At 40.8% G+C, this 285466-nt stretch overlaps 1 protein-coding gene across 5 annotated transcripts; it reads left to right on the top strand.

Moving 5' to 3' along the window:
- The first annotated feature begins 133162 nt into the window (after window positions 1–133162).
- CNOT2 (CCR4-NOT transcription complex subunit 2) lies at window positions 133163–285152 on the top strand. Of its 5 annotated transcripts, XM_077832864.1 has the most exons (17): window positions 133254–133312; window positions 179137–179209; window positions 219100–219222; window positions 228176–228232; window positions 247578–247644; window positions 250862–251009; window positions 251656–251838; window positions 254529–254608; window positions 256139–256264; window positions 258188–258312; window positions 261784–261904; window positions 262011–262167; window positions 270779–270840; window positions 270940–270989; window positions 272429–272529; window positions 276369–276513; window positions 284017–285152. In XM_077832864.1, exons 3-17 carry the CDS (start codon window positions 219112–219114, stop codon window positions 284101–284103), a joined length of 1620 nt encoding a protein of 539 aa, XP_077688990.1. In that variant the 5' UTR covers window positions 133254–133312; window positions 179137–179209; window positions 219100–219111; the 3' UTR covers window positions 284104–285152. The 5 variants fall into 5 exon arrangements, with proteins under 5 accessions (XP_077689015.1, XP_077689021.1, XP_077688990.1 ...); XM_077832889.1 differs by lacking the exon at window positions 179137–179209 and having other exon boundaries at window positions 133163–133312; XM_077832874.1 differs by lacking the exon at window positions 228176–228232.
- The last annotated feature ends 314 nt before the right edge of the window (window positions 285153–285466 follow it).

The following is a 285466-nucleotide window of genomic DNA, read 5'->3' as shown; positions in this document are numbered from 1 at the left end:
AGGGAAACATAAAAGACAAAGGGTGAGTTCTAAAGTTCTGTATAAGCCTACAAAGTGGGGTAGAGTCGCTTTCCCTAATTTGAGTTGTTGTGATGTATCACAATTAAGAGATGTGACTAACTGGGTTAACAATCACCCCTCCAAATACTTGAACAAGACTGGAGCCCAGCTATAGCTATTTATAGTATTTGTTGGGCTAAAAAGACCGAGAGATACAGGATCTTTATATTATTTACATTATTCTATTTTCCAAATTTACAAGTCAAACATTTTATTGTGAAATCTGGAATCAAGATGACTCTATCCAGACCTTTAACCACATTGGAGGAGTTGACCCTGGAACAAAAGGTTTAATTTCTAAGATGTATAGGATTCTGATTGAAAACAGATGTCGATAAGAAAACAACCCAGATGAAAAGAGAAGAGAGGGATTTGAACAAAGAAGTTGATCTGGATGAGTGGGTTTCTATATGAGAAAGGGGATATTTATCTTCAGTCTGTGTGGCTCATAAAAACAAGAATAAGTTATTGCATAGATGGCATTTGACTCCAGTTAAGTCCCATCCTATTTTTGCTACTAGGGGGGCACTCTGTTGGAAGGGTTGCAGGGAAAGGAGAACATATTTTCATGTATGGTGGTTATGTCCAGGAATTAGACAATTTTGGAGGAAATTATTAGAGATGCATCTTATAACAAAATGCCAGCTTCCCACAGATCTCCTAAACTTCCCACTTAATGCTCCAGTGAAGGATCTAGATTTTAAACAGAACAACAAATTAATTTACTTTTTTATTGTTAGCAGCAAGACTTTGTATTGTGCATTATTAGAAAAATCTGTTTTTTCCTCTTATGGAATTGTGGTATAGTCAAATATGGACTGTCCTTGTAAAGTAAAAACTTTCACACCAAGTATGTACACAAGAGAAGCGCCAAAAAGAGGACAGGTATTTAGAAAGTTTGTCACCCAACAAAAAACAAATTAGGTTACATTTTATTGCAACTTTGCCTTAATAAAAAGTTCCGCTCCCCCCCCCCTGTACGCCCCCCCCCCCGCCCCCATCCTATTACTACTACTACTAACCCATTCGTTCAGAATCAGGGATCTAGATGTTGGAAGAAAAAATATAGGCTTCCATTACCTCAGATGCAAGCTAGATGGTGCTAAAGCATACTAATATGATGTTGTTCAACTAATAGCTGTTTGAAATTACAATCTTGATGATCAGAAGGACCTGGAATAAAGGAGACTCTGGAGTTAAGATTTGGGTTTTTTTAGTTTTTTGTATGGCTTTGCATATAATTTTTGACCTGACTGAATAACAGTAGGTCCTGGTTCCCTAATCCAACCACCACAGGCCCTGCTCTTTGGGGGCCCTCGTGCTTCAGGTGGTCACAGGATCCAGGGGTCCTTGAGAGTTAGCGGGGGACCTGGCGCCAGCCTGCTCTGCTCCGCCCCACTGGCTCTTGGCGTCACCCTGGGGAGGGGGCAGAAGCCGGAAAGGGGCGAGGGTGGGGGCTTGAGGGAAGGGGTGGAATGGGAGTGGAGCAGGGCGGGCTGGGGCCAGGTCACTCGCTGCTGCTGGGACCAGGCCCTCCACTAACTCCCCAGGCTCCGCTGGACCCCACGTCCCCCTGAAGCACTGAGCCCATGGCAGTTGCCCCAGTGTGTCATATGGACGGGACAGCTCTGAAAATATAAGCCCAAATGTTGGTGGAGCCGGGCCCATGTTCCTGAATATTGGTGGAGCACAGGCACCAGGGGCCCATGTAATGAGCCGCCTATGCCATTGAGGGAATGAGACCACTGACTTCAGTAAAATCATCATGCACTTAAGTCTGCAAGTTCAGGGCCTTTGTCTGAACTCAGGCAACTCTCATTATCGGTCAGCATAGAGCAGGTACTCAGATTTTCCCTTTGGCTCCCATAGTGAAACGTAGCCCAGTGGAGTGGGCCCTGGACTGTGAATCAGGGCTTGTCTTCACTACTGTGCTACACCGGCGCAACTGCATCAGTGCACTTGTGCTGAGGTAGTGCATCTGGTGAAGACACACTAGGTCAACAGGAGAGCATTCTCCCGTCAACGTAATGACTCACCTCAAATAACTTTACATTTATAAGTTGCACTTTCATGATAGAGATCGCACTACAGTATTTGTATGAGGTGAACTGAAAAATAAGATTTCTTTTGTTGATCTTTTTATACAGTGCAAATATTTGTCATAAATAATAATATAAAGTGAGCACTGTACACTTTGTATTCTGTGTTGTAACTGAAATCAATATATTTGAAAATGTAAAAAAACACCCAAAAGTATTTATAATAAATGGTATTCTATTATTTAACAGTGCAATTAAAACGGCGATGAATTGTGATTAATTTTTTTAATAGTTTGATAGCCCTGGAGCTAAATATTATTAAATATACATAAAGGGTTTAAAAATAACATTGTGGAAAGGTCTGTACATACAAAGTATTTAAATATGCCTAAAGGTTAATGGTTTAACTGACAGAGTCCTATATTTATGTACAAGTCTGTTTTGTGGAGCTCTTACTATCCTGCTGTTGCACATAGAATCATATCAGGGTTGGAAGGGACCTCAGGAGGTCATCTAGTCCAACCTCCTGCTCAAAGCAGGACCAATCCCCAACTAAATCATCCCAGCCAGGGCTTTGTCAAGCCTGATCTTAAAAACTTCCAAGAAGGAGATTCCACCATCTCCCTAGGTAACCCATTCCAGTGCTTCACCACCCTCCTAGTGAAAAAGTTTTTCCTAATATCCAACCTAAACCTCCCCCACTGCAACTTGAGACCATTACTCCTCGTTCTGTCATCTGCTACTACTGAGAATAGTCTAGATCCATCCTCTTTGGAACCCACTTTCAGGTAGTTGAAAGCAGCTATCAAATCCCCCCTTGTTCTTCTCTTCTGCAGACTAAACAATCCCAGTTCCCTCAGCCTCTCCTCATAAGTCATATGTTCCAGTCCCCTAATCATTTTTGTTGCCCTCCACTGGACGCTTTCCAATTCTTTTACATCCTCCTTGTAATGTGGGGCCCAAAACTGGACACAGTACTCCAGATGAGGCCTCACCGATGTCAAATAGAGGGGAACGATCACGTCCCTCAATCTGCTGGCAATGCCCCTACTTACACATCCCAAAATGCCATTGGCCTTCTTGGCAACAAGGGCACACTGTTGACTCTCATCCAGCTTCTTGTCCACTGTAACCCCTAGGTCCTTTTCTGCAGTACTGCTGCCTAGCCATTCGGTCCCTACTCTGTAGCGGTACATGGGATTCTTCCATCCTAAGTGCAGGACTCTGCACTTGTCCTTGCTGAACCTCATCAGATTTCTTTTGGCCCAATCCTCTAATTTGTCTAGGTCCCTCTGTATCCTATCCCTATCCTCCATCATATCTACCTCTCCTCCCAGTTTAGTGTATCTGCAAACTTGCTGAGGGTAAAGTCCACGCCATCCTCCAGATCATTAATGAAGATATTGAACAAAACCGGCCCCAGGACCGACCCTTGGGGCACGCTGTTTGATACCGGCTGCCAATTAGACATGGAGCCATTGAACACTAACTAACCTTTGAGCCCAACAATCTAGCCAGCTTTCTATCCACCTTATAATCCATTCATCCAGCCCATACTACTTTAACTTGCTGGCAAGAATACTGTGGGAGACCGTGTCAAAAGCTTTGCTAAAGTCAAGGAATAACATGTCCACTGCTTTCCACTCATCCACAGAGCCAGTTATCTCATCATAGAAGGCAACTAGATTAGTCAGACATGACTTGCCCTTGGTGAATCCATGCTGACTGTTCCTGATCACTTTCCTCTCCTCTAAGTGCTTCAGAATTGATTCCTTGAGGACCTGCTCCATGACTTTTCCAGGGCCTGAGGTGAGGCTGACTAGCCTGTAGTTCCCCGGATCCTCCTCCTCCCCTTTTTCAAAGATTGGCACTACATTAGCCTTTTTGCAGTCGTCTGGGATCTCCCCCGATCGCCATGAGTTTTCAAAGATAATGGCCAATGGCTCTGCAATCACATCTGCCAACTCCTTTAGCACTCTCGGATGCAGTGCGTCCGGCACCATGGACTTGTGCTTGTCCAGCTTTTCTAAATAGTCCCGAACCACCACTTTCTCCACAGAGGGCTGGTCTCCTCCCCATGCTGTGTTACCCAGTGCAGTTGTCTGGGAACTAACCTTGTTTGTGAAGACAGATCATGAGGACACACATGAAGATTGCATCTCTAGTTGTCTGAGACACTATGCTCCATCTTATACACTCTCCATAACATCCTGTACAGTTCAGCCTGAACTGAAAGAAAAACATTTCTCTTCACCAAATCTATCCGAAAACTAGACTTCAATGTAGTGACACCGACTTGCACTGGCTTTTGGCTCTAGTCTAGTCTAAACCCTTGGAGGTACAAGAGCTGCTCCCTCTTGCAATCTGTGAATGTGACTGACAAGCATAGCTGAAAATGGTTACAATTGACAGAGGTGGGAGCTACTGCTTTGCACGCTACTCTTAAAGGCATATACACTCAAATGTATTTTCAGATGAACACTGAAAGCAGTTATGCAGGCATGAAAAGTACATTTGGGTTGGTAATTCCATGGAGAGCATAACATTCCATTAAGATAAAGGTTGTACTGTTAACGCAACAGTCCGAAAATTGAAAAGTTAGGGGTGTGCATACAATTTTAATTCTGCCCATTTGCTCGTATTACAATAGTTATTAACTGCACAGTCGCATACAATTTCTCACATAATACAGTTCAATATACAGATTATATGCCATGTGTAACATCTTGTAATATTTTTGTTTCTTGTCTACTTGCACACATTACCTACCATGGTAATCCAGCATATCTTCAGAGACGTAAATCTTCACAATAAGTTCTCTTCTCTTGAAGGGATATACTTTATTAACTCTTTGTCAGCACTCATGCACTATGCATTTTCTTTCAACCAGCAGCAGAGCCAGCCTGAGGTACAATTCAGGGAAGGAAAGTAGTTAACTATGAAATTAAATTAGCTGTGCATGTACATGGGGCCTGATCCTACACAAAAAGAAGTTACTGGGAGTTTTGCCACTGACCTGAATGCGAGAGGAATGCGAGCCATGCAGTACAGCCTTTCTTAGGGGCACTTCAGGGGATGTTGTGGCATTATCTGATTCAACTATGACCATGTAAATCATTGTTGCTACCACTGTTATATAATTGCAACAAATCTTGTACAAAGGTTCTCAAGTAAGGTGTCTATGGAAAGGTTATGATTTGCTGAATATGATTATGCTATCTGTATGCATGTATCATTTTTGTATTTGAAGTTATGAGTATTGGCTCTATACCTGGATTTCAAATGTTTACTCCTCGGGCAATGCCCACCAGGTATTTAGCCTGCACATTTTGGAGGGACTATTCCAATTAAGTGGCACATCAAGGAACACAACTCACAATGGACCATGGAAGACGCCTATCTACACTGAATGGAATTTCCTGCCATGACTAAGCAAAGTCATGCATGGACATGTGACTCCAAACTCCATCCTCTACCTGTAATTTTCCACTAGCTGTACTAAGGGCTTTGTTTGAAACAATCGGATTCCCTCCACATGGCAGAAGCTATAAAAGGTGCTGGCTGGAAACACCTCAATTTTGCCTTCTTCCTGCTCAAACCCCTGGACTATGAATGTATACTAATGGGAGCATTCTAACCAAGGGACTGAGGACCTTCCAATGATTTGGAAGCAACCAGAGACTTGACTTAAGCCAGCAGTTTATTCCATCACTGCTACAAGCCTGATCCAAGAACTTTGCAATTACTGTATGTATTTGATTCCTTTAACCAATTTTAACTCTCACTTTTCTCTCTTCCTTTTTATAAATAAACTTTTAGAGTTTAGATACCAAAGGATTGGCAACAGCATGATTATTGGGTAAGACCTGAGTTCTATATTGACCTGGGTGTGTGGTTGATCCTTTGGGATGAGAAGAACCTTTCATTTGATGAAATTGGTTGTAAAGAACCACTCATCTTAAAGTCTAGTGTTTTGGGTGGTGGTTCAAGGACTGGAATGCCTAAGGAAACTGCTGTTCTGACTTCTTGTTAGCCAGTGTGGTGAAACAGAAGTTTATTTTTGTTGTTGGATTGGTATATCTTAAGGGAGAATAACTGCCAGTTTTGGGATGTATCTGCCCTATTTCTCAGCAGTTTGTCCTTAATTTGGTATTCTCAGTTGTGACCCACAAAGGCACGGTTACAGATGTTTACAGCTTTCTTCATTGCCCTATCTCAGATCCCCTGAGATCTGCAGCAGCAGGGTCACACCTTCCTATGGACCTCATACAGACTGAGAAAGGACTGGTTGAGGAGAGAGGGTTTGGGTAGTGTGAAGGAATAGGGACACCATTCCTCTGGGGTCGGAGGCCTGCAGCTGGCTGATTAGCCCCACCTGCTGCATCTGAGAAAACCTCTGGAACTTAATTAGCTGACGCTTATAAAAGAAGGCAGCAGGAAATGGAGGGTGGAGATGGCAACTTTGTCCAGAAAGCTGAGGAGTCAAGAGCAGGGCCGGCTTTAGGGGCAGGCAAGCCACGTGACCGCTTGGGTGCTGGGCTCCGGGGTGCTATTTTTGTTGTTAGGGAGAAAAGGGAAAATAGAGTGTTTGAAGTGTAATGTTTCAGTTATTCTATATGTGGATTCATTTTTCTCTAACTTCCGAGAACATCCTGGACCTTTGTAGAATCTTGTGGAACCTTTCAGACTTTCTGAGCACTATATTTTCCTCCATTTTCCTCGAACCTTCTAGAGCGTTGTCAGCCATCCCTTGTGGGTATATGAAGGGCAGGGTATCACCAGTCAGTCATTGAGATATAAGAATGAACTGAAGTGAAATGAGAGCCCAGCTGCTGCAATATTGCGAAGGTGTGTATATATATATTGTGCGATATTCAAAAGTTTAACAAATGGTTGGGGGGGAAGATGCTTCTAGCCTGGGGTGCCATTTGGTCTAGGGTTGGCCCTGGCCAGAAGCCATGCTCCCAATGGACTGCTACTGGAGCTACTGCTGAGAAGAATTGCTCTAGAAGCCTAATGGACAGAAGGGAGACTGTGTGATGTCCTTTGATGCTGAGGCTCTGAGGTAAGAGCCAGGAAATTTTGGGTTGCTGAAGTTACTGTTGTGAGGGACAGACTTGGGGAAGGGACTTTTCAGCCGGCACAGGCTTTTGAGGGAAGAGTCTGCCAGGTTTTGATTTTTTTTTTAAAGAAGGCTTAAAATAAAACAACTAACCACACTGGAAACTGCTTCCCTGGATTTCTTGAGTGAGCTCAGGCAGATCTGCCTCAGAGAGTGAACTGTCTCAGCAAGAGCTAAACCTGGTCCAATGGGAGGAGTGTGCTATAAGACAGTCCCCAATCCTTTACAGGTGGGAAGAGACCTAGTCCTTCTCTTTCCTATAAACTGTTAGAGCATTGCAGGAGGGGAGAGTTCCCTCCTGAACCTTTGGATGGAAAAAATATATTTTCCATTGATGAGCCTCCCTGCCAATCAGTTGGTATTTTAAACTCAATCCTTGCATGGAAAGGGACCAGAGATTTGCTTTTAAGAGAGCTTACATCTTCATAAATCCTTTGATGTCCAACACCAAGTTCATCAGAGCTTATTACTCATGTTACTAACAAAAATGTTAATGTTTGTAATTCCATATTAATTAACTTACATTTGGGTCTGGTCTCTAGATCCCAGCTAGAATGAAATCCAGCAAAGTTGCTTCCGTCCCTCCCTTCCATTCTTGGTCTTATTGTTTTTGCTACACAATAAGTGGCCAAAAAAAAAGTGAGAATTTGGGAGTTGTGTAAATATCTCTTTTAATATAAACTTTTATTTAGAAAGTAAAAACACTTTACAAATCATTACCACATAAGTACCAAAAATGCAATCTTCCTAATTACTAATTTTGGACGTAATAATTCAGGAATCTGTTTGTCTCTTTCACATCAGATTTTGCATAAAAATTTTACCTTTTCCCTGGATGTAACCTAACAATTTTTAGGCTGAGAAGTCGTGTTAGACTGAGCCCAAAACTCAGTGCCATCACCATCAGTTACACAAAAAAAGGGTGACTGTTAATTCTCCTGGAATCATGCTGGGGCCATCCATGTATTGGCAAAAGGGGCATGCATGAGACTAAAGGGTTCAGTGTGCTGTCCCATACTACTCTCCACTTCTGCCAATAAGAGAGAAATATTTGGACATTAAACTCTGATTCCACTATTGTGGCAGTGTGTTGTGTTGAGACCAGGCTGGCTGCTAGTGAGAGTAATATTTTAACTCTTTTGCAGTACAAATTTCCCATGGACTTACACAATTTTTTGGGTGTTTGTGAAGTTTATGCAAAAATATGAACATTTCTCAAAAACCTGCTCTGTAAACTGACAACAATTTTTGGCTATGCAGTAAAGGAATAAAAGTTGAGGGGGAAAATTCGTTTGGAAGAAGATGTGTTGTTTGCCTGAAATTTAATTCCCTGTGTTTGATTTGCCAGGGATCAGCTACATGTTGCCAGCAAATCAACAAGAAATATTATACCAGCTGAACCCACTACTAATTCAATTGCATACTGCAAATGCAAGACACTTTGGGCACAAAATCATCCTAGGTTTGCAACTGACCCAAGTTCAAGAATCTCATTTCATGCTCATGGAAGTTCCGGGAACATGGACAAAAAATTTTCATACAGATGTAAAGCTGGCAAACCTCCCTCATCACTGTTGGCCTCCTTTGTTTCATCCTCATGAACACATGTAAGATGACCACGTGCTGTATAAAGAGAAATTGAGGCTATAGGGATAAGAGCTGGTGGTTGTGAGTTCCCACTTGTTGCCTAAACTTGAACCTCAAAGTGAAGTTGCAGGATAGGGTTCACTGTCAACCTTTGCAAATCAACTGCAGGGTCTAGTTTCTGAACGGAACCATGTGAGACTCTTACAGGGCTACTCCATATGTTTGCTTTACCACAAATCCTATTGCTTTATGTTACCACAATTAGGGTATTCATGGGTATTCATTCCCTGCCAGGAATGATAAGGATTTGCTCTACAAGGACTTTTCAGCCCAATGTTAGTTCTGTCTGGAACTGGGTTATGTATGTGTTGACAAAAACTAAACCTGATACTGTTGCCATGAAGGGTTTTTCTTTTGGGAATTTAAATTTTTTCCAATCTGGAAATTCAACACTTATCATGTTCCTGCCAAAAATCATGTTTGGTCCCCTGAAGCTGAATCTTGTCTGTATCTGCCCCTGTCTTTATTAAATCTTAGTTTTTTCTCCATTACATTTGTCCTGCTACTCAATGACTCTGTAAACAATCACATAGATTTGCTGTATATGAACATCCATTCTCTAAATCCTGCTAGGAATAATTTAGTTTTGTTCACTTGGAATTCAAAACAAGGTTTTCTGTCTTATGAATTACATGCATGTCCTGCCAGGAATCGCATATGGTAAGTATATCTGGCTAAGATCCAAGCCATTCTGTATGTTTGTGCTGTCGAGAGGAGGCCATGTGGTCTAGCTCAAAGGGCTCAGGGGTCCCAAAGGATTCTGGGTACTAATCTACACTGAGATATTTTCACACTGAGTGACCTTAAGTGAACGTCTGACTTCCTTGTGCCGCAAGTCAACCCTGCTGGAAAACTGCGAGTGGGGTGATAGGGCCTGCTGGATTGTGTGTGTGTGTGTGTGTTATGTATTTAACTAACAAAATGATTCGTGGATATTTGCCCTGCTGTGAAGTCAATTCCATATGTACCCTACCAGAGACACTTACATTAGATTTATCTTGACAAGAGATCAATACTTTGTTGCTCAAAATCATATACTGTACTGGTATTCTATTAGAAAATCAACCCCCACTCGCATGTCTGCCCTTCAGACATTTGGATTCCATATTATTTGTCTTTTCTCCTTTTAGGATTCCTGGGAGCACAATGTAACTATTATTTTTCTACTCTGACATTCAACACTTAAATAATAATACTAAAGAATAGTATTTTATTATTATTGAAACATGATGTTTTAATAGTAATCTGGTTTAACGATTGCTTTAAAAATTCAAAGAGCCGCTGAGCTGTTCGCATTTGACTAGCAGGGATCTTCCCTGATACCAGCCACACAGTGGGGTGAGGGGTAAAGTGATCACCCCAGAGAATTGGATGGGGTGGGGGTTAGTTTGGTTTCTGCTGCTGCACATTAACAGGAAAACCGCAGCACTAAATGGCCAACTGAATGTGCTTTGCTTGGTATGGGAGAGGAGGGCGCTGCTATTATGAAGGTTGCAGAAGCAGAAAGACTATGGCTTATCATGGCCGCCTGCAAGCCGAATTCTGTTGCCCGGCACTGCGTGTGTGATCTCTGACTCCAAAGCTCCAGGCACTCAATATAAGATGCAAAATGCGACCTTTTACCAAAATCACATCTGCTATGTAATGTGAATAGTGTTGCTCACTGTGAAAGAGTATAGCCATTGTTCTGTAAAATGTATCTTCACTCCCTTTTTTTCCTCCAGCAGCTGCAAATGTTTCAAGCCTCTCTCCTCCATCCCAAAGGCTATCTCAGATAAGGCGGTGAAAAAAACACATTCGTGATGAAATGTTCTCTGAGCTCATGCAGTCATCTGGCATTGACAGAGCTCAGCAGAATGTGTGGAGGGACACAATAGCAGAGTACAGGAAAGCGGCCGATGAATGTGAGGAGAGGTGGTGGCAGGAAGATCAGAGGAGAATTGATGCAATGCTGGGGCTACTGCAGGATCAAACGGACATGCTCCCGTATCTGGTGGAGGTTCATGAACGGCAGAAGGATTACAGTCTGCCACTGCAGCCCTGTTTAACTGCCCTCCCTCCTCCCCAAGTTCCGTAGCCTCCTCACCCAGATGCCCAAGAATGCCGGGGGGGGGGGGGAGGAGGGAGGCAGGTACCAGGTACCCAACCACTCCACCCCAGTGGAAGCCCAAGCAACAGAAGGCTGTCATTCAACAAGTTTTGAAGTGGCCTTTTCCTTCCCTCCTACCCTCCTCCCACACCCAACTGGGCTACCTTGTGAGTTATCTCCCTATTTTTATAATCAATTAATAAAGAATACATGTTTTTTTAAATGATAGTGACTTTATTTCCTTTGCAAGCAAGCTGTGATCAAAGGGGGGAAGGCAGGTGGCTTACAGGGAATTTAGAGGCAACCAAGGGGGTGGGTTTTCATCAAGAAGAAACCAACAGAAGTGTCACACAGTACCCTGGCTAGTCATGAAACTGGTTTTCAAAGCTTCTCTGATGCGCAGCGCTTCCTGCTGTGCTCTTCTAATTGCCCTGGTGTCTGGCTGTGTGTATTCAGCAGCCAGGCGATTTGTCTCAATCTCCCACCCCGCCATAAACATCTCCCCCTTACTCTCACAGAGATTGTGGAGCACACAGCAAGCAGCAATAACAATGGGAATATTGGTTTCGCTGAGGTCTGAGTGAGTCAGGAAACTGTGCCAGCGACCCTTTAAACGTCCAAATGCATACTCTACCACCATTCTGCACTTGCTCAGCCTATAGCTGAACAGCTCCTTACTACTGTCCAGGGTGCCTGTGTATGGCTTCATGAGCCAGGGCATTAAGGGGTAGGCTGGGTCCCCAAGGATAACTATTGGCATTTCAACATCCCCAACAGTTATTTTCTGGTCTCGGAAGTAAATCCCTTCCTGCAGCCGTTTAAACAGACCAGAGTTCCTGAAGATGCGAGCGTCATGAACCTTTCCCAGCCATCCCACGTTAATGTTGGTGAATCGTCCCTTGTGATCCATCAGTGCATGCAGCACCATTGAAAAGTACCCCTTGCGGTTTATGTACTGGCTGCCCTGGTGGTCCGGTCCCAAGATAGGGATATGGGTTCCGTCTATAGCCCCACCACAGTTAGGGAATCCCTTTGCGGCAAAGCCATCCACTATGACCTGCACATTTCCCAGAGTCACTACCTTTGATAGCAGCACCTCAATGATTGTGTTGGCTACTTGCACCACAGCAACCTCCACAGTAGATTTGCCCACTCCAAATTGATTACCAACTGACTGGTAGCTGTCTGGCATTGCAAGCTTCCACAGGGCTATTGCCACTCACTTGTGAACCGTGAGGGCTGCTCTCATCTTGGTATTCTTGCGCTTCAGGGCAGGGGAAAGCAAGTTACAAAGTTCCATGAAAGTGCTCTTACGCATGCAAAAGTTTCGGAGCCATTAGGAATCATCCCAAACCTGCAACACTATGCTGTCCTACCAGTCTGTGCTTGTTTCCCGGGCCCAGAATTGGCGTTCCACGGCCCAGTAACACCATGATCTCCAAATTGCTGGGGACCGCGGTTTTAGAGAAATCTGTGTTCATGTCCTCATCGCAGCGCTGCCATCGCCTCCTCGCCTGGTTTTTCAGGTGCTGGTTCTGCATAAACTGCACGATAATGCGTGAGGTATTTACAATGGTCATAACTGCTGCGGAGAGCTGAACGGGCTCCATGCTTGCCGTGCTATGGCATCTGCTCGGGCAATCCAGGGAAAAGGGCGCAAAATGATTGTCAGCTGTTGCTTTCACGGAAGGAAGGAGGGTTGACTGACGACATTTATCCATAACCACCCGTGACAAATTTTTGACCCCATCAGGTATTAGGAGCTCAGCCCAGAATTCCAGTGGGCAGTGAGGACTGCAGGAACTGTGGGATAGCTGCTCACAGTGCACTGCTCAGAATGTTGACGCTTGGCATGGTACTGTGGATGCACACCGCTGAATTAACGTGCTTAGTGCGGATGCATGTACTCGACTTTGTACAATCTGTTCCCAAAAATCGACTTCTGTAAAATCGGAGTACTTTCATAGTGTAGACATGGCCCTAGATGGCACTACCATGTCTACTGGCTCTGGTTGACTCCCAGTCTTTCTCTCTCTCTCCCAGCCCTGACATGTTCATGACCTTATTCCGTCTCTTTCCTACCCCTCTTCTCTTTCCTTCTGTCTAGTAAGAGTCCAGCTTAGCTGACCAAGACTGTATATTTTGCAACTCTGATGTAAGCCTGTGACCAGGAAGAAGAAACTCAAAGCAATGCCTCAAAGAACCCAATGCTGGTATAAGTTTTCCAGGTCTCTGAGTGGCTGATGAGAACATGTGCTCTGCTTGTTTTTCCCCAGCAGCAAGATTGCAAGTGAGCATCCTCACCAGAGACAGATGCTGCATTTTCTCTCCCCTTTTGTGTGTGTTTCTCTGGAATTGTCTGCTAGGAAATGAAACTGGACTTTAACAACTGCAACAATGATGTCTCCAGCCTAGCTCTACTAACTTCTTTTTCCCCCCAAAAGCACAGTTATTGCCATCTGTGATGCCATCTAAAAGACTGTTAAACAAGGGGTGGGGGGGGTTCCTTCTCAAAACTCTCCATCTAAAGAGGGCAGGAACAAGGGATGTTAAAATGAAAACCTTACCTTACATTTCAAACGCTTTAATTGTTTGTCCTTCTTTTCTGTAACTTTTTAATGGTGTGTTTGTAATACTAAGAAGGCTACGGTCTCTGTATACCAAACCTCAGTATACTTGTTAAAAACTGTTTAATGTTGGACAATGACTCGGATATGTTAGTACCTTTGACCCATATATTCCATCTAAATTAATATAACAAGACTCAGTCCCAGAATTATTGGAGAAAGTACAAAGGATAATTGCATGGACAAGTCTCTACAACCATTGCAAAAGATCTGTGTATGCTTCACAGTCAGTGCTAACTGGCTTTAGGTTTAGCTTTGATGTGGGAATTATATTTGAATTTCAGCCTGGTTGTGCTAACGTAATACTGCCAGGTGAGATTTATCCCGGGTATGTTTAGAATTTCACGAGAAGTAATTCATTTTGTCCTATGGGCAAAAACTAGCTACTGACTAACCTGAACTTTTTCTTCGAATCCATGTGCTAGGGCTAGTCTGCTAAAAACAAAGGTAATGCCTTCACTCTCCAGTGATACCACCTCATCCTTCTCTTTGGTTCTTTATCCTTTTCCTATTTATGGGGCTGATCTTCCACTTGAGGGAGTCAATGTCAAAGGTCCCATCAATAGTGCAGGATCAGGTCCTTTCGATTTTCTTTCATGCTGACTCATGCCTGGAACAAATTGCTTATAAAAGTGCACCAGTCTCCCACTCTATTAATCCTTCCTGAAAACACATGAACACTAGCATATATCACTGTAATGTCATCAGAATTAATGTAGTGTGTGTATATATGAAATATTAAATAAATGTTATAATTATTTTCTGAGTTCTCTAGTCTTGTCTGATTTTTGGAAGTACATTTTGGGCACCAATCCTGCAATTGACTGTTTATGGGTGGACTGTTAATTGAAGGATTGAGTGTTTGGATTGTAAACTACTGATCCTGCAAACACTTACTCATGCTCAAATTTAAATTTATGCATAAAGCTTTATAGGACTGGGGCCCATGTTTTGTTTGCACTTTGTACAGCAGGAAGCATACAGTCAGTGTTTCACTAATAATAAATTATCCCCAAAATGTAGTTAGATTTCAATTAAGATACATTTGTTGGAATCATTGTTAAATATATGTGGCTTGCTAAATCCTATTTTATAGCATTTACCAGAAACTCTATCTCATAATTTTATAAATTAAAATACTCAAGATGAGTACTAAATACAAATATTTTAAGTTAAATAAAAAAATCTGCCTAAATTGTCAGTAGCCTTATTTATAAGACAGCAATAAACCTAAAATGAAGTAAGAAAAAAAATTAAAGTCAAGCAAGAGAGCATGTTCTCTCTTTTGTATATTCTAGGGACCTCAAGGAATAAAGTCATATGGGATGAAATTTCTGAGAGTCTGTCCCTTTATTATAGCTAGTGCTCTAGCAAGCTGGATATTTCTGTCACATCGGTACTTAGGTAAGTACTGTAGTTTACACCAGGCATGAAATGAAACTGGTACATAAACTAGGTAATCCTGAACATTTTGTCAAAAACTGCACTTCCAACGATCTAGCTGTAGAAGTTCTGTGGGATTCTTTGGTTCAGCTGCCACAAATGCCTGGAATTGAAATTCAGTGATAAAAATTATGTTTGTATTAGGCTCTCGACTTGGTGGACAGCCTTGGACTATTGTGAAAGATGAAGCCCATACGGGGAAACATGGAAAGTGTTTCAGACAATATGAGGGATACATGAACAAACAATGAGGAGAAAGGGTTTGTAGAGGCAGACTGATAATCGCCCTTCAGTCAGCTGCTCTAAGCAGGAAACACGTGACCTTCTGTAAATGCCTGTCATGGTTCTGCTAGTATATATTCTGGTTATGAGGGTAACAGAAGGTTGTTTTCCTACTTCTGCTCCATTATCTGGTTGAATCTAAAAGCAAGTTGCTTTATCTTCCTGCCCTAACCTTTACCAATATTTCAGAAAAGCACAGCATAGGTAAAAGGTACAGTTCTCAAGTTTGATTGTATATTCTGAGTGGCTTTCTCCAGTAAAAGAACATCGTGTTGACAAGCTGTGGGGTTATGAGCCTTTGGCTCTTTGCCTGGTTCTCAGGGTAAGTGTACAGCTTTTTTCCCCCCTCCATCCATCAACATACTAACACTGTTGGTTTGCAATTGACTTGCCGCCTTACAGTAAATACAAGTTGTACTTGAAGCGCATATTGTTATTTTCACAGCCCATATGTTCTTAGCAGGGTTCTCAGGTGCCTAGTGCACTGTAAAGAGAGGCTGGTCACTAGTGACTGTAGTAACTGCTGCTCAGGAGGACTGGTGAAGAAGAGGGAACATCCAGCCCCCAAACCCATGGTTGCCTAATTGGCAGCAAGGATCACTGAGATAAAAATTAGTTTCCTTGACAACGTAAGAAATTATTTGTACAATTAATAGATTTTAATGCCAGAAGGGACCACTAGACCACCTAGTCTGACTCGCTGCATAGCATAGCCTGTAGAATTTCACCCAGTTATTCCTGTATTGGGGCTGGTGGCCCACAGAAGAGGGCAACGAGGTGTTCCAGTGAAAGCTTTTCAGCCTCTTAGCACTGTTCACAGAATCATAGAAGATCAGGGTTGGAAGGGACCTCAGGAGGTCATCTAGTAGAACCCCCTACTCAAAGCAGGACCAATCCCCAATTTTTGCCCCAGATCCCTAAATGGCCCCCTCAAGGATTGAACTCACAACACTGGGTTTAGCAGGCCAATGCTCAAACCACTGAGCTATCCCTGTTCTGTTTGGGTAAATGCCTTTACAAGTGGAATGTTGGAATAAAACTGGTCTAGGAGATTATTTATTTCAATGGAGGTATGCCTGGATTAATTTGACACACTGGCTGAATTTCTGCCAAATCTAAAAAAACCCCAAAAAACAAATACCCCTATAAAAGGCTCTTACTATCAACTCTATGTTAAAAATATTAGAATAACAGGCCAAATAGCCAGAGAAATAGTTCTGGTAGAGCTAGTCCAAGCCATTATCATATCTCCAGCTCAAAGGTTTGTCTTCCTAAGGTTCTTTGGCATTGCCTTAGTCTTGTAACATATCTCACTTCTTTTTAATTTTCTTGATTTGTCTATCAATTTGATATTTATTAGCAGTACCTACTTGAATCATATTGTAAATAAAATAAACAACTCATGATAAACATAATCGGGACAGAGCAGACCACCAAATACTTGTCCAGACTGAATAAAATCCAATGAAATCAATAAGGGATTTAAATAATTTAAGAATCCTGGAGACAATGTGGTAGTTTTTAATTTTATTTTTAAAGTGGCATTTTCAAAATTGACTTGAAAGTCAAAGTCCCAGTGACTTTCAATAAGAGTTGGGTTTCTAAGTGCCGAAGTCACTTTTGAAAATGGGGCTTAGGTTCCTAGGTCACTCAGTTGCTTTTTGAAAATTTTACCCAAAATGTCGTGTTGGATTTGCATTTCATTCTCAAAAAGCAATGTAGCTTGATTTGAGGATAGCATTTGCTGGTTTTGCCATAGCTCCTGTTTTTTGTAAGTTGAACTCAAATGTAGAGTTTAGAAAGGCCACATCCCCCAAAACTTAGGCACAATCATATCTTCACTCATTTAAGTAGTTTCACTGAGTTTCATGGGCTACTCATTGGAACTAAACTTCAGGACATGTTTAAGTGTTTAGTAGATTCGGACCTTAGTGAAGGCTCAAGAAGAAACACATGAAATGCATAGTAGAGCTCTACCAATGTAGAAGAAAACCAGGTTATCTCTCATGGTGTAATAGATCTTATTCTTGGATTCTAAAACTGCGCATTTTATTCTTGTGTACGAGAGATTCAGGCAAAATAGTAATAATACTTTACACTTCATCCAAGGTGTGGCACTCTGTACCTCAAAGCAAACCCTTGGAACCTCCATAGTCACACTGTCATATAATTGTGATATATTTCATACAAAGAATCCCATGTAAGATATCATATGAAAGGTCATGATCTGCTGAAACCCATTGTTCTGTCCAAGTATGTATATCGTTTGTGTGTATGAAGTTATGAGATTTGCTGTATTGTTGTTACTGAAATATGTTGCAAGTTTGAGAGTCTCTACTGCTAGGTGGTGATCCACTCCCAATAGGGTGTTAAGCGACCCTTAATCAGCAGGGGAGTTGTAGACAAGGGATTTGCAATACTGTAAGAGGGCTGCACCAGGACCTCACAATGGGGAATTGCTCAACTCTGTGACTCGGCAAAGCCCACCAGGACAGTGTTTTCTAGGCATGAAGACTGAGGATATAAAATTTGTGACAGTGGCATATGCTTTGGCCTTTCTCCTCCCCCACCTATTCTGAAAGCAACAAGAACACTAAGAAGACAAAGACTTGAACTGAGAAGACTGGTCCCAGGCTTATAGGGGAAGCCTGTGTATTAAGAACTATAACCTTCCTGCAACATCCAGTGTGGGTGAGAAAACTGCTTGATCCAAATACTGCCTAATGTAATAATGTTTAAGATTTAGATTGTGTGCTTACCTTTTATTTACTTTGGTAACTATCTTTGACCTTCTGTGCCTTCCACTTATCACTTAAAATCTCTCTTTCTGCAGTTAATAGATCTGCTTTATATTTTACCTAAAACTGTGTGTTTTGTTGAAGTGCTTGGGAAATCCCAGCTCAGTTTACAAAGGTTAGTGTGTGTCCTCTCCACATCGAGGTGGGGGTGGACTGGATAATAAACTTACACTGGTCAGGCTTCTGACCAGAGCAAGATGGTGCAAGGCTGGGGAGCTGGGGCTGGGGGAGGAATTGGCTGGTGCCTTTCTCTGTGTGATTTGTGAGTGGCTTAGGGAGCATTCATGCAATTTGGTTGGGAGTGGGGCTCCACATACTGTTCTACTGAGTGATAACAGTGCCTGGAGGGGTTTGTTGTTTTCTATTGGCAAGAAACAGTGAGAGACAGGCCAGGCTGGAGAGCTAAGATACCCCAGGTCCAGTTTGTACCCAGGGGATCCTGTCACACAAGGGTTTAAAAAAACTTTAGAAATGTTAAGACTCACAATGCTCCTGAGAGGAAGCTAAGTATTACAACACCCATTTTATAAATGAAGAAACTGTGGCTCAGAGAGGTTGATTTTCCCAGTGTCACTTAAGGTTAGTCTAGGTTAGGAAAGCAGGTCAAGGTTACATCCTGGTTAGCTGATAGGTATTAGCTAACCTTAGCCTAACCATAACCTTTCCTTAATATGTGAACTGCGACAGGGTCAGGCCAGATGGCTATAAGAGAGTGGTCAAAGGTAGATACATTAGTTCCAGGTTAAGCAGGTCCCTTTTCCCTGGGTAAAATAACAGGGACTATTCCAGAACACTCGGAAACTTTCTAGAACTAATTAAGGCAGGCCAGCTAATTAGGACACCTGTAGCCAATTGGAAAGCTACTAGAATTAATTAAGGCTAATCAGGACACCTGGTTTAAAAAGGCTGTCACTCCCGTTAGTGAGGTGTGCACGTAAGGAGCTGGGAGTGAGAGGACGTGCTGCTGGAGGACTGAGGAGTACAAGCGTTAACAGAAATCAGGAGGAAAGTCCTGTGGTGAGGACAAAGAAGGTGTTGGGAGGAGGCCATGGGGAAGTAGCCCAGGGAATTGTAGCTGTCGCATAGCTTTTCCAGAAGGCACTCTAGACAGCTGCAGTCCACAGGGCCCTGGGCTGGAACCTGGGGTAGAGGGCGGGCCTGGGTTCCCCCCAAACCTCCAACTCCAGACCCAACACAGGAGGTTCCACTAGAGGGGAAGGTCTCTGAGCTGGTCCCCGACCAACATGGTGGATCAGCAGAAACTGCAGGGACGGTACTTACCCTTTTTTCCCCATGCTGGCCGGTGATGAGGTTATCTGAGTGAATGACAGATTTGAGCCACGAAAATAGCCAAACTGAGGACTCCTGTGAATCTCTGAGGCGAGCAAAATCCGTCAATAAGCGCAGGACCCACCAAGGCAGAGGATGAACTTTGTCACAGAACATAATCTGAACTGTGTTGGAGAAAAGCCTGGGGTTAGCTAACCCAAATTTAACCTCAGTTTTTCTTTCTAATCTAGACAGTATCAGTGACAGAGCTGGGAATGGAATTCAGCTGTCCTCTGCCCTAACAATTGAACAACAGAAATCTGCAGATGAGGAAATCCATGTCATACCATACTTGAAATGACTAAGCTCTGGACCTCAATAATTAAGGTAAGCTAATCAAGTCAGGTACAAAATGTAATTCCATTCTATCCTGAGGTACAGTATCTGAGCAAGCTTTCTGCCCCCAAAGGCAAATAAAAGGAACCAAAAATATTGCTTTTTAAAAAATTTAAGCTAATTGCATGATTTTGAGTAAGCCTGACTTATGATGTTTGAACACTCACCAGTGGTAATGCTGCACATGAGTAGCCCTGTTGACCTCAATGGGTTATTCACATGCGTAAAGCTAAACCCATGCATAAGTCTGTGCAAGATTGAGGCCTACATTTTAGATAGAAGACATGAGTTACAAACAGTAGTGGAGGGATAGGGTGAAGAAGGCTGAGTGAAATAGCATAGTGCTTCAGTTAAGGGTTTGTTTTTTAGGAAAAAATGTTACCTTTCTCAGTATAGAGCATTCAGATAAGACAGTGAATGTTAATGATTCAGGTTTCAGAGTGGTAGCCATGTTAGTCTGTATCAGCAAAAAGAACGAGAAGTACTTGTGGCACCTTAGAGACTAACACATTTATTTGGGCATAAGCTTTTGTGGGCTAAAACCCACTTCATCAGATGCATGCCTACTGTATTTTCCACTGCATGCATCTGATGAAGTGGATTTTAGTCCATGAAAGCTTATGCCCAAATAAATGTGTTAGTCTCTAAGGTGCCACAAGTACTCCTCATTCTTTCTGTTAATGATTCACTTATTCTGGGCATCCTGGAAGAGATGAGTTTTCGGGAGTGATTGATTTAAAATGAGGAGAGTGTGGTGTCATGCTGGACTAGAGTAGGGAGGGCATCCTCATGCATAGGCTGAAAAACCCTGTAGTTTAAAGATCATGTGGTTTCAACCAGATCTATAAACCTTCCCAGCTGAAATCTTTGGCCCACCCCACTCTCAAATGGGCCATGACTGGCCTGAAGATTGACACCGTGAGGTCTGGGCAAGGCAAGAAATGAGGCCCCAAGGCTCTTGGTACACGCACAGGAAAGAGTCATTCCTGTGTGCAATGAGAAGTCCCTTTTTCCATAGCTCAAAGGCTGTCAAGGAGGTGGATCTGAAGGGAAGAAGATGAAGCTGCTTTTACCACACCTTGATGGGTAAGAGGGGTGACACTGAGGGCTCTGCGGCTACTCCAAGGAGTTACACAGGCATTTCTTCCTGAAGCTGCTTCCCGCTGCCCACTAGCAGGTCCTGGATGCACTACATATGGCCATACGCATTTATATGGCACCAAATCCAAAAAACTCTAAAAGTGAGGGAATATTGGCTATATCCCTGGTTTGGGTGCATCTCAATCTATGTGTGTTTTTGTTGCCTAAATGTTCTGATTTTTATCAGTGCTAAGTTTTTGTCTGTAGTTCTATGGCCACGTGTGTGTGTGTGTATATATACACATATATATTGGTGAGTTATATAGCACACCATAAATCAGTGCTCTGGGAAGTGTTTTCCTTGGCTTTTTAATTCTCTGTTAGCTTCATATGACAAAAAATGATTAACAGACATCTGTGAGGGATGCTATGTATAGGGATGTCATTGTTTTACTAACTCAGAAACTGCATTCCGGAATAGACTGATGGGCCACATCCAGGTCAGTATACAATGTTACGACTTCAAAGGACTGAATAAAACACCCATAAATCACTTATTAGTGCACTGCACACACATTTCCTCCAACTCACGCTGTCTTATGGGCTGATGCATGAGGATCAATAGCCCTTGTAATTTTTTTCCACAATAAATTCTAGTTTGTTAGGAGCAAAATAAACTTTTGGAGAAAATACTTGCAGATTGTATTTCAAGAGAGAGTTTCCTGGTGGCTTGATAATGCTCTTAGGTTTTCTCTGAGCTATAACACTATAAAGTGTTTATACACAGATTTCAGTTAAAGTTACAGCTGTGACTGATTCTGGCTGACATGAAGTATTTAGTAAAACATTTCAGTGCGTTAGCATTTCCTAGCTATTTGGGCCATATATCTCTCCTATTCTACTTCATGTCTGTGCACTTGCTACCCATGGTGTCCATCATGTATTGATGCCATCTCACCCTGCTTAGCTTGTGAGGATTCACAGAGTCAGAGCCCAAGTGTAGCTCCAAGCAAAGGAAAAATTACATTGGACCCAATTTTCTCACGGCCTTGCACCCTAGGCGGTCAATTAGTGTGTGTAAAACCCTACCCATTTACATTTTTACAGTTTACAGTTCATTTTGCAAAGTGTAAATGATAATGTTTGGTGCTATTGTAACACAAATAACATGCAAGATCACGTTCACAGGAAGAAAAGAATGTTCTCTAACTTCTTTGCCTCTTTATCCTTTCCCCCTATTAAACGGAACTCTAGCCAATTAGTTCATTTTATCATCCACTGATCATTGTATTATGTGATGTTATGGCAAATTATATGCTATTTCATATATAGTCAATGTGTCCTAAATAGATTGTATGATTATAGAAGTATAGCACTGATAAGTATTTTGGAGTGATGAGTGTGTATTAGGTCGATAAGTAAAGCGTGGCTGAAATGCAAGGCTGAGACCTGTAAGATTTTAGCTTAGCCATATTAGGCTGTAGGCTTACAAATGCTTGAGATGAGTTGGTGACCTAGGAATAAGCCTATGTCCCAAAGGTTTCATGATTACTGTAAAGATATGCCAACAGGTGATTGCAATCGACTGTAACATGTTGTCTAAGACCACAAGACATCTGATTGTAACATCTTTGAATGTCTGTGTTGACCACATGGTATATACTGTGCGTAGACACAAATGAGAATAAGAGGAACTATAAACAACCTAAGAAAAATGGGCAACCCAATATTCATGGTGTGGAAGTACAGATAAGGAAAAAAGGGCTGACACCTTCATGCATACACATAAGGCGTTAGGTGTAGTTAGAATTACAATATATAAAGGGTTCCCTGGTTGGGTAAAAGTGAGAATACTCATGGGAAAAACCCCAGCAGGAGCTATCCCCTCTACTGATGATCAGTTGGTGAGAGGTCCATTGGACCCTAGAATATCTTTGAGGACGTGAGTATGACTACAGTTATAATTAATGCATAGGCTTATGTAGGATATCTATATCCATGGATAATTGTAACTTATTGCTTTAAGAAAACTTGTAGTACAGACAAGACTTTGTCTTTGTGATTGTGTCTGTGGTCATTATCCTGGGCCTTCGTGTGTTCCGAGAGCCTCCAAATTTGAGAAAAGCACCAGAGGCAATTTTACTCTGTTGAACTTGAAACTATAGCAACTAGAGCCAAACCAATGGTGGGTAATACATCGCTAGATTCATTTTAAATAAAATAAGACTACAGAATACAGTGAAACAAACGGCATTGGCTCAACTACATGTGAATGTAGATAAGCAACTTCACTAAATGACCATACTGAGGAAGCTTTTTTTAATACATATCTAGTACGTGTCAGAGGATTATCCATAGGAAAAATTGTCAAAAGGAGACCCAATCCTATCCTTTTTAGTGATCATCAAGGTGGGCCATTTCCAGCAGTTGACAGAACGTGTGAGGAACAGTAGGGGGGTGGGAAATAAACATGGGGAAATAGTTTTCCTTCGTGTAATGACACATCCATTCCCAGTCTTTATTCAAGCCTAATGTAATGGTGTCCAGTTGCAAATGAATTCCAATTCAGCAGTCTCTCGTTGCAGTCTGTTTTTGAAGTTTTTTTGTTGAAGAATTGCGACTTTTAGGTCTGTAATCGAGTGACCAGGGAGACAAACAGAAGCATTTATTATAATGTCTGGATTCTAATTATATTACAATTGATTATTCAGATAAAAATCTGCTCAGAGATTCACTTTGCATGGTTCTTAAAGTGTAGTTTTTGATAGCATCGTCTTCATTTATACCATCATCACTCCCATAACGACATTGGTCATTGGGGCACCATCACTGATGAGCAATCAACCAACTGTCTCCACCCCTGATGATTGGGTGTCAGTGCTTGAGTCTCCGCAAAGTCCATTCCTGTCCACTCTTACATTGCCAATCAATCTCTTCTTCTTTTCCCCGTACTGTCCCTTGGAAGATGATCTTGGATAGGTCAGATGATCTTGTTACATGGCCATACCACTTCAGCTTGCGCTTCTTCACGGTCATCAGGAGGTCTTCATATGACTCAGCATGTTGGGTGATGAAGTTGTGGACTTCTTCATTAGTGATGTGGTCAAATTAGGAGATGCCCAGGATTTTATGAAAGTATCTCATCTCTACTACCGGTATTTTCCATTAAAGTTCTGCTGTAAGGGCCCATGTCTCACAGGCATACAGAAAAATGCACAGTACACGCAGCAGTTTCAGTATGGATTCAGGGAGATGTTCTTGTTCCTCCAAACTGGCTTTAGCTTTGCCACTGTTGCTGCTGTTTGCGCAGTTCTTGCCAGAATTCCTGCCTTTGATCTTTCATCCATGATGATTGCCCCCAAATACCTGAACTGTTTCACTGTCTCCGGCTCTTGTCCACTGACAGTGATACGTGAGCTGATCCCATCACATTTATCTGTCATCAGCTTGGTTTTCTCTGCACTGATTTCCATACCATATTTTGCGGAGGTTTCATCCAATCGTTTCACAAGATTGGCAAGTTCATCTTTGCTATCTGCCAGGCCATCAATGTCATCAGTAAACTGAAGATTTGAGATTGTTCATGCCTCAATGCTGACTGTGCATGTGTGATATTCTGGGGCATCAGTCATTACGCACTCCAAGTAGATGTTGAACTGTGTGAGTAAAAGAAAGTAGCCTTGCCGGACTCCAATAGTGATACGAAACCGCTCTCCTGTTGTGCCATTGACGAGAACTGCACTGCTGGCCTTGGAATACAGTTGTTTAATGCTAAGAATAAGCTTACAACTGACATTGTACTTCTTCATAGCTGCCCAGAGAGCTTCATGCCATACTCTGTCAAATGCCTTCTTGAAGTCAACAAAACTGTGGTAGATGTCCTGCTGGTGTTGTAAGTACTCCTCACATAGAACACGAAGATTGAAAATCTGTTCTGAAGTACTTCTTCCAGCACAAAAGCCAGCCTGTTCTTCAGCAATGATATTCTTCACTTGTGGCTTCAATCTGTTCAATATGGCTTTCAATGTCACTTTGCTCAGATGGCTAATTAAACTTATGGTCCGGTAATTTTGACACAATTGCAGGTTTCCTTTCTTTGGCAAAGTGATGATTAATGATTGTGTCCACATGAGGGCCACTCACCAGTCTGCCAGATCTTACTGCGGATCTTGTGAGTACATCTATTACTATTTCTCCTCTGAATTTCATTAGCTCAGCTGGTATGTTGTCAATACCTGTAGCCTTTCTGTTCTTGAGTGATTTCATTGCTCTCTCCACTTCTTCACACACCCTCCTCATCCTCCTCTGTTGAATCTGGGCTTTCTAGGACACTAGGATCTCCATTTGTCTGGTGATTGTACAGATCAAAGCAGTAATTTGTCCACCTATTTATGATGTCTTTTTCTTCTGTAAGACTGTTCCCTTCTTTTTTTTGACTTGCATTAACTTTGGTCCATCTTTCCTTCATCAGATCTTTTACAATCTGGAAGGCTCGTTTGCTATTTTTATTATTGATACACTCTTCAATTTTAGAGCATTGTTTTTTGATCCATATCTCCTTGGCCACCTTCATTCCTTTCTTGATCTTTTTGTCAATCGCTCTGTATTTATCAGCTCCCTCAGGGCTGTGCTGTTCTTGTCTCTCTTGAGTTCTCTTCTGATATCACACATCTGTAATGTTTCATTTGTGACCCAAGGTTTTGTCTTCTTACGGTGTTTCCAAAGAATGTCCATTGCTGCCCCATTCATTACAGTGTTGAAATTGTTGGTCATTGTTTCTAGAGCAAGCAGCAGAGCAAATTTTCCACTGATCTTTGCTTGGAATGACTCTGCAATGCTTCGGTCTCTAAGTCTTTCTAAGTCAAACTTAATTCTGGTGAACTTTGGCCTAACGATTTTCCTTAGCCACAGCCAAAAACTTAGCATCATAAGGTCGTGATCACTTCCAATATCAGCACCAGGGAAGCTCCTTGTTTTAGCTCTGTTGATCCCAGAATGAAATTGGTTTTGCACCATCATGTAGTCGAGATGACTGTGATGTAAACCATCAGTAGCATGCATGCCATGTTAAACTATTATTTGATATCTGCTATGGTATAAATGCCATGTCAATCAATGTGGCATATTTATACCACAGCAGATATCAAATAATAGTTTACTAAAGACAGCAGGATTTTCTCTTCTAGAGGTATAGTTGAGCAGTAATCAGGATACAGTGTGTATTTTGACTATGGAGATGTTGCTGTGTACAAATTGCTCCAATGTCTTCCACAGACTGCAGTGTAGCTCACCTGTTTTTGCTTCACTTAAATGGTACGGTTCAGTTTATAGCATAGGTATGAAAATTAATTTGATTTTTCTGATGCCTGGTCTACACTACGAGTTTAGGTCAAATTTAGCAGTGTTATCTTGATTTAATCCTGCACCCGTCCACACAATGAAGGCCCCCCCCTTTTTTTTACTTAAAAAGGGCTCTTAAAATCGATTTTTTTATTCCACCCCCAACGAGGGGATTAGCGCTGAAATCGGCCTTGCTGGGTCGAATTTGGGGTACTGTGGACGCAATTCGACGGTATTGGCCTCCGGGAGCTATCCCAGACTGCTCACTTGTGACCACTCTGGACAGCGCTCTCAACTCAGATGCACTGGCCAGGTATACAGGAAAAGGCCCGCGAACTTTTGAATTTCGTTTCCTGTTTGGCCCTCGAGGCGAGCTCACCTGCACAGGTCACCATGCAGAGCTCATCATCACAGGAGACCATGCAGTCCCAGAATCGCCAAAGAGCTCCAGCATGGACCGAACGGGAGGTATGTGATCTGATCGCTGTATGGGGAAAAGCATCCGTGCCGGCAGAACTCCATTCGAAAAGACGAAATGCCAAAATATTTGAAAAAATCTCCAATGGCATGAAGGACAGAGGCTATAAGAGGGACCCGCAGCAGTGCCATGTGAAAATTAAGGATCTCAGGCAAGCCTACCAAAAAACCAGAGAGGCAAATGGCGGCTCCAGTTCAGAGCCCCAGACATGCCACTTCTATGATGAGCTGCATGCCATTCTAGGGGGTGCAGCCACCACTACCCCAACCCTGTGCTTTGACTCCATCCAAGGAGTGGCAGGCAACAAGGAAGCAGGTTTTGGAGGTGAGGAAGATGATAGCTCACAGCAAGGAAGTGGAGAAACCAGTTTCCCCAACAGCCAGGATCTGTTTCGCAGCCTGAACCTGTAGCCAGTACCCCCCAAACCCACCCAAGAGCGGCTCCCAGACCCTGAAGGCAGAGAAGGCAGAGAAGGGACCTCTGGTGAGTGTACCTTTGTAAATATTATACATCATTTAAAAGCAAGCATGTTTAATGATTAATTTGCCCTGGCATTCGCGGCCAGTACAGCTACTGGAAAAGTCTGTTAACTTCCCTTTAGCCCAGTCTTCCGTACTGTATGCAATTTGATAATTGACCTTAACCATTCCAAGAGTAAATTTACTAGAAATATAGAGCCAATGTAAAAATGTCATGGTGGCAATATTCATTAAAATACTGTATGTATCATTCTTTCACTAATGATTTATTTAATTGTACGTCCTGGAATCATAGTGCTATGTTTGGAATGGGTTCCACGTTTTGTAGCTATGTTAGAGTTTGACTATACTTGAAAATTAATCCAGAATCAGATTAGGTGTGAATTTAAAGCAGATTAACTATTCCTGATTAACTCCATGTCTTAATTAAGAATAAGGTACTCTTATTCCGGAATAAAAGCATCCTCATATGGAGTTAATCAGGAATAGTTAATCTGCTTTAAATTCACACCCTACCTTATTCTGAATGAAACAGAAATAACTATACCAGAATAATATGTAGAAAAGGCCTGTCATAAATATAAAGGGAAGGGTAAACCCCTTTGAAATCCCTCCTGGCCAGGGGAAAGCTCCTCTCACCTGTAAAGGGTTAAGAAGCTAAAGGTAACCTCGCTGGCACCTGACCAAAATGACCAATGAGGAGACAAGATACTTTCAAAAGCTGGGAGGAGGGAGAGAAACAAAGGGTCTGTGTCTGTCTGTATGCTGGGTCTTTGCCGGGGATAGACCAGGAATGGAGTCTTAGAACTTTTAGTAAGTAATCTAGCTAGGTATGTGTTAGATTATGATTTCTTTAAATGGCTGAGAAAAGAATGGTGCTGAATAGAATAACTATTTCTGTCTGTGTATCTTTTTTGTAACTTAAGGTTTTGCCTAGAGGGGTTCTCTATGTTTTTGAATCTAATTACCCTGTAAGATATCTACCATCCTGATTTTACAGGGGGGATTTCTTTATTTCTATTTACTTCTTTTTTTTATTAAAAGTCTTCTTGTAAAAAACTGAATGCTTTTTCATTGTTCTCAGATCCAAGGGTTTGGGTCTGTGGTCACCTATGCAAATTGGTGAGGCTTTTTATCCAACATTTCCCAGGAAAGGGGGGGTGCAAGTGTTGGGAGGATTGTTCATTGTTCTTAAGATCCAAGGGTCTGGGTCTGTAGTCACCTTGGCAAATTGGTGAGGCTTTTTACCAAACCTTGTCCAGGAAGTGGGGTGCAAGGTTTTGGGAAGTATTTTGGGGGGAAGGACGCGTCCAAACAGCTCTTCCCCAGTAACCAGTATTAGTTTGGTGGTGGTAGCGGCCAGTCCAAGGACAACGGGTGGAATATTTTGTACCTTGGGGAAGTTTTGACATAAGCTGGTAAAGATAAGCTTAGGAGGTTTTTCATGCAGGTCCCCACATCTGTACCCTAGAGTTCAGAGTGGGGGAGGAACCTTGACAAGGCCTTACACTTGTTTAAGGTTTTATCTAATTTTATCTCATTGACCAATTGAAAATGTGAGGTTTTTTTGGTTTTGGTCACTAAAGCAAGCAGTTATCACTCTGAATATACACAGGGAGCATATCTTTTGAATACCATGATGCATTTTTACAGTCACTTTTCAGTGTAGAACTAAACTTGAATGTGGCTCCATGCAACTGCAATTTGGTTTATATTACTGACCTTAGAATTTTTTCCTCCCTTTGATTTTTTAAATGTATGTATGTGTGACATAGTTATTGGAAGGACCACACTGAGATTGCTCAATCAGGGCAAACTGCAAAGAATGGGGAAGACAATGCCCAAAACTGGTGGTTTATTCTAATAATTAGATTAGCCTAGCCAGCTATACTGGTTATCCAGAAGCTAAAAATACAGCTCTCTTAAAGCAATCCAGCCCTGGGCTCCCACCCAGACAGCCAACTCCGATATGGTGAGGATTACTTAAAATCTTATTCACCATACATAAAGTTCTACCAATCACAAGAGATCGGACACATTACCCACCAGGTCAATGAATATTTCAAATCTTACCCAAATATATGCTTACAGCCAATTCTTATTTATAAAGATAAGATTTAATAAATCTAAGATTTATTAAAAAAAGAAAAGAGAGTACTATGGTTAAAAGATCATTATATATACAGATGTGAATAAAGTTCTTAGGTCACTTTCATAGCAGAGATGGTGAGTGCTGAGTTGCAAAAAGTTCTTCCAGAATCAGTTCCATAGGTTATAGTCCAATAGGCATTCCATGTTCAGAATCTGTTTAAATTCATCCGTGAGAAATTGCAGGGTAATCTAAAATGGAGCTAGAGTCCTCAGTCTTGCAATTTAAACTTCCCCTTACCAAGCTTAAGCAGATCAGAGATGACAGGATCAGGCCCTAGAGTTCTTTTATAGATGTCTGCCAGGCTACTATAGCCGTTTGACACAGATAACACAGTGGGCATTTCTTGGGTGAAGAGTCGGTAATATACATTAATGCTTTGAAGTCCATTCTTATTTCCTATGTATACGCAGGTAATTAGTTGAATTGATTAGCATAAGGCAATTTACCATTCAAAGGTTCACAAGTAATTTACTACAAACTTCAAAGAGAAATAAAGACTGATATTATTACACCACACATTTCATCGAATTGCTAATATTCCCTTTTGATCTCTGAATCAATAGAACATAGTAACAGACAGGAAAAGAAATTTATCATCTTACCAGCTAATGAGATCACATTGTGAAGCTTCTAATAGATAGGTAAACACAAATGTAATTAGTATTTACTTCTAATTCTCTGACCATGCAGACTTACATTTCAGACATTCTGGTCTATCTAACATGACTTTGTTAGCTATTTACAAGAGATGGCCCAAGAGATGGAATTTCTGGTCACAAGCAGAGAGAGTAAGGGATAACTCCCATTAGCCAATAGCCTGGTAGTTGGGGCATTCAGCTGGGATGAGGCAAACCCACGGTCAAGTCCCTGCTCCAAATCAGGAAGAGCAGGGACTTGAACCTCAGTCTCCCCCATCCCAGGTGAGTGCCCTAATGACAAGGCAGTTGGCTGTTTTGGAATGATGTTGGTCAGTGTCTCCCTCCCTCCTTCCCAGGTAAATGCTCCAACCACCGAGCTATTGGGTATTCAGAGGTGGGTGTCTCCCTCCTTCCCTCTCCAATGCGGAATGAAACCAAATGTTTAAACCTTGACATTTTTCATGAAACAATTCTTGTTTTCTAACCAGCCCTATTTACAATATCCAAGCAATCAGACAGCCACAGTGAAACACCCAACAAAATTAAGTCAGAATGAATCTGAAAAGTTTTAATCCTTTTTCTCTCTTCTGACTGCTGAATGCTGCCTTTTCTAAGTGTTGCCTCAGGCCACAGCCTGGCAAAGTACATCAGTCAGCCTTTTCCTACTCACTATCCCTTCTCTACTGCATGAAACACACACTTCTGGGTGGGAAGGGGTTGGGGCCAATAGGAACACAGGAGAGCCTCAGTCCTAAAACATGACCCCGATGAGGCATGGTGGGGTGTAAGGCCTACAAGGTTTTCTTGTGCAGGGAATCATCTGGTTTTTAATTATGATGTAATACAATAAGGATGGTACTGTGTAGGGCATGTTGACTTTTTTCTAAACTTTTTGTCTTCATTTCCTCTTGTCTTGAAATAGTACTTTTTATATTTAGTAGCCAGATAAAAATATTGGTGTTTATTATTTGCCTTAGTACTTAGAGTCCCCACTCAGAGACCAGTAGGCACTGTACACACACACAGTTATATTGACTGGAACTTTAAGAAACAGTATGAAGTTGACAGTCTGAAATCTGACTTAAAATTGTTATAATTTCTAGAGAAATATAATTTGGATCAATTTTTTCCTCTAAATTTTTAAATAAAAATTAACTTTTTTATAGGATATAGTCCGCATTTTGTGATCTTTTGCAACAGCACATAATTAACTCTAATCCTAAATTGTGCATGTGGATCAAGGATATGGATACATAAAATAAGCTCCACTAATTTCAAGTTACATTAGGAACACAGGAGTGAAAAAAAATCTATGTATGATAAATGAAAAAAAGACAAAATTAGAAGCAATTTTATTTGCAGTTTTCTCACGGATTTTATTACCAGGAAACGTAACAACTATTAAAACACTAAGTACCTAAAAGGAAAGGTTTTGTTACTTGGGGTCTGAGATCATCTGGTTCAAATACTCCATTTAGGCTCTTTTGGTTTCATCAGTTCTTATACTTGGTAATTTCTTGGATGGACAATAGTAACATATAAGAAAAGGCATGCTCCTGTAAACCTTTACTCACATGAATAGCCTCATTCCAGCCAATGGAACTACTCATGTGGGGGCCCATAGTCATTTACTTTATCCAAATTATACTGAAGTCATTTTTGATTAGATGTTTATTAGGTGTCTGGGTGAATGTGGGTCTGAGAGACCAATTCATGCACCAGGAGGGTGGGCCAGATCTAATTAAAGATGAAGCCCATGTGTAGGGTTACCGGACATCCCATTTTTAACAGGACAGTCCTGTATTTAAGCCCTCCTGCAACTGTCCTGAATTTTTCTTAAAAATGGGCAAATTGTCCGGTATTTTCTGTCTCCCCCACCATCAGTACTGGCGGGTCCTGCTGCTGGCTGGATCCCTGCTCACCAGCCACCCTCCCACCAGCGGTGAGTGGGACGGTCAAGTGGTCGATGATGGAGGTGGGTGTTCAAGGCTGGTGGTGGGGAAAAGCTAGCGCTGTCTACACCAGGAGTTAGGAAGGCTTAACTATGTAGCTCAGGGGTGTGGATTTTTCTCACTCTTATGTGACATAGCTGGGTCGATCTAGCTTTTTAGTATAGACCTGGCCTAAAATAACTAATTGATCAAAAGCACTGAGAGAGAGAAGCGTTAACACCTTTACTTAACTGAAACAAGGACTGAATTGTGGAATAACCAACACATTCATCAAACATATAATAACTGGGGGAGGGGGGAGAGTATTTTGTAGTAATGCGATGTACGATTTGTAAGAGATTCTTTTTTATATATTTTGATTTTCTTTTTAGGAGTACTGTATAGCTTTAACTTTCCAAAATGAATACTGGGAAAGCCTTTTTTAAAAATTTTTAATAAACCCAACTGTGCTCTCATACTGGTATAGATGTGCAGTAAATCCATTGAAGACAGTGGAGTTACCCTGGTGTAAAATTTGTCTGACCAGATGGCTCATGCTGTATCTTTTGCTCCTTTTCATTGAGTATCTTCTCTTCCTTTTTTATTCTCCATAAAACCAAGCTTAATCTGAGCGGACAAAATAGAAGTTTTTGGGGGTGATTTATTTTTTCTTCTGGAAGAATGTCTCATTTGAATAAGGAATGATACTAAAGCAGGTTGAATACTGTAACCAAAATAAAGCTGTGGAGCAGTAAGAAATAATTACCATCACTAACAAGTGTAGAAGTAAAATAAACAAACCATTACTTTCCACTCTTAAATTATCTGGGTGTTTTGTCTCATTTAGATGCTTGTTATAAACAGAGCTATAGAAAGCTTTCTAATAATAGGACAAGGATATAAGCTACTATTCTAAAATAACAATAGCAACAAATTAGGTTCCTTGTTTTATCCTGTTAACGGATTCATCACTTTTCCGGAATCAGTGATTACTTTAATGAACCTCTTATCTTTTTATGGTAATTATGGGTATGCAGTGCTGTTTTCTTCCCATGGAAAAGGCTTTGGAGAATATAGGTTGTTCAGAATGTGGACATTTTTGGTATTTATAACCATCACATTTCATAAGCAATAACTTTCAAAGATATTCAGGCACAACATATGTCAAACTTTAGGTGGTGGGAATGCTCATCTGAAAGTTCTCAAACGCTCTCCAGTTTCATGTACTAAGACAAACTCCTCTAATTTGTAATACTATCCACTCTGCAGGTCATAGAATCATAGAATCATAGAATATCAGGGTTGGAAGGGGCCTCAGGAGGTCATCTAGTCCAACCCCCTGCTCAAAGCAGGACCAATCCCCAATTAAATCATCCCAGCCACGGCTTTGTCAAGCCTGACCTTAAAAACTTCTAAGGAAGGAGATTCTACTACCTCCCTAGGTAACGCATTCCAGTGTTTCACCACCCTCCTACTGAAAAAGTTTTTCCTAATATCCAACCTAAACCTCCCCCACTGCAACTTGAGACCATTACTCCTTGTCCTGTCCTCTTCTACCACTGAGAATAGTCTAGAACCATCCTCTCTGGAACCACCTCTCAGGTAGTTAAAAGCAGCTATCAAATCTCCCCTCATTCTTCTCTTCTGCAGACTAAACAATCCCAGTTCCCTCAGCCTCTCCTCATAAGTCATGTGTTCCAGACCCCTAATCATTTTTGTTGCCCTTCGCTGGGCTCTCCCCAATTTATCCACATCTTTCTTGTAGTGTGGGGCCCAAAACTGGACACAGTACTCCAGATGAGGCCTCACCAATGTCGAATAGAGGGGGATGATCACGTCCCTCGATCTGCTGGCTATGCCCCTACTTATACATCCCAAAATGCCATTGGCCTTCTTGGCAACAAGGGCACACTGCTGACTCATATCCAGCTTCTCGTCCACTGTCCCCCCTAGGTCCTTTTCCGCAGAACTGCTGCCTAGCCATTCAGTCCCTAGTCTGTAGCTGTGCATTGGGTTCTTCCGTCCTAAGTGCAGGACCCTGCACTTATCCTTATTGAACCTCATCAGATTTCTTTTGGCCCAATCCTCCAATTTGTCTAGGTTCCTCCGTATCCTACCCCTGCCCTCCAGCGTATCTACCACTCCTCCCAGTTTAGTATCATCTGCAAATTTGCTGAGAGTGCAATCCACACCATCCTCCAGATCATTTATGAAGATATTGAACAAAACTGGCCCCAGGACCGACCCCTGGGGCACTCCACTTGATACCGGCTGCCAACTAGACACGGAGCCATTGATCACTACCCATTGAGCCCGACAATCTAGCCAACTTTCTACCCACCTTATAGTGCATTCATCCACCCATACTTCTTTAACTTGCTGACAAGAATACTGTGGGAGACTCTGTCAAAAGCTTTGCTAAAGTCAAGAAACAATACATCCACTGCTTTCCCTTCATCCACAGAACCAGTAATCTCATCATAGAAGGCGATTAGATTAGTCAGGCATGACCTTCCCTTGGTGAATCCATGCTGACTGTTCCTGATCACTTTCCTCTCATGTAAGTGCTTCAGGTGTCACATAAAGACAGGTAGCTGGAGAGGAAATATGATCACTTTTGTAGAGGGAATGAGGATGAAACCAGGCACTGGAAACACTTTAAACCTTTGTGGGGGACCCTACCACGTTATCTAGGCCTAACAAGTTCTCTAAGCCTTCTTCTACCTTACTGGTTTCCCCCCTTCTCTGGGCTTACCAATCTCCCAATTCCCTCCTTTCAGGGAGTAACTGTGGACTAGGCTTTAGCCCCTAACGTACCTCCTTGCTCCCAGGGAAGGACTGCAGCCCTTTTCTGTTGTCCACTCCTGGGCTTTATACAAGCCCCTCCTGTTCCTATCCAGCTGAGCCTGCTCCCAATCAGTTCCCTGCTTAAGGTGTCTTAAAATACTTTTTTCAGGCTACCAATCACAATATCTCTAAATAATGAACTTGTTAATAAACAGCAGCGAAACCCCCTAAACATTAGCTTGAAAATGCACAGCTAAAGTTTGCAGCAACTTCCCCTCAGTTAAAGTGAATGCAAAAAAGGGGCTCTGTCTCTAGCTCATCCCCAGAGGCTGAGAAGCAATTAAATGTCTACACTATAGTGGCTTCGCTACAGCACTGCAGCTATTCTTCTGTAGCACCTAGTGTAGGCTCTTCCTCCACTGACAGAAGGGGGTTTTCTATCGATCTAGTTAATCCACATCTCTGAGAGGTGGCAACCAGATCAAAAGAAGAATTGTTCCATTGATCTAGCTGCATCAAAACACAAAGTTAGGTTAACCTAATTACGCTGCACAGGGCGTGAAATTTTTCACAGCCCTGAGCAACATAGCTAGTTAGATATAACTTTTAAGTGTAGACCAGACCTTAGTCTTTGACAACCTTCATAGTAAAATTCAGATTGATAGTCAAGCATGTCAGGCATCAGCTATGAAGGTCAGAAATGTGTAGTTTCAAGGAGGACAGTCTATAAACCCCATTGTTTTTTGTGGTTTCTGTCATATGTAGTGATTGGGTAGGCCCAAGTACCAAGTTCCCCCCCAAAATAGAAAATCCCCCTAACTGAACTAAAAATGTTTTTTTTAATTTAAAACTCACTAATGTAACTGTATTACAATCACTGCTCTTCACTAAAGATAGGGATGGTAATGGCCAAAAAGCTACATGAAATGGAGGGAGCTCTGACGTGAGCAGGGACACCCGGGGGGGGCCAAGTGGGGCAATTTGGCCCAGGGCCCCGCAGACAGGGTGGGGGCAATTTCAGCGGCAAGTCTTTCAGTCCCTCTCTTCCTCGTCGGCAGCACTTCGGCGGCAGCTCAATCGCTCCGCTTCAGTCTTCTGCAGCAATTCAGCGGCGGGTCCTCCTGTCCTCTTCTTTCTTCAGCGGCACGACTTGGGTTTTTCTTTTTTTTCTTCTTCTTCGCCGCTTGGGACGGCAAAACTAACTTTTTCTTATGGAAGGGACCCCCGAAATTGCTTTGCCCCAGGCCCCCTGAATCCTCTGGGCGGCACTGATGTGCTGAGCGGTGGCTAGAAGGAACTGGGGGCGGGTGTAGAGGCCATGTCTCCTTACATAACCTTGCATGGATTGTTCCATGGCTTGAGGCAGAGTCCAGGTGGCCGCCAAGAGACAGAACCTCTTAGAGGTTTCTGGGCTTTGCGTGACAGGAGCAAGCACATCCCTATAAGGTAGGATCTGTACTGATGGACCATACTTGAAAGGGAAGAAATAATACAACTCCTGGCAGAAGTATCGCTTGTGTAGAGACCTTCATCCCTGGGCTGTCCCCAGGAAACTAAGGCTAGGAGAGGCCCTGGTAGTGCAGCTTCACTGGTGCCACTTTGCCAGGGAATGGAGTAGGAGGGCTGGACGGCCGGAATCTGTGCAGCTGCATCATTCACTGAGCCCCAGCCATCCTCCGCAATGAATGAGACCGGGGTCCTCTGGGAAAACTGGCGTGTGATCATATAATATGACACTGTGTCCTATCATCCATAAGCCATGCTGAATTTGTAATGAAAGAGATGCTGGGGATCAAGTCATTTTTTTACATTCATAACTGGTGCAGCAAGCCCAGAAGTGCCGTGGCTATGAACTGCCAAGCCTAGAGGTGTCAGGGCTCTGTTCTGGCAAGCCTTGGCACAACTTAAGCACTGTGCATAAGGGGTTGGAATTCGGGTTAGCTCAAGCAGGTTGTCTGGGGATCTGTTGGGCTGTAGCGGGTAGAAATGTGACTCAGTCTAGCATGGGCAGCCTTGCTCTCAATGGAGTAATTTGAAAGAAATGCAATAGGGAATTCCTTACAGTGTTTCTGCTCACTTTTTTAGTGTGGGGGAGGTTAATCAAGGCCCTGGAAATGTAACTTAGGTTTGCAATATGCTCCTTTAAAGATCAGAGCCTATTTTCAGCGTAATCAATGGGAGTTTTGCTATTAACTTCATTAGAACAGGATTAAGTATTGAGAGACTTATTGTTAAATTGGCCTCTCATCTACGCAATGAAACATCCAGAAGATTAAACCCTGATCCTAACTTTGCCTCTTATGCCATTCCATACAAATACACACAGTCTTAATTCTTTCAAGCCACTTCTTTGCCTTCCCATTTTTGAACGTTCAGTTAAGCTCATAGAATGAATTACGTATTTCTGTAGTTTTTAATCTATTTATTCTTAAACGTATCCATTATTCACCATGTGTGTTTTAAGTTAATTTGTTAATAAGACCCAGCAAAAAGCTCTGCAGCAGTCCGAAACAGATGTGCAAATTATTAGGTCTGGCTGCTTGCTACTTATTTTTGCAATTATTATTTCCAAATAAAACTGGTCAATCTATCCCCTCTTTAGACATAGATGATTACTGCTTGACTGGCTAATAAGATCTGGTTTAGAACCGACAACTGGAGAAGCCTCATTTTTAGACACAAGAGAAACACTGGTTTTGTAGTTCTTTTGCAGAATTTGGGTCCCATTTAAATAAATGAGAAAACTGCTGGCTGTCTCCTTTAGAAAAGTATAAATGGTTGCCTCTCAAATTGAAACATTCAGCGTTATTTTTATGCCTTTCATGTTTTGACAACTTACTGCCTCACTGTAGATGGATATAAGCTCCAGTGGGACCACACTAAAAATGGAAAATAATGAACTAGTGAGACATTTTAAAAAATATTGAATATTATTTTACAGTAACATTTTGAAATATAACTTGGGGGAAAACTTTCCTCCATTGTGGATATGTATGACTCAGAAATACTGGGATATTCTGATGGCAGAGAGAGCTAGATTTGACTAGGTGTAGTGATCCAGGGGTCTGATGTCTGTCTTATGCAGTTTGCTGTTTTGACTCGTGGTTAGGGCACCGTGTCTGTCACGGGGGTCAGGGAAGTCATGGATTCTGTGGCTTCCTGGGACCTCTGTGACTCTGAAGCAGCCCCATGTGGCTGACCCCAGGGCTCAGGAGGCAGTGGGAGCAGAGCCTGAGCAGCGGCAGGTGGGCAGGCAGCCGGATCAGCTGCTGCTTGGCGGCCCCCAGCAGCTAGGGCCACTGGCCTCAGGGCCCCCCCACGGGGTTTCCTCCAAGTAACAACCCCTCCCCCCCAGCTAAAATTTAGTCAGAGGTATTTATCGTACAAGTCATGGATAGGTCATGGGCCCATGGATTTTTGTTTATTGCCTGTGACCTGTCCGTGACTTTACTAAAAATACCCATGTGACTAAATCGTAGCCTTACTCATGGTTACACACTGAGTGAAATTCGCCTCCGTCCAAACAGGCAACAAAAGGTCAATGCACCACTTACACCATGTTTTATGCTCTCAGTGAGACTTAAATCATGCATACCCTTGTGCTAGTCCTCTACAAAGTGGCAAATTTCACCCAGTCAGAGTACTCTGAATATCAGAATCCTCTCGGGCTTTGTCCTACTATGCGGATTTACCAGCTATCAATGGCCAGATATCCAGTGCAAATGCCTAATATAGAGAAGGTAAACTGCTCTAAGCCCTGACTTGCATCCATGCAATTTACACAGGTTTCAAATAGGGTACAAGGCCAAAATTTTCACTGGGGGCTTAGTTGCAGCTATACTATTGGTTGGCATTAAGACAAATCCCCAACAGTGTGAACATGACCTCAGTACCATCAGGTCTGTCAACAGGATTACAAAATTGACTGGAGATGGGGGGCACAATAACTTCTGCCTCATAAATGGTACCTTTTTCTTCTGTCACCTTCACCCTAGTTTCAAACAGGACTTGAAAAAAACCTCAGAGGGATAGCTTTGGATTACAATTACACTGTTGTGAATCTGGAGTAACTCCACTGACTCCCTGGAGTTACTCCAAATATACACCTGTCTAAATAGGATCAGAATCCGATCTGACGACTTTGCATGGTTATCAGATAAGGATGTGCAGAAACAATTTACAGCAGGAACCAAAGATTTTCTTTTTAACAAACAGTGGTGCGAACAAGCCTTTTATATATGATGAGACAGATTTCTGAAATGAAACGCAGCAGGTACAGCAGGAGTATCCTGCACAGATTGCAAATAAGACCTGATGTCTGTTTGCTGGAGTCCGTTGTGTTTGTTTTGTTTTTAAAGCTCTGGTTTCAAACCCATTCTCTAAACATTAAATCCAAGCCAAATCTCTAAGGTAGGTTATAATGAAGGCTCTGATGTAAAAAACTGTACTCTCAAAATAAATAATTTAAAGTAAAATAAACACTAATGCTACTATTAAGGGGTGCATAGAACCTTTACATTAAAGGATCATTGCAACTGTCTTAGATGCTGTAAATTTTGCATGTTTGTAAGCGTATATGAAATGTGAGTATGAAATTCACAGCTACTCTAGTAAAAGGCATGCAACAACTAAACTGAATTGCTCCATCTCTAGGAGTACCCCCTCCAATGTGTATCTAAGGAAGGAAATGACTTGCGGTGACTGGGGAAAAGGCGACATCTTTTTCACCATATTTTTTGACAAAAAAGTCCCCTTTTTTTCATCAATTTTGAAATTAATTTTTTTGCCTGGCTCTAGAACTGGCCTGTTCTCAGGAGGTAGGTGGTGGGACTCGTGGGAGGATGTACAAGGAATCTCCCCTCTCCTTTGTTATATCTCACTCAAGGGCTTGTTGCTGTTGCAGTCTCTCCACTTGGGAAGGTGCAGCGACTCCCTAATCCTTGTGCCTCTAGGGTATACCATGCCTCAAAGAGACCAGGAAGAGGGGCCGCTATTGCTATATCCTCCCCCAGTCCAACAGAATGGGCACCACGCAACTCTGGGCAAGACTGTTGCTCCCTGAGGCAAAAGCCGGTTGGAGTTCCCTCCACCCCCAGTGAAAGGCTTTGTCTACAAGGTGCAACTCAGCCCTAAATGAATACGAGGTGTGCAGTGTTTAATAAGGACTCAAGAGTCTGGCTTTTCTGGAAAGAAGGTGCAGCACTTTATCAACTGCATTAACACTCACTTTGGATTGAGTCTACTAGAATCAACCAATTCACATTGTCAATGCTCAGAACATTCACGCATCTGTGAGCACAGTGTTGCCCCTTTGGCCTCTGTGGTTAGTACATATTTGGGGCCTTGCCAGCTTGCTTCCATGGGTGGAGAAATGGATGATAGGAGCCCAGTATTGATAAAGAATGTACACAGAGTCCTGTTCTCCTGAACACAGTAAGAATAAACAACAGCAGACAATTTCCTTGCTCGCAATTTCCAAGTCTGCCTTTCCAGTCAGTTCTGTGCTCAAGGAGCTGCTCCTTCTCAGGCCACACTAACCACTGTTTCTCTCACTGTCTTCTAGCTTCTCTGCCTCTAATACACACACAGTGTGCCAAACCAACCCCTAGTCCTTGCATTTTCACCCAGGGAAACCCTCAGCCCACATGATGTGGCAGTTAATCAGGCCTTGTCATGCAGCCCATTGCCTAGGATGGTGACTTCCACAGTTTCCAGCTATCTCACTCCAAAATGGACTTAATTGCTCCTTCCATTTAGTCTGAAAGAAGGGTGTTTAGCACACCCATCACTTTAACCTGGTCTGTGATTGTCTGTAGATCAAAGACTTACTTGATGACAGCCATTAACACCTTCCAGCAAAACAATCACTCCTATGCTAGCATTACATCCTCTCATTAGCCTAGTTATTTCCTAACTGTTAGATATATAGCTATATTTCTACTATCAACTGCTTGTAGCTAATTCAGACCATTACTGGCTATCAGTCCTAAACATCTTTTATAGTTTTGTTCAGGTAGTGTATTCTTCATTTCCTGTCCTAAACATTGTGCAGTGTTATGCACTGTTAAGCATCTGCTATATTTCACTAAAGAGACTTCTGCATTTCAGTAGCTGGTGAATTTGTACCTGTATGTCACTTTTATATCAGCTGAAAGGTCTGATTCTCCAGTGCTTTTTACCTGGGGTGTGAGCTGTTACCATCAATGTAACTGAAGGCTGAATTCTGATTTGGTAGCATTTTAAACCCACTTTGGCTAGGTGTGAATAATTATGCAATGTGCAAGGCAATGAAAAATAAGGCCCTAATTCTGTAAAAGGTTTTCGGATGAATGGCACTATATAAATGTAAAAAATTGTTATAAATATTGGAAATAATAAAATATAGTGCAATACAATGACTCAGTGTAATCAAGTGATTAGCAACAAATAAAGACTCAAGTAAATGCATAAAAATGTTGGACTAACATCAGCCATGTACCCTGTAAAATCCAAGTGTTAGCAAATAAACTACCAATTTGTTAATCTCAAATCCTATCATTATCCCAGTTTGTTTGAAAACCTCCAGGTAGTAAGCCTGTTAATTATGATAATAGATGCAGTGGCCGTTGAGAGACTGGACTTTAATTTTCAGTGTAGGTGCAAAACCAGCAAAAGTCTGTAATTAGCAACGATTTTCTGAACTTTTATATTTACTGACAACAGTAGTCAATTAAGTGGCCAGCACTGCTTGGGCACACACAATGGGATCAGTGCCTGATATGAAGTGAGGGATATATATTGCAGTGCCATGAACATAAAGTTAATTAAGGTAACCCAGGTTGCAAATAGAAAGTCTGTGTACAAAGGAGAGGTAAAAATACTAAAAAGAATTCCTGCTTTTGCATTGCTAATTGATACAAAATACTACTGAAAAATTAATTCAATTTGGTGTGGATCAAGGAGTTCACGCCCACAAGGTGTGTAATTTTAAGAGCTGCCATCCTAATGATGTATAGGAAACACCTATTGCCCATGGATGAGAAAGAGCTTAAGGATCCAAAGGTGATGCTGATATACAGTATCTTATTAAGCTACTGCTAAGGTACCTATGTTCCCCGGTAATGTCCACTCATATGCATTCATGGCAGGGAGCAAGTGCAAGAACTTAAGGAAGAGAATGAGAGGAAAAGTAAAAGATGAAAATACGATGAGTAAGGGAAGAATGATGTCAACAAAGAGGAGCAGAGAGAGGGAATTCAGTGGAACCCTGTTAGTTAATGACCGGGAGTCCTGCGGAGGATAACCCCATGCATTAAGCAAACAAATACTATTAAAAACATAATTACATTGCTTCACAAAATGTACTTTGTTCATTTATTCTGAGGAGTGTAGTTTAGTTTTAATTAATGATATTTTATGCTGTATAAGTAAACGTAGTACAGAACATTTTGTAAAAATAAAGAGCCATCATTAATGAATCTTCGGGCTTGTTCCCACTGCAGAGTTAACTTTTATAACTCGCACACCAGCGAGGTTAACTCATTGCTACAGCAGTATATATCTTTCCAGTCTAGACCTATCTATAGACCGGGGTCCCAAAATGTGGGGCATGGCCCTCTAGGGGGCCAAGGAGGAATATTTGGGGGGGTGCAGTGGGGCCCAGGCCAGGCCCCATGGGGAGTGGAGAGGAAGCACCACTCAGCTCCGCTCCCCTCCCAGCTCTACTCTGGCCCCCAGCCATGGCACCGTCCCAGCCTCAGCCTTTGGCCGGAGCTCCATTCCCGGCCCTGGCCCCAGAACCGCCCCAAGATGCAGCCCCAGCCTCAGCCCCCTTATCTCTATCCGCCACCCTCCACCCACCCAGGAGCCGGGACCCTGCTCCCAGCCTGGTTCCCCATCAGGGGGGCACGGACAGGGGTATTGGGGGGGTGCAACCCTGAAAAGTTTGGGGACCACTGCTATAGATACTCATTCAGTGTGAACATTTAGAATATGTAGCTAATCATATCGTATAAGGGTTTTATATTAATGTTAACTAGGTTAATGGCTTTAGGGGAATCACTGCATAAATAATTATTGTAGGAGAATCAGACTTGGGAAGTGACCATGGAATTCTAGTTTCCTTGTCTGAGCATAGGCGCTGACTTCTGCTCCCTCCGGCGAGTGCTCGACCCTCCTCTGCCCCCAGCCCTGCCCCCACTCCACCCCTTTCCTAAGTCCCCACGCCTGCCCTGCCTCTTCCCACCCCTGCTCCACTCCACCCCATCCCCATTCCACCCCCTTCCCCAAGTCCCCACCCCACCTCTTCCCCCTGACACACTGTGTCCCCGCTCCTTCCCCTCCCTTCCACAGCACCACTAAATAGCTGTCTAGTGGTGGGCAGAAGTGCTGGGACAAAGATAGCGGAGAAGGAACGTGGCGCGCTCAAGGGAGGAGGCAGGGGGAGCTTGGCTGCTGGTGAGTGCAGAGCACCCACTAATTTTTCCCCATGGGTGCTTCAGCCCTGGATCACCCACTCAGTCGGCACCTTATGTGTCTGAGTTCCACATAAGAACAGCCATTCTGGGTCAGATCAATGATCCATCTAGCCCAGTATCCTGTCTTCAGACTGTTATCAATGCCAGAGGCTTCAACAGGAATGAACAGACCAGGGAAAATATCAAGTGATCCATCCCCTGTTGTCCAGTCCCAGCATCCGGAAATCAGACGTTTAGGTGACACCTCGAGCATGCGGTTGCATCCCTGACCATCTTGGCTAATTGCCATTGATGGATCTGTCCTCCATGAACTTATCTAATTCTTTTTTGAGTTTGGTTATACTTTTGGCTTTCACAACAATGAATGAGTACCTGGCAATGAGTACCACAAGTTGACTGTGCATTATATGAAGAAGTATTTCCTTTCTTTTGTTTTAAACCTGCTGTCTATTAATTTCATTGGGTGACCCCTGTTTCATGTGTTATGTAAAGGGGTAAATAACACTTTTTCTCATAATTGTATAGGCCTCTATCATATCCCCCTTAGTCGTCTCTTTTCCAAGCTGAACAGTCCATCTTTTTAATCTCTTCTCATTGGGAAGCTGTTCCATACCCGTAATCATTTTTGTTGCCCTTCTCTGTACCTTTTCCAGTTCTAACTTTTTGACATGGGTGTTCTGGGCCAAGGTGTTCACAGCACCGCAGGCCGGCAGAGGTACTCTGAGAAAACGAGACCCACACGCAGCTAAGCAGCGAGTTATCGGCTTTATTGAAGGTTAGTGACACACCCGCAACGGGGACTCCAAGCGTTGCTGTCATGGAGATGGAGAACCCAGCACACCGGAGCTTTGCCTGGGATGGAGTCCACCAAAGGGGTAAACAGTGAGCCCTAATAAGCAGTACACACAATCAGCTCATGAATATATAATAAGGTACTTCCCAACAGGGGCTTTCTGCTCCCTGGCAACAGGCCATGCAAGGCAGACAAAACCAGCCTAAAACCAGTTAGAGTTGGTTCTCCATGTCCTACAGTGACCGGGCGGCCTCGAGAAAGCGGAAGTTCCCTACCTAAGCCGTAACAAAGTCTTCCGCAGTCCCTTACACGTGGGGCAAACAGAACTGCATGTAGTATTTAAGGTGTGGGCATGCCAGGAATGTATGCAGTGGTATTCTATTTTCTGTCTTATTATCTATCCTTTTCCTAATAGTTTCTAACATTTTTAGCTTTTTTGACTGCTGCTGCACATTTCACGTTTTCAGAGAACTACCCACAATGACTTTAAGATCTCTTTCTTGAGTGTTAACAGCTAATTTAGACTCCATTGTTTTGCATGTACGTTTGGGATTATGTTTTCCAATATGCATTACTTTTTTCATTTAGCAACAATGAATTTCATCTGCCATTCTGTTGCCCAGTTTTGTGAGATCCCATTGTAACTCTCTGACGTCTGCTTTGGATTTAACTATCTTGAGTTATTTTGTATCATCTGTAAGGCTATACTTAATTAGCAACACTGCAGAAATGGCAGATCTCACAATATTAGGCTTCCACTGCAATTTTGATTTTAATTAGCTTACTTTGCACAGTCCACAATTTTGCATACATTTTGAGGTTTGCAACAGAAATTTCCCCCCCCCCCATTAGTACACTAGAATCCCGTTTATCCCAGCGATAGCAGCTGGGACTTGAGCGGTCAGCCGCAGGCACAGCAGGGCTCCCGCATATTAATGACTGTAATTTAGTTGCAGCAAAATGGTTATAAAAAAAATTAGCAAGCATGACATAATACTTGAGCAAAATTTTCTCAAACAAATGGTCTTCTCTGGCTTTTCCAAATTACCCCAATTAATAAAGGTCCATTATTACTTTTCTGTGATTTTCCATGTCTTGTCTGCAACTCAGCTGCAATTATTTGACAGTCATCCCATAATTCAAGCAAAGCCTTAATCATCTGCAAATTTTGCCACCTCACTGTTTATCCCTTTTTCCAGATCATTTATGAATCTGTATTATAGCACTGATCCCAGTAACATCCCTGAGGGACACCAATATTTACTTCTCTCCATTCTAAAACGTGAGCATTTATTCCTGCCTCTTAACCAGTTACTGATCCATTAGAGAACTTTCCCTCTTATTCCATGACTGCTTAGTTTACATAAGAGCCATATTTGAGTTCCTTTAGAACTCTTGGGTGAATATTATCTGGTCCTGGTGACTTATTACTGTTTAATTTATCAGTTTGTTCCAAAGCCGCCTCTATTGACACTCAATCTGGGATATTGCCACAGATTTGTCACCTAAACAGAATGGCTCAGATGTGAGAATCTCTCTCACATCCTCTGCAGTGAAGACTAATTCAAAGAATTCATTTAGCTTCTCCACAATAGCCTTGTCTTCCTTGAGTGTTCCTTTTGCACTTTGATCACCCAGTGGCCCAACTGATTTGTTGGCTGGCTTTCTGCTTCTGATGGAGACTCCGCTGGCTGGAAGGCATGAGATGCACTGTCCTGAGATGGGGGGTTCCACGACCACCACTCCCAAGAGAAGGAGGCGGGTGGTGGTGGTCGGGGACTCTCTTCTCCGGGGGACTGAGTCATCTATCTGCCGCCCTGACCGGGAAAACCGAGAAGTCTGCTGCTTGCCGGGGGCTAAGATTCGCGATGTGACGGAGAGACTGCCGAGACTCATCAAGCCCTCGGATCGCTACCCCTTCCTGCTTCTCCACGTGGGCACCAATGATACTGCCAAGAATGACCTTGAGCAGATCACTGCGGACTACATGGCTCTGGGAAGAAGGATAAAGGAGTTTGAGGCGCAAGTGGTGTCTCGTCCATCCTCCCCGTGGAAGGAAAAGGCCTGGGTAGGGACCGTCGAATTGTGGAAGTCAACGAATGGCTACGCAGGTGGTGTCGGAGAGAAGGCTTTGGATTCTTTGACCATGGGATGGTGTTCCGTGAAGGAGGAGTGCTGGGCAGAGACGGGCTCCACCTTACGGAGAGAGGGAAGAGCATCTTTGCGAGCAGGCTGGCTAACCTAGTGAGGAGGGCTTTAAACTAGGTTCACCGGGGGAAGGAGACCAAAGTCCTGAGGTAAGTGGGAAAGCGGGATACCGGGAGGAAGCACAGGCAGGAATGTCTGTGAGGGGAGGGCTCCTGCCTCATACTGAGAATGAGGGGCAATCAGCAGGTTATCTCAAGTGCTTATATACGAATGCACAAAGCCTTGGAAAGAAGCAGGGAGAACTGGAGGTCCTGGTGATGTCAAGGAATTATGACGTGAGTGGAATAACAGAGACTTGGTGGGATAACTCACATGACTGGAGTACTGTCATGGATGGTTATGAACTGTTCAGGAAGGACAGGCAGGGCAGAAAAGGTGGGGGAGTAGCACTGTATGTAAGGGAGCAGTATGACTGCTCAGAGCTCCGGTACGAAACTGCAGAAAAACCTGAGTGTCTCTGGATTAAGTTTAGAAGTGTGAGCAAAAAGAGTGATGTAGTGGTGGGAGTCTGCTATAGACCACCGGACTAGGGGGATGAGGTGGATGAGGCTTTCTTCCGGCAGCTCGCAGAAGCTACTAGATTGCACGCTCTGGTTCTCATGGGTGACTTTAATTTTCCTGATATCTGCTGGGAGAGCAATACTGCGGTGCATAGACCATCCAGGAAGTTTTCGGAAAGCGTAGGGGACAATTTCCTGGTGCAAGTGCTAGAGGAGCCAACTAGGGGGGGAGCTTTTCTTGACCTGCTGCTCACAAACTGGGAAGAATTAGTGGGGGAAGCAAAAGTGGATGGGAATCTGGGAGGCAGTGACCATGAGTTGGTTGAGTTCAGGATCCTGACACAGGGAAGAAAGGTAAGCAGCAGGATACGGACCTTTGTGCATTCAGGAAAGCAGACTTCGACTCCCTCAGGGAACGGATGGGTAGGATCCCCTGGGGGACTAACATGAAGGGGAAAGGAGTCCAGGAGAGCTGGCTGTATTTCAAGGAATCCCTGTTGAGGTTACAAGGACAAACCATCCCGATGTGTCGAAAGAATAGTAAATATGGCAGGCGACCAGCTTGGCTTAACGGTGAAATCCTAGAGGATCTTAAACATAAAAAAGAAGCTTACAAGAAGTGGAAGTTTGGACATATGACCAGGGAAGAGTATAAAAATATTGCTCGGGCATGTAGGAATGAAATCAGGAGGGCCAAATCGCACCTGGAGCTGCAGCTAGCGAGAGATGTCAAGAGTAACAAGAAGGGTTTCTTCAGGTATGTTGGCAACAAGAAGAAAGCCAAGGAAAGTGTGGGCCCCTTAATGAATGAGGGAGGCAACCTAGTGACAGAGGATGTGGAAAAAGCTAATGTACTCAATGCTTTTTTTGCCTCTGTCTTCACGAACAAGGTCAGCTCCCAGACTGCTGCGCTGGGCATCACAACATGGGGAATAGATGGCCAGCCCTCTGTGGAGAAAGAGGTAGTTAGGGACTATTTAGAAAAGCTGGACGTGCACAAGTCCATGGGGCCGGACGAGTTGCATCCGAGAGTGCTGAAGGAATTGGCGGCTGTGATTGCAGAGCCATTGGCCATTATCTTTGAAAACTCGTGGCGAACGGGGGAAGTCCCGGATGACTGGAAAAAGGCTAACGTAGTGCCAATCTTTAAAAAAGGGAAGGAGGAGGATCCTGGGAACTACAGGCCAGTCAGCCTAACCTCAGTCCCTGGAAAAATCATGGAGCAGGTCCTCAAAGAATCAATCCTGAAGCACTTACATGAGAGGAAAGTGATCAGGAACAGTCAGCATGGATTCACCAAGGGAAGGTCATGCCTGACTAATCTAATTGCCTTCTATGATGAGATTACTGGTTCTGTGGATGAAGGGAAAGCAGTGGATATATTGTTTCTTGACTTTAGCAAAGCTTTTGACACGGTCTCCCACAGTATTCTTGTCAGCAAATTAAAGAAGTATGGGCTGGATGAATGCACTATAAGGTGGGTAGAAAGTTGGCTAGATTGTCAGGCTCAGTGGATAGTGATCAATGGCTCCATTTCTAGTTGGCAGCCGGTGTCAAGTGGAGTGCCCCAGGGGTCGGTCCTGGGGCCAGTTTTGTTCAATATCTTCATAAATGATCTGGAGGATGGTGTGGATTGCACTCTCAGCAAATTTGCGGATGATACTAAACTGGGAGGAGTGGTAGATACGCTGGAGGGCAGGGATAGGATACAGAGGGACCTAGACAAATTGGAGGATTGGGCCAAAAGAAATCTGATGAGGTTCAATAAGGATAAGTGCAGGGTCCTGCACTTAGGACAGAAGAACCCAATGCACAGCTACAGACTAGGGACCGAATGGCTAGGCAGCAGTTCTGCGGAAAAGGACCTAGGGGTGACAATGGACGAGAAGCTGGATATGAGTCAGCAGTGTGCCCTTGTTGCCAAGAAGGCCAATGGCATTTTGGGATGTATAAGTAGGGGCATAGCGAGCAGATCGAGGGACGTGATCATCCCCCTCTATTCGACATTGGTTTAGGCCTCATCTGGAGTACTGTGTCCAGTTTTGGGCCCCACACTACAAGAAGGATGTGGATAAACTGGAGAGAGTCCAGCGAAGGGCAACAAAAATGATTAGGGGTCTGGAACACATGACTTATGAGGAGAGGCTGAGGGAACTGGGATTGTTTAGTCTGCAGAAGAGAAGAATGAGGGGACATTTGATAGCTGCTTTCAACTACCTGAGAGGTGGTTCCAGAGAGGATGGTTCTAGACTATTCTCAGTGGTAGAAGAGGACAGGACAAGGAGTAATGGTCTCAAGTTGCAGTGGGGGAGGTTTAGGTTGGATATTAGGAAAAACTTTTTCACTAGGAGGGTGGTGAAACACTGGAATGCGTTACCTAGGGAGGTGGTAGACTCTCCTTCCTCAGAAGTTTTTAAGGTCAGGCTTGACAAAGCCGTGGCTGGGATGATTTAATTGGGGATTGGTCCTGCTTTGAGCAGGGGGTTGGACTAGATGACCTCCTGAGGTCCCTTCCAACCCTGATATTCTATGATTCTATGATGTACTTTAAAAAAAAATCAGTTAGTTTGTGTCTTTTACTAGTTGCTTCAAATTCTTTTTAGGCCTGCCTAATTATACTTTTATACTTGGGTTGCCAGAGTTTATGTTCCTTTCTATTTTCTTCAGTAGGATTTGACTTCCAATTTTTAAAAGATGCCTTTTTCTGCCTCTTTTACGCTGTGTAACCATGGTGGCATTTTTTGGTCCTCTTACCTTTATTTTTAAATGGGGTATACCTGTCGTTTGAGCCTCTACTATGATGTTTTTTTATTTTCCATGCAGCTTCCAGGCATTTCACTACTGACTGTTCCTTTTAAGTTCTGTTTCACTAGCCGCCTCATTTGTGAGTAGTTCCCCTTTTTGAAGTTAAATGCTACTGTGGTGGGATTATTTGGTATTTTTCCCTCCTACAAGGTTGTTAAATTTAATTACATTATGGTTGCTATTACTGAATGGTTCAGCTATATTCACATCCTGGACCAGATTTTGTGCTCCACTGAGGACTAAACCAAGAAATTGCCTCTCTTCTTGTGGGTTCCAGAACTAGCTGTTCCAAGAAGTAGTCATTAATGGTGTCTAGAAATTTTATCTCTGCATCCTGTCCTGAGGTGACATGTTCCCAGGCAATCTCGGGATAGTTGAAATCCCCCATTATTATTGGCTTTTCTGTTTTTATAGCCTCTCTAATCTGCCTGAGCATTTCACAATCACCATCCTGGTCAGGTCATCGGTAGTATATTCCTACTTCCATATACTTATTAATCAAGCATGGAATTTCCATCCATAGAGATTCTAGGTATTGTTTGATTCATTTAAGATTTTGACTCTATGCTTTCTTTTCTTTCTATATTTGACTCTATGCTTTCTTTCACATATAATACCACTCCCCAATCAGCACCACCTACTGTCATTCCCATATATTTTGTACCCTGTAGTATCATGTCCCATTCCGCCAAGTTTCTGTGATGACTATTATATCAATATCCTTGTTTAATACTAGATACTCAAGTTCATCCCGCTAATTATTTAGACTTTTTGTATTTGTATACAAGCACTTATAAAATTTGTCAATATTTCATTGTCTGCTATCATGTGATTGAATGGGATTCTTTTTCACTTGACTGTTTCTCTTCAGTTCCTGCCTGTATTTTATCAACTTTCCTTTTTATCTGGATATAGAGTATCCTTTTTAATCAATATTCCCTTAAAGGACGTGTCGGTCCGAACAATGTGCTCCTCTGCATCTGTCAGCTTTCCCCCAGCCCTTAGTTTAAAAATGCTTTAATTTTACATGCCAGTAGTCTAGTTCCATTTTGATTTAGGAGGAGCCCATCCTTCCAGTATCGGCCACTCCTTTCCCCAAAAGACTTCCAGTTCCTAATAAACCTCAATCCCTCCTCTGAACACCGTTTCAATCTGTCAGGATCCCAACAAAGGCATTCGGGATCAAAGATCACAGCAGGAGCAAACCTGAGGTGGGGGAGTAGCAGAGAAATGCGTAGTCAGGTTCCAGGCCAGGGTCAATACAAAGGGTTAGAGTCTGAGTCAAGTTTCAGGATCCGAGTCAGGAGGCGAAGTCCAAATCAAGCCTAGTCGAAGCCAGAAGTTCAGCAGCAAGGAGCAGGAATGGTCGTGGTAGCTACAGGAGATCCACACTGGTTACAGCTGCCATTGGGAGGCAGAATAGAAATGCCAACTGCCTGCCAGTGATGCCGGCCTGGGTTCTAGACCTGTGGGGCCTTACACATCCATGCATTGAGTCTCCACAGTTCTGCCTGTCCAACTGGCCCTGCAGTGGAACTGGAAGATTGCAGCAAATGCACACACATACCACCTGCCCACAAGGCATGTAATCATACATGCTGCATTCAGTGCAATAAAGTGGATAGCCCCCACTCTGGTGCTGGGTTTCTGTCTTCGTTATTTTTGCTCTTGCAGGGGTCTCTTCATTTATTCTTTGTGAGGTTTTACTGGGGAAACTATAAAGGTAGGTTGGATTCTGAGAGAAAAACGATGCTCAAACCATTCTACTAATACATTCTGTTGTCTGATTGATGGAACAGGAGATATCCAAGATTAAAAATATAATTTTTTTTGGAGGGGAGGGTGGAAGTTGAAGGCAGAGGATTTAATTAACCCTTTGATTTTTCTGATTGGTGAGCCCTCCGGACCTAACTGGTTTATTGCAACACTGAAACTCCAGGGGAACATGTACATATTCTGCATGGTGGATAGGGCCATGAAGGGACCACTCATTTGGCGATGTGCTGAATGTTTTCAGGAGACTGTATTAGTAAACCTAAAAGTAGTCATTGATTTCCTTTTGAGTTATACTTAGAATCAAGATTTGTATTCAGTTTATCAAACATTCCCACTCTCATGCACCCTGATATGGTCTTCGTGATGGGGTGTATGACCTGACAGGGGACAGGGACTGTCTAGATTGTGGATGGGTGAGCGAGTGCTAGGGGGGTTCAGAGTGGGAAGGCAAAGGTTAACAGTGGCCTGGGAAGGGAAGCTACTTTGTTGGCGGCTACTGAGAATAGGAAAGCAGTCTTGTGTGGCTGTGTTCCTAAAGAGGACAACACTACTAACTATAACAAGTAATAATGCTTGATTTACAGCTTGTCTGGAAAGGCTTTAATCTGAATATCAGTGAAAACACCAGAGACTGTTTTTGAAGCAGCCCGCTTTCCAGCCTTGCTTGTTTGGAGGGGAGAAAAGGAACTCCAAGGTCTGTCTTTGCTAACAGCTTGCTCACAAGACTTGTTTTGTTTGTTCTGGAAACAAGAAGGAACTCCAAGACTTCACATGTTTATAGCCTGGCTGTGTTTCCTTTGCCCTGCTCTGAAATGGGAAGGAGTCCTTAGGACTATTTATAGCCCTCACTTTACTTTGCCCTGAGAGAGGGGTGGGGACAATAGGAGGGCATCTGGGAAGCTAGCCCAGCCTTCTTCCTTGTCTGTTCCTAGGCACTTTTCTCTCCTCGTACCACTGAGGCTTTGTCTACACTGCACTTTCGTCGTTATGACTTTTATCGCTCAGGGGTGTGAAAAAAAAAAACACCCCTGAACGACAGAAGTTTTAATGACAAATAGCACTGTTGCAGACAGCACTTAATCAGCAAGAGATCCGCTCCCGGCAATGAAGTTACCCCCCCCCCTTTGGGGGGTAGTTTTCTTTTGTCGCCGGAAAAGTGGCTACACTGCACCGCTTACAATGGCACGGCTGCAGGGGCGTGGCTGTGCCGTTGTAAGGTGCCGTTGTGAGGTGTGCAGTCTAGATATAGCCTTAGAAACTGCTGTAGGAGCTGCTCAGTACAGTCAGCATCAGCGTCCTGATCAACATGCCTCTCAGACATAGGTTACAACTTGTCCATTACCCAGATAGCATTGTCAGCTTTCTCGATCTTACCCTGGGTCTTGTGACATTTGATATAATAGCTCCAGTTCCAGGAGTTAATTGATTATGTGAGAATCTCAGCTTTGTTTCTTTTCTTTTTTTCTTAAGTAAGTTTCTAGCCCTCCTGGTTGTGGAGAAAATTTTGAAAACATTACTTTATTATGAAGGCTCAGAAACCAGAATGCAAAGAAAAAGAACCTCCACTTTTTAAATTTTTTTTTTAACTCATGATTTCTAAGTCAGTCTTATGGCTGGAAGTTGAAGCTAGGCCAATTCAGAATGGAAATAAAGTGTATATTTTTAACAGTGAGGGTAATTAGTAGGGCTGTTGATTATCCACAGTTAACTACGCAATTGACTCAAAACTTAATCATGATTACAAAAATTAATTGTGATTAATCACAGTTTTAATCGCACAGTTAAACAATAGAATACCAACTGAAATTTATTAAATATTTTGGATATTTTTCTACATTTTCAAATATATGGATTTCAATTACAACACAGAACACAAAGTGTACAGTGCTCACTTTATATTATTATTTGCACTGTAAAATGATAAAATAGTATTTCAATTCACCCCATACAAGTACTGTAGTGCAATCTTTATTGTGAAAGTGCATCTTACAAATATAGAATATTTTTTGTTATATGACTACATTCAAAAATCAAACAATGTAAAAATTTAGAACCTACAAGTCCACTCAGTCCTACTTCTTGTTCAGCCAGTCGCTAAGTGCCACAGGAATGCCTATTCTCACTTTCAGGTGACATTGTAAACAAGAAGTGGGCAGCATTATCTCCTGCAAATGTAAACAAATATGTTTGTCTGAGCAATTGGCTGAACAAGAAATAGGACTGAGTGGACTTGTAGGCTCTAAAGCTTTATATTTTATTTTTGAATGCAGGTTACATAATTCTATATTTCTAAGTTCAACTTTCATGATAAAGAGTTTGCACTACAGTACTTGTATTAGCTGAATTGAAAAATACTATTTCTTGTTTTTTACAGTGCAAATATTTGTAATCAAAAATATAAAGTGAGCATTGTATACTTTGTATTCTGTGTTGTAAGTGAAAATCAATATATTTGAAAATGTAGAAAACATGCAAAAATATTTAAATAAATGGCATTCTATTATTGTTTAATGGAGTGATTAATCGCAATTATTTTTTTAAATCTCTTGACAGCCCTAGTAATTAACCATTGGGCCAATTAACCAAGGATTGTGGTGAATTTTTCAGTACTGACAATTTTAAAATCAACTGTAGATGTTTTTCTAAAAGCTATGCTCTAGGAATTATTTTGGGGAAGTTCTATGGCCTGTGTTATACAGGAGGTTAGACTACATGATCACAGTGGTCCCTTCTGGCCTTGGAATCTTTTTTTGTATTTGTTTTGTTTACCAGAGGCATGATTCTTTAGCACTTAAAGCCAGCTAAGCAGAGCATGTTGTCCAAAATTCCACAAGAACAGTACAAAAAAACCTGAGCACATTTCTGGGAAGAATTCCCTTTAGATTGTAGGGCATGTCCACACCTTGCCTCAATACCTCTTGAAGTAAAGCTAGCACCCATTTAATCCCCTTATTCTCTAGTGAACAGTGGAGGAAATGTTAAAACCACTGATATTTAACATAAAGATAATTGAACCAAACAAAAACTTATCTACTATTGGTAGACAGCATCCCAAGTAGGTATTTGACATTAAGCTATAATTATAAATTATATACAGAACTCTCCACTTTATATACCCTTATTAATTTTCTAGGATTATATTTCAAACCCACTGTGTTTATTTCTAAAAAAATGAATATCTAATTATATGAACAAATAGTACAAACTATGAAAATTTTCAATTTTCCAGAGCTTAGAAGAAGGGAGACTTCATGCCAGTTGTCCTGGCTAATCAATCATATGATAGTTAATATGTCGCCCTAAATGCTGGCTCCTGCTTCTTTTATTTAATCTTGGTTTGAGATAATTGTCTGGCAACTTCAGCTGAGCCAAAAATGGGTGGATGTAGTTTCTTGTCTACAAAGTATACTCTGAATCTGCTGCAGTGGAAATGCTTTTCCATGTCCGTTCCAGAGCTTGGAATAAGTTAACTGAATATAATGTCTTCTTGAGTCTGAAATCTTAAATCTGTGATCTCAAAGATCTGTGATCTGTGATCTCAAAGATTTTTTGAAATTCTTCCAGTCTGAATTACTGATTAGTAACCTGCAAAAAACTACACTGCTGGATTATTATGGTTACAGAGCAGCATTTTGACATGTTCCGTCCCAAAAAATACGATCAGAAGTTCTTCTCTTAATTTCTGTAGTGTCTTTCTGTAAATGTCACTTTTAAATGAGTGTATGACTCATACCAGATGGCATGTCTGGGATGCACTCAGGAGAAAGTTGCTGTTTAGAAAGTTAGATCAGTACAATGGCAAGAGGAAAAAATACTAAGTAATTGTGAAAGCAGATGTCAAAATCAGGTTTAGCTCTGCTAGCATGTCATCCAAAGTAATTGCATTTGTAGTCTGAATTTTGATACCTTTTGGATGTTCCAACCCATTCACACAAACGAAAGACTAATAATGGTATCTAGGTGGTAGTATCAACACAGTATATACTTTAGGTAAACTATTTCCAGAATTAAGGATTGTTTTATATTTAATATTAACATAGTCTGTTGGGTGGCTTAGAAAACCTCATATAAGCTGCTATTGATGGAATGTATACAGTATGTATATACTAAACAATGCCAACTCTAGAAAGAATGTACAATTATTAGTGAAAGAATCCTTAGACAAATGACTGCAGATGTAAACAAACATAAAGAGGTTCTTTCAGCATTAGTATTTTGCTTCTATATGAACCAAATAAAGGTGAAATCGTGTCCCCACTGATATCAATGGGAGTTTTGCCTTTGAATTCAGTAGAGCAAGGATTGCATCTCAGAACTTTAATCTGTATACATATTGGAAAGCTAGGGTTCGTTTAGTGTCACTGAACAGGTTTATGTTGCATCTAAGGCCTCTATTCTGCCCTCAGTTGGGTGTGTAACTCCTTTAAATCCCAGTGAGAACTACTCCCATGTAAGTGTGGAAGAAGTAAGATTGGCATATGTACAATCACAGATAGATCATCTGTTATCATTAATAGGAACTATGGTAGTTGGAACCAAGATTAGTGATCAGATAGTTTAAAGCAATATCTCCTGAGAATAATTCAAAGAGGTTTGGATGCAGATACAAAAATATCACTCAGAGTTCTGGGAATTACTCTAAACATAACAGCAGACTAGTAAAGCATCTTTGATGTTTTTTCCTATGGAAGGCGCTGCAGCTGGATAAAAATAAAACACAAAAGAAGCTCCCATTTATTTGTAAAGAATCTGGATGTCCTTTAGCAAATTATATTTCTGGATGCCATAATGGCAAGCTTAGTGGGTGTCTGTAAAATGGATGTACACTCTCAGCTACTGACTAATGGGAATCAGATGCTATCGAGCAAAACTGGTAATTGTACATGTAATACTATGCTTTTGGGCTCAGATCCTCCATGGTATCTGTAGCGAAGCAACGACTCACCGGTGCAGCGCCTCCTGCTGCTCGTCTTGGGAATTACCTCTTTCCAGCTTGGAGCTCCCTCTGCTGACTGGTGTCTCGCCTGCCTCACGCCCCGTGTCCCTCCCGGATCCCGCTGCCCCTTTTTCTCAGGGTTCTGCCCCCAGCAATAACCCACAATCTGGGTCTCCCCTCCCAGGGGAACCCCCAACCCTCTATCCCCACCTTGCCTCAGTGGCTACTGCCAGTCAGCATCTACCGCCGCTCACTTGGCAGACTGCAGTCTGTAAACCACTCATCATTGGCAAGGGGGTTTGGACCAGCTGCTCTGCCTAACCCTGTCCCCGTACTTGCATAGGCCTCGATCAAGGCCTGCAGCGTGGGGAGTTGGCAGGCTGGAGCTCCCCAGCTCCTCCTCCTCCTCCCCGCCCCCCCCCTTTCCCCAGCACCGCTCTATCCCAAGTACCCTTCTCTCTCAAGCCAGGTCCTTCTCTCCCAGCTCCTGGCTCACAGCCCTTTTATAGGGCCTGCGGTGGACTGATTGGGGCATGGCCCCAGCTGTGGCTGCTTCCCCAATCAGCCTAGCCTTTTCTCTCAGGAGCGGGGTAACTGCCCCACTACAGTGTCAAGGTGCCTCACTGTCATTCATTTGAATGGGAGATAGGTGCCTACCTTTGAGAATTTAAGCCATGGTTACTGCACAAAGGTTGATGCATCTGTAGCTGAAAGGATCTGCATGTTCATAGTGAGAGAAAGAAGCCGATATATGGTGGCACTTCTTTACTAATGTCCCTGTCACGCTGTCTGGAGTGACTCATGACTATGAGTGCCTACCTCTGAGCAGACTGTCTAAAGCAGGGAGGACACCCCAAACTGGTGGTATGTTCTGTGATTAGATTTCACCAACCTGGTACCAAATGTGAACTCCCAAAGTACTGCAATATTCTTATAATGGATTCACAGACAGTCCCCTTTAGACACGGCTGTCTATCTTGCCGCCCAGGCAGGCCTGCCTATGTGGTAAATAGTCACTTACACCAAAAATCACAAAAATTCCAGGTTACGCTCAGTCTCAAGACGAGTCACTCACCCAGGTCAAGTTGCATCCTAGATCTCACACCAAAGACAATGCTGGTAGCCAATTCTGTAGTAAACTAACTAATGGTTTAAGAGCTAACAAAAAGAAATGAGTTCTTGAGAAGTTAAAGCAGGCAAAATATATGTACAGGTGAGGCATGGCGGATAGTTCCAAATGGTAGCAGAGATGTTGTAATCTGCCAGTTTCCAAAAAGTCTTTCAGGGCTACACAGAATAACTCTGGGGATCTCCATCTTCTCATTCAGTTATTCTGCTCTGTTAGAATCCAGACCGTCTGGAGATGAAGGGTTTTCTTTGGTATCCATATTTATATTCATTCTCTTAGAACAATCTGACAGGACAGCTATCAAGTGGTTTCTTCTCTGATGGTCAAGAGAGAGGGATACTTTTAGAGACTTTGAACTCTGAATGTACTACACAGTGTCCACTCACTTGAAGTCTCCAAGATGCATTACCTTTCCAATAAGAGTCCTTCATTTGCTTTACACTAGGCTTCTTTGGAGGATTACTTAGCTATTGGGGTCATATACAATGCACTATACTAACAAAATACAGATAAGTGAAAAAAAATCTCATTCATTATATGAACTTTAAACACCAAACACATTCACATAGTCTCTTTTGATCTGATAATACCAAGTGAATTGGCCTGTGAAGTTTTATCAGTTTTCAGCTAAATCTACAGATTTGATCAGAGTTGCCATCAGTGTCCCAGACCCATATGGGATTTTTGAGTTAAGACATGTTCATTCCTTCAACAAATAACTTTTATTTTATTTAAATAAAAGTTGTTGCCAGTACTTTGTCTTCAAAATTGGAAGTGGGTCACAGTCTGGAACCTCACACGTAGTTACAAGAGTCAATAACTTCAAGCTCAATCCTCCTGTGAAGAGCTGAGTGCCTTCTTCACTGTCTTCAGTGAGTCATGATTGTGAGTGCTTTGCACCCTGGAGGATTGGGCCCTTATATTGAAACGGTGCATGATTATTAAATACAGCTATGATGTGTTGTTTCTGACCAGATTATTATACATGCCATGGCATGTGGCATCTTGCATTGTACCATATTCTATGACAATGGGACATGGATAGTTTGAAATGGTGATAGAGTGTGAAAGAAGGAACCTAAAGAAACTTGGGTTATGCCTAAACTGCAGCTGGGAGTGAACCTCCCAGCCCAGGGAAAATAGACACATGCTAGTTCCTCTTGAGCAAGTGTGCTTAAAAAAAGCAGTGTGGACACATTGCCACAATGGAGGCATCTTGCTGTCTTAAGCCCATCCAGCTCCCTGGACCTGAGCTCAAGTGGCTAGCCCAAGTGTCTGATGGAGCCATAAAGACTATAATGCTATTTTTAGCATGCTAGCTACAGAGAAGCTAGTATGAGTCTGTCTATCCAGGCTGGAGGACTCACTCCCAGCTGCCTTGTAGACATACCCTGGGTGGCCTATGGGCCAATCAGGGTCCTAAGGAAACTACCATCAACAATTAACCTCTTTCTGATATAAACAGGAGTGTCTATATGTCACATCTTAGGGGCGGAGGGAAGGACTAGGCCACCTGCTGTACATTTTCACTGGAATTCTTCCCCAAAACAATGTAACAGGTTCTCATTGACCTACACACCAGAAATACTTGGCATGGGTGAACCAAATATTTATTTCCATATTAAATTTATATTGGGTAAATAACCTTCCCAGTATTATGTTGCACTGTGAGTGCTGCAAATTCCTCTGATATTCTGCTGATATTTTGTTCTTAAGAAAATGTTGAGCCTTCTATTTTGAATCTTTCTGAACTGAAATTGACCAGTCAGTCCAGGTCCTTTTCTGTTGCTTATGCTCACTGTTTGTTCTCTATTGATTGTTAATGCTGTATTTAAGTGTAGAAAATGTGATTGCTGGCTCACTTGGGACCCTCACAAACATGAGAAGTGTATTTTATGAAGTTACCTCAGTGAACAAAAAAACTATATGATAGCAAAATGAAGAGAAAATAGGTTAACAGTAGCAGAAATTCTGTTCAGCAGTCTTGTTTAATTTCAGTGACAAAATGTAGTCTTCACAAATTTCCATTGAATTTGTTTAGCCATTGTAATCTCGCATTATAATACATCATCAGGAGGTCTTTTATGCATATTCAAGATCCCATTACATGTATGCTAGAATCTTTCTGCCACTGCAATGACACAGTGATGGGTTTTTTTCTAGGATTTAGTTGTTTTTTTGTTTTGTTTTGTTTTTTTATCAAGCATAGTAATGGTATTTTAATGGCATAATCAGTCAGACTAGAAAGATTAGCGATAAAAACAATAACAGAAAATGTGGAAATGGCAGAAGTGCTAACTGACTTTTTTGTTTCAGTTTTCACCAAAAACTTTAGTAACAATTGGACCTTTAACTTAATGAATACCCGTGAAAATGAGGTAGGATCAGAAGGCTAAAATAGGGAAAGAACAAGTTAAAAATTACTTAGACAAGTTTGATATCTTCAAGTCACCTGGGCCTGATGAAATACATCCTAGATTACTCAAGGAGCTGACTGAGGAGATATCTGAGCAATTAGCGATTATCTTCTAAAAGTAATGGAAGACGGGAGAGATTCCAGAGGACTAGAAAAGGGCAAATATAGTTCCAATCTATAGAAAGAGGAATAAGAATAACCTGTGAAATTACAGACCAGACACCTTAACTTCAGTACCAGGAAAGATCATAGAGCAAATAATTAAGCAATCAATTGGCAAACACCTAGAAGACAAAAACGTGAAAAAAAAAATGGGTTTGCTTAGCCTGGAGAAGAGAAGTCTGAAGCGGGACATGATAACAGTTTTCAAGTACATAAAAGGTTGTTACAAACAGGAGGGAGAAAAATTGTTCTTTTTAACCTTTGAGGATAGGACAAGAAGTAATGGGTTTAAATTGCAGCAAGAGTTGTTTAGGTTGGACATTAGGAAAAACTTCCTAACTGTCAGGATAGTTAAGCACTGGAATAAATTGCCTAGGGAGGTTGTGGAATCTCCATCATTGGAGATTTTGAAGAGCAGGTTAGACAAACACCTGTCAGGAATGGTCTAGATAATACTTAGCCCTGCCTTGAGTGCAAGGGACTGGACTAGATGACCTCTTGAGGTCCCTTCCAGTCCTAATATTCTATGATTATATGACAATGAAATTATACCATTAGAATTTCACATATTAAAGTCTTAATAGTAGGCTTTAATTGTATTTATTTATCTCTCTAGATCAGGGATCAGCAACCTTTGGCACACAGCCCGTCAGAGAAATCCGCTGGCGGGCTGGGACGGTTTGTTTAGCTGCGGCATCTGCAGGTTCAGCCGATCGCCACTCCCACTAGACACAGTTTGCCATTCCAGGCCAATGGGGACTGCAGAAAGGGGCACGGGCTGAGAGATATGCTGGCTACTGCTTCCCGCAGCCCCCGGTGAACCACGGCCAGTGGGAGCTGCAATCAGCTGAACCTGCGGACGCTGCAGGTAAACAAACCTTCCTGGCCCGCCAGCGGATTTCCCTGATGGGCCACGTGCCAAAGGTTGCTGATCTCTGCGCTAGATATATTGTAGTAGCACTGAAAGGTCCTTCTCAGGATCACGGACACATTATGCTAGGAGCTGTAAAAAAAATAAAGTAGGAAGACAATCCCTGCTCCAAAAAATAGGAGGAGAGGCTGAGTGAAACGGATTGAACATAAATGCAAGGGCCTAGTCCTGCAATAGAGTTTGCCTGTGTGGATCTGATTTCAGGTTTGAGGCCAAAGTGATCAGGGCAATGAATGGCCCCAATGCTGCAGATGTGCTGTATTTTAAGTTTATTAATCAAAGTCGTAATCTACGTTATAGCTTTGTGTCTGTTATGTTTACTTAGTTTTCTCTTTTAAAAGTGTATTTATTATGACTTTTGTCTTCAAATGAACATTAGCACTTGTTTACTTTCTCATTTTGTATGTTATTTTGAGTATTTTAAGTCATTGACTATCTATATGGATGACTGATATTAATTTACATATTTTGTTTTTAACCCTATTATGTTTTGTAATAGTCTTTTTACTGAAAAACTAACATTTGCCTGATGACTTTCTCTCCTTGCATGTCCACCCTAAGGTCATTTCTACCCCTAAGTACAAACCCAAATCCTTGTGTACTTCAGTTTTTAGTTACTTGGGTACTTCAGTTCTGAGTTGAGTTGACAACGTAGGTTTCTTAACATAGCCAGAGTCCCAAAATGTGGTGCTGGTCCATCCCATCATTGCCCAATACTTAAGGTCTGTCTGCTTGAGATGTAGTTTGTTGATTCCAGATATTGTGGCTAGTAGGGTGTGTCGGATGAGAGCGTGAGAGAATGGATGGACGTAAGTCGATTGTGGATGCACAATAGTTAAACATGTCAGCCATTTAAAACCATTTTGTTTCGCAGATTCTCAAAGACTGTAATAGGAATTTCATATATATCATATGCATAAATACTATGTTAAAAGAAGATTATTAAAGTTGCATAATCAAGCATTCTAAAGTTAGGAAATGATAGAATAAAGGTCATCGGTTCCACATTAAATCAACAACTTCTTTTGAAGTGTAAGATGTGTGCATTGAATAATATGGAGGGATGGCTTCAGTCAGGGTGCATCTTGCTATTGATTGCATTTGTGATCACAAGATAAGTTATTTTCAAAGCAAGATGCAAATAAACATTCTCAAGAGAAATCAGTCCTCTTTCTTCCTAGTAAATTCCTTTGCCACAGTAAGGCCAGAATATGCCCTCTGAATACTGGCCTTGCCCCACAAGAGAGACTGTAGAGACCAAATTCATCCCTGCTGTAACTCAGCTGAAGTCAATGGAATTAAAAAAGAAATGAATTTGGCCCTAAGTAGTTATCCTACTGCTATCTATGACTCTGATCGCTAAAATTCTCTCTGCTGCTCCTGCTTCAGTTGGATATGCTATTGCTGGCTCCTTTGTTGCCTTTCTTTTTGGTCATGTCTATGAAGAGAGTAAAATCCTGTGAATATCTAGGACTCTGCTATGCCTCAGAGCAGGGATCTGCAACTTTTTTAGTAGCATGATTCACATTTTACCAGTGAAAGTGCCTTGTGGACCTTTCTTTTCCTATGCAAGGACAATTTAGCAAGGACCACCTCTCTTCCCATCCCATTCACGAGTTATCTTCTCTCCCATCACAGTTGCGCAACATCCATTGCTTATATGGAAAGGTATGGTTACGAAATTATTACGTTTATTGTAAAAAGTCTTTAATGGGAAAAATCCATGTATTTTTGCTGTTCATTTAATCTCTTCTCACATCCATATATGTTCTTTGTGTCTCTCCCTTGCTCCCCAGCACATGCAGCTTTGTCAGTTGCTGCCAGTTCCTCCTCTTTCTCTGCACATACTTCCCCGATGACTGCTCACTCTTTCCCCTTAAACATACGTCCCTGCCCTGCCAAAAGGCAATTTCAATCAATGACAGCTCTTCTTGTGCAATTAGCTCCAGTCTGAGTACAGAGCACCATCTGACTTACCATCCAGTCTTTTTAAACGTAAAGACTAAACCATATATTGAAAATAGAAATTTGACTACATGCTGAACAACATCAAAATCAGAAGAAGAAAAATCTAACTGATCCATCTTCTGCACTTCACACCACTCTTCATGCCAGTGCATGTAATAACCTAGATGTTTCTCTTGTCTAGATCTCAATACTCTTTGACTCATTGACTCATCTTTCTCAAGTTCTTTGGCCCAGCTCCCTCCCACTGCACAAGCTGCTACCTACCATCCTCTCAAATCGTGGCCTCCATCTTTCACCTGCTCTTTCTACCATAATTGATGTCTGGGATTCATATTCATTGTCCGTTGGTTATTGATCCATGGTTGACCCACTACCCAAAGATTAGAACACATCCCTATTAAAGAAACCATGGTCTTTAATAAACTGCAAAGTATCTGAATTCCAGGTCCCCTGAGTTGAGTTGTGGACATATCCTTACTCTGTTTTAGGGGAAACTGAATGTCTAATGGTATTTGCAAATACAGTGCAAACAGTTCCTTCTTCATATTATGTATGTCATAAATATAAAGGGAAGGGTAATCACCTTTCTGTATACAGAACTATAAAATCCCTCCTGGCCAGAGGAAAAAACCCTTTCACCTGTAAAGGGTTAAGAAGCTAACCGTGCTGGCACCTGTCCAAAATGACCAATGAGGAGACAAGATGCTTCAAATCTGGAGGTGGGGGGGGGGAAACAAAGGGTCTGCCTGTCTGTGTGATGCTTTTGCCAGGAACAGATCAGGAACGCTCTTCATAACTCCTCAGAACTTCTGTTAAGTTAGTAAGTAATCTAGCTAGAAATGCATTAGATTTCCTTTTGTTAAATGTCTGGTAAAATAGGTTGTGCTGAATGGAATGTATATTCCTGCTTTTGTGTCTTTTTGTAATTTAAGGTTTTGCCTAGAGGGATTCTCTATGTTTTGAATCTGATTACCCTGTAAGGTATTTACCATCCTGATTTTACAGAGGTGATTCTTTTACTTTTTCTTTAATTAAAATTCTTCTTTTAAGAACCTGATTGCTTTTTCATTGTTCTTAAGATCTAAGGGTTTGGGTCTGTGTTCACCTATGCAAATTGGTGAGGATTTTTATCAAGCCTTTCCTAGGAAAGGGGGTGTAGGGCTTGGGGGGATATTTTGGGGGGAAGACATCTCCAAGTGGGCTCTTTCCCTGTTCTTTGTTTAACACGCTTGGTGGTGGCAGCATAGGGTTCAAGGACAAGGCAAAGTCTGTACCTTAAGGAAGTTTTTAACCTATGCTGGTAAGAATAAGCTTAGGGGGTCTTTCATGCAGGTCCCTACATCTGTACCCTAGAGTTCAGAGTGGGGAAGGAACCTTGACAATGTATATGAATGAAACCTGTCAGTGAAACATAGTCAATTACCCATTGTTTTGTTGTGCAGGACCTTCTACATCAGATGAAAGTTTCTGCTGACAGAGACCATCTTTTGGATGCAAAGGATGATCAGGATGATCCTGGAAGGTCATTGGAATCTCAGGAGAATCAGCAGACAGAAGCAGTCATTCCACACCTACAAGATATAAACAACATTATCTAGCCAGAAAGCACAGGTGAGAGGTGATGGGCAAAAGCAGTTCCAAGAATAGGTAAAAGAGGTCATTCAGATGATGTTCCTATTTCCCTTTCCTTCTAAAAGTGCCTAACTCATTCATCTTATGCAGAGATAGTTCCCCTCTGGAAAGACTGTAAATGTATAAATTATGTAGCAGACCTGGCAGAATAAGTATTTTTGTATAATGCTGTGGAAGATCTGCAGCATAAGTATCTTCAGTGTAAGTCTTATTTGCATGTTTATCCAGTGGCCTTTGGGATTTATGTAACCCACACAGAGTTCTGGGAGGACCATAGACTGATTAGTGTTTATGGGAGGCAGTATTGTCCAGGCTGCTGCTGATGTACTGGTTGACTTTCCTTAAAGTTGCAAGTATTTTCTCTTCAGGTTCCTGTGCAGTGGTATCCCAATACCTTTTTGTGTCATCTGAGCAAAGTCTGATACGAGAAAATATTGAAATGATGTACCCTATAGCAACGGTGTGCCTTATGTACAGTGTCTGTATTTATTAATAATGTAATCTAAAATGCTGGGTCTAATTTTGTTACTCGTCTCAAGAAAGAAACAGTGCATATGAGACTGAAAAAGTATAGAAAAGGGTAGCAAAGTTAGAGGTACGATGGGACTTGGGTTTAATGAGAAAATGTTTTAAAAAAACCCCAGAATGATTTACCCTGGAAAGGAGAAGATTTAGTGAGGACTTGATTGATTTTGATGGGTATAGTATAAACAGATCAATCTGTTCTTTTCACCCTGCTGCATAATACAAGTACATAGGGATGCTTGTCTAAATTAAAGGGCAGTAAATTTGAAAGCAAAAGGGAAATATCCCCCCCCCCCATATAGTAAGCCTGTGATATGCACCGTTGCAAGAGGTCATTCAGACAGATTGTGTGGCTAGATTTAAATGAACCTGTGCTGCATGAAAAAGGAGCAGAGAATATTTTCTACAAGGCAGCAATGGAGTTCTTTACCTAGCTCTCCTCTTTAGCTGGTTAGAGAGTAAATTGATAAGCTCTTAAAAACAATTATTGCATTTTTTTTACAGTCCACAGTGTCTAAAGTCTGGTAGTTTAAACAAGGAGTCCCAATGTGTCTCATGATGGGGAGATCAGACTTAATGAAAGTGGCCTCCACCCTATTGTTACAACTAGATTTCAAATGAATATTGGCTCTTCTTGCCAGCTGGAAGTATTAGAGATGTGTCAATACTCAACCCTTGCTTATATACCCAGTGTAAGTAATGTAATTCTAATTGTACCATATATAAATTGACACAAGATTACTGAAAGTAATTGTGTGAGTTACTATGTGTGTATGTACAACATATTTATGGGTATGTTATGTTTACATTCTCAATGTATAATCTACTTTTCCTGTTCTACTATGGAAATTTTCTGTACCATCTGCTCATCAACAGTTGCTATGTCTTGGTTTATACCACCAGTTCCCATAACTGATTTAATAGTATATTTGTGGCAATGTAATTCCTTTCATTAGTGTTCCTAACATGCAGTTAAATATTTCACAATGTATTGCTTTTTTGTGACTGTTAATTTATCATATGATGTGCTAATTTATGTTAGGCTTGGCTCCCTGTCTGTGAATCAGGTTCTTCATTTATAACTAGCAGAAACAATGTTGTTTATCCATGTTTTTCGGAGTCATGTTATATTTTTTAATACGCATGTGAGATGTGTGCTTTAAGGTCTTAATATACCAGGCGCTGCTGCCCGCTGCAGCCATGAATACAGCCGTGGAGCTGAAGTGGCCCTCTCAGCCTCAGTGCTCCCTCTGTGCTGAGGGTGACAGTACACAGGATGAATATAGCGGTGGATCTTTTGGCTCTGCCCAAGCCTCATTTCTCACCAACCCCCAGAGTCCTGCCTTGGAGCAGATCTCCATATTGCACGGGGGTGCCATTTTAGTGTCTCAAATGGTCTCAGACTAGGCTGCCTCGGTCTCCACATGGCTACTGAGGTAGCAGTGCCCCGATAGGCAGAACCCATTACTGGTACCACTGTAGTCAGAGCTTATACCATTATTTAGCACAGCTCTTATCACAGTGATATTCATTCACCACTATTGAAAGAAGAGAAATAGTCCCCTGAATATGATGTGTACTTTTTCTGCAGAAAGTGTAAAGAGATGAGATTCATTAACTAGCTGCAGGTGCAGATTCAGATCAGGTCTGGGTGCTTATCTGTTCCCACTCAACCCCTGACCCCTAACAGGTCCAACTTTCCTCTACCAGAGTTGCGGTGCTCTCTTGAGGAGAGGAAGATGGAGGGTGTTGGTTGGATTGCCTACTCCACAGTCTCATGCTCAGAGAGCAGTCAGTTGGTCCACTGTTCTGTACGCAAGCCATATTCTGAAGACCCGTGGCCTCTTCAGCTTGATTGCTGGATTGTTCCTTCCCTCCCTCTCTATTCTTCTTTTCATTATTTTTATTTTTAAAGAGTAAATAGTTATAAAGTGGTCACTTAAGCCAGTGCCCGCTCTCGTTGGCCTTTCACACTCCCTTCTGCATCATCATTCACATAATTGCAGATGTTTCCTTTTACAGTAAGTGCACTTCACTCTCCCAAAAGTGAAATTCCTGTTTCAGGGGAGTTATATGAAGAAACTGCTTTCCTTCTAGGTAATGTGTTGTATTATAAGTCTGAAATGCACAAGCCTAGCAAAGAAACAGCTTGAGGGGACAGAGCCTAACTAGTGGGGAAATGGGCAGGATTCTACCATCTCTTGCTTTTTATTATTATTATTTTATTTTATTCTCTTCTCCCTTTTTCAAATTAGCCTCTTCTCTCATAACCATAAATCTGTGATCCAATATTCAGAATGCCAAACTGTAAGAAAAATAACAGTGATTTCTTTAAACTGTGAGTGAAGCCTTCTCATTTGATGCAGCAGATACTTCATAACTCACCCCAGATGACTTCACTAAATGCTCCAAGAAAGACAGCTTCTCCAAGGAGCAGGGTGGGCGGGTTACATCTTAAAGGCATTAGGTCGCATCTTCACACTTGCTTTGGTACTGATTTCCTCTCATTTTATCCCAAATATTTAATATGGGTTTTAAAATACAGAATAAATGGAGAAGCACAACAGAGAAGCCAAAAGCTGATACGGTGAGAAAAAAGAAAAATCAAAAAAGGATTAACAATTTTATTGGATCTTAATGATTGGGAGCAGATTTTAACAGCTGCCAGAACAAAGTCATTTCTGTTCTTTAAGTGTATAGTTCTCTTTCTAGGCATCAGCTCTGTTATTCAGAGCTTCAGGCCTTGTCCATGAACAGAAGTTACGCTGATATACCAGTGCAGTGCAATTGAAATAACTCTTTTGGTGGAGTGCAGCACACTGTATTGATAACAACATGGCGCACGGTGGGTAGTAGATATTCCCGTGTCCTTTGCACTGTCTGCAGGCTCACTCCTGTGTGGGCAATTTTTTCATGTGTTTCAAGCAAAACAGAAAAAACCTTATCAAGAGAATCTGTCTATGGACCCTTTAGCCTGCTTTGGCTGTGCAAAGCAGCCATTAAAAATGCCTTTAATCAACCCCTTCCAGAATTCCCCAAAATTCAGGAGTCCCTGAGTGACACTGAGCAGCCATAGTAGTTCCTACATCTCCCCTTTTGTAGCTGTGGTGCAGAGGGTGTGGATAGGCATACATTGCTATGCTTCAGTGGTTCACCATTGCTGGAATATCCCCTTGGAAGCTGTGGGCAGTCAGCATAATTTAGAGCAAACCAAAGGTTTCCTCAAGTCGTATCTGGGGTACAGCCAGCACAAATTGGCACCAGGATCCAGGGTCAGCAAAGGTGGCATAAACCCCTGATTTCTACAGCCTCTGTTCTTTCTGCTCCAAATCTCCAAATAAATTGTTACAATGTTGTCTTGTAAGCTGCCAATTGTATAAAATTAGGCAGTATGGCTAAAATATTAAAACTGGGGTGTCTAAAATCAGGCACCTATAACCGTATATAGGCATCTTGACTGACATCATTTTCATGACATGAAAACTTGGACTGAAGTTGGGGGAGTGCAAGTGCTCAGTATCTATGAAAATTTGACCTTACTTCAGGGACGCAAGTTTGAAAATCTCGTGCTGTTACTAAATTTCTTCCTGACACCATAAAGTATACAGGCTGAACTTGCTTAATATGCCTAAAAGCACCTAAAGCTTTTCTACATTGTTGGTACTATCTGGAGCAGACCTGAAGCTAGTAGTTGTAACATGGTACCATTTCTTCCTATGCATGTACAGCATGTAGCACAAGATGTGCCATGCCTGATCAGGATGTCTGGGTGCTAATTCCCTGTTCTGCGTTCTCTGCTAGGTAAGCCCCGTATGTCATGTTTTCCTGCCATCTGAATTCTAGATCCATTTGTAAAGCACTATGAGATGTACTGATGAAAAGCACTATAGAATCATAGAAATATAGGATTCAAAGGGACCTTGATAGGTCATCTAATCCAGTCCACGGCACTGAGGCAGTACTAAGTATTATCTAGAACATCCCTGTCAGGTGATTCTCTAACCTGTTCTTAAAAACCTCCAATGACAGAGATTCCCCAGCTTCCCATGATGATTTGTTCCAGTGCTTAACTATCCTGACACTTAAGTTTTTCCTAATGTCTAACCTAAATCTCCCTTACTGCAATTTTAGCCCATTACTTCTTATCCTGTCCTCAGTGGCTCAGGAGAACAATTTATCACCATCCTCTTTGGAACAAACTTTTACAAACTTGAAGACCATTATCATGTCCCTCTCAGTCTTCTCTTCTCCAACCTAAACAAACCCAGTTTGTTCAATCTTTCCTCATAGGTCACGTTTTCTAGACCTTTAATCATTGTTGTTGCTCTCCTCTGGACTTTCTCCAGTTTGTCCACATCTTTCCCAAAGTGTGATGCCCAGAACTGGACATAGTAATCCAGCTGAGGCCTTATCAGTGCTGAGTAGAATGGAAGAATTACTTCTTGGGTCTTGCTTACAACACTCTTGCTAATACATCCCAGGATAATGTTTTTTGCAACAGTATTCCATTGTTGACTCATATTTAGTTAGTGATCCACTATAACCCCCAGATCCTTTTCCGCAGTACTCTTTCTTCCTAGGCAGTCATTTCCCATTTTGTATTTGTGCAATTGATTATTCCTTCCTTCTAGATCATTTTGAATGCTAATCCTATCCTCCAAAGCACTCGCAACCCCTCCCAGCTTAGTATCATCTGCAAACTGTATCAGTGTACTCTCTATGCCATTATCTAAATCATTTATGAAGATATTGAATAGAACCAGAGCCAGGACACATCCCTGCATGACTCCACTCGATATGCCCTTCTGGCTTGGCTGTGAACCATTGATAACTACTCTCTGAGTACAGGTTTCTAGCCATTTGTGCACTCACCTTATAGTAGTTTTGTCTAGGCTATATTTCCCTATTTGTTTAGGAAGTTATGTGAGACAGTATGAAAAACCAAAGTCAAGAGAGAGCACATCAGCTCCTTGCTCCACCCCACATCCACAAAGCTTTGTACCCTGTCAAAGAAAGATATTAGGTTAATTTGACATGATTAGTTCTTGACCAGAAGAGCTAGGTATTATTATTTAATAAAAATAGGAAATTAATTCTTAAATTATTAAAATAACTGCATCACAGTTGGTAATACTATCCTAAAATATGTTTGAAATACAGCATATTCCAAAGGGATAATGCCAAGAGGGGGAAAATTAAATATAGATACTTGGTACTAGTGTATTTTAATTCAATTGTCATGCCTTCAGAATTCAATGGGAGGGAAGATGTCCCTATAAACGTTACATGTGGATGTGCTAGGAAAGCTGATTTTTTTTTGAGGTTTCATCTCTCTCTTGACAAGCTCAGAAAGGCCTTTTACAGTTAGTTATGTTGTGTGTTTTTCCTGACCAGCCAGTAATGAATCATGAGGCTAGTTTGCAAAGTACTGTTGCCCCTTTTTTGACCCGAGCAGCTAGTCAAAATTCAGATCCCTGGAGATGTCCCAGTTGGGAGCAGAAATTGATGATGAAGACTGGAATTTTCTTTGATGCAATGTTGTTTTCTTTATAAGGAATGTACAAAGTTCTGCTTCTCTCAATGCGGGAAGAACCAAATACCGGGGATAGCTTCTTTGTTTAAAGCTCCAAGCTCCTTTAGCCAGCACCCAAAAAACTCTCTGTAGCTTTTTTCAGGGGTCACACTGTGCTTATAGTAGTTTGGCTTTCTAGACCTCCTTGGAGTCTCACCCACTTTCTTCTCTGGCCCCACAACTAGATTTTTTTCACAGAGAGAGAGACACTCACCCAGTCAGAACAATAAGCAGTGGGACCTTGCACCTCCTCTTCTCCCCCCCCCCCCCGCTAGTTTCCAATCTGGACAGATTCTATTATGCCTTGTTTTAGATACGGCCCCTTAACTGTCTCTTACAACTATCGTAAGTGAAGGGTGCGCTCACACACCCATTTCAATGAGGTTTTAACTCAAAGCTTTCCAAGATTTAACCCAGCTCATAACAGTACTTTGACATTTAACTCAGGGAATGAATGTGAAGAGTTCTTCCCTGTTAGTTTTTCTGCCAATTCCAGATTTATTTAAAGTGTGCTTTCACAAGGTGTTCAGGGAGAAGAGTTTTTTTGAGCCTGCAACACACTGTCCTAGCTTCTGTGTCGAGGTGCAGAGTTACTCTGTTGATGGATTCATCTGGACAGCAGCCAAGTTCAGGTGTTTCATTAGCTCCCCATTCATTCAATATACAAGGCTGAGAGCTTCCCTAAAGGAGAAAACTAGAGGCAAAGACAACCTTCCTATAGGAAAGCTTTCACAAAAGGTATTTTAGGAGAGAGTATGGACCAAATTTATGTTGATCTCTTTCAAAGCACATCCTGCTTCAAGACTTCATTGTTTAACTAAATCACTGAGAGAGCTGAATAAGGGAAACCACCTAAAAGAAGGTGAGTTACATTTTAAAAGACTTCTCCTTATGTATAAAAATATGTGACTGCATGCTCCACTGATAACCCAAACCACTGCAGGGTCACTACTAGAAGCAGTAGGATTTGGACAAGTACTGGAGATTATTCCGGTACACTTCTTAAAAATAAGAACTGGGTTTGTTTGAAGTGAGAAACTGTGAGGCAAGATACAGTAAATCTCAAAAGCAAACTATGGAAATGAGACATTTGCTTCTATGTTCAAAATATAAAAGTACAGTGCATGGCAGAAATAGCCCTTTGGTGTGTTACAGCCAGATTTTGCTCTCATTGAAATTTAGTAGCAAAAGTCTCATTTACTTAAGTAGGAGCAAGATCAGGCACCCAGATATTGTAACATACTTTATGGGGCCATTTCTGCCATGCACTTCCTTTTCTTCCAGAGTTATACAATTTCTCTCCCTCCTTTTTTAGTCTTACTATTCCTGGTAGTCTGTGAAGTATCATTCTTGTATTTTTATATGTTAAACATATAAGAAAATGTTTCAATTCCGTAGTTTGTGTTTGGGTTTCCAATTTACTTAAAATGAGCTAGTCTCCATGAGAAGACAACTACTGAAGGGTAACTTATGCCAGTGACTTGGACTTATCTGATGATACGATAGTTACTATAGAAGAGAGAGAGTTTGTGCTCCAGTTAAGGATTGGCTGAGAAACTGTAGATTCATCTCAATGCATTATTTAGTAATGTGGTTGAGCATAAGACACAGCTACATCAGAAAGCAAGTGTAGATACTGTATGCAGAGTGTAGATGAAAGCAACAAACACATCATTACATGAGAGGACGAAAAGGACTTTAGGAAGAGTAAAGAGGGGAAAAGAAAAAAATGAAAACTGAGAAGGTAAAATCCTGAATAGTTTGTTTTTAATTTTAGAATAATAAAAATGATGGTCATATTATGCTAGTGGTGAGCTGCTGATGTCCTGATACGTTTGTCAGCATGGCATTTTGGGGTATAACAGAGGAGTAAATGAAAAGAAATAATCAAATTGGCATACTGTTAAAAACTGATTAATGACCAATCAACGGACACATTTTTAAAAATTATTTTCTGTACTGCAGATATAACAATCAAATTGATTTGGTAACAAAGAAAAGGTAATAAAATGTTGAAATTGTTTTCCATCTCAGCAAAAACCTAAATGTTGCTGTAGGACTATCTGGTTTTCTGACCACTGTTTTTATAGTACACTATCTAATATTTAGATGCTGTAAGTATACTTATTTCCTCTGGAAAAACTTTACATTTTACATAAAATTCATCTGCATCTTTGTTTTCAGGAAGTTTAATTTTCACAATGTGTGAATTATGATCCCTGTTCTTAAGAATGTATAGTCAGGATAATGTAACCAATTAATATTGCAACAGCTATGACTACAGTAACATTTGCGTATTTCTCAGCACTTCTTCACAATTGCAGATAATTTTTTCATTGTTTATGAAGAATTATTACTGTGTCAAAAACAGCAGTGAGGGAAATTGGTGTTTCTTCCAAACATATCTTTATACACACTAAAGAAATGAAGACTCTCTCAAATATTTTTAGATATTTTTTGTCAGCAGAAACAGCAGTCCTTTAGAATAAGTTGGAAATCATTATCACTTCCATTGGAATTACTGTGATGACACTAAATATGATGAATTCATATGGTATTCATGCAGTTACAAATAATTAATTTCATAGTAATTCATTATAGAGCACCATTGGCTAGATTGTCCCCCTGCCCTGGAGAAACCCACAGGATGAACCAGAGCATTAAAAATTTGGTCTTTCAGATATTCTAAATTATCATTTCCTGAAGTATGATGTGTTTGGGGGAGCACAAAAGAGGCAAGGAGTAAAATGTTGGCCCTCTGAAGTCAATGGCAAAACTCCCATTGACTTTGATGGAGCCAAGATATCACCCCAGGTGATCTTGGGTGCTGTTGCAAAGAGAGGAAGGATGGTCTAGTGGTTAGAGCATTAGCCTGGGACTCTGGAGACCTGGTTTTAATTCTCTTCTGGCACAGATTTCCTGTGTGACCTTGGGCAGTCACTGAGGGCTTGTCTACATGGGGACACACAGGAAAATTAATCTGAAGCAATTAAAGGTGTGAACTTAAAGCACATTTGTTTAAAAACTGCATTAAACCCCAGTTTAGACAATCTCAGAACTAAAGTGGTTTAACTTGAATTAAGCTAAAACAAATTAAAACCATTTTAACTCTGAATTAGTCTCTACACAGGGATTTCATTCAGTATAATTAATGTGCTTTAAATTTACACATTTAGTTAAACGGATTAACTTTCCTGAGTGTCCCCATGTCGACAAGTCCTGAGTCTTTGTGCCTCAGTTCCCCAAAGCACTCATCTCCCTCATGGGATGTTACTTAGTCCTGCCATGAGTGCAGGGGACTCGACTAGATGACCTCTCAAGGTCCCTTCCAGTCCTATAATTCTATGTTGTGAGGATAAACACATTAAAGATTGTGAGGTGCTCAGATACTATGGCAATTGGGCCATAAAAGTACTTACTGTACCTAGATTGATAGTCCCAGTTGCACTCAGATACTGACTACCTTCCCTCTCACCACATGTCTCCAGAGGGCACACTTTGGTGGTGCAGCAGGATTAACTCCCATTTATTCCTTTTCACGTGGAAATTCAGCTGATCTGTTGCTCCACGTCTTTCCTCCTTCACTGTCCCCAAAGTTTCACTGGACCCAAGAAGATCAGGCGGAGGAGCATCCATGGGTTTCCGAGCACACTTTCTCTGCTTCTCTTCCTAAGTCCCTTCCATTTATATATTTTTTTAAATTTATCCTGAAATGCATCCACTTTGTAGCAGAATAAAAAAAGTATTAACATAAACTGAATTTCTGCCTCTCCCCACTTTTTAAGACAAAGGAGTATTTTATAATAGATGCATGATGGCTGGATGAGCAATAGAAATGATCAAAGGTATGTTTATTTCATGGAAATTTTTCTTGAATGAAATGGAATTTTGAGTTAAAGATTTTCTGTGAAATGTTTTGTTTTTGCCACGACAATACTGAAAACAAAAGTTTTCACTTTTTTCAACTGAAAAAAATGGAAAGTGTTTCCCCCACTGAAATGAAATAATTTTTATTAAAAAAATTAATTTTGCCAACAAATGAATATTTTTTTACCCAAAATGAATTTTGTTGTTTTCACACAAAAAATTCACAGACGATTTTAGTATCGACATTTCAATGGAAAATTTTCAACCAGCTTTAAAGAATAGCCAATTTGTGTAGTCTCTGAGGAAGCTCAAGAGGTTACCCTTCAAAATTGATGTGGTACTTTTAAACGATTGGAAATCAATTTAAAAGTAGAAATATAATTCAATTTAAAACATTTCTTTATCGAGAGATAGCAATATTAACATTGTTTTTTGAATGTGAGTACTCATTTTTCAATTACAAAATGGTAACTGATTTTTTGATGTAGGTGGTATTCTTTTCTAAAGCTTTGTAAACATTACAAATGTCTAACTGGGCTCATCATTTATTTAGAATAAATGCCTTGGCATTCATTGAACCCAACAGCTCAGAAATATTTATTCCATTCATATCACAGCCTTAGACTTTATCCATGTTAGGAGTTTAATGGACTGAGATGAAAACACTAAAAAATGGTTAGGCTTCATTCAGTGTTCAAAAGGCAATTCTGAGCATTACAGCATATAAAGGGTACAACATGTGCTAAATGAGTCCTGAGAAAAAATTATTCTTCAATTTGAATAAATAGCAATTAAACAATAGCAGAGAGAGAAATGGAACATGTCAAAAATTAACTTTCTTTTTCAGCACTGACTTTGTTTTACACATGCACATTTTCGTCCCACAAAATGCCAAGTTGTTTAAAGTACTATGAAGTCATCAAAAGGAAATGTGTCACGAATAAAAACTCAGCCACTGTCATTTAGATGCCTGTATTCTAAATGGAATGGTAATTGAAAATATGTGCATGTTTAGTAATTGTTTCCTTTTTTATATTACTTAGACCAAGACACGATGTAGCTGACTGAAGATACTAGTGTAAATAACTTCAAGCCTACTGAGGGAATACAGGAGTCATAGTGCAGGATATGAGAGCAATCAGAAAATGAGGATAGATTTCATTACTGTAGACAATGGTCACAGAAGTAAACTGAGCTGCAATTGATACAGCTTAACTTGACACACCAGATTCACTTTATAAATGATTCATTTTGTTGTCCATTGAATAACCCCTCCCTTCTTCCCCCCCCCCCCCGCATTAAAGTTCAATATTCAGAAGCTCTGGAGACCCCAGCAGGTGCCAGTTTGCTAACTAGAGACCCAGACCTGCTGTCACTGAAGTCAAGGGCAAAATTCCAATGAACTGTACAGGATTAGGTCTTCTGAAAGTTGCAACTACATTATGGAAACTATAAGAATAAATTGTGATTTAAACTGGATTTACATTTTACCGCTGAATTCAGCAGTTATACTCCCAATACCATATATTCCTTCACTTTATTCACTCATAGTTCCAACAGTAGCACTCTCACTACGTGGCTAGAGAGTTGAAAGTTAAATTTCCTCAGCAGGATTTGGGCCCTTACCTGAAGCTGACACTGTTCTGTCCAGTAAGTTAGCATTTAGATACTGCAGTGATCAATGATCTAGAAACACCTGGAAAAGGAGTCTAAAAATGAGGTATGTTTAAGCACTGAATAGTTTTGTTCATATTCCATAGGATTAGGCAGAATGGCTAAACTTCCATGAGAATCAGCTAGTTCTCCCTAATGAAGGTCCAAACCAAGCCAGGAGAACTTGAAGAAAGACCAACAACAGCTTATAGAAGCAGGTAGGAATCAACTTGGACATAATAAATATTATAAATGATCACAGTTGTAGAGCTTTTAGGTACACTGACTCCTGATGATTTCAATGTAAATTGTAATGTAAAAACTCTGTGCAAAGGTTTGAAATGTAGAGAAGTGTGTGCTGTAGCTCACGAAAGCTTATGCTCAAATAAATTTGTTAGTCTCTAAGGTGCCACAAGTACTCCTTTTCTTTTTGCCTCACTAAAGTGATTTTGAACAAATAATAATAATACTGTCCCTATTGAAGAAAAGTTTGTGTTTTGATTCAAAGAAAAAAATCTTTTTATGCCTTCCTTTTATTTATCTTGGGTGGGATTTTCAAAAGCTTGAATGTTTCCAGTGGAACTTTCAAGCATGACTTTCATTGGGATTTGTGCTCCTAAATCACATTAGTACTTTTGAAAATCCTATCCTTAGGGCTTGTGACATCTAAAGCACACTAATGTGTTTGCGCATTAATTGGTCTGTGTAGACCCTGCTGGTGCATATTAAATGGTCTCTAGTGTGTTTTAAATTAGTATTAAAGTGCACTAGGGAATATTAGTGTACATCAGTCGGGTCTGCATGGACCAATTAATGCGCAACATATTGGTGCACTTCAGAAATCACAGTGCATTACCCCACTATGTAGACAAGCCCTTAGTCTTTACATCTGGTTGTTTCAGTAGGAGACATGGAGAATCTCGGTAAATAATAATGGTAGCATAATGATCCACCTCAGTGTCCATGACTCAAAAGGCTGCTGTACTCCATATGGATAGCTGCAGCTGGAGACAAAGTACTCAGTTCTTGGTGTCTGCTGGAGCTGCCATAAAAGATGCTAATCAGTGCCATTTTCAGTGTAGACACTTATTCATGATAAACTAGACTGAAACAATAAGGCCTCTGACATAGGCCCAACTGAAAAAGTGTTAGATAACAGTTTTCACTAATTACTCACCTGGGGTGATACAGAACCAGTGACCTAGACATAAAAGAACATTGCCAATTCTTTCAGTATCCACCTGGCTCCACTCACAGTATCTAATTATTTTTTAGCTTCAGAAATGCATAACATTCATGCAAAAATTAGAACAAAGTGAATTTAATTGTAAATAGAATGTTATATTCCTAACAACAGCACAAATAATACACATTATTGGACCACATCCATATTCGAAGAATATGCATATAATAGAAATAAAAAGGAACAACCCTCAAATAAGTATCCAGTACTGAGGTATTCTGAGCATTTAATGAAGCTTTCTCTCCTCCTTCACTGGTATGGGTTGTCCCATAAGGGGAAACCTGGATGAAAACAATGTTGGTCATTAAAAAGCCATTTACAAGCATCAGGGCAGGTGATAAGGAATAAAAAATAGAGACACTTTAACGGGAATAAGGTAAATGAGGTAGGAAATTCTGGAGACTTATTCCTTTTAAAATATATCAATTTAATATGCAATTTTGACTCTTGTTCATTCAGAAGTACTCAGGAGGCCAATGACAGACTCTTCTTCCCTGCCCCTGTTAAAATAAAAGACTATTTAGCACTACCCTTATTTAATCTGATACATTCCACTAGTTTTTTTCTGAGCTATTCTGTCAGTGAAAACCATGGCCCTCTTAACAAATATCTCCTATCCAGGAATCTTGCGTATCCATGTTAAAGCTAAAAATATTTAGAAATGTAAAGCTTTGGTGTACATGCACCGTCTAAATCTCTTAGCTCTCCAAGTAGTGGAGTCATAGTCCAAAAGGACCTTTAATAGAAGGACTATCTGTAAAAGACAATATGGCAGAAGAACTATGTGAGTAACCTCCTGGCCCCATTGACACCAATAGGAGTTTTGCCATTTACTTCGATGGGGCCAGGACTACTTGATCTCTCGGCTCTTGATACTGTTTTCATACATTGTTTGTCTGATGAGTTTAACTGCAACACTAATTTTCTCTAAATTTTTTAAGCATCCATTGACTCTTCTTCCATTTATTGTAAGTTGAGTAGCAAATGCCAACAAGACTTTTTGCTCTTTTGTAGCACTTGAAGATCTCCAAAGTGCTTTAAAGCATTAATGTTCTTTGGGGCAGGGACCTGTTCTGTGCTTGTACAGTGCCAAGTACCATGGGGTCCTGGTCAGTGGCTGGGACTCTTAGGTGCTACAGTAATATAACAAATAATGACAAACAGTAATGATTTAAGCCTCATAACATCCTTGTGAGGTACTGTAGAGAGTAGGATCATCTCCATTTTAAATAGAGGGAGACTGAGCCATAGATATGGTAAGTGACCTGCTCAAGGTCTTGCAGACGGTCATTGGCCCAGGCCAGGTATAAATCTTAGGAGCCCTGACTCCTCACCTTCTATTCTAACTTTCTGAATGCTGTGTCCCCTCTATTGCATGGACCATACTTCTCTGGATAGATATGACAATGTAGAATCATATTAATTTATAGATCCCTAGACCCAGCTTCTCAGCTGGTGTAAATCAGCACAGACCCACTGATTTCAATGGAGATATACCAATTAACGCCAGCTGAAGATCTAGCCCTTAGCCTGTAGATTGAATTGAAATGTTGTTCTCCAGCTTACGTAGCTTAGTAATGTATGTACAAAAGACATGCAACTTGGTTTTGTTAGCTTGGTGCAGTAAGAGTGCTACCATTCACAACAAATGGACCCGTCTTGCCCAGCTAAAGCTATTGCTGTATTTTCTTTTCTCCCAACTCCTTTTCAGAACAGAAGAAAAACAGGAAGGCCTGCGACCCTTAGAGGAGCAAAGGCAGCAAGAAGAATACAGTTTGTTAATGGAGGTATAAGAGAAATGTAAATTACACCTTTTCATTTTATTAAGTACTAATTAAGACTTGCAAATCTGACATTCTGCCACCAGACCTGGAGCCCTGTGTTGTGCCATGAAAGCAGCTACCAGTACGTGTCTGGAGGCTGATTGCTATCCTGTGATTATATTGAATCTGATCATGGTCTTTTTCCTTCTCTGACTAATGCTGTCATTTGAATAATAGATCACGAGTACATCTCAGTTGGATAATCTATTATTCAAAAGAAGTCATTGTCCAAGGAAGATTTGACACTGCCTCACAGAGCAGAGTCAGTTTAATTCAGGCGACAGGAAAGAGCACCAAAGTAGTGTACAGAAATAAACTTTGTGACCCCAAGTCAATGTCTGGCTGCTTTGGTGGATAGAAGGTGGTGAAGTGGAATGGAAATATCACGACCCGGAGGAAAGAGTGCTTGACAGTCCAAAGGAGGTAGCAGGAATGAGATAATCTCTTGTACTATTAGACATTTTCTCCTTCGCCCTAAAAGGAGGCTGCTATTTCTGGATATGATACTGTGCATCTTGGAGCAGCTTCCAGTGCAGTGCATGAGTTTATTTGAATCCTCTTTCAGCCAGAACATGCAGCAAAATGGTATGGCCAAAATTAACAGATATGACAGCACTAAAACTATAGTAATCTAACTGTATGCACAAAATAAAGTGTTAGCAACAAGTGGATTTGAGCTAAACAATCAGCCATTTTAATGGTAAAATATGATCTTGAAAAGCCACAGCCACATTGGCAGGGACGGGGAAACTGCATCTGCATCTTCCCAAAGGCATTCTGCAAAAAGTTGCCAAGAACGCTGGGGGAACACACAGGGGAGTGGCAACAACCTTTTTCAAGAGAACCCTGAACCAGTGGATTTATCTACACTTGCCTCCACTTGCGGCAGCATATAGGGTACGTGTAGCGACATGTGGCATACTCATTGTGGTATGTAGCTATGCATAGCAGTGAAAGACTCTGGCAGGAGGGAGACAGGGGGGAAAGGATCTGGCAGGGTGGAACTGCCAGAGTTTTTTCCCCACAGCCAGAGTCTTTCACTGTGGCCAGGAAAGGCTCTGGCAGGGGACACTACACTGCTAAGTGTAAAAGTGGGAAGCGCTGCTTGGGCATGCAGAGAGCTATGGAGGGTTTCTACCCTAGGATTTAGGCATGCAGGGCACTTTACTCAACTCACTTAAGCAATATCTCACCACCTCTGCTGCTATTTATATATTATAAATATATATAAATAATATTATAACATATATTTATATATTAGCTGGACGTACAGAATCTACTCTTCAGCACAAACCTAGACCTGTTAGTTCCACTGAAGGCGCTACTAAGGTGAATCCATGTTGACTGACTGACTGAAGCATTTGGAGGAGAGGAAGGTGATCAGGAACAGTCAACATGGATTCACCAAGGGCAACCTGATTGCCTTCTATGATGAGATAACTGGCTCTGTGGATATGGGGAAAAGCGGTGGATGTGATATACCTTGATTTAGCAAAGCTTTTGATATGGTCTCCCACAGTATTCTTGCCAGCAAGTTAAAGAAGTATGGATTGGATGAATGCACTATAAGGTGGATAGAAATCTGGCTAGATTCTCGGGCTCAACGGGTAGCGATCAACGGCTTGATGTCTAGTTGGCAGCTGGTATCAAGCTGAGTGCCCCAAGGGTCAGTCCTGGGGCCGGTTTTGTTCAACATCTTCATTAATGATCTGGATGATGGGATGGATTGCACCCTCAGTAAATTCGCGGAAGACACTAAGCTGGGGGGAGCGGTAGATAAGCTGGCATGTAGGGATAGAGTCCAGAGTGACGTAGACAAATTGGAGGATTGGGCCAAAAGAAATCTGATGAGGTTCAACAAGGACAAGTGCAGAGTCCTGCACTTAGGACAGAAGAATCCCATGCATTGCTACAGGCTGGGGACCGACTGGCTAAGTGACAGTTCTGCAGGAAAAGACCTGGGGATTACAGTGGACGAGAAGCTGGATACGAGTCAATAATGTGCCCTTGTTGCCAAGAAGTCTAATGGTATATTGGGCTGCATTAGTAGGAGCATTGCCAGCAGATAGAGGGAAGTGATTATTCCCCTCTATTTGGCACTGGTGAAGCCACATCTGGAGTATTGCATCCAGTTTTGGGCCCCCCACTACAGAAAGGATGTGGATAAATTGGAGAGAGTCCAGCAGAGGGCAATGAAAATGATTAGGGGGTTGTGGCACATGACTTATGAGGAGGGGCTGAGGGAACTATGCTTATTTAGTCTGTGGAAGAGAAGAGTGAGGGGGGGATTTGATAGTAGCCTTCAACTACCTGAAGGGGGGTTCCAAAGAGGATGGAGCTAGGTTGTTCTCAATGGTGGCAGATGACAGAACAAGGAGCAATGGTCTCAAGTTGCAGTGGGGGCGGTCTCGTTAGATATTAGGAAACACTATTTCACTAGGAGGGTGGTGAACCACTGGAATGGGTTACCTAGGCAGGTGGTGGAATCTCCATTCTTAGAGGTTTTTAAAGCCTGGCTTCACAAAGCTCTGCCTGGGATGATTTAGTTGGGGTTGGTCCTGCTTTGAGCCAGGGGTTGGACTAGATGACCTCCTGAGGTTTCTTCCAACCCTAATCTTCTATGATTCTATGAAGATTTTCCTCTTTCCTCCCCACCCAAAGATCCAGAATTCTTACTGACCCTGTACCAGTTCACAAAGGCAGGGAAACCAGAATCTGACCCGGTGCATCTCTGCATTGTATCAAAGTCTTAAATTGTCCAAAATGGGGGAGAAGGTAGAATTAAGGGAATTTTAATTCATGAACAGATTAGGTAGAACTGAGGAGAGGTGATAGTTAAGGAAATGATGGGCAATGTTTGTTTGGACTGAAAGAATTGTTGATTAGGTATTTCCAAGGCTTCTGGGGAGATGACAAATTTGCTATAGCAACAACCCAGAATCCTAAAATGAGAACACGTGGCTGTGTATGCATTATGAGAAGTTTGATTGGGACACTGTTGATGTCACAAGGTTGCCTGCCCTTTTTAGGCAATGTCAATGCCCTGGACATTTTTTTCTGTGGAGCACTTACCTATTGATGGGTGCAAGAGTGGCAGGAAACTTTGGGCAGCAGCATTTTCATCGCATTAACCAGTATTGATACTCTGGTTGCCACTATCACCACAAAAGATGGACAGATTTACACTTACACCACTGGGCTTTATTTTTCCTAATCCTATAAAATTTTCTCACCAAACCAGATAACTTAGACAACCTCACCATCTCCATGGCTAGGTCCTGAGCAACGGTTTCCCCTTATTCCTCCTGCCTCCTTTCTGTCTTTTTTGCCTTTAGTCTAATAAAAATTCAGCTTAACCAGCTGGAGCTTATTTAATCTTGCAATAAAATCTTTTCTGCCCATACTCTGAGCAGAAGAAAATAAGAATAACACAGCCAAAGCTTTTCTAGTGTCAGGGGAGTAAAGCTGAGATCCAGGAGTGACTTAAGGGTCATATGCCATGTGATCGGCAGGCATCAGAGGCAGAAGCTGATTTTTCTTATCTTTTGCTATTCTTTTCTCTCTCCCTCTCTCATGCGGGTAGTTGTCATATTCTGTCATAAAAAGGAAGTCTGAGCAAACAATAAATGAGAGCTGCCACCTAGTGCTAACTCTAAGGGCTAGTCTACACTAGCAGCTGCACCGCTGTAGCACATTGGTGAAGAGATCTCTCCCGTCGGCATAAATACTCCACCTCCACGAGAGGCTCTCCCGCTGACATAGCGCTGTCCATACAAGTGCTTAGGTTGGTGTAACTTGCGTCACTTACGGGGTAGCTTTTTCACACCCCTGAGCGACACAAGTTATATCGACATAAGCAGTAGTGTAGACCTGCCCTCATATTTGATTCTATTTAACAGAATTTCAGATGATTTCAGTTGCCTTAAATTCATTAGACAAATAGAGAGAAGAAATAAAGAAGTTAGCTCAAATGCACACTGAGCTATTTATCTTTAAAATATTTTGATTTTCCCACCTGTATTGATAAATATTAAAAAGAATGTCTTGCTTGGTGGTTTACAACAAGCAAAACTAACTTCACAGCAACAGAATCCAAAACCTAAATTATTTTTAATGGAATAGTAAGAAAAGTAGGAATTAGGAATTTTTAAAAATTGTAACATGCTAAAAAAAACCCACTGTGATTCTCACATCTGGGGAAATGGCTTACCAGGAATTCAAAGCACAGAAACAACATCAATCTAAATTTAAAATATTTTGCAGGGGGTTGGAATTGCGTCTGCATGAACGTAAATAAGTTCTGTTCATCTGTCTGTTTCAAAGTATACAGATCGTCAAAAGATTTTTTTTTCTTGCTTCAGATGATGAAGATATTATTTGTGCCCTCATATTATTTTTACGTACATGTAAATAATACCTTTCTACTTGATCTATTTAATATACCGATGTGCTGTGGGTCACAGAAAAAAGCAAATTGCCTGCTTATGCATGTTTACCAAAGCTTGTAATTGAGGAATTATGAATTTAATTGTCCAAGAGACACTTGCCTCTTGAATAATGAGTGCATCTCGGGCACAGCTTTTTCACTTTGAATCAGAAATCCAGGAAAGGACAAGGAAACAATGGGATCAGCAGAAAGAACAAGCAAAGCTGCAAAAGGAAGAAAACAGAGACAGATGGAGGAATCTGTGTTACATCACACACAACCAGCGCTTCAGCAAGTAAGGATATTAATTGCTCAGTACATATACACAATGATAAACAGCAGATTATTCAGAGTAAAGATGGACTGTTTCCCTAATGACAGGTTTCAGAGTAACAGCCGTGTTAGTCTGTATTCGCAAAAAGAAAAGGAGTACTTGTGGCACCTTAGAGACTAAGGTCTGTAAGGTGCCACATGAACTCCTTTTCTTTTTGTTTCCCTAATGTATCCTGTATGATGGCTACAGATTGCACTCCTAGCTGCCACTATTCTGTTTGAGCTCTGCTGACCAAACCTCTTTCGGGTTGGTTGAAAAATGAGGGATTAACCCTTAATTTTCCTATCACGTTGCCTTCCAAAGCAACTAATCTTAAAATATCGCCTGTCTCTGCCTCCAGCTCAGGCTGTCCCAGACACTCTACCACCTGACAAGATTCTCTCTTCCCCTGAGCATGAAGTTTTAGGATTTAGGATCCTTTTTATTAAAAAGAGACTTACTAAGGAAGATCATCTTAGAGAGAACCTCAATAGGAGGACTGAACCTAAAAATAAAGATTTTATTTCGGAAGGCTGAGATTTTGTCTGCTCCCAGTTAGGCTTTACCGTCTGCCCGAGTGTATTCCTTGAACGATGCTCTGAATCAGGGAGACCATACTTAGACTTATAGAAATCTTACATATCACCAGAAATGATTGTTCTACAGAACCTTGAGTCACCTCTTACATACACCAGTTCTACACTTTATAATTCCATTATCTTCAGTGGAGCTACAATAGAGTAAATAAGGGGACAATCAGACCCAAGATGTCTTCAATAAAATCATTATTGTGAGATAGGACCCTAAAGTTGTTGTAAACTGCAGCATCTACTATTTCAGTACTTAAATTTTTCTTCCAAGTCCAGAAACTTCTTCTGAGAAAAAAGGAGGCACTTCTCCAGAGAGTGTAGAGTAGTGGTGGGCAACTTGCAGCCTGCAGGACGCATGCGGCCCATCAGGGTAATCTGATTGCAGGCCGCGAGACATTTTGCTGACTCTGACCGTCTGCAGGCACAGCCCCCCTGCAACTCCCAGTGGCCGCGGTTTGCCGTTCCCGGCCAATGGGAGCTGCAGGAAGCAGGGGGCCAAAGGGACGTGCTGGACTATCTGTTGCATTAAAAATGTAAATACCAAAAGGAGAAAGCAAAGTGGTTAGGGACTTTGATAAATTAGAGAGGGTTCTGTGAAGAGCCATGAGAATGACTGAAGGATTAGAAAACCTGCCTTATAGTGACTGACTCAAGGACCTTAATCTATTTATCTTAATAAAGAGAAGGCTAAGGTGTGACTTGATAACAGTCTATAAGTGCCTACATGGAGAACAAATATTTAATAATGGCCTCTTCAATCTTGCAAAGTCGGATATAACATGATCCAATGGCGGGAAGTTGAAGCTAGACAAATTCAGACTGGAAATAAGGCATACATTTTAACAATGATAGTAATAAACCACTGGAACAATTTACCAAGGGTCATGGTGGATCCTCCGTGACTGACCATTTTAAAATCAAGATTGGATGTTTTCTAAAAGATCTGCTCTAGGAATTATTTTGGAGAAGTTCTGTGGCCTGTGTTATATGGGAAGTCAGACTAGATGATCACAATGGTCCCTTCTGGCCTTGGAATCTACGACCTTCTAGGGCCAAATTATCCTACTTGCTGTATACTACTTTGAATGTTCTTGCTGAGAATATGACTCCTTGTTTCTAGGCCCCTGACATGCATAAAGAATTGCTAACCTATTACACATGACATCCATTAAAATAAGAACCTGCACTGAATATCATATGTTAAATACTTGAAGTACAATCTCATTACAAAAACTAACTCTTAGTTCTATTAAAATGAGTCTACATTAGTCAGAGTAATTATACAAAAATAACTGACTTCCTCTGCATATCCTATATAATCACTGTGGGTCAGGTTCTTATACCCTTACATGTGCTGAATAGCATCTTGCTGCATGAGTGGTCCGGTTGAGTTCAGTAAGGTGACTCGGGGGCATAAGATATTGTTCAGTATGACTAAGGGGATCTGGCCGCAAGGACTCCATACTCCCTCAGTTCATGTACGCTGCAGGAGGAAGCAAAAGCACTTAGACATAACCCTGATGCAAACACCACCTCCTCAGATCATCTTTAATATTTAGTAAATGTAGTAATTTGTTTAATTTTATATCATTATTTTAGTAAAGCTAGGCAAGGACAAAATACTAAATTTAGGGGGGAAAAAGTTAAATGCACAACTACAAAATTGGGTATAACTGGCTAGGCAGTCATACTGCGAAAAAGATCTGGGGCTTATAGTGGGTCATAAATTGAATATGAGTCAACAATGTGATGCAGTTGAAAAAAAGGCTGATATCATTCTGGGGTGTATTAAGAGGAGTGTCATATGTAAGACACAGGAAGTAATTGTCCCATTCTGCTCAGCACTGGTAAGGCCTCAGCTGGGGTACTCTGTCCAGTTCTAGGCACTGCAATACAAGAAAGATGTGGACAACTTGGAGATGTCTCAGGAGGAGAGCAATAAAAAATGATAAAAGGTTTAGAAAATCTGACCTATGAGAAAACTTTTCTCAAACTGGGCATGTTTAGTCTTGAGAAAAGAAGACTGAGGGGAGACCTGATAAGTCTTCAAATATAGTAAGGGCTGTTACAAAGAGGATGAAGATCAATTGTTCTCTGTGTCCACTGAAGATAGGCCAAGAAGTAAAGGGCTTAATCTGCATCAAAGGAGATTTAGGTTAAATATTAAGAAAAATTTTCTAACTATAAGGGTAGTTAAGCTCTGGAATAAGCTTCCAAGGGAGGATGTAGCATTCCTATCATTGAAGATTTTTAAGAACAGGTTGGACAAACAACTGTCAGAGATGGTTTAAGTTTACTTGGTCCCACCTCAGTGCAGGGGGCTGGACTTGATGATCTCTCAAGTGATGATCTCCCTTCCAGCCCTAAATTTCTAGGATTCTGTGCCAAAGTTATATAGGATCACCACAGAAGAGCTTCAAAGCTAAAGCTGAAAGAAAGGGAGAATTTCTTGAATGATTTGTCATGTACTTGTGAAGAAATCAATGATCTACAGTTTTTCCCCTTGAATTTAGACACTGGCACAAAATTATTTTTATTTTAAACAAGATCGGGAAAGATCATTGGTAGAGAGATTAAACCATTGTTGCAACTAATCTAATACTCTTCAGTGTGCCACTGGCAAAGCTGTTTGCTTTGATTTTAATCTGAACCTACATGACTTGCAGAATATTTGGAAAGACTATATTTTTCATTATTTTAATTTATCTACAGTTGCTTATCCAACAAACAAGTAATGGATAAGAATCTGTGTTTATCTTCTTCCTATATTGCCCCCAAACCTGGCAGATTGTAATCATGTTTGGGTATAGACCATCTGACTCTAGGTTACTTGCTCTTAATGTAACTGGATGAAAGGCCATAGACAGTTATGGGTTCTGCTTTTCTAGTACAGCCTTGCAGGGGTTTAGGGTACTGCTTGGTGTTAGAAAGCATACTGAAAACAAAATGGTGGTGTGTAGGCCTTAGTAGTATTCTTGGAAGACTGGAGATATCAAAAGATTATTTAATAAACACTCAAAGGCAATATTTTGGAGCTTAAACCTGATGGCCAGGAATGGTCAAAACAAATAGGTAGGAGCAGAAAGAACAGATCACGAGTGAGAAACTTCCATGTAAAGCAGACATTCTGTAAACAAGCAAAATGAAAAGTAAACTGTTCTGTAAATGAGCATTTAAAAATATATTATTGCAAAAAAAGTGCTCCGTTTACCCTCTAGGAAACTGCTGTACCTGTAATGAGGCTACTGTACTATGGCACTCCCGCTGCATCAAAGTCCTGTCTAAACATAAGCTTTACAATAAGTGGCTTGCTGTAATGTGTACATTCCTTGACTCCAAAGAACAGCTTTCCTACTAGTCCTTATTAAAGGTGTGCGACTGGCAGTGCTTGGAAAAAGAAGTGCTCTATATATCCACCCCCAAAACAGCACAGTAGTGACAAGGCAAGCTTCCCCACATCTGCCTGCCAACATGCCTCATTCCTGTTCGGTGACGTCCATCTCAGATTCAGTATTGATATCCCTCCCATTCGCTGGCCTCTGTGCTGAGACAAACAAGGTGCCAATTAGTGATACACGAGGTTGGTACTCTTGTCCCATAGACAGCTCTTCACTGGGAACTGGAATGAAAGCGCCATTTCATTTCGCATGGACTGCCATATATAGCTGAGAGGCGGTAACTGTATTCCGTCTTTACCAATCTAGGTTGGATTTAAATGGTGACCTAGAAGTGAAAAACTCTGTTATTGCAAGATTTTGAAAAAATCCAGTTTCAGGATCTGAGCATAGTGGATGAATGCATTCTAGGGAATTGCTCTATGAATTATAGTACTTTTTGAGTATTATGTGATATAGTTCTCTGAAGCTCCTGTATGAATATCATCAATACTTTTCCATTCATCTCACACTTAAAAAATATGCTAAGCTTTTACAACCTTGAAGCACCATCTCAGCAGGTCAGATGTTTCTCAAGGTTGTGCCTTTTGAAATAAATACCTCTAGGCAAGTGAAAAAAAGATATTGCTACAATTAAGTAAAATAATGAAAATATCATAAATAAAATAGATCATGTAAGTGTTTGATATTCTAAAAATTAAGGTTAAAAATGTAGGTTTTAAAAACTAAATAAATATAACACATTTGTATAATTTATAAAAACATACACTAATGCAAAAAAATCAATTTTTAGAGGTGTACAGTTCATTCATTAAAATCTTTCTGGTTTTTCAAAAGCCTCTAAAAACTATCTAGCTATCCAGATTGCTATCCATTCTGCACTTATTTCCATAGTAGCTGCAGTCAATAGACTAGAAATAGCTTAAAACATTTTGCAACATTTTTTCCTATTTTCAGTTTAAATTTTGAAATAAACTTTCATCAACATTTTGCATTTCAAAAAAAGTCAATTACATACAACTTTATTTTTATCTTGATTCTTATTAATTTGATGAAGTGTTTTACAGGTAGACATCACAAGAAAGGTCTCCTTTGTCTTCAAATCAAAAGACAAAGGAATGCGTATACCGCGATGAAATCTTTTAACTGTGTTTTTCCCCCTCACAGGCCTTGGGTGTCCAGTTATTTTAAAAATATTCCCATGTACATCTACTGCCAGCCAATAGTGCAAGCCAGTCAAAGAGTGAAAAACAGAAAAATATAAAAAAAAGGCAATGACGGGAAGAAATAAAAATTGTCTTTTTAAAATATTTATTTTTGTAGTGGGCCACTGTCGCATGTTTTAAATAACAATTTTTTTTCCCTTTGATCATATTCATGATGCGCTGGGATTTAATATCTTTCAGGGAAAATAAATCTGCCACAAACAGTCCACTGCGCTTTTTCCCTCAGACTTTTAGAATAACAATACAATGATCTGATACTTGGAGATTCAAGAATACTCTCATATCTGAAATGCTCATTAATGTTAATGGGAGCTACAATCACATCAACTTGTGAATCCAACATATTCATAAGCTTAAAGATGAACTTCTGTAGACAACTGCAGTTTTTTTGTCAAGGTATAAATTGGTCTACCACATATGGGGTCAAATCCTGCTTGCCCAGCGCATGTGCATACTGTTCCTACACTGCAGAAAATGTCAATCCCATTTTGCTGGTTGCTCCAGAAACCTATGGGGAATTTGATTACAGACACCCCTTTCTCCCTGTACACCCTTCCCACAGACAACATGCCAGGAAATGCAAGGGGCATATTGGCACAGGTTTATGGATCTGGGTAAGGTCCACATGTTTGAGGCTGAGCTCCATGATTTGGCAATGGCCTTATAGTTTATCTGTAAGGAAAGAGTCCTGTTCATCATGTGCTGCTGACCAGAATGTACCAGCCTATTTGGAGATGGTAACACCACATCCCTTGCACTGGCCAGTCTTTGGCCCATGAAAATCTCTGCATGAAGGTAAAACCCGAAGAGGACAAATTGACACATACTGGTAGGGTCACGGAAGCACTTAACTTTTTGAAAGTTATAGAGTGAGGAGTTATATAAACAAGTGTCACATTTTTAATGGTGACTTTTGTCAAATCAAATGCACAGGAGCTGAGTAAGTTACCTCTAATGGTAAAAATCACATGCCCACTGAACGCAATATCAACTTGTAGCTAATACGCTAAGGAGAACCAGAGCTTGTGTTTGCTTTTCTTTTGCAATATTTCTGCAAAAGTAAACTGTGCTTGATTTTCAGTTGACATATTATCCCTAGACTATCCGGTTCAAAGGATAGGTAATGAGATATAGAAACTTCCATCCCCAAGTCAGCTATCTGAATGCAGTCCAGGTCCATGGTGCTGAAAATGATTTATCACCTGACTGCTATTAGATGACCTGCCATCGATGAAATGAGTTGGTAGTCTTAGTTAGACAGACAGTTAGTCACAGCAATACAAACGTACCAGCACAGTTTGCACTAAAGGGCACTTCAGTTTGCAGTTTCAGCAAACAGGTGAAGGACTGTGTGAACTGGTGTTTTCCCACCTAGCTCTAAACCAAATTCACATGCTGTGTAGAGTCAAAGAACAACCCCCTCTCTGGGGTTTGAATTTAATGGTTAAAAAAAAAATTCTAAGAAGACAATGCAAATTGGAACTAAGACTACTCAGATTTGGCTGCTCCTAAGGTTCCTACCTCAGGGCTGACCAGACCCCTCTAACTCCTGTACCCCAAGAGCACCACTCTCGCCTTCCTCTTATCCAGGTGAGCTAACAAGCCACTTGTTCGAGTAAGCCTTCGGTTCCAGGCTGATCATGTACAATATGCATATAGACCTATCATACCATCTCCTCTCTAGAGGAGGTGGCCACAGAACAGAGTTAAGAAAACCAATTGTCAGGGCAGGAACGTTTGTACTGCTGATGCTTTACTTATTGTGAAGGGAGAGTACTTCAGCTTCTAGAATGTTAACTTGGCACCTTTCATGAACACTAATTTCCATTTTAAAAAATTAAATATAATTTCCTTGTTGATAAGATCAACAGCCTACGGTGTTGAACCAAAACCACTGAAGGCTGGATTCTGACACTTATACTGTCGTACCACTTACACAAGCAGTCCCATAGAGTCCCACAATGAGATTTCCCACCATGGATTACACAGTTCTAGCCCAAATTGCAGATAACTGCCTCAGCTGCCAAAATAGCAACCTTGTCAATGTCTGAGATCAATAATCTTCTAAAAATGGAATGAAGCTATAACTCAGCAATGTCGTGCTTTGGGTCTAAGCAATATTCCTATCATCAGTTATCTGCTAATTGATAGTATTCTTGCTTTTGAATTATTTGGAGGTTATTTTGAGGCAGACAAACTAAAAGGCACGGGCTTAGATACATCAAATGTATTCAGGATGTAAGCGTATGTTGGCACTGCCCTAAGCCTGGGCCGTGACTCTGATGTGAGCCCAAGCCCCCCTTCTGTCCACATGCAAATCAGTCTGACTTGTATCAGAAAGCACTCAGGTCCTAAGCCCCTGCTAAGGGGGTGAGTCAGAGGGTAGAGCCTGAGTCCCGCTGTGACTTAGATCTAAGCCAGACGTGGGCAAACTACGGCCTGTGGGACCGTCCTGCCTGGTCCTTAAGCTCCCGGCCAGGGAGGCTAGCTCTCGGCCCCTCCCCTTCTGTCCCCTCTCCCCCACAGCCTCAGCTCGCCGTTCTGCCAGCACTCTGGTGGCGGGGCTTGCTCTGGCCGGGCGGCGCAGCTGCCAGTCCTGTTGCTCTGAGCGGTGTGGTAAGGGAGCAGGGGGCAGGTTGGATAAGGGGCAGGGGGTCCCCGGGGGCAGTCAGGGGACAGGGAGCGGGGGGGTTGGACGGGGGTGGGGTCCTGGGGCGGTGGTTAGGGGCAGAAGGTCCTAGGAGGGGGAAGTCAGGGGAGAAGGAGCAGTGGGGATTGGATGAGTCGGGGGTTCTGAGGGGGGCTGGGAGGGGGTGGATGGGGGCAGGGGCCAGGCTGTTTGGGGAGGCACAGCCTACTCTACCCAGCCCTCCATATAGTTTCGGAACTCCAATGTGGCCCTTGGGCCAAAAAGTTTGCCCACCCCTGATCTAAGCCCTGTCATTTTGGAGTGGGGATGCAGCTCAAGCCACAAACCTGAGTCAGAAGGGTTGTGTAGTGTAGTAGGACACATCCCCACAGCTGTGAGACTTGGGTCCAGAAACTGTAAGACCAGGTTTACAGTGGAGTGTGAATGCTCAAGGGTCAGCTTGGAAACACCAGTCCAGAAGCCCAAATCCCACACACATGTGTAGCACCCCCTCTCCACCTGGTTACCTCCTTTAATGCCAATCCGCTTACAGGTTTTGATGGACAGGTCTGGGTTCTTTTGGATCCCACTACCCACTCAGCAGAGTGTATCTTCTTTCTTTTTTTCTTTCCTATGAAATTATTTGGCAGTGCCTCCACCCCTCTCACTCCTTCTTGGCAGGGTCACCAGGGCAGCCTTGGCGGAAAATTTTAACTACAGAGTAATCCCCACTTACTTGCCAGATAGTTGGAGACTTCCAAGAAATAACACAAACACATAAAAATATATTCAACACAGTAATTATATTAAACAGGAGACAAATACAACATAACAGAGTAAAGCACTATTTTTAGGGTCACCGGAGCCCACACTGCAAATACCCATGACTTGATGTAGCAAATGTAGAATTAGTGTCCCGTTGGTATGCGTACTTTGCTGGACTACAACCACAAAATTTCTTCTCTGCAGTGGTTTAGCAGCGTGGCTGACTGGGTTCAGTACAGCCCAAAGGACTCACAAGTGAGAGAAGGTGGTAAATCCATCCACAGGTGTAATATGCAACTGGTTATAAAATCCTCAAACCCTTACTCCCTGGCTTGAGGACACAGTTAAGGGAGTAGGGGGTCCCCAGAACAAATTCCCTGACTAACTAACTAAACGATGGTGCATTCACAAACTCCATGAATGATCCTCAGGTTCGAAGATGACTCTGGACTCCTCAGTCACTGCAGGGGGGCTGCTCTCTGCTGGCAGGGATCCTCCTCAGGCAGGAATCAAGCTGCGTCGGTCCCAGGATTTCCCCTCACCACAAAGGGGTGCAGGGCTCAAGGTGTAGGTTACACTACTACGCTAACATCCAAACGGTAGCCTCCTAGCCTAGCCTCCAGTACACTCAGCAGGCAGCTTCCCTGGATTAGCAGACAGAGCAGAGCTGACCATGTGCTGACTGGTCTCCCCTAGAGAGCTGGAAGGCGAACTCAGTTTCCCAGCAAACTCTACAAATTGGGAATCATCAGTGGGGAAGGAAAAAACCTAGCTGAGGGATCTGCTGTCACATCCCTAGAGGCCTGTTCTCAGGGGGAACCCTGCATGCAGGTCTGGGACCAGGGCCGGTGCAAGGATGTTTTTCGCGTTAGGCAAAACTTCCACCTTGCACCTCCCCTCCGCCCTGAGGCGCCCACCTGCGGCAGCTCCCCGCGCCCCTCTGCCCCAGCTCATTTCCACTCCACCGCCTCCCCGGAGCGTGCTTTTGGCTGCCCCCAACCACTTGGTGCCCTAGGCGACCGCCTAGTGGTTGCACTGGCCCTGTCTGGGACTCACCAGCTCCCTACACAGCCAGTCCTGCCCTTTTCCTTGCTGGCTCTAGACTGACTACAAAATGGCTTCTCCTTGGGAGGGCCTCTCACTCCCCATTGGTTGCTGGGCGGACTCCGTGTCTGCCTTGGCTCCCCCTCCCTACCAGGGCCTGTGTGCCTCTCCCTGAGCTGCCAGCAGACAGAGTCCCAGGAATCTATGTAATCTCCTTGGGAGTTACACGTGGGCTTACAAAGCACTTGTAGACATACCCTCAGTTTTGCACATAGCATATGTTAATTTTTATTTTAATGAAATGGCTTGAACAAAAGCTAACATCTGATTGGTGTCCACCCCATGGATTCCACTCAGGGGTCAGTGTGGTCCAATGGATAGGGCCACAGACAAAGAGTCAGGAGACCTTGCTTTTGTTCCTCGCTATATTACTGACTCATTGTGTGAAACTGGATGAGCCACTGAGTCCCATATTTGCAGCAAATGTTAAATGGCAGCTACAGGTGCCCAACCCCTCTTAAGGTCAAGCTATAGGAATCTCTGGTTTGGCAAACAAAATTAGCGGTCACTTTTGAAAAAGTCACCTCTAATTTCTCTGTGCCTCAGTTTCCCCATCTATAAAGTTAGGATAATGATGTTTACACTAATTTCTAAAGCACTTTGAGATCTACAGATGAAAAGCACTATAAAAGTGGATTATAAGAAGCAAGCTTTAGATGATATAAGTGTCTAGCTCTCTGAATAACGATATCTCCTCTCCAGTCAGCTCATCATGCCAGCCCAGTGTTTTCAATTTTCTTCCTTGTTCAGCACTTTCTTATATTTGACATTTTTCCCGCTCACTCGAACGGGGTGAGAAAAGAGGAGAGAAGGCTTGTCAGTGAATTATTTAGAAATATTTTTGATAATTTGAATTCCTTCATCCCAGCTCTCTCTCCTTTTTAGTTATCCTCTACTGCAACCCCAGGACTTTTGGGGCCGATGGAAATTGATCCCATATTAGCTGCTTGCGGGTGGCCTGCATCTTCCCCTTTTGGTGTCCTCTGCTGCTTCTTAAGACTGTTAAGATTCTATGAGCCAGGCCCTGAGCTGCCTAGCTTTTCTACTGCTGGCATTTTGTCTTCAAAGGACCATTGCTGTGGCCATTCAAGTCTCTGCAAGCAGTGAAAAGACTCTGAAAGCCTTTGAAATTTATGAGTCTCCACATCATGTCAGAGTAATGATGAGCATGAAAGAAAAGCTTTTATTTGTTTAAAATGTTGGTAGACACTATATAATTAAAAAGACGAGAAGATCTGGGTTTGTTGTTTTTTTTAAATGCAGGTTATTCTGAATCACTAATTTCCACTCTGCTACACATTGGGCCAAATTCATCCCTGATTGTTATCCAATGACTTCACTGTTATTACATGCAGGATAAATCTGGTCCTTGTGTCTCGGCACACTCCGGGCATGTGTATATTAAATGATGAATGCTGAGTCTGATGTATGTATTCACTTACTTAGCTTATAAAGTATCTTAATACAAGGACCACATAATTGTTGGGGGTAAAGAAACTTTTCAGTTGATATAAAAATTTTGACAGGTAATACACAAACAAAGTGGACGTGCCTTGCCTGGAAGAGCTTACTATCGTTTTACAGAGGGGGAAAAACAGAGTGGGCTGTAGGAGTACATGGTAAAATGTTAGCAGACTTGGACAGAAGCTATAAACACACTAAAAACAGGAGTACTTGTGGCACCTTAGAGACTAACAAATTTATTAGAGCATAAGCTTTCGTGGGCTACAGCCCACTTCATCGGATGCATAGAATGGAACATATAGTAAGCAGATATATATATAGATAGATATACATACAGAGAAGGTGGAAGTTGCCATACAAACTGTGAGAGGCTAATTAGTTAAGATGAGCTATTATCAGCAGGAAAAAAAACTTTTGTGGTGAGAATCAAGATGGCCCATTTAGACAGTTGACGAGAAGGTGTGAGGATACTTACCTTAGGGAAATAGATTCAATATGTGTAATGACGCAGACTACATTCTAGAGGACAGTTACTTTTTCATTCTGGTAATAATGTTGCTGCTTATATTATATCACTTCAGCCTCTCAAAAATGGAAGAGCCATTTGAATCTGCCTCTGGCAGTAGGGGACGATGGGCAACAGAGCCTCTTTGACAAGTGATTCAGCCAGCTGAAGCATTTCCTGAGACTGGGCCTCAGCCTCACAGGTTAACAACAGTCCCCACAGTTCTCGGGGGGGGAATAGCAAAAGCCATCTGGGGTTTAGGGCATTCTGCCCTACTCAGGAGCAGAATCATCGGTACTGCAGGCTGGAGGTGACCACATGGTGCTGCAAGAGGTTAATGGCTTCCGAAAAAGAGTCACAGGACCCAGTCAGTGCCACAACAAATGGTGAGTTACTCCCAGGGTCAGCAGTGGAGGGGGAGAGTGGATCCTACACAGATACGATTCCAAACCGCAAAGTTCAGCTCTCACACCCAGTCTGAACTTCCCCAAAATTCAAGGGAGTTTGAGCTGGGTCTTTTGTTTGGACCCATCTGTAGTCACAAGAGGCTTGGATCAGAATGGGGGAAAGTGCATTCCCCACCAGCAGTGTCTCTTTCATGCAAGGGGCAGAACAAATGCCGGTGAACCAAGAAGGAGTCAAGAGTATAGTGGCAGCTCTGTGGTGCTACTCAAAAGCAGTAGCCTGTGGAGAAGGAGCAGCAGCCTCAGCACAGCAGTGTGCTGCTGTTCAGCGCAGTGGCCAGCAAGGAGTACTGCAAGCTGGTAAGATGATAGCCTGACATGGTGTCAATAACAATCATGGTTTTCAGAATGTACCTGGTAAAGAAAAAGGCCAAGGATAAAATATTGCCCAATACTGTAAAGGAAATAGAGCAATGAAATGACCTAATCCAGGTCATCCTAACCTGTCAAATGTTCAGTTGTTTTATTAGATAACATAGATAGAATCAGGTTTATTAACCCCTTTCATAAACTAGATAAGTTTAGATATGTTAAATCTGTTAAGGTAATAATCTACTGTACTAATATGATAATCGTGGGAAGATAATTTGTGTTAGATTTCTGGGCAACTGTTATTTGGTTGAAAATCCAAGTATTGTGAAATCAATGAAACAAGAAAGGATTATTAAAGTATAATTACATGGAAACATTTGAGGAATTACAAAGGAGTTCACAGTATCAAAATGAACATTTTCATAGAGCTGCTGAATTGCTCATGTCATACCTCATGTCAGAATTTATCCAGGGAAGAAAGTTGATTGGGCAGATATATTAAAAACAGAGGAAGAAAAGTACTTGAGGTTTTACACAGTTATTTATGAGGCAAAAGTAGAAATGACTTTAACCCAGGTAAAAGAAAAAAATACTGGCGTGACTAGTTTTAAATACCGTGAGGCTTGTTCAGAAAGAAGAAGATTATGGAATGTGCCAATTCTAGAAGCCCATGTCTGCTTGCTGCATACAAGCTCCAGCTATCCAGAGGCACAATGAGCTGGCTGTGCAAGACCACACATCTGCTCAACAGTAAGAAGGTGCTGAACAGCTCAGGGGTTGGCAACAGAGTCTTGAGCCAGAGCCTGAGTTGGGCTGAGAGGAATATGGGATTTGATTGCAAAAGGCTGAAAGGGCCATTACATGGCTGCTTCTGAGGGAAAAATACCCTTTGAAAATAACAGTTGTGTGTACAGCTCAGATCAGCTGCAGCTCTTGTGGTGAATTTGGGCTGGACAGGACCCATAATCTGTGATCAAAGAAATGTTGATATCACATGATTGTAAGACTTCAACAACCATTTTAATTAGAATTTAACTATTTACCAGTGTCAAGGCAGACAGATAGACTGACAGGAAGTTAGCACAGCCTGAAAAGTGTGCAGTGTTAAACAGGACTGGGTATGGCCAGGGTCGGCTGGGGATGAGTGGATTAAGGAGCTGATACTGTTCCTATTAAAGTAATGCCCAAATGCTCAGCACTGTAATGGAACCGGGTTGTGTCCTATGTGCATTCCCACTGCATTTTCTATCAGTAGAAATCCTATGTAGTTGCTGGAGGAAATTAAAGGTAGGCCTCCCGATCTCCCCAGGTAGTGAGTTTCTCCTCTGCAGGTAGGGTGAATCTAGCCTTTTGTGTACACCTGAGAGTCTACTGGTCTGAGTCCAAGGGCATGATCCAAATCTCATTGAACTCAGTGGGCTTTGCCCAGGGGCCAAGTGATCATACAACTCATAATGGGCTGTAACAAAACGTGCAAGTGAATCGAATAAAAACAAAAATGAAAACACTTATGAAAAATGATGTGTGTATATTTCTCTCTCTCTCTCTTTTTCCTTTTATTGTTAGATGACCTGGCAACCCATCTAATCCATAGATAGATAAATGACTGCTGCTGAGAGGGAAGAGGGGACTTCCTGATATTTTTCTAAGTACTTTCTAATGTTTATTATATTTAATACTTTTTAAAATGTTGGTGCTAAGTGTATAAGATACAATTTGTTAAATTGTTTGTATCTGCTACTCCAAGTCTCTAAACTTTCCTAAACACAGACGTTCATCGTTCCTTCCCTGAGCAGCCCAATTTCTGGTTAGGGTGTCTCAGCACATACAATCCTAAGTACCACCTAATTAGCTTTAAATATAGAATTTAATCTACATAACTGAGATCCCAAAGCTATGACCCGCTGGCACCTAGAGCTGTGAGCCACTGTACCCCTGTGCCTTAGTAAGACTGACTGTTGTGGGAGAATTGAGTGTGTGTCAGCTCCCTGCCATACTAGCCTGTCCACCTCCCCAGCAAACTCCTCAAGACTCTGCCAGTTATTATCTTGCCTTGCAGGTAACAATCAGTGAACCCCAGTTCCCAAGTTCCCCAGAGACGTCTCTCTGCAGTGTATAGTCCCTCTCACTGAGCACTCACAGAAAGTATTGTGTTTGCTGCCTCCAAAAAGCTGTGTATACATCAGCCCACGAGGTTAGCTGAGGACACACTCTATACTTCGATATAACAGCACTGATATGGTTTATAGTAAAATTAAGAATGAGCTTATTAACAAAGAACAGAATGTAAGTGATACTGAGCAAAAGAAAAAGACACAGATATGGTTACAAACAAAACAAAACATGCTTCCTAGAGACTAAAAATTAATTTTAGCAAGTTACTATCTTTGCTGATGCTGTTTGCTCACTTACATCAAGTTACCAGCATCTCTAGGTCAGGGGATCCAACCTTCACAGAATCAGAGGGTCCTGTCCCTTTTGTTCCCTAATTGATGGATAACTAGAATATGGTTTTGCTCCCCTTAGATTTTTCCAAAGTCCATTGTCTTCATCTCAAGAGCCAGGAAAACTTCCTGGGTGGGTCGGGGGATGCAGAGTTGGAACCTTCATGTGCTCTGTAAATTGATTCCTCTACCACTTATTAGCTTAATTGTTTTGTTTACCTTATATGTAAATGTCCTTTAATTGTCCTCTGCCTGTAAGCAAGCTGGTCTGACAGGTAAATCCACATTCCTTTGTCTAGGGTAGATGTGATTTATTCAAAGCTTCAAAACACATTTTCAAATCACATTTCCAGCTCTCATCCATAAGTCCTTATACACAACCCTTACATAAACCATGCAATGATTTTTGGGACCAGTCTGTACCAGTTTCTGAAGGATACCTTACATAACACCTCTTAGATACATATGATGACAACATTGTATTGAGTGTAGTGACCACGTCAGGTCTGATATGAGTTATGGTATAGTGAGCCTTTTAGCTTTGAAGAACTCTTAGGGTCACAAAAGTCTAATATACTGATTGTACGCTCAGATTGTTTTATGCTTTCAGAAAGCTATCAGTAGCCGCTCACTAATGTGACAGAGATACATAATTAACTGTATTTCCACCCATTACTAATCTGAAAAACCATTCTGGTACCATTGTGCTTCAAGTCAGCTCATCTATGCTAATGTACTCCACCAAATCAACATCCCCCAGGGCTATAGTTTGAGCACTGTTGTGGTATTTAGATGTTGCTTGTAATTATTAGAATTGGGAGCACTGGCTGTTGGGAGTCTGAAAGGACAGGAAACAGGAAGGAGGGGGGAGGAGTTGAAGAGGCTGAGGGAGAGCTGCTGAGGGTGCAGCAGCAGCTTGGAAAAGAGGTTTCCACTTAAAAAAATAAAGTCCTGTTGAAGTTTGTTAGTACCTTGCCTGCCTACTACAACAACTGTATAGAATAATTATATAATAGGTTGGAGAAGGCTGTTTGTGCAGTAGTCATTCTGGATATCCAGCTGTATTGTTAGTACTGTTCCTCTATACATGTAGCTTACATATATTTATAATGTTAAAGAGCAGCATGTGAAAATGGTGGTGTTTTATTCTCTGTCATGTATTGAAATGTTCATTAAACATGCAGGTAAAACCACTATGTAGTGTAGCGTGAAATGAATGTATAATTTAGATACATTTTTGTGTGTTATGTGGGTTATTTGCTGCCATTCCTTTCTACGTTTTATTAAATCAAATTTGCTAACACAGTCAGACATGCTTAAAACTGAGGGTGTAAAATACTGATAATATATTAATAAAACTTTCTGGAGAATTTAGCAGGTAATTTCCTACATTATATATTCAGCAGGTCAGAGTAAATGCAACAAATGAGGACTGTCTGCCCAGATGTATGTAAAGTACAAAGCTAGTTATCTGAATCACAGAGCTTGCTTTCAGATTTCAAAGGTTATCTTGGGAGATTCGATACTGAATCTCTCCATTCCTCAAACTTCCATTATCTTCTGTCCCTCATAGAACCCAGCAAGCAGCAGCAAATTCATGTTAAATTTGATACCATCATACAAATTGTGCTCCTCGTATGAATTGCCCCTGCAACACAAAAAAACAATTCTGCTGAAACAGGAGTTTTATTAGATAAATTGTGAATTAACTTTATCTTGAAATGTGTATGTTAATAATGGAAAAGGAAACAGTTTTTGAATATTAATATCATATTTTATATAATCACAGTGTTAAATACTGTATTCATAATGGAAATGCAGATTCACACCATAAAGCTTCTACTTTGCCAAAGCTCAATGAAGTAGAAAATCATTTTGTGGTTAAGCCAATGATCACCAACTCAAACCCTTAGTCTGAATCTCGAGATTTTAAATGCACCAAGAGTCATGAATGATTTAGTCATGCAATTCACTGTGATTTGCAAAGCACTGAGAATAACATGGTTGAAAATGTGTAATGGTTCAGAGGCTTGCATTTTTAGCTTATTGTTTCTTTCTAAACAGACAATGGAACGTGTATGTGTGTGTGTGTGAAAAGCCTTACCAATATTTTATGATTTTTTTCTAGCATTTCAATTAAGTTTTCATTTCATGGGAAATCATTTTATAACTACAAGTGCCATGCTGATTTGTATAGTAATATATTCTTCATCTGTGGAGAAATTTCTGAGTTCAGTGCTTTTATAGCTTTATCATGCTGTAGCTGTGGGATGAACTATTTTATTTAAACTAATCTACGTTAGAAGGCTCACTAAACATTTGGGACAGAGATTTTTATACAAGCTTAAAAATTGGGCTGGCTGAAACTTTCTGATGAAAATTTTCACTGGAAAAAAGGGAGGGAAGTCTAAAAAAAGACAGAAAGTGAGGAAAAAACATCTTTTCGCATTGTTTATTTTTTCCCCACTAAAAAAAAAGTTGGAATAAAGTAAAGTGAGTGATTGTAATGGAGAAAAAACTCACTTTTTTATTACTTTCTGATGGAAAAGTTTTTAACAGTTCCACTCCCCCCTCCCTCCTGCACGTGCACACACACACACACACACACACACACACACACACTTTCTTTCACTATTTACTTTGCCCTTTATTTCACATGAAGGAAAAAAAGGAGGGGAATAAATAAGTGAGAGAAGGGGGGGAATAAAATTCAAATGAAACTTTTAAGCAAAATTTTTTTTAAAAAAATTGAAGAATCTTGTTTTGAAATTTTTTGTTAAAAAGTGAAAATATTCACATGAAATTATGTTTTCTTTTGAATTTTTTTACAGAAAGAAAAAACCCAACATTTCAACTAGCTTGAGTGCAAAAAAATGTTCTCTTGAATTGGTTGCTTGAAATACGAGTTAAAAGTGTGGATAGCTGTAAAGGTACAGGTACAATACTACAGTATATAACCGTTCTTTATGTATGTTCTGTATGTAGAATTATTTATAACCCTTACAATTACATAAAAGTCTATACACATCTCAGTTAGGGATTTTATGGACTTGTAAACCTTAGTTCAAGTGTGAAATTAATGGCAGATAAAGTGTTAGGTTTTCTGTAATATATATATTTTAATAAATAGAATTGTTAACTTGGAGATGTGTAATATTGTTAAGTGCAGATAGTTTGCTTTGTGCTGTACAAGATTCAAAATACAATGTCCTCGCATCAAGTCTCAACCTACTCACCAACACACACCTGGACAGTGTATAGAGAACTCAGAATGTATCGGGGAAATAGTGCTGTGGAGAGGGCTGAGCCCCATGGCTTCATGGAAGATCCACTTGACACCCCCCCCCAAGCACAGGTATATTGGGGCACAACATTGCCCATTATAAATGTTATGGACTATTTTCTTGTGGGAAGGAGTCTTTAGGGGGGAATATGAATGAAGAGAGGGTAATGGCTTGGCAGACAGGAATGGAGAGGGCATATGGGAAAAGGCACAAAGACAGCTAAGAGAGAAATAAACCAATCAGCTTATTTTAAAAAATACCCATCTTGTTCAACATCTGACTTATCATTTAAAAGAGACATCAGCAAAGTAGAAAATGTTTATCTGTCCAATGGTTCTACACAGAGCCTACCTCTGTGGTATCTTTAGGAATGTAAATAATATGTCTTTAGGATAAACGGTATTAAAATTCATGGCATCACTGAGAGGTTTTGGGTAGTAACATGGAGGGGGAATTTGTGTAGGAAGATAAGGAAAGAACGAACAAGGTGAAACTGGCTTAGGGCTTGGAGAAGAGCTCAAGAAACAGAAAGAGGGATGTTGAAATATATATAGATAGAAACATTAAAGAATGTACTTCTCAAACAATCATAAGCAGGCTATTACTGGTGACACGAACAAACCACTCAGGCTTATCTATTGTGACATGTGGTCAGAATCTCCATTTGAAATGAGAGCTTTGTTTTGTTCAGCTGGGCAGCGGGGGTGGGGGAATACATCACTCCTTATAAAGACACGTATTTATATTCATATTATTCAGCATTGTTCTCAGAAAAAAAAATGATGCCAGAAAGGTACATACTATTAAAAATGTAATTCAAATCTTATTGTGTACTTTTTTGAAATGTAAATAGTCTGAAATATGATATTATCCAGATAGAGGCCAAACGTCTGGGACTAAAAGGACAGAATGGAAAAGCACAAGAAGGCTGAAAGGAGGTCAGAAGACTTAGGGATAAATCCTGGTCTTGGAGGTGCTGCTACTGAAAAATGAAAACAACATAAGAAAACCATAAACTAACTTGGAACCTGTGTAATGTGGATGGACTAGAGAGCATTCTACATCAGCACATGTGTGCCCTGGCAGTATGCACCACTAACATGATGCGGGATACATTACATCCAAAGGGGAAAAGATATGTGGGGTGTCCACAGTCAAAATACATGTGGCTATCCGCAGCAAGATCTAGCAGGCAGCAGGTATAGGAAGTACACTGTTCCTGGTGAAAGGCGCAGTAAAAAGGACCTCACAGAGCTTGTGTGGGCCTGTAATGAGAGACACTGCCCCGCTGTTATATTCTTTGTTTAGATACATGTGCAGTCATATCACACTACTGCCACTGATCAAAGTGAGGATTTAAGGCCAGACTTTTAAGCACCTAAATACCTTTCAACATCTGGCACTTAGCCTACAAAGTGAAGGAGTAGATTTTAGCACAGTGGGTGTTTTATATTTAAAATATACCACGGTGTAAGTAAAGGCTGTAATTCCAGATCGGAGTCTGATAACAACCATTGGCTTTTACTTGCCAGGTTTATTCTGTCACCAAAACACCTTGATAGAAATCACTACCTTGTTAGTAAAACTGGTGATACATTATTCCTGATATGACACTTACAGATCCTTTTAATTGGAACTGTACAAAAACCACAGCTTCATGTCATGTTTTTATGAAGCGATAAATCTATGGGTCAAGATAGTCCCCTCCTCTGCAATCCCCTCCCATTGAGAAACCCACAGAACATTCCATGAGGGTCCACTTTGTAGAGTTTCCAGACAAGCATTCCTTCAGGCAGGAGGGGTGATAGAAGAGGCATCCCTACACTGCCATCACGCGATCTATGTTGAAAGGAAGTCTCAATGGCACAAATGCAGAGGTGTCTGCTGTGCTATGGCTTCCTCAGGATGAATTCCTCATGGCCATGCAGTAGAAGCCACAAAGAAGACCAACAGGAGTTAATGGTGCTTCCACAGGGCCAACAATACAGCAAACACCATCTGGTCCCTGACATCATCCCCTCCAACCCTTTCCACTGCCCTCAAAATAACACACAGGGACTAAGGATTGGGTGTGGCGGGAAGAGCTAATGTTGTAGAGTGCAGACTCTCCCTCTTTCCATGTCGGAAGAGATCTACTGCATCTCAGTCCCCTCTACTTATAGAAGCAGAGGGAAGTGGAGGGTGATCTAGCCCTTGTTTTCCACTCTCACCAGACATTCAGAAACTTGATTTTTCATGCTTATTGTAATTTACCTGGAGTCTGGTGGGTTAAAGGTCAAGAACTCAATAGTGAAGACTTTCTACTTCTACTTCTATCACAGTGGCAACTCATGGCTCAGTTAACCAGTACTTTATGTCCTAATGTGGCAGCTGGACCCTTAAATCAGACATGACAGATGACATTTTCAATTTTCATATTTTTATGCTGTACTTCATCTTTGCTGAACCTTCATTAATCTCTTGAATGCTAAATAATCATAGATCTCTTACTAGCAACAAGAGGTAGTTTTGTCGCCATGCTCTGCTGTCTATAAACTATATGTGAGCTTGATGGATTAAACAATGTTTATCTAGCGATGTTCACTCTAGCAGTGTATAGATCAGCTTTCCCACACCATAATATGAACAGTTGTGGACTTTAAATGGGAAGCACCTATCTCATGGTGGCAGGTTTCTGCATGAGGGACCAGAGAGGAGAAGTAGGAAGGGCCAGAGCTCTAAAGAGTCAGGATTCAGATGCATGTCTGAAATTATCACAAACACTTCCCTGTGTATAATGGTGTGACTGTGGTGGACAGGAGCTATTTATAGCTGGCAGGGTGGGGAGCAGCAAAAAAATAATTTGGAGGCACATGCAAAAGCGCTGGCTCTGGTGTGGAGATTTATATAATAGAAATATAATAGAAAACCAAATAATTATTCTGACTCTTGTCAGTTCTTCAGCCTCAAACAGGTCAGTTTGGACTAGTTCAGAGCTTTTTCTGGAGGCTGCTATCTTGTGCTCTTAGATTCTGAGGGGAATGAAGGAGCCTAAAACCAGCCTACAATCTTTCCCTTGTATTCATCACCCCCCACTGCCATTACCTCCTACTGGCTGCTCTTTCCTGTTTGGGATGAAGCACAAAGGAAAGCAGAGAGGTGGCCTAGATGCCCACTCAGCAGATACCACAGCAGTCCTTGGCAGCCTGGAGGAGCAAATGCCTGCAGCTCAGTTAGATACCTGAGAATCCCCCTGAGATACGAGCAGGCATGCCAGGGGGCTGCAGGATGCATGACTCTATGCAGTTCTGGATAGAGGTGAGCAATGTTAAAAATGTGAGTTGGGATGCGCTATATGTTCTGTCTTTTGCTCTTTACACAATGTGTGTAATATAAAGGAACCACACAGGCTCAGTGGGGTTCAGATACCATCTGTATATACAAGGAAAAGCCTAACTACATGTACACTGCCACTATGGTAGGGTTCTGTTGGCATCTGGAATGGAGTGAGGACCATCAGAGGGCTCACAAACTATTAAAAGGGATACTGCCGAATTCTTATATACCACACTATGGAACTCAGCCTTAACTATAGCCTGAATTACTATGGAAAAGTTTGATTAATCAATTAATGTATTTGACAGCACGTCAGATATCCAAGCATACTCACAAATGTATGACCCTACAGTCGAACAAAAGTTCAAAGCAAATAATAATAGAGAACTGTCTGAATTCCAGAGTGCCACCCACTAATTATTTCACCTCTGGAATTTTCAGCCAGTCCGCACCCCCACCCCACTTACTTGATGAAATCTACACTGCTGTGGGGGAGGTGATGGTGGGCGGGGCGGGGGGAAGCCTGACAATATAGTATATACCTAAACTGCTGAACATGTTGGGAAAATATTTAATGAGTTAATCCTATACTGCAAATGAAATTCATTTAACTGCATACCTGCAATTCCAGCGTATAGAATAAAAAGACAAACTGCTGTACAAGCTGAAATGATTTCATCCATTGATCATTTCAGGAAGAATGATTGTACAACTAAAAAACAACACACCCGGTCCTGCAATACTTTTAATATTTGTTGTACAGAGTTGATCAAAAAATTTTCAGTGGAACAGTTTTCTGTCAGAAAACGCAGCTTTGTTGAAATTGAAATGTTTCAGAGGAACATGTTGATTCATTGAAATTCTCTATAAGAAAAATTATCAATGTTTTGTTTTGATAATATTGAAACATTTTGAGTAGATCAAAACATTTCATTTTGACTAGCATTTTGTTTCTTTTATATTATATTACAATATTATTTTTGTTTTATCATATTATGTAACATATATTTAATATTTTAATGTATTATAAAGTCAAAAAATATTTTAATGGTTCTGAATCCAATTTTCTTTTGAATGTTTGTTCCACTGGGAATTTAACCATTTTGTTACAATTCAGAACAATGTTTTTTCAAAATTTCAGCATTTCCCTCATCACAGAAATTCCAGCTTCTAACCGACTCTGATGTCAGGTAATATTTACACTTTAAAGACACAGCATCAACTAGCTCAACACTAACACTAAACACTAAAGCCTTAGGTGCCATAGTTGTGCTTGATTAATTACTGGCTCTTTTGTCACCAAGTCTGCATAGAGTTAGGGGGCATAATGCTATTGGAGCTATTATTGTTTGCATAAAACTAAGTTCCTGACCACTTGTAGTCATTGAAAAATCCTATGGCACTTTTTTAAAAGAATGAGGTTTGTCTCAGACAAATTCTAACAATGTAATGTCCTCTAACACCATACTGGATTTTTGGTCCAGTAACTCAGAGATGAGCACCCCCTACTGAATAAGCAGCAATACTTCATAGCATTTTGGGGTTTTTTCTAGGTTTCCTGTGGCATAACCTGCTTGCTTTATGAGCTCTGATAAGACTACAACTTGAAATTATATGGCTGTACAGCAGCTTTATACACTCAGAGTAGAAGGCATGATGTGCTCCATTTTATCTTTAGGATCTTAAGTATCAAGCCTGATGAATCATTTTCATTGAGACAATTCTAGTGCAGAAAGCCATTATTTCCTGTGGTTAAGGAATAGGTCAGAATGAATAACTAACAAGTGTTCTCCAAACACAGACAAACATATTTAAAAGTCTTTACACTAGTAAAAAGGCCGTATCTAAGTAAAAGACAAATAGCATATGCTAATACCCCACTTAAAGGTACTCAGGTATATGGGACTTGGGGATCCCTGGAATTCATTTATTTAAACTCCAGGTTACTAGGACAAGAGATTGAAGATAAATATACAAGTTTTCAATTTATTTATGTACTGTCATCTAGGTAACTACAAAAACAAGTAGTTGATCTCTTTAGATGCTGTCTAATTAGCATACATTTGCAAATCCATTAAATTTATAATTTTATTTTGACATTCAAAAAGGCACCATTTCTTTCATTTTTCTGACTAAAGAAAGGGAAATGTAGCTTTGTAGTTTGGATGACATACAGTCAAAGTTTTAAGTAAACCAGTTTTTTCAGCATCCAATAAGCAACTCGCCCTAATACCTCTGCTCCCTTGGTTTTCAGATAATGTAAACATGGAAGCATTAGCAGTGCTTTAAGTTCACTTTTACTTGCAAGGGGTGGGATCCCTGAATGGACTTAGGTGTTGCAACACTGAGCATCACAGTGCCTAACTGTTAGGCACCTAGAAAAATCACAGACTCTTCTCTGTGATCCACAAAGCTTGAGTTAGGCGCCTTGGCTCCCCGCTCCCCAGTGACTGTTCCATTGTGGATAAATACTTAAATAGTTATTGGGTCAGAGAGAGAGAGAGAGAGAATGGCTCTCCAGCCCAGTGGTTAGGGCACTGAGGTGGGAGACCCAGGGTCCAGTCCTGTTCCAATTACTCTTTATTTATACGCAGTGGAACAGTTTTAACAGAACATAGGTGCCATGGCTTGAGCACCCATGGAAAAACCATATAGGGTGCTCAGCACCCACAAGCCACAGAATTTCCAGGCCCCAGGGGCTGGGCACCGATCAGCTGTTCAGTGCCTCAGGGCAGGCAGCGGAGCAGAGGGGGTTGGGGGGAGGCGCCTGGAGGAGGTTGAGAGGAGTAAGCAGCGGGCACTCAGGGGTTTGTGATGGGGAGGGGATGAAGCAGGGGCAGGAAGAGGCAAAGTGAGGGTGGGACCTCAGGGGAAGAGGCAGAGCAGGGCACCCACCGTGGGGGAGGGGGAAAGTCAGCACCTGTGCAACAGGAAAGAGTGAAGGCTCCCCTACATCAGAATATCCTATGGCTCAGTGGTTAAAGCGGTGCTCTGAAAGGTGAGAGACCCCCCTGTTTAAATTCTTTCCCCGCTCAGGCAGAGAGGGGAGAATTGTATCTGGCCTTCCCATATCGCAGGTGACTTCTCTAACCACTGAGCTGAAAGTTACAAGATGGGTTGTAGGCACACACCCTAGATTTCAAATGGGAGTAGAAAGAAAAGGAGTACTTGTGGCACCTTAGAGACTAACCAATTTATTTGAGCATAAGCTTTCGTGAGCTACAGCTCACTTCATCGGATGCATACTGTGAAAAGTGTAGAAGATCTTTTTATATACACACAAAGCATGAAAAAATACCTCCTCCCACCCCACTCTCCTGCTGGCCTATGAGATTAGTCCCTCCATGCTACTTAGAAGGCCGAAAGCTTATCTTCCTCTGGTTCGTGAATCATTCTGGGGCTTAGGCAGAAGTTAGGTGGCCAGACGCCTACAGGAAGGTAGCAATGCACATGCCCAGAGGCAGGAAGATAGGTATCTAGGGAACTTTTACTCTGAAAACTTAGCTGCCAAGTGAGTTTAGACACCTGCCAGGTTCGGCAGGGGTTTTGTGGATCACAATGAAGCCAAAACTGGGATTTAGGTGCCTAAACTGGAGACTTAGTACCTAAGTATCTTTGTGGATCTGGGCCTATAACACCTAAGATGATCCTTCTACTCTACTTTCAGCTTTAGTTACCATAAAGTTAACTGCTTAGTAGCAATTGTTGCACTTTGGAGCTCAATTTCTTCACCCTCAGATGAGATCATCAGTATCACAGATAATTACACTGTATTCCCCATTGTCAGCTCCTTTCTCGCTGAAGTTTGCCAGAAGATTGCAAATCAAGCTTACCATATATTAACTTCCATGGTAAAGAACCACAAATTATAGGTACAGAGAATTTATTTCACACCTCATTGGAATTAAGCCTTGCAGAAGGTATCACCTGTTTAGTAGTATTTAACAATCTAATAATTTAAGATCAGAATTGAAACATTTTATATTCAATTGAAAACCACAGGGAGGGATCTTAGTAAACTGAGCCTAGTCGCCCCAATTGGCATTGGAGGTAGGAAGCCAAGTAGAGCTAGCAGGAAAACAAATTTGTCCTTATTAATGAAGAATTTTGAATTTTTTCAATCTGCTCTAACCCTTAGGTTCTCCCTCCCGCCACTCTTACAAATAAGTGCAATAGGATATTATTGTCTACACATGGTTAAATTTTATTTTCAGTTTCAAGAGCCAGAACCATTCTCTAACACTGAAGTGCCTCCTTGCACTGATTCATCAATGACTCAGAAGGAAGAGTATCCGCTCATGAGTCACCACATGTGTTTTATAACTGGGGTGTCCCATCTGAGTACTGACCAGGCCCCACCTTGCAGAACTTGTGAGCACTGATGAGATCACAGGAAAAGGTGGTGTGGCTATCAGCTAGAAATATAGTCAGGGAGTTTTCAGCTTCTTGGAAGTTTTGACTTCAAAAGTACTTTGTACGCTACATTTTTGGTTTTGATAACTAAAAGCAATTTTTAAGTGCTGATGTGAGTTTGTGAGGCTTGAAAGGCTATGCTGATAAAATACCTATTTATATTGCATCAGAATGATTATCATGATAATAACTAGGAAAAGGGTTATAACCTTGGTAGATTTACAAAAACTGTGTTAGTTAGACCTGGGGTAAAAACCTGTGGTCCATAATTCTTAGAAAACTGGAAGGTCTCATGGTACTGTTTCTTCTTCTGGAATATTAAGAGAAATTTCTTAGTGGCCTCTGCCTTTTAGTATCATGTTAGATTTTCTCTGGACAGAAGTGTTATTTACTCCTTCTCATAACACAAGAACTAGGGGCCACCAAACGACATTAATAGGCAGCAGGTTTAAAACAAACAAAAGGAAGTATTTTTTCACACAATGCATAGTCAACCTGTGGAACTCCATGCCAGAGGACTTTGTGAAGGCCAAGACTATAACAGGGTTCAAAAAAGAACTAGATAAATTCATGGAGGCTAGGTCCATCAATGGCTATTAGCCAGGATGGGCAGGGATGGTGTCCCTAGCCTCTGTTTGCCAGAAGCTAGGAATGGGTGACAGGGGATGAATCACTTGATGATTACTTGTTCTGTTCATTCTCTCTGGGGCACCTGGCATTGGCCACTGTCAGAAGACAGGATACTGGGCTAGATGGACCTTTGGTCTGACCCAGTATGGCCATTCTTATGTTCCATTCTTACTTCCAGTTGCTTCTACAGACATCCAAACTTTGCAAAGAAGAACAAAGGCACTCATTAAAACATCTGGAAATGAGGAAGAGCTAACACAGCTGCCACCTCTAAGGATCACTACTACATAAGAGAAGGGGAGGAAACAGGAACTGCCTTTAGAGAGCTTCTTCTAGCTAGCCTCACCTTGCCTGTGAGAGGACTTTATTCTATCAAAACCCTGTCCTCCATTTTGTATCCCTTCCCTAAACAAATGTTCCTGGTGTAGATAAACAATTCTAGTTTTAGTGAGGGTCAGATTCTCTGACTCTGCTTTCTTAGTAAGGAAGGAAAAAAAGCAGCAGCAAATATATTATTCTAAACTAGAATTTTTTTCCTTACTAATTTGAAATAGGAAACAAAGAAAAGAAGAATTGCTGGGAGGTGACGGGAGGGAGAGATGTGTCACGGTGATATAGCCTTTGTCCAAACTCAACTGTCTCAGTTTGGAATGGGAAAAGAAGAACAGAAGTAGGGAAAGGGAGGCAGAACCTTTACGTTACAAGTGCCTCTCCAATGAGAATGAGAACTTCTAGGCAAACTATATTTCTTCGACACTCTCTTGCCTGAGCCATCCTCTGAAATATCAAGAGGAATTTCTCAGTGGCCTCTGGCTTTTAGTAACCTCTAGTGCTTTCCTAATGGACATCATTTCCACCCAAGCAATGAACAGCTGAGGCAGAAGGCACCCTCTGCTGTTTGGAATCTGTCATTGGACAGCTGACATGGGTCCTGGTATGTTTGCTCTCAAGCTCACCCTCTTCATTTGTCCCTAAACCCCATGCTTGGGGGTAGATCTCCTGCTTGATATTCCTCATGCTGCGCCAAATTCTCTTCTGATTCATGGAAGTCCTTAAAGAGCTTACCTTTAAATCTGATGCCTTGGCTTTTCTCTGGAGTATATATGCTGATGCTCTGTCTCTCCTCCTCTCCGCACCTCACAGACACATCCCTTCTGTGTCCTCCCTTAGCTCATGGTTTTGCCTCTTTCTTTCTGCTGTGTTCTAATTATTCAAACTTAGGGAGAAGACAGCGTACCTTCTCCAAGTGACACACAGCTGGTGCTTCTGACAGCAGATATCTTAGAATCAGTTGTAATTCTTTGCTCCCTTTTTCCGAGCTGGACCTCAAGCTTGTTAATTTGTTAAAATCCCATTGTCTTCTGAAAAGATACTAATTAAAAGAATCTGAAGGATGGGAGTACTTGGCTAGACAGTAAGATGCCATAAACTTCCTCTTGTTACTGTGAACCAAAGCCTCATATATCACAGAGCATGGGCGGCGGGTATCAAAGGCCAGGGCTGGCTAAGCCTCCCCTAACCCAGGCTGTGGCCACGCCCATGTTCTGCTCCAAGGCACCGCCTCCCTCCCTCTCTCCCCTGAAGCTGGCAGGGGCTCAGCTCCAGCCAGCCGCCAGGAGCTAGAGCCACCTGGGGTGGCTCAGGCCGCAGCCTGGGGCAGTGCTCAGGCCGGCACAGGGCAGTGCTTGAGCCAGCCCAGGGGTCTGGCCAGCAGCTCAGCCTGGCGCTGGGGCCAGAGGCTTGGCCACTGGGCTTGTGCGGGCTGGCTGGCATGGCTGGGGTGGGCCAGCTGGTGGCTCAGGGCAGATGGGGCAGCCAGGGTGGGGCTCCTCCGGTGGCGGCAGATGCTCAGGGCTCCAGCCACAGGCGGGGCGCTGTGGGAAGAACGGGCAGAGCCAGCATGTTAGCCTCCCCATACTGGGGGGTTCATCCGCTGCCCATGTCAAAGAGCTTCTGGTTCTTTCGCCAGGAGATCTCTAAGAGAAATTTTGAGACCAAGGGCATTATCAAGGGATCAGTTTTTTCTGTGTCATGTAACTTCACATAGCTTTTCTGCAGTTTAAAATATACCCTTATAATCAAAGGCTCACATTTTAGAAGGATGTGAAATAGTGAAACCTCAGCAGTTTTATGGCCTAAGCTTTCATGAGAGAGACCATCAACAAAAAATTATCTATGTAAAGGCTTTTGATTCTCTAATTAAAAAGGTTACTGCATCTTGATTCCCCATATCTAGAATTGTTAGAACTGATTTGTAAAGGTTGATTAGTAAAAGATATACAAGATTAAAGCTTTAGCTGATGGTAGATTGACTCTTTGAATTATTAATTGCAAATAAATTGTCTGAAAAATTAGCCCTCTTTTTCCTACTGCTGAACCGATCACAAACTGGCCCTAATTAATATGATTTCATAACTACTCTGTAAATTCTGCCTGAATATTTGCCAAACAATATGAAAGAATAATTTTCAGCACACAAGTCAGTAAGCAAACTGTTCACATTGATAATTCATTGAGCCACTAGGGATGTTGGCATCACTTTTAACTTTAGGCTGCATTAACTTAACAGAGTGGGCCCCTTCCATCCTAGGGAACCTGCCTTCCAACAAAAGGATTGCAGAAACAACCAGTTTCTGGGGGAGGCCTGGCAGTGTGGTTCCAACAGAACAATGCTGTAGGAAACCATGATGTGCACTAAAGTCTTATTGCCTCAGTTTGATTCTTGGTTATTGTAATGGGGTGTACACACCCTGCACTAGCCCTGCAGGGGTTAATTCTACCCTGTGGGCCGAGGAGACCACACCCCCTCATCCTTGCTAGGCATGCTCCAACTGGAGGCAGACTATAAAAAAGGGTAGTGCAGCTCAGTCTGGGCTGACCAGGGAGAAGAGTGAACGTGTGTTGCAGGCTTCTGCCCAGAAGCTACCAGAGCCCTAGGCTGCAGAGACTGGCCATGCCAAGACCCTGGCGAGTAGGCCCATGGAGGGAAGAAGTTGCCAGAAACCTCGTTCACCAAGTACCCCAAGGAGAAGGAGGACCTGCAGACTACGGAGCGGGAAGACAGGGTAGGAAGTAGCCCAAAGGAACCAAATGTTGGTCCAGTTGCAGTACTGGGAATGGAGTCAGTGTGTTTTGGATGGGATCCCTGCTGACCCAGTGGTGGGACCAACTGCCACTGATAGGGACCTGGGCTGGGACCCAGTGGAGTAGGGAGGGCCCACGTCCCCCTACCCCTGGCCACCAGCCCCAACACTGGATGACAGCCTGCTCCCCTTTGTCAGAAGGCCTGAGCTTGTTGCTGACTTGCCCCAGCCAGAGGCTGTGGGACCCTAGATGGTGAGGCCCCATTGACTCCAGTCACTAGGCCACATGGCCCTGCCCTGAAGGGCAACCCCATTGACTCCAGCCACTAGGCCACATGGCCCTGCCTGGGAGGGTAGCCACCTTGAAGCTGACCCGACACCCCATGACAGGGTATACTTACCCTGCAACAACTGGTGGAGAATTTGAGCAATGACAGCTACATGATGAGAGGTCCACAGCAGGGAGGGCCAGCGACGAAACCCTCCTGCCCCGCATTTTGGTTTGACAAAGATGGAGATGGAAAAGGTTTTGAAATGCTTGCTGGAAAGCCAGCAACAACGAGCGGCACAGCAACAACATGGCACAGCTGCTGCAACAAATGGCCACCCAGCAGCAGCTCCAACTGGCTCAATAGTGGCAGCAGCTGGTACAGGAGATGGCTGCCCAGCACCAGGAATGCCTGGTACATCAGATGGTGATGCTGCTGTGACCAATCAACCCACCTGCTCTCAACCAGGAGGGACAGGGTAGTAAGCCGACTGTCGGGGCTCCCAGTATGGCTCACTCATATGGGGCCCAGTGTCAACCCAGAGGCCTTCCTGATGACATTTGAATGGTTTGCCACTGCTGCCCAGTGGCTGGCAGAGCACTGGGTACCCTGTTGGTGCCATATTTGATCCACCCGGACCAGACTGCCTTCTGAAATTTAGACCCCCCGCAGGAAGCACTGGAGTAGAGCAAGGTAAAGACAACAATTCTTGACCAGACTGGCATCAATCCCAAGTCTTACTGCCATCGATTCCACTGCAAGCAGTACCTGGGGGCCAAGCCTAAAGCAGTAGCCCAGAGGCTGTGGGACTACTGTTAGTGCTGGCTGGAACCGGAGCAGATGATCGGGGCCCACGTGCTGGACAAGATGGCACTGGAGCAGTAAACACAAATCCTCCCCAGTGGTGGGGAGAAGTAGGTCTGGCAACATCACCCAGCCACTCTCATTGAGGCCATTTCCTTAATGGAAGATTACCTGACTGCCGAAGGATCTGAGCCACACGTCTGTAAACCGCGAGAGCCCCGGGAGCTGGAGTCAGCCAGAGGATCTGGGGGCGTGCAGGCCCATGATAGGGAGTCCTCGGCACCAACCCAGGCCATCCACAATAGCAGTAACACCAGCAAGGAGGTGCCCCGTTGACCACCTGCTCCCGAGGGGGAAGAAAAGGATCCACCAGAGAAACATGCAGTCTCGAGATTGGAACCACTGGCTGGGGGCCCCAGCGTCAATGAGTCAATGAGGCCAGGAGGGGCACTTCCGCCATGACTGCCTGTTCACAGATTGTAGGTACAGCCAAGTGTGGGTGGCCAGCCTCCAGGCAAGGAAAAGGGGGCCAGCCAAACTCCTGATACCTCTGCAAGTAAATTGCACCCCAGTGATGCCCTGGTCGACTCAGGATGTAGCCAAACGCTTGTCTAGGCCGTCCTGGTATAGTCTCCTGACCCAGTGGGAACCCCCATACACCTACAATGCATCCATGGGGATATAAGACCATACCTGACCTCTTGGGTGAGGCTGGCAGCCAGCTGCCATGAGGAGGTGTGATGCCAAGTGATCTTGGGGTGCAACTGGTGCTGGTTCCATGAAATCTTGCAAGAGTGGAGCAATCGCCCACCTGGGAAAGACAAAGCAAGGCCAACAAAGAGGGAACTATTGGGCCATGAGGGCCCAGATGGATCAGGTGAAGGCCCCTTTGCCCCACCAGAGACACCAGTATGGCCCCCACCCCGAGGCTGAGGCACTGGAAGAAGCCGGACAGGACTGGTTGAATATCAATGGAGACTTCCTAAGGGAGCGCAGGGAGGACCCAACCCTGAGCCAGACTTGGGAACAGGTGGTGGACCCCGAGCAGGAGGGAGGTGCTGGCCAATGACCACCCCTTAGGATCCCAACATGAGGTACATGATTACCATTTCTACTGGCTGACTAAAAACCCTCAAACCCAGGAAGAATTCTAGCAATTGCTGGTCCCGTGGAGGTTCCAGTGTGGCTTACTATGCCTAGTGCACTCAGTGCCCTGGCCAGGGCACTTGGGGAGGGAGAATACCCTGCAACAGGTGGCACTGAGGATTTTCTGGCCAGGTATCCACCCCAAAGTTTGGGACTTCTGTGCCTTCTGCCCCAAGTGCCAACACGCTGGCCCAAAGGAAGTGTCCAGGGCGCCCTGATACCGCTCCCCATAGTTGGGATGCCCTTTGAGCAGATTGGCATAGACCTGATAGGGCCCTTGGAAAAGAGCAGGTCAGCATGTCAGTAAATCCTCATAGTGGTAGATTATGCAACTTGAGGCCGTGCCGTTACAGATGACCATGGCCCCCACAATAGTCACAGAGCTTCTAAAAATCCTTGCATGGGTAGGCATACCCTTGAAGATACTGACTGAGGGACCAATGTCTCATCGAAGTTAATGGTGGAGCTGTGCCAGTTATTGAAAATTGGAGCCCTTAAAACCTCAGTGTATCAGCCCCATATGGATGGTCTGGTGGAGAGATTCAATGGGACTTTGAAATCAATGCTTAAGAAATTCATGGAGGACAACCTGTGACACTGGGATAAGTTATTACCTGCATTGTTATTCACAGTGCGCGAGATCCCTCAAGCTTCCACAGGTTTCTCCCATTTGAGCTACTCTACGGGAGGCAACCCCAGGGAATCCTAAACCTCCTTAAGGAAACCTGGGACGAGCAGGAATCCTGGGCCATGGGGTTGGTCCCCTACATAATACCGCTGCAGGAATGTCTCCAGAGGCTTGGGACATTCACCCAGAAGAATCTACTGCAGACGCACCAAGCAAAAGAACGCCAATACAACTGAGGGATGAAACTGCAGACCTTTGAACTCGGGGACAGCAACCTACTCCTACTTCCCTCCTCTGAATTCAAGCTCCTGGCCAAGTGGCAAGGCTCCTTTGAGGTGGCGTGATGGGTAGGGCACGTGGATTACAAAGTCTGGTTACCAGGGAGGTGGAGAGAGGTCCAAACATACCACATGAACCTCCTAAGGGCTTGGTAAGCCCAGGAGGGCTTACTGATCCCCTCTACCCTCTAAGAACTAATGCAATAAGCCACCATTCCAGGCCAGAAGGTCCGGGACAACCACCACACTTTTCCTAAGAAGATGTGGGATGCCATCCAAAAGGAGCTCAAAATGACGCTGGCCCTAGGAGTGGTGGAAGAATCTTGGAGTGAGTGGTAGAGCCTGATAAAGCTGGTCCTGAAGCCAGACGAGGCCATAAGATTTTGTATCAATTTCAGGAAGGTGATTGCGATCTCCTGGTTTGATGCCTACCCCATACCCTGGGTAGATGAGTTACGAGCGGCTGGGCAGTGCCCTGGACCTGACCAAGGGTTATTGGCAGATACCCCTGATGCTGGCATCCTAGGAGAAGAAGGCCTTCCATACTCTGTTTGGCCTGTACCAATTTGTCACCCTGCACAGGGCCGTGGCCACTTTCCAGCAGCTAATGAACCAACTGTTAGAGCCACACAGCCAGTATGCAGCTATGTATATTGATATCCTAGTCTACAGTTACAGCTAGGAAGAACACCTTCAGCACCTCACTAACATACTGTGAGCCCTTGGAGAAGCCAGACTGGCCAAGTGTCATCTCGGGCAGAGAGAGGTGACCTACCTGGGATACATGGTAGGGAAGGAGATACTATGCCCATTGGTAGACAAGAGCAAGCCCTGTGGGACTGCCCACACCTATGACGAAAAAGCAAGTAAGACAGTTCCTCGGGTTGGTGGGGTATTACCACCAATTAATGCCAATTGCAATGCTGGCCACCCCCTATTGGACTTAACAAAAAACCTCCTGACCCCAGAAGATCTAATGGTCAGAGGAATGTGAAAGAGCCTTTCGGGATCTGAAAGAACAGCTGACCAAGCAGTTGGTTCTGTTTCACCTCGACTTTACAAAGTACTTCCAGACAAATTCATCAGAAGTGGGACTTGGGGTGGTGTTGTTCCAGGAGGTCGACAGGCAGGAACACCCAGTCCTCTACCTGAGTCATAAGCTGTTTCCCAGAGAGACCTGATATTTGCCCACAGAGAGAGTACCTGACTGTGAAGTGGGCAATCAATGCCCTGGGGTACTATCTACTGAGGAACCCCTTTCAGATGGTCACCAACCATGCATGCCTCCAGTGGCTCAGTAGCATGAAGGATAGCAATGCATGGATTATGAGGCAGTACCTCTCCCTCCAGCCTTATGACTTCTGTGTATCATGTTCACCAGGCAAGACCTACATGAATGCAGATTTCTTTTCCTGCATGGATAGGGAAGATGGAGATGGGGAGCCACCACTGGACCCTATCTCACAGTGGGGAGTTTGTGACAGGGTGTATTTACCCCACGCTGGCCCTGCAGGGGTTAACCATATCCTGTGGGCCAAAGGGACGACACCCCCTCACCCTTGTTGGGCATGCTTCAACTGGAGGCAGGGGCATCAAAACGGGGGGACAATGGGGCATGACCCCTTCACTTCTTATCTGACATAAGGGCAAGTGACGAGGGACAGGGGGTGGAGAGGAGCAAGCAGGGGATGGAGCCTCGGGGGGAAGGGGTGGTGTGGGGGCAGGGCCACAGTTTGGGCACCAGTAGCCCCTCCACTTTTAGGGAGCTTCTGTCACTCTTGACTGGAGGCAGACTATAGAAGATGGTAGTCCAGCTCAGTCTGGGATGATCAGGGAGGAGAGCGGATGTGTGTTGAAAGCTCCTGCCCAGAAGCAGTCGGAGCCCCAGGTCACAGAGACCAACCATGCCAAGACCCTAGTGAGTTCCTGGCTGTCCACCAAGGCCCACAGTGGGTAGGAGTTGCCAGAAACCTCGTTCACCCACCAAGTACCTCAAGGAAAAGGAGGACCTGCAGACTACGGAGCAGGGAGACAGGGTAGGAAGAAGTCCAGGAGAACCAAATGTTGGTCTGGTTATGGTACCATTCATCCCCATAACGAGTGGTGCTGATGGTGATACTGGGAAACTGGAGTGTCTGAGGGAATTGCTTGTATGACTTCTGGTTAGGCAGTGGGGTAAAACCGAAGTCCTCTCTGTTTAGCTGTTTTGATGTGCCTTAGTAATAAAGGACACCCAGCTTTGGGCTGTAACTGCCCTGCTCTAAGCAATTTGTCCTGAACTGATACTCTCAGTTGTGTCCTGCCAGAGGCCACATTGTTACAATGGCCTGGGCAGATAGACTCATTGCAGCTCTCCCAGACACTGGCCAGAGCCATTAACTGGTGTCACCCCGCCCTGATTGAGGACTTCAGGCCTATAGACTTATTGCTGCTCGGCCTGCCTGCAGGCCTGGGACACTAACTGTGAGCTGATTTTCCCCTGAACTGAAGCATGCCAGAAGTGTTGTAGCGAAGGGGGTGTGGTTTCCCATCCTGACGGACGGGAGAGAGCTGCGACCGCCTTACAATTCCTTACCTGTGAGAACTGTATTTTACTCTCTTTTGAAATTATGATTTGGCACAGCTGGGGTATTTTTCTCATAGCTTTTAACATACAGTTACTGGGATGTGTCCTCTCTGGTAAGCTCCCAAAACTGTAAAAGGAAACTGAGGGCTTGTCTACAGTAACTGGGGGATCGATGAGCAGCGATAGATGCATCAGCAGTCGATTTAGGTGGTCTAGTGAAGACCTACTAAATTGGCTGCAGATCGCTCTCTTCTCAACTCCTGTACTCCACCAGATCAAGGCAAGTAGGGGGAGTTGATGGGAGAGCGTCTCCTGTCAACATCACGTACTGTGGACACCGCAGTAAGTAGATCTAAGCTACGTTGACTTGAGTTACACTATTCATGTAACTCAAATGCATAGCTTAGATCACCTTTTCCCTTTAGTGTAGACAAGGCATTGCATTTGGGCTGGAGGAGTAATTCTGTTAATGACTGTGTGCTTTTTAAGTTTATGGATACACTTGAACAGACAAGAGATCCTAGAGTGCATTCATTTAACATTTTACAAAATGTTGTTTTTAATTACTATTTCCCTTAATTTAAAAATGTTTTTGGAGGGAAATGTATGCACAAGAGGCATTGTTAGCGACCTCTTCTTCTTCTCATAAAGCAAACAAACAAAAAGACCTCATATGATATATTGAGACACAGATGACCACTGGGTTTTTCATCTCATGCGTGATTTAGAAAATAGGAACCAAAACAGATCTATGCCTCACCACGGAAAGCATAACAGTACTGTATTCACATATACATATAACATAACCTTTCAAATCAATTGTTGGTATTTGCTGTGGGTGGGTTTGGCACCAGTGCTCATTAAATGTGTATTAGAAAGGAGAAGTGTAAGATTGGTTGCCTAGTCTAGAGAATACAAAGGAGGAATTATTCTGACCTAATCTAATAGTTTTTCTTTCCAAACTGTCATAAAATGTAAAATGCTGAGTGATGGTTTAAAGCAAGACTTATTGCTTGCAGTTTTTCAAGTTAATCTATACATTTCACCAGCCATATTGTAGGTGAGCATCACATGTGACTTTTAACTACAATTTACAAGTTACAAATCCTCTAACTTGTTAGGTCTGATCAAGCTGTATAAAAATAAGAGGCAGCGTTAAACAGTCATCAGTGAACTTACCAACAAAAGACGTTTTAATAGCATGGTTGCATTTAACAATACGGTTTAACAATAGGGTTGCATCCTTCCTTCCAGCATAATTTTCATCAGCAGCATCTTCTGTTGAAACCAGTACTAAACTAAGACATAGGCATAGTTTTGCAATAGACAGAAATGAAAACTTTTGTTCCCTTAACAGGGAGTTAAGGTTTTGGTGACGTACATTTTTTATTAGTACAACAATGGCTAGAGGAGCACAAGGTTGAGTCTTGCTCCTGGACATCTGATTCCTATAGGAGAAATTATAAATAAAGCTGTTTCAGATTGCATTTAAAACTGAGACCCAGCTTGTACAGTGGATGGATATTTAGACTATAAGCTCTTTAGGGCAGGGACTATCCTTTTTTCTGTTTCTACAGTGTTTAATACAACAGGGCCTAGACCTTGGTGGGGACCTTATGTCCCACCACAATATATGTAATACTAAGAGTAAGCAGACACTTACCCCTGAAATTCTGCCTACGGATGCCAGTGGGAGCATCCAGTGACTTGAGTTTGGCCCTGAAGCATTAAATCTGCAGTAATTAGTTTCTAAAAATCCAGAATAAATACACAACCGTTTCATTTGCTGCTCAGAACTATGAATTTTGACAAATTTGTCCTGCGTTCTGTTTTCTGCTATTACTCTAATAGTCATTGTTACAATAACTGAAAGTAACCTGAAAAGTTATGTAAGAGAAACCTGTACTTCCTTTAATGTACTCCAAGGTCAGTTGAAGGGAGAATTAAAAAAACCCTCTGTATAAGAGCAAATACACTGCAGGCTTATAACTCCCATGACAATAAATGATTTCTTAATAATAGAGTATTTACCCCCTCTCCCAAGAAGATGGTGAAGACTAATAAAAGCTAAACTTCATATTTTTAAAGGCACAACAGACTAGTACACTAGCCTTTCACCCTCAGAGACTTGAGTTCAAATTCTCTTTTTGAGTTAAGAAGGATGGTAATTCCCCATCTAAGGGCACCATAAAAACTGTCTGTTTGGCACAGTAGGAAGTAGCACAAACATGGTCCAAGTCAGGATTGAGGTACATTGACAGAGCTGGGTGAAGAAGTTTGCACAATATCAGGGTCTGCTTTGACTGATGAAAACCAAGGATGAACTCCTGACCCCAATAAAGTCAATAGGAGTTTTAGCAATTGATGTCAGATGGGTCAGGGTTTCCTCACAGGAGTTTTAATCCTTTTTATATGGTCACTAGACTGACTCTCATTTGTCATTTTAAAAAAAAATCATAGCCACAAGGCTCCAATTAGTATTACATTTGGACATTAATATATGTGTGCTATTACTATGGTAACACTCAAATAATTTTAAAATCTTAACTATTTAGGCAACACATTTTTATTCAAAATATTCCATATTTGATCTTGAATGCTAATATATTGTATTCACTTTCTCCTTAGTGAAAAACAATTATTTGAACAGTAAGGACCAAGTTAAGCAGAGATAAAGGTACTGTGGTCTAGTGGATATGACGTTGGCCTGGGACTCAGGGCACTTGGGTGCTATTTCCAGCCCTGCCACTAACTTGCTGTGCGACCTTGAGCAAATCACCTCACCTCTCTGCTCTTCTCCTGCCAGTTGTCTGTCTTGCCTATTTACGTGGAATGTTCTTAGGGCAAGGACTGTCTCTTGGGAATGGGCACGGGATGGATCACTTGACGATTACCTGTTCTGTTCATTCCCTCTGGGGCACCTGGCATTGGCCACTGTTAGAAGACAGGATACTGGGCTAGATGGACCTTTGGTGTGACTCAGTATCGTTGTTCTGATGTTCTTATGTCTGTACAGTGCCTTGCACAGGGGGGCCCTGATCTCATTTAGAGCCCTTAGATACTATTGTAACATAAATCGTCATCTCTTTATATTGATGAATTTGAGATCAAATAAAATACCATCTGGCTAACAAAAGACATAATCAGTCGAAAAACATATTAGAAATATTACAATAAGAAATTTTTGGTAAGAAACTGTTTGTATTTTCTAACCTAAAACATCTGAATGTCTTCTTTTATAGCTGTATGTGTGCTTCCTTCTGTTCTGACTACATTATTATTTATGTGTTAACCAACACAATACAACTCATGGTCCCTGCCTCAAAGAGCTCACAATTTCAGATGCATATAAGGACTATATGCAGTACTCTCTAGTGTCATTGTATTGGGAAAAAAAAGTCTCCTTAAGGTATGAATTCCTCCCCTTCTCCTATGCCACAATGATATTTAATATATAGCTTTGTTGTCTAGTCCACAAAATGATCTACTGTGGAATAGATAAAGCAATTTCTCTGCCTTAACTTGAAAGCTGATATGCTGTAGCATACTTTTCTAAAATAAGGCCCTGATCTCACAAACATGTATGCATGTGCATAACTTTACTCATACAAACAGTCCCATTATGCATGTTTGCAGGATTGGGACCCAAGACCTGAAGATATACTATACTCTAGCCTAAATTTGGCAGTTGAACAGTCTCTTGTGTTTTTAAAAAGCACCTTCAATAAGTGCAGGTCACAAACTATTCAAGACTCCCACTTGGGTAAATAAAACCTATAATTTAGTATCCAAGCTTACATAACTTAAAAAAACAAAAACATCATATAAAAAACGCAGAACATATTTGCTTATGAAATATATGCGGTCTTGACAGTACATGATACTGCATCTATATAGTTAAAACTGGAAATGCAATTCGCTGTTACACTAAATGTTTCTTTGGTTTAGTTACAAGAGGAAATGAGCATCCTGTGTACTCTTACAATGAATATACTTTAAAGAATGAAAATTAGTTTTAAACATGAAAAAGTTAAATTCTATGGGCCTAATTATAATTCAGGCAAAACTCACTTGGGGATTCTGGCTTAGAAAATACAGGACTGGGCATCTGATCCTTTAACTGCAGTGAATACAGTAAATTTAAATATGGAAATATCTTGGATGTTAAAGCAACATTATAAGTTTTGTACAATGTGACATTGGAATGAGGAGAAACAGGTTTAACGTGTCAGCTAAGGTACTGATCCTGCAGTGAACTCTGCAGTGGCAGATGAGGCTCTACAATAGGCACAGAGGTCAGATCACAAAGAACCCATTGCAGTATCGGAGTATAGTTACAAAAGTTGTATTTTCTTGATCTCTGTGTAAACATCTCAGCAACTCCCACAGTGGACTGACTGGAGGATGAAGTCTGAATTTACATTCCAGCTCAGAGACCGTAATTAAGTATGGGACCTGGCCATTTCCTCTGAATGAGTTTGCTGTTGCTAACTCTCAGGATTTTATCATAAGTCTCATGATGTTGGGTGTTTTTCTTAAAGTCCAGCTCCTTGCATGTTGTGAATTCATGAGAAACTCAACTTACTTTCTTCTTCTTTTTTTTTTTTTAAGGGAAGTTTCCAGGCCTCATGGTTGTGGGGGAAAAAAGGTTGAGTTTGTGACCCAAGTTCATCTGAAAGGAACAAAATCTAAAGAGCAAATAAAAAGATCCTTTTTTAAATTTTGTGCTTTTGAAGAACGTGACTCCTGATTTTTGAATGCTTGAGACTGCCAATAGTGAATCTGACGCCCTGATCTTAAAAAGTTTAAGTTAGTGCTTAATTAGATTCCAGAATCTACACTTAGCAAAATTATTTGAACTTTACCCTGGGAAATATTCAGTTCTCATTTAATCTGTTGTATGTAAAGGCATTTCATAATTTAAAATATTACATAAAAATGTGTTTATTTTCTTAAATTGATAAGATTGGTGGTATGCGACTATTAAATACAAAGGGTAGTATATTATTATGTAGTGTCATATTATGTATAATCAGTAGGGCTGTCAAGCAATTATAAAAATTAATCACAATTAATTGTGCTATTAAACAATAACAGAATATGATTTATTTAAATATTTTTGATGTTTTTTACATTTTCAAATATATTGATTTCAATTACAACAGAATACAAAGTGTACAGTGCTTCACCATCCATCAGCCGTTGTTGTGAAAGGTCTAAGAGCAGATTTCTGGTTCTTTGGCAGTTCTGGTGAAGGTGTCCCTGTAGCTCTGACTATAGCATTGTCAGGAGAGCTGCCCATGCCTGATTAAGAAAAACAGAGATGTTCCAATTTAGCATCAAATAAACATTTTACGAAACTTAATTTCCATCTCTCTCACCTACACCTATGTATTTGCTTAAACTACAAAACCTCATAAAATAACCAGACCAATAAGCAAAATATATTTACTGGGCTTATATTTACAGCTGTTGATGCTGATGGATTTGCCTTTTCAGCTGTCTCTTTCCTTTTTCTTTTGAGCTTGTTTACCTTCATAGAGAAGCTGTGAGATTATTCCCACAAAATGACAATGTTATAAATGGAGTAACTGTTCCTATTCTCCGTGTGTATATAAAGTCTGCTGCAGTTTCCACGGTATGCATCCGATGAAGTGAGCTGTAGCTCACGAAAGCTCATGCTCAAATAAATTGGTTAGTCTCTAAGGTGCCACAAGTACTCCTTTTCTTTTTGCGAATACAGACTAACACGGCTGTTACTCTGAAACCTGTTCCTATTATAATTCTAAAAGCCCCTGTTGACATGGGTTATGAAACCATATCCTGATTTCAGAGGACCTGTCAACAAAAGGTTCAGCTACATGCTAGCTGTATGAAGGTGGTGGAATGTGCATTTGGCAGATTAAAAGCCTGCTGGCACAGCCTTCAAAATCATTTGGAATCCAGTGTCATTAATGAAGTCAACAATATTGAGGATTGCTGTGCCTTACACAATGTTTGCAAAGAGAAGGGGGAACCTTTTCATCAGGAATGGAATCAGGACACTGCTGACATCTGAACCAGTACACACAACCAGACAGTGGTTACTCATGCAATGGAAATCTGAGATCCTTAGAATAATAAGAGCTCAATAATATAATGGGTATGCCTGGTCCCATTCATGAGGGGTAATGAAATGGTATTTGAAGTGGTTGTGTGTGTGATCCTTCTTGTAAATGTGTAGGTATTGTATATCATGAATTCTGTAAATACTTCGATAACATACATTATGCATGTTATCCATACTGGCAATGTGCTGCCATTTACAGGTTATGGATTACTGTGATGGCAGTTTGTATATGTTTATTATGAAACTTTGAGATTAGGTATTTGATGAAATTCATTAAAGTCTGTGCCATTTTTACCACTACCTATAATAAAATTTGTTACTCTTCCCTTCTGTACAAATCCAACATTTTATTTCACATAGGTATTGACAAGCTGCAACAACCAGTAATGCAGACCAGCTGACCTCTCTCCAAGAATGTATCTGCCAGTCTCTCCTCATGCTGTGCAGCCTCTGTGTCTTTCTTCCCTGCAAATATCCTTATCCTTTTGGTGGTTGCGTTGGAACCTGGAATTTGTTTAATCAAGCAGGTCTCCCATTAGCTCATCCTAGACTCTTCCCCACAGTAAGGTGGTTCAGGCACCCAGGCTTCAGGTGCCATGATTTATCCTGTGGAGGTGGAAGGCCCTTGAAAAGAGGGAAATAGAGAACATTATTGCCTGAGCATGGTAAAAAAATACATTGGAAACAAATGGTTACATAAAAAATAAAATCGTAACTCAGAATCTACAGCCTGGACTTCAAAAACAAGGGATGTCTCTGTGACGATCCACAGGGCTAGGGCCTAGGTCAGATAGTCCCTGAGCATCTGCTGTATCCACACCACCACCCAACAACTTTGACAGAGCAGCAACTGACTGTGAGTCCTGTGGGACCAAGCACCACTGAACTACAGAGATGCTGACTGGGAGAGCCTATTGCATTCACTAGTTGGCTGAAGCATGTTATTTAAAGCCTAAGAGAGGAACATCTGGAGGCATCCAATTCACTCCTGATACATTGTATTGCTCCTGGTTTCTGGCCCCAATCCTGCTTCTGATACCTAATCTGGCTTCTGGTTCCTAGTCCTCTGCTCCTGCATTCTCACCCTGCCTCTGTTTCACTAATCCTACTTTGGCTGACTCACATGGCTCTGATCTGGTGTGGCTTGACTTGACTCCAACCTGATCATATGGCTTGACACTAATACAGACTGCTGGTTTGGGCTTAGACCCTCTAGACTGAACTGGGACAATGTCCCCACAAATCCAGGCCCCAGGCTTGACCCAGGCCCTGTAGCGAGGGTCCTGACAATTTCTTTGCACTCCAAGATACACCAGACCAATCCTTTGTCTTTATTCATAAAGAAGACACCCCCTTGCTATTTGTTTCACCCTGTAGATTTCCTTTCTTGTAGATTTCACAATGTCTCAATTGGCACCTGCTCAGTATACAAATAGACACAAAGTGTGAGGCATACAGTTGACAAATGGCCAGAAAGGGAAACAGGTGTCAGTTACCTCCTGCTTGAGGGGAATATCTCTAAGAGATGTCACCTCCTGGTGACCTGCCTTAACTCCAACACTTTAAGAGCATAATTTTCAGTATAGATACACAACTCCTTAAATATAGATACACAACTCCATACATTTTCCAATGACTATGATGACCAGAGGGCTACTGGCTCTAGGTAGAGATTTCACAAGCCGCCTTTACATGAACTATTATGCAGATATCCAACCCAGGGGATCCTGTAAAACTTTGTGCATCCTCTGTGCCCTCTGCCAGTTGGCACCAAGGGATCCCTGGGTCACAGTATTGCATTGCTGTAGTCCAGCCAAGAGGTGATGAAGACATGAATAACTGAGGCCAAGTCTTTGTCTGCCAGGATGCAATGGTGTCTTCTAGCCAACAGGAGGAGATGGTAGAAAGCGTTACTTCTGGCTGCTGTGATGTGAGAGCTCAACATCACCAAGGGATCCAAGAGTATTACTGGGTGATCACATGCCCCCAAATCAGCATTTAGGCTTCTGGCATAAAATAATGATAAAATTCTGAGAGACCACACAAAGAAGCTTTCTGTGAGTTGTATGCTCCCAGTCTTGTATGTTGATTTGCTGGTCTCTGAAGTTAGTCACAGCAAGATTAGAATGCTGTCTTAAAAGGCTACTAAACTGCATCTCGCATTCAGAAGATGTGAATGCTGCATGCTTCAATGTTGATTTTGGGACAGACTAGCAACTGAATATGTTTACAGATGTTTGCACGATTATATGCAATTCATGGGCACAAAGAAGTCTATGAAGTTTCCACCACTTTAGAATTTCTCTGCATTTATTTTGACATTCAGCAGAAGGGACGCCAGAGTACAGAACCTTGGAAGATGATTGCCCATAACCAGCACAAATATTTATTGATATCAAAATTATAAAAATAGGGTGAGAAATGTAACAGAAAATAGAAATACATTATTAATCCCAGTCTTCTCTTTTTTGCTGTTGCCAGTGTAGACTAACTACTTGCTCTGGTCTTTGCTGAAATGTTCGGTCTGATCTTGAACCCTTTGCTTTATAAAGAAGTTTTTTAAGTTGATAGTTGGATGGCAACCCATCCTCTACCCCACTATTGGCTCCTGAATACTTCTTAGCAAAAATCAGTGCCTTTAGTATATGAAGTAAGCCACATCATAGCGACAGTTGGCTAGGACTGAAGTATCCAGGGTAGGTTTGTTCAGTGTTGATTGAACTATTGCGTGTTTAAATGTGAAAGGGAAGATTCCTCTCTGAACAAGGCATTGGCTATTTTCGTTAGGAGTGACAGTCACACCAGTTGTTCATGACTCTCACAGACCAGGAAGGGCACGGGTCGGATTCACAAATCTTGGGTCAGGGTTCCTTTATGATGTCCAGAACGTTTTGACTAGTGAATGTACGACCAAGCCGCTCTCCGAAGACCATGAGCAAGACAATAATCACAGACATATGATTCTTCCTAAGGTTCCCATACCTTCTTTACGCCCACTGCCACAATTCTGGGGTGGTTCCCAGATCTAGTCTGTGTCTAACCAACCATTCTTTGAAATGCCATTATCACCTCTTTTTGTGTGAGCTTGAACATTTCTAATATTTTCTCTCCTTTGGAAAATAAATTTGTCTGTACCCTCAGCCTTCCTTTTTCCCTTGAGAAATAATATAATCTGTCTACAGTCCTAATTTTCTATAACCGATATTATTTTACAGGTCTTGTTTTGCTGACCTCTTTTTCTTTATACAGTGTATCTGCAGCATAATATTTCTTGTAAAATCTTTCATTTTATTTTTTATTGTAGGTCCTATTATTTTTTACAATGGACAGAGTTCCATTAACTTGACATTTGGCCTGATGATTTGACTTACTTTACACTAAGTCAGACACTGAAGAGAAGTAATAGACAAATATGTATATGCTGGGTTTTTTTAATACTACTAAGATGGTGGGATCATACCTTCTTCTATGATAACATTTGGGAAGAAGGAAAAAACACCTTTACCAATTCCATTGTGGAAAATACAGATCCACTGAAAACCCTGGGCATCTGGGTGGGGGCCTTATCTATATTTTAGTTCAACTTTCAGTGAGAGAGGGGATCTCAAGAATAAAGGTCACTAACACACACTTCTGACATGCTCCAAAAACTTGTGTTTTGGAGAGACGGTAAAATTTAGTAGACAATATTTATAATGAGAAAATTCTTTTGCTGAATGTTTTCTTCTAAGTGTGAATAAAGTTTAACACATTATAAGCAAATGAACTATTTGTTTTTTCCTGACAGCTGCTGGGATAATCTGCAGACAGGAAAGTGAAACGGCCCCCTCTAAACTACATCTGTTAACTGACGCCTGATCTACACTACAAGGTCACTCACTGCAAGGCAGCTTACGTCGACCTAACTACGTAAGGGCAAGTCTGCACTTAAAACACTTATTGGCACAGCTGCGCTGCTGAAACACTTTAATGAAGATGCTCTAAACTGACAGGAGAGAGCTCTCCCATAGGTGTAGTTAATCCACCTCCCTGACAGGCAGCAGTTATGTCGATGGGAGAAGCTATCCTGCCGACAGCGCTGTCTACGTGGGTGGTTAGGTCAGTAAAATTAAGTTACTCAGGGGTGAGGATTTTTCACACACCCAAGCAACATAGTTATACCAATATGGCTTTGTAGTGTAGACCAGACCTAAGTGTCAGCTAACATTTCGCTCCCCGCGACATAACTGCCCCGCTAGGCTGACTTAATAACTCCACCTCCAAGAGAGGCATAGAGTCAACGCCAATGTAGTTAGGTTGACACAGTGTCAGTGCAGACACTTCGTTACTTACATCAACTGTTATTGGCTTTCAGGAGCTGCCCCAAGATGCCCCACACTGACAGTACAGTTGGTACAAGTGCTCCTGGTGAGGACGCGCACTGCTGACACAAGGAGCATAGTGCGGATATGCAAAAGCGATTTAATTATTGCAATGGCTGTATGCCGACGTAACTCTGGTTGACATAATTTTGTAGTGTAGACATGCCCTGACTTTGTTGGCTTTGGTTAACAAATGGTTTTTAAGTCTGGCAGCCAACAATGATACTGCTTCCTTCCCCAGAACTGAAGAGCTCGGTATAGCTTGAAAGCTTGTACCTTCCACCAACAGAAGTTAATCCAATAAAAAGATATTACCTCACCGACCTTGTCTCTGTCATATCCTGGGACCAACATGGCTACAACACTGCAGCCAACAACATTTCACTTTTGTTTATGACCTAGGATAGCAAATGATAGTCCTCTGTTACTGGTCTTGCTGGTTTTTTTGCAAAGTAAATCTGATTCCCCAACTGTGCCTTTGTAACTAGTTTGGGCAATTCTTCCTCCTAGCTCTCTATGCAGTAGTATAGGCCAGATTGTATTGTTCACACGCTACTGGTGCCACACTTTGTGCATTACCAGTCACTCAGGCCTGATCTACACTGAAAAGTTATATTGGCATAGGTTTGTTGGTCAGGGGTGTGAAAAGAAAACCCACACCTGTGACTGATGTAGCTATGCCGATATATCTCCCAGTGGAGACACAGCTATATTGACAAAAGAGAGTTTCTATTAACATAGCTAACTTTGTTTGGGGAGGTGATGTTTCTACAACCAACAGAAAACCCCCTTCTATTGGTGAAGGCTGCATCTACATTACAGAGCTATGCTGCCACAGCTAAGCTTGTATAGTCTCTGGGCTTGTCTACACTTACAGCACTGCACCATTGTAGCGCTTAGTGAAGATGCTACCTATGCCAATGGGAGAGCTTCTCCTGTTGGCATAGGTAATCCACCTCTCTGTGAGGTGGTAGCTATGTCAATGAGAGAAGCCCTGTCAACACAGTGCTATTTACGAGGGGGTTAGGTGAGTATACCTACATTGCTTTCCACATCCCTGAGTGACATAGTTATACTGACATAAGTTAGTAGTGTACACCAGCCTCTGTCATATAGACACACTCTTATATTGATTTAAAATTGGCTTATATCAATTTAGATTATGAAATAAGCCACTTTGAAACAGAAAAAGGACTGTTTACATACAAACTTGTACCAGTCTAGCTGAAATAGGTTTACAAACACACTTTTAGCCAAATCAGTGCAAGTTTGTATGTTGACAAAATCTTACAGCTGCAAGGTAAACTGATATATGCCAGGTTTAAATTGAAGTAAGAGAGTCCACACAGGGTTTTGCAGCAATATAACTTAACTGGTTTAAAATACCCTTTTATTAAACTGGTAGTTTTGTGTGCAGAACAGGCCTCATCCTTGCAGAAAACTGTACTCAGCCAATAACAACAGGAGCAAAGTACAGGAGCAAAGGTGTGAACTCACCCCATTCATCACAGTAAATTGTGGACTATTTATCTACTTCAGAGTTTATTACAAACCATTAAAACGCTAACAACTTTCCTTTTCTTAAAGAAAACAAACAAAGAAGGCAAATACACAAAAGCTATGTACTTGCAACGTTAATGTTCTACAATTAAACACACAAAGCAAAGGAATACAGCAGTTAAGGTTCTTGAATTAACATTAACTTGCTCACATTGTGCATACAGATTTGTGATTACTGGTTAGGCTACTAAATACACACTATGTGCAAAACAGAGTTCATGTTTCTGTGAGAACCTTACTTTTTGCATTCCTTGACTTTGTTCAAATATGTAACCTTAATGTTTCATTAATCTAAATTTTTTCGCTAAAGCCCCAATCCTACAATCTGACCAAGTCTCCTCACTGTGTGTCAGACTTGCTGCCCCACCCACCCTCATTCTTTCCTAGGAAGTGTATTTAACAGAGCAGCTGCCCTCCTACCCCCACCAATTCCAAAGGGTGTGTGGGTGTCTAAGGCTATGTCTACACTGGGATAAAAAACCTGTGACAAGTGCAGGTCAGTTTACTTGGGCTCACAGGGCTCAGGTTCTGGGGCTAAAATATAGCTGTGTAAATGCTTGGGCTGGAGCCCGAGTTCTGGGACCCTCCATCCTCACAGGGTCCCAGAGTTATGGCTGGTTAGTCTCTAAGGTGCCACAAGTACTCCTTTTCTTTTTGCAAAGACAGACTAACACGGCTGTTACTCTGAAAAGAGTTATGGCTGGAGCCCAAGCCTGAACCTCTACACAGCCATTTTTAGCCCCACGACCTGAGCCAGGCAAGCCCAAGTCAGCTGACCTGGGCCAGCCATGGGTCTTTTAACCCATGTAGACGTACCCTAAGAACTTCTGCCCTCCCACCCCCACCTCAGGGCTTGTCTATACAGCAGTGCAGCTGCACTGTTGTAGTGTTAAGAGACCTGGTCCACACTACAAAGTTAGCAAGTCAGTTTATGTCAACCTGTGCTTACACTAAAATTTCGCTCCTGCCGTAACTGCCCTATGGCAACTTACCTCCATGTGAGGTGTAAAGTCAATATTGATGTAGTTATATCAAAGCAGTGTCAGTGTACACACTGCGTTGCTTACATTGACTGTTACTGGCTTTCAGAAGCCGTCCCAAAATTCCTCGCAGTGACAGTACAATCTGTACAAGTGCTCCTGGTGAGGATGCGCACCGCCAACACAAGGAGCAAAGTGATGCACAAGTGATGTAATTACTGTCACAGCTGTATGCCGCCATAAGTTAGGTTGACTTAATTTTGTAGTGCAGACATGCCCTCAGTGTAGACATACCTATGCCGATAAAAGGGGTTTTCCCATTGGCATAGATAATCCACCTCCCTGAGAGGCCGCAGCTAGGAGGACAGAAAAATTCTTCTATCTCACTAGTGTTGTCTACACAGGGACTTAGATCAGCTTAGCTGTCACTCAGGGGTGTGGATTTTTCACACCCCCTCGTGATGTAGCTGGGTCCATCTAATTTTCTAGCATAGAGCAGGAGCCCTCACAGCTGCTGCCCGGCTACCCCCTATATGTGTGTGTGTGTGTGTCTGTAACAGAGCTGCTGCCCCCTGTCTCCTTGGGAAAGGGAAGTGGGTGGAAAGGTAACAATCCTAATACCCCTCCCCGCCCCATTCTCTACCAGGGAGCGGGTGTTTAAGGGAGCTGCTCCCTCCGCCCCAGGGGAGTATCAGACCCAATATCCGCCCCCTCCTGTGCAGTGTGTGTGACCGAGCTGCTGCCCCCTCACGTTAGGGGATCACTAATTAGGGCCCCGCTGTCTCCAGGGCTCCCGTTCCCCTCCAGCTCTCTCCCGCGGGGGAGGCCGCTGCCTGTCGCAGGCCCGGCTCCCTGCTGCCGCAGCGCCCTGGCCTCCCGCCGGGGTTAAGCGCGGAGACAGCGAGGCCGAGGAGCCGGGCTGGCCCGAGGGGAAGGAAGGCGTGAGGCGCCAGCAGCAGCAGCAGCTCTTATCGCGGGGCCGGGCCTTTCCCGGGAGGCGGAGGGAGCCGAGCGAGCCGCTCTCCTCGCCGCGGGGCCGGGCCTGGACGCGCCACTCTCGCCGTCTCGCCCTGGTTCCGGTTGCCAGGCCGGGCGGCGGCGGCGGCGGGCGGGTCAGAGGGTAAAGGTCGCTCCCCCAGCATCCTCCGTGCTGGATACTCAGCCATCTTGGATCCGCGGGACAAGAAAATTCATGCGGTGAGTTCGGCCCCCATTATTTTCTGGCCCCCTCCCCGCGGCGCGCTCTGCCCGCTGCCTCCCAACCGGGCCCGCAGGCGCTGGCGGCGGGGCCCCTGGCGGCCCGGGCCCGGCTCCGGCGTCCCTGGGCCCGGCCGTAGCCAGCCGGGTTTCCGTTTGCTTTTGTCTCCGAGGGAGAGAGAGGGGGGGACGCGCAACGTCTGAGTCGGGAGCGGAGCCCTTAGGCCTAGCCCAGGCAGCGGCCCCGGCCTCCTCCGCCATCTCCGGTCGCGGCGGCGGCGCCCGAGCCCCGCTGTGCGGGGAGGGAAAGGCCGTCACCGCGGGAGGCGGCAGAGCCTGGGCCCGCACCCTGGGGCCTCCTCATCCTCTGTGGCACTTCACACGGCCCCGGCGTCCCTTGCTGCTCGCTGCCCCTTGCCCTGGCCGCTGCCTCCCCGTCCACCCGCGATGTCCGCCTCCTGCCTCTCCTCCGCCCCGCTCCCGCCTGTGTCCTAGTGTCTCTTCCCTGAAGCCCGTGGCCTAGTTGTGGTTCCTGATACCCTGTAGCCCCGTCGTACATTCGGCTTGCTTAGGTGTGTGAGGATATAAGTTGGTGGTAATGTCTGTCCCCCCGTCTGTTCCCCCCCATGTGCCTTTTGGCTCCGGGTTAAGAAACCGATGGAGCGAAATCTGCCACCCACCGACTCTGCTGCTCCTGGCTTTTCTTTATAGGCGATGCTGGGGTTTTGCTGTTTATCAGTGTAGCCTTGTGGCCTGTTATGTGTGTCCCTTGGGTGAAGAGAGGGGGTGAAATAGGGTTAATTATTTTTTGGTGTATTCTCCATAGCCTTTCTGGGGGAGGCTGAGATGATGTCGGAACAGGTTCTGATCCTCCCTCAGAAATGTTTGTTAAACAAACTTGAAGCAAACTGAACCACTTCCTCTGAGTGCTGTCTGTGTCAGATGATGTCTTGTCTTCCTGTGTGTGGTGGTGTTTCTGCTTTGAAGCAGCTTTCAGTGTGAGCCAGTGCTAATGGGAACATGCAGATACAGTAAGGGAGAGTTAATTCGTGTGTTTACAATTGTAGCTGTGTGCACATATTGAAATTTGCAAACCAAAAAATGATGCATCTGTTACTTAAACTTTTATTCTAATTCAAGTTACTTGTAACTTTAGTTTAGATATTTTGTAGTACTCTGTCCAAAACCCACCACATAATTATGTCATTGTGGATCAGCAGTGTTTACTTTTTTAAAAATTTACTGCCAAAATTGTGGTGTTATATTGGCTTTTTATTTCATATATAAAATGTAGAGATCTCCCTTTTGATTCCTGGGCGGGAAGTGAATTAAGTCCACGAAGGAACAAAACATTCATATTGCCTGTACAGTAGTAACATCTGGTGGAAGTGATTGGCTGCTGGGCTTAACTCAGCAATAGGGGAGCTTAAAGTTTATCAAACTTGCTGTCACGTCAGTCAATAGACAGGTTTCTGGAAACATGGATGCAGTTCAAACTGTTAAGATGTATGCAGAGCAGAACACCCAAATATAATTATTTAGGTTTTCATTGCAAAGATTCCTTTATTTGGACCTGAGAGTGGATTTACGCACTACGTCCTTTGATTTTTTTTTTTGTGATCATATTTTTCAATGTAGTCTATTGTTGATCAAAGCATGCCTGATCCAGTTCTTGAGGACTGCACTATTTTATAACATCATAATTGTTTGTGTGGAGAATTCCAGTGGACACATGCTAGGCTTCCAGATTTCAACGTGCTAGATCCTTTTGGTATTATAAAGTTGTAAACTATGAAGGAATTTGAGTACAAGAACTGGCATACCATTCATTAGAAGGCAGTATTTCACCGCCCCCCCGAAGCTGATAATAAGGCTAACATGGGGGGGGGGTCCTCCTTATCTGTGTTGTTTTGTTGTCATTTCTTTCTGAGATTTGTCTAATGCCTTTGGCTAAGAATTTTAAAAGTGACTAGTGATTTTGGGCACTTCAGTTTCTAAATGCCGAACTTGAGATGCTTGCTTTATTTTATTTTATTTTTTTTAAAAAGAGGGTGAGTATTTAGTACTCGAAAATCAGGCCCATTAAGGTTTCTCCAATTGGCAGACAAAAATGGAGGTCTCAGAAATCACTCTTGACTTTTGAAAATCTTGGCCTTTGTCCCTAGCTTGTGTTAAGAGTTAGGTATGCCATTTAAGCAGGTACTTGACGTTAGATCTGAAATCAGAAACTTTCATTTTTAGGATTCAGTTTTACACAGTTTATATGGGTGCAGGATACTCTGTACATCAGTTCATTGTATCATAGTCTTAATTTTTATAGATATTTTTATATTTGAAAAATATACTTTTTGCATCACTCAACTTTAATCTGTTCAAGAATTCTGTAAATTTTTCAACTTACCATTCAACCCTGAAGGCAGGTATCGGTCACTAAACCGACAATGTACTGTTGCTTTCATTTTACCTTTAACCTGCATCAGACTTTCTGACTTGATCTAAAATATTGAGCCTAATATTAATTGTAGTTAGATTCTTCTGTCAAAAATGCATGTGCAAATCTCACTGAAATCTATAGGAATTGTGCACAAGTATTCAAGGACAGAATTTGGCCTTAAGCACTGCAGAATCCCTGTTGTTTTAAAGTGCTGTTTAAATAAATCTATAATCCAACCTGTTACTCGTTTGTGAAGATCTGTGTGCTAATTAAAGAATAAATGGTAGTTCCTACTTTTTCTTTAATTGTTGGTAAAACACTTGTCACATTTAGAAATATACAAAACAAATATTAGTTTAGATAGAGGGACAAATTTTCAGTGCTCTTGCCTAAGCCCATATAGAAGTGATATGCTACGTACTAATCTAAACAAAACTGAATTTCATTTGGGAGAAGAGGGAAACAAACAAAAAAGCAGTTTATCGTCAGATATACAGGATAAGTCAGTCATTTTTGTAATTAATGCAGAAATCACACAGTTTGATACATATTGACAAAAACCAAGACATTAAAAGTTAAGTTAAGCTTGAATCTTCTGGCCTTCATTAGCTTATGTCAGAATCTTAATATATTTTTAAAATAGTGTTAGGAATTTGATAAAGTCATCAGTGACATTTTACAGATGCATTTGTAGTTGAAAAGTCTTCTGATGTTTCAAATATACTGTATCCAGGGAATCAGGCTAGCTTGTTTTGGTTCCAGTTTCCTGGGTAGAGGTCAAAGTGTTGTGTTGTGTTATACCATAAATAAGACTATATGACTAAAATTGAGGGTACTATATTGGTCTGTTGGCGATGGCTCTGATCCTGGAAACGCTTATGCGTTTGCTCAACTTTAAGTGTGCAAGTAGCCTTGCTGACTTATTTAGGTCTATGAATTTGCATAAGTGTTTGCAGGATTGGGATCTAGATATGTATTGATGACGTTCTGAAAACTTAAAAAAATATATTGTCTGTCTAGGTCAAAGTTCGTATCACTGAGCTTTATTATAACATTAAAAGATCTGTGTTCTTTAAAAAGTGAAATTATTGCACAGACTATTTTAAAATGCTAATAACCCTTTACTGTGGGGAATATAAGGGGGAGAGTTGACATCTAAAGAGCCATGTCTATGTTGAATTAGTGGTTACAATTAATTTTGTATGTAAACTATTTTTGAGATTCAGTATTGCTGAAATAAAAGTACTATTTTGTTTGTACACCTTCTGAAGTAAAATCTAACTCAAAATATCTTTTGAATTTAAGGAAAAATTAATATTGTTTTTGTAAAGAAGGATCCCAAAATGTCTTACAAGTATGTACAGGTTGCCATGTTTTAGGCTTAGGCAAGTAAAAGGGTAGGTGGTATCCTCTGAAAATTTTTGATGACAGAAGTGCTTATGACGCCTAATTTACACTAGAAAAGTTTGTCGGTATAGCTGTATCCTCCTCGTATAGATGCATCTTAAGCTAGCAAAAGATTGTTTTTGCTGGGATAGGTTATACTAGTTCCCTGAAAGAAGTAACCTATGCGGGAAAAGGCACCTTCTGTTGGTATAACTGCATCTAAAATAAAGCTTTTGCTGGTACAGAAATACCTTAAAAAATCACACCCCCTAACTGACAAAAGTTACCAGCAAAAGTTTCTAATGTAAACCTGTCCTCTATCCCTCTCATATGAAAAAATTTAATGGGCACTTGTCTCAAGCTTTAGTAGAGAGAGAACCGGTGACAGAATATCAGGCAGTAGCTTGAAGACTGTTATGCTGCTTGTAACAATGTACAAATGAATTACACATCATTACTGAATATGTGCAGTACCACCCCATTAGCCTATTATTGCTGTGGAGTGTATCAACAGCTGCAAATTTTTAAAAAAATCCTTCATTCTTCTGATAAATTTTGTCATGTTTCACTGAATTTCATCTCTTGCTAATACCTTTTAGGTATGTCTAGTTTTATTAATATTAGCAAGCTATAATTTTATAAGTTGCTTAGTACTGATGCTGCTGTGTACTGTACAGTACACAAAAATAAAGATAATTCCTGCCCTGCAGCTCTTAAAATAAAAAAATGTACAGCTGCACAAGTAAAAGGACACCATATTTTTCATAGTTTTTTATTTCTAAGTTGTTTATAATACCTTCTACAAACTTGAAAATGACGTGGTGGTGGTGATTGTTACTGGTATTATGGTACTACCGATGTTTTCAAGTCATGGGCCAGGACCCCACTACTTGGCCCTGTACAAACAGAACAAAAAGATGAGCTCTGGCCTGAAGAGCCTACTGGTTTTTGTTTTCCATTTTGTAAATGTTTCCCTTCTGTTCCCTACCCCCAACCCCCTTATTTCTATGGAGTATAGTTCATCAAGCCTTTGTCTACTATTAGCTCCCTAGTTTGTTTTTTTCATTACTTATCAGTGGTGCTTTTGAAAATAAGATTTTTACTTAAACTTCACCTCTTCTGCCATCTGGTTGGGTGTGTTGTTTAATTTCACAATCAGGGATTGGGAGACTTAAAACCATAAAAATGTATAGGGCATTCCCCACCAGATAATATTTATAGGTTAAAATTTGGGACTAAGCTATTTGAGAATCCTTTAAAAATAATTAAGCGTTGTGATCTTTTCAGTCTCTTCCCTTCGCTGATTTATTTGCTATAACGGTCCAAGAGTAAATAATCTGAATTTCATTCAAGTCTTTCAGGTTCTCATTTCCATTTGTTTGTTTTTTGTTTTTGTTTTTGTTTTATTTATTTATTTATTTATTTATTTTTGTTTTCTCTTAATGCACCCCAATTTTCTGGTGTTTTGTATGTGCTGAAGTTGCATCACACCAGAAAGTCTGCTCATGGACATTAGTTTGTGTGCTTGAGACATTTTTAGAGCTCTGGTACCAGTTGACTAGAGCATATGAAACTGATTGCTGAAGTCAAGTTATTTGTAAAAAGCTGTAGTTTGCTTACTAATACAATTAGTGCAAAACACTTACACTCTCTCTTGGGTAGTGAAATGGAAAATATTACTTTGCATGTTACTATGATTGCCGGGGCAGTAGTCCAGAACATGGAAACGGGAGTAAGAAAACCTGAGTTCTATTCCAGGCCCTTCTGCTGATTTGTGTGACCTTGTGTAAGTCACTTAACTAATTTGTACCTCAGTTTCCCACGTGTAATATTGGGGTAATACCCATCTTTGTAGCTTTATGGATGGAAAGTTCTATAGAAATCCATAGTACTATTTCATTAGTTACCGATAATGGTAAATCGTCCACAGTTGAAAATTAGCACTTAAAAAACTGTCTTGTACACTGTCAGTAGGTGACAGTTCTGTTTGCATCTGGTTGTTTTGTAGTAGTGTTGCTAAGACACTTTCTATTGCAATATAAATATGCATATTTGATTGTAACTGTTAACAAGGAGTTTTTCACTTAAGTATCTGGTTGAAATAGAATGACTAATTATGTACAGCAATTGAGTCCATTTCAAGATATGGACTGTTAGTCTGAATTTGTATGTCATTCCTTGGTAAAGAAGTTTTCCTAATGCTGTCCAAATTGTGCATAATGTCATTTCTTTGTCAAGAGCCTGTGTCTACTTATCACATGAAGCTATTCAAAATGTTCTTCTTATTTCCTTTATACTCTATCATAAGCCAGTTTATTTATAAGCTGACCTCCCCCCCAAGATGGATAAGTAAAAATGGAAATTTTTTATGACCCATTCATAAGCCAACCCTATAATTCAGGGGTCAAGAAACTTTGGCTCCCGGGCCATCTGGATAAGCCGCTGGAAGGCCGAGATGGTTTGTTTACCTCGAGCATCCGCAGGCACAGAGGTAAGCGTAAGTAAACAAAGTGTCCCGGCGTGCCAGCTGCTTACACTGATGGGCTGGGACAGCAACTGGTGGGGAAATTTTTGTGGGGGGGAGAAGTTGGGGGTCAGGGGAATAACTCCTGTGACCACCCCCCATATGACCTCACCCTTAGCCCGGGACCCCCACATTCTCCCCGTCCCATCCCTTCCCAGCTTATCTGGGGAGGGCCATGGGAGGATGTCTCTGGCCTGGCCGGAGCTGCTCTGGTAGGCTGGCCAGTGCGGCAGCAGCTGCTTTGGAGGCTTGGGGGAGAGCAGTGTGACCAGAAGCGGAGAGACTCTGGCCCTGCCTCTTCCCTTCTGGCTCTGCTAGCTGTGCTGCCTCTCCTTGCTCCCTCTACTGGGGGAGAGGGGCTATGTCCCACCTCTCCCTCTCTATACCTATTCATAAGCCGACCCCCCTTCTCTGATGCTTCCCTTTTTTACTAAAAAAAATTCAGCTTATGAACGAATATATACGGTAATTAGTGTTCCCCCTTTTCAGGCCATACAATTAATATATTATATGAAATTTCTTCCTTTGTAGCTGTTTATGTTGTAGTTGTAAAAAATGTTTTCTCACAAATTACAAGTAATTCCACAGAATGGCTAGTTACCAAGTGCATATTCCATAGTCAGTAAAGTAACTGGAACAAGGTTGGTATACATTCCTTTTCTTTGTCATTATTGTGTGGTAGTACTTAATTTGTTAGAGAACACTTTTTACAAGTACAATGTAAAAGGTGCATAGCCAGAAATAGTTACAAAGAATGTTCTTCAACTTCATATAAAGTGTATAGACTGAAAACAGGAAAACACTGTTTCATTAGAGTCAGAAGAGAACAGTATAAACAGCTTTATGTGGCGAATAGGTGCTGAAAGCTCACTAGGGACTTTGCTATTGATTTTATGTAGAAGGCAGTCAGGTACAATGATGATGGGCAGCAATATAAAACCCCTAAGAAAGCAATGTGTGCAATTTGGACAGCATTAGGAAAATCTGTTTACTAAAGAAACTTCGTACAAATCCAGAGTTTAACAGTCCATATCTTGAAACAAACTATTTTATATACATGGTCATTCTGTTTCATTCATATACTGAAATAAAAAGTTCATTATTAACGCTTCTAAACACCAGTGGTTTCATGGGTTGAAAGGCGATTTCAAATGAGTCTAATAAATTCTGGTCTGCCTTAAGTGAACCAGAAAATACCAAAATAATTTCTTGAATGGGCAAAATAGTTTTAAAAAGGTTTAGTTAAAATGTAGTGCTCTTCTTAATGCATCCACATCCTAGCTAGTGTGGGGATTCAGCATGTATACATGTGCTTAATCTCATTTTGTTTTTTTTTCTTCTTCTTTTTCAGTTCACCTTTAATTTGTAACACTTAAGTTGTAAGACAGTTAAACTATCTAGTAGTCTCATGTTGTTTCTTCAACCTTATATTGTTTTGTTAAAATTCATATACTTTTAATGATAGTGAAGCTTTTTAAAGTTTATTAAGAATTCCAGATGCATCACCATATTTATTTTTTGGCCTAGTCACTTGTAAGATCTGATGTCTTTACATCCAGTAATACATTTTTAATAGAAAAATATAGTTATAAAAATATTCATATCTATTTTTAAACAGCTTGTATATTCACAAGTTATTTATATTGGTCAAGATTAAAAAAAAAAAAAAGTGCTTAAGGTCACTTATTTAGGAGCCTAACTTGACTTTCACTGCATCCAGCAGCTCCCATTCAAATCAAAGCCTAAGAGCCCATCTTTAGGAACCCATTTTTTTCCGAGCCTTAATTCATTTTTATAATAACATATCTTGACAGCAGGGATACCCAAAACATGAAATGACTCGCTGCGGACATTTCCATATTAATTATTGAGGCATAGTCAGTGCGTATATTTCCCAGCATGCCGTGCTCTATTTTGAGCCAACCCAGTACCTGCTGGGCTTAAAGTGGAACAGTGTTTGGTGGGCTCTGTAGCTGGTGAATGTGTGGGAAGAAGATGTTTTTAGCTTTTACTATACTTAAAAAGAAAAGGAGTACTTGTGGCACCTTGGAGACTAACCAATTTATTTGAGCATAAGCTTTCGTGAGCCACAGCTCATTTCATCGGATGCATAAAAGTGGATAATGCATGGAAAAAATCTGTGAATCATCTTGTAGAGCTCTGTGGTTGAGCTTAGTCCACAGGTCACAGTAGCCATCCTTGCCAAAGAGTTTGCAGTGAATTACCCAAGCTGCAAGTTATGAAGTGTACAGTTGCTAGAATCTCTGCTAAAAGCAGAATCTGTTCCATGGACTATTTAGCTGCTGTGAAGGTATCGAGTGTTGTGTATCTAACCCATCTGTAACAAACATAGGAGTAATGTTGATGGATTCATGAGAGTTTTGCTATTTCTTCCTACCATGACACACGATCTTGAAATTAGCTGGGGTGGTTTTAAATTGGGTAAAAATTCAAGGAATAGAGAAAATATTAGATGGCAAGGGAGTGCAAAGTTCAGTCTTTTCCTGGAAGTGCGTGTTAGGTTCACACTGCAGTGTGAACAGTGTAAAGCTGAGCTAGAAGACAGTTGGAGAAGTCATTTTAAAAAAGGACTCAAACTAACTTTGTGAAGCCAAAACAACTTTGTTAATTACATGTATCAGGAGAAAACTGTTCTTAATGGCTTCTGGAATTTGAGAATCTTGTCTGTCTGGAATGGGACATTCCAATGCTGAAATATCTCAAACATTCTAGTATGAAGGACATGAGTAGAAACCCTACTCTAACCTTAATCTAATATGCTATATTTTCCAGTGTCCTCTTCCAGATGTTGAAGAGGAGGGTGAAAATCTGCAATAATAATCTTGGGCAACTGTGCTTTGCATTCATGAGTGTAACTGGCCATGGCTTTGCAACCTATCCAGTGCAGCACTTCATTTTCTAGAATGTTCTTCTAATGTAATAATGTTAACATATAGTCTGTGTTCTGTAGTTTATTATTGCTGATTTTCTTTTTGTATTGCTCCTTGTTCTAGGAAGCATACGATTAAAAATATAGTGTAGGATGTGTTTGTAATTATTTCCTCTATTAACAAATATAACTGCATTTTATAAATACCAAATGTTTTATCTATACTATTAGATGAGTTGCTGTAGCATTCTTGGAAAGTCTAAGAAGACCAACAGTTTAAAAGTATTGTGTTGCACATTCAGACCTGCTGATGCAGTTTAAAAAATACAATGTATTTCTGTTTACAAGTATTTGCACTACAGGTATGGTTGGTATAATTTTCCATTGAGAAGATGAGCAGTACAGTATATAGAAATGACAACAAATTTATTTGTAATAGTTTTACAGGTGTAGGGTATGTATTGTAGATGAAGGGAGAAGGAGAATAATTTGATATGTGTAACTTTGCTGTTATGACTTTAGCAAATCAGAGTTGTTAAAATACATAAAACTTTTATATTAAAACCCAGCTTCAGGGAAAATACGTGGTCAAATTATACTTAAGACTTTTGGCTTTTCTGTGCTTATAGCAGTGCTCTTACTGGCACACTGAGAATATCTTTGACATGATATTCCCAAGTACTTGCTTTGTGTGCTACTCCTCAGTTATAAGTTATGAATTAACCTGAGGGTTTAGCAGTTTATCTATGTATTAAGTGATGGAGTGCATCGTATATCTCATTTATGGGATCACACAGTCAAAACAAAAATAATATAAATAATTTGAGGGTTGGAGCAGTAACTTTGACTTATTGGGATTAGTCTTTTAATTTAAAGTAATTTGCTTTTCATCTTCCATTTTGCCTCATGAAGCTGGTGCAGTATGAAAAGAGTAGTGTTTAGAATATACACTACTCATGTCTGCACCACTGTTAAACATCCACAGCTGGCCTATGTCAGCTGACATGGGTTTATGGGTCTTGGGCTGCGGGGCTGTTAAATTGCTGTGTAGATTTCCAGGCTCGAGCTGACGCCATGAGGGGGAAGGGTCCCAGAGCCGGATGTCTACACTGCAGCTTTATAGCCCCTCAGCCTGAGACTTGCAAACCCAAATCAGCTGAGATGGTCCAGCCGTGGATGTTTAATTGCAGTGTAGATATACCCATAGGGAGTGTCTACGCTGCCAGTCAACCCAGGCTCCTTACGTGGATTTTAGTCTTAACATCTCCTCTTCTCTCCCCAACCTCTTCCCTATCCCCACCATACACAAAGACAAACCCCTGACCTGAGTTTGGAGGTGTTTTAAAACCAGACTAGATTACCTGGTTCAGGGTGTGGATTAGAACCATTCTCCACTTTAATTTGGGCTGGAATTTGCCTACTTTACAGTGAGGGTCCCTAGAATCTTAGCAGAAAGAACCATGGATATTCCCCAGACATGCTCACAGGTGAATGCAGAAACAGTGAGGAGCAGTAACAAGGAGAGAGATTTGTATCTGATACACACTAATGGTACAAAGAAAAGCAGTACTGGTGGCACCTTAGAGACTAACCAATTTATTTGAGCATAAGCTTGGATGCATCCGATGACGTGAGCTGTAGCTCACGAAAGCTTATGCTCAAATAAATTGGTTAGTCTCTAAGGTGCCACAAGTACTCCTTTTCTTTTTGCTCATACAGACTAACACGGCTGCTACTCTGAAACTAATGGTACACATGCTGGCATAGGCTAATCTAGGTGCCCAGGTTCAGATGCTAATCACCTAGTTTAACTGTGCAGTGTAGACACAGACTTCGAGACCAGCTGCACCTGCATAGCTGGGGAGCAAAGATCTGGAGTACTCTTAAATACTAGGAAGAGTGTCTCCTCTATTTTAGCCTCTCTATAATCTCTATTTCTTCCACTATCCTTATTAAAAACAAGTGTGCGCTAATGTTTAATAGGTCATAAATGCTTCATTTTATATATGTTTTCAAGATGAATTTTAAGATCAATTTTGTATATTTTGACTTCTTTCCTGCTTTTTCTCAATCACTGAATTTATTATTATTATTTTGTTAAATATAATTATCTTAATGCCATTTGTCCTGAAGAAGTTTGCAGGTCAATGCATCTTAAAGCAAAATGAATTAGCAATCAAACCTGTAGTCATGAAGAAAGCTTTATAAAAACACTCAGTGAACTTTCTTTGTACTGCTATATCTTCAGAGATATAAGGAATTTCTTAGGTGTTTTATTGGCGATTGTACTAACCAGGCAATTGAAGTAGTTCAGCCATCTTTCTAGCAGTCCCTAGAGTGTCCGTTAATGTTGCATTTTGATAGGAAAAATGAAATGTTGAAGATGCTTTGACAATAAAAGTGCATCTGTATCTTTGCCAGATTTTGTTGTTACTTCACCTTTTTAAAGAGTACATAGTATAAGCAACTCAGCACAGATATAACATTAATAGTTTGTATAGATCAAGGTTTTTTGGGTGTAAAAATACAATGAAGCAATTATATTGAATTACAACAATATACCTTTTATGCCTTGTCTTCATTAGACCTTTTCTTAAACTTTTCCCGCTGTGGCTACCGTTTGTGCAGCTCTGTCTGCTGGTGTAAATTCTAGTGTAGAGGAGGCACTGGTGGCTGCTGTCATTTTAATCATTGTGTCATCTTGACCCACTTTGAGCAGGATTGGGTAACAGTGATTAAAGTGTTGGCAACTAATGAAACTCTTTGTCTCTAGCATTGGTGGTAGCAACGTTGGGCTATTGAGAGAGAGTCTTGTGAAACACAATCTATTAATTTATTAGTAAACAAAATATTACCGAGGAAGGCTGAATGCATGTGTAACTAGAGTCAAGTTAACACTCAGAAAATGTATTCTAATGTAGAATGCTTCAAGAATAAATTATGCTTCAAAAAATTACATCCCTTAGCTGTTCATTTCTAGGCCTTTGCACTTGCAGTCACTTATATTGTATTACTTCACCTATTCAGTATACACATTTTTTTTTAGTTGAAATATATTGATTAATATAAGGATAACTAAATGTAATCAACATATTTTTAAATCTTACTTTTTACATACAATTAAAGAAAGATACGACTACTGATGGTAGCCATAACCAAGGTTTTAATTTTTTTCCTTTCCCTGTTATGGAAAGCAGTTATTTTTATTTCCACTAACTAAATTTAATAGAATTATTAAATCATCTTTCAGGTTTTGTGTGTTATGTTGTGAACTGTCCATTTGTTTTCAGTCATAATGTAGTCACATGATTATGTTCACGACCAAAAGAACTATGACAAAATATATCTCGAGTAATTACTGGGACATTGGGGAGGGAGGAAAGCAAGTAAGCAAAAACACGTACACAAGAGACAACAGGATTACAAATAAAATTGAAAAGAGCTTAGCTTTTGTCTTGTAAACAAATAATAGATCTATTACAACTATTTTAAAAAATATCATTTTAAAACTTTCTGCTTTAGTATTGCTAAGTGTGGACAGATGTTTTTCTCCCTCCCCTCCCCCCCAGCTCTAAAACGCAGTCTGTATGCTGTATAGAGTAAAAAATTGCTACCTTCATGCAGTTTGACTTATTAACAAAAACAATGTTCATTTGAAGTCTTTTTTTCCCCAGACTTGGCTATTACTACTTTCAGACTGGTCTTTAGGTCTTTTCACTCTGGAGAGCCATTCTCACTACCCTTCTACCTGAGTGAGATAATAAATCACATGTTTCTGAGTGTACCTAATGTCTTCCGTTTGCTGCCGTTAGGGTGGATTTCATAGGAGAGTGATTTCAGTGTGGCGATCCAGCTAGTTCCTCACTGCCATATACTTTTACCTCTCACTAACTATCTGACCCATATTGCCCACTCAACTTTAACATTGTCTCAATAAAATTTGCAAAGATGAAAATAACAGATTACTAGGATATTATTGAAAATAGGTCCCTTGACTAAGAAATGGGACTTTATGATCTCCTAGTAACGTCTTTTGACTTTCACATAAAAGTATACAAATTTTAAGAGGAGGTAATATTAAATTTGAGTGGCCACTGATAGTGCTACATGGTTCTTAAGCATTCACTATTGAGATAGTTGCATCCCTTAACAGTTCATTTCAATCCTTCCTAATGTTCTTGTTTTTTAAATAAGTTTCCATTTAATAAAGTGTAACTATTTTGGTTGTTAGACTCTGAAGCATACTTGCAACCTTAATTCCTAAAGTAATTTTAAAATACTTGCCAAAGATTTTAAATTGCGTCGGTGTATAAGATCTTTAGGAATAGTGCTCCAACAGATCTTTATGAGGCCTACCAGAGCAGGACTCTACTCCAGATATTAGTAAGCACATAGGTGGTGAATGCATATGATGCTGGGAGTTCAACTGTGTTGGATACTGTAGGTAGTGAATGGTAGAGAAGACAAGGTGGTCTTTATCCAGATGCAAAACTTCTGATCCAGTCTGCGTTTTCCTGCCTCCTCAGGCTCCCTGTACGCCTGTTCTGTGCCCCTTCTATAATCTTCTGGCTTCTCTTGTCCTTTTTTTACCCTTTTATCCCTCTCTTCCCCCTCCATGACAGTGTCAAAATTGGAAAGCATGGCTTTCTGCTGTCTTTCCATGTCTCTCTTGATCCTTTACTCACTCACTCCCTCTCTCTCTGAGCTCCCATTCCATACCCTTTCCCACACTTCTCTCTGGTCTTTAAACCCCTACCTTTTTTGGCTCAGGAGTGGAAAAGTCATTTTATAAACATTTAAATGTTTATATTAATTAAAAAAACTGTTAAAAGAACATTAATGTTGCAAAGTCAAAGCACTCAGAAGTTAGGAAATGCCAGAATTAAGGTTCCTCATGAAACCTTAATTCCAACCCTCTTTTGTATATGCTCTATGATATGGTGTCTAATTATATGATTGTATGCTATTTTTTTTCATACTACCTTGTTTCATTCAATGCATGGGATGGGTCCTGTTCATTGGATGGGTAGCTATTCAATATTTTTTTATCTTCATGGTTCGATGTATAGCCTCATGTATTATTTACTGCACAACATCTAAAGTCTGCATTGATTGCAAAATTATTAATTTCCTCATGAGTTTTTCTAGGATGTTCTCATTAATATCTTAAATTAATTAATCTTTGTAAAGATGTATTTTCACAACACCTCTGTAAGGTGGTATACCCATTTTACAGATGGGAAAGTGAAGAGTAGAGATTAAAGCACGAAGTGTCAACTAAACTTTGTGTGCTGTATTTGAGAAGCCTTACTTAGTGTTTTACAACACTTTTTATATTCAGAGCACATTGACCACAGTTGCTCCAGGTGCCTTAAGTTGAGTGCACAGAAGATGAGGAACACTTAGTAGCCACCTGTAAAAAATCTTGGTCCTTGTGCCTTGCCCAGCATCTCACAGGAACTCTGTGTTGAGGCAGGGATAGAATCAAATTCACTAGGTTAGCATTCATCTGCCTTAACCAGAAGACCATTTTTTCACTTGCTGCAGCCCCCTGCCTCATTCATCACACACCTTTTTACTTTTGCAGTAAATGACACAGGGGTTCTATGGACAAGAGCCTCATTCTGTACACCACACTAATTAATATCCGGAGCACAGTCTGTGCTGTGCACTGAATGAGTTGTTCTTTGCAAAAAATAGTATGTAATCATGCAATTAAAGGCTGTATCGTTTGCTTATCAAACAGGGACTGAATTAAGGTTGTATGTTCACCCTTAATTCTGGCATTTGCTTATTTTTCAGAGTTTGACTTTGCAACATTAACATGCTTTTAACATAGTTTTTTAGGGTGTCATTTCCTAAGTTTTAAAAAAATCTTTAACTTTGAAAGTATAGAAATTCCATCATGTACAACAATATTCACACCCCTCTCTCCCCCAAATGGATCATCAGCAGGGTTGGCACCTTTAGATCTACAATACAGCCCTCTACCACTGGAGCAGATGGAGTAATTGTTAGTATTAGAAGGCTGTTTTGTGGACCTGCCCACTAGAGGGGGATGGAGACACACTTTGCCAGTGGGTTTCACAGCTGCTTGCTAGACAGCAAAGGAATGTTGAGATCTAAGAATAATAGGTTCAGTTTCAGATTCTGGAAGGGAGTTGGCTCTAGTGGTTAGATTCTTTTGTCCCTGTCCCCTTTTAGTGCTGTCCTCCCAGATCCTTGCCCCTGTTCACCTCTCCATCCTTTTGCTTTTATTTTTCTCCTTCCACATCTCCTATCTCACCCTGCTCCTGACACTGATTCCTCACCCCTGTGCATTCAAATCAAGATGCTTCCTCCTCCGTCCTGCCTGGGTGCCAGCAAGGATAAGCAGAGGAGAATTAGGTTCCTTGCTCTCAGTTCTGGTGCCCAGCACTACAGTGTGAATTGGCTGATGGGAGGAACAATTTCAGGACTCATCCTCAGCTGCAGCTGCCCTAGGATGGAACTTGTTCTAGAGGAATGCCACATGTGCAGCCCAGTTCACAAGTGGGAGCTGTTTGGGGATGAAGCATGATCGGTGCAGATGGATTTGTAGAATTTAGCTGTCAAATTCTTAAGTCTCTCCACAGCATCCGATAAGAGTGACTCTTTAGAAGCTTATCACCTTGGCCCAATATGGGTGAGTTTTACAAGGATGACAAAGGCATGCTCCTGACAGGGAGACTCCCTGTCAATTTCAGGTCCCTGCTCCAAAGCATGGATGTGCTAAAGCTTCTCAATGAAACAGTTGTAAGAATATTTTTTTAACATGATCAAAAGCTGTTTTTCCCTAATAGCTGTTGGAAACGATTGACCCATTTTTAGTGTTGCTGCCTATAATGAAAGTTGCTCTTCAAATACTTAAAACCAATTCTATAAATTTTCATAACCTCCCTCTCAAAGTAACTTATTTAAAAAACTTAAAGGCACTTATTGACAAGGCCTTCAAAAAATCTTAATTTCTAGGCTCTTCCACTTTTATAGAGATGATTAGCCCAGAAGTGTTAGAATAAACTGTAAGTAGACAACAGTATCATTTTCAGAGCTCCATAACTTATGCACTTTTGAAAATTTAACCTAAAAAGTTTTAAAGTCCCTTTTTCAGAAGTGACTCGGGTCTGGTTTATACCTAAAACTTAGGTTGACCTAGCTCCATAACTCAGGGGTGTGAAAAATTCACACCTCCGATACACATAGTTAAGTTGACATAAGCCCCATTATAAACACCACTAGGTCAACAGAAGCATTCTTCTATCAACCTAACAACCTGCCTCTCTGGGGTGCAAAAAGAAAAGGAGTAATTGTGGCACCTTAGAGACTCACCAATTTATTTGAGCATAAGCTTTCGTGAGCTGTAACGAAAGCTTATGCTCAAATAAATTGGTGAGTCTCTAAGGTGCCACAAGTACTCCTTTTCTTTTTGCGAATACAGACTAACACGGCTGTTACTCTGAAACCTCTCTGGGGTGGATTAACTACAGTGCTAGGAAAAACCCTTTCTGTCTCTGTAGCAAGTGTCTACACTATGGTGCTACAAAGGCATAGGTGTCGTGCTGTAGTTGTGCTTCTGTAGTGTAGGCAAATCCTACAAGATTACATGACCTGGGTTGCACTTCGAAAATGGAATTTAGGATTGGTCTACACGTAAAAGTTAGGTTGACATTGCTACATTGGTTGGGGTGTGAAAAAGCCACACACCTGACTCAGCTGTGCTGACCTAACCCCCAGTGTAGATGCTGTGTCTGTTGAAGAATGCGTCCGTTGATATAGCTAACTTTGTTCGGGGAAATGGTGATCCTAGACCAACAGAAAAATCCTTTCCTTTAGCTTAGATTGTGCTGTGGGGTTATGCCAACATAACTACATTGACATAGCTGTAGTCTCAGTAGTATATACGTACCCATAAGCTCCTAAGTCACTTAGGACTTGGCTATACTTAAAATATTACAGTGGCACAGCTGCATCACTGTAGAGCTTCAGTGTAGATATTACATGCACCAATGGGAAGGGTTCTTCCATTGGCTCAGATAATCTACCTCCTTGAGAAGAGGTAGCTAAATCAACAAAAGAATTCTTCTGCCTACACAGGGTTTTAGGCCACATCTACATTACAGACCTATGTCGGTATAACTACGTTGCTCAGGGGTGTGAAAAATCCCAGCGCCTGAGCGACGTAGTTGAATCGACCTAACCCTCCCATGTAGACAGCACCATGTCGGCTGAAAACATAGCTATCACCTCTTGGGGAGGTAAATTAATTACACTGATGGAAGAAGCTCTCCTGTCAGCATAGGAGCATCTTCACTAAAGTGCTATAGTGGTACAGATATACTGCTGTACATGAACACAAGCCTTTAGGTCAGCTTAACAGCGCTGCTCAGGAGTGTGGATTTTTATGCTGACCTAATTTTCTAGTGTAGATCAGTCTGTAGGTACTTGTGAAAATTTTACCCGTTTTGTCTGACTTTCATCAGACTCTACAGAAAAAGTTGTATTCTGGTGTCAGTTTTGGCATGCAAAATTTTAAGGAAGATAAGTGTCATTTGGGGGAATTGAAAATTGGACTTAAAATGACAAGGTTGCTCCACCCCTCTACTTATGGAGTGACTTCCACTGTTTCATATTGAGCATGTTTTGTATAGATAGTTTTATCTGGGGGAATAACAGAAAAAACATTTTAGCTGCCAGTTTACAGAGTGTAATGTGGCATAAAAGGAAGCAAAACAGAAGAGATTGTTCAGATAACAGGGAAGGTGTAGGTTAGACTGGGGAATTAGATGAGCTGAAAGAGATAATTGAAGTGGGACACATTAAATGGAATTGCCGTGGAAGATGTAAATAGAGGATAAATTATGTAAGTTCAAGTAGTACATAACTATCCGAAGTTTAAAAAGAATTGGAGGGATATGGTAGTGGAAAAGAACTGTGAAATTGGTATCAAAAGATTTATTGGACAGAACTTGGATAGTAAGAAAGTAACAGAGTAGAAAGGGTAGGAGATGTATAGAGTAAGCTTCACTAACTGCAAAATGATCTAGCAATATTAAGTTGTGGACATATAGCAGAAACTTTTTTTTCTATGAACATAAGCGAGTAAAACTTTGCAGTTCCTTTCTTCAATCCACTCCCAGGGTTTTGTCTACACCTAAAGAAAAAAATCTCTCACAGGTGTTGACGGTGACTGTATTAGTGGATAAACTGTTATATAATGCTTAGAACAGCTCTAGACAACACAGTGGTAAAAATGCCAGCAGCTAGTAGTCTACACTAATGTTCCTTCTATTGTTTTAGTGAAGCTGCAGTACACTAGTGTGGCGCTACAGCAATAGTGGGAGATTTCCAGAAAGACCTGGGTATAGACAACCAAGCCTAGATGCATTGATGACCGTGTCTGCTGTTGTAAAGGGCCAGTGTTTTAAAGTTGTCTTTCCATTGGAGCTTTGCCTGCAGTAACAAGTTAATCCCCCTCCTAGCTACAAGTACAGCTGAACTGGTGTTGAAGACAGTCAGTGTTAAGAACAGTTTTTTCTGAAAGTTGTTTTGGTCCTCTCGCTGCTTACAGTTTTGGGATGAAAGGAACTATAAAAATGACTAATGGTCCCTCTCTCCCAGATGTATTTTGTTGTTCTGGAGACTGAAAGGGTTTGTGTGTGTGTGTGTGTGTAGGCATAGACTGTCTCTTATTCTACATTTTGTATGGTACCAAGCACAGAGGCGCTCCCATCTTGGTGTTCTCTTGGTGGTACTATAATGCAAATAATCATTTTGGAGGTCAGAAGGGAAGTTACACTCCACTGCACTGGGTTATACCATGTTCATATTTAGAAAGGTCATAATGGACCACTTGAACTGAAATTATTATGAAAAGCTTTATGCCAAACTTTATATAGGGAAAGCATTTTATCATATTAGCAGACATCTTGGATTTCATAATTTTTAACTTCTTAAAATTTTCTTGGAAACTATTTTGATAGTATTTTTTTTTTTCAGTGAGTTGCATAAACAACTCTAGGCTTAGTAGCAGCAGCTCCCTACTATGAGACGTTGTTCACCTTCAGAACTCTGCTTGTAGTTACCCGATATACAACTCACTTTTGTTTGGCAGAACAGTGGTGCAAATCCTGTGAAATCCAAAGGCTTCCTTGGGATAGCTCACTTCCAGATGCATTTAACTGCATGGTAGTAATTGTAATATTTCCATAGACATACACAGCAGCTTCAGCCAGAAGGAAAGAAATCAAATTGAATATTGCTATATAAACTACATACATGCTGGTTTCATGAAACTATACATTTCCATCATTCTGTTTATTCATATGGTAAGAGTTGTTTCTAAGGCCAAAGTTCAGATAGCTATGTCTTGCTCTGTTCATAGCATTAGGTTCTCAACTAGAATGTACAAGACTTTAAAAGTAAAAAATGACATCAAAGTTGTATTGTCTGTTGCAAGTTTACCATTATCCATTTTTAAGTGGAAGTTTTCCATTAGGATTAGCAATAGTAGCAGTTAATTTAATATTTTGTGAGATGTTCCGTCTTTCTCACCAACCATCGTCTTACTATTTGAAGTAAAGTACAGCTCTTTATAAGAGAGTTCCTCAACTTGAGGTGCGTTTAGCTGTTCCTGTACTTTTATACATGAAATAGTATGCAGACTATCAGGATCTATATTGTTCTTATTTATGGGGATAGCAGTTCCCTGTTCAAGTTTCTTTGTCAGAGGTTGATACGCTAGCAAATGTTTATTGCCACATTATCTAAAGACGTGACTTACTGTTCAATGTAATAACATATTCTAGGGGACCATTTACTTTGAACGATTTGTTCAACTTTGTATTTATCTTTGGCACTCTGTGGTACCTTGGAGCAGCTCTGTGTAGCTCAAAAGCTTGTTTGTGTAGCCAACAGAAGTTGTTGGTCCAAGAAAAGATTACCTCACCCATCTTGTCTCTCTAATATCCTGGGACCGACACAGCTACCACAACACAGCATACTCTCTTGAGCGTGTCGCTTAGTTGCAGATATCCTAGATTTTTCTTGCTACAGTTTGTACACTTACTGTTTATATGCTAAATCTTTTATTTACCAGTATATTACTAGTAAATTGGCAGTTGCATGTCAGAGTGAATTTTAAAACTTTCCTGATGTTTAAAATGAACTCCACTTCTGTTGACAAGGTTACACAAAAAAATGCTTTAAGTTTAAAACTAGCACCTTTACTTGGCTGGAAGAAAAGTGATATGAATTTAACAAAGTTCTGATAGTTCAAAACCTATGTATTAAACATGTGCAATAGTGAACTTTGTAATATTTATATTTACATATTTAGAGAGAGGTTCCTAGCTAAGATATTTTCCCCTGGAAAAGACCAAAAAAATTAATTGCAAAATCTATACTAATGCAACATTGAGGTTATATAGTTCAGCATTTTTAAGTAATGAATTATGTAAGTATAAATTGAAACAACTGTTTCCTTGTGAGATATGCATTACAGTAATCTGTGATCATGTGTTAGACTCTAGGTTCACGTATATATTTCAGAAATAGCTTGTGATCATAACTAGTGTAATGTATGTGTGCAAAAAATTGAGGATGTACATTGTATTTTAACTCTAGCATTTCTTGACTTAAGTGCCTACTTGCAGTCTAAGTTTTGACATAACTTAGCTTTTACGATTATTAACTTATTTTTGCATGGTTAAGTGCTACTCTGATTACATATAATTCAGTAGATAAAGTCAAATCCAGCAAATTTATACCATATTTTTATTTTCCACACTTTTCCTGCCTCAGAGTTAGAACAATCCCTTTTTCAGGCAATAGCAGCATCCAGGCTACAACAGGTTGGATTCTATCCTGAAGTTGGATTCTACCTTTCCATTTATCTTGGAAATTAATATCAGTTACTCTTTTAGCCTTGCACCAACAAACTCGCTCATCCCCCATGTCTCTTTACTCTCAAGCGAAGGACCATTCCTTCACTGTATATAAAACTACTTGCTGGATTCTTCACATGATATCTAGCTTCCTGATATCGCTGACGTCCTAACTCCTTATCCCCTTTAGCATAGTATGCACAATGCTACAAAAAGATGTCTTAATAAATTTACATTTTAATTGTATTTAGTACTAATCTTATTTCTGCTTTACAATTCCTGTTTTTAAATGCATTATCTAACTATATAATTTTCAATAAAGTCTTTGCTTGTTTGTTTTGCAGCAGGTCTTTCCTATACTAACTATCATACACTCTGTGGCTAGCAAGGATAATACTAACTTTTTCTCAAGAAAACATTTGAATCTCTGACCATTCTGGTACTTGAAAATACTGCCTCACCTTTATAATGAAGCTGGGGAAATGTACAAAGGCACCCCAAGGAAAACTGAACTTTTTTTATAGACTAAAAACACTGTGGTACAAGAATTATACAGGACAGATCTAATAATTGTAAGAGTGTCCTCAGTATACTATTTCGTCTTACATAATTACATGTGAAAGGAAATAACATAATAAACTTATGTTGCTCGCTGGCTGGGGAGGTGGGGGTGAACCTAGGTTTTTAAAGGTCTGGTATTTTTAGACCTGTGGATGGTTCACTGCTGCTTTGCAGCTAGCATTAAAGAGCTTTTTTTACAAAGCCAGATGTTGAGAGATTTGGAATTAGTTGGTCTCTTAGGTATCATTGTTTTGCCTAAATCCCTTAAAAAACTGATACCATAAAATGATTAGTACTATGTCTCTGTTACAACAAACTTTTTGCTTTGTCCTTGACTGACCCTCTGTTGTGGATCTCCTTTATTATTTTAATGCATCATCATGCAATTATGTAGTCTTGCTATCTGTCCATTTTAAGTTCATTCTCTCTCTCTCTCTAAAAACAAACTGGTGTGTGTGTGAAATATAAATAACATAGATGCATGAGGCAATTAATCTCGTTTTTTGTGTGTTCTGGGACCTGTGGGGAGAGAAGGCTGAATATGTGTCACCTGTTCCTTCCCCCGCACAGTAGCTCTTCTTGTGGACTAGCAGGAACAGCAGACTGAAACCAAGGCTGTCAGTTTGACTGATGCTGCTTGCACTGGCAACCTTTGCAAGTGCTTTGTTCAGTAACAGGAGAACAACGGATCCAGTGTTTTTCTTCCCAGTTGTGATTCTCTTGCATAAGATTATTAGGTATTTGTTTTGTGGGACACACACTGCGTAGAGATGGCAATGTGCTATCCCATGATTCATGAGAAATTCAAATCTTCTCTCCACATGTCTTTTTCTGTTTATGAAAATTATCAAGAGAATACACGTACTGCAAATTCTTTAAAGGTGTCAGAAAATACCTATACACTTCTTGAAGTACTAACTGTAGATATTTCTCAAACCAACCTAGTTTTCTAATTATAGTATCCAATCTAACTCTCATTGACTTTGGGAGTGGGACAGGAGGTGGACTATGTACACACAGTTGGAAGATAGTTTAAAAAATACAAAGAAATATAAAACACAAACATAACCACATTCTTCTTCTTTAAATTACCCCCCGATTACACATAAGAAAGAACTTGTATATGGAATTGCTGAACATACGGTGTGTGTCGCAAATGTGCTCTTTTTGTGCCAACCATACAAGATGGAACTTTATGGTTCATTGATTTAAAGGTTACGTGCATTTTAAAATCATATGACAAGACTATGGGGGTGGAGGAAGGGATTCAGAAGTGAAGAGACTAGATAGACATCCAAAATTATAACTGTATGAATACTCCAAAATATTAAAAATATTAACGTTAAAAAGATCCAAAAACGCACCCCGCAAGCAAACAATAATACCACAAGAAAAAGAATAGTTTCTTAGGAAGTACTAAAATTTAATCAGGAGGTAGAAAAGCTTCCCTGAAAACTCTGTATCTGCTATTACAAAGTAATCTGTAAAATAAATAAAACAATGAGTGAAAAGAATTTTGTTTTCCCATTCACTTTGTGCATTTGACAGTACTCTGTGTACATCCAATTTGACTGTGTTGCTGACACAGTTGCATTATTTGTCCCCAGATCAGTGTATAAGAGTGATGTGCATACCCTTCTTCAGGCTCAGCAAGAAGGTGGTGTTCGCTGCTCATACTGAAAAGTCAGGGAGAAAAAGGAGAGGGAATGAATCACTGTATGTTAGTGTTGCTTTCTTGCCTGCCTTTACAAATGAGGCAAAGAACAGAAAAAGCCCTTAACTTTTAAAAGAGGTGTGTGTGTGGGGGGCTGTGTGTGTGTGCGTGCGCCCGTGTACGCACTCTCTCTCCCTCTGTATGAATATCCCTTTAATACATAAGAAAATTGATTTTAAATTAGTCAGTATATAAAAATATAGATTAAACTGAGTCCCTTTCAACTTTAACATGCACACATCAGAAAATGTGCTAATACCAGAAATAAAGCTTTTTTTTTTACTCTAAATGGATGAATTTAAAAGAACAGAATAAGTTACATGGTCTGTGGTACTGCGTACTACGAGTGATACCATCACCATAGGCTGTGGTGCACCATTTCCTCATTCCTGTATTATGAGGCTATGGCAATTTTATTATTCTACTCTGTTATAACTTATTGCCTATTTACCATTTTAATAATTTATTTAGTGAACTTGTATTATGGGTTGGTGTATAATTTGATACAAATAATGGATAAACAACATAGAATTAATAGGATGGACTTGTATTGGGTTATTGTGACAGGGTAAACCACCAGAGTGGAACTCTTCTACTTTATCAGAGGGAATCTTCTTATTAAGCAAATTAATGTTACTATTTTGTGGTTTGGTTTTGAATATCTCTAACAGGGTTTTGGAAAAGTCTTTAGACTAAATGGTGATAGTAATGCTTTGATTTGTATTATTGTAGATATGTTTAAAATCACTGGTGATTAGAATATTGAATGTAAACAAATGTTTCGGACATTTCAAATCTAAAACAAATCCACAAATATGAAACAATGTATAATAATCCTATTGGAGTTCTGGTGACATGTTCCTTGGGCACCGCTCTTGAGTTAGTGGTGGTAATAGCCTTATTGGGATTACTGTTTTGTAATGGATGGTAACTATATTTTAATGTGTGTTCAGATTTGTCTCTGACTTCCTATCTTCCGTCAGTCCATGTTAGGCATGCATTGTGGCCAATATCATTGAAATAAAGAACTGGTTTGGAGCTGTTGCTATTGAGTAACTAAGCATTTTGTTTGCGATTTGTGTATGCTTCAGACACAGTGCCTCTGAATGCTTTGGTCCTTCCCTTTACATGCTCCAATCTGGGCATACCATCTGTGAAGTGTGTTTTGGATTTTCTAGGTTAAAGGGTGCAACACAAATGAAATATTGGTTAGTGTGGAGTTTCATATTCATTTTAGTTTGTTCTGCAAACATTAAGTTGGATTTTTCATCATTTTTTAAAAATTATTTTAATGTATTCATATACAAAATCTGCAGCCTTACCAACTTTGGCTGTGATCTGAAAGCTATAAACTGGAGTAGGCATAATAAGTATTTGGAATGCAAAACTCCAGTTAAAACATCATTGTACAGTAAGTGCTGTTTGTGATGCAGTAGGTGGTGCTCTTGCTTTTTTTGAGTCCGTACTGGACCAGCAAACTAACATAATGTAGGGAGGTGTAAAATTAAGGTTCTGATCTTGTTTATTAAAGATCGTAGGATGTCTTTTGCAAGATCCCTGGCATTAACCCCCATTTCCTATCTAAATTAAGCAATAATATTTTCTCTCTAAATTTTCTTTGAAGTTTTAATTGATTACGGTTGTCTCAACTTCCAATCAAAACTAACAGTGCACAGCAGTATTACACAATAAACAGCTACCACATTCCATTTCAGAAATGGCTGATTTTAGTGGTGAGTGAATTGATATTTATAGTTTTTTGTTTAGTGTTTTTTTTTTTTTAAAAAAACAAAAGAAATCCAAGGTTCTCTTAACTGTGTCAAACTTCGGTTTTAAAAATCAGTTTGGGTTTATGAATGTAGAAAGGTGCCTGAAATTGATATAACCTTGTGTCCTTTCACATACATTTAAATGTAAAGTTCTGTTGCTGAAATTTGAGTTTTAAAGTGGCATTTACTGTTTTAGCTGTGGTGAGTTAAGTTCCATTTCAATGGGAATTTTAATGATGGAGATCTAAATCCCTGAAAATAAATAGCTGAAGAGGTGCTTACACAACCTTCATTAAAACAGCACAAATGAATTGCTGTAGTGCCAATCAAATGGAATACATAGATTAACTACTTTGATTGTTGCATACTACTGTCACAGTATTTTTCACTCTTGTATCCTGTAATGTTTGGTCATAATACCAGAATGTCTTGTCCTAATTCGCACTGAGAGAAAAGTCTGCCTGTAAAAGAAGGCAGATGTCTAATTGAAAACTGGAGCCATGCTAAACAGCATTAGATGCTGAATCTCCCTGGTAAATAGGGTAACAAAACCTTTTATCCCACTTAAAATTTTAACTTTGTTTCCTCTCGTTTTGCAAGTCCTTGAAGAGCAGTCCTCTTCAAAAAAAAAAACAAACAAAACAAAAAAAAAAAACACAAAAAAACAAATTTCCCTCTGGTAGAAGGCCAAGCCCCACTAGCCTTAATTCTGGTAGTAACACCCACTAATCATCCATCTATATTGGAGTGAATAGGGCTTGACTTTGGGAATGACGTTTGTCCTTATTACAGAGCCTTCTAAAGGTTTTTCTCATGCCTCTTTAATATGCTCTGGGGAGGTTTGTGTGTCTGTACTTGATCTGCAAATATGGTAAAGCAATTTCCACTCTCCAGCCCTGATTAATGTTGGGTGTGATATCATCAATAGAGCACATGCTGAGGCATATCACAGGGAAGCTGGCAATCACTTTGAGGAGGATTTGCTCTCAAGGACTTTCAAATATAAGTTAAAGCATTTTAGCATAGCCATAATTTTACTACAGTGTGTGTGTGTGTGTGTGTGGCATCTAGCACATAATCCTAAAGTAAATATGTGCTTATATATTTTGCAGTGAGAAAAGTCCAACTTAGGATTCCCAATCAGCATAGGTATAGAGCAGACAATTACAAATACTTATTTTACATTTTAATACAAAACATTTGCAAAGTAGTGTCACCTTAATTTACTTAAGTCCTTATTTTAGGGTTTTGTTTCTTCTGCTAAAATTCACTCACAACAGTCTAGAACAATGCAAAGACATGGCTGTGATGTCATCAGCTGTTGCAGAGGACCCGTAGGTTTCTGATGTGAAGGTCTGGTAGGTAAGTAAAGGTGATACTGAAATTGAAAGGACCCTATTAATTTAAACATTATTTTTAAACCCCAGTTCCGTGAGCATTCTGCCAGCATTTGTAACTCTCTATTTATTTGGTTTAAAATGTTTATATTTTGCCAAGCAAATAGCATGAACTATGAAGACCTTTACAAATGACAGCTTGAGAGTATGCATGTAGAACTTAGTCATCCCTTGATTACTGGCAAGTGTAAGGCTTCCCCAGAAAGTCAAAAGGTGCTGCCTGTGGGGTAGCCATGGAAGACAGAAGTTCAGGTCTTGAAACATTGTTGTCTGTGAGGATAGGTGAAGAGTAGTTGCTCCTAGAGCTGCCTTCTGTAATGGATTAGGGAACACAGAAAAGAGAACTCATGGTAAGCTGTTGGATTCGCCTGAAAAATAACCTGTTTGAAGACACCCATTCAAATGCTGTTTGACAGTGGTATGTAATAAAGAACAATCAAATAACATGGGTTTTTTTTGGGGTGGGGGGGTGTCTTTCTGCCTGTCAGGGAGAATGTGGTAAGGGGTCCACTCCCATAGCTCTGCACCCTTCCCTTACTGCTTTTGTGGCGAAATCTGTGTCTTTGTTTTCAGTGAACCCACCTCATATGGGATTCCACTCCAAGGTAGTAGTGGTTCATCACTCCAGGGTACCTTTTTGGCTGGAGGCTGGTTACCAAATTAAGGGAAGCTCTTAGATTCAGTAGTGGCCGTACGATATCTCCTTCTAGAGCAGGGGTAGGCAACCTATGGCACACGTGCCAAAGGCGGCACACAAGCTGATTTTTCAGTGGCACTCTCACTGCCTGGCCACCGGTCCCAGGAGCTCCACTGCTGTCCTGGGGTACCGGCCGCCGGCCATCTGCCAGCCTGGGATTCCATCCGCCGGCCCCAGGGTCTCTGCCACCTGTCTGTGGGGCTCTGCTGCCAGCCTGGGGTCCCGTCCGCCAGCCCAGGGCTCTGCAGCCTCCCCCCAGGTTTGGCCCACTGGCCCCAGTCTGGGGCAGTGAGGGGTGCAGACAGGGGCAAGAGGGGGCGCAGCTCAGCACCCCCACCTTAAAAATTTGTTCCAGCACCATTGTACTAGGATATTTTAAAGTCCTGATTTGCTGCTTACATCACTATCAAGCCGTGTGGAACAGCGTGCTGCGTTTGATGTTGAGATTAGAATGTACAGGCAAGTACTGGAATCAGAATTTTCTGACAGATTTCAAGATTTCCAGCAATTTGGCCCAATGCTTTCTTTTCTAATTAAACCTGAAAAGTTCAACAAAAGCAACTTGGATTTGTCTGTATTTCAGTGGATGGGCGTTGAAGATTTCAAAATGCAGCTTGTTCAGTTAAAAAGCTCAGAATTGTGGGCATCAAAGTTTGGAGATCTACAGAGTGCACTTGAAGCTACCAAGTGAGATCCTGGGGCCTCTGTTCTGACCTGCTGGACGTCCCTGCCAGTGAAATTTAACTGTTTGAAGAAAATTGCGTTTGCAATGCTTTCAGCATTTGGATCCACATACCTGTGTGAACAGGTATTTTCACACATGAAATCTGTCCTCTGTCCCTCTCTGAGCCGGTTAACAACTGATCACTCAGAAGCCTGTGTGCAGCTTAAAGTATCCAAATATATACCAGACATTGGAAAACTCGGCAAGGAAAAGCAAGGGCAAGGATCACACTAAACTGATAAGATCTGCATTTTAATTTAATTTTAAATGAAGCTTCTTAAACATTTTAAAAACCTTATTTACTTTACATACAATAGTTTAGTTATATATTATAGACTTATAGAAGGAGACTTTCTGAAAACATTAAAATGTATTACTGGCACACAAAACCTTAAGTTAGAGTGAATAAATGAAGACTCGGCACACCACGTCTGAAAGGTTGTCAGCCCCTGTTCTAGAGGATGGGGTCATGGGACCTTTTCTCAGGGGATCTGTCAAGTTGGTCCTTCCCGCCTGGAGAAGCTTTGAACCCCAGGTTTGGTGTGTGGGGAACTGTAGGGGAAGAGAGTCTATGGCCTTATTGGGGGCCAGCTCAGGAATTTTTTTCAACTACCCTCCACATGGATGGAGTGGTACTCTTTTTTGCGAAGAATCTGGCCATCCAGAGCTCCTCAGATCTGCGTCCTCTGGATCTGTTGTCATTGCAGACAGTGATGCCTGAAATGTTATCTGAAGAAGGAGCCAAGGAGGTTGCTCCCCTCTTTGAGCAGGAGTTTTTGGAAATGGACTATGAACCTGATTTAGCATTGAATGAACACATGGGGTGACCTCTGCCTCCTTTCCTTCTGAAGACACTTCACAGTTCCTCAGTTTGGTGGATAATATGGTGTCCACTTTAAATCTTCCTGCAGTACCCGTGGAAAAGTCTTCTCACTTGGTGTCTGATATCCTTGGTCCTACCTCAGGGAATAGAATATCCCTGCCCATTTCTGGATAGTTTGCTATAGCCAGCTATCTCTGTGTGATCCATGCCTGTTTCTTGTCAGCCTGTTCATAAGAAAGCTAATAAGTTGTATTAGATACCTTCTGAGGAGGTTTCCTACTTTCATACCCACCTGGTCCCACATTCACTGGTAGTGGCTGCTGCCAGTAACAGGGCAAAATCTGGATAATTGCACTCCACCCTAGCTGATAAAGAAAGGAAAATAATTGATTCACTGGTGAAACAGCTATACTCTTCATCGTTCCTTGGTATTAGGGTGGTGAATTATCGGGCAGTCATGGCCCTCTACCAGTTCCATTTATGGGAAAAGATAACATTTGTCCTTACAGGATTTAGTTGACAAGAAAAGGCTGCCAAATGCCATATTGGTGGAGGGCCAAAATGTAGCCCAGCATTCCCTCAGGACCTCTTTTGACACTTCAGACTCTGTTGCCAGAGCATTGCCTCCTGATGGTCACAGCAGATGCCATACATGGTTTTGTTTTTCCTCCCTGACTCTAGACACACAGATTAAGTTGGAGGATCTCCCCTATGAAGGGAAGGGCCTTTTCAGCGAAAAGACAAATTATTGGAAAAATTTAAAGGACATAAGATTGCAGGCTTCTCTCTAAAGTCTGACTTCCTCTGCCACTTTGTTTTTCCAGTACCAGAGACCCTATCCCCAGTTTTCATCATCTATTTTTCATCATCAGAGAAGCCAACGGTATCAGCAGCTTTCCAGAGCCAACATAGTAAGAGGCCCTTAAAACTGAGGTCTAAATAACCTACTTCTTTGTTAAGGAACAGCAAGCCTCAATTTTAGCGAGACTATCAAGAGTTGAGAATCAGTCAGTCTGCCCTCTTCTTTGGAGAGAAGCTAGGTCATTTTATCATGCATTTAACAAGCATCGAGACTAATTATGTCAAACCAATGGGTTATAGAGACCATAGAAAGTGCTATGTACAATTCAAAAGATGTCCCCCCTCCCATTTCCCTATACTTCCCTCTTTAAGAATCCCTCTCATGAGACTGTTCTCTTTCAGAAGTAGAAAAATTGCTCCTGATAGAATCAGTCAAAGAAGTCCCTGAATCTCTGTGGTGTCATGGCTTTTATTCCTGTTACAGAAGGAACACGGTGTATATTTGTCCAATACAGGCTTAAGGGACTCGAACACATAGGTTTGGAAATCCTGGTTCCATATATTAACTTTAGCCTTCATAATCCCTTTGCTATTGATCATGGGTTGATTTGTGACTTGAATTAAAGGATGTGTATTTTCATATTTCAATTTCTAATGCTTATCACCAGTACTTCCATATTTTGGTGGCTGGATGCCATTTCCAATATAACCTGCTTCCATTTGGCTCCTCCACACACCCAGAATGTATACAAAATGCCTCTCTGTGGTAGCAGCTCATTTGAGAAATCAGGGTATTTTCATTACCCTTGGCTATTGAAGGCTAATGTATGTGAGGATCTGTTAAGCCATTTTGTTTTTTTACAACTAATTTCTTTTTAGGTCAATTATCTGTCCTACTCAATGGATTCCCTTTGTAGGTTCTGTACTGGACTTTGTGGAAGGCAGAACTTTTCTATCAGATGATAGGTTTCTCAAGATGAGCCAGTATCTATTAAAGATTCTATAGGGTTCCACTCAGAGAGTGAAATACTTCTAGGGTCTGATGGCAGCCGTTACTTACATGACGCCGTTTGCTTGTCAGAGAATGAGATCTAGGAAGCACTAGATATCTCAGGTCAACAGAACAAGTCAGGATAACATCCATATGTTGTTCACCATACCTCAGAACATCATAGCCTTCCTGAAATGGTGGTCAGTAAGAACAAATTTGTCCAGAGATTTACAGTTTAACCCCAGGACCTGTCTCTGGTAATGTTGGATGCATCAAACAAGGGTCAGTGGGGGCTCATCTGAATCAGTTGACAATTCAAGGTCATTGGTCTTATCAAGAGACCCTGCAAATAAATGTGTTGTAACTGAGAGCTGTTCATTTGACCCTTAAGTCATTCCTTCATCACCTACAAGGAGGGTTGTGCAGGTGATGGCAGACAATACATTGGCAATGTATTGTACCAACAAGCAGGGGAGTGCTCATTCTGCTCTCCTGTGTTCAGGGGCTGTAAATCTATGGGATTGTTGTATCCTTCCTGGTGTCTGTCCCTGTGGCCCTGCATCTGGTAGGGACAAGCAATGTAGTTGCAGATTGGTTCAGCAGAGAGAGCTCTCAGTGCATTAATGGCCTCTAAAGGATCAGTCGGTTCAGACCATATTCTCCAGCTGGGATGGACCAGATGTGGACCTGCTCACAATGAGGCCCAACAAAAAGTATCTCCTCTTCTGTTCCAGAGCTGGCAGGTACAGTCTGTTCCTGCCTGATGCTGTGCTACTGCACTGGAGGAAAGGTTTCATGTATGCTTTTCTTCCCTTTCTGTTGATCTAGAAGCTAGTGAGTGAGATATACCAGGACAGGGCTTGGATGTTTCTCATTGCCCCAGTTTGGCCGTGGTAATGGTGGTTTATGCATCTCCTTCAGTTGTCCAGCAGAGTCTTTGTATCTCTTCCTCTGTCACCAGACCTACTGTTTTAGCAGGAGGGCGAGGTCTTTCACCTAGACCCACAGTCTCTTCACCTGACCAGCTTGGGCGATTGGACCTTGATGCTGTCTGTTCTTGAGCAGTCATGTTCTTTATTTCTGCAGGACACACTAAAATTCTAGAAAACAGTCCACTAGAAATGGTTACCATTTAAAGTGGACCAGATTTCAGGGAGGGATGAAGGAAAAAACCTGATTTCTCCTCAGTCTACTTCCATTCTTTGTGTTCTGGAATACTTAACGTACTTAGTCCCAGGGTTATGTAACTCACTGGTAAAAGTTCATTTGGCAGCCAGTTCAGCATATTATACTTTTAGTTAATGGGAGATCACTGTTTGTTTTTTCATTGTTCGATCAAAAGGTTTATCAAATGAATGTCCCCCGGTTAAGGATCTCAATTTGGTGTTGACCATGCTGGTAAAATGGCCCTTTGAACTCTTGGCCAAGTGTACTCTCTATCACTTATCAAGACAGCCTTCAATATTGACATGATGTCGGTCAGCAGATTTGAGTGAGTCAAATACCTTTATAGCTGATCCAGCTTTCACTTCTTTTCATAAAGACAAATTAGTTCTCAGATTTGATCGCAGGCTCTTTCCTAAATTGGTGTCTGATTTTCACATTAATCAGATTTATTAATTTGCCAATTTATTTTTGCTAAACCTCATTCTAATAAGAGGGAGTATGTTCTATGTACTGTGGATGCAAGAAGGACCCTTGCTAATTATTGAGATGGAACTAAGTGTTTTCGTAGATTGTTGAGTGAGTTTGTTCATAGAATCATAGAATATCAGGGTTGGAAGGGACCTCAGGAGGTCATCTAGTCCAACCCCCTGCTCAAAGCAGGACCAATTCCCAATTTTTGCCCCAGATCCCTAAATGGCCCCCTCAAGGATTGAACTCGCAACCCTGGGTTTAGCAGGCCAATGCTCAAACCAGTGAGCTATCCCTCCCCTTCACTAAGTGCTATTATTAGTGTAAGATACCACACAAACCATTCAATTGTTTTTGTTTTTCTTCCCAGATTATATCCTTATGGGTTAAACAATGTATTGCTGAACATTACATGCTAGAAGAAGGTTCTGTGCCAGCTTTGGTTTGACCACATTCCACAAGAGTGGTGACTATTTACTTTGCTTGTCTTAGGCAGATACCAGTTGTTGAAATTTGCAGGGCTGCAACCTGAATTTAGGTGCACACTTTCACTAAGTGCTATTGTTTGGATTTGGCCTCTAGAGCACACCCTGTATTTGGTAAAGTGTTGCTGCAGTGTCTATTCAATTAGGGCTCTGTTTCTTCTGCCTCTAGGTCACTTTTCTGCATTAATCATCAGTCTGTCCCATAAGTGGGGAATATGCGAAGCTTGTCAAAGAAGAAATGAACTTGTAACTTGAGATTCTTCGAGGTAACTCTTCATATTTGCACTTCTTACCCATCTTCCCTACTCTCTGAGCCCTTGTTTATTCTGTGTCTCTGGCTTTGCACTGGAAGGAACTGTGGGGGGTAGGTGCTCCTCCTCCTATATAGCCTCACCTTCAGTACATCAATGATACTGAGGGGAAGGAGGGGGGTGAGAGTTCTCCAGTTTAAAATGCTAGAAGAAGGTTCCACGTAAGGCACCATAAGGTGGTGCAGTACCCATAAGTGAATATGCAGAGCTATCTCGAAGAATCTCAGTTAGAAGTAACCTTCATTTATGAAGAGACCCTTAAACCATAAAACCTGTTATAAAATGACAACTGCCATAAGTGGCAGGAGGCCTAGTACAAAAGCAATATTCTTTGTAGCCTCCATATCCAAAAGTCTTACAGCGGGGAATTCCTTCCTTCCTTCTGGTGGAAGGCAAATAAGATCTTTTCTCCTTTTCCTTTCTACAATTAAAGCAGTTGATATAACTTCCTCAAAGATAACACTTATGTCAGACACTCTGTCTCTAGTTTCCTATCTGAGGTAACAGAGAGGTGCCAAGAGTTAGAATATTCACCAAGTAACCGTGATAGTCCAGTGAGCAGAGGCAAATTCACAGTTCAATAAAAACAATGGGTGAAATTGTGGTGGTGTTGTGTTTTAAATATAACTTTTTGTTAGTTATGGTGAGTTCAGCTTAATTGATTGCATGATCTGGCCTGGATGCTTTTAAAGGCTTTCCTAAAAGCCAAAGGCATATTGGTCTATCAGAAATATCTATGAAATAAGTTGAATTGAAAATTCGAAATATTTGTGATAATCCTAGACTACAATCTATTAACATAATAGATTTGAGGAAGAGTTTTACTAATCAGTGGAATGTGACCCAAAAATTCTAGCATGGGAAGCGATAGAATTAGAATTTGCTGTTTTTTTAGATTCCTATATCGTTGACTGCTTTATTATTTAAAAAATAAATCAAACCTAAAGTTCCCTTTATCGTACTGAACAAATTAACTTAGGCCTTGTTACTGTAACTTCATAAAAATGTCAGTACAGAATCGAATATTGAATGCAATAGCTTCTTTTGTATATATTGTATTATAAATCTGAATTAATATCCTGCCCTGTCTAGGGGACTAGTAGTCAATCTACAATCTAGCAACTCTAAATTTGATGGTTTGTTTCTGAATAACCACTACTAAAAGAGAGTCAGTACACTGGGAAAGGCTGCACACCCAACCAGATGAAAACGTTATTAGCAGTAAGTAGAGGTCCTGTAGGAAATGAAAAGGAAAAAAGGCGTGATCGCAAAACATGCTGCATCTTGGAGGTTAAATGTATGAATAAAATGAGAATTGTTAAAAATCAAGCTGAATTAACTCTTGCCAAGGAAATTAAATAATGAGTTTTTTTTATTTTAAGTTATAAGGGAAAGGGAAGTGAGGAAGGATGAGGTTGGGCCACTGTGCAGTGGAGATGGGGGAGGAGATTTAAAGATGATTTAGGTATGGCCCAAAAACTAAATTAATACTTTGCCTTAGTTTTCAATAACAATAACAACTGAACATGGGCATGAAGGCAGGTTGGCTGATGGAAATAAGTGTAGAGAAATGGAAGATTCCATATCTGAGGTGGAAAAAAGCTTAGCTTAGGCCATGTCTACCCAACAAACTAGGAGTGGGCTAATGAAATTTGCTGCAGATACAGAGTTGGAGGGCATCATCAGTACACAGGAGAATTGTGGTGTTGTACGGAAAGATCTGGATGACCACGAAGACTGGAGTAACAAATAATAAGAAATTCAATAGTACAAAATGCAGGATCATGCACTTGATCTTGTCTTGATCTAATAATAGGGTCTAGTGATAGGAATTTCTACCGTAAACTGGGGGCTCATTGGTTGGAAATGAGAGAAGAAGAGAGACCTGGCTGTGTTGGCAATCACCAGATAAGTGTGTGAGCCGCCAATGTGATGCCGCTATGAAAAAGGCAAAGGTGATCCTGGAATTTATCCGGCAAGGTGTTTTCAGTAGAGAGGGAAGTATTCATGCCATTCTGTAAGGCACTAGATCTAGAATATTGATACAATTTTGGTCACTCATGTTCAAGGAAGATGAATTCAAACTGGAACAGGTACAAAAAAGAGCTACTCCTGAAGAGCAGGGGAATGGAAGGCCTAGCTTATGAGAGGAGACTGGAAGTGCTTGGCTTGTTTAGCCTAGCAAAATGAAGGCTGAGAGCACGTATGAGTGCTCTCTATATATACAGCAGAGGGGTAAACACTGGAGAGGGTGAAGAGCTATTTAAGATGAAGGACAATGTTGGCACAAGAACAAAGGAGTATAAACCAATTCAGGCTGGGAATTAGAGGGCGGTTTCTAACCATCAGAGGAGTGAGGCTTTGGAATGGCTTCCCAGGAAGAGTAGGTTTCAGAGTAGCAGCCATGTTAGTCTGCATTCGCAAAAAGAAAAGGAGTACTAGTGGCACCTTAGAGACTAACCAATTTATTTGAGCCTAAGTTTTCGTGAGCTACAGCTCACTTCATCGGAGGAGTAGTGGAGGCAAACTACTTATTAGTTTTGAGAGAGCTGGACAAATTTATGAATGGGATTGTATGCCAGGATTGCTTCTGATGTTGGGGGACAGGGCTCGGCAGTCCTGGGGTTCTCTTCTGGTTAATGTCTTTTGTTCCTAAAAATCTCATTCCTCAGGGCTTTAGCAGTCACCAGTAGGGGTCAGGAAGGAATTCTCTTCCCTCCCTTACTCCCATATGGCAGGGACACTCACTCACTCTTACTTTCAGTTGCATGGTTGGTTGGTTCTTCCTCACAGACTCAGGGTCTGATCGCCGAAGGAATTTCTCCCCAGGACAGATTAGCAGTGACCTTAAGTTTTTTGTTTTTGCTTTGTTTTGTTTTTGCCTTCCTCTGCAGTGTGTGGTGTTTTGACGGGATTATCTGGGTATATCTCACTTTGGCCTGGGCTACGCTGGGGGGTGTGTTTCCAAACTAAGTGGGGGTGTGTGTTTCCAAACGAGTGGGGGGTGTGTTTCCAAGCTAAGATACGCAACTTCCGCTATGCAATTCGCGTAGCTGAAGTCGAAGTATCTTAGTTCGAGTTACCTGGCTGTCCTCACAGTGGCAAGTTGACCGCGGTGGCTACCCCGTCGATTCTGCTTACTCCTCCTGCCGAGGTGGAGTACAGGTGTCGATTTGGGGATTGATTTATCACGTCTAGGCGAGACGCGATAAATTGATCCCCGATGGATCGATCACTACCTGCCGAGCCGGTGGATAGTGAAGACATATCCTTAGTCAGTTCTCTACTATTGCAGGGAGCTCTGGCATTGGTGCCCCCTTGGTCCTTCTTATTTTCTGCCTGTGGCATAGAATAGTTTAGTCTCCTGGAGGCTGTAAGTTTGGTTGTTGAATTTAGTGTGTGGGTGCTGAATGGTGGTTGGTGGTTTGTGATATACAGGACTAGATGCTGGTGCTCCCTTCTAGCTTTAAACTCTCTGACTCTAAAATGGCATAAGATTGAAGCTGCATTAAATTTGAAAATGTATTTCTGAACTAGATAATTTAGTCCACAGCTTTTTCCCATTTTTTTATTAGTCAGTTGAAAGGCTTGTTACATCTGAATTTTATAAAGCAAAAGTTCTTATTCCACCGTATAGTATTAGCTCTTGGGAGAGGAGAGCTTGGTGGAATTAAAATGTGCATCTATGAAGGAGAGATGGTAAAGCAACAAAATGATCCAGCTGGTATGTGTTCTATAAACACACACACAATAGTTAACAATATGCAGATTTACAGAGTGGATCAGGCCAAGGCAGTACATACACACACCATTCCTTATGGGCAAAGAAGAATACATAGAACACTTAAGAGAAACATTTTAACATCCGTTTGGACAAAGTATCATTTTGGTATGTACCATGACTCAGTTAACATCTGATTTAACACATCAGTGAAAACAGAGTGCACTGTCTACACTGGTGCTTTACAGCACTGAAACTTACTGTGCTCAGGGGGGTGATTTTTCAATCCCTGAGCGAGAAAGTTTCAGTGCTGTAAATTGCCAGTGTAGACAAGCCCTGAGAAGGAATACCACGTGAAAACCCATTAGCCTGTTATTAAAGTGTGATCATAATGGGGTCTGTATGGTGTGAAAATGTTTTGCAACCTCACCCAGCATTAAGAGCACAATCCAAGGTTGCTCTTCCTGGAGCGTGTGACTATTATCTTTGTCTTATTGTGAGGGTAGATACTAAATTCTGTTTTCATTCTGCGATTGAAGGAGGATGTGGAGACTTTTCATCTTTCTTAAAACGTTACATAATTTCAGAGCTAATCAAGAAAGGATTCATTTCAGTCTTCTCTCAGAATTTATTTTTATTTCCCCAATTTCAATTCTCTATGAGCTTGAAAACTGAATGTGCTGTTAAAGCCATGCTCAGTTTGGTTCCCTTCCCAATCAAGATTTTGGCTCCAGAGCAAGGAGATGCCCAGGCTAATGTTTATTAACAGTAGTTAAATCGTGTCTGTTACCCATTTATCCAGGGGAGGAAAAATATGAAATGGGAATTTCTCTGAGGGACGAAGCTTGGAAACAAATCTGTCAGAATCTAGGGTATTGGGCACACTTCCTCTTTTTCCAACAAATGTCTAATTCAGAACATTTTAAGACTTTGCTGAACCAGTCAGATGACAGTAGATGAGCATTGTGGACAGTGTAAATGCTAGCTACGCATCCATTCACATCTCAGTGTTAAACATCTTTTGCCCCATCAGGTGACAGCTGACACTTGGACAGTTATTTGCAAACAAATCTCAGAAACATGAAACTACCTCATTACTGCTGTTAAATTCTACCTCCTCAGCCTTGATGGTTGACCTTATAAAATCCTAGCTTTAAAAATTACCTGACAGCTTTTAGCTTTATGCAAATGGTTTACTGAGACATAAGTACTTACAATTAGATTGCTTACCTTGAATTATGTGGTTTGGATGGAGTGTTCTGCATGCTGTGCTCGAAAGTTTTGTGGTTTTGTTTGTTTGTATTTTATGTTAATAGCATTCCCATTTCATCCAGTTTTTATACTTAATCATTTTTCTGTTGTGAGGATATGCTTTTGAAAGAGAGATTAGAACTTCCTCTAATAATGTCTTCTCAAAGATCACTGCAACCAGTCTGACCCTGCTTTAACTGAGAAGGAAAGAAGGAAATTTTCATGATTATAGTTAAGTTTTTAAAAAACAGTGTTCTGTTATATTTTAGGGCAAAGCCTCAGTATGCAAGTTTAACTGTGGAAATAGTTTTCTGGCAATGAGTTGAAATGGTGTGTCCTACTTGAGGCTCAGCCCATGGTTGTAAGGTCTTACAACCATTTCAGCTGTGTGGGACAAAAATCAGTAGTGAGGACATTGGTGAACTTGGTCACTTAGGGGGAAAAATATTCAGGTAAGACAAATTTCCCTTTCCTTGGACTATGCAGTCCTCCACTGATGCATGCATGCATACAGAGATTTTTGTTGTAAGGCTCTATGTACACGTTAGCTGTATTCAAAATAAATACCAATATATTTTTGTCAAACAGAATAGAAGAAAATCAGAGAATTTTTGATGCTGACTTTAGGGAGGTGTTCAAATTGATTAACAATAAAATTATCCATTTTTTATTAACTTGTAAATAAAGTGAAAATAGTTCCCTGTTCTTTCTCTGTAGATGTTGAATATTTCAGAGTGGAGAACAAGTTTCCTATTGTATTCACACTCCTGCAATTTTAGATGAAATATAAAAAAGTTAATTTTAAATCTTAAAATGACTAAAAAGAGAGACTTCTGATAGCAAGTAAGTTCAGAGTTCAGGTTGCTTTCCCTTCTTGATCTTCCTTTTGTGTATAATTTGGACCTGCGGGATGCCAATTTTAATATCCCAGTGTGCCCTTGACATCTAGAACGAATGGTAGTGAACCTATAGCAGTAGTACCGATGTTCCAGTTTGGGCTACCGTCTCCTTTTCTGAAGGTTCTTCACGATTATAGCAGAAGTTGCAGCAACCTTTAGTATAACAAGCTAGCCATAAATATGCTATTTCGAGGCTAGTTATTTTGGCTCCTTCCTAGATTCCAGAAATACAAGCAGTTTTCTAAATCATTTTAGTTGTTCCAAAATCTGGTCAGCTATGTCCTGCTTTAAGGACCAATTGTTACATCCTGACCACTGGTAACCACTTACAGCCCTTCTAGACTATTGTATAATGCAGGGGAAACACAATGTGTCTGAGGGTATTGAATAAATGTGAGCACCATCATTGGAGATATCTGCCTTTTTCATAATCTGAGATTATTGCATTATTATTACTTCCCTGTGACAGACAAGTAGAAACTCTGGTATTCTCTCTAAATCTAGGCCCTAAATTTCTTTGTCTTGACCAAAATTTAGATCCTCTGAAAATCATTGTTCTATTCTGTGAGGTCAAGGGTCTCTAAAGAATGCTCTGCAACAGATAGACTTTATTATGTATCTCTGAGTCGTCGTATCAAAGAGGTACTCTTTTCCTCTTCATTGCTGAGCCTGTTCCATAAATATCACTGTACTGGGTGGAAAGGTTTCAAGTGGTGTAGTATGTAGGATAGCGTTGTGGTCATCCTACTTTCTTGCACAAACACTATCGACTGATGTTTCTCATGATGACATCTGTTCCCTTCTAGATGCTGCCCCTTTCTCTCAGAGCTTGCTATCAATCATATGTTTGGGTGAACTGAGAGTAAAAGAATTTACTACTTGCACAGATGCTTCGTTACTTTCTTATATTCCCAGCTGCCTATTCTGATCTGCATTTTTGTGTGTAAACAGTTCATCCTTGAACTATCTGCTATAACAATAATTATTTGTTGAGGCTGTCTATTAATCATCGACAGATTTTTGTGTTGGAAACTGCGGAAGTCTCTGTTAGGGTTTAGCAGTACATGAGCATGACTGAATGGAAAGGAAGATGCCAGAAATGAAAGTTCTGTGATTCACTGCTGCTTGCTCTCAGAACAGAAGAAACAATCCATCAATCTGGATTGATGGATGAGGATGCAGGAAAAAAAGGCCTTTGAAAGAAATACTTTTTGGAGAGGATATTTAAATGTTCTTATTCTGTGTTAAAAATGCAGATGTGAACATTGCATTGATGCATGATAAGTAAAAATGAAACTGACCCTTTCATTATCAAATCTCAATGAAGAGCAAAAAGGAAAATTGGCACAAATGAAAAATATTTCAAAAATCTTTTTAATGTAAGATGATGACATAATGTAGTTTTCACCCCTCCCCCCATATTTATGTTGACAATGACTTTATTCTATAGATGCTAAAATACTTTCCAGTTGTCTTTTATCATATATGAAACCTTAGGATTCAACATCTGTTTCATTTTTTGTATTTTGGCTTACTGTATATTTGACTCTAATAGAAGCTATTACATCCACTTACTGCTGTTCAAGTTGCTTTTCTGAAGACTAGGATGACTTATTTTCTAAGGCTATGTCTGCAGTACAGACCTTACAGCTGCAATGCTGTAAGGTCTCCTGTATAACCACTCTTTGCTGGTAGGAGAGAGCTCTGCTGCTGGTATAATTAAACCACCCCCAACAAGCCGTGCTAGCTATTTTGTCTGTGGGAGACTTCTCTTGCCAACATAGCACTGTCCACACTGGAGCTTTTTGTCGGCGAAACTTTTGTCAGTCAGAGATGTGGTTTTTTTCCCCCACACTCCTGACCAACAAAAGTGCTAGTGTAGACATAACTTAAGTTTCCAAATTTCCACTATGCTATTCAATAATATTATCTTCTGTTAGCTTGTGTTAAACTAGGATAAGGATAGGAACAGCCACTAGGCCAATCATATCTCCTCAGCATTGCAATTTATTTTAATTCAAGGATCTCTTTTGGGCAACTGTGTAATATTTCTGAAGTGATTCTGTCAGAGAAATTATTACAAACAAAGAAAGATGCAGTTGCTAACATATATGTAAAATCTTTCTATATTTTTGTAACAATATTCTTTGAAAATTGAAAAATGCATTTAAAAAAACATTTCAAAGAGGAATGGCCAGGTTAAAATAACTTTTTTTTAAAAAGTGTAAATATATTTTTAAAATGTCAGTTTTAAACCACATTTTGCTGTACTGTCTCTTCATTTACATTTCTCGCATATTAAGCAATGCAGATTAGCAAATTTCACTTTTGTTTATACTCCGTAGCCAAACTTTATTTTCTTACATTCTAATAGTGTTGCATTGTTTGATGGCAGACACCAAATTATTGTTGAAACTGCATAAATAAAATTGAAATACTTAGTAAAATTAGATTTACAAAATCTACATGATAGACCAAATTTGACCTCAAAATGCTCCTGAAATTAAGCTGAAGGTAATAAATTTGTAATAGAACTGTTGGAAAAAAGTTCAGAATACTTTTAGACTGTCGGAGGTAGATTTGAAGTACTGTTTCAGCATAGAATGTTTTAATTTTTTCTTGTAAAGTGGATTAGTATTGATATATGCTATTCTTTTCATTGATTCATATAATTTAATTTGCTGATACCTTAGTGAAATCATGTTTTAAAATTCAAGTAAAAATTGGTTGCATTGACAAAACAGAACCTCTTTTTTACTGAAGTGTTTCAACAGAATAGTGTATTTGTGTTCTTTTTTTGATAAGAGGAACTGGGATGTGCTTGACTAGTTTTTTCTTTTTTTAATTGAGGGATGGGGTGAGAGGGGGCTTTGTCTTTATACCTGTCAGAGCTTGGTCTTGCTACTAAATTGAGGTCTCAGTCCTGCTCCATCCAAGCATGACTAAATCGGAGTGCTTTAGAAGGTCGTCAGTGCTGTTTTTTAATCGATGAGAGGGTCATAATATAGTGGCACAAGGCATTTTTCCACCACCAGAACTGAAAGTGATGCCTCTTCAGTGCAGTCAGTTTATACTTTTAGGAAGTGAGAGATTAGTGCAGGGATGTCCAAACTGTGGCTCTTTTACCATTAAAGTGCGTCTCCTCCCCCCGCCCCCATTCTCCACCAACCAGACTGGGTGGGGGGGGCGGGGAGCTCAGGACCTCTGCCTTGCAGCAGGGTGGTGGGGGTGGGGGTAGGAGAGGGGTCTTGAGGTGTCAGCCCTCTCGGGGGCACCTGCCGGGGTTTGAGGCTTCAGCAGGAGCGGGGCTGAAAACCCAAGCCCAGGCGCCTTCTATGGGTCTGAAGCCCTGAGCCCTGGCAGGTGTGCCCCGGCTCTCCAACTTCTGAAGATTGTTGTATGTGGCTTAGAGAGTCAGTGAATTTGGCCACCCCTGGATTAGAGGAACTGAATCTGGGTTATTTGCATGGCATTGCAGAACGTTGCCCCTGTAGGCAACTCAACTGACTCAAGGAATTGTCTTTTAACATGCAAGAGAAAATGGTAATCGGGTGAAGTGAAATGGAATTAGAGTACTACATTAACTGAATGAATATATTTTTTAGTTCTCTTTGCTAAAAATACACTTTTTTTTTCTTTCCTTTGGATTGGTCAGGACAGGAGTAATGCAGAGAGTGCGCACACTGAGCCCTTAAGAAGGAGTACATCTTGTTTGTCTCTGCACCTTAGAGACTAACCAATTTATTTGAGCATGAGCTTTCGTGAGCTACAGCTCACTTCATCGGATGCATACCGTGGAAACTGCAGAAGACATTATATACACACAGAGACCATGAAACAATACCTCCTCCCACCCCACTGTCCTGCTGGTAATAGCTTATCTAAAGTGATCATCAAGTTGTGCCATTTCCAGCACAAATCCAGGTTTTCTCACCCTCCACCCCCACACACACAAACTCACTCTCCTGCTGGTAATAGCCCATCCAAAGTGACCACTCTCTTCACAATGTGTATGATAATCAAGGTGGGCCATTTCCTGCACAAATCCAGGTCCTCTCACTCCCTCACCCCCCTCCAAAATCCACACACACAAACTCACTCTCCTGCTGGTAATAGCTTATCCAAAGTGACCACTCTCCCTACAATGTGCATGATAATCAAGGTGGGCCATTTCCAGCACAAATCCAGGTTTTCTCACCCTCCCACCCCCATACACACACAAACTCACGGCTGTTACTCTGAAACCTATAAAGGAAAGTTTCTTCTTTTTCTCTCCAGATTACGATGGCTATAATCTGTAGCATTGTGGTCTGAATCTGTAAAAATAAGTGGGAATGGGGAAGAAATCCTATGGACTTTAACAGCAATGAAGATAATTCCTGAACAACCAAACTGAGCATTCTCAAAGGTTAACATCTATTCACAGGATTGTAGATTATTTTGGAAGAGGGACACTGTGTTTTAGTGAATATGATAGTTATTGCCTATCTTGGAAAAATTTAGATTTTTAAAGAATTTTTTTTTTGCTGTTTTGGTTAATTATGTACACCTATTTAAAAAGTGTGGTGAACACTCCCACAAAAAAACCTATGCCAGCTATAGAGGCAACAGTCAGTTAAACCAGGAGATAAATTGGAATGTAACAATGTAATTTATAATTAAATCTTTGATGCAGCCTCAACATTAGCAAAATTGAAGAGCAAATCTGTAATGCGCTTCTTAGTTACAAACAGTGGAACATTTTGTTCTGAATTTCCTCAAGTAATCCTGTAGTTTTACAATTTTAGTTCCAGTAGGTTTTGGGGTCGTGTATTCTCAATATTTGGGTCACAGCTGCAATGGAATCTTTATTGAGGGCATGTCTACACTTACCTCTGGAGCGATCGATCCAGTGGGGGGGAGGTCGATTTACTGCGTCTAGTGAAGACGCGATAAATCGACCTCCAAGCGCTCTCCTCTCAACTCCGGTACTCCACTGGAGCGAGAAGCATAGGAGTCAATGGGGGAGCGTCAGCAGTTGACCTACTGCAGTGAAGACACCGCAGTAAGTAGATCTAAGTATGTCGACTTCAGCTACGTTATTCACATAGCTGAAGTTGCATAACTTAGATCGATTTTTTCCCCTCGTCTCCCCCCCCCCCAACCCCCCACTGTAGACAGGCCTTAGTGGAATCTCTAGATGTGTTAATTTTTTCTACCTTTATGGAAATATGACCCCAAGTATCTGAAACTGTATACACTTCTTGTTCAAGACTAAAAATTTACATATGTGGTTTTAGTTTCTTGTGACCATAGGGTGCAGCTAATTATGTGAAAAGTCAAAGTTCAATAAATTTTTTTTTAATTGCGGCTTTGCAGCAATATTTTATACAGATAGAAATCATGTTAAGAAATGTACTAACTCAATTGCTAAATGATATTGCCATCGGGCATGGGTCCAACAATAGTTCAGCTATCCTGGGTCCCACGGGGCAAAGGCCAGACCAACTCCTTGCACTACTTGCTTTAACTGTCTTCATGAGACAAACACCTAGTGTATCTTGCATTCTTATCAAGACTTCATGGTATAATAGTAATACGTTTTTCTTGCACCTTTCAGTCCAAAAGGATCCCAAGTTACAGAATAAATGTATAAGGTTTACTTTAACATCTCTGTGGTGGAAATTATGTAGCCCTTCTGAGAACAACCTTTCCTACATACTTGTAGGAGGGAAAGTGAAAAATAACTTTAAGAATTTTGTTATACAGAACAGTTAACCTTTGCTGCTATGGCTACCTCCCAGCTTGGGTAACACCTTAACTGTATGAAAAGTGCCATATACTCTTCCATGCAAAACCTGTAACTTTTACATCTCATCCAGAAGATAGTCCTTCATCAGCACAATGCCCTAGAATACTGTACTGAGTCACAGGTCAGGGTGGATCCTACTATGTCAGTACCACATCCTGCACCACTTGGGTTTTCCATGGATGTGTCCAATTCAAGTACTGACAAAGTTTCCAAAGAGATTACAATCCAAGAGGGTCCCTTTCCCTCCTAATTTTTCATGCTGTAATTTAAAAAAATTCTTTCTCTATTGGCTTTGATTTTCCTTCCATGATCTCACTCAGTCAAACAAAGCTGATTTGGAGGCCTGCTCCTCTTTCCACTGTCCCCTTGGATCTGGAAGCACAGTTTGACCTCTCCTGCTGTCTTCACTGACTTTTTTCCCCCTGTGTATTATCTCTAAAAACTATTATTATTGATATATGATAAGCCTAGCATTTGCTTGCATTCTGCTCTCAGGGCTGTTTGGAATCATTTTATTTCATCAGCTGAGGATGCCAAATTTCCTCTAAGGTGCAGTAGTAGATGGGGGTTGGGGGTGAGTGCCTGCCCTGTAAGGTGCAGTAATAGAGAGGGGCTAGGAGAGAATAGAAGCCTCCCAAAAGAAGACAGTAGAAGCAAAAAATAATACAATGCATTATAAATATAAAATCTATTGTTTTCTTATGGTTTAGTACTAGATTTTATTTCCAGTATGTGTTCTTTCCAGAAAAGTCTGTCTTAGTTTTTCTTTAGGTTCAAGAATATTTACTGGTATTGTCTAAACGATATGTTTTGGTGAAGTTTTGACAGGCTTTGTTTCTTACTCTATAAAATGTTAAAGTTTGTACATTTAAGAAATTCTTAGCAAGAATTTAATATACTGTAGTTAATGCTTTTATTACATTTAGTTCTTTTAGTTTTAAACTACTAATGCTCCCTTTTTTCCCACCCAAGAAACTTTACAGTCATGTAAAAATGTGAACTAAGAACGATTTTTTTAATTGTTTTTTTTTTGTAAACTTACCAAACAATGAACTGTCTGTCTTGCTCAGGGTCTCAATGTATCCTTACTAATAACTTTATTAATCTACTTCATTTACAGGAAGTGTTCTTCAGTCAAAGTTTGCTTTCTTCAGCAGAGACAAAAATTTAATGGGCAAAAGTACAGTGTTTAGGTAGGTAGATATTTTCCTGGTGTGCTCAAGGTTCTTCTAGGAAGGACTTCCACTATAATGGAATAGGCTTCAGAATGAAAGATATTGTGCTTTAAAAGTACTGTATGATGGATTCCATAATGAAATGATGAGGAAGGCTTATCCGAAGTGTATTAATGTTGTCAATTAGCTATCTTCAAATTTACATTTGTTAAATGAGACTATAGAAAGTTCTTCAGAATATTGTGTATGTGATGTTTATTTCCTTGTGTACCCTTTTCACTTGGCAAATATTTTTATTTAATACTTGTACAGAAACTAGACTCTTCTTTTTGACTTTCTAGTATTTAAAATCTAGAATGTGAATTTCCTAATAAGTTATGACAGGACTAGACTTCCTTGATTTATCTGATATTTTTCTATATTTAGGGTAGCTGAATGTAATGGGCTTCATTTAAATAATAAAAGGTTTCTTTTCCAGTTTGTAATTGTCTCTGTAATACTCTTTATTGCTAATAATAATTTCTGTTAAGAAACCACCAATCTGGTTATGAACAGCAGTATGCACAGAAAATAGATAAGCCTTACATTCCTTTTTAAAGATGTTTTCTTTACCCTCTTCCAAAACAAACTCAAAACGTGAACTAAAGCTTTTTCAAATTAATATTGTCGAGTTTGCAAATATTTTATTGGATTCCTTTGCATTTCTTCAGATCAAACAAATCTTACAGGTTAGTAATAGTTCCTGAAAAGAGTGTTCATTTAATGCTCATTAAGAAAGGAAAGAAAGAAAAAGAGAGACACGTTTCTTTATAATTATGTAGGGTATTTCTTAAGTGGCATTACATTTAATTCAAATAAAAAGCCTTAGGGCTCTACTGTTAAAAGTTTCAGAGTAACAGCCGTGCTAGTCTGTATTCGCAAAAAGAAAAGGAGTACTTGTGGCACCTTAGAGACTAACCAATTTATTTGAGCATCCAATGAAGTGAGCTGTAGCTCACGAAAGCTTATGCTCAAATAAATTGGTTAGTCTCTAAGGTGCCACAAGTACTCCTTTTCTTTTTACTGTTAAAAGTGGAAAGTTTATTTTGTGAAATGTATGTTTATTTTATACAGTGTTTTCAAAACATTGCAGAGTTTAATACCACTGTTTTTACACTATGTATCTAATGTAGTAATACAATTCAGCATAAATCAGATTATAGCATGACCTAAAGGGAGGAACTCTATTAAATAAAAAATGAGCTGGCGCTTGCAAATAGATATGTAAAAAAATAGCAGTGTAAAACAACATTTTTTAATAATATTTGAATATAGGAACCTCAATAGATAACCCCACACAATGAACAGGATTTCATAGAGGAGCCTACAGAAAAGTAAAATGTCAAATGGTAGGAGAAAATGATCATGTTCATCAAAAACTGTTAAAACAAATTTAACATGGAAATAGCAGAGATGGTGATAAGAACAAGTCAGAACATGTCTTAACTGAATAAGAATCTTAAACAAGACTGCTATATATAAGAGCTTCCAAATATCAGGAATAACTTGCCTGTTGTAATTTTTTGTTTTACTTCACACTTTTTAATGAATATTTTCTTAGTTTTAATTGTTGAACAGTTTCAGAAAGTGCTAAAAATTATTTTTCTTTGACTTGCTATCAATACTGTGATGTAGCCTATTGTGCTTAAGTTTCAGAGTAACGGCCGTGTTAGTCTGTATTTGCAAAAAGAAAAGGAGTACTTGTGGCGCCTTAGAGACTAACCAATTTATTTGAGCGTCCGATGTAGTGAGCTGTAGCTCACGAAAGCTTATGCTCAAATAAATTGGTTAGTCTCTAAGGTGCCACAAGTACTCCTTTTCTTTGTGCTTAAGTTGTAGCTATTAAAATATGAAGGTGAATCTTTCTCTTGTATACTCCTATTTTTCTAGTCCTTGTTATGGGGATTTCTAGTACCCTGGTGGGAGAATGTCAGGCATGGAGTGGTCTGCCTCTATGTAGTTTACCAAAAAAATTCTGCCTCTAAAAGTAGTGTCTTAACTGATGTTTTCCTCAAAGCAAAACTGGACAATACACCTTATTTCCCACCGAGAGACTAATTCTCATGAACACTTCGCTTTTTGTACTTTAATGAACTGTCTGTTCCTGAGGCATTGTAGGCTTACCTTCAGTCCCCAACACAGTGCATAAAAGAAGTTGAAGGCCAGCATGGCATTTCCATTTGTCTCTTCTGCTCTCAGTTAGCTATCTTTCAAAACACAACAGTGAATGAATATGTGCTGCTGCCAGCAAATTCAGCAGTAGCCTGCTGCAATCCCTAGAAGCTGTGGCACAGTCCAGTGTTCATAGTCTGAAGACAAGACCCATGCTGAGTTAAGGACTGTGACCAGAGGCAGATTGCTATTTTTGCTGATGTACCGATTTAATCTGAACCAGGCAATAGGAACAGCTATGTGAGTCAGAAGCTCTGCACACTTTTTGGGAAGAAAAGCCCTTTAAAACAGTAAGGTCAGAATTTGTGAGGTGGCATGATATTAAAGGCTGGCCAGGACAGCAAAAAAGACAGAAAGGAGGTAGGAGGAATAAGGGGAAAGCATTGCTCAGGACCCAGCCATGGAGAGGGTGAGGCTGTCTACGTTCCTTTCCTCATCTGGTTTGGTGAGAACGTTTTATAGGATTAGGAAAAATAAAGCCCAGTGTTGTAAGTGTAAATCTGTCCATCTTTGGTGGTGATAGTGGCAACCAGAGTATCAATGCTGGTTGATGCAATGAAGATGCTGCTGCCCAAAGTTTCCTGCCACTCTTCCACCCACCAATAGATAAGTGCTCTCCAGAAAAAAATGTCCAAAAGGGGTGGCAACCTTGTGACATCAGTAGTGCCCCAATCAAACTTCTAATAATGCATACACCAGGGGTCCCCAATGCTGTGCCCGCGGGTGCCATGGCACCCGCAGGGGCATTTTTGTGCACCCGCAGGACACCCTGCCGCTGAAATGCCGCCGAGAAGTGTTGCCATTTCTCGGCGGCGAGGCTTCTTGCCGCGGCGGCATTTTGGCGGCGGGGTGTCTGGCGCCCGCCACAGTCTTCTCGGAATAGCAATATGCTATTCCCACAAGAAAGGTTGGGAACAACTAGCATACACAGTCACATCTTCTCATTTTAAGATTCTGCGTTGTTGCTATAACAAATACGTCATCTCCCCAGAACCCTTGAAAATGCCTAATCAACAATTCTTTCAGTCCAAACAAATATTGCCCATCATTTCTTTAACTATCACCTCTCCTCAATTCTACCTACTCTGTTCATGAATTAAAATTCCCTTAATTATACCTCTTTCCTCCTCTTCCCCCCCCCCGCCGCATTTTGGACAATTTAAGATTTTGACACAATGCAGAGACGTACTGGGTCAGATTCTAGTTTTCCTGCTTTTGTGAACTGGTACAGGGACAATAAGAATTCTGGATCTTTGGGTGGTGGAGGAAAGAGGAAAATCTTCATAGAAGATTAGGGTTGGAAGAAATCTCAGGAGGTCATCTAGTCCAACCCCCGGCTCAAAGCAGGACCAACCCCAACTAAATCATCCCAGGCAGGGCTTTGTGAAGCCAGGCCTTAAAAACCTCTAAGGACAGAGATTCCACCACCTCCATAGGTAACCCATTCCAGTGCTTCACCAGCCTCCTAGTGAAATAGTTTTTCCTGATATCCAGCCTAGACCTTCCCCATTGCAACTTGAGACCATTGCTCCTTGTTCTGTCATCTGCCACCACTGAGAACAGCCTAGCTTCATCCTCTTTGGAACCCCCCTTCAGGTAGTTGAAGGCTACTATCAAATCCCCCCTCACTCTTCTCTTCTGCAGACTAAATAATCCCAGTTCCCTCAGCCTCTCCTCATAAATTATGTGCCCCAGCCCCATAATAATTTGGTCACCTGATATATACTCTCTGTGGATGCAAAGTGGGCTATGTATTCCAGATTTCTCAAAGATAATGGACTACTTGAGCACATACTGATAAATGAGGGAAATCTAATACTCAAAAACTTGGCAAGCTTAAAGGATGGAAGTGCTGGCTGTCATCAGCATATGTAAATTGGCAAAATAGTAACAGAGCTGTCAGCCTTCTCCAAGATGGCTTTGTTTTAAATTGGGGAAAAAATAACTATCCATATGTGCTTCTTGAAACTGGAACAAAGAATATATATACTTGGCAGAAGGAAGACTCCATTTGCAAGTGGTCAGAACCTTATGTATTCACAACAGACCTATTCACAGGAGATGAAAACTACAGAATAAAACCAAACTGCCCATATTCTACTCTTAGGCTCACTTGCACTGCAGCAGGCTGGACTTAAATTTTACAGCAGGATTCCTGATTTCTGTTACATGTCCACCTAATGCAACAATCTGGTGCAGCAGACTGGAAATTCTGTGGCAGCTACATCTAAATTTTTTTTAAACCTGAGGTTTTAAAGGGTTAAAAATGAAAATGATTGATTTAGCTATTTTGTTTTGATATTAAATTCAGTTTAATATAATTTTGGCCCATACATTCAGATTTTATGTTCACAAATTTTTGTAATCATAAATATCTAAGTGCAGCAAGTAGTTAGACAAGGTAAGTAAGGAAATATCTTTTATTAGAGCAACTGCTGTTGATGAAAGGGACAAGTTGATCCAATAAAAATATTTTTTATCCTCTAACTTGTCTCTCTCATATGCTGGGACCAACACAACTACAATAACGTTGCAGTCAAAGAAGTTGTCGGGAGGAAGCTGGAGGTTTTGGTGTCTGGGTAGGGGACCTATGGGGCCTTTCTGGGTATGTGGAGGATATTATTGGATAAACAAAGCTGAATGTTTCTTCAAAAATTACCGGGAGTGAAACAGTTAATGTTGAAATTTTAAAGATAACTTGGTACCTGATTGAAAAGAATGAGGATAATGATGATCACGTTGTTAGAACTAAAGCTTAGATTCTCATCACTTCCTATCTTTTCCCTAAGTAGAAGAAGTTAGAAGGTAAGGAGGAAAAGACCAATATCTGTGATACTTGTTTCTTCTTGTTAGCTACAGAGGTGGTGTTTCAGGTCTTCTAAATCAAGGATTCTCAAGTTGTTTGAAACCTGCTCATTTTCCCCCCTCTTCTCATGGCTAGTCCTAGAATGACTTATGTTGTTGCAGCCCCGAATCCCAAAATGCTGCACTGTTAAAGTTCATGTGCTATATATGGCCAGTAGAGACATCGATGGTTTGAATTCTAGCTTCGAAGACCAGAAGGGACCATGTAACCATCTAGTCGGAGCTTCATCACAGGCCATAGAACTTCCATAAAGGCCATAGAATGTAAATTTGATATTTTTTTTAAATGTGAAAAGTGTCCTTTTAAAAAAATTATTGAACTATGATTTTCCCAGTCAGTCTAATTGCTGCAGCTGTTTACAGTTGTGACGTTATTTTCTCACCGAGGCTCTGTCTATGGATTTATAATTCATTGATCACTGCAATTCTAGGAACGCTTTTAAAATGAAAACTTGGTCTACAATAAGTATTGTGATGCCAGAGAATAACCTTGGGACCCAGGTTGTGGACTTTAACTGAAAGATTGAGAATCACTGTGTAGACCTCACAGAGCTTCTTGATCTTTTGTTGCTAAGACCAAAACCAATCAGTTAGCATCCAGTACTATAATCCATGTGTTAGATACCTGAACATGATAGCATGAAAACTGAGTGTTAGAGTTGTTAGAGGCTGCTCATTGTGAGTATAAATACCAGTCACAATTCTGTCATATTATTCATTTATTTACTGTTCATAATTAAATCTAGATATAGAAAGTCAAATAGTGGATCCTTCCAGGTAGTGAATATAATGCAGCAGAGTTTCTTGCTTTATCCTGATCTCTGTTGTATCTGAAGTTTCCTGTCCGAAACCTTAGTAAGCATTCCTCTTAAGCTTATTGAGTCGTGGTTATTTTAACCTCAATGGGGTAAGATTCCTTTTGCAGCAAGTCCTCAAACGTTTTTCTAGACTTCTCCATAGAGTTTTTATCCACAAGCTCTGAGAAGAATTTACTTACATTCTAATCTCTAATATTACATGACTCCTGCTGCAGTCTTCAATTATATCCCAGTATTTTAGTACTTTTGTAGTTGTGGTTCACTGTCACTTATTATGTAAATTGGGGACTGAAGGCATTCAAATATGACATTTCAACCCATCATTAAAGCTACTTTCTACCAACCATCCATTGTATTTCTATTTTCTCTTTTCAGAATCTCACATTTTCACTTTGAGAGAAAGGTTACATTAATGAGGATTCTTAACTAAAGAAAAGTCAAACAGATTTATCTAGATAAGGTGGTCCACAAAGCATCCCTAGACCCTGCCCAGTTTAGAACATGAACTCAATTCTAAATAGGTCAATAATATGTAAGTAAAATAAACTAAGTAGGTTGACTTGCTGTGCTTGATAAAACCCTAAATCTCTGAGTTTTGTATTGTGGGGCCATGCCATCCTTCTTGCACCCTTAAAAATGTTTTCCAGGATTGATTAATCTGTAGGCCTGCTCTCCCTCAATCCAAATGAATACTCTTAGAGACAGCACTCATTACCCTTTCTTCATTTAATCAATGGGGCAGTCTACATCCTGTGACAGACTTTTCTATCTCTGTGGCAGAACTCACCCCAAAATGCTGAGATTGTGTACCTTCTGTCCCCAGACAGTTCTGTTATTTGGCAATTCTGAATTTTTCATATTGTAAAACTTAATTTTGGTGCCTCAAATCCAGCAATTTGGACTACACTGCTTTCTGTATTGAATGTGTAGATAGTATCTCCCCCCCCTCTTTTTTTAATATAACTGAAAAACGTGGGGATATGGGTGAATTTCCAGACATGGGTTTGGATATCTTGTTTTTCTTTGGATGTATGCAAGCAAGAAGGATTTGTAATGTATAACATAATCGCTTGACAGTTTTTGTTACTTTTAAAATATTTCTTCATTTTTTTTGCATGCATTCCATGCAGTGGTTAACAAAGCACTAGAAACATCAAGATACAATTTTGAATATGTTTAGGTTTTGCAATTAACTTCTAAATACTGTAGCGTGTTCCTGCATAGAATGTTTGCATGTGCATCATATGACAGGGCACTGTATTTTGCCATATATCAATAAATTTTCTATTAAATAGGTTTTTGTTGTTGGCAAGAAAGCATTAATGGCAGATATATATTAATTTAACAGTTCAGTCAGAAACTTATTGCACTGTAGAGAGGTAAAAACTATTTTAAAACCTTATTATAGTTAAGCAAAGAATTCAAGCACAGTATATACGCAGTGTCTTCAGCATTTTGTAAATGTTTTTGACGATTTAATTTCTCATTGGAAAGCTATGTATTATACATAGTTTGAGAAACTGAATTGCATCATATAGATATTTTCTAAAATTGTCAGGTTTTTAATATTGTATGCATACACCAAAAGAAGGTGATAGAAGTATTGATAAATTGCAGAGCCCTGTGAAATACTTTTTACTGTGCATCTTTCAGCAGCTTATCTGTCCCTTTGCTCACTATAAGGGCTTGTCTACACATGAAAGTGAATTTAGATTAAGGGAGGGAGCAGATTTAAAGTGTAATAGTTGTTATTCCTGAATAACTAGACAAATTGGAGGTTTGGGCCAAAAGAAATCTGATGAGGTTCAACAAGGATAAGTGCAGGGTCCTGCACTTAGGACGGAAGAATCCAATGCACCGCTACAGACTATGGACCGAATGGCTAGGCAGCAGTTCTGCGGAAAAGGGCCTAGGGGTGACAGTGGACGAGAAGCTGGGTATGAGTCAACAGTGTGCCCTTGTTGCCAAGAAGGCCAATGGCATTTTGGGATGTATAAGTAGGGGCATAGCCAGCAGATCGAGGGATGTGATCGTTCCCCTCTATTCGACATTGGTGAGACCTCATCTGGAGTACTGTGTCCAGTTTTGAGCCCCACACCACAAGAAGGATGTGGAAAAATTGGAGAGAGTCCAGCGAAGGGCAACAAAAATGATTAGGGATCTGGAACACGTGGCTTATGAGGAGAGGCTGAGGGAACTGGGATTGTTTAGTCTGCAGAAGAGAAGAATGAGGGGGGACTTGATAGCTGCTTTCAACTACCTGAGAGGTGGTTCCGAAGCGGATGGTTCTAGACTATTTTCAGTGGTAGAAGAGGACAGGACAAGGAGTAATGTTCTCAAGTTGGAGTGGGGGAGGTTTAGGTTGGATATTAGGAAAAGCTTTTTCACTAGGAGGGTGGTGAAACACTGGAATGCGTTACCTAGGGAGGTGGTAGAATCTCCTTCCTTAGAAGTTTTTAAGGTCAGGCTTGACAAAGCCCTGGCTGGGATGATTTAATTGGGGATTGGTCCTGCTTTGAGCAGGGGGTTGGACTAGATGACCTCCTGAGGTCCCTTCCAACCCTGATATTCTATGATTCTATGATTAACTGCATGTCCAGATGCTCTTCTTCTGGAATAAGTGTGTCCACACTTGAAGATACTGAAAAATCACTATTTTAGAATAGCTATTCTGGAATAACACCATGTGTAGCCAAGTCCTAATACAGCTCCCCTGAGTCTTGCTTTAGAATTCTGAAAATGTGCCAGAGAAATTTTTCTTCGTCTATCCAAAAATATATTTCCTTAGGCAGGATTTACTGCTGGAGCTACTGCTTTTCTTTATCCCAAAATGTCACAACTTTGAAGAATGATATCTCATGGTCTTGCAGGATGAGAAACAGGTGCACTGTATCATTAGGAAGGGGAGTTTTTCCAGCACTTATTTCTAGCCCCAGAAAGACCTGAGAAAGAGCCCTGTAAATCTGCAGATATCCACGGACCATATTTGTAGATAGGATGCAGATACAAATTTTGCCTTACTGCAGGGCTCTGAGAGAATCTGACTTTAAGGGGTGGAGTGACTTAAATTTAATTTGCTTGATTTTTTTAAAATCACTGATATAAATCAGGTTGACACTTTGTAAAATTAATTTGAACACCTGCACTATTGCAACTTTAAAAATGCATTTATAATTTAATTTCTCACACTATTGCTAAGGTGGTGTATTTTAATTTTACAAAACGGCTGTTGGCAAACTAATATTAAAGGCCTTGAGCCTGCAAACTCTAAAGCAGTTTATTCACATGAATAATTCCTTTGACTTTAATGGGACTATTCATGTGCTTTAAAGCACAAGCATAAGTATTTAGCATCGGGGTAAAATTGTATTTTTATTTAAAAAAAAAATTCTTAGTGGCTTAAAATTATTGTTTGTTCAAAACAAAATTGCTTCAGAGTGAACAATGAAAAGTTATTTAGACTTTTAGTATATTAACAGAGTTATTGTGAGCTTTTATCATTCGGAGGCCAACATTTTCAAATACAGGAGCCTAAAGTTAGGTACCTAGATATGGGTCTAGGAGCTTAACTGAGGAATTTTCGAAGCACCTCAGTGATTTAGGAGCAGACATCTTATTCACTTCAGACTGCAAACCCTGATGGGTTGATTTCTTGATTTATGGACATTCAGTACATTGGACAAGAGTGTTGGTTGATAATGTAGCACAGGCTATTTGCCTATCAATGTTGTGTTTGAATTGTGATGTTCTCACATTAAAGATGTTAGTGATGCCCTGACATGGCTTTATTCATTATAGAGGAGAATTTAAGTGTGAAACTTCTTGGTAGAAAATGAAATGTAAAAGTCTTAAATTCAATTAATAATTAGCAAACTAATTTTAAATAGTACAAAACACTCTCATGAGCAATTTAAGACTATATTAAACTAACATTGCGTAAATTTAAATTCCAGTTTATTTTTAAGATCATTTTTATCCACATTGCTTTAGATGTGACCTGTTTAGATGTAGAAAAGCTGTTTTATCTCATCTTTGTTTTATGGCTCCTGCTGAGCCTTGTACAGTTGAAATCAAAACTAAGGCAGCCTAGCTTTACAGAATGTTACAATAAATAATCCAAGAATATGTTTTTATAAAACTCTAAAGCACCCTAAAATATCTCTCCTGTAAAATGTGTAACACTTTTTAGTGTGTGTGTGTGTGTGTGTGTGTGTGTGTGTGTGTTTAAAAAAAAAAAAAAGTCAAAGTATAGATGAGCAATATAGCATTGCCAAAATTCCATGTAAATGTAAACCAAATACAATGTATATGTACGTGGGAAAAAAAAGTTGCACATTTTGTGAAGCACTTTCCAAAATGCTATAAAATGTTTAAGCATGTTAGTATTTGTGTTGGCTACATGTAATTACTGCAGGGCTTTAATAATAAAGCTAGATGTGCAATTTTAAGGCTTAGCCAAAGCTGATTGGATCACAGACCCTTTGAAAGTAAGTAATTAGTTTTGAGGTAAATTAATGCAAGTAAAATTTCAGGCTGGGGACTCTTAATGATAGTGGCATAGGAAAGCGGTGATTACTGTTTTGAAGGTATTACACAGTAGCAATGAATTAGTTTAATTTTTTTCAAATGTACAACAAATGCAGGAAGCTCAATTCTTCCCTTTGCCTACAAGCCATTTATGTATGTCAGGAAGATATCAGTATTTTTGTAAATCACTAAGATCCTGCTCCTGAAACTAATTTGGTGTGAGCACAGGGGTCTGCTGACTGGGTCTGCTATAGGATCAGTATACCAACTGGTTTGATCAGGAATATGAAGTGTAAAGGAAAAACCTTGAACTCAGACTTCTATGCTGATCATTTACTTTTAAGCTATCTTAAATAATTAACTGATTTTTGCTTAAAATTATCGCCATACATGCACTCATGAGAGAGATTTAAGATTCTAGAAATATTCCTGTTATGTTGTTACTAGAAGAAAATAAGGAATTAAAAGTATTTAAAAGGAGATCAAATATGCGCACTTTTTGCCACTAATGCAGACTGTTAGGTGTTCCTCCCTTCTGCCTGGAAAGTGATAGTCAATCATGCTCTTTGCTTTTCTGCAAGCCCCTAGCTCAGTGGTTCCCAAACTGTGAGGAAGATTTGGATGTGGCGGGGCCTGAGCCAGTGGGGACGGGGAGGGAGCGCCACCCAGCCCCGCTTTTGTCCTGAGCTCTGCTCCGGCCCTGCCCCCCAGCTACAGCTCTGGTCCCCGATCCCACCCTGGTCTCTGCTCCTGCCAGCCCTGACCAGGGCCCCAGCCTTGGCTGCCCACCACAGCTCTGCTCCTGGCCCTGGCATTGGCCCCAGCCTCGGCCCCTTTATACCATCCGTGTCCCCCCCACCCCCCTTGGGAGCCGCAGCCCTGCTCCCAGCCCTGATTCCCAACAGGAGTAAGGGGGAAGCATAACATGAAAAATTTGGGGACCACTGCTCTAGCTACTTTCTGTAACTCTCTGGAGAAGCAGTAACCTAGTTCCAGAATTAATATTGCTATTTTAGTAATGAAATCTAAGCAAGTGCAGAAGAAAACTCCAACAAAGACAATTTCTATTAAGGAAGGAAGTGGTGGTGGTGGTGGTGGTGTTTTTATGGCAACACCTTTGCAAATCCAATTTTGGATCCTTTTACTTGAACTGAGATTAGATTGGTTTCTGTTCCTATAACTGGTATAAGCATAAACCACATTGGATTCTTTGACTTGTCCAGATAATCTAGCTTGGACAGTATCCTGAGCCAATCAGTTTGGGAACCAGAAGCTTCAAATAATATATTTTGGACTGGTAAAAACACACTTTTTCATCTTTAAATGATCTAAGATTTTTTTTAAAAAAGTTAAAAGTTAAGGTTTCTTATGAACAAGTATATTTTTCCACTAACTATCCTGAACATCACACTTATCCTGACTGGGAAAGAAGTATCTAATGTTTTGGGTTTCCCCCACAGAAGAATCTGCCTTGAATGTTTTAGACACAACAAATCCTGCATCTTGGCAGAGGGTTAGATTAGATTACCCTTGCTTAACTGCAAATATGGCATTGTACGATAGCCTAGAGAGTAATTTTGCTAATTGTGGTGCTGAGGCAATATAAACATTGGATAAAGGTTTTATCACAGTTACAACAGCAACACAATGTCCTGGGTCTTTATCTTATCAATGTACATCCTATTTAAGTGTGTGCTTGCAGGCTGTCATAGAGAGTGGTCCAGTATGACAACTCTAAGAGATAATCTCTCTGCAGAATTCAGTAACATGAGGCATTGTGAAAATAGGGATTTATGTATTCTTTTTGTAGCATCACTTTGTCTTTCTGGTAGATCAGGGTGGATAAAAATCAATGATTTTTTTTTAAATAGTCTTCCTGACTAGTGATTTAAAATCATGATTTAAATCAATTTGATTGAAAATCATGATTTAAATCAATTTGATTGAAATCAAATCCACCGTGCCTGCGGATGCTCAAGGTAAACAAACTGTCTGAGCCCACCAGTGGCTTATCCTGATGGCCTGGGAGCCAAAGTTCGCCAACCCCTGAATTATAGGGTTGGTTTATGAATGGGTCATAAAAATTTTCCATTTTTACATATTCGTCGGGGGAGGGGGTCGGCTTATAAACTAACTGGCTTATGATAGAGTATATAGGGTACTTATTTTGGATGAAGCAATACAGAATCATCCTTATTCTCAAGAAAAGCGGCACTACCCTAATGTCTTGCAGGATTTGAGACATCCTTGCAGTGTTGTATAGAGCCCAAAGTTGCTCAGGTGGGAAAGCCACTATTCTGGTTACTCAGGAATTCTTTTTAGAATTATGATGCTCTGGTGCCCAGCTCCTTCCAGAGTACAAGATTGACTCGCTCATTCTGGGCTATACTACTAAGTGGGTAGGTGTTTCTGCATTTTTGAAAGCAGTCTCCTAAATTAGACCAAGCTAAATCCTCAATTGCTCCTTTAGTCTCATCCTGGTTCTTAGGAAGCTTTGTGAATTTTTGCCTTTTAATTTTTTGTTTAGAATTCTGTTCCACAAGGAACTTTCCTAGTAGCTATTGCTTTTCCCAGACAAGTGACTGAACTGCAGGGGTTTTCACATTTGATGCATATTTACTTTTCCACTAAGACTTGTCTGTGCTGCCTTCATGTCCATCCCCCCAACACTTTATCTACACTGAGAAATGAGACTTTTCAAATTTCTGTGACACCTTAAAGTTGAAAGGGAGCTTGTCACGGTCTCTAAGTATGCAATGAACTCTCTGTCTGCACAGAACAGATAAATACAGAACTCAAAAGTTGCATGTTTTATTACTACGGTTTGACAGAATCAGCCAAATCCCGAGGCATTTTGACTTGCACTAGTAATGTGCAAACACCTTTTTATATTACGGTGGTATATAAAGTTACAGAAATTTTATGCCATGGAAAGAAAATTGCTCACTATGAAGTTTGTGGGCTCATTTTGGACTGAGATATGAGAAACCTCAGAGCAGTATCACAAATTGTTCACCTGGTGATCTGTTAATGCTTTCCAGCCACTGGGCATTGCAACATTGGCCTGGAGACATTGGCAAGAGAGTGCATTATGATGATTCATTAAATCAGTGCATATCTTTATAAGGAAAATAGGTAGTTGAGTTCATACCCTGTTCATCATTCAACACTTTTTTCCCTTTCCTATCTTAGCAGCTGTCTCTGTAGCCTCTTTTTCCCCTACTCCATACCACATATAGAGAGAGAGCAACAACTAGTCAGAAACCCAGTCTGTATTACTTGCTACTCAGTTACAGAATAACACATTTCCTATGTGTTAAGTATTTTCTGGGCTTTGGTTATAGATATCAGTATAAATGCTCTCCCAGGTATGTATTGTAGGATGCAGGGTCCTGTTGAATTTGTAGGATTAACAGCTGTAAGCTAACAGATTTTTTCAGATGTGGAAAGGGCACTACTGGAAGCTATTGTGAGTAGGAGGAAGTGATACATGAAGAAGTTTTGAGCTGTGATTAGCTTCGGTCTACATTAATGACTGATGGATTGCTTCTCCTATTACACTGGTGTAATGAGGTTACAGAAAATTCACTGGTGGTAGACTTGTTTTTCAGTTATGGTAACAGTGAGTTTAATCTTTGGAATGCAAAACTCTGGCTAACACTTTGCAGTTTGGCTCGGAGTTGTTCATTCTGTAGGTGAAGGTAAAGTCTTGTTTAGATCAGTGTAGTGCTCCCAGAAATATTAATGAGACAAACACTTAAACGGCAATACAATCCAGATTTACTTTTTTTCCTGAAACGAAAATCTTATGTAAGTAGCTTTCTTGTTCCAAGACTTGTCAGAGTTCATGTGGCTGGAAACAGACTATTTAAAGCAAAAAAGAAAAGGAGTACTTGTGGCACCTTGGAGACTAACAAATTTATTTGAGCATAAGCTTTCGTGAGCTACAGCTCACTTCATCGGATGCATGCAGTGGAAAATACAGTGGGGAAATTTATATACACAGAGAACATGAAACAATGGGTGTTAGCTTACACACACTAACAAGAGTGATCAGGTAAGGTGAGCTATTACCACACCACACGATCCATTGTCTACAGCCAAGCTCTACGATACAACCGCATTTGCTCCAACCCCTCAGACAGACACCCACAAGATCTCTATCAAGCATTCTTACAACTACAATACCCACCTGCTGAAGTGAAGAAACAAATTGACAGAGCCAGAAGTCACCTACCACAGGACAGGCCCAACAAAGAAAATAACAGAACGCCACTAGCCATCACCTTCAGCCCCCAACTAAAACATAATAATCATAATCATAATTCTAAAAAAAATTCCTGAGTAACCAGAATAGTGGCTTTCCCACCTGAGCACCCTTGGGCTCTATACAACACTGTAAGGATGTCTCAAATCCTGCAAGACATTAGGGTAGTGCCGCTTTTCTTGAGAATAAGGATGATTCTGTATTGCTTCATCCAAAATAAGTACCCTATATACTCTATCATAAGCCAGTTAGTTTATAAGCCGACCCCCTCCCCCGATGAATATGTAAAAATGGAAAATTTTTATGACCCATTCATAAACCGACCCTATAATTCAGGGGTTGGCAAACTTTGGCTCCAACGCATCATCAAGGATCTACAACCTATCCTGAACTTAAACCTATCACATCAGCCACACTATCAGAGACTCCTTCACCTGCACATCTACCAATGCGATATATGCCATCATGTGTGAGCAATGCCCCTCTGCCATGTACATTGGTCAAACTGGATAGTCTGTACGTAAAAGAATAAATGGACACAAATCAGACGTCAAGAATTATAACATTCAAAAACCAGTCGGAGAACACTTCAATCTCGCTGGTCACTCAATTACAGACCTAAAAGTGTCAATTCTTCAACAAAAAAAACTTCAAAAACAGACTCCAATGAGAGACTGCTGAATTGGAATTCATTTGCAAACTGGATACAATTAACTTAGGCTTGAATGAAGACTGGGAGTGGATGTGTCATTACACAAAGTAAAACTATTTTCCCATGTTTATCTCCCCCCCGCTGTTCCTTGGACGTTCTTGTCAACTGCTTGAAATGGCCCACCTTGATTATCACTATGAAAGGTTTTTCCCCCCCACCCCGGCTCTCCTGCTGGTAATAGCTCACCTTACCTGATCACTCTTAGAATCATAGAATCATAGACTATCAGGGTTGGAAGGGACCTCAGGAGGTCATCTAGTCCAACCCCCTGCTCAAAGCAGGACCAATCCCCAATTTTTGCCCCATATCCATAAATGGCCCCCTCAAGGATTGAACTCACAACCCTGGGTTTAGCAGGCCAAAGCTCAAACCACTGAGCTATCACTCCCACCACTATTGTTACAGTGTGTATGGTAACACCCATTGTTTCATGTTCTCTGTGTATATAAATCTCCCCACTGTATTTTCCACTGCATGCATCCAATGAAGTGAGCTGTAGCTTACGAAAGCTTATGCTCAAATAAATTTGTTATTCTATAAGGTGCCACAAGTCTTCCTTTTCTTTTTGCGGATACAGACTAACAGGGCTGCTACTCTGAAACCTATTTAAAGCAATAAATTATGCCTGATTTATGAAGAATTTATTGTCCTATACAGTTTTTTGTAAGAAAAGACTACCTTGTATCCGAACATCATAATATAGAGTTGTATTTAATTATATATAACAGCCTATATTAAAAAAAAAATACAAATTTCTCATCTTGCTGCTTTGTTGAGAAATATGTGGACAATTACACCATTACAAACAAACAATTCATAGGCATATCTCAGTTCAACTTTGAGAATTGCACCTTTTCTACTTTGTGTGCAAACAAATTGTTTTTTATTTTTAGTATCTTTGATGCTATTTCATGGTCAACAGATAATGTTTCATTTTCCCATCAGAGTTCTTTTTTATTTATATTTTTTTCTTTCATTAGTTCTCTGTCTAATTCTATAGACTTGACAGAATTCAGTTTTTATTTTTTTATCATTTTGCTGGATGGTAGCTGATTAAAACCAGAAAAAATGTTTAAAAATAAATTTCAATTTTCACCACTGTAAGAAATTATGGAGGGGTCAGACAATTTATTTAATTCAAAAAGTTCATGCTTTATAACAGTTAAAACACACATGTCAACATCATATGTCAAAATGCACAAAATAAATATCCTTAAATAAAATTAAGTTCTCAAGCAGAATTTTTCTTTTTACCCATCTGTAAACTTTGATTATGATAGATGGAAATATTTTTCATCAGTTTGTGTATGTATGGTGAAATCAATGTTTACCAATAAAATTCTGATCCTTCCAACCCTAACTATATGATTTCTCTTTGCAGTTTGGTTTTTAGTCAAAAAGCAAAAACTTGCATTTCAACAGAAACGTTAATAAGAGAGACGACAAAAAATAAAACTAGAATCTCTTGAAAATTTTTTTTAAAGTCTGTTAATTATATTTAGCATTCTTTGTGTGCATTTTTCAGAGAAGACCGTTTTTCTAACACACTAACTGTACAAAGTTAAACTTTCAGTCAGATTACTCTAAGCCATACATGTGAGAATAATTCATTACTAGAATAATTTTAAATATTAAAAATTAGCACTATGTTTCTGAGGAACTGTTAAACAACTTAAGTACAATGCAAAAATACCAGGCAATTAGAAAAAAATATATTGGTTATTTTTGAATATTTTTAACGGATTGATGTCTTCTTTTAAAGTACATCCAATAGTACCTGTGCATATATAATATATAACATATATGAAAAGTCGTGGCATGTTATGTCTTCTCCTTCCCTCTCTTTGTCTATCTCCTTAGCCCCCAAAGCATCACAAAACTAAAATGAACATCCCACACTCTTCTGGGAAAAGCCAAGGAATGGAAACAGGCCTGGCACTGTTCCCTAAAAGTTGTCAAACTCTGTCAGACCAGTGAACGCAGCAAATTCCAGGATTGATCCTCCACTAATTGTGTCCTGGCTGATCTCATCTATCTTAGTGATGCCTGGAAGACAGGTAGTCTCCCATTAAGTTGGGTCCCAAGCCACATAGGACTTTTATAGATTAGTCAAACCTCTTACTTTCTTTTTTCTGGATACAATTTAATAGGAAGCCATTGCAGTGGTTGTCTAAGAACTTGTGCAATCCGCACAAGGGCAGGGATGGTGTTCCTAGCCTCTGTTTGCCAGAAGCTGGGAATGGGTGACGGGATGGATCACTTGATGATTACCTGTTCTGTTCATTCCCTCTGGGGCACCTGGCATTGGCCACTATTGGAAGACAGGATACTGGGCTAGATGGACCTTTGGTCTGACCCATTATGGCTGTTTTTATGCTTCCTGTGACTAATGCTGTCAAATAAACAGCCAGTTGTATTCTGTACTCAAAGTGGTCTTGAAGGGGTAGCCCCCTTTAGAGCCAACTTAGAAAGCACAAAGGCATGAATTAGTTTGGCAAGGTCCTGTTCTGGGAGAAATGGTTTATTCCCTTATCCAGATGTAAATAAAAAATTATGCCTTGGTTCTCCAATGCCAGGTGACTGAGAACTAATTGGGAATGAAAAGAACTGTAATTTAAATTTCTCAAGCAGAGGACAGTTCTCCTAATTGTGGGCAATCATAAATAGCAGGAGCAGGAATTAGTCCTGCAATATTCTCAGGTACCTTTCTGCTAGTTCACTAGCATCATCTCTGGTTTATAGTAGACCAGGTTGTAAACAGTATATGCAATGATAGTGAAGGACAATGTCTGTAGCCTAATAGGGACAGAACTGGCATACTCTCCTTAATGAAAGGGTTAACAAAACATCCATTATATAGCACTGTATAAGGCTTGGCACATTACAGAAATACATATCCCCTGTTCTAGAGTTTTAAGATAAGTCAGTCAAGACAAATAGATTTTTGTCAACAGTTGAGATAATAGGGAATAAAGGAATTGTTGACAAGGTAGGAAAAATTGCTTGAAGTGTGATTTTTAAAGTAGGGACTTCGGAGAAAGAGAGCCAGAAGGTGCTTGGTATTGATGAAAACAGAGAAATTTGTTCTAGCCATTGGGGCAGCATGGTAGAAGGGGGCGGAGACAGGGAATGGCAAAAGAATTGAGAAGAGTGCCTTCCTCCAGTACATACCAAATGCAGCTTGCTCACTGAAGTGACCATGTCACCTCCCTCCCGTTTTGATTCCCTCAGTTGAATCCCTCTCCTCTACCACATGTGAATTTAATAACATTTCTGCCCCTGCCAATAAGGCTCCTAGATTTTCTTTTCCTGCTCATCGACTCATCTCTTAGCATTGTCCTCTACTCTGTCAAAATTGCCATCTTCTGGCTTTCTTCCATGTTGGCCCTGTGCATGAGCTGTTCTTCAAGACCACTGCCGATTTCCTTATTCAGATCCCTCCTCAAGTCAAATTTCTACTGACACACCTACAGGAACCTACACAACTAATAATGGATAGGTGTAGGGACAGTTGGACACAGTTGATACATATAATAAAAATGTAAAAATCACATGAAACGAATGAGATGTGTAGCAGTTGTCATTTTGACCATTTTGTATAGTGTATCCCATATTTGTTTTTTGGGGTTTTTTTAAGGCTAATTTTAATTGAACTGAAGTATACCAATTATGACTTTTATACTGTGTTCAAGTGTACTCTTTTATGCATCTCAACACAGTTGGCTAGCAGGTGTTCTGACTAGTAGTCCATACTCAAACTTAAAACTAATGATTTGTGGATTTATGCATACATTTGTATGTATAGTTTGCTGCTCTCTAGCATTTAAAATAGACCTTCTCCCAAATATATAAATTATTCCATCTCCTTTAATTAATCTTAGTAGGGCTTTCGACTCAGAAGATAGCTATTAACTGTTTAATGTCAATTCTTCCCACTAGTTAATGACATACCAGTTACAGTGAGCAATGTTTAAAAAGAGAACCAATATTGTATCACTTTTTTAAAAATATATTTAGAATTTATAGTGAAATGGGTTATTTATAAGCTCCTCTAAGGGACTCAATAGCATAATATATGAGCACCTCAGAAAGCTTCAGTGTGGTAATCACAATACCTTTATGATATCAGGAACTATGATCCCTACTTTACAAATGGGGATCTGGAGCCAAGAGATTACTGACTTTCCCCACAGTCACCGAGGAAGTCTGTAGTAATTCTAGGAGTATAACCAGGATCTCTTACATTTGTCTGGTGCCTTGACCACAAAACTATCCTCCTTTCTAGCAGGAAGTTGAAGACAAATGTGGGGCTAGTTTCTGGTCTGATATGTTGATGAGGAAGTAGTTCAGCATAATATTGGGGTCTCCCACATCCCAGACAAGTTTTCGAACTTTCTTTTCCTTTATGACGCTTTTCCTGGTGAGGGTGGCGGTGGCAGCGGCAGCATGGAGAGTAGGGAGGACCAGTCCTCCTTTTCTTCCGCAACAGGCTCCATCTCCTCCTGGGGGATTCCCCAGCGTTTATAAAATCCCTCCAGTGTATCCTGGGTTGGCCTTCGGGCCTCCGCCCAGTGGGATATGCATGGTAGAGTTCTGACGGAAGCCTCCCAGTGGGCATCCTTATCTGGTGCCGGAACCATCTCAACTGGCTCCTCTCGATCTGGAGGAGTAACGGCTCTACTCCAAGGCCCTCCCAAATAGCCAAGCTCCTCACCGTAACCACTGAACCAAAAGTTATAAGGTGGCTGCCACTGCCGCCACCACCTCTGTCGCCGCCACCAGCATCGTCATTTTGCATGGGACCTGATCCAGCAGGCAGCCTCGGATCACCCATACTGGATTGGGCCCTGAACATAACTTAGGCAGCCAAACACCTGTCTTCCCCTGATTTGTGAATTGCTCTGTGGCTTAGCCTGTTGGGAGGCAGTAGTGCACATGCCCAGCAACAGGAACATAGTTGCCTAGGGAACTTTTACTCTGAAAAACGTCAGGGTTCAGCTGGAGTTTTGTGGATTGTGATGGAGCTAAAACTGGTTACTTTGTTAGGTCAGAAATAGCTGTGTATTTAACAGGTGGTGCAAAGTTAGTATTGTTTCTAGTTGATGAAAGGGCATTTATAGACCTTGCCTCCCCCCTCCTCCCCTGGTAATTTACATTACCAAGTATTCACCAAATACTCTTGTGCTTCTATTGGTAGAACAATTAGTTTCCTTTTTGATACCATGCCAGAATGTTGACCTGAACCCTAAAGCTCTTTAAGCAACTTAATGAAGCAGTGATGTTCACTCTGACCTAATGAGTCTTGTGAAACACCACAAAAGAGTTTGTCAGCAGTATATTTCTTACTTCGCTTTTTGTCATTTTTCCTTTTCTGCTACTAATGAATTTATGTGCTGCTTTACTTTGCATATGTAGAGTAAATCAAAGCTATTAATTGACCAGATAAAAATTGACTTTTTTCCTGAGAAACAATTTTTTCCTAATAAATCTGACATAGTTTAGAAAGCAATCTGATCTGTTCTCGATACTCACCATTTTAGCAGAATCCACAATATTGCTGCTTGTGGTAATTTATTACACTGAACAATTACTTTTTGAAAGTTTTTAATATTTGAGAGTTTGGAAGGAGTAATATTTTTATCTTTCCATAGCTCTGTGTACGGTAGTGTTTTAGTGCCTTTAGTATTTGTAGCACATCAGATGCTCTTCATTATTTTGTTTGTTGTTGTTTCACTTACTGGTTGCATTTGCCTTAGAAGTGTTCTAATTCGCATTAATTTAGATTTTTGGGTTTCTTCTCTGCCTCTTGGTTTGTGTGTAGTCATTTTATATTTGTGCATAGTAGATGTAAAATGATACCAGATCAGAATGTAAGTGTTGTACAAGAATGAATGTAAAAGTATTGCATGCCGATATAAAGTGCCAGGCTTTAGTTAGAGAATCAGTGAGGTGTATGTGCTTCCGTGTCTGCACGTTAGCTCTACTCAGTTCTCTTTTTGCTTTAATCAAGGTTGACTTTGAAGTTTCCTTGTAGAACAACAGAAGACTGGAAGATACTAAATACGCACATAGTTATCTTTTACCACACAGAAAATACAGCTTATTTGCATTATCTTGTTGCGCAGTTGTGAAGGACAACAAAATCAGATTTTTAGAAGATGTAGTTAATGTTCATGAAATACACCCCCCGTAGAAGATCTTAGTTTGAAGTGACACTTGTTTTACTTTGTTTCATACCTTAGGGCATGGCTACATTGGAAACTTCAAAGTGCAGCCGCAGGAGCGCTCCCACGGCAGCACTTTGAAGTGCGAGTGTGGTCGTGTGTGAGCGCTGGGAGAGAGCTCTCCCAGCACTCCTTGTAATCCACCTCCACGAGGGGATTAGCTCAGAGCGCTGGGAGCATGGCTGCCAGCACGCGGAGCCTGTCCACGCTAGCACTTTAAAGCACTCAGACTTGCTGCGCTCGGGCTTGATTTTTCACACCCCTGAGCCAGCAAGTTAGAGCACTATAAAATGTAAGTGTAGACAAGCCGTTTGATTGTATAGTAACTAAATACACTCCTCTTGTAAACATGCATTTCCTAAGTTCAGTAAAATGACAGGTCCGCCCCAAGTTTGAATCTTTATATTTGTTTGCATTGTAATGCAAGATGATTGATTCTCTTGAGCTTTCTTTTTATATAATTTTGGGAAAGTTTCAACTATTTTTTTTGATAAACGTTTTAATTCAGTCTTTGATAGCATGTTCAGTTATACACTTCTCTGTGGAGCTTTGCCACAGGGACTTATGTAGCTCTTGTGCTGGATCCGTGTGGCTGCTGTGTCTGATTATGACACTGAAAGCAGTTATTGCACATACAGAAAACTTGCTTTTCTATGTTATTTTTACAAAGTCTTGGTAGACACCATATAATGCACTTCGGAGTAATGACTTACAAATATCCATTTTTGAGAGTGTCAAAGGAAAACATGTTCTGAAATTACTAATTTCTGTGCTCCTCTCGCTTCTCTGAGATGATAAAAAACAAGATGTTTTCTTAATTTTTAAATATCTCCTGAGTAATGAGTATTGTAATTCAAATTTCAGTCTGGAGTGATGGTACTTAAGCTGTCATACTTATTTCTCTAAAGGAAACACAATGTAGTGTTATAGGAGATGTTATATCTTGAGACTCAAAGTACTTTGTATTTATATCAAGTTTTGTTTAATCTGTGAACTGATTGTCTAGTTTCTGATTGTCTAGTTATTTTAAAATGGTTTTGTGAATTTGAAAAAATAATCCTTTTATAAAAGCATATAACACTTGTACTGTAAGATTATTCTGAAGGTGACCCACCTTCCAAATTTCTTGACAGATTTGCTGCTGATAGCTAGATATATTGTGTCAGTCTCCTGTTTAGTCTTTGTAGTTTTGAATTTTTAATTTACACAGGCTTTTTCAGGTTTAAAGAAAGTAAAGAAAATGGTGAAGACATTGACAAACCCCACAATTCATTATTGTATTCATGGCAAGAATACTAATGTTTCAGTGCTAAACTACAGTTGGGGGAGAGAATTATTTGGCTAGAATATTAAAACATAGATGCATTCTGGGATATTTCACAGCAGGGGCCATGTCTTAGTGCTACACAGGACAGAGTGAGCACACTGTAATTAAATAATAATGGGAAATAACTTTATTCTTAATTCCACATAACATAATTTATACTGGAAATGGTTTGAAATGGATATTATCAATTGTCACCAGTTTATGATTACATCACTAAACTAAATTCCCTCAAATTATGCTTCTGTGTTCAGGGCCAATGTTCATCTTTTTTCTTTAATACTGTGATGGGAATCCACAAAATGAACCTGTCAGCCACATGTAGATTAAATATTCCTATGTATGTTATATAGGTAAAAGTGCCTTAGAAGAATGTTATTGTATAAGAATATAATTTTAATACTATTATGAAATTACTGTGAGTCAGAATATTTACCAAGGGAATGTTAATTGTAGAAACAGTCTACTTTCAAATATGCTAGTCATTTGGAAAAGTGGACTTTTTTTTTCTAAAAACTGATGACCTATCACTGACTTAAAAGATTATTTTTAATTGTAAGATTTATCATTGCTTTAACCATCTATTACATGCAATCTAAAATATATAGAACATGTTGATATATGCAAAGTAATGCACATTGGAAAACAAATTTTAAATGTATATACGTAATGATGGGGTCTAAATTAGCTGTTATCATTCAAGATCGAGATCTTGGTGTCATTGTGGATAATTCCCTGAAAACATCCACTCAGTGTTCAGCTGCAGTCAGAAAAAAATCTAACCATATTAGGAACCATTAGGAAAGGGATAGATAATAAGACGGTAAATATTATAATGACATAATGCCCTATACAAGGACATGGTATAAGACGATAATGGCCATACCGTGTCAAACCAAAGGTCCATCTATCACAGTATCCTGTCTTCCAACAGTGTCCAATGCCAGGTGCCCAAGGGGGAATTAACAGAACAGGTAATCATCAAGTGATCCATTCCCAGCTTCAGGCAAAGAGAGGCGAGGGACACCATCCCTGCCCATCATGGCTAGTTGCCCATCCTCAATGAACTTAGCTAGTCCTTTTTTTAACCCTGTGGCTGTGGCCACGGCCTTGGCCTTCACAACATCCTATGGGAAGAAATTCCACAGGTTGTCTGTGTGTTGTGTGGGGAAAAAAATTCCTTTTGTTTGTTTTAAACCAGCTGCCTATTAATTTCATTTGGTGACCCCTAGTTCTTGTGTTATGAGAAGGAGTAAATAACATTTCCCTATGTACTTTTTCCACACCAGTCATGATTTTATAGACCTATCATATCCTCCCCCCAGTCGTCTCTTTTCCAAGCTGAAAAGTCCAAATCTTATTAATCTCTCCTCAAATGGAAGCTGTTCCATACCGCTAATGATTTTGTTGTCCTTTTCTGAACCTTTTCCAATTCCAATATATATTTTTTGAGATGGGGCGACCGCATCTACGCACAGTATTCAAGATATGGGCATACCATGGATTTATATATAGGCAATATGATATTTTGTGTCTTATTATCTATCCCTTTCTTAATGATTCCAAACATTCTGTTCATTTTTTGACTGCTGCTGCATATTGAGTCAGTGTTTTCAGAGAACTATCCAAAATGGGCTTGTCTACACTGTGACGACGTTGACAAAACTTTTGTCTCTCACAGGTACTTAAAAAAGCCCCCCTGCGAAAGACACAAGTTTTGCCGATGCAAGTGGCAGTGTGAAGCGCGCTCCTGCTGACCAAGCTAAAGTCGCTTGTGGGGCTGGAAGTATTTTGTTGGCAAAAGTGCTGACAAAATACCAACAGAGAGCATTTACACATGCTGACTTCTAGTGACAAGGCTGTGTCGACACAGCCTTGTCACTAAAAGCTGCATAGTGTAGACAAGACCAGTGACTCCAAAATCTTTCTTGAGTGCTAACAACTAATTTAGGCCCCATCATTTTATATGTATAGTTGGAATTATGTGTTCCAATGTCCTTTACTTTAAATTCAATGTTGATAAATGCGGTATGCCATTTTGTTGCACAGTTTGAGAGATCCTTTGTAGCTCTTCGCCATCTGTTTGGGACTTCGCTATCTTGAGTAGTTTTGTATCATTTGCACATTTTGCCACCTCACTGTTCATCCCTTTTTCCAGATCATTTACGGATATGTTGAATAGGACTGGACCCAATACAGACCCCTGGGGGACACCGCTATTTACCTCTCTCCATTCTGTAAACTGACCATTTATTCCTAGCCTTTTTTCCCTATCTTTTAAACAGTTACCAATCCATGAGAGGACCTTCCCTCTTATCCCATGGCAGCTTACTTTGCTTAAGAGCCTTTTGTGAGGGACCCTGTCCAAAACCACCTCTAATAACACCTCAATCTGGGACAGTGCCTCAGATTTATCACCTAAAAAGAATGGCTCAGCTTTGGAAATCTCTCTCACTTCCTCAGCCATGAAGACAGATGCAGAGAATTCATTTAGTTTCTCCGCAATGGCCTTATGCCCACACCTTGAATACTGTGTGCAGTTTTGGTCACTTAATCTTAAAAAAAAAAAAAAAAAAAAAAAAATGGAAAAAGGTACAGAGAGAAGGGCAACAAAAATGATTAGGGGTGTGGAGTAACTTCCATAAGGAGGAGGAGAGTAAAAAGACTGGGGCTGTTGAGTTTGGAAAAGAAACGATTTGGGGGGATATGGTAGAGGTCTATAAAATCATCAAAGGTATGGAGAAAGTGAATGTTACTTAACCCTTCACGTAACCCAAGAAGCAGGGGTCTCCAAATGAAATCAATAGGCGACAGGTTTAAAACAAACAAAAAGAAGTACTTCTTCACGCAATGCACAGTCAACCTGTGGAACTCATTGCCAGGGGATGTCGTGAAGGCCAAAAATATAACTGGATTTAAAAAAAAAAAAAAAGTTCATGAAGGATAGGTCCGTCAATGGCTGTTAGCCACAATGGTCAGGGATGCATCCCCACTTTCTGGGTGCCCCTAAGCCTTTGACTGCCACATGCTGGGACTGGATGAGAGGGGATATATCACTCAATAATTATCTTGTTCTGTTCATTCCCTCTGACGCATCTGGCATTGGCCACTGTCGGAGGACACGATATGAGGCTGGGTGGGCCACTGGTCTGACCCAGTATGGCCAATATTATATTCGTGTCTGAGAATTATTTGTTGGAGTTCTTTCACTAAACTTGACTCAGCTGAGTTAAAATAAGATCACTACTTGCTGTAATTTTGTGTAATATTCTTGCCTTGTCTGTGAGGCTATTTAAAGGAGTGAATCAGGTTTTTGTTTTGTTTTTTTTTAAAGAAAAGAATTGGTCCTTAATCATTTTAAAAAAAAGATATTTAATAGGTGAATGCAATACACATATTCAAGCATTTCCATTTCACTCTGTACCCTAAATTATTTTGCATAAATAAAACTGTCCTAGACACATCCCCAAAGTTTCTTTCCAGACTACACTTAATCAAGAACCAATTCAGTCTGCCATTTCTTGAGAAATTGGCCATGTGTAGCAGTCTGGAGGTTGAAGGAGAAGCTTTGAAGAAAACGCGACTCTGGGGAGGTAGTTCGGATTCTGTTGATTTCTGGGATTATATCCACAGAGAAAATAGTATGATATTCCATTAAAGTTTTTTATGTAAAAACCCCCCAAATTTGCTACATAGTCTACTTTAGGTTTCAGAGTAGCAGCCGTGTTAGTCTATATCTGCAAAAAGAAAAGGAAGACTTGTGGCACCTTAGAGACTAACAAATTTATTTGAGCGTAAGCTTTCGTAAACTCACTTCATAGGATGCATTCATTGGAAAATACAGTGGGGAGATTTATATACACAGAGAACATGAAACAATGGGTGTTACCATATACACTGTAACAAGAGTGATCAGGTAAGGTGAGCTATTATCAGCAGGAGAGCGGGGGGGGGGGGGGGAAAAACCTTTCATAGTGATAATCAAGGTGGGCCATTTCGAGCCGTTGACAAGAACGTCTAAGGAACGGTGGGGGGGAGATAAACATGGGAAAATAGTTTTACTTTGTGTAATGACACATCCACTCCCAGTCTTCATTCAAGCCTAAGTTAATTGTATCCAGTTTGCAAATGAATTCCAATTTAGCAGTCTCTCATTGGAGTCTGTTTTTGAAGTTTTTTTTGTTGAAGAATTGCCACTTTTAGGTCTGTAATTGAGTGACCAGCGAGATTGAAGTGTTCTCCGGCTGGTTTTTGAATGTTATAATTCTTGACGTCTGATTTGTGTCCATTTATTCTTTTACGTAGAGACTATCCAGTTTGACCAATGTACATGGCAGAGGGGCATTGCTGGCACATGATGGCATATATCGCATTGGTAGATGTGCAGGTGAACGAGCCTCTGATAGTGTGGCTGATGTGATTAGGCGCTATGATGATGTCCCCTGAATAGACATGTGGACACAGTTGGCAACAGGCTTTGTTGCAAGGATAGGTTCCTGGGTTAGTGGTTCTGTTGTGTGGTGTGTGGTTGCTGGTGAGTAATTTGCTTTAGGTTTGGGGGCTGTCTGTAAGCAAGGACTGGCCTGTCTCCCAAGATCTGTGAGAGTGATGGGCCGTCCTTTAGGATAGGTTGTAGATTCTTGATGATGCGTTGGAGAGATTTTAGTTGGGGGCTGAAGGTGATGGCTAGTGGCATTCTGTTATTTTCTTTGTTGGGCCTGTCCTGTAGTAGGTAACTTCTGGGTACTCTTCTGGCTCTGTCAATTTGTTTCTTCACTTCAGCAGGTGGGTATTGTAGTTGTAAGAACGCTCTCCTGCTGATAATAGCTCACCTTACCTGATCACTCTTGTTAGCGTGTGTAAGGTAACACCCATTGTTTCATGTTCTCTGTGTATATAAATCTCCCCACTGTATTTTCCACTGAATGCATCCGATGAAGTGAGCTGTAGCTCCAAAAGCTTATGCTCAAATAAATTTGTTAGTCTCTAAGGTGCCACAAGTCCTCCTTTTCTTTTTATAGTCTACTTTATTTTTTTATTCAAGGAAGGACTTTCATACTAGGCAAAATTTTCAGATAGGTCATTCTAATTTCAGATAGGTCATTTTTGATATTATGGTGAAATCATAAGAATTACATCACAATACTTCTCTGAACAACCAAGTGAATACATAATTACAAAGCTATGACGACATTGCTGGATTAATAAGAAAGATATGCTGGATTGAGAGGTTTTATTTAAAAACAAAGAAATGGTAATAGTGGAGGAAACAGAAAAATGCAGTCAAATCAAACAATTCTTTATTAATAAAGTTTACTCTTTTTTGAATTTTCCTTTAGTATGAAAATTTTTCTGTTCTCAGCTTTTCTCCCCAACCCCCCTAATCAGACACTCTACAGGGAAGATCAGTGTTATCCCATAAATTGTTTTAAAGACTGTTTTGTAATGTATTTGATTTAGAGTTGCTTCTGCATTTTCATGTGGATTTAGGCAAATGGTGCATGATATGAAAATGTTTTATTATTGAGTGCTTTTTAAAGGTAGTTGCCATCTCGTGGAAAAATCGGAAGCTTCAGCTTAGGATGGAGATAAATAGATAGATGGATATAATGACTTCATCTTAGGATGGATGGATATAGATAGATAGATATTTGACTGAAAACTAGACAGTTGGGCTTTGGTGGAGGCATATTTCAGTGGAATTATTGTGCATTCCTAAATTACTGGTACATTCACTAGAAAGCCATGAGCCACAAAGTGCTATAGGGACCAGAGGTGAAATTCTGACCCTATTGAAGTCAATGGCAAAATTTGTGGACCCAGGATTTCACCCATGTTCCTTCTCTCCTGCAGTAATGTAGCCATTGATATTGGAATAGCGATAGTATGGGTATATATGATTACTTATTACAGGCTAATAATCCATACTGCTCTGAAGAACTGTAGTAAAGAATGGGTTTAGAGAAACTAACAAAACTACTCCTAAGAAATTCTCTGGCTATAAACTATTTTTCCTTTCCTAATATGCAATTAATTTTTACTAAGTTCAAGATGAAGAGCAGTTACAGGATATTCTTGAAAACTTTTGTCCCACTCTGCAGTTACAGTTAAACCTGGGGTTTAGACTAGTATAGAAAATGAAAAAGTGGTAATTTATGGGTTAGTTAAAAACTTCACCTTTTATGCCTAATAAAAATAAATAACTTGAATTTTTCTTTTGGAACTTACTATTAAATGAAAATATCCTGTCTTTTATTCTAATAAAATCAATGAGGAAATACCCCCAGAACTGCACTTAGAGTGATTTAGGAGGTTCAGCTAACACTTCTACCTACAAAGTAAATGCATGTATTTACTTTTACACAACTTATATTTTATTCTAGTCATACTTTGTTGTCTCTTTTCATAGACTTTTTTATGCACGTTGTTTATTATAACCTGTGCTAGAAAACTCAGAATGTGAAAAGAGGTTTTTATATGTTCAGTTTAATTTATATTGTATGGTACTTCGCTGTTGACTTGCATCAAATTAGATTTATCTTCGGCACTGAGAAATGAGGTGATCAACCACTATTTTATTTACTTAAAATAGAAATTATTTATGTGGGGTGGTAAAACTGGCTTCCAATGCAGTTGCAAATGCTATGTTCTGACTTGACTTGGTGCCTGATTCAGTGGCTTTTTAACTTCATAAATTGGGCTCATGCATATTTGTATTATTTCATTGTAATTCACTAAGCAAACACTTCTATAAGAATTTTTTTGTTTTATAAAGACAAGTTAATGTTTCCAGCAGAAAGGAAAAGTAGAATAAATTTTAACTTGCTAGCTAGATCATTTCTACTGAACAATGCAAGACTCACTGGTTTTGACTAGTAGGAAGTTTTTGATGAAAATTAGGCAATTCCAGAGAGAGGTAATTATCTTGACTTATTGCCACTATTTCAGACAGCACCTTTTGGCAAATGCTGTTGTCTTTGTGAGAGACAAGATGGAAGAGGGGATATCATTAAGTTCTTTCTTTAAACCCTTAGTCCAGACCAAAAAAGAAAAACGTATGTACCATTGAATACAAGTTTTTGGATCTGTTCAGGGTAAAGAATTATTTAATCCATTAACATAAATAATGTAGAAATTTTCTGCTTTACAGAAAGATTTTTAAATCAATTCTACAAAATTTCTTAATATCTTTAATGTCTTGGTGTACTTTTGAGTCCAATAAAATGATAAACCAAATCTCCCTTGGTGATACCTACAATAATATTGAAAAACTAAAATTTAATAAAGAGAATTAGTTTTAGTATTCTAAACCGGTTACTTATTTGCTTCAGGGTGCTAAAGTCTAATATAATTTAATTAATCTACATCCATATGAGATCTTAAATCACTGGTGATTACAGAAGAAATCTTTTTGAAATTTGTGAAGACAGATCAGACTCTGTGCTAGCAAGGCATTTGCTGGTTATTGCCCTGTGTTCACATTCAGCAGCATACTTTGTTGCACAAAACTGATAACACATTTCTTTTCCCTATGAACGAGAGGGATTATTGTTTTGCTCTGAAATGTTTCCCTTTTTTCCACACACTCTTACAACCCCACTCAACTCACCCCTTGTGTTTTGGTTGTGTGTTGCTGTGGCTATCACCCTTCAGATGAGTTGAGTGAAGAGAGTGCAAATGACTGTTGATTGGAATACCTCAAGCTTGTAATATCAATGCTTTGTGTCCACACATGATAGTTCATTTTATTGAACATATTACAATCATGCCTGAAGGCCCTAGTCAGGTCGGGAGATCCCATTTTACTTTGCTCTGAGCAAACACTGATTTAGAGTGCTTACAGTCTCTCAATTTTCTAGCATTAGTTTTATTGTCTGGATGGAGCATCTGGGACACCGCCATTAGCAGTGGTCAGGTTGAACTGATGATGGTTGCCGCTATTCAGCGCGGACAGGAAGTCTCAAGTACTTCAGCTTCACTAGTTTAACTAGTCCTCCTAACTTCCTCCCACAATGTGGCGTTTCAAGGTTACGGGTCTCCTTTTGTCACCCCACCTCTGCCCCTAGTGCCTCAGATATCACAGAATCATAGAAAATCAGGGTTGGAAGGGACCTCAGGAGGTCATCTAGTCCAACCCCCTGCTCAAAGCAGGACCAATCCTCAATTAAATCATCCCAGCCAGGGCTTTGTCAAGCCTGACCTTAAAAACTTCTAAGGAAGGAGATTCTACCACCTCCCTAGGTAACCCATTCCAGTGTTTCACCACCCTCTTAGTGAAAAAGTTTTTCCTAATATCCAACCTAATCCTCCCCCACTGCAACTTGAGACTATTATTCCTTGTCCTGTCCTCTTCTACCACTGAGAATAGTCTAGAACCATCCTCTCTGGAACCACCTCTCAGGTAGTTGAAAGCAGCTATCAAATCCCCCCTCATTCTTCTCTTCTGTAGACTAAACAATCCCAGTTCCCTCAGCCTCTCCTCATAAGTCATGTGTTCCAGACCCCTAATCATTTTTGTTGCCCTTCGCTGGACTCTCTCCAGTTTATCCACATCCTTCTTGTAGTGTGGGGCCCAAAACTGGACACAGTACTCCAGATGAGGCCTCACCAATGTCGAATAGAGGGGATCGATCATGTCCCTCGATCTGCTGGCTATGCCCCTACTTATACATCCCAAAATGCCATTGGCCTTCTTGGCAACAAGGGCACACTGTTGACTCATATCCAGCTTCTCGTCCACTGTCACCCCTAGGTCCTTCTCTGCAGAACTGCTGCCTAGCCATTCAGTCCCTAGTCTGTAGCTGTGCATTGGGTTCTTCCGTCCTAAGTGCAGGGTCCTGCACTTATCCTTATTGAACCTCGTCAGATTTCTTTTGGCCCAATCCTCCAATTTGTCTAGGTCCCTCTGTATCCTATCCCTGCCCTCCAGCGTATCTACCACTCCTCCTAGCTTAGTATCATCCGCAAATTTGCTGAGAGTGCAATCCACACCATCTTCCAGATCATTTGTGAAGATACTGAACAAAACCGGCCCCAGGACCGACCCCTGGGACAGTCCACTTGACACCAGCTGCCAACTAGACATGGAGCCATTGATCACTACCCTTTGAGCCCGACAATCTAGCCAACTTTCTACCCACCTTATAGTGCATTCATCCAGCCCATACTTCTTTAACTTGCTGACAAGAATAGTGTGGGAGACCGTGTCAAAAGCTTTGCTAAAGTCAAGAAACAATACATCCACTGCTTTCCTTTCATCCACAGAACTGGTAATCTCATCATAGAAGGCGATTAGATTAGTCAGGCGTGACCTTCCCTTGGTGAATCCATGCTGACGGTTCCTGATCACTTTCCTCTCATGTAAGTGCTTCAGGATTGACTCTTTGAGGACCTGCTCCATGATTTTTCCAGGGACTGAGGTGAGGCTGACTGGCCTGTAGTTCCCAGGATCCTCCTTCTTCCCTTTTTTAAAGATTGGCACTACATTAGCCTTTTTCCAGTCATCTGGACTTTCCCCGTTCACCACAAGTTTTCAAAGATAATGGGCAATGGCTCTGCAATCACAGCCGCCAATTCCTTTAGCACTCTCGGATGCAACTCGTCCGGCCCCATGGACTTGTGCACGTCCAGCTTTTCTAAATAGTCCCTAACCACCTCTTTCTCCACAGAGGGCTGGCCATCTACTCCCCGTGTTGTGATGCCCAGCGCAGCAGTCTGGGAGCTGACCTTGTTCGTGAAGACAGAGGCAAAAAAAGCATTGAGTACATTAGCTTTTTCCACATCCTCTGTCACTAGGTTGCCTCCCTCATTCAGTAAGGGGGGGCCCACGCTTTCCGTGACTTTCTTCTTGTTGCTAACATACCTGAAGAAACCCTTCTTGTTACTCTTGACATCTCTTGCTAGCTGCAGCTCCAGATGCGATTTGGCCCTCCTGATTTCATTCCTACATGCCCGAGCAATATTTTTATACTTTTCCCTGGTCATATGTCCAACCTTCCACTTCTTGTAAGCTTCTTTTTTATGTTTAAGATCCTCTAGGATTTCACCGTTAAGCCAAGCTGGTCGCCTGCCATATTTACTATTCTTTCGACTCATTGGGATGGTTTGTCCCTGTAACCTCAACAGGGATTCCTTGAAATACAGCCAGCTCTCCTGGACTCCTTTCCCCTGCATGTTAGTCCCCCAGGGGATCCTACCCATCCGTTCCCTGAGGGAGTCGAAGTCTGCTTTCCTGAATGCACAAAGGTCCGTATCCTGCTGCTTACCTTTCTTCCCTGTTTCAGGATCCTGAACTCAACCAACTCATGGTCACTGCCTCCCAGATTCCCATCCACTTTTGCTTCCCCCACTAATTCTTCCTGGTTTGTGAGCAGCAGGTCAAGAAAAGCTCCCCTCCAGTTGGCTCCTCTAGCACTTGCACCAGGAAATTGTCCCCTACGCTTTTCAAAAACTTCCTGGATTGTCTATGCACCGCTGTATTGCTCTCCCAGCAGATATCAGGAAAATTAAAGTCACCAATGAGAACCAGGGCGTGTGATCTAGTAGCTTCTGCAAGTTGCCGGAAGAAAGCCTCATCCACCTCATCCCCCTGGTCCGGTGGTCTATAACAGACTCCCACCACTACATCGCTCTTGTTGCTCACACTTCTAAACTTAATCCAGAGACACTCAGGTTTTTCTGCAGTTTCGTACCGGAGCTCTGAGCAGTCATACTGCTCCCTTACATACAGTGCTACTCCCCCATCTTTTCTGCCCTGCCTGTCCTTCCTGAACAGTTTATAACCATCCATGACAGTACTCCAGTCATGTGAGTTATCCCACCAAGTCTCTGTTATTCCACTCACGTCATAATTCCTTGACATCACCAGGACCTCCAGTTCTCCCTGCTTGTTTCCAAGGCTTTGTGCATTCATATATAAGCACTTGAGGGGCGATCAGCAGGTTATCTCATTCTCAGTATGAGGCAGGAGCCCTCCCCTCACAGGTTTCAGAGTAACAGCCGTGTTAGTCTGTATTCGCAAAAAGAAAAGGAGTACTTGTGGCACCTTAGAGACTAACCAATTTATTTGAGCATGAGCTTTCGTGAGCTACAGCTCACTTCATCAGATGCATACCGTGGAAACTGCAGCAGACTTTATATATACACAGAGAATATGAAACAATACCTCCTCCCACCCCACTGTCCTGCTGGTAATAGCTTATCTAAAGTAATCTTCAGGTTAGGCCATTTCCAGCACAAATCCAGGTTTTCTCACCCTCCACCCCCCCACACAAATTCACTCTCCTGCTGGTGATAGCCCATCCAAAGTGACAACTCTTTACACAATGTGCATGATAATGAAGTTAGGCCATTTCCTGCACAAATCCAGGTTCTCTCACTCCCTCACCCCCCTCCAAAAACCCACCCCCATACACACACAAACTCACTCTCCTGCTGGTAATAGCTCATCCAAACTGACCACTCTCCTGCCTGTGCTTCCTCCATGATATCCCATGTGGCAATTCTTCATTTAATAAGGGGCAGTATCTTGCATGGTATATAATGCTGAGCATTATTTACTCAGTGCTGACAATCTGCTCAGCTGTATATAGAAGATAAGACAAGGATTTTACTTTAAGATGACAGACAATGGTCAAAATATCACACGCTTTGGGGGCAGAGACCATTTTGTGTGTGTGGGCAGGAGGATGCATGTATTTTGCACAGTGCCTATCACAGTGGGGTCCTGATCCATGTCTGGAGTTTTTAGGTGCTACTGCATTATAAAATAGTAGTGCAGATATTTTTTTAATGCACCTATAAGAGCACCACTTTTGTGGAGAAGTATGGCTGCACTATTCAAGTGAATTGTGTTTTGAGGCAGTATTTAAGAGGAAAGGATGGGTGTTACATGTGGTAGGGAGGGCAGCGCAGTTATAGGGGACAGATTAGAGAAAGATGCAGGATTGAGAATGGAAGGAGTTAATGAGTGCACTTTACTACAATTAAACTGCAAAGAGCTGAAGCAAACATGTACTTTTATAAGCTGGTGGTACTCTAGTGTTAGCTAGCCACACCACTTTTTTTTTTTTTGCCTTTGTTGATTGTCTATTCTAGTTAAGATCTTTTGGAGCTGTACATTGGCCTGTGTCATTAAACCCGCGCAGGATCTAGAGTGATGAGGTGATCTGAAGGTCACCATCTAAGCTTACAGCCAGCAGGTCTACACTAGGCTTACTGAATTGAGTATTGAATGCAACACTTGGTGATGCTATGACAGTGTTGAGGGGGTGAATATGGTACAATAATGTTTAGTATAATACTTTTATCTCAGGGCCACCTGAATCACTTTCCACTTATATCAGGAGTTGAACTCAGTCCTGATGAGCAAGCAATTCAGCAAGCCAGTCTGAATTATTGACAGTTACTGGGAGGCCAGACATGCAGAAAACCCAAAGGATCATGTCCTGGAGACAGGAGTGTTTACGCTACCTGAGATGATTACAAATTATTTTTAATCTTGCTAATTAGCTCTTGACAACGCTTACATTTTACTTCAGAAGAATTAACTATTTTCATTACTGAGTCCATTCAATCACTTCTTTCCTATAACTTACTTTTATCTTTAGGCATGTTACGTCAGAAAAATTATATACTGATTATTGGTAAACTCTAACTACTGGTCAACTGTTGTTGAGCAGTATTGATCAGATTTCACGTTTACAACAGTTAGAATGAGAAAGAAATGCCTAATGCATTTAGTATTTAAAAACTGAAAAGTAAGGTGAGCTAGCCAGTTTCATATGGAACCTTGTTCTGGCTGTTCTCCAGAAATTCCTAGATCCTAGGAAGCCAAGCTCCCTAATGGATCACAACTCCTCCAACTTTCCTATTCTACATGTAGCACTTGCCACACCTCTCTTGCACTTCAGTCACCAGTGTCTTCACCCATTCTCCTGTAGGCTTCTAGACAGTTTTATAACTTTTTTTAAACTGTCAGCCAGGACAAGAACCTTGACGTTTTTATCACTTCCCTTTTAACTTTTAGAATACTTACTTTTTCATTCACAGGCTGAAATTGGCATTCTAATGTCAACTTTCAAATTGAAATATTTACATCATCAATAAAATCTGAGTGACCCTGAAAATATTCAGACAAAACAAATAAATATGTGATGGTGGTGGTGGTGGTTATGGTGTTTTAATTTATAGTAGGGCTGTCACGTGATTAAAAGAATTAATCACTATTAATTGCACTGTTAAACTACAATAGAATACCATTTAATTAAATATTTTTGGATGTTTTCTACATTTTCAAATATATTGATTTCAATTATAACACAGAATACAAAGTGTAAAGTGCTTACTTTATATTTATTTTTGATTACAAGTATTTGCACTGTAAGAAAACAGAAAAAATAGTATTTTTCAATTCACGTAATACAAGTACTATAGTGCAATCTCTTTATCAGGAAAGTTGAACTTGCAAATGTAGAATTATGTAAAAAAACCCACATTCAAAAATAAAATGTTAAAATTTTAGAGCCTGCAAGTCCACTCAGTCCTACTTCTTGTTCTACCAATCACTCAGACAAACAAGTTTGTTTACATTTGGAGGAGATAATGCTGCCACTTCTTGTTTACAATGTCACCTGAAAGTGAAAACAGGCGTTCTCATGGCACTGTTGTAGCTGGAGTCACAAGATATTTACATGCTGGATGTGCTAAAGATTCATGTGTCTCTTCATGCTTCAACCACCATTCCAGGGGGCATGCGCCCATGCTGATGACAGGTTCTGCTTGATAACAGTCCAAAGCAGTGTGGACCGACACATGTTCATTTTCATTATCTTAGTCAGATGCCACCAGCAGAAGGTTGATTTCTTTTAATTTGTTTGTTTGTTTATTTATTTTGGTGGTTCAGGTTCTGTAGTTTCTGCATCAGAATGTTGCTCTTTTAAGACTTCTGAAAGCATGATCCACACCTCGTGCCTCTCAGATTTTGGAAGGCACTTCAGATTCTTAAACCTTGGGTCGAGTGCTGTAGCTATCTTTAAAAATCTCACATTGGTACTTTCTTTGCGTTTTCTCAAATCTGCAATGAAAGTATTCTTAAACACTTAACAACATGTGCTGGGTCATCATCTGAGACTGCTATAACATTAATTCTATGGCAGAATTATGCCCCCCAATCTCTGCCCATGCTTTGGAGGTTGTTGTGGCTGCAAAAAAAATCTGCTGTGGGCTGCATGCGGTCACGGTGGCTGCAACTGATTTACACTGTTCTAGCTGCCTGTACCTTTTAACCCTAGTGGTCATCTTACATTGGTTTCATTTTCAAGACTACATTAGCTGGGAAAAGGGCTAGAAACACAGCTTTCATTTGTATTTTAAAAATGATTATTCTCTCTCTACATTTCTAGTTCCCTCCCAAATCATGGGCCCAAAGGCTGGCTGTGCTTTAGTGGTGGTCGGAAATCCTATCATGCTCTATTTCTCCCGCCCTCCCGCACAGTAGAAGTATGATGAAATAATCAATATGCATAATCAGGAAGCTGGTGACAAAATGCATCTAATATACTCCTTAGTTTTTCCTGCAGCTGCTATGTGTACATTAGTGTTTTCCTACACTTTGCTGCTGCAGTCACAAAATATTGGCATTCATTATGTTAACTTTCCAGCTTACACAATGCTAGACTCTGGAATCCCTTGAGTTTTCTTTGTAGACAAGTCTAATGGCACTTTCTGCCTCTTCATTCATGCCTTCAGAAGGTATTGTGCAAAGTGTAGCTCACTGAAATAACAATGTGGACATAGTACTGCCATTACACGTTAGATGTCGTCTCTGCCTCACCTTCAGCCATTCAGATTCACACTTAACCAAAGTGACACTTGATTCTGTTGGTGTGATTCCGAGATGAGTTCATTAGCCAAGGGAAAACCAAAATAGACAGGATGAGGGATGAAGTACCCTGCTTTCCCTGTTAATTTATTTAGTATCTGATGGGGAGTCTTTCTTTCTGCCTCTTCTCAGAGGAGCCAGAGTTCTTGAGTTTGTCTATCATGCACTTGTAGCTGACTGGGCTCTGTGGTCTACCAGGCACTGCAGCGCAATGGGGAAGTAACCTTTCTGGTTAACTTTTTCTGATGGTTCTTGGGGCTCAAGAATGAGCAAGTGAGTTTTTTATCTTTAGCTCCACCATGGTTGGTAAAGCCCCACTTGCTCTCAGATCTTCTTTCTTTTGCAAGGATATTTCTAATAGTTGCTCAGTTTTCTGGTGCTTTTAGGTATACACACCTGTGTTATGACGACTCTGATTAGACAAAATATGTGCCAGTGAGCATTGTTCTACATTTGTAGCCAGCCTCCACAAGTGATAGTTATTCTCTTCTTCACACAAGCTATTTTTCATCTTTTAGGCTCTCTCTGTAATATTGCAGTAACAATCTGCAGAGAGACAGTAGAAAATGTTCTTTCTCATTCAGAAGTAAATCTGGCGTTTCCTAACGAATGCTTTAATTTGAAACCCAAATAACATTCTTAACTTTTTTGTATGTAATTTCCTAGGTGGTTGTTTTTTAAAGGACAAAAGTAAAAGTATATGTAACTTGTAACTGTCTGTTATATGTAACTCTGGCGATCTCTGCATCATGCATCGTCAGCAGAATTTGAAGCCTGAGTCTTTGGCACAGACTTCACTGCTTGAGCTATAGGTATAAGTTCAGTAGCTGGCAGAAGAAGGATTTTTATCCCAGAGCGTGGGGGAATGAGACACTGAAGCCATATTCTGGGTCTGGGTATGTCTGGCCTAGTTTGTCTTCCCATGCCACCCCAAGAGTTCAGAGCGCTCCTGCGCACTTTGGGCGGTGGGAGGGATTGGCATGGGAAGCCAAACCCAGCTCTCTAACAATCAACTCTACCCCACCCCTTGCTGCACTGGCTCTGGCAGCTTCCAGGTATTGCCAGTAAAGTGTGGTGATGGTGATGGTGCTGCTGCTCTGGCAGTGGCTTGAGCTGGAGTTTTTAGAACGTTCAACAGTTTTGAGAGGCTACCAAAATTTTCCAGAGGTCGAAGGAAAGCAAGGGAGAGGAAATAGCAACTAAATATTTTTGACAATTTTGCTAAATCTGAATGGAATCTTATGGGACAAAGAAAAAAGGCATGTTTACAGCCTGAGACGTTGGTGAATATCAAAGACTGACTGCAAGCATGTATGTGTTAATACTTCTCCAAGAAAAGGGTGCAAAAATCCTTTAGAATGGAAAGTGTTAAACAACCTAAATATAGGGGTTCCTACCAGCTCCCCAAATAAGTGTGGCTTTGTAATCTTTTACTTTGTCAAAACTATTCTAGAGTTCCTAGAACCAGAAATCAAAATGACTACTACAGAATATCAGAAATATCTGAGAATGAGGCACTGAAGTTCACATTTCTAACCAGGACTTTTTTCATTCTATAGAAATTTCCACATTAGCAGGTATAATTTTTTTTATCATTGCATTGAAATGCTTACCTGGTATTCTGAAACTTTGCTGAAAGCAAACAAAAGCTTTATGTGCAGAAGTACACTGATTTAAAAGAAGTATCCCATGTTCCACAACATAATGTATGCTTTTGCGCCTTTGCTCTGGAGTTCTGTTAATATAAAATTAATGTAATGCTTTTGCTTTTGGGTTTTAAGGGATCTTGAAATATCATAGTAATCCAGTAAGAGGGATGACAGTATTTCCTTATTTATTTAGGTGTTAATCAAAACTTAGCTTTTAGTAGTAGAATATGCCCATGAAATGTTTATGCCATTCTGTAGTAGAGAAGTATTTCTCTAGCATAACAGTGCTGCATAATAGCATAAAAATATGTAACAACACAAACTGTGTTTTTTTTTTTAAAAGTGACCATTAATATACAAATTGCCTGATCCCTTTTTGCTTCTTTGGAAAGCTACTGTGTATAGAGTGTAATCATTTTTCTTATTTTAGGTGACAAACAGCATGTTTGGTGCTTCAAGAAAGAAGTTTGTAGAGGGGGTCGACAGTGACTACCACGATGAAAACATGTACTACAGCCAGTCTTCAATGTTCCCACATCGGTCGGAAAAAGATGTAAGATGAGCAAACATAATATTTTGCCCTTTAATAATGGATTAATCTCATAACAAGATGGATGAAATTGAAATAAGGACAGAATGTCCTGTACTCAAGGGTATTCCTGTAAGCTGTAGCCTATGTAAATTAGTTGGTGTGTGGGCCTCACAGGTAGTTCAAATGAACTGCTTCAGTGCCCTACTCATAGTTTCTCAGCTAGAGATAAAGGTAGTTTAGTTCCCAGAAAAGTCCTAGATGGATGGCCTGGATCTACTTTTCAAATTCAGCTATTTGAGAAGGATTAGGACCATGTCCAGCCCTGGCCATTGCACAAGAACATTCCTTTCTTTTTTGTCCCTGATGTTGTATTTCTGGCCCATTGTTGAAGCATTGCTTATTCTCTAAATAAAAGTGACTCCTTCTTTCACAGGTGCTACCAGACACCTGACTCCTTCGTGGCCAAATATGCATGGGACTCACTAGCTGCTGTCTCCCATAAAATCGAGAATTAAATTGAGGATTAGGATGCAAAAAAGATTCCTCAAATCTACTGGGAAAAAATAAACTATATTATTCCTTCCCCCACCTCCACCCCGCAAGGCAGGGGGATTCTAAAAGTTCAGAAGCATGTAGAAGAACAAAGTTCTTCTAGAAAACTCAAAATTGAGGACTTAGTATGATTATGCAAAACATAAAGGTCTATAGTAGTTTGTTAGAACACTTTTCCCATGATTGCCTCCTATTCCAGCAAGGTATATCCTTTTGAGAGGGTAACATTACGAGATGGAATACTCTAGCCCTTTACTGCTTTAAGGAATTGTTTGACTTGATGCTTTTGAAGCACTGTCACTATATATTTCCTTTCAACAGTCAGGCTATTTAGAATATTTTTCAAGTGGTAAACAGAGAGCTTTTTCCCCATTACATTTTAGTAAAGGAAGGGTTCTAGACCATGTTTAAAACGCATACTCTAGATGCGAAACTATATTTTCTGCCTCTAGCTATTTATATAACAGCTGTCACTATAGTGGTGTTCTGGTTTGCCATTTAAGCTAGCTTCAACACTAAGACTTTACCAAGGTGAAAGCAGCAAAACGAAGGGGAGGGCACCTGAAGTCTTGTCTTATAATTGTATGACTTAATGCAAGTGTCTGGGCAACAAACAGCACCACAAGTAGTCCAAGAGATTCTAAGAGTATTTGAGAGCCTTGGTTTAAGCCTTGCCTACACTACAGTGTTTTGTCAACTCCAGTTATGCCGATGCTCTTTCTGTTGGCGGAGAGCATCCACAATTGGTGCTCTAGCATTGATAGTGAGAGCAGTGGACTGTGGTTAACTATTCCACTGTGCTACTTACCACCTTCTGCTGCTAGGAGTTGTGGGAAGGTGGAGTGGATCTCAGGGCATTGTGGGTGTTTGCTCAGCGTCGAATTATGCAAATTTTTCTGTCCCATCATTCCATGGGCTTCTGACTGCATTTTGCAGCATCTTTCAATAGCCCCTGTTTACTGTGCGCCCTCCATCTCTATCTGAAAGGATGGATCTTGCATTGCTCTCTACTGTTGTGGTCACCGTTATGAACAGATAACGGCTGGTCATGTAGTATATCATGAGCATCCAATCTGAACAGGAATCAGAGGTGCCTGACCTATTGTGTACCATGGAAAGAAGCAACACCAGATTACTTTTGGCATTCACAGAGCAGCTGCACATGGTGCACCATTGCTTTTGGGCTCCGGAACAAAGCACTGAGTGGTGGGATTGCATTGTTATGCAGGTCTGGGATGACGAGCAGTGGCCGCAGAGCTTTCAGATGCGGAAAGCCACCTTACTGGAACTGTGTGCGGAGCTTGCCCTCTCAATGGAGAAGCGCATGGTGATTGCTGTGTGGAAGCTGTCAACTTCAGACTGCGGCTGGTCAGTCACAAATCAGTTTGGAGTTGGGAAGTCCACTGTTGGGACTGCATTAACACAAGTGTGCAGGGCCATTAGTCACATCCTGCTACGAAAGGACTGTGACTCTTGTCAACGTGTGTGAAATAGTGGATGGCTTTGTGGCAATGGGATTCCATAACTGTGGCGGGGCAATAAATGGCAGGCATGTCCCAATTTTGGCCCTGGACCATCTTGTGATGGAGGATATTAATAGAAAGGGGTGCTTCTCTATGGTATTGCCGGTGTTTGTGGATTACCGTGGGTGTTTCACTGACATCAACGCGGAGTGGTCCAGGAAGGTGCTTGATGCACGTATCTTCAGGAACACTGGAGTGTACAGAAAACTGCAAGCAGGGACCCTTTTTCCAGACCAGAAGATTCCAGTGGGGGAATGTTGAAATGCCCATAGTGATTCTGAGAGACCCAGCATACCCCTTACTCCCATGACTCATGAAGCCTCGCATGGGAAACCTGGACAGCAGCAAGGAGCGCTTCAACAATAGGCTGAGCAGGTGCAGAATGACCATAGAACATGCCTTTGGCAGATTAAACAACATGCTGGCCCTGCCTTTATGGCAGATTAAATTTAAATGAGGAAAATATTCCCATGTCCATAGCAACCTACTGTGTGCTCCATAATATTTGTGAGGCCAAGGGTGAAAAGTTTCCTCTGGAGTGGAGCATGGAGGTCGATTGCCTGGCAACTGATTTTGAGCAGCTAGATACCAGGGCTATTAGAGGGGCACAAGGGGGTGCTATTCGAATCATGGAGGCTTTGAGGCACCATTTTGACAAAGAGCAACAGTAATGTGTCTTTCTATACAGCACTCTGCCATGCTTTGGTAACTTGCCACCTTGCATGGAAATTTTGATGGTTCCTGTAGTCAGCAAATGATCAAATTGCCATTGTATTAATTCCAGCAGCAACCACCATATGTAGGAGACAACGAAAGAGTGTTTCAGAGAGTGTTTTTATTAAATACCAATTAATAACACACACACAAGGCTTTGTGGGAAGGGAGATAACAGTGAAAGGCAGCATAGGCTCTTACAGCTGTGTGTTAGTCCAGCTATCGTTTTGGAAGTTGTCCGAAGTGGTGGCATGAATGGGGTACTGAGACGTTCTTGGAAGTTGCAAGGAATGTGTGGGAGGAGTCTGGGGAGGACTTGAAAACAGTTCTATATCGGTTTGTGGGAGGGGAAGAGAAGGGGAGCATGCATGTATTCTGCCTGCAGCGTGATTAGGGACTTCAACATCTCCATTTGCTCCTCCATCACTCTGATCATCTCCACCTGCCCCATTAAAATTCACTCCTGGCTCTCCTTTCTGTCCTGCCTGTTTTATAATTTTCTTTTAAAGTTTCTCTCCACACCCTATGTTCTTGTTTTTTGGCCTCTGGGGGTTGGAGCACCTCTCGAAACATGTCGTCCTTGCTCCTCCTTGGTCACTTCCTTATCTGCCGGTGTGTAGGGAGGTTCCCCTGAAGGCCATATCTGCAGAAGAACAAGGAACAATAAACAGAAGCATGATTTAATGCACTCCTAGCATCGAATCATTGTAGTAAAAGATGTGCATTTTTAAATGAATCAGTTTCTCACTGTCCCTTAGCAAGCACACAGCTCAGCGAATGCCCTAAACATGGTGAGTTCGGCCTGGGGGGGAGGAAAAGGGGTGCTCAAGATGGGGCAAAGAGTCTAGGTGGTTTTTTAAGGGTAACACTGCAGGCAACTTGGAACAATATTGTAAACGTTGCCACCATTTTCCACAGACGGGGGCCATTGAAGCTGATATCTCACCCCTGATGGTAAGCAAGGATGCAAGAGTGCATCTCCTTCATCCGTGCGGCTTCAGATCGGGTCCCTAAGCTGCTCGCCTGTGTACTGCTTTGGTCCCTGCGTAAGTGGTTGCTGATTGGCATGGGAAAGTTTACTACAACAGGGGAAGGAACAAAGCGGCTCTGCCATGGAACCTTCGGCAGAGCCTTGGCGAGTATCTGCAGAAAAGTTTTTCCTAGAGATCTCTCTGCAGGATTCCTGTAAAATCTGTGTGTGCATTAACACACTGTTCTGCCGCACTGTTTAGCTGCACAGCAGGGAATGTGAAGCACACACAAACACAGCTAGTCGTTTACATTTCTATTCCTTCACCCACTTCAAGAATATGCAAAGCAAAGGACAACTCTGCCTCATATAACTGAGCAGCATCAACTCAACTGATCAGAGCTCTCCTGTCCTGCATCATGCATGCCAGAGATGGACTGCTGGGACAGGCGAGATCCCTCCGGAGTGGAAAAGAGGTCCTGCTTTGCCTCACCACTGGACGATCCTGCTGTGTGCTTCACATTGTCCTCCAACTCGACCTCCTTGTCCATGACTTCGTCCTTGGGGTTGAGTCCACTGACTCCAGCCCTGCCGAAGTATCCACAGGGCTCTTGGCGGTGGCAGTGGGGTCTCCACTGAGGATGGCATCCAGCTCCTTTATAGAAGTGGCAGGTCTTTGGTGCAGCATCAGGGCGACAGTTTGACTCCCTTGCTTTCTGGTACACCTGCCTCAGCTATTTTTATCTGTGCACGGCACTGATGCCTGTCCTGTTCATAGCCTTTATCCATCATGCCACGAGAAATCTGACCATAGGTATCGGAGTTCTATAGCTGGAGCGGAGCTGGAACTGCACAGCCTCTTCTCTCCACAGTGCCAGCAGATCCAACAACTCAGGTGTGCTCCAAGCGGAGAGCGTTTGCTGTGTGGAGCCGCCCTGGTCAGATGGGAAGATGCGATGTGAAGTGTCCACTCCGAATAAACAGGAAGTGGAATTTCAAAAATTCCCAGGCCATTAAAGGGGGAAGGGCAGACGTCTGTGTACCTTTGTGCAGGGCAGCGGAGTTCGAACTGCTGACCAGAGTGGTCAGGCTGGGCATTGTGGGACACCTCCTGTAGGCCATTTATTGGAACATAACCAAGCATGATGTCTACTCTCACACTTTGTCGATATAACGTTGCTGCAAAAAGCTCTATGCCTTTTGTCAAGATGGTGTTATTTTGTCAGCAAAGCAGGAGAGTTTGTTGATGGAAGGTGCGTTGCAGTGTGTACACCTCCTTTGTTGACAAAACTCTGTAGTGTAGAAAAAGGATATATCAGAGTCTACTTAGATTCTCACTAGGAAGTTCAGTTCTAGATAACCAGAGTTGAGATCTTCTGTTGTGGAAGAATTCCATATGTAGTTCAGTGACTCACCTGCCCACCCAGAACCTGGACAGTCTTAATTCACTGTGTCTGTTGACTTCATGTATAGTGCAGTGGTTTCATAGATCAGACTCCACTCCAGTCATCTAATCCTTCTCTTCTTCCATATTGGGTGTTCATGGCTTGGAGTGTGTAGATCTTCACTCATTTCACCTGTCATCAGCGACACTCCTGTGCTTTTGAGGTGAATGGAACAGCTATGAGTAAAACACCCATAAATGCTGTTGCTATGGATTGCACTGGACAAGAGTCAACATGTGACTCAAGGTAGACTATTGTCTTTGGCAAAGGAATTGAATATACATTTTTATAGCGCTTCAAGCATCTTGATCTTCTTTTGACAACTCAGAATTCTGCTTGAAACAAAAGTGATTCTAATTTGAATTGACAATGTGACTACTGCATCCAAACGGGTGATCATTCTGAATCCAATTATTTTGTGAGCTTTGGTCAGAAAAGTATCTTATTCTTCTGAGCTCTGTTCTCTTCTGAGGAGGAAAAATATACTGGCTGATGTTCTAATTACATGTTGGCTTACAGACGAGAATGGATGAAGTTGTCACCTCTAACCCTCAGTGCCTTGCTACTGTAGCTCTCTGTCTGCGACACCCACAAAATCAAGGCATTGTGATGCACTTGAGGTAAACAGTGACACAACTTTTCACTGGTCTGGATTGCATCCCATAACATAACCATTCAACCGCAAATAATTTCACTTCTCACAGACAAATCTATTTCCGTCAGTCTGCATCTGTAATGACAAAAGAGAGACTATCGTGTTTTGTGAATTAGTTTTTGCAGTAAATGCTTTTTCCATGATTTGGTGTTTGGTTTTCTCTCCCAGTCCTTTGACTGACAAAATAGGCTACAGAACAAAGAAAATCAGTGACATCAGCATTATCTTTGGATTAGTTCACTAGATTTGTCTTGTTTGGAAAATCTGAATTCTTCTATAGTTTCCAGGCTTCATCTTCTCAAGGCTTGATGTTTTGTTCTGACCATCAAATTCATTTTTTCAAAAGCGACTCATGAGAAATTGACAGAAGGTTTTCTTGCATGGGGATAGGAGCTGCATTACAGAAGGAAGGCGAGGGGGGAAGGCCACATCTGGCATACATCATCTGATAAGGAAAAATTTCTTGCTGATGTGATAGTAGGAGTCTCAGAGCTTTGAAAATGTTCCCTACCACACACTTTTAGGTTGTTGCAAGCGGCCTTAGAAAGATTTTGAACTGTAAATACCTTTGATTGGAAGCTTTTGCTTGTAATATCTTGAGAGGCAAAATGCTGTTTGAGGTTGTCATCACACCACCTGATCATGTAGAGTTGCTGTCATTTAAAGATAGGAGTTCAGCCCACCATTTTGTATTGCTATATTTTGGATGTTGAAAGAAGTATGCAACAGAAGTCTGCTTTTTCTTCTTTTACTGAGTTTTAGTACCCTTCAAATGTATTTGCTTTTATTTTTGTGTTTTGCCATTCTGCTTTGAGATCAAAAGACAGTGTTTGGTTGGGAACAGGATGGCTTGGGGGTTGTAGGGTTTTTTCTTTTTTTACTATTGGTATTGCAGGGGCACTTACAGACCCCATTCAGATTTGGGGGTCCATATTTGTAATAATGACTATCACTTATAGATGTTTATGCTTTCAAAGCTCTATTATAAATATTTATCATCTTAGTAATTTTTAATTCCTTATCTTCCATTTGTTAATGTTTTTATTTTGTTGCTACATGCAGTACTCTAACACAAGTTATTTTGGTATTTTTAAAGTTTTATCCATTACAAATATTAGGTCTCGGTTGGAGATAGAAACTCTTACTGGCTTTTGTGTAGTACGTCTTTAGGAGACCGTTTTTTTTTCAGGCTGCTGAATATAGTGTTTAGCCTTAGAGTTTGACATCTCTGCCTTCTGCTGCAACTTGCTGGGATAATGAATAAAACAGTGTATTGTTTCCTTGAGAAACTTTTGCTTAAATGTCTTTAGTTAATGTTTGAGAGGCTTTTAGCTAAAAATTTGACAGATTCACTGTTTAACTTCAGATATTACATTCAGGGCTGTGTGTCAAAAGCATGCCCATGGAATCCTCTGATATTACAAGGAACTAGGTACAGTGGGGTTAGGACGGGGTGTTTTAGTAGCATTAATTTAGATGATAAAATAATTATTTAGTAATGGATGACTAGCCTTGATCCATTTGAATAAAGTGGAAAGTTCATCTCTGGCAAAAATCAGATTAGCATGATAGGTTTAATGTTAATAGGAGACGTGTATTTTCATAAACCTTAAAAATATATTTTAAAATAAAATTGTGTCAAAATCATTTCCCCTGCTTACTATACAAAACTCAGACCTTAAGTGCCATTTCCCTGCAATAGCTGATGATATTGCTAATGAAGAAAGCAGTGGAGATGGAAGCCTGCTGTCCTGTGTGAGAGATCAGAGAGACTCTTCATTCACCTCATTGTAGGTGAAAAAGCTTTTTATTGACATTTTAAGAGATGAAGAAAAGGAGCATTGCTATCATTTGACAACAGTCTGAGGAAATTTCTTGCTGGATATAAGAACAGCCATACTGGGTCAGACCAGTGGTCCACCTAGCCCAGAGGTTCTCAAACTGAGGGTCGTGACCCCTAGGGGGTCATGAGGTTATTACATGGGGGGTTGCAAGGTGTCAGCCTCCACCCCAAACCCTGCTTTGCCTCCAGCATTTATAATGGTGTTAAACATATTAAAAAGTGTTTTTAATTTATATGGGGGGGGGTCACACTCAGAGGCTTGCTATGTGAAAGGGGTCACCAGTACAAAAGTTTGAGAGCCACTGACCTAGCCCAATATTCTGTCTTCTGACTGGCCGATGCTGGCGTACTTCAGAGGGAATGAACAGAACAGGCAATCAAGTGCACTCCCAGTGTCTGGCAAACAGAGGCTAGGGACACTCAGAGCATGGTATTGCATCCCTGTCCATTCTGACTAATAGCCACTGATGGACTTATCTGCCAGGAACTTACCAGGTTCTTTTTAAAATCCTGTTCTAGTTTTGGCCTCATATGGAAGCTGTTCTATACCCATAATCATTTTTGTTGTCCTCTCTTTACCTTTTCCAATCCCAATATATATATTTTTTGAGATGGGACGACCAGATCTGTATGCGATATTCAAGACGTGGGCGTACTATGGGTTTATATAGCAGCATTATGATATTTTCTGTCTTGTCTATCACTTTTTCCTAATGGTTCCTAACGTTGTTACCTTTTTTGACTACCGCTGAACATTGAGCAGATGTTATCAGAAAACTATCCACAATGACTCCAAGATCTCTTTCAGTGGTAACAGGTAGTTTAGACCCCATCATTTTGTATGTATAGTTGGGATTATGTTTTCCAATGTGCATTACTTTGCATTTATCAACATTTGAATTTCATCTGCTGTGTTGTTGCCCAGTCACCCAGTTTTGTGAGATCTCTTTGCCGTCTGCTTTGGACTTAACTACCTTGACCAAATATAAACATCCATTGTATAATGTTAAAAACATGTGGCAACATTGTAACAATTTATAATATGTTTATCAAACAGTTGCTACAACTTAAAAAATAATTGCTTTCATAATAAATGTATACTGCATGATGGGAGAGCCAAGCGTTTGGAATTTATACTGTATTACCTATATTTATTACCTATGAGATATCTGCTTTTGACCTATCTAGTTTGGGCATGTAAACATAAACCAGTGTTACTTGGCTAGAGAGGAAAACAGGTATTCATGTTTTGTACTTTATATTGTCCTTCAGTTTGCAGAGAGGGAGGAAGTAAAATGCATCTCTGAGTCACATTTTAAGAAATTACAGGTAATTTTTTTTTTTTTAAACAAACTGGAATGTATATAGTAAAGGAAATGGAGAAAAATCAGTTTCTCATGGTAGAATTATAACTATCAGCAAACTACTGATTTACGAATTTTTGTTTAACATAGGTTATAAGTAGGCTTGGAAGGATTAGATTTTTATCTGTAAAGGTCTTTCACTGTAAACACACAAACCAATGAAAAAATCTTTTCATCTGTAAGAATAGAAATATACAGATCAGCAAATTAAGAAAAGTGCTGCTTGAGAACTTCAGAGTTCTATTTAAGGATATTTACTATGTATATTCTGACATGTGATGATGGCAATTTGTGTTTTCAATGGTTTTAAAACTTTAACTTTTTGAATTGCATATATCTACAGTCATTAAATAATTGTCTAACTCCCCTCCTCATAATTTCCCAGAATTGTGAAAATTTAAATGGATAAAAATAGAAGAAAAAAGTTTAACCCATAGTTCTGCACAACTGTGAACATCTATTTGATAAAAATCTAAAAAAGGTTAATAGAAACATCAGTATATCTGTTGAAATCATAGAAAGATAAAAATTGAATTCTGCCAAGCCTAATTACAAGAGAGTTAAGCCATTATGAAAGTCTTTCAATATACCGCAAAATTGTTTCTATTCTTTACTATAAAGCTATGTCTAACACACCTGTTTTTAAACCAACAGTATAAGATAATTGGTGAATGCAAATGAGTACTAAAATTTCAAGTGGTTCTTTGGACCAGACTCCATTGCATGCATGCAATCATGCTCCTCTTCCATGCTTCTGTATTATAAATGGCTCTTTGAGTATATAGTGAATGTATCGCATTGTGTTAGTAGTGTATTTACGTGTTTAATGTTCATTCTTTCACCTTCAGTATTCATCTATTAATAAACTGCAGCCAGTCTCTTAATCTGATTAAAATGTCTGTTTTATCAGTTTAGTCTTAATCACTCATGGCGTCTTCCATAATACCTAATTACAAATTTTCTAGTAATCTCTTGTCTGATTAATAATTCATATTGTATACCTTAGTATTGTATATATGAGTTTTAAAGTGATGCTAAACTTTAAAAAAAAAACAACAAACTTGTTAATGATATCACTTACACCTTAAATTATTAAAACTGAAGGAATTATAAAAATCAGTTTGTTTTTCACTATTTAGGCAGTTTATTTCTTACATTTCCTCAAGTTAAATAATGAAGTTGATAGTTATTTTCACTTCAAATTCTCAGTGCTTATAAATATTTTGACTATTGCAAATACTTCACTGTAAATGTTTATTTTAAACTCTTAATTGGAACTTTAATAACTTAGAGAAATGGTTTTATTGGTCTTACATTTTGTAAATGCTTGTTATAAAACCTAATTTTGTGGGAGATTTTGCGGTGGTCTATTTTAAATTACATTAATATAAAAGGAGAATTATTAATAAAATGAAAGATAAACCAGAATAATATGAGAGATCTAGTTTATTTGTTGGCTTGACTTCTAATTTTGTTAAATGGTCAACATAGTGTTGTCTCCCTTTAAAACTGTGATTCATCTACTTAGGTCATTCAAATGGTACCTGTTGTGCTGGATAAATAACAGAAACAAAGTAACACAGGTACAGAATGATTGTCCTGTGTTTGGTGTACATATCTGACTCAGATGATAATTATCATCCTTTCTCATATGTTTAGTTATCCATTGGTCTGGATATTATTTGTGGATTTAAATTTGCTCATTCTACAAGATTTGAGGCAGTTTAGGCTCTTTTTTCCTACTTCTTCCTCTGAGTTTAGGTTCACTGTACTGGACTGAGGCAGCACTTCATTGACCACAGCTTACACGGGGCAAGTCTACACTACAGCGCTACATCTGGTGAAGATGCGCTATGCCAAAGGGAGACCGCTCTCCCGTCGGCATAATTACTCCACCTGGGGGAGAAGCATAAGCTGCGTTGGTGGGAGTGTCTCTCGCCGACATAGCACCAGTGTGGACCACACACAACTTTTGTGGCTCAGGGGTGTGAAAAAGCACCCTCTTCCCGCCCCCCCCCCCCCCCCCCAGCAACGCAAGTTAGATCAACTTAACCGGTAGCGTAGACCTGCCCACTCCTTCCATCTAGGAAAACAGCTTCAGCTTTGCTGCGGGAGCTTTAGAGCATAATTATTTCACAAACTTCTGAGGAACTTCAAATGAATGTGCATGCAACTTTTTCAGGGCTGATATTATCAAGCCTAGATAAACTGCATTGCAATAAACCAATCTGAAGATAATGAAGGCATATATAATAGAAACCAGTTCAGTTACCCAGTCAGTTGTTTCTTGTTAGAATGTTTGTTGCAGTTCCTTCTTATATCTAAGTCTAGAATCTGTGAGGAGTGTTGTTGGACCTCACAACTGTTTTGGGGTGATAAGAGTTTTGTGTGATAAGACTTGCATTGTGGCCACTTAAGATTTGCAACTCCTTACCCAAGCAGCACAAGAGTGACTTTCTCACCTCAGTTGTTGCAGTCTTTGGTCCTGTTGCCTTTTATTTTAAATTTTGCAAACAATAAAATTAAAGTATGTGAATTAGGTCAACTGTGTATTTTTGTCAATTCCTATAAGAGAAAAGTAGCCTTGTATTTGATATTTTCCCTAGGAATTGGCTCTTCCATCAGGTCAATCACCCACTTTTCCAATCACCCACAGTATGCAGATCAGTGAACGCCTATGTATATGAGAGAAAATTAGTTTATTTGTACTCTTTTTTTTTATTTTCTCTGAATTATTCCAAGGCATTCCACAAAGTAATCCATGACAGTAATCAGGTTGGCTATACTATTGTCTGTTCTTTGCTGCTGTTTTAAAAATTATTATTTATTATTAAACATATTGTCTGGAACAATAGCTTCCTGATTGGGGTCTCAAGCTGTTACTATAATACGGATGATAATCCTTCAGCCTAAGGTTAAATATTGCTGTAAAATGCAAATGAGTTTAACAACAAAATCAAATACATTAGATATCCAATGTACCCTTCATGGTAAACTAATAAATCACGCCTCATGTGCCTTTCCAGCTCACCTGAAATTTAGGTAAAATACAGAGTATTAAGCCTCCTGTATTTCCTAATAGTACATACTTAGGATGCCATATTAAACAATCTTTAATTTAATCCTACTGTTTTAAAAAAAATTGCTATACTCTCCTGACCATCAATATATAGTGGCTGTCATTAAATTTTAACGTTTGCAAGTGGTTACCACCCAATTTTCCTTATACTTAAATCACACATTGCCATTCAAAAGCCGACATCTAAAACAGGTGCCTACACAACAACAAAATGGTAATCAGTATAGGTACATAAACAGTTCAAAATTAAATCACTTTAGACAAGTAAAGAATGTATTAGCTGGGACTGAGACTTGAAGTCCACATTAGAAATACAGTGCTTGATTCTTTATTGTGCTGTGGCACCATTATGCCTGTTCAGTAGTGCAAAGGGGCTTTAAATGAATTGGCTCTGATCACCAGTGTGTTCCTCCAGTACTGTATATAAATACCTGAGTGGTGTAGAGATCTACGCCACTCATTACCACATCCCCTAGTATAAGAAGTAGGGATGATGGAAAGGTGGTGTGGTGTGGTGTGGTTAGACCATCTCTGTGTTCCAGCTGCTCTTAGCTACTGGAACCAGTCCTTCATGGCTGCAAGTAGATAGGGCTACTTTAATTTACATATGGGGCCCAGGCAAGGCCTTGGCTGGCCTAAGAATAAAGGAGTCACAAATATGACTTAATACCATCTTCACTCATCTTCCTGGCCACACGCTCATTGTCCCATTTCTACTTCATGCATAGCTTGGTCAAAAATGTCACACTATCAGAGTTCTTTCTACCATGCAGGTGTACCAAGATACCATCTGTTTCTCTCACTAGCAAAAGCCATCACTTCAGAATTTCTAATTAAATTTACTGTTTACATCCTTGTCAGAGGGTCAGTAAGAAAGAAACTTGTCCAACATAACAGTATTTGCACACACAAAACTCTTCCTCTTCTAAAGCATCACTGATACATAATCTAGGAAAATTTTCTCCTTGGGTATCCAGGGTACTGAAGTCCTTTCAGTCTCTCTATTTTAGGAGGCCAGAGTTTCAATACTAGCAGGATCATGTGAGTTAATCCAGTGCTACTTGCAGTGAATTTAAATAATATCCTAGGGCATGGCTACACTTGCCGATGTAGAGCGCTTTGAGTTAAACGAGCCTTCGGAGAGCACAGTAGGGAAAGCGTTGCAGTCTGTCCACACTGACAGCTTCAAGCGCACTGGTGTGGCCACATTTGCAGCGCTTGCAGCGGCATTGGGAGTGGTGCATTATGCGCAGCTATCCCAGCATTCAAGTGGCTGCAGTGTGCTTTTCAAGTGGGGTGGGGTGTGACAGGGAGTGTGTTGTGTGTATGTGGGGGGAGAGAGTAGGTTTTTGGGGGGCTGAGAGCATGTCAGCATGCTGTCTTGTAAGTTCATACAGCAGCAGACCCCCTTCCCGCCCGTGCCTCTCTCTCTCGCTCTCTCTCACAGCATTCCACACTAATGATTGCTTTGTCTCAGAGCAGATAAGCAGCCGGCTGTCAGAAACGGCGCTTTCAAAGGGCATTTCCGCATTCCTGCAGCGATTCCAAACAATGACAAGAGTGGCCACTTGACTTAAGGAGATTATGGGACATTTTCCGGAGGCTGGTCAGAGAGCAATAAAGCAACACCTCGTTCGCACTGGCACTGCGGCACTCCAGCGAGGGCACAGCAAACGTTATTCCACTTGCCAAAGTGAAGTACCAGCAGCGCTGTAGCCGTGGAGTCAGAGTGCTCTACGTGCCTTGCCAGTGTGGACGGGTAGTGAGCTAGTGTGCCCGGGGCTCCTTTATTGGCTGTAACTCTCAAGTGTAGCCAAGCCCATAGTCACTCTGATATCTTTTTGAGATTCTCCCCATATATGAGGGGTAACCGTGTTAGTCTGTATCAACAAAAACGAGGAATCCGGTGGCACCTTAAAGACTAACAGATTCATTTGGGCCTAAGCTTTCATGGGTAAAAGACCCACTTCTTCAAATGCATAACCGTGAAAATTACAGATACAGGCATAAATACATATACACTGGCACATGAAGAGAATGGAGTTACCTTACAAGTGGAGAACCAGTGTTGACAAGGCCAATTCAGTCAGGGTGGATGTGGTCCACTCCCAATGATTTGATGAGGAGGTGGCGGTACCAAGAGAGAGAAAATTGCTTTTGTCCTGAGCCACCTCCTCCCAGTCCCTCCTCAAGCCCAAATTAATGGTGTTAAGTTTGTAAATGAATTGTAGCTCTGCATTTTCTCTTCGAAGTCTGTTTTTGAAGGGTTTTTTTTGTTGTTGAAGGATGGCTACTTTTAAATCTGTTATTGAATGTCCACGGAGATCGAAGTGTTCTCCTACTGGCTTTTTTATGTTACCATTCCTGATGTCTGATTTGCATCCATTTATTCTTTTACGTAGAGACTGTCTGGTTTGACCAATGTACATGGCAGAGGGGCATTGCTGGCACAGGATGGCATATATCACATTAGTAGATGTGCAGGTGAATGAGCCCCTGATGGTGTGGCTGGTATGGTTGAGTCCTCTGATGGTGTTGCTAGAGTAGATGTGGGGACAGAGTAGGCAAAGGGGTTTGTTACAGGGTTTGGTTCCTGGGTTAGTGTTTCTGTTGTGTGGTGTGTAGTTGCTGGTGAGTATTTGCTTCAGGTTTGGGGGCTGTCTGTAAGCGAGGACTGTCCTGCCTACCAAGGTCTGTGAGAGTAAGGGATCGTTTTCCAGGATAGGTTGTAGATCGTTGATGATGTGCTGCAGAGGTTTTAGCTGGTGGCAGTACATGATGCCCAGTGGTGTTCTGTTGTTTTCCTTGTTGGGCTTGTCCTGTAGGTGATTTCTGGGTACCAGTCTCACTCTGTCAATCTGTTTCCTCACTTCCCCAGGTGGGTATTGCAGTTTTAAGAGTGCTTGATAAAGATCTTGTCGGTGTTTGTCTCTGTCTGAGGGACAAATGGCTTGGCTGTAGAGCAGAGGTGGGCAAACTACAGCCTGCGGGCCACATCCAGCCCGCAGGACCCTCCTGCCTAGCCCCTGAGCTCCTGGCCCACGAGGCTAGTCCCCATCCCCTCCCCTACAGCCTCAGCGCTCTGCGCCGCTGGTGCAACACTCTGGCAGCGCAGTTGCAGAGCCGCGGCCTGACCCGGTGCTCTAGGCAGAGAGGGGTAAGGGGACGGGGGGTTGGCTAGAGGGCAGGGGGGATAGGGGTCGGGGTGGTCAGAAGGCGGGGAATAGGGGGATTGGATGGGGCAGGGGTCCTGGGGGGGGCAGTCAGGAATAAGGGGGGGCGTTGGATGAGGCAGCAGAGGGCAGTCAGGGGTGGAGGGTCCAGGGATGGTCAGGGGACAGGGAGCAGGGGGTGGTGGATTGGGCAGGAGTCCCAGGGGAGCTGTCAGGGGGCGAGAAGCGGCGCGGTCGGATAGGAGGCCGGGGCCGGGCCACTCCTGGCTGTTTGGGGAGACCCAGCCTCCCCTAACTGGCCCTCCATACAATTTTGGAAACCTGATGTGGCCCTCAGGCCAAAAAGTTTTCCAGCCCCTGCTGTAGACAGTGGATTGTGTGATGTGTCCTGGATGGAAGCTGCAGGCATGTAGGTAAGTGTAGTGGTCAGTAGATTTCCGGTATAGGGTGGTGGTTATGTGACCATCACTTATTTGTACTGTAGTGTCCAGAAGTGGATCTCTTGTGTGGACTGGTGCAGGCTGAGGTTGATGGTGGGGTGGAAATTGTTGAAATCCAGATGGAATTCTTCAAGAGTCTCCTTCCCATGGGTCCATATGATGAAAATGTCATCAATGTAGCGCAAGTAGAAGAGCAGTGCTAGGGGTTTTTTACCCCCGAAAGCTTATGCCCAAATAAATGTTAGTCTTTAAGGTGCCACTGGACTCTTCGTTTTTCTTCATATATACCCTTTCAAAATCACAAAGAGAATATGTATTGTTTGTATGCTATGTTGGACTTCAAACTTTGTCGAAATCACAGTAATAGTAGATTGAAACAATTTTTTTCTGGATTAGCAACTCTGAATTGTTGTTTCCAAGGTAGGGTGACCAGATCACAACAGTAATATCGGGACATATTGGCATGCCGTAGGTCCCGCCCACAGTCCGCTCCCACTCTGCCTCAGGTCCCGCCCCCTCCCCGCTCAGCACCGCCACCACACCCCTCCTCATGTCCTGGCCTGCCACTGGCTTGCTGCATCTCTCATCAGTCCCCCACCCACCGCTCGCCGCCTCCTCACTCACTCCCCTGCCAGAAACCTCCATGCCCACCCCAAAAACCTCTGTGCGCCGCTGGCTCGTGGCTCGCCTCTTTTCCCCGCGTGCTGCTCACCTCTTCACTCACTCACTCACACACACACACCCCGTCTGCCGCTGGCTCGCCACTCATCTCCTCCCCCCTCCCCCCTGCTGCTGGCTCGCCACTTGCTGCCCCCCTCGGCTCACCACTCCACCCTCACCTGCCCGCTGCTCACTTGCCTCCTCGCCCGCTGCTCACTTGCCTCCTCACCCTCGCCCGCCCCCTGGCTGCTCACTCCCCCTCCCCTGCCTGCCAGCTCACCTCTTCACCCTGCCCACCTGCTGGCCAGCCGCTGGCTCGTCCCACCCTGCTGCTCGCCTCTTTCCTTCCCTTGCACCCCCCCTCCCCCGGCCTGCTGCTGGCTCACCCTCGCCTGCCAGCCGTTGGCCTCTTCATCCTCTCCCGCCTCGCCTGCCGGCCGCTCACTCCTCAGTCCCACTGGCTCGCCTCTTCACCCAGCCGGCCAGCCTGCTGCTGGCTCGCCCCACCCTGCCATTCACCTCTTCCCCCCCCCCCCACCTCCCTGCCCCTACTCGCCTACTCACCCTTCCTGCTCACCTCCTTACCTGATTATCGGGACAACTGGCGTGCCAATCGTACATTGGTCGGGACGCAGGACAAAGGACTAAATATCGGGACATCTGGTCACCCTATTCCAAGGCATCCTTATTACCAGAAAATTCTCTTACTATTTTTCTCTCAGTGAATTATGAATGGTTTAAGTAATAAATGATTTGCCCTCCATATTGAATCCAGATCAAATGGTCCCTGACTCAGAGATCAGCTAGAAGCAGATGAGTTTTCAGTTACCACAAGGAAAACAAAAAGAGAAGGAAATAATAAAAGCTAGGATAGTGTACACTCTCCATCCAGTTCACTCACTTTCCAAATAAGAAAATGGTATGACACAAAAACAGCTAATTTATCTTGGATGGGGTCATTGAGGCTTGCTTGTTGCATGTACCTTAACAGAGATGAGTAGTTTTCAACCAAGTATTTAGTAGTAGTAATCTTATATTCCATTGTTTTGGGTAATGAAGGCTTGGGGGAAGGCCTTTGAGTAATGAAGGCAAAGGAATCCAAGAACTACTCCTTTGAGAGATGGCTCATGTGCATTGCAGTAGGTGTGCGTGCAGCGCATGCACGATCGCTGGAAGGTTTTTTCCCCTAGCGGTGCCCGTTGGGTCAGCTATGGAATGACACCTTCGTGGCAGTGTATATAGGTCCCTGCCGAGCCGCCGCCTTCTCTGTTCCTTCTTACTGCAAGTGACAGCATTTGGCAGCATGTGACCTCCAGAAGAAGAAAGGGGAGCATCCATGTACCAGCAACGCAGATACAGGTAAGTAACCGTTTTCATGTTCTCTCCACAGGTACTAATGCGGAGGGTGGACTAGATGATACATCTGAGGGAAGGGAACAAGATTGGAAGGCATGAGATGCACTGTCCTAGGGTTGGGGGTTCCACGACCACCACTCCTAAGAGAAGGAGGCAGGTGATGGTGGTCGGGGACTCTCTCCTCAGGGGGGCTGAGTCATCTATCTGCCACCTTGACCGAGAAAACCGAGAAGTCTACTGCTTGCCAGGAGCTAGGATTCACAGTGTGACTGAGAGACTGCCGAGACTCATCAAGCCCGCAGATCGCTACCCCTTCCTGCTTCTTCAGGTGGGCACCAATGATACTGCCAAGAATGACCCTGAGCAGATCACTGCAGACTACGTGGCTCTGGGAAGAAGGATAAAGGAGTTTGAGGCGCATGTGGTCTTCTCATCCATCCTCCCCGTGGAAGGAAAAGGCCTGGGTAGAGACCGTCGAATCGTGAAGGTCAACGAATGGCTACGCAGGTGGTGTCGGAGAGAAGGCTTTGGATTCTTTGACCATGGGATGGTGCTCCAAGAAGGAGGAGTGCTAGCCAGAGACGGGCTCCATCTAACGAAGAGAGGGAAGAGCATCTTCGCAAGCAGGCTGGCTAACCTAGTGAGGAGGACTTTAAACTAGGTTCACCGGGGGAAGGAGACCAAAGCCCTGAGGTAAGTGGGGAAGTGGGATACTGGGAGGAAGCACGAGCAGGAGCGGGCAAGAGGGCAGGGCTCCTGCCTCATACTGAGAGAGAGGGACGATCAGTGAGTTATTTCAAGTGCCTACACACAAATGGAAGAAGCCTGGGAAACAAGCAGGGAGAACTGGGAGTCCTGGCACAGTCAAGGAATTATGACGTGATTGGAATAACAGAGACTTGGTGGGATAACTCACGTGACTGGAGTACTGTCATGGATGGATATAAACTGTTCAGGAAGGACAGGCAGGGCAGAAAAGGTGAGGGAGTTGCACTGTATGTAAGGGAGCAGTATGACTGTTCAGAGCTCAAGTATGAAATTGCAGAAAAACCTGAGTGTCTCTGGATTAAGTTTAGAAGTGTGAGCAACAAGGGTGATGTCATGGTGGGAGTCTGCTATAGATGGGGATGAGGATGAGGAAGGGGATGAGGTGGACGAGGCTTTCTTCTGGCAACTCACAGAAGTTACTAGATCGCAGGCTCTGATTCTCATGGGAGACTTAAATCACCCTGATATCTGCTGGGAGAGCAATACAGCAGTGCACAGACAATCCAGGAAGTTTTTTGAAAAGCGTAGGGGACAATTTCCTGGTGCAAGTGCTGGAGGAACCAACTAGGGGCAGAGCTCTTCTTGACCTGCTGCTCAGAAACAGGGAAGAATTAGTAGGGGAAGCTAATGTGGATGGGAACCTGGGAGACAATGACCATGAGATGGTCGAGTCCAGAATCCTGACACAGGGAAGAAAGGAGAGCAGCAGAATACAGACCCTGGACTTCAGAAAAGCAGACTTTGACTCCCTCAGCGAACTGATGGGCAGGATCTCCTGGGAGAATAATATGAGGGGGAAAGGAGTTCAGGAGAGCTGGCTGTATTTTAAAGAATCCTATTGAGGTTACAGAGACAAACCATCCCGAAATGTAGAAAGAATAGTAAATATGGCAGGCGACCAGTTTGACTTAACAGTGAAATCCTTGCTGATCTTGAACACAAAAAAGAAGCTTACCAGAAGTGGAAGATTGGACAAATGACCAGGGAAGAGTATAAAACTATTGCTCGGGCATGCAGGAGTGAAATTAGGAAGGCCAAATCACATCTGGAGTTGCAGCTAGCAAGAGATGTTAAGAGTAACAAGAAGGGTTTCTTCAGGTATGTTAGCAACAAGAAGAAAGCCAAGGAAAGTGTGGGCCCCTTAATGAATGAGGGAGGCAACCTAGTGACAGAGGATGTGGAAAAAGCTAATGTACTCAATGCTTTTTTTGCCTCTGTCTTCACGAACAAGGTCAGCTCCCAGACTACTGCACTGGGCAGCACAGCATGGGGAGGAGGTGACCAGCCCTCTGTGGAGAAAGAAGTGGTTCGGGACTATTTAGAAAAGCTGGGTGAGCACAAGTCCATGGGGCCGGATGCGCTGCATCCGAGAGTGCTAAAGGAGTTGGTGGATGTGATTGCAGAGCCATTGGCCATTAACTTTGAAAACTCATGGCCATCGGGGGAAGTCCTGGATGACTGGAAAAAGGCTAATGTAGTGCCCATCTTTAAAAAAGGGAAGAAGGAGGATCCTGGGAATTACAGGCCAGTCAGCCTCACCTCAGTCCCTGGAAAAATCATGGAGCAGGTCCTCAAGGAATCAATTCTGAAGCACTTAGAGGAGAGGAAAGTGATCAGGAACAGTCAGCATGGATTCACCAAGGGCAAGTCATGCCTGACTAATCTAATTGCCTTCTATGATGAGATAACTGGCTCTCTGGATGAGGGGAAAGTGGTGGATGTGTTGTTCCTTGACTTTAGCAAAGCTTTTGACACGGTCTCCCACAGTATTCTTGCCAGCAAGTTAAAGTAGTATGGGCTGGATGAATGGACTATAAGGTGGATAGAAAGTTGGCTAGATTGTCGGGCTCAACGGGTAGTGATCAATGGCTCCATGTCTAGTTGGGAGCTGGTATCAAGTGGAGTGCCCCAGGGGTCGGTCCTGGGGCCGGTTTTGTTCAATATCTTCATAAATGATCTGGAGGATGGTGTGGATTGCACCCTCAGCAAGATTGCAGATGACACTAAGCTGGGAGGAGAGGTAGATACGCTGGAGGGTAGGGATAGGATACAGAGGGCCCTAGACAAATTGGAGGATTGCGCCAAAAAAAATCTGATGAGTTTCAACAAGGACAAGTGCAGAGTCCTGCACTTAGGATGGAAGAATCCAATGCACCGCTACAGACAAGGGACCGAATGGCTCGGCAGCAGTTCTGCAGAAAAGGACCTAGGGGTTACAGTGGACGAGAAGCTCGATATGAGTCAACAGTGTGCCCTTGTTGCCAAGAAGGCCAATATATGTATAAGTAGGGGCATTGCCAGCAGATTGAGGGACGTGATCGTTCCCCTCTATTCGACATTGGTGAGACCTCGTCTGGAGTACTGTGTCCGGTTTTGGGCCCCACACTACAAGAAGGATGTGGAAAAATTGGAAAGAGTCCAGCAGAGGGCAACAAAAACGATTAGGGGACTAGAACACATGACTTATGAGGAGAGGCTGAGGGAACTGGGATTGTTTAGTCTACAGAAGAGAAGAATGAGGGGGGATTTGATAGCTGCTTTCAACTAGCTGAAAGGGGGTTCCAGAGAGGATGGATCTAGACTGTTCTCAGTGGTAGCTGATGACAGAACAAGGAGTAATGGTCTCGAGTTGCAGTGAGGGAGGTTTAGGTTGGCTATTAGGAAAAACTTTTTCACTAGGAGGGTGGTGAAACACTGGAATGGGTTACCTAGGGAGGTGGTGGAATCTCCTTCCTTAGATATTTTTAAGGTCAGGCTTGACAAAGCCCTGGCTAGGATGATTTAGTTGGGAATTTGGTCCTGCTTTGAGCAGAGGGTTGGACTAGATGACCTCCTGAGGTCCCTTCCCACCATGATATTCTATGATTCTGTGATGGTCGTTGGAGCAGCTCAGTCTCTTGAATTCGCAAGTGCCCTCCTAATGGTTCCGTTATCTTAGTTGTAAATAGTTATTAGTTTGTAGTTAGTTGGGCTTACTGTGCCGGGCTTTTCCCCCGCCTTAGTTTCCCCAGGCACAGGGGCATGCCTCAGTTGCAGGGGTTTAAGGCATGCGAGGTGTGTGCAAAACCTATGCCCAGAGGCGATCTGCACGTTGCTTATCTCAAGTATATAGGAGAAGGCCATCAGACAGATAAGTGCCTAATTTGCAAGAGCTTTAGACCCAGGACTAAGAGCAAGACTATCATTTGAAGCTCCTCCTGAGGGAGTCAGCCCTCCGCTCCCAGCTGGCACTGGCATCATCGGTGCGCAGTGCCCTGGCCTCGGTGCGGGGTGTCCTGGCACCGAGAGAGGACTCCTCCAAGGAGCACCAGCGCCGCTCCCCGACTCATAAGGCCAGTGCTACCAGGTGGCACCGCTCACAGTTCCCAGTGCTGCATAAGAAAAAGAAGGCGGTCAGGGGTCGTTCCCCCATCAAGAAGCCATGAGGGGATTCCAGCGGGGTGCGTCCTCTGGTGGGACACCCACGGTCTGGACCTCAAGACCCGTCACTGTTGACTCCAACGGGAGGCCCGTTGAGTCTGGTGCTGGTGGATTCCCCAGCTCGGGAGGATTTGGGAGGTCAAGCTCTACCTCCCTCCACACTGAATACCTATGAGGCAGCGCGGGACCTCATTGCCATGACGGCGCAGTCCCCAGCCCCTGAGGTGTGAGCTCCGGCACTGCAAGTCCAGGCGCTGTCAGCGGCACCGAAGAGGGCACCGGCTGCAGTGTCTATTCCAGTGCCACATATGGCTCCGGCACCCTTTGTGACACCGATGGCGGCACCACCCCTGGTTCATCATCACGGCAAGCCCACAATGTTATGGCGCCACTCACCATCACCCCGGTACCGCTCCCCGGCACCGTCGGGCTCCGCCCCCCGTGGTCAGGCACAGACTACTCGTCTGAGTCAGACGCTGAGGCTTCTGTGTCTCGACGCAGCCAGTACCGCTCGCGGCACTGCAGACCAGTTGACTCATTGGCACTGGCAATCGCCTGGCCAGCCCAGTACAATGGCCCTTTTGGAGTCCTTGGGTCTACCATCAGGGTCAAGGCTCCAGGCTTCCACACCTCGTGCCCCCTCTCAGCAACATCGCTGGCTCGCCACACCCCCAGGGCTCCTGCTCCCTGCATGAGACAGGGACTCTGGGCTCTCATACTCAGGCGCAGCACCCGAACCCGTGCCATCAGTCACAGGGAGGCTCCGAGGTACCTGACCCAGCCTCCAGAGAGCCAGAAGTGCAGAAAGACCTGTCCCACAGGTCTCCTCACCAGATGGACACCAGAGGACACCAGAACCTTCTTAGTAGGGTGGCCCTAAACCTCAGTCTCCAGGCAGAGGTGGTCATGGATGAGTCGGACCCTTGCCCCAGAGGGTCCATCTACGGTGGCCTTGCCCCAATAAGAACGATCCAGAGCATCACTAAGGTGCTCTGGCAGACTCCAGCCTCAATACCACCCATCACTAAAGGGGTGGAAAGACACTATTCTGTGCCTCAGAAAACGTACAAACACCTTTTCACCGACCCCCAACTGCGGACTCTGGTGGTTGATGCGGCAAATCATAAGGAGCGGCAAGGGCAGCCAGGTCCCGTGCCTCAGTCATGGAATGCTAAGAAGCTGGACCTTTTTAGGCCAAAAGGTCTACTACTCGACCGGGGGGCTCCAGCTTTGAGTGATCAACCAGCAAGCGGTACTTAGCCGCTGTGCTTTCAATTAGTGGAGCTCGTTGGCAAAGTTCCAGGAGTTACTATAGGCTGACTTGCGCAATGGGTTTAGTGCACTCCTTGAGGAGGGCAGGGTGGCCTCGAGAACCTCCCTCCAGGCCGCATTAGACACGGCGGACTGGGCAGCTTGGACTATGGTCACTGCCACTACAATGAGGCACAGTGTGTGGCTGCAGGTGTCGGGGATACCACCTGAGGACCAGAACACAATTCAGGACCTCCGCTTTGACTGTGCAGGCCTGTTTGCCCAAAATACAGACTCTCGCCTGCACAGCCTTAAGGCCTCGCGGGCGACTTTTAAGTGTTTGGGGATCCCCACCCCTGCACTCCAAAGAAAGCCTTTTAAGCCTCAGCCCCCGTCCCGTTTCTACTCTGGGCCTCCCAGACGAGACTCGTCCAAGAGATGGGGCAGAAATAATAAGAGGTGCCTACCACAGTTACCCTCCCCCCTCGCATTCTCGAGTCTCTCCATTGGTGGCTGCAGCCACAAGTGGTCTGTGTGGGAGTACCCTTTGCCAAACCCCAACCTATGCTATCCCTAGTCACGGAAGCCTCTGCGCTTGGTTGGGAAGCGCATCTGGGCAATATCAGAACCCAAGGCCTGTGGTCCCACACAGAATTATCACTGCGTATCAATGTAAGGGAGCTGAGGGCGGTTCATCTGGCATGCCAAGCATTCCAGGCCTGCCTTCAGGGTGCCTGAGTGTCGGTACTGACGGACAACACTGCAGCAATGTTCTATATAAATAAACAGGGTGGTGCTTCCTCCACTCCCCTTGCCGAGAAGCCCTTGAGCTGTGGGACTTTTGCATCACCCCCTCGATGCACCCAGAGGCGTTACACCTAGGTGTGCACAACAAGCTAGCCGATCGCCTCAGCCGCTCATTTCAGGTCACAACTGGTTCCTCAGGCCGGACATCGCGCACTCGATTTTCCAGAGGTGGCGCTTTCCCCACATATACCTGTTCGCAATGCAGAGCAACAGGAAGTGCCAGCAGTTCTGCTCTTTCCTGAACCACAGCCCAGGCTCCATCGCAGACGCCTTTCATGGACAAGTCACCTGCTATATGCGTTCTCCCCCCCCCCGGCCCCGTACACAAAGTCCTCCTCAAGACTCGCCAGGACAGGGCTTTCTTGATCCTTATAGTGCCAGCATGGCCCCGCCAGCACTGGTTCACCATGTAGTTGAACCTCTCTGTGGACAGACCAGTAGCCCTTCCTGCGTGCCCGACCCTCATCACAAAGGACCATGGCCGTCTACAACACCCCAACCTGGAGTCCCTCCACCTCGTGGCGTGGAAACTTTATGGCTGAACCCTCTTGAGCTTCAGTGTTTGGACCCAGTGAGGGAGGTCCTGCTGAGAATTAGGAAACCCTCCACTCTTGCCTCAAACCTGGCAAAGTGGAAGCACTTTTCCATTTGGTCTCTGCAGAGGGGCACCAAACCGTAGCTAACCCCAATTCCCCTTGTTTTGGACTACCTGTAATACCTCAAGCAGCAAGGGTTGGCAATATCATCTCTCAGGGTACACCTCGCTGCCATTTTGGTCTTCTACCTGGGGGCAGCAGGTAGGTCAGTCTTCAGCAATCCCATGGTGGACCGGTTTCTCAAGGGCTTGGACAGACTTTATCCCCAGGTACGATGGCCCGTTCCCCAGTGGGACCTCAACCTGGTCCTTTCCGCACTCATGGGGCCCCCTTTCGAGCCCATGGCAGCCTGCTCTGTGTCCTACCTTTCCTGGAAGGTGCCCTTTCTTGTGGCCATAACCTCGGCCAAAAGGATATCCGAGCTCAGAGTGCTGACTTCTGAGCCCTCCTATATGGTCTTTTATAAAGACCAGGTGCAGCTACGCCCTCACCCTGCGTTTCTGCCGAGGATAGTCTCCCAGTTTCATGTGAACTAATATATATTTTTACCTATGTTCTTCCCTAAGCCTCATGCCAGTAACAGAGCGTACATATTCCATTCCCTGGACGTTAGGCGTGCCCTAGCATTCTACATTGAGCGTACAAAGTCATTTCGTAAGTCAGCACAGCTCTTTATTGCAATCGCAGAAAGGATGAGGGGGCTCCCGATCTTGTCCCAGCACATTTCATCATGGATCAAGTCCTGTATCAGGACGTGCTACAACCTGGCTAAAATTCCAACCTCTCCACTTACAGCACACTTCATGACAGTACAGGCGTCATCCGTGGCATTCCTGGCGCAGGTCCCTAACCAGGACATACGCAAGGCAGCAACGTGGTCTTCCATCCACACCTTCACGTAACACTACACCATTACCAAACAAGCAAGCCTTTGGCAGGGCGGCCCTGCAGTCAGCAACCAGGTGAACTCGGACCCCTCCCCCAGGGAAACTGCTTGGAAGTCACCTATTGGAATGCACATGAGCAATCACTCGAATTAAAAATGGTTACCTACCTCTCGTAACTGTTGTTCTTTGAGATGTGTTGCTTATGTCCATTCCAAGTCCCACCCGTCTCCCCTCTGTCGGAGTATTCTGGCAAGAAGGAACTGAGCAGGCAGTCGGTCGGCAGGGGCCTGTATTCACCAACATGAAGGCACCACTCCAGGGGTCTCCACAGCCAACCTGATGGGAATCACTAGGGGAAAAAACCTTCCAACAATCATGCACGCGCACACCTATTGGAATGGACATGAGCAACACATCATGAAGAACAACAGTGACGAGTGGTAAGTAACCATTTTTTCTGCGAGGCATTCATCCATTTAGCTATGACCTGAGGATGTGTTCATTAAATTGAGACCATGCAGACCATAAGGACCTATGAACAACTTTTCTGAGTTTCCTGTAGACATGTTCGATTAAATTTGCCATTGTGGGAAGAAATAAAAATGCCTTATTTGCCTTTTAGGCCATAAATACTAAATATCCTACTTTAGTGTGTGTAATGTGGCCCCTCTAATTTTTTCACCACAAGAAAAAGTGTGTTGAGATAACCTTGTCATTCAGATAGACCCATCTTAGGGATGCTTTGGGGCGCTCTCCTTACTGATGTTTTGAGAACCACAAAATTTAAAATTTAAATTCAACCCATCCATTTTCAATAACCAGAGTTCCAAAAGGATTTTCCCTTCCCTTATTAAGTTAGCAGTTTCTTATACAATAGAGCCCAAGTTCAGCAGCATACTTAAGAATGTGCCAAAAATTTAATTGACTTAACAGGGACTGTTCACATGTTTAAACTTAAGTGTGTGCTTACATACCTTGCTGAATGAGGGCCCTGATCTCCAACTTAATGCCTCTAAGTTGAATTGACCTTTATTTCTAGAATTCAGGAAGGAATCCTTTTTAATATTATCCATCATTTTCTTATTAAATCTTCTGTAACTTACATGAAGCAAATCAGAAGACATAATTATGAATAAACTAGTCCTTCTAAGAAGCCAGTGTATGTTAAGTGCCAGGACTGAGCGGAATATTTCAATGTTGATCTGAAAGATGAAAAGATGGCAAAAGATAAGACAAGATTTTAGGCATCTGTTAATGGGAATGTCAGATAGAAATATTTCTCATTGTAAATATCTCAAATATCTCTCATTCCCCCTAATGGCATGGGAATCAATTATACCAGCATCACAGAGTAAACCAGAGCACCTTCATAGCCTATAAGTGCTTCTGTCTACATAAGTGTATAGTACCACTATATAAAATACCAAAATTGTTGTATGTACTACTTTCTTGTGACATTTATCCAAGAAATACCACCTCTGTTCAGTCTGAAACAGGCTTATGGAAAACCATTTGAATTCTCTCTTCCCCACCCCCCCCTTTTTGGGGGTGGGGTGGGGTAAGTGTTGCAAGATCAATTTAGTCAGATATCTTCTGGGAGAGCTTGGTATCTCATGTTCTCAGTAAGAATGTCATATCTACTCATAGTTCAGCTAGACTTCCCCAACTGAGTACATTGTTATTGAATCAATGGCCATTTTTATAGTCTTTACACCTTTGTTCTCAGGCCAAGACAATTTGAATTATCTTTTCAAATAACAGTTCATGACACAGTAAATTGTGATTATTTTTGTAATTCCTCAGAACAAAAACATTGTCTTCCAGGATTTATTCTTTAAGCCATGCTGTTAGTTATGGTTCCATTATCCTCTACTATAATTTTTTTCTCTTAATCTTTGTTCCAATATTTTACTGGCTATAGAAATGTCCAGTGCTAATTGTCCAGTACCTCTCAAGTTCTCTGATTTTTCAAAACATAATTGTAAGTGCTACAAGTAGTTTGATAGCTAATTACTTAATTGTTATGTATATCAGTTATCAGCTATTAATGTTCATATTTTCTTAATATTCAGTCATCTGCTCTTAACCAACAGATTTTCTGGAATCTCCCTTTCAGCTTAATTGTTCGACTCCTCTTCCCCAAGAATATTTCTAAATGCTATCTTGAGTCCACTTAATCTTCTGGGCTAGCTCTAATTCATACTATTTTTCTGTTGCCTCTTCTAGACATCACTGTGACTTTTTATTTGGATGCCTCACTCATAAATTCCACTACAGGTTTTTCTTTTAACTTCACGTCTTTGTCTCATAAATTCACAATAGCTGGTTTTTGTTCCTTGTATTTTTCTTTTTCTGAGGAATTGAGATTTGTCATGCCTCACTTATGTGACATTCTTGAATTTTACAATTTTTATACGCTGGTGGATTTTAATAGATATCTTATTTCCCCCCAGATTTGCTTTCCTAAAACAACTGCACTGTTCTGTGAACCTATCCCTTTCTATACTGAATTCAGGTAGCTTATGGTCACTGGTTCCAAGCTTCCTTAACATTTTCCTATTCTAAATCAGTTATTCGTTATTAGTAAAGTGTAGGTGTAGAGTGCCTTTTCCTCTGGCTAGAGTCTTCTTACTTTGAGTCATTAGATTGTCCTCTGTATACCTTAAAAAAATTTCTGTAGTGATGTGTGTGTGGTTGTATTTATTGTTCCAGAAGCAACTGAGTGGGATGTTTGAGACCATTGAAAGTGAAGTTTGATATTAACATCAGTATGATATTACAAACTTTAGGTATTGTTTTTTAGAGCATTGAAGTATCTATCTTTCTTTGTCCTTTTGGTAACAATTCGTTCATTTTGTTTGTTTTTAATATAGATGCTGGCATCACCATCTACATCAGGTCAGCTGTCTCAGTTTGGGGCAAGTTTATACGGGCAACAAAGTAAGTACTCTGTTTATTATTAATATGCTTCTTTTATGATGTATGGATGTGCCATTTTTACATCTTGAGGGAGAATATGCATATTGTTTTTTCTGTTAATTACATAGGAGAGGTTGCATGTCTTTTTGTGTGTGACCTGTGCCAGATACATTTTAGGTTTGGGTTCATAGTTTTTTATGCATTTGCCATGATTTGATGGCCTACAGTTGCTAAATAAATATCACCAGAATAGTCTATAGTTAAACACAGTATAAAGGATATCTGTGGCTTAGCCATGACTTTTTTAAAAAGAAAATTAAAATAAGAGGCCAAAATAAACCTAGTTTTCCGAATAATAGATACAGAATCAAGTGAATAGCTTGATTTGTAATGTGGTATTGTATACCCACAAAAGGCAAATTGATTCTCTTCTAAAAGTTGGTCATTCTTAATTCTGTCTGTAAAATATGAGGTAGTAAAGCTGGGGAAAATATTCAAGGTTAATAGTTATTTTTCCACCCTCCATTTCTTCCTTTTCTCCCTGCATCTGTTAAAAGTTTAAATTAGCAGCTGCAGAAAGACTGGTTGTGTGCTTTACAGGAGGATTTTAAGTATTTTACCACCTCCTGAGTAGACTTGATTGGAATTTTCTAGTCAATTTCCATTGGCAGCAGACACTGTATGTAAAGTATCTTCTAGGGTATTTTAGCAAGTGACTTTTTTAGCTGGACAGGGCAAGTGTATTGTCTCCTAGAAGATGCAGTCTTTCTGATACAGTATTTAATTTTTCTTTGAATAACATTCAAGCTCTTAATAGCAAGAGTGGTTGCCCCACAGATTGTTGATGAGTAACAGTGTTAGACCTACTGGTACATTCATTCCAATGATGAATTTTCTTTAAATCCATTTCTAGGCAATCTGGGAGTGAAGCTTTATTCTCATTTTTGGGGCCTTAATCTGGCATTGTTGAGCCTCTTTTAGTCTCCATTATCTTTATAGCTTGGGGCTATAGCTATTTTTGTACCTTTTTATTCATTGCAGTTGTATTCATTATGCCCATTAAGTCACCCAGATGATCTAATACATTTTTCTTAACAACCTAATATTTCAATCAGTTCTGGCTGTGGTGCCTAAAGTGCAATCTATCTTAAGTGGAATCATGCTTAAAGTAGAGGGTCATACTAGAACAGGCTTCTATTTCTTCCCAAAGTCTGGAATGCCATGCTTGGGACTAGATGATGTTTAACCATTAAAATGTTTTATGGAAGAATAAAATTGAACATGCCAACATACTTAGAATTGGAGTAGTGGCATCTGCTTCATTATCCAGCTATGTATGTGCCTTGTTCTGGAATGGTATTATTGTAAATCTGAGTTAAAGAAACCCGATTTCCAGGCACAAAATTAGCTTTTTATTTTTTTCTCCAATGGTCAACTGAAGTCATTGCTATTAGAAGTATTAACATGGGAAAGTGAAAGAGAGAGAAAAATAGATTTCAGCTGTCCATCCACAAATTTACAATGAGACTTGGAGGATCAAACTCCATCTGTTTTACATATATTCAGATATAAAAAAATATTCTATCACTGGCAATTGCAGAGGGTTTGAATTTTCACTCTGCGGGCCAGCTGAAATCTATTTTTCTCTTTCACTTTCCGCAGAGAATGCTTCCTATGTTCTGCACTGTGAGGTCAACTTCTAAATCAGTTCCTTAGAGATCTAGTTCACCACCATGCTGCCAAACCAATTGACCAGTTATGAGGAATATTTTTTTAGCTGCACTGTTACGTGTGCTAGTTTTGTTTCTCCATATACATTACATGAAATTTCCTTTTTATTATATTTGGACATAATTCAGAATTTTTTTTCAAATTTAAATAGAAAAATTGATTTGTGAATCAGGAGAAAGTCATACACAATATTTGGAAATGTCCTCAGAAAACAAGAGAGCATTTCTCCACAGAGTTTTTTTTTTATCCCAATTGTTTTAAATACTGTGAATTTCCATTTTATTTGTCTTTCACGCTGAAATGGTTTCTTTATTTGCTGTATACACCCACACATTTATGGTGAAGCATTTTTTGAACACAGTAATATTTAATGTGTAGTATGGCATTCACAATGATTTTTATTATATTAGTGGACAGTTAAAATCTCACTTTTCTCTTATTTCAGAACATTAGACTTAAATTAATTACAGATACTGAATTTCTCTGGTCAAGAAGAAGCACTTTATACTTGACAGAACAATTCTAAAAAGCATACTATTTGAAAACTAAATTATTAATATTTGTATGAAAGATGTTCGTATTGTTTTGCATAAGATGAAATAATGTTTTCAATGCAGGCCGAGTGTGTATCCGCTTATACTTTCTGAAAATGTATCTTCTAACTAAAATTTTACATAAATCTAAATGTACTATATTTAGTATAAAATCATTCTAAATTGTGTAAGTAGCCTATTCTAGAAATAGCATTTGTCTAATGTTGGGGGTGGGGGGGTCCAGTTACAACTATTACTCTTTGCCAAATACATATTTTTCTATTTAATTATTTAGTTTTTTTAAAAATGAGTGTGATTTTTTTTCCTACTTTCATTTTAAAAATGCTCTTATGAAGTGCATGTGGACTCAATCAAATATAGATTGTTTTTAATGCTTACATGAAATGCTGTTTGACATAGCTTTTTAGAAGATAAACATGATGCCAATAGATGACAAAAAATAAAAATTCTTAAACAAGATTGTAAGACACTTTAAAGAAGAACATTAAGTCTTGCTTATCGCTTATATAATTAAAGTTTTTTCAAAATACAAAATGAGAGTCAGGACACTCTTTTGTACTATTCCTTCAGTTTTAAAACTATATTTCAGTACTGAGTCTAATAAACCAGTCGGAACATAAAACCTGCAAATTACTGATATAAAATTAAACCTGTAACGCTTACTGTAGAATGCAAATATCAATGGAAATGCAATTTTGGTAGTGCTTGTCAAGTATGAAAAGCTTTCAAATAAAAAACCTTCTGTCTGAAAATTACAAAAAGACAGCATATTTGGAATAACTGAGTTTAGATCATGTAAGTAAGGGCTTAATTTTTTCACTTCATTTTCTTACAGAATTACACTAATATTTTTTTAAAATGTCAAATTAGATTAAGTTCCCATCTACACCAGATGGATAACACTTTGTTCCTGATTGCTACATATTTCCACCCCTCTGAATTTTTTTCAATAGGTGCACTAGGCCTTCCAATGAGGGGAATGAGCAACAATACCCCTCAGTTAAATCGCAGCTTATCACAAGGCACTCAGTTACCGAGCCACGTAACGCCAACAACAGGGGTACCAACAATGTCACTTCATACGCCTCCATCTCCGAGCAGGTATTTATTGGTAGCTGATATTTCTGCAATTGTTTTTTTCTGCAGAGCGGTTTTTAAGCATATTTTACCTAAACTATTTTACATTATAGTTAATAAAAAAGAAAAAATATTTCCTTTTATGGATCACTGACTGTGTTGAGGAAAATTATATTTGTAATACAGTGTTTGTATGTGTAAGGATAGTGTTCACTTGCAAATTCTGTTGCAGGAACACAAGACATCATTTGACTGCTTTGGTAAATGTGTAGTTAAAATTGTATGCATGTTATACAGCATTCAGAATATCAAGGGGGTAGGACAGAAGCACTAATATTAACAAAAGATTTTATAAATCTGTTGATTTAGCTATATGATGTTTTCACACTCACAAGACTTTTTTCACTTCATATATTTTTATAAGTGTTCTACACTAGACTTGACCAAGGATTTGTCTCGTCTCATTGTATAAAGGAGCATATGACTTTTTTGAAGAAACCTAAAACTCTGTACCATTTACTGAGAAGTAATTGCGTAAATGATGTGCAATATTGAAATTATTCATAAATCTAGCTTGACTGCCTAAAAAATTGATTATTCATTCCATTTCTATACTTAAGTTGAACGGTGTTGTATAGGTTCAACTTTTTGGATGGTTTCTCTCTTTCAGGGGTATATTGCCTATGAATCCTAGGAATATGATGAACCACTCCCAGGTTGGTCAGGGCATTGGAATTCCCAGCAGGACAAACAGCATGAGCAGTTCAGGGTTAGGCAGCCCCAGCAGAAGCTCACCTAGCATAATATGTATGCCAAAGCAGCAACCCTCTCGACAACCTTTTACTGTGAACAGGTAAGACTGATTTGGTCAAGCTATAAACATGCAGGTATGGGCATGTTCAGCAGCATTCCTGAAATAAAAATCTAGTTTTGTCCATTATTTTAAAGTTTGAAGTGGTGAATTCTTACTGCCAGGAGACTGTGTATCTGCTTTGAAATGTACATAAGACTCTCTTGATTGAAGCCTTCAAACTAAATTTTGCCTGGCCATTGGTCATCCACTACTGTTCCTGCAAAAATGCATATTTAAAAGTGCAAGTTGGCCTTTTTTTGCACATTTTAACTTTAGTACTGGTTATAAGTTACATTAAATGCACTTGGAAAAAAGTAAGGCAAGATTTAAAAATATAATAGTTGTTCTTTGAGAATTGCCTCTGTAGATTCACATGCTTTGGAGTCTTGCGCCTCCGTACTGCAAGCCACGCAACCATTTGGAAAGCAGTGACTTGCCCTCCTGTAGCTGAGCATTCGTTGCAAACAGCCTCTGTTCCTTTCCTTCCACTCTAGGCATAGGTCTCAGAATCATCAATAACTTAACAGTAACACAGCATAAGATAAACTATGTTTGGTTTATATTGATTTTTGAAGTTATCTGTGTATATAAACAATTAAAAAGAATCACTACTGTCATTTGGTTATAACTGCTTTACCACATCTTACAGTAGTATGTCCACTCAATCTCAGTGTTCCCAATCCTCATCTTTTCTTCATTTAAATCTCTCTGTACTGTTCGCAAACTAACTCATGTCAGTCATACGCTTTCTCCAACCCAACGTCATGTAAAAGAAGAATGAGAGGGAGAGAAATTTTAAGATAATGTTTTTAATCTCTTAGTTTGTACAATTCCTATCCACTTCAAGAAAAGAAGATCTTGATGATCTCCTCAGCCAGCCACAGTAGGGATCTGGCAGCAGTTGTTAAAATCCCTGCCTTGTGGCATGAGAGGGGTCTTTTGCTCCTCTCTCTCTATAGGCTACCTCAGCATGTTTGCTGTAATGAATATCCACAAATAAAGGAGCAAATAAATTATTGTTGTGATTTGTTGTTTTTTTTGTTTTTTGTTTTTTTTAAAAAAAAGCTCATTAACATTAATTGAGATGCCCCTTTTCTTAGTTTTCAACAGTAATTCAGAGATATTGAAATCCCAGTCTGCAATAGCTTTTGAATTATTGTCTTCATCTTTTATACATCGTATGTTTTCTTCTTGTGTCCCTCTCCCATTTAGAAAGGGCTGCTCACTAGTTTCCAGGTTGCTATTTTTTATTAAAGATATTTCCAGTGTGGGGTTATTCATTTGACTTTAAAGGCAAATATGTACCTACAAGACTATAAATACACATGTTAAAGTATACTACAAATGCCACTGTTAACACTAAATTTACAGACATCAGTACTATTGTGGATAAAGTTAAAAACTTCATGAAGATTTTATGAATTTTTTTGATGGTCACATAATTGATGATCACTTCCATAAAATATTCTCTAAACATTTTTCCCAATTTGAACAGTGTGTTGGCTATTTCAAAATTTGTAGAATATTTAACTTTCTCCTCATCAGCTACCTACATTTTCCTAAAGAGGCAGCACTATGTATTGATATAAAGTTGGATAACACACCGGTAACAAATAACTGTGGGGCAATTTTTTCTCAGGCTGTCTGACCTCTTGTATCTCTCTGAAATCCCTAGTCTGAGGACTCTTTTAATTGCTGGATTTTATTTGTTGAAATGTGTTGTGTGAAAAGTACTATATATCACAGGCTATATTGCATGCCCTTACTAACTACATGAAGATCCACGGTTTTGTCCATGCTCTCACCTCATTTAGAATTCCAGAAGATAACAGAAATCTGTTTCTTCAAGTGGCTGATAGATAAGAGTCAAAGGGTTTGATAGGTTTCAGAGTAACAGCTGTGTTTGATGTATTCCAAATACACCACCTTGCTGAAGCCAAGCTGAACAGGGTCATTCTGCACTTACTGTTCCCCTACTCAATCTCTTGAACTGTGTTAGGGGAACTGAAAGCAGTTTCTCTGGCCCCTCCAAGGGTGATTATGGCTACTAGTAGGCAAAGCAAGTTGTCAAGTTCCCTGATTGATGTGTGCCCACATATGGGAAATGGTAAACACAAAAGGTTAAGGGGGATAGCCTTTTTTACTTCCTTTTTTTAGACCTTAGCCTAATTGCTTTTCTTAATAAAGCACGAGAGAAAATAAGAGTTAGCATGGACAGATCAAGCCGAGATTATCTTGTCAAAATACCCTCTTGACTTTACTGTATCATGTCCCTTAGCAAAGTCAAGATGGTGTCTGCTGTATTCTCTTTATCCATAGATATATCAACTTTGTCATGATTCACTTAATCCATAGATATATTAACTTTGTCATGATTCACTTTTATGAATTTGTTATTTTAATGCCTATGGCTCTGTTATCCTTAAATCTCTGAGCATTTTTCTTAATAGTCTATTGTTAGACATTTATAATAAAATTATCTTGATTAATTGCCCCATTGTTTACACAGATTTGACAAGTGCAAAGTATAAAACAGTGAAAACTGAATTTGAAAGATGAATGCAGGTTTCTTAGCCTGTGAAGGTGTTAATAAAGTTTCTTCGTTTTCCTTTCTTGTCCTATCTTCTCTCACTCAGTTGAAGTTAGAAAGTGTTTATTTCTTGTATCTGAATTTTTGTTTTTGTGCACAGTATGTCTGGATTTGGAATGAACAGGAATCAGGCATTTGGAATGAATAACTCCTTATCAAGTAACATTTTTAATGGAACAGGTGAGTTTCCTTTAAATAGGTAGAGTATAAAGTACAATAGGAGGTATGTATGTTAGCTGGTTAAAACCCCAGGTTGTTAAAGATATTTGTCTCTAATTGTGATTTTTTTGTAATTATGCTTAATGGCTTTGTACAGAATTGTTTCCATTACTTAAGAATATGCACATAAATTGGAACGCTGACATTAATATATGACAAATGCGTAATTCAGTTTTTAAGATCATATGGAAAATACAAAATACATTTAGGTAGTAGCACATAGCATAAAAATAACACTTCTGAAATTATACTAGAAATTAATATTTATATTACTTTTAAAGACAAAGTAGAAAGAGTTAAATTACACTGAAAATAGTTTGTTTTGCATGGATTTTTTTTTTTTAAATATACACACATTCATAACAGCCATTCAGTTTCAAAGTCAAAAATAATTTAGAGATCCAGGGACAACAAAGGGGTGATCCTGTTAAATGTTCATTAATCTATAGAGGGCGGGAAAGTATCGGTTTAGTATGAAAATATTATGGTGAACAACTTCTTAAACTATTTTTAGAAATCTTCCCTTATTTCCAACTCCTCTTAGATATAAAAAATGATCCTTTTAAATCAGTAGTCTGGGTTGTGATAGTTTCTAGGAATTCCAGACTGTTCATTTGTATTAAGAAAACTATATATAAAATCATCCAGAAAAATTCTTTACTTTAGGTATGTATGGCTGTACTAAGCTTTCTGTATATAATTACAAGGTTATAATTACATCTTAAAAGTACTGATGATGTCATAAAGTAAATGGGTAATGCCCAAGTGGTTTGTGTAGTCACTAGAACACTGTGATGGCATTATAAACCTGTAATTCAAAATTTGTATATACTCTGATACCAGTTGCAAATCGGAATTCATGCCTTACCCTGGGTTTTACTACGTGTCTTCTGCAATTGCTTCATTATTCTGCCTTGTCCTGAGTTAGTAGCGATTAAAGGGCTCCTACAGCGCTGCCACCGATAGTACTACTTCCCCTCTCCAAACCCTTCTCTTGCTAGCTCCCTATTGTCAGTGAAGCCTTTCTTTCCCACTGTGGAACCACTGATGACTTCAGTCCTGTAATGTACAGGTGCAGTGTCACATTCATGACTCTTAGCATATATTATTGAGTTGTTCTTTTAAAAACAAAAAATGCTCTACAGCCTAGCTTTGTCATCTAGGCTTTTTTTAAAAAAAATTTATACAGAATACTGATAGAAACATGAAGAGAAAATGAAGTGTTCTCCTACCTTTTAGAGGTGGGATTTTATTTCTTCAGCATATCATCTATTGCTAGCACTGTAAACCATGGAAATCACATCTTGGTGACAGGAGGTGGTGTGCATTTGAACATTGTAAAAAAATCAGTTTGTTTGAATGTACATGTTCGTGAAAAGAAAATATTTCTGATCCTTTTATTGTTTTATGAAGAAAAACTTGATTTCATGTATTGCAGTCCCTGTGTAAAAAATTCAAGGGGGTTAAAAAATGGAGTGCTTTTTATTTTAGATGGAAGTGAAAATGTGACAGGATTGGACCTTTCAGATTTTCCAGCACTAGCAGACAGAAATAGAAGGGAAGGAAGTGGCAACCCAACACCATTAATAAACCCATTAGCTGGAAGGGCTCCGTATGGTAAGAATGTGCTTCTGAAAACTTTGTTGAATAAAATAAATGTTTACTTGCCTGATTCACCTATGGCTGTTTGTAATATGTTGTTATGAGACAGTGGGTAACATTTTAAAAAGTGCTTAGGTCCCGTTGACCGTCAATAAGACTTAGGCTCCTAAGTCATATTTCAAAAGTGACTGAGACACTTAGAATCTGGTTACCTTGATGCTTTTGAAAACAGTACCCAACATCTCTTCAGTTAGAAGTTGACTTCAAATATGTTGCAAGTTGTTATAATTCAGCTGTTTAAATTCACCTTTGATTGAAAACTGGCAATTTTTTTCAGTCTGGATATGCATATTTTTAAATAGCTTCAGTTTTTTGTTTCCTGTCAAATTGATTTCCTGTCTTTTAGATGCCTGTTGGTCAAAATGTCACAGCATACCTTGTAAATAGTTGATTTTAGAAATAAAATCTGACTGGTACAGTTATTAACATTAAAAAGTCAGCATTTGCTAAGAGATGTGACATCCTATCAGAGATGCTACAGTTTCCTCCTATACTGTGCTACCTATTGACTTTTTAATAGTGAACATCGTACTTGATGCTTATTGATTTTTTTTTTTTAAATAGATACCAATCTTATGCAATAGAACTACTTGTAGAATAGTTAAAAATTATCTTTGCTCATGTGATTTCTAGTATAAGTCACCAGGGTAGCTTAGCCTCAAAGTACAACTTTTTCTTGTTTCTTAATATATGTTTGCACTGCATATCACTTCTGCATATCACTTAGGCATATAACTTGCTGTTATATAAATTATCATTGGGTACTACAAGAAAGAGGGTATTAAGTTCTTTTTAGCTCATTCTCCAAATTTCTGACAGAAAAAGCTCTGTTACCTTTAGAATATCAATCAGCATTTTGCTAAAAGATCTTATTTGCTTCTATAAATGCCAGAATCCATTTATTCAGAAGAAAGAAGAAACAGAATTCAGTCAACCTATTTCCTAAATTGGAAAAAAAAAAGGGAGCTCTGATCTTTTCTTGGCCTCAGAACACTGGAAAATGTCTAATGTCAACTTGTATCGATACTTTTGCTCATCTACACCTATCCAGAACCTCTGGAAGATGAGCTATAGGTTTCCTTCTATCTGCATTTACCCTGCATCATAGGTCTGAGGAGTAATTTGTAGCCAGATTACTATATTATTTCTGTATGTCTGAGCAAGAGGCTGACCCCTGGAGTCTTTTTTTTTTTTTTTTTTAATATTGGCATAATAAATAATGCTGCTCTTCAGTCCCTGGATCCCATCTTCCAGTATGAATGACCTACTTTTCTGAAATTAGGGTCAGAGCATTGAGGTCCGCTGATATCTGTAGACTTGCATTTTTCCTACTGTTTAAGTCACTGGCAAGTATAACATAGCGATGTTCTATTGCAAATTACCTGCATGTTTACTTAAAATATATAAGCCAAACCAAATTTCAGGAAACATTTTCAGAATTTAAAGGAAAACAGAATTCAGTTTAAAAAAATCTGTACTATCAAAACACTATTGCCTTCCTTTTTATCAAATTGCTTTAATATTTTAAAAACTCCTCTCAAGGTTCTTCTGCTTATTCAGATGTTGTGTAAGATGTTTAGTGTTAATAATAGTAAAACTATTGGGCCTAATTAATTCTTAGTGTAACTTCAATAAAAACAGTGCGGTTGTGCTAGTTGTGAATTTGGTCCCAAAGTTTTCTACTACATCTAATTTAAATAAGAGAACTGAGTCAGTGACGTACAGTTCCAGTAAACCAACACACTTTCATTTTTTTCATATTTCCTGTTCTTTTAAAGTCTGTTGCACTTCACCACTCGCTCATAAAAATGTTATGCAGCAGCAGAAAAATGTTTTCATAAGTTATTAATATTGTACTTGCTCTCATTTGGATCATAGTCGGAATGGTAACAAAACCAGCAAGTGAGCAATCCCAGGACTTCTCAATACACAATGAAGATTTTCCAGCATTACCAGGCTCCAGTTACAAAGATCCAACATCAAGTAATGATGACAGTAAATCTGTAAGTAAATGTTAAAACTTTATTTTTTCCCTCCAGTTCATTTGTTTTTCAACAACTTAGTTTAAAATTGGCAATAAAGCAATTTGAGTACACTTGTACTTCCAGGTGACAAATTTTAAGAGGTCTTCTATAAACTACTCAGTAATTGAAATATCACTATATGTACTATGCAGATTGGCTCTCCTAGGGAATCACTTGTCTTCTGACCATGAAAATGACCTTGATAACAGATTATTTGGGGTGGAGGGAAATCAAATTACTTTCTCAGTTTCAAAAAGTCCTGTGTACTTTTATGTACACTTTTGGAGCTAGAAAACCTGAGTTTAATTGTTTCTTTCAGGTATATATCACAAAGTTTGCTTCTAGAATCAAGAAATAATTGTTCTAAAATTCCCGGTGCTGAGTTTTAACATAGCTGAACTGGAAGTATTTCCCTCCCTCTTCTTAGCTAGATTCACATGTTACTTTCTCCAGTAACAACAATAATACTTTCCACACTACAGCACCGTCCACTGAGGTTCTCAATGTTCTTTACAAACGTAATGAGCTAAGTCTCGCAGTGTCCCTGAGAGCTAGGTAAATATTGTTATTCCCCATTTTTTTTTTATAGATAGGGAAATAATGGCACAGGGATAAAGTGATCTTAACCAAATATCACACAGGAAATCTGTGTCATAGTCAGGAATTAAGATTTCTAACTCCTAATACCTTAACGACCAGACTATTCTGCATCCTTTTAGTTATTGCATCTTTACATGTATAAGTTTATTGATTCTGAAAGTTTGGTAATATTGGTATCGATCAGCAATGTAAATATTAATAGTGTAATTGCATGGTTCGGGGTTGTTTGTCCTCAGTTATCCGTATTCCAGTGTAGTTTGATGATAGCAAGGTTTGGCAAATATTGGTGGGTTTTTGTGATTCTAGTTTGTCACTCATATTGTTACATATCCAGTATTTACTGGACAGAGGACATGAAACATTTAAATAAGAATAAACTTGAAAAAAGATTTTTTTTTCCCTCTTCAGTTAATGTGGCAAGCCATGAGTGGCAGAGGTATTAAACTGTTTAATCCAGTTAGTTAGGAACTGTTTAATCCAACTCAAGTTCTTTGATCTTTGATTTCATTAATAAACTATAGGTAGTATGTAATGTTCCATGGAAACCATAAAAATTAAATTCAGGGGATTTACAAGTAAAATTGAGTGTTAACTATCTCACCAGTTAAAACCACAGTCCTGGTGCACGTGAGATCATGGAACTGATTTGATAATACAAATCAGACTAGCAAAATGGCTCATGTAAAAAAATCCTAGATTCTATACTTTAATGGGCATTTCAGAGTGGTTGATCTCAACTATGTACAACCAGTTCTGGGTTAATGATTAACTTATTGAACTTTGATGATTCATAGAATTTTCAGTGAAGTATCATGAATCGTCGTAACCATGGGAGATTCAACCATTCAGATTGCCAAAATTAGCATTTATCCACATTACACACTTGGTTTTTTGAAGTAGTATAAAGCCTTTGCAAGAAGCTGTTGAAAGATATGGGAGTGAAGTCACTTCATTGCATGCAGTCCTGCTATCTGTAGAGGTCAAATTCTTAGTTTTTCATTCCCTGGAGGAAGCTGTTAAGGTTTGCGAGTACTGAAAAACAGGAGGTAGAAGCAGACTCAGAGAGGGATTGGATGAAAATTGAACTGATACAATATGATTTTATACAAAGTTGTCTTGTCAAAAAGTTACAGTACTATGCAGGCAGTATGTCGTGATACACTGATGATCTGCCATTTGAAACGGCAGTATGTCAGTGCACAGTAGAAAACTTAGTGTGCAGCAGCAAGATCAATGTGGACAGTTAAGATGCAGCATGCTGAAGCTCTCTAGATTTATACCTGAACTTGCTGCTCACCAAACAGCCTTTTAGACGTGTCTTTAATTTCTTTTATTGTCCCTTCCTGTGACGTCTTCTCTAGACATTGAGCTCTTCAGAGTAGCATCCTCTCAGTGTGGCGCCATGCATACTGTAGAAATAGTAAATAGAAATGACAGAAAAACAGTTTGTGGCAGTAGAAAGCAAACATTTTATACAGTTTTCTTGTCAAACATAGTGTTATACCTCTTTCCTAATTGGTGAGTGTCAACTGTAGTTTGCTTGCTTCTGTAATTGGTCCTGTTGTTATATCCAACGTCAGCCACTGCAGCTCAGAGGGGCTCTCTATGTGAAGACGAGACTGTTGGCAGGCATGTGAAGCGAAGGGCCCATGAGCACCTCCTGTGCCGTGCACTCGTTTAGAAATGCAGCCGTTTACACTTCCCGTTAATATTCTGCTCCAAGTGTGTACAAAATATTTAAATATCCTGACCTTTTAAATTTGAGATTATAGATTTGGGAGTAGTTCTTATTGTAGGGATTGTAAAAATGACGAAGACATTAATCATACCTAGAGATTGGTGACGGAATACGAGGCCTTCAACTGACAAACAGAGCTGTGGTTTACATTTTGCTCATAAGTAAGCCCTGAAAAGTGTGGAAAACTAAGTCTTTGGTTTTAATTCCTTTATATACAAATACCAGGTGCGACAGGGTCGGGCCAGATGGCTACAGGAGAGTAATAGAAGGCAGATATATTAGCCCCAGGCTAAGTAGGTCCCTTTTCCCTGAGTAAGGTAACAGGGAAGGTTCCAGAACAATCAGGAATCTTCTGGAGACAATTAAGACAGGCTGATTAGAACACCTGCAGCCAATCAAGAAGCTGCTAGAATCAATTAAGGAAGGCTAATCAGGGCACCTCGGTTTTAAAAAGGAGCTCACTTCAGTTTGTGGTGTGCATGTGAGGAGCTGGGAGCAAGAGGCACGAGGAGCTGAGAGTGAGAATGCGGACTGTTGGGGGACTGAGGAGTACAAGCGTTATCAGACACCAGAAGGAAGGTCCTATGGTGAGGATAAAGAAGGTGTTGCGAGGAGGCCATGGGGAAGTAGCCCAGGGAGTTGTAGCTGTCGCACAGCTGTTCCAGGAGGCACTCCAGACCTCTGCATTCCACAGGGCCCTGGGCTGGAACCTGGAGTAGAGGGTGCTCCCGGGTTCCCCCCAAATCCTCCCAACTCCTGGTCAGACACAGGAGTCGTCGACCTGGACTGTGGGTTCAGAAAAACGGCCAAGCTGAGGGCTGCTGTGAAGCTCCAAGGCGAGCAAATCCGCCAATAAGCGCAAGACCCACCAAGGTAGAGGAGGAACTTTGTCACACGGGTTTTTTTTCAAAACTTAAAACTGAATTACCTTATAGTGTGGCAGGGCACTTCATTTCTTTTGGGATATGAATAATTGAACAGACTTCAGCCTCGCAATACATGTATGGTCCTGTTGATGGCTTTTGAGGAGCAGAAGGGCTGCTTAACCAAGTTTTCCATGTTGGTTTGTTTTCTATCATGCTAACTTGCACAAATTATTTGTTTCTTAATAGAATTTGAGTACATCAGGCAAAACATCTTCTAGTGCAGACGGACCCAAATTCCCTGGAGATAAAAGTTCAACAACGCAAAACAACAACCAGCAGAAAAAAGGGATCCAGGTGCTACCTGATGGTATACTTGAGCCTTTTTTGCTAAATCACTTGAAAATATTTTCAGATGAACTTGTTGATTCCTCCACTTTTTGAAAGGAGAAAATTAATTTGTTGTTCTTGCCTAGGTCGGGTTACCAACATTCCTCAAGGGATGGTGACGGACCAGTTTGGGATGATTGGCTTGTTAACATTCATCAGGGCAGCAGAGACGGACCCGGGAATGGTACATCTTGCATTAGGAAGTGACTTAACAACACTAGGTCTCAATCTCAACTCTCCTGAGTAAGTTCTGTTTTCAGTACTGTCATCAGTTTTGTTTTTATTCTGCTGCTGTTCATAATATTGCGTTCATTTAGTTCACATGACTATAAAAAAAAAACTGCAGATACTTTGACAAATTAAGTTTGAAAATGCAATGACAGTAAAGTAAAGCCTTCATTGATAAGAGAACTGTACTTCAAGGCGTATTGAGATCTTGTTTTGCAAGCTTTCAGTAAGCTAGGAGGCTCTCCTTACGCCCTTAACTTGTTAAGGATTTTTGTCAGGGAAGCTTTAATGCGTTGTTAATAAATTTCATGCATAAATTATTTTTTAAATAAAAATTTTCCTTGAGGATATTTACATTTAACAATCAGACAGCATTTTTATTGTAAATTAAACTTACACTGATGTAATAACAAACAGTACATCTTCGTAGTTGTGTAGTATAGTTGTATTGTTATCTTCAAGAGCAGTATACCTTTGAAATTAACTTCTAGTCCAATAGTTATTTTATATTCTCCATGTGTATAATTGTGAGCCTTCCACCATGATATCACAGGGCAGTAAGGGATTTTAAAGAATCTCTTACACCTGTGTGGACTACCCACATCACTGGAGCCTATGTTGGGAGGCAGGAGGGGAACAGCTGCTGGCATGCTGCTATTTCCCCTTCCATACATGTGGGAAGTGAGCAGAGTATTGGCTCCGTCCCCCAACACATCTGCCCACATACTTGAGCTGCTGTAGAGTGGGAAGTCATTTGAAGCAAGGGAAAAGCAGGAAACAGTCACATCTGTTTCTTACCTTGCTTCTGGGGCAGTTCAGCAGCACACTATCTTTTACTCTGGCTGGATTGCAGAATTACAATGCTGCCTCATCTCTTGAGATACATGGGCAAACTTGGGACAGGGAGCTCTAAAGCTTTTGTTTACTCTGCATAACCTATAAACAGAGTACTAAAAACATAATTAATCTAAAAGGTATTTGATGCATGGCCCATCTGCAGAAGAACCATGCTGAACTTCATAGTTTATTCTCTCTCAAAAAAAAGTCTCTTTTTTTCACCAAAGATTTGTGTACTATGTTTGTTGAAATTTTATGAATGCACACAATAAACCAGCCAGCAAAACCAGATTGGAATGGTACATGTAGATGAAAGGAATTCTTTGCACTTCACATTTCTCAGATTATATACACATGAAATAGGTATGTATATGAGTTGAAGAAGGATTGGAGAGAGAGAGAGAGAGAGAGAGTGTAAAACAAGATGAAACAAGAAAGAGTAAGAAGAAAAAAGTGGCATTCTGGAATCTGCACTCCTTATGCAGTAATTGGCACTAATTTATATATATCCCTCATGTAAATTGATTATTTTCAGGAATTACTCCATAGTGCATTTATAAACATTTTTTCAGAATATTATTCCATTAGAGAGACCAGGTGGGTGAGGTAATATCTTCTATTGGACCAGCTTCTGTTGGTGAGAGAGACAAGCTTTCAAGCTTACACAGAGTTCCATTGGTATTCTCAGAACTACACTTGTGCACCATAACCACTCTTCTAATACAAATGGATTTAGAGTCTTCAGAATGAAAAATATACATAGTAATTTCTTCAGACTTAGTGCTGCTCTTACAGATTATGACTTTTTTGAGTGTGATGGATTTTTTCTACTTCACTAAGAATGTGAGAGTTTTAAATAGCTATACTAAGAAATCACTCTTCTCACTACTAGCTCCATAATTTGTAGCATTGATTTAATTTTGACCGTCTGAGTAGGTGCATCTGCAGGATGTGCACAATATCAGAGTTGTTTGATATTTCCAATACAGATTGTCCTCAGAAAGGCTATGTTTGAACAATGTGCTTAGAGCAAAGTACATCTGAAATTCAGTATTTTAAAGTAGATTTAAGTGTAATTTAGCCCATGGAGCTGAATATTTGAGTTTTTGGTACAATTTTGTCCCACTGTTTGCTAGTAAAACTAGCATTTAAAATCCTTTCGTCTAAATCTCAGGTTATTTATTTTTATCTTTGTTTATAATCCATGTAAGACTGTGATATAAAGCTAGTTTTTATTTGGTACTGTTGAAGTGCTGAAAAATAGTAATAGTTTAGAATGACATTTGTCATGGTGGCGATATCTGAAATTAAAGGCACTTTATTGTGGTGGTTTATTGGTATGCTGTGCATCTTCTCAATTTGATAAAAGTCCTAATTGTTAATATACATATCTATGCAGGATTTTACCAATTTGTTGGCATGGTTGCTGGTAATTAGTTAACTGGATTTTTTTTTAGTTTTTAATAGGGAATCGTTTCATACAGAGTATTTACTATCGTCCTTGGATGCATATTATTCAAGCGACAACATTTGATCCATGTGTGTGTATATTAAATATATATTTGTATTGTAATACCTGCTTTTAGTCTGGTTTTGGAGCTTTTACAGTTGATGATACAGATAAAAGATTTGCTATATTATTTTGGTGGCCTCAAAGTTAGTGATACGTTTTTGCCTAGTGTGACAGTCAATTATCACTGTGCTTTAAATCAGTGGTTCTCAACAGGGAGTCTTTGAACCCTTTCAGGGAGGCTTGGGGCCCCATGGTTAAAACCCAGAGCCCAAGCCCCAGCTCCACCCGTGGGGCTGAAGCCAGGACCCACAGGGTTGAAGCTGTGGTGTCTGGTGCCCTCCCCCCCCCCGCAGGGGGCAGCAGGGCTGAATCCTGGAGCCCCGAGCCCTGGTCCTCCCCACAGGGCAGAAGCCCTGAGCCCATAGGCAGAGTTGGGAGGTATGGGGGTGTTGCCTCCCTCCCCCTGAAACTACACTGCAAGAAACTACTCCCCTCCCCACCGGGCCAGGTCAGAGGCAGGAAGCCAGAGCCGGGCAGCGTGAGGCAGCTGCTGCTGTGGCTGGTGCCATGGAGCAGGCAGCCTAGGCATTCTCTTGTCTCCTGCTGCTGCGGGGGGTTGAAGCTGCTCCTCAACTCCCAGCCCCCATTGCTCACGCAGCTGGTAAAAGCCGACTGGGCAGGGGTACCTGACTCGGTGGCTGGCAGAGCCCTCGGGGAACTGGGACCACATACAGCCCCCAGCTACCCTTGTCCCTGCACCTTGAGCTACCCCCCTGCCTGCACACAATCCCGAGCTACCCCCCTGCCTGCACACAATCCCTAGCTACCCCCCTGCCTGCACACAATCCCTAGCTACCCCCTGCCTGCACATAGCCCTTAGGTACCGTACTCGCTACACCCTGAGCTACCCCCCTGCCTGCACACAGCCCCTCGCTTTCCTCCTCCTTGCATCCTAACCTTTCCCCCAGTCCGCACTCAGCCCCTAGCCACCCTCTCTCTGCACCTTGAGCTACCCCCCTACCCGCACACACACCTTAGCTACTCCCTGCCTGCACAGAGCCCTTAGGTACCCTCTCCCTGAACCCTGAGCTGTTTTCAAACTTTTTGAGCTGAGCCCCCATCTTTGAGTTATAGAGAGAACAGAAATTGATAAAGTACACATAGGAACTGAAGAGAAATAGTCAAACAAAAGAGTCCTGTTCAGTTAGGTCACATGAAGGCAGTCAGCTAAATATTGACAAATTTTATAAGTGGTTTTATACAAGTGCTAGAAGTCTAAATACTAAAATGGATGAACTGGAGTGCCTTGTATTAAATGAGGGTATTGGTATAATAGACGTCACAGAAACTTGCTGGATGATGATAATCAATAGGACATGATAACGCCAGGGTTTAAAATATATAGGAAAGGCAAAGTGGGTTGTGCTGGTGGGAAAGTGGCATTTTATGTGAAAGAAAGAATAGAATCAAATATAGTAAATACCTTAAATGAATCAAACTGTACCAGAGAATCTCTGTAGATAGAAATTCTGTGCTTCATTAACAAGAATATACTACTGACAACTCTCAAACCAGGATGTGACAGTGACTGTGAAATGCTCAGGGAGATTAGAGAGGCCACAAAAATTGAATACTCAATAATAATAATAATAATAATAATTAATAGGTATTTAACTAACTGCATGTTGACTAGATACATGTCAGGGACAGGATGCAGACACAAAATTTCTAGACACCATAAATGACTGCTGCTTGGAGCAGCTAGTCCTGGAACCCCCAAAGGGAGAGGCAATTCTTGATTTAGTCCTGAGCAAAGCACAGAATCTGGTTCAAGAGGTAAATATAGCCAAACCACTCAGTAATAGCAACCATAGTGTAATTTAAATTTAACTTCCTGGGGGAAAGGGAAATATCAAAGAAGCCCACCACAGAAGTATTTAACTTCAAAAAGGGGAACTACTCAGAAATGAGGGGGCTAGTTAAATGGAAATTAAAAGGAACAGTCACAAAAAAGAAATGCCTGAAAGCTGCATGGAAGCTTTTTAAAAACACTGTAATAGACACTCAAAGTAAATATATACCCCAAATTCAAAACAAAACAGGACCACAAATGTGCCACCACAGCTAAACAGAGTAAAAGAGGCAGTTAGAGGCAAAAAAGCATCATTTAAAAATTGGAAGTCAAATATTATGGAGGAAAATAGAAAGGAAATAAACTCTGGCAAGTTAAATGTAAAAGTACAATTAGGCAGACCAAAAAATAATTTGAAGAGCAACTAGCAAAACATACTAAAACTATCAGAATTTTTTTAAAACTGTATCAGAAGCAGAAAGCCTGCCAAATCAGTGGCACTAAAGAAGCACCCCAGGAAGACAAGGCCATTGTGAGGAAGCTAAATGAATTCTTTGCATCGGCCTTCTCTGTAGAGGATATGAAGGAGATTCCCACACCTGCATCATTATTTTTTTGGGTGAAACATCTAAGAAACAGCCCTAGATTGAGGTGTCAGTAGAGGCAGTTTTGGAACAAATTGATAAATTTAACCGTAATAAATTGCCAGTACCAGATGGTATTCACCCAAGAGATCTGAAGGAACTTAGATATGAAATTGCAGAACTACTAATTGTGGTATGTAACCTATTGCTTAAATCAGCCTCTGTATCAGATGACTGGAGAAGAACTAACGTTACACCGATTTTTGAAAAAGGCTCCAGAGGCAATTATAGGCCAGTAAGCCTAACTTCAATACCTGGCAAACTGGTTGAAAGTATTGTAAAAAAACAGAATTATTACATACATAGACTAACACGATTTGTTGGGGAAGAGTCAATACAGCTTTTGTAAAGGGAAATCACGCCTTACCAATCTAATATGTCAGTACGCATGTGGACATGGTTGATACAATTCATATAGTGTACTTGGATGTTCAGAAAGCTCTTCAACATATTCATGAACAATCTGGAAAAACAGGTAAACAAAGTGAGGTGGCAAAGTTTGCAGATGATACAAAATTACTCAAGGTAGTTAAAAGTCCAAAGCTGACTGCAGGGAGTTACAAAGAGATCTCACAAAACTAGGCAGCAAAATGGCAGATGAAATTCAATGTTGATAAATGCAAGTAATGCACATTAGAAAACATAATCCCAACTATATATACAAAATGATGGGGTCTATATTAGCTGTTACCACTCAGAGTGGAGTTGTTGTAGACGGTTGTCTGAAAATATCTGCTCAACGTGCAGTGGCAGTCAAAAAAGGTAACAATCTTAGGAACCATTAGGAAAGGGATAGACAATAAGACAGAAAATATCATAATACCACTATATAAATCCATGGTATACCCCACACTGTTCTGGGAGCCCTATCTCAAAAAAAGATATATTAGGATTAGAGAAAGTAGAGTAAAGGGCAACAAAAAATTAAGGGAATGAAAGTTTCCATGTAAGGAGAGATTTAAAAGGCTGGGGAGTGTTCATCTTAGAAAAGAGACTAAGGGTGAGAAGGAATATAAAGTCATAACTGGTGTGGAGAAAGTGAATAGGGAAGTGTTATTTATTTATCCATCCACATAACCAGAACCAGGGGTCGCCCAATGAAATTAGTAGGCTTAAAATAAACGTAAGGGACTACTTCTTCACACAGTGCATAGTCAGCCTGTGGAACTCATTGCCATGGAATGTTGTGAAGGCCAAAAGCATAACTGGGTTTAAAAAAAATAGAGAAGTTTACAGAGGACAGGTCCATCAATGGCTATCAACCGAGATGGTCAGGGACATAACCCCATTCTCTGGGTGTCCATAATCTCCGACTGCCCGAAGCTGGGACTGGACGATAGGGGATGGATTACTCAATAATTGCCCTATTCTGTTCATTCCCTCTGAAGCATCTGGCATTGGCCACTGTCGGAAGACCGGTACTAGGCTAGATGGACCATTGGTATGACTCAGTATGTCCGTTCTTATGTAGTGTGAAAGTCTCCCGAAATATTCATCAAATAATTTGTATACTGCCCAGAAGTACAGTAGAACCTCAGAGTTACAAACACGTTCAGAGTAGAGGTTGTTCATAACTCTGAGATGTTCATAGCTCTGAACAAAACATTATGGTGTTTCTTTCAAAAGTTTACAACTGAACATTGACATAATACAGCTTTGAAACTTTACTATGTAGAAAACAAATGCTGCTTTTAACCATCTTAATGTAAATGAAACAAGCACAGAAAGAGTTGTCAATTTTTTTTTCCCCACTGAATGCATCCGATGATGTGAGCTGTAGCTCACAAAAGCTTATGCTCAAATAAATTTGTTAGTCTCTAAGGTGCCACAAGTCCTCCTTTTCTTTTTGCGGATACAGACTAACACGGCTGCTACTCTGAAACCAATTTTTTTTACTTTCCCTTTATTTTTTTAGGAGTTTAATACAGTACTGTGCAGTATTTGTCTCTTTTTTTGGGGCGGGGGGGGGGGGGTGGTCTCTGCTGCCTGATTGTGTACTTCTGGTTCCAAATAAGGTGTGTGGTTGACCACTCAGTTAGTAACTCTGAGGTTCTACTGTATCCATTAATAAGAGAGTTATCTGCTTAATACAGTGCTTTATGCTTTTCTATGTCTATATGAATTCTTTTTATCCCTGGATCTTGCCTTATTCCAAAACTAGAAATTCAAAATATAGAGCAAATGCTATGTTCCATGAGCCAAAGATACTGCTTCAGACAGTTATCCGCTACTTATGTTTTTAGCAAGTTCTATACTATACCAAATTTTTAAGGCTACAGTAAAATCTTTTTAAACTCTTCCAAAACTTAGCAGATGTCACAATAAAAGTCATCCACCTTCCTTATGGAATATAGTAAATAAGTCAGGCTTCACATATAGCGTACAGGGGAACATCTCTTTAAAAACTTTACCTACGATAGGCAGATAATATTAGGAAGAAGGGTCTTTGCTCATTGATATTTTTGCAGAGATATTCACATTATGCTGATTAAAGAAATAGCGTTTTGTGGTCTTTAAGGCAGTGTTTAGATGGGTGAGTGAGTCTTTATATTCCAACTCTTGGGAAGTACTACACAGTTGGAAAGATGTCTCCCATCAGAAGAAAGGACTAGGTCGTTTTTCACAGATGCTGCCCCTGTGATGCCTGCAGTCAGGACATATGAGGATATAAGCCGTTGCCAACCTTGGGTTAAAGTTGGCCTATGGTGTAGGATTGGCACCCCTTGGTCTGGAAACATTTTTCTTTAAAACTTGGTTGGGAATTGGTCTTCTGGTAATTTCCCAGGCTTCCAAGATTTTAAAGCACTCTTATGCCTTTCTGTTAGAAGGTGCATAGGTTAGTAAGCTGAAGTATCATTTGCAAAATATGTCACAATACTATATTATCACAAACAATTAAAACAGAAGTGCAGCTGCCAAAAAAGTACATATTGTGATTCACTGTCCTTTTTTGTCCCTCTACCTGCTAATTACCAAACTTCAGTGGTTCTCAGTGGATCACTAAGTCATTGGTTCAAATTAGCGAAGTTCTACAGTGTTTAATTAGTGATCTCAGCGCTCCATTTTTTTTTCTTCTTGATGTATTATCAAGAATTAAATCAGTGGTTCTCAAGCTTTTGTATTGGGTGACCCCTTTCGCACAGCAAGCCTCTGAATGCGACCCTCCTTATAAATTAAAAACACTTTTTTTTTATATTGAACACTATTATAAATGCTGGAGGCAAAGTGGGGTTTGGGAGTGGAGGCTGACAGCTCATGACCCCCTGAGGGGTGACGACCCCCAGTTTGAGAACCCCTGAATTAAATGAAATCAGAAAATTTATATTTTTCAGACTTTTTTCATGTTCCACTGAAATGGTGAAATTGGTTCTTTGTCAGCATAGAGTAGAATTTAAAGAACGGGTACAATCATTATCGGTGGGAGAAACTAGGCCTGCCAGCTATAAGTCTTTTTCCTCTTTTAATTATGGGCTCAGATTTATTAGCTCCTGAGGCTCCTGAGAGGTGTTACAGAATACCTCCATTTTGCCAAGTACATTTGGGCTTCTCAAAGGGGTTGGAGCCAAAGGCACTTAGGTTACAAGCACAATTGAGAATTGTGCCCTTTTGAATTCAGTGAGTGGGAGGTTTGCCATTGAAGTCAGTGGTGCCAGAATTTCACCCTAAAAGTTAATGAAGTAACTAAATATGATGGTTTTGGAGGAGGGAAGGGATGTGGGGCTTGGATGTCTCCTTCAAATTCATTGCTTTTTAATTTGAGTTATGTTTTTTCTTGTTCAGAAATCTCTACCCCAAATTTGCATCACCTTGGGCATCTTCGCCTTGTCGACCTCAAGACATAGGTAGGGAAAATAAGTTGTGTTTAATGCTGTGTTGATATTTATAAATGAGAATGAATTACATGGTTTAACAATTAGGTCAATTCTGATTCCTTTATCTAGACTTCCATGTTCCATCTGAATACTTAACGAACATTCACATTAGGGATAAGGTGAGTGTGCTTTCTTGTCCCGTATAATAAAATATGTAGATAAGAGGCTGCTTGGTTTATAGTATTCTTTTCAAGATAACCTGACAAGTAATTTTTTGCAGATGGATATCTCTCATCAAATCCAGTGTTTTTAGAAAGTCTTAAATTCTGTAAGAACAGAGGTGCATGGAATGTTCTAGGAATGTTACATACTCTTTCCAATGTTACAAGACAAAACAAAAAAATAAAACCCTGCATCCATTACCAGTTTTATTTTCCTTTAATTTCTTGGATGCTAAAAATGGTTTGCATTAGATTTTGGGGAATGTGAGAATGGGTTTAGGAAAGGACCAACAGAAATCATTAGAACCACAGTCAATGTAATGAAAGCAGTAATCAGTCTAGACCAATATCCTATATCTGAAAGTGTCAGATCCTTCAGACCAAAGCATCAAACCCTCATAATTCACATACCATAGTACAGGGGTTGGTAACCTTTCAGAAGTGGTGTGCCGAGTCTTCATTTATTCACTCTAATTTAAGGTTTTGCGTGCCAATAATACATTTTAACATTTTTAGAGGGTCTCTTTCTATAAGTCTACAATATATAACTAAACTATTGTTGTATGTAAAGTAAATAAGGTTTTTAAAATGTTTAAGAAGCTTCATTTAAAATTAAATTAAAATGCAGAGCCCCCTGGACTGGTGGCCAGGACCTGGCCAGCGTGAGTGCCAGTGAAAATCAGCGCGTGTGCCGCCTTTGGCACACGTGCCATAGGTTGCCTACCCCTGCCATAGTATATCAACATTATACAGTACAGAGAGATTTCTTGATTCCATCTGATCAGCTTATAACCTGAAGCTTAAACATTGATAGCTCTTACTCCTTTCTTCCCTAGCTAATAAAAATAGGAATTTTAAGCTTGATATATTTAAAAAGAAATCCTAAATAATTGTGTTGATGAGATAATTCAATAATGTTTAGAAATTAAGATGTAAGGGTTTGCTATACTAATGTAGCTATATAATGAAATTAGTAAATGAACTAATAAATTTAAAAGTAAAGCGAGATGTTCAGAAAATACACAAAGAAAAATGATCCCCCCCTTTCACGTTTGTTACTTACATTAACTGTCCTGCTGTTTATGTAATAGGAAAATAGGAAAACTTAATTTAAACTGGAGAAAAATTGAGCTTTTGATTAGTATATTACACTGCTATATACCTAGTATAACTTTTGCAACATACTTAATATAAGGGAAACAGTTTGATTATATTTTTGATTTAGTTGGGGATTGGTCCAGCTTTGAGCTGGGGGTTGGACTAGATGACCTCCTGAGGTCCCTTCCAACCCTGATATTCTAGGATTATATTTTCTTGTCACGTTTAAATGGTATTAGCTGTCATTTATTTTATTTACCTTTTTTGGTTTTTAATCTTAATTTTTTTATCTTTTGCAGCTGGCTGCAATAAAACTTGGCCGATATGGAGAAGATCTACTGTTTTATCTCTATTACATGAATGGAGGAGATGTATTACAGCTATTAGCAGCAGTAGAGCTGTATGTTCAAAATATTTTGGCCAATTTGGTAATATAATAGAATGACAGTTTACTTTAGTAATCACGAAGTAAATCTAAGGTTTCAGAGTAGCAGCCGTGTTAGTCTGTATCCGCATAAGCTTTCGTGGGCTAAAACCCACTTCATCGGATGCATGCAGCAGAAAATACGGTAGGAAGATATATATACACAGAGAACATGAAACAATGGGTGTTATCATACACACTATGACGAGAGTGATCACTTAAGGTGAACTATTACCAGCAGGAGAGGAAAAAAAACTTTTATAGGGATAATCAAGATGGGCCATTTCCAGCAGTTGACAAGAACGTGTGAGGAACAGGGGTTGGGGAGATAAACACGGGGAAATAGTTTTACTTTGTGTAATGACATATCTACTCCCAGTCTTTATTCAAGCCTAATTTAATGGTGTCCAGTTGGCACATTAATTCCAAGTCAGCAGTCTCTCGTTGGAGTCTGTTTTTGAAGTTTTTTTGTTGTAATATTGCGACTTTTAGGACTGTAATCGAGTGACCAGGGAGATTGAAGTGTTCTCCGCCTGGTTTTTGAATGTTGTTATCCTTGACATCTGATTTTGTGTCCATTTATTCTTTCACGTAGAGACTGTCCGGTTTGGCCAATGTACATGGCAGGGGGCATTGCTGGCACATGATGGCATACATCACGTTGGTAGATGTGCAGGTGAACGAGCCTCTGATAATGTGACTGATGTGATTAGGTCCTATGATGGTATCCCCTGAATAGATATGTGGACACAGTTGGCAACGGGCTTTGTTGCAAGGATAGGTTCCTGGATTAGTGTTTTAGTTGTGTGGCGTGTGGTTGCTGGTGAGTATTTGCTTCAGGTTGGGGTGCTGTCTGTAAGCAAGGACTGGCCTGTCTCCCAAGATCTGTGAGAGTGATGGGTCTTCCTTCAGGATAGGTTGTAGATCCTTGATGATGCGCTGGAGAGGTTTTAGTTGGGGGCTGAAGGTGACGGCTAGTGGCGTTCTGTTACTTTCTTTGTTGGGCCTGTCCTATAGTAGGTGACTTCTGGGTACTCTTCTGGCTCTGTGAATCTGTTTCTTCACTTCAGCAGGTGGGTATTGTCGTTGTAAGAACGCTTGATAGAGATCTTGTAGGGTGTTTGTCTCTGTCTGAAGGATTGGAGCAAATGCGGTTGTATCAAAAAGCTTGGCTGTAGACAATGGATCGTGTGGTGTGGTCTGGATGAAAGCTGGAGGCATGTAGGTAAGTATAGCGGTCCGTAGGTTTCCAATATAGGGTGGTGGTGATGTGACCATCGGCTATTAGCACTGTAGTGTCCAAGAAGTGGATCTCTTGTGTGGACTGGTCCAGGCTGAGGTTGATGGTGGGATGGAAATTGTTGAAATGGTGGAATTCCTCAAGGGCTTCTTTTCCATGGGTCCAGATGATGATGTCATCAATGTAGCGCAAGTAGAGTAGGGGCATTAGGGCACGAGAGCTGAGGAAGCGTTGTTCTAAGTCAGCCATAAAAATGTTGGCATACTGTAGGGCCGTGCGGGTACCCATAGCAGTGCCGCTGATTTGAAGGTATACATTGTCCCCAAATGTGAAATAGTTATGGGTGAGGACAAAGTTCAGCCACCAGGTTTGCCATGACATTTTCGGGGATACTGTTCCTGACGGCTTGTAGTCCATCTTTGTGTGGAATGTTGGTGTAGAGGGCTTCTACATCCATAGTGGCCAGGAAGGTGTTTTCAGGAAGATCAACCGATGGATTGCGGTTTCCTCAGGAAGTCAGTGGTGTCTCAAAGATAGCTAGGAGTACGGGTAGCATCGGGCCTGAGGAGGGAGTCTGCATAGCCAGACAATCCTGCTGTCAGGATGCCAATGCCTGAGATGATGGGGCGTCCAGAATTTCCAGGTTTATGGATCTTGGGTAGCAGATAGAATACCCCTGGTCAGGTAAAAGAATAAGTGGACACAAATCAGACGCCAAGAATTATAACATTCAAAAACCAGTCGGAGAACAATTCGCTCTCCCTGGTCACTCAATTACAGACCTAAAAGTGGCAATATTACAACAAAAAAACTTCAAAAACAGACTCCAACGAGAGACTGCTGAATTGGAATTAATTTTCAAACTGGACACCATTAAATTAGGCTTGAATAAAGACTGGCGTGGATGTGTCATTACACAGAGTAAAACTATTTCTCCATGTTTATTTTTCCCCCCTACTGTTCCTCACACATTCTTGTCAACTGCTGGAAATGGCCCACCTTGATTATCACTACAAAAGGTTTTTTTCCCCTCTCCTGCTGGTAATAGCTCACCTTAACTGATGACTCTCGTTATAATGTGTTTGATAACATCCATTGTTTCCTGTCTGTCATCTACTGTATTTTCCACTGCATGCATCCGATGAAGTGGGTTTTAGCCCATGAAAGCTTATGCTCAAATAAATTTGTTAGTCTCAAAGGTGCCACAAGTACTCCTGTTTCTTTCTTTAGTAAATCTAAAATTCTGCTTTCTAGTTTACTTCTAAAAGCTAGGAAAGCTTTTTTTAACCCCTAAAAATAGAGGCATGGTCTGTGCACAGGGCTGTAAGCTTCTGAATTCCAATACTGGAAATGGCCTAACTTCATTATCATGCACATTGTGTAAAGAGTTGTCACTTTGGATGGGCTATCACCAGCAGGAGAGTGAATTTGTGTGGGGGGGTGGAGGGTGAGAAAACCTGGATTTGTGCTGGAAATGGCCTAACCTGACGATTACTTTAGATAAGCTATTACCAGCAGGACAGTGGGGTGGGAGGAGGTATTGTTTCATATTCTCTGTGTATATATAAAGTCTGCTGCAGTTTCCACGGTATGCATCTGATGAAGTGAGCTGTAGCTCACGGAAGCTCATGCTCAAATAAATTGGTTAGTCTCTAAGGTGCCACAAGTACTCCTTTTCTTTTTACTCTAGTACTGGTTTCTTTCTATAGTCTCTCCATTTGTAATAAAATGCACCTGCCTCATATGGGTTTTGTGTTGCTTTTAAAGCACCCTGGAGACAAAAAATGCTACATAAATTCCAACAGTTGTTAAAATTAATGGTGTGGAGAAAGTGAATAGGGAAGTGTTATTTACCCCTTCACATAACACAAGAACCAGGGGTCACCCAATGAAATTAATGGGCAGCAGGTTTAAAGCAAATAAAAGAAAGTACTTCTTCACACAGTGCATAGTCAGGCTGTGGAACTCGTTGCCAGGGGATGTTGTGAAGGCCAAAAGTAGAACTGGGTTCAAAAAACAATTAGATAAGTTCATGGAGGATAGGTCCATCAATGACCAACAGCTAAGATGGTCAGATGTACAACCCCGTGCTCTGGGTGTCCGTAATCTCTGACTGCCAGATGCTGGGACTGAATGACAGGGAATGGATCACTCTATAATTGCCCTGTTCTGTTCACTCTCTCTGAAGCATCTGGCATTGACCACTGTCGGAAGACAGGATACTGGGCTAGATAGACCCATTGGTCTGACCCAGTATGGCCATTCTTACGTAACCATCTGAAAACAAAACAACAAAATGGAGGACAATAAACATTCTGAAAATGGTTTGTTGCTGGGACAGGCCAGCTTCTTACAGAGGATGGCCAAGATTTTGGTCCTACCGTTGGGACTGTATTTAATAAATGGTTATATGGAGCAGATAAGTAGGTGTTTTATTGGCTTGATTTTATGTCTTAAGAGTTGTGGTTTTTTAATAGTGTAAACCAATGTCTGCTTGAAAGGGTGTGTTTTTTGTATTCTGAAATCAAAGTAACTAACATCAAAAATTCTTTTTCCTCCCGACTGAAAATGAAAGATTTAACCGCGATTGGAGATACCACAAAGAAGAACGAGTATGGATCACCAGGGCACCAGGCATGGAGCCAACAATGAAAACCAATACATATGAGAGGGGAACATATTACTTCTTTGACTGTCTTAACTGGAGGAAAGTAGCTAAGGTATTTTTTCTTCCACTGTGCAGATTTTTAAATTTATCAACCATGTATTTTTAAAAATCCTTTTTTAAAAATCCCCTGTTTTTATGGAGTGGGTGGGTGTGTATGTATGTATAAAATAGTCATTCTGTACCCCACATGCTGGCTTTGTGACTTTAATTCAGATGTAGGAGGGAATAAGGATTTCCTAAAAATACTGGTTCATTACTGGGGGGGGGAACTGTCCTCTCACTCTCTTGAAGAGATAGAAAAATGCAGAATATCATTTTCCAATAGTTCTAGTTAAAATCCAATTGCTTTGTTCTGATTACTGAACTATGGAGTAATTACTTCTTGCCATTTAGAAGTTGGGCATGCAAATACTTTACTTTGTTTTAGAACATTAAAAACAGAGCACAAACTTTTTATTTTCAAATTAAACCATTTCTCCTTCATGGTATTTCCTCCACAGATGTGCATTGTAGGAGATTCATGCTTTATCACTTGAATCACAGAATCCTTTCATATTAGGAAGTATTTTGGGGCATAAGCCAAAGCTCCTCAGGACTAGGGTTCTTGGCCATAGGGTGGTGTTCAACACAAACAATATCCCTACTTCTATTCATCTTGCTTTGTTCCTCTTTGGCAGACAGTGCAGTCTCAAAATCCAGCCTCACTGTGTACAGGATCAATGTCAAGATTTTACAGAATTTTATTTTTCTTCAAAAATTTAGTTATCAGTGTGTTAGTAGTTTCCTTAGCATAATTTTAAGATCTTTTTATAGGAGTTTTTTTCCTCACTAGAATTTGACTATCAACTGTCCAATTCCAGAGGAAGCAGCGAAGATTCTCATGTGCAATACTATGGCAATATGTTTACTTGAACACCAAGGGAAGAACAGACTTCCATTGTTGTTATGAGATGCTAAGTGCTTTTATGGAATGATGCATTCAGAACAAGGTGATGTCTTCAGCGCTACCTCTGGCATGAGTTTAATACACACAAAAAAACCACCCAAGATCCTTACACTACATACAGTACAATTTATTGGATCAAGTGGTCCCTTGAGAATTCACTGAAAAGTTTTATTTTGTCATTATAGGGCCATCTGAATATGGCATGGGTTTGCAGCGTTGGAATTTAAATGCCTGATCTGCTGCAGAATAGATGTTTGTTTGAAGTTCCACATTTCTTATGCATCGAGGAAAGGGGAATATATATGCCTTTCTCCCATTTCCTCTGTTATTTCAAAGTTGATAGGTCAGGGCCAGAGTGATCTTGATATCTTTAGCTCAGCAGACATGGTTCTTGGATATTAGCCCTTTTCAAGAATCTACCCGTTACTCTTCCCTATAACCTATTCTCAGATCCTTTATGTCAAGAAAGAGGGCAAATATTTCATCCAACTTGAGATTCCCTTAACCTGAAAGCCTAATTGCAGGATTGATTGTTTGGTGAGTCATTGCACTTTTCTGTGTAAATCACATCTCTGCTGTTTGGAATCATGCAAATATTCTTCTAAGCAGTTATATGCCTGTAGGTGAAAGTATTTTCATGTTTAACCAGAGTCTAAAGGGAGTAGTTCCATTTCCCCCCGTGTAGCAGTTACCTTGAATTTTCTGTTAACACAGTGGACTCAGGTTTGTCTTCATCTACAGATAGTCAGAGATGACCTATTATATATACTGCCATATTAATGTGCAGGAGTATTCAGTATTTTCAAATCCCTCAATAAAATGGCTTCTTACTAGTCTGGTGAATGTGAGAACATCTAGTTCTCACAAAGTTTATGGAATCTTTTTTTAACTTCTTGATATGTTACTTTTTGCATCTGTAGTTAGGTTTTGTTTTGTTGTTTTTTTGACTGGCTAACACACAAGCATTTACACACTTCAGGTCTTAATGGCAAAGCTGCCTTATAAAATTTTTCATAAGGGGAAGATAATTGTAGGGCCTTAAACAAAATTGGCCTAGATGAACTTGGATTTTTTTCTGAATTGGTTGATTTCTTTATCAGTTTTTTTTCTTAGTCTTAGATATGCTGTCAGTAATGCTATCTTACATGCCTGAGACATTCTGAGAGGTATTATCTTAATGGGGGGAAAAGGCCCTATTGGAAATCTACAAGGTTGTTTCTCACTTTTGACGAAGAGTGAAGGCCAAACCCTTTCAGTTCCGAGTCTGTATGAATGGATCATGTTATGTATTCAAACATCCTATGAGCTTACTTGAATTGCTGTACCAGAAAGAATAAGTGTCCACTCTGCCACAGAGGTAGCAGCCTGCATAGCTGCTATTCACTATATGCCTGTAGTAGAAATTGTAAAGTTGCTACTTGTAGCTTGATTATTCCTACTTTTAGAAAGCAGTATTCTCTTTGAGAATGTAGATTGGATGCTGTATTCAGGAGAGCAGAACTTCAGTCTTTTTGACTAGTGTACTCCTCGTCCTTCTTTCGGGGATAGGTAATCTACAGCAGTGTCAATGAAGAAAGATTACTTTTACCAATAGCTGTTGCTCTCCCAAATATATTGTCTCTGCAGATCCATACAGCTTTTCCTGCCTCCTTCAACTTCACAAATTGACAATAATTGTCCAATATTACAGAGGCCCTGACGTCTAGTTAGGGAAAGAGGGAGAGCTTTTATACCTTTTTTAGAATTCAGGATCCAAGGCACATGCAAGCGGTAGCATCTTAACAACTTATTGATTTCTTGTTAGTTTGGAGCAAAATATACCAGGAAAGCTGAATATTGATTGAAGGGGAGTTATGGAGGACTATGGGGAAAAATTGCTTTTTTGAGCAATGGAAAAATAACTACTAGGCTAGCTGTTACTATGTGTAAAACTCATCTGAGACCAGTGGGAATTTCAGGCACAGATGGAGGGCAAGTATATGGCCTTAAGTCTGTGTAGTAAAAATGCTATCTCTAATATTAACCTTTTGAGTCAAAATTTCCCAAGAGTTTTAGGATAATAAGGACATGATTAAATTTAAATGCTGTTTGTAATATAAAGGGTTAGTTGCCTAAGTGACTACACTTCTAAATCCCATTAGAAAAATTAAATTCCAAGGAAGTACAAATATCAAATACCGTGGAGAACGTATCCTGATCAATTACAACCGCATGGAGACATTTTTAAAAGATATTTTCCTTGTACTTTGTTTTACTGTAACAGATACATTATTACCGAATATTGAGAATATCAGTTTGCCAGAAGAGCATATTAATAACTGCTACTTAATTGGTCCATGGATGTTGCTTTACTGCAGTCAGGTTAGAATTATCTGCAATAAATTACCATCATTTACATCTGTACTTTAAATAAATTATTTTTCTAGATACTTTATAAATCTTTCCTCTTGTTGTAATGTATATGTGCATTCTTTGGATAATATTACCAAAAGTACCAGACTGTTTTTTAAAAAATATAGACTATACTTGCAATTTAATAAAACTCTGTGACAACATCCTAGGCTGGTTTTAACAATCTAATAAAATAGATTATACATAATCCTACTCAGTGAAATAGCAAATAACATTAATTTAATGAAGAATGAGTTTTACTTTACATTCACCTTTGGTAACAGACTGAAAAAGGAAATGAGTGAAAATTGAATAAGCATTGAGACAGCTTCCTAGATTGTTTTGAAATTCAAATTAAATGAATTATCCATAGACATTTAGATAAATAGCCCAAGAACTTGAATATTGAAGAATTTTATTTCCTATTCACCGTAAACAGAAATATTAAGGAAATGTTGATCACAACTATGATATGCTTATCGCTTTTCATCCTATTCCATGTAGAAAGTACAACATGGTTAGAGAAATTTTGATTTTATACTGAGCAGGTAAAACAAGAGAATACTCAACTGGATAGCTTCCGCTGTTGAAGCTGCTGAGGTGATGCTGAAAGGCCCAATAACAAGAGAAAGGAAAGTGGAGACAATGAGGTCAAGCAATGCCACCAATGATTACACATTACTAAAAGAAAATTCTCTTAACTAAAATTTTATAATTTCTCTCTTCAAAAATGAGGAAAGTTGATCCCTGTTAAGAAACAAAATTAAAACCCTGGCTTTATTTTTCCTTCCTAGAAGCTTGAATTCTTTATGGTAGAGAAATGTAGACATCAGAAAACACATTCTTTTTCTTAGAAAAAGGGATGCTGCCTATACTAAATATCCTTTCAAATATTTAAGGTCAATATTTAAATATTTTTTAAATTATTAATAGAACAACATTTAATGACAGAGACATGCTATAGAGTAGTAGGTTCTCGTTCCTAATTTCTATTTGGGTCTTTTGTGTCCATTTTGTAGCTAATGCAAGTATTGTTTCCAGTCTAATTGAAAACTATGTCTAGTAATGGGGATTCCACTGTTTCCCATAGGAGACTGATTCACAGTCCAGTAGACTTCATCATTTTCCCTACATTTAGCCTGTTTAGCCTACATTTGCCTTTGCTCTCTTATTCCATTAATTCTCTTTAAACAATTCTCTTCCATATTTGGTGTTCACACCTACTAAATATTTTGTATAAATACATTGATTGCTGTGACATAACTCACTCTTCGTGACTGTAATCAGAATGACATATGAAAAATAAGATTCACTGCACAGAAAATTTCTTTAGCATTGGATATGCTTTGTGGGATTTTCCCCCCAAAGTATGGAATCCCTATTCTTGGTTAATTCAAGGTATTTAAAAAAATCATTGTTTCCATATGAAAAATAAAAGCAATTAATTTAACCAGTGTTTGCTTAATAGAGAGCTGGAGTTTTTTCCATTTCTTTGTATCTAATAAATACAAAAATGATCAATGCTATTGTTCAGATCCAAATCTATGATGCCCACTACTAACTAAAGTGAAACGTAAAATAACATGTATGAAAGTATTTTTCTATGTGCAATAAATACACTACTTTTTGGTTTTCAAAAATATTTGGTCAGTGAATTATTTTCCCCTATATTGTTAAATATAATAACTTTTAAGTGTAATTACACACTCTGAATGTGGGATCTTTTAATACTTCAGCATACCTGAAGCAGCAATAAAATGACTGACAAACACTGTTTTAATGCTTACAAAACTTGCATCCTGTAGGTGTTAATATTTACTAAAAAAACTGTCAGTTACAAATCTCAATCCATATGGTTCTAAAGGAACCCTCATGAGCCAGTAAGATTCCTTCCTTTAGACTCCACACATTAATTCAAGTGGCTGTTCTCTACATGTAGTCTTGAATGCACTCCAGAATATGTGAGGGTTTGAAGTAACTGATCTTAGCATTTACCTGTTTTCTTGCTTAATAAGTTTTGTTAAAGTAGCAATTCCCCAACTGTGATCCATAGACTGGTAATGATCTGCAGAGCCTTTACTGGTCATCTGCAGAACATACTCTGAGAATCATGAACTGGAAGGTTGGAGAGAAGGTAATTTGAGGGGCATTTTTCTTATTTCAAAGTGAAAGACAGGAGAATTACAGAGTTAAAGACTTTTACCTTAAGTTATACCCCCAAGAACCATGTGTGGAAGCTTTTTCCACACACTGGTATCCCTTGCCCCTCCCCCTTCCGCCCCTCCTCTCCCCCCCCCCTCCCCCCAAAAGAGAGCTTATGTGCCTGTGCATTACCCCACTCTATCCATGGATGTGCATGGGGTGGAATTTACCCCCCAACATTAATACAGTGGCACGCTATATTAACTAATTTCCACCTCAGGGTCCCCAGGAGCTGTCTCAGCCAGGAAGCTGGGGTGGAGGATGGGATGAATGTTGGGGCCAGAGCCACAGTAGGGGGAGACAGCTTTCATGCACATGGCCCTGGCCTTGTAGATGCTGCTGGGATTCTCAAGGTTTGTGGAGATCTTTATTTGGGGGATGTAGATTCAATTAATTCTCAGTATGATTCTCTAAATTCCCTCGTTACCATGGTGAATTTTTTTCTCTGTGCCATAAAAACGTTGTTTCCCCTTAAAGATCAGAGGCCTGGGACTCAGAACTCCTGAGCTGTAATCCCAACTCGTGCATTGATTTGTTCTCTAATTCATCTTACCCATCTGTAATAGAAATAATACTATATTTAACTACTGCCAAGGGTGTTGTGAGGCTTTATTATTAATTTTTTCAATGCTTTGAGTGTGTTCCTCAGTAAGAGTTGACATAGTCCCTACCCAGATAATTTAGAATCTATAGGAGGTTTGTTGTTTGAGATACTAAGCTCAATAAATTACAAAGCTGAAGGCAAATGTTGTTTAGCCTGGGATGATTATTATTGAGTTAACAGAAAGTATCCTTAAAGTACTGTACTAAATTTTCAATTAAACATTCACTTTTTGAATGAAAATTCAATGAAAGGGGCTTCGGGAGCTGTCAAACTACTAAAAAGTTAAAAAATGATTTTTTTTAAGGCCCAGTTTTATGAATATTTTTGCGTATATCCAAGTTGTATGCTGAAGATGCCGATGTGAGTACACAAATTGGTGATCACAATTCAAGATCATGCAGTGGAATTGTAATAAAAGCAGAGCACTGCATATTCATAGCAGAGTTGTCAAGCGGTATTTAAATGGTAGGTATCCTAGCAATCTGATTCATAATGGTTGCTAGCTATTCAGAATATATTCACATACTTGAGTGGCTGGAATATTTTTATAATTACTAAGCAAATCAAATGCCCACATAGTGCAAGGGATTGTATAAATGAGAGAGAAACTGCATTTATGAATTAGTAGCTGTAAGAGCCTCATACACTGGCTGAGCATATTAATATTCAGTATAATGGTTTATAAAGTGCTTTGAGGTCTTTAGATGAAAGCCCCTATTGAAGTGTAGAGTAGTAATAAAGGGCTTATATCTATGCCTCAGCAAACCGAAAGGAAAGATGGATACACCAGAACTTTAACACTTCACCTAGGTATAAAAGGTAGTGGAATGCTTTGTTACATCTGTGATTCTTAAGTAGATTTAAATCTCCTTACATAGTTGTTTGTTCTTCTTGCATTTCATATCATGAAGAAGAAACCTGGCCTCATGGTATTTCTGACTAATTTGTCTTCCACTAACAGTTGGCATGGTGATATGCCACAAAATACCTCGAAACTCAGTGTTGTGGCATCTAAAGTAAATCTTTGAAAAGATCTTTTGAATTGCTGAAAAATAGGTTTACTAAAAGTTTAGTTAATGACTTACCTGCACATTTGTATCTTGTCTGTATGTTTAATAGTTTAAGTGCTCACAACTAGGTTTCTGAAGCTAACTTAGCATTTAAAAAAACGGGTAAGATGGTGCTATTGCAGACACTGCACTGTATTATATTGATTTTTTTAAAATAATGAACTATGATCACAAAAGAATGTTTGGGTTTTTTGGCCTCATGTATAAAATAGGAGTTAAATCCAGCTATTTCTAAAAGCATCATTTTACTTAAAGAGAAGAAGTTGCTTGTCATGGATACAGACATTTACATATGTAAGGGAAATATCAACAATTAAATAATCCTTTTTGTTTTAATTGTAGGAGTTCCATCTGGAATATGACAAATTAGAAGAAAGGCCTCATCTGCCATCAACCTTCAACTACAACCCTGCTCAGCAAGCCTTCTAAAGACTTCCCTTTTCTTGGGGTATGGCTGTCTCAGCACAATACTCAAAATAACTGCAGAACTGATGTGGCTCAGGCATCCTGGTTTTAATTCCTTGAGGATCTGGCAATTGGCTCATGCAAAGGGTCACCATTTGAGGTCCTGCCTTACTAATTATGTGCTGCCCAACAACTAAATTTGTAATTTGTTTTTCTTTAGTTTGAGCAGGGTCTGAATTTGTTTTTGTTTTATTTTATTTTTTGCCAGCAGACAAGCTTGGGTCTAAAGACAAGCGAATACACTGTCAAAAGTTTACCACTTAGTTTCCAAAATGTAAAAAAAAAAAAAAAAAAAGCAAAAAGACAAAATTAGACAATTTGCATTGTTCATTGTAGCACTATTGGTAATAAAAAATGTTTGTGCATTTTTATGTGAAGATCCTTCTCGTATTTCATTTGGAAAGATGAGCAAGGTCTGCTTCCTTCATTTTACTTCCCCTTATGTTTTGAAAGGCAGTTTTCGCCAAGCTTAATGCAAGAATATCTGACTGTTTAGAAGAAAGATATTGCCACAACCTCTGGTTAGTTTCCAGGGTTGTGTATTACTGAGCTTCATCTTTCCAGAATGAGCAAAACACTGTCCAGTCTTTGTTACAATTTTGTAATAAATGTGTACATTTTTTTTAAATTTTTGGACATCACATGAATAAAGGTATGTATGTACGAATGTGTATATATTATATATATGACATCTATTTTGGAAAATGTTTGCCCTGCTGTACCTCATTTTTAGGAGGTGTGCATGGATGCAATATATGAAAACGGGACATTCTGGAACTGCTGGTCAGGGGACTGCTTTGTCGCCCTGTGCACTAAAGGGCCAGATTTTCAGCAGCCAAGGACATCCATACCCAAGTGAATGTGATGGGACTTAAAGAAGTGAACTGAGACAATTCACTCTGGCTGTTTGAACAGCAGCGTTTCATAGGAAGAGAAAAAAAAAAATCAATCTTGTATTTTCTGACCACATAAAGGCTTCTTCTCTTTGTAATAAAGTAGAAAAGCTCTCCTCACTGCAGTGTTGACTTTGATTTGAAATTGTGAAATCATTTCTTCAACAATGAAAAATGAAAATAACTGTTGAAGTATTAAAAATATCAAGCTGTACAGTGGTTAAGACACTTACATTGAAGAGTCTTTTAGCTGCTGACAAATAATTTAAGAGATTATATACCTTTCCTCAGTAGGCCAAAAATTATGGTCAATCTTGTTTTCACATTAAACAAACTAATACAAAATAGAAAATTATTTTTTACAAATGGGGTTGGGTAACATTTGAAATGATAGAAAGGTTCATATTAAAATACTTTTCTTTTTGTGATGGGTT

This window comes from Eretmochelys imbricata, chromosome 1 (assembly GCF_965152235.1).
Source record: "Eretmochelys imbricata isolate rEreImb1 chromosome 1, rEreImb1.hap1, whole genome shotgun sequence".
NCBI classification, from domain to species: Eukaryota; Metazoa; Chordata; order Testudines; family Cheloniidae; genus Eretmochelys; species Eretmochelys imbricata.
Note: the sequence above shows the minus strand (reverse complement) of the source record. Positions and strands in the feature narration are given on the sequence as shown.

Coding starts and splice junctions, on each gene's coding strand:
- CNOT2 (XM_077832889.1), top strand. CDS start 219,112: ATGTTTGGTGCTTCAAGAAAGAAGTTTGTAGAGGGGGTCGACAGTGAC. Junction 247,645..250,861: donor AAGTTTATACGGGCAACAAA/GTAAGTACTCTG, acceptor TTTTTTCAATAG/GTGCACTAGGCCTTCCAATG. Junction 254,609..256,138: donor TAACATTTTTAATGGAACAG/GTGAGTTTCCTT, acceptor TTTTTATTTTAG/ATGGAAGTGAAAATGTGACA.